This window comes from Xenopus laevis, chromosome 2S, assembly GCF_017654675.1.
Source record: "Xenopus laevis strain J_2021 chromosome 2S, Xenopus_laevis_v10.1, whole genome shotgun sequence".
Taxonomy (NCBI): Eukaryota; Metazoa; Chordata; class Amphibia; order Anura; family Pipidae; genus Xenopus; species Xenopus laevis.
This window is the reverse complement of record NC_054374.1, coordinates 145,758,971-146,047,328: the sequence shown is the minus strand read 5'-3', so window position 1 is coordinate 146,047,328 and position 288,358 is coordinate 145,758,971. Positions and strand designations below refer to the sequence as shown.

Genomic DNA, 288,358 nt, shown 5'->3' with positions numbered 1-288,358 from the left:
TGCTTCTTTGTGCTTTCTCCTCTAGAAACGAGGGCACCGTGAAGATATTCTGTGTATAGCTGTGAATCCTCCTAATCTCCTGGCCAGCTCTAGTTATGATGGGGAGATTATTGTGTGGAACATGATCTCTGGTCATATACAGTGCCGACTTAATTCCCGCATTTGTGCTGTTGCAGGAAAGCAATGTAAGTGCTTGCATACAATAACCACTATCCTTTCATATAGTATGTCAACATTTGCAAAAATATTTAATGTGAAAAAAGTGCCACTAATTTAATTATCTAATTATTCCCCATACAGTTCCTATAAGGGAGATACTCAACTCAACTTTTGGTCTTACCTAAGATGCCATTGTCTCAGGTCAAAAACCATAGGCAAAAAAACAAAAAAGTTTCAAGGGTGAAGTACGCACAGACTGTATTGTGCATGCTGGATAGGGGTGGGCAGAGGCAGTGGCCCCAAGAATACCCTATCAATGATACTGCCCCATCGCACTTACCTGTTTAGCTTGGGGGCAGGTGGAGGTTTCTCAACTTGACTTATGACAGTTGCGCACCTGGCTGGCAGAGATCCAGTGCTTAGGGCAACCCTTGACCCAAATAAGGAGCTGGGTGTGGCCTAATGTCATTGGAGGTGGCGTAACTACCAGGGAGAGCAGTGGTAGCAGTCGTGGGGGGCAGGTTCAGTCAGTTGTGGAACTACTGGGGGTACAGGGGGTGTGACTGCACCAGGGCCTGCACACCCTTGGGGCCCACTAGCAGTTCGGGCACAAGCGATTTCGCCGCAAAAAAAAAAAAAAAACGATTTTGGAGGGGGGGTGGGCCGGCTGCATGACCTGCACCTGGGCCCCGCTAGGGGGTAGCTACATTACTGGGTGGCCCATGGTCCCCTAGTTACATCACCTGGTAGTCAGGCAAAACTGGAACAACATTAACATCAGTTTAATTACTATACACATTAAAGGAAAGTAGCCTGCATCATATGGCCAAAAAAATCCCAATCAATATCTGACTATAACCAACATTACATGATTGTTAAGTCAGCATTACTGTTCTTGGCACTTAGTATGCAATTATAATGTGTAAAATTGCCCACTTGTAGTATGCAATTATAATGTGTGAAATTGCCCACTTGTAGAAGTCAGCATAGAATATATTGATACCCCAACTAATACTGCTCTTCCACACTGAAAATTCTGACTACGTACTTAATCAGAGTCTATTGGTACAATTGTTATTAGCAGCTAAAATTCTAATACCTAGACATTGGAGAGATATTTCTCCCCCTACTTTCGAAGAATGGATATCTAGGGTCAATGATATTTACATCATGGAAGAACTCACCTCATCACTCTCGGGGAAAACGGATAAATTCATATGCATTTGGCAACCCTGGGTCTCCTATCTAAAATTTCATAATAGGCTGTAATTGAGACTAGGATAGACTGATATATTGAACCTCCACTCTATATATACATTGCTCCAATGCCAAATATACAAATGTACGTAAATGATACCTCAAGTTACAACATTTACTTACCTCTTTTCACCTCTCCTTTCTCTTTTTCATTCCTTTTCTTTTTTCGTGTCCCTCTTGACAGACCTCTGAATCATATGCTATTTAGTTCATGTTATATGAAAGATTACTGATACTACTTGTATACTTGATTATCGTCATTGATCAATAAAAGATATCTGAAATACAAAAAAAGAATATATTGATACATAACATCTACATATACCATGGCACCAGCAACATGTGTTAAACCCATGGATCTTTCTTTAATATTATTGCTCTCGCCGCTCTAATAAAGGGCAATAGTTTGGGGCAGCAGTACACACAATTGGTTTGCGCTCCAGCTCCAATCTTTGAAAACACTTCAGCAAATCATTTACTCACAAGGTTGGGAACCATTTCCTGCAGAGCAACAATTCTCAAACACTTTTTTTACCATGGAAACATAAAATCATATAGCATTGTAAAATAGGTCACATTTCATCTTCTCAAAATCCGTGCTTATTCCTTGTTCTTGGTTCCGGCTATAATGAGACAGACACTAACATAAAAGAGCTAAAAAGCTAAAAGTACTAACCCCACTCACTACATTTCAGGGTCAGTTTATCTCCTGTTTTATTCATTTGTTGTATGGCTTTACCCACTTTAATTTTTGCTTAGGATGAATTGTTTTATCTGATCTACAGTTGGTATGTAGCTTCTACTATGCACAGTTACTACAGTATATGTGTTCCTGAGTCAGTTACAGAGAGGAGCGTGAGCAAGATCCTGTTCCTGAGAACATAAAACTAAAAAGCTGCAGCCAACAGCATCTCTGCTATCTAATGGCCCTCAAGGTTTGAAGAAGACCATTTGTTTCACTGTTTCAGCAGCATTGGGGAGCATTTTCTGCCAGCCTTGTGACAGAAAAGACTCAAGAATCACATCATTGTTAATGGAGCATCTTCCAACTTGATGATGTGTCTCAAGGCTAAGGGCCAGTTGTATATCCAAAAGTACTTGAAGCTCCCACTCATACCTGTAGCCATGGCAGCAGGTGGAGGCCACTCATTGTATACGAAATGCCCCACAAGAAACATCCAGTGCCATGGCTACAGGCAGTATGTGATCATTGTGAATAATAAACTGTAAAGCTGGCCATACATGTAAAGATCAGCTTGTTTGGTGAGGTCACCAAACAAGTGGGTCTTTTACCAAACTGCCCACCTTGTGGTTGGCGATACTGGATTGATTTGATCATCCGATCTAAGGGCCAAATGATCGTTCCCAATGCAGGACAAGCAGACAGTTCCCAAGGCGTTTTTTTTTAACCTACGCAATCTATATCTGCCAGCCTGAAGCTGAAAGGGCCAGCAAGATAATGTCCTGTATTTTAGCCTGATGCTGGCTTGTGTCAAAATTCGTTGTACTGCAAATTTTCACAAATCTGCACGAAAAGTTAGCTATGTGTTTTGTTAAAGTGGGAAAAAAATCATGTTTTTCATGCTGGAGAAAAAACACAAGATTTCATGCAAGGAATAAAATGTCCGTTGACTCCAATGCATTTGGTACAAGAACAAACGCAGGAGGGAAATACCCACTGACTCCGGTGCATTTGGCACGAGAGAAAACACCCACTCCAAAGCATTTTTGCTTGAAAAAATTTATTGAAAAACAGTCATGGACATCAATGCAAAAGTTTGTGAATTTTTTGGCAAAATGAAGCAGTCTTGCTCATCACTAGTCCTGTATTACAAGGGAAATAGCAGTGTTTCATAAGCTTTTCCAGAGTTTTAAATTATATTTGGGAGTGAAAAGAGTTGGTTTAGATTTTTTCATATTATTATGGCTTAGGTTAAGATTCACAGATTTATAACATTTAAAGGCTATTGGGATAAAGCAAACCCTCCGAATTGGCTGTTTAAATATGAGGCAAAATGTAAGTGCATTGTTTAATAGAGGTTCTTTGACTAAAGGGATTCTCTCAAGAGAAAACATGTTTTTTTCAAAAAGCATCAGTTAATAGTTCTGCTCTAGTATAATTCTGCACTGAATTTTTTTTATATTTAATTTTGAAATCTGGCATGGGGAATGTTGTTAGTTTCCTAGGTACCCTCAGTCATGTGACTTGTGCTCTGCTAAACTTCAGTCACTCCCTGATAAACTTCATATCATCCCCTCCCCCCGAGCAACCCATAACAATTAATTGGTAGAATGGATTATTTGTAAAATGACAGTGTAATTTAGAAACAAAACCATAAAAATCATGACAGAATCCCTTTAACAACTATACAGTATATACACAAACCTATTGCTACCTCCACAAATAGGACTCGGTTGACTATTAGCAGCCAGTGGTCTTGGTCTACTCCCATATCATTCAGCTGTGAACATGGCTAGTATGGCTACCTTATAGACTGCAACCAGTCAATGACACACATGACATCACTCCGCACTTTACCAACCCTACTTATTGGCATTAAATCTTATAATACACATGTTTTATGTGACACCACATTGTTCTTTACTTTCCTTCTGTAACTAGTGATCTGTAAAGGCCCCACAAAGAACTTAGTCTCTGTTTCTCCCAAAACAACATGGCGTGTGCATGGAAAGCAAATTTGGAAATTATACATATTAATTTTTTGCAGTGGTGACACACTGGAGAGCTCACATGGACACAATTAGCCAGTGAGTAACGTTTTTATATACGAAAATGCTGCATATTATGTTTTGGGGTTCTGTAACAAGTCAAAACAACTAGAGCCAGTTAGCAGTAAAGATCTGTGTCTCCAAAGATGCCCCAGTAGCTCCCCATCTTCTTTTCTGCTGATTCACTGCACATGCTCGGTGCTGCTGTCATTTACTCTCTGTGCTGCTGTCATGAGCTTAGGGACTGACTCAAAATATATTGCAATATAGAATAAAATATTCACAGTACATGACTGATTTGTAATTTATTTAGATTGTCATAACATGTCAGAAACCAGTGCAATTAGTATCAATAATTATCAGAATTAAATAATCAGTCCTGTAGCACAGTGCCGGGCCAACTCGACCGGGTGCCCTAGTCAACCCGGGCAACTGCGTCACCCCCTGCCTCTTGCGCATGAACAGAAGTGCGCAAGCAGCGAGGAAGCACGAGTGTGCATTCGCAGAAGAGTGCAAACTAGCAAGAATTACTGCCACAGCTTCTGAACACAGCGGTCCAAACTAGGGGAAGGAGTCAGAAGAGGTAAGTGCCTGGCACCCATCTGCCTTTGCTCCCTAGGCACGTGCCTCTTCTGCCTCCCCCTAGTTCCGGCCCTGCTGTAGCATCAGCTTTTTTGACAGAAGGACCTAACTTTTTGCTTGATAATTTGCATCAACCCTTAAGCTCAGTTTCTCATCAGCCGGCCAGAGCCCAGAGCATGTGAGTGTCACTAACACTCCTAACAAAATCTAAGATTTGTGCACAACTTTAACAGCCTGAAATATTACTGTATGGATTCTGAAACTGTGGGCGGGAAGTTCAGTATATAAAATATGGTATTTTTTATCGATATCTGTTTATAGGCTTTAGTTCTTTAAAAGTTCTTAAAAGCAATTTTTTTCATTTGTGAAAATGAATGTTTTTTGACCTCCTTTATTTATTTATGCCAACCAAATACTCCATACAAATACTTCCCAGTGTGTCTGTTATACAGATTGTTTCATTCTAAAGTCTAAGATGCCCTTTTACACAAGGACACCTCTTACTGTACACACTGAAATCCTGCACTGGATGCCGAGTTCTTCATCACAGAAATAATCAACCGAATATCTCTTCTCTCTGCAAATCTTTTTATTGGTGCCAAAAAAAAGTGGGGGCAGGAGGCAAAATGTAAATGTCTCAAGAAGTGACATACATTCTGTGATGTTTATACCAGTCACTGGAACAGATCCCAGTTCCTCCCGCATGTAACTTTAACAGCAGATACTTTCTTATAAAAACGTGTAGTTTTATCTGGCAGAGAATCTGCCACAAACACGTCCTACTTAGAAACACAAAGACCTCGTCTTGTTGGCAAAATGTTATTAGGTAACAATGATGTTTTGCTTGTTTATGTTTGAAAAATGGTCTAAATGTACCAAATAAAAGAAAGCTTTGATTTTTCTCTCATAAATAGACTGTGTTATTGACCTGGCTGATCGAATGCCAGGCCCGGAGCACGATAAGATAAAATAAGGGACTAGAATGTTATCAGTAGACGACTCACCATAGAAATTAAAGATCCAGGCGCCTCAGTCCTAGACATTGAGCTTGGGGGGGGGGGCGGCTATTCGTACATCAACAATAGCAGGTGGTACTCATGAAATCCATATTAAAGGGATACTGTAATGGGAAAAAAAATTTTTTTCAAAATGCATGCGTTGATAGTGCTGCTCCAGCAGAATTCTGCACTGAAATCCGTTTCTCAAAAGAGCAAACAGATTTTTTTATATTTACTTTTGAAATCTGCCATGGGGCTAGACATTTTGTCAGTTCCCCAGCTGCCCCCAGTCATGTGACTTGTGCACTGATAAACTTCAGTCACTCTTTACTGCTGTACTGCAAGTTGGAGTGATAGCAGCCCCTCCCTTTCCCCCCTCCAGCAGCCAAACAACTGAACAATGAGGAGGTAACTAGATAACAGCTCCCTAACATAAGATAACAGCTCCCTGGTAGATCTAAAAACAGCATTCAATAGTAAAATCCAGGTCCCACTGCGTTACATTCAGTTACTTTGAGTAGGAGAAACAACAGTCTGCCAGAAAGCAGTTCCATCCCAAAGTGATGGCTCTTTCTGAAATCACATGACCAGACAAAATGACCTGAGATGGTGCCTACACACCAATTTTACAACAACAAAAAAAATACACTTGCTGGTGTCACGAACAGCTCCCAGAATCCAGAACTGATGCTAAGCTCCCTGGTCTCAGCTCTTGCTTCTGCCTTTAACAGCCACCTTTCACCTCGGGAGGAGCCCTCGGCTAATTGGATGCCGTCAGGTCTTAATAAGAGAGGAGCCAAGCGAAGGTTCTGAATGAGCAAAGGGGCACGATCGTTAGCAAGGTCTAGGACAGAAGGCCCAGTTCTAGGAATAGACAGAGAGTAGTCAAACAGGCCAGGTCAGTGAAGGCAGAGTTCAAGCAAAGTCAGACAGGCAAGGGTCAAAACCGGATGATCTACAGAATAGTCAGGCAGGAAAGGTCAAAACCAGATGATCTACAGAATAGTCAGGCAGGAAAAGGTCAGGATAACGGATTTCAGAATAATCAGGCAGGCAAGGGTCAAACAGGAATCAGTAACAATAATAAAGCACCCTCGAAACTAACAAGTAGAACCAAACAACGGCAATGATATTAATTAGAAAGGTCCTTTAAATATTCAAAACTCGTGGCAAAATGCGTTGACATCATGACGGCGGCAACACTTTGTGACGTGTAAATCCCGGAAGTACGCGCCAATTGCGCCATAGGAATTCCGGTGCCTGAAGAGAGAGGATCAGAGCGGCGGGTGTCCCCACCGGCCCACTAGACCGCCAGGGTGAGTTTCCCTCACAGTTGCTTCAGGAATTAAATTTATCAAAGTAGAGTGAATTATTTGCAGTGCAAACAGTGTAATTTAGAAATAAAAACTACATCATAAAAATCATGACAGAATACCTTTAAGGCCAAATAAATAAAGCAAAAAAAGACAATACGATAAAAACATCTCAGAAAGAGCCTTAGGGGGTTATTTATCAAAGTCCGAATCTATCGCAAAATTTTCTGCTACAACCTCCGATCAAATCTTTTTGAAATTTTTTACGCGTATGCTGGATTTTCTGATTCGGACTAATTCTGACTTTTGTAAATTCCGAAAAATTAGTGATTTTTTATTAAAAAAATCATGAATTTTTTGTGATTTTTGCATTCGGAGTTTAGTAAATAACCCCCTTAGTGTGTGTCATGCTGCAGGTACTAAATCATAGGCTCCTGCACTTTGATGAATGAGCTGCCACTCACAACATTTGTTTACTTCCAGAATAAATGTGTTTGTGCTTGTGCCTCACATCTTGAGAAATGTCAAACCTCTCACAGCTATTTAATTCTGTATCATCTTTTCTAATAATAACTGAAGACGAGAATGGTTTTTATAAATGTTATCTCAGGAACATTTTGGTCAGAGTGACTTGTGGGAGATTTTCACATTAGCTTCTTGGAAACACCCCATGGTTCCCTTTGAGATTCTGATTGATTCTGAAAGCTTGCCTACTCATCCAGTGCTAGAGGAACCAGCCGATATATCAGACATCATTTCTCCCGAAATAAAAAAGCAGAAGAAACACCTGATGTTCATGTTTGTAAAAGATCATTAGGCAAAATAATTAATACAGAACTGTGTCTATTTCACTATACAACCCTGCATATTGAGAAAGTCAGTGGGATAAGTAGCAAAATGTCTTCAAGAGAAAAGAAAATACAGCTAGGGGTTTATTTATCAAATTCCAAATTTATCTCAATATTTTCTGCTACAAACTCCGATCAAATCTGCTCTGGTTTTTTACGCTTATTTATTACATTTTCCTGAAAATTAGCTTTGCGGGAAAAAATCTGATTTTAACGTTTTTTTTCCAATTTTTTCATCCGATTATCCCGAATTTCACGTTATTTTCAGAATTTTCACACGAAAACTTTGGGGTATTGCACGAAACCCAGCACACATCAAAAAATTATTGGGACTTCTCCCATTGACTTATATGTAACCTCGACAGGTCTGAGATGCCGGATTTTCAGATTCAGACTTTTTCCATTAATGAATTCAGAAAAATTCGTGATTTTTTAAAAGTCTGATTTTATATAAAAAAATCAAGAATTTTCGTGATTTTTTCTTTCAGAGTTTAGTAAATAATAGCCCCATCTAGTTAATTTGACTTATTACAGATATACCCTGACCTAGATGAATGAGAACCTTCACAGACAACTCTGAATATATTTGTCAGCAGGTAAAACGGGTTTGTGGCCTTTTTTTTTTTAAAATGTTTAGTTGATTTTCACATACCGAGTATAAGCCGAGTTTTGCAGCACCCAAAATAAGATACTATTTGCTGGTTACGCCAAAAGAGACACAGAGTGTGTTGTTTTGATTGTCCAGGAATGAATTGAGAAGCCTCTTTCTAGGCCATGGCGCATATTTTGATCTCTTCTTCTTGTCAAAATGCTGCTACTCCAGATCACTTGTCATTCAGCTGAACCTTTATGACAGGGGTCCTTTTTAACTTCTTATTTTACCCGTGAGCCACATGCAAATGTAAAAGAGTTGGGCAGGAACACAAACATGAAAAAGTCCCTGGGGATGCTAAATAAGGGCTGTGATTGGCTATTTGGTAGCCCCAATGTGAACTGGCAGCCTACAGAAGGTTCTACTTGGCAGTACACCTGGTTTTATGCAACCAAAACTTGCCTCTAAATCAGTATTTCAAAAATAAGCTCCTGCTTCGAGGCCACTGGGAGCAACATCCAAGGGGTTGGTGAGCAATATGTTTCTCACGAGCTACTGTTTGGGGAGTGTGGGTTGCGACGAATTTTCAATTCTTTCCATTCATTCACATGAAAGAAGCAGAGCTATCCTATAAGACTGGTTCTGCATTTATCAATGGAATCGGTTACAGGAATATTCCAAGATGAAATAATACGATGTTGACAAAACAGAGTAAATATTACGACTCCTTGGTGGCCCTTCTCCTCTAATTTTTTCCCCATCATTTCTGAAAATTAAACTCTCCCTCCCCGTGAGTGCTGCAAACAAACATGCACAACCTTTTAGGCTGAACTTGTTTAATGCATTATATTTTCAGAATATTTTATCAAAAGGGGGATTACACCTTGACGTTAACATTTTGCATGTGATAGAAATTCCTATTCTTAGCTTCTTTTTAATTGGTCTTCATTTTTCATCATTTTTGTTTTGCCTTTATCTTCAGCCTCTTTCTCAGCTTCTAAACGGGGGTCACTGACTTGGCAGCCAAAGAACTATTGCTCTAGGATGCCACAATTTTATGGTTATTTTAAATCTATATCTCTCCGTTCAGGGCCTCTTCTATTCATCGCCCAACTTCTCGTTAAAATCGCTGCCTAGTAACTAGGGTAACTTGGTCCCTGACAACCAGATAACTGCTAAAATCTTATTTTAATATGATTGTTACGTTAAAAAAAAAAGCCAGTCCAACTTTGAGTCAAGAACTTTATTTATTAAAGTTCAATGAAGGCTCCATGACAGGCACAACACTATCAGTACATCTTTCACTGTGGCTTTCTGAAAGCAAATTCAAGGGGAAATAAAATATATGTAATAGCTGGTTGGCTCTTGTGACAACAACATACGTTTTCTTTTTTCCCCCCACCATTAAAACTCCAGTAATATAACAGTTGCACCAAGAGAGACAAATATCTGTATGAAGGAATTACGTCAAGAATAAAGTAATGGTTCGGAAGAACAGTTTCTTAAAGCCTTCTGGCTCGTTGCGGCATGCAAGTACCCTTTAAAGGAAAATGACGGAAATGCTGTTCTTCTGGTGCTTTATTAAATATCAGCCAGAATTTGAGATGCCTGCTGTGTTCTGAAAGATTTCATCTACAAAGAAGCGTCAATATGAAGTTCACAATTCCACAGGAATTTGTTTTTCAAGTAACCAAGGCAATATCAGAGTCAATACGCGTTCCATAGATCATACAGTGAAGAAAAATACATAACACATAAAAAAGTAACCTTTTCTTTAAAACATGTCATAATAAATAGTCCCTTAAGCAGTGTTTGGTCGCCTCTTACTGAAATATTAGAACAAAAAAAAAAAAAAATCTTATAAATCTTAATTTACAACCAGTTTGCGTGGGAAGACTTCCTGCTCGCTACTTTTGCTGCAAAAGGTCAAACCCAACCCATTAATCAAAGTCCATGTCAATGGTGCTCTTCTCATTGGGATGACATTCTCCATTCTGCTGGGGTTGGGTCGGGTTATTCTTGTTCTTTTCGCCGTTGGTGCCATCTTCATGGTTTTCATTCACGCCATTCACAGGTTTCTCTTGTTTTGGAGATTCAACCTTGGGCTTTGGTTGTGATACGATTCCATGGCAGCTGCTGTCCAAAGACTAAAGAAGACAAACATTATACGCATTAAGGGAGGGAGACCAACAAATCCATAAATACTGTAATGATAAATAGCTGCAAAGAATTTATTTATATTTATAATCTATTTTAATCTTTTTGGAGAAAAAGGTTTTCTATCATAGCCCTCAATGTTGCTATGCAAGCCCATAACGACAATAAACAAACGGTTGCAACAAAACCCATTTCCTCCAAAAAACTCCAAAATGATATTAGTGTCCTACATGGTAGTCATTCTATATTCATATACAATATGCCGTGGTATACACTTACTGTGCACTTTGCTTTGATTTCGTGCACTTGAACAACCGGGTCCTGATCCAGTCTCTGTTTTGCCTGGGCATTCATTATATTGTTCATCCATTCCATGGTCTCTCGGACACATTTTTCCACCTTTTCTATATCAGTGCTGCTGATGTGTTGATAGGCTTCACTCTGTAAATCATTATAGTCAGGAGAGCAAGATGAGTGACAGGTTCCATATAACATGACTGCACAGGGCTGCCTTTAGAAATCAGGGGCCCCGTACAACAAAATTTTCCCCCAAGCCCGGCCCCGGCCCCAGTTCCCGCCTACTCCACATCACAGTTTAAACACCATAAAGACATCAATGCTAAAAAAAAAAAAAAAAAAAAGGTAACCCCTCCCCCACACAAGTTATTAAAAGCTATTGGGGACCAGGGCCCCCCTATAAGTTAAAAACAAAATATTGGCGCATGGGCCCCCCATAATTTTTTAAAAAGCATTGGTGCGAGGGACACCCTTACAAGTAAAATTAAAATACATTGGTGGCCAGGGGATTTTAAAAAAAAAAAACAAAACACACATTGGTGTTCAGAGAAATTGAACTCGTGGCTTCAGGACTTCAACTTCGCTTCCTTTCGTGACTTTGTGTCTTTTCGGCGCTTTAGGACTTCGGCACTTCCACTGTTCGGGACTTCAGAAGGAGTCGGCACGGCTTCGGCGCTGTCAAGCGGGGCACGGCTCAGCACTGCCGGGCCCCCCTTCACTTCCACTTGTACCCCCTGATGGCGGCCCTGTGACTGCAGCCCACAGATCACTCTATCCTTTGGAAGCTAATCCCATGCTTGCAGCAAAGCAATACTAATAAGCAAAGGATGCTGCAGCTCACTGTATATGTAGCTATCAAACTCCAGTCAAAACCTGGATGAGATTCTTTTACTGTATCCATGATTTTCTATCCTTCAGCTTCCTCCATTCTATCCCGACCAAGCAGGTTGCACCAAAACACATGAACACAGAATTGTGACTAAATGGGAACTAAATACCTTATTCCTGTATTCTTCTACAATTTTGGCATAGTGCTGAAGTCTTTGTCCAAGCTCTTCAAACTTTCTTGGACGCTCTTCTGCCTCTCTACAACGATTCTGAATTGGAGTGCCGAGTTTCTGCAAGGTAAACAACAAAAAAAAATTTAAAAAAGCAGTTTACGAAATCGTTAAGCGTTTGACATATGCAGCACTGTGTCATAGAACAGTTCCGGCATTTCATTACTTCATGTGAATTTATGGATGTTGCACGCAAATCTTCTTCTGTCTTATCAGGTACGCAAAAGAATGATGTAAAAGGCTTATGGCTCAATGAGCAGCCGAAACGGACCCTGCCACCTTTAATGCACTTGAATGGTAAAGCTAGCTGTCCAATTTTCATACGAGCTTTGCAGTCCAGAACTTAAAGGAGAATTCAACCCTTTAAGAAAAAAAGCCTAGTTTCTTACCTTCAGCTCTTCCAGCTTGTCAATATACACCTGCTTGGGCTGGTCTTCACCATCCTCGTACAGCCAGTTCTCAGTTTCCGTTAGAAGCTCTAGAAATTTGCTTTGGTCCTACAAGACAAATACGTGGCCTGTTAAATACTATATTTCTCTGCTCTTCCTATCATAGAAGGTGAACAACTTGGCTAATCATTGAACGTGTATCAGGAAAAGAAATATTTGCAGACATTTAAAAACAACTTTTTTTTCACATCTGCAGTTTGTATTTAAGCTTTTGTTTGGAACTCTACAGTTCATCCAACTGCTCATATTCCTTTCACTGACACAGAAAGAGTATTTTAATTAAGTGAGCAAGGTCAGGCAGACACGGGCTCATTATGAATAGATCCAGAAACAAATACTAAATAGCTGCCACTCCTGCTGTACAAGGAATACAAATCCCAGGGGTGTAGAAAGCAGATACAACAGGCAAGCCTTTTTTTGTATTGAGTGATACTGCAATTACAGAATTTGAGAAGTAACTGAGCTCTATAGAAAACACAGATATGTTGTAAAATGCCGCCCACACAAGCAGCCCATACGAGCCGTACCTTATCACTGACAAATTTTTCGTAAGGCCCGGAGAGTTTGTCTCTGATCTCGTAGACGTACTCCTCCACGGCATTCTTGGCATCGTTCCGCTCTTTCTCCAGTTTATCTTGAAGGATCATTTTGCCCTAAGAACAATGAATGTTGAAATCGTGACTCCGTCACTGACACATGAATAGGTTAACTTGAAAGATGACATTTAGAACATGGATTATCTTACAAATCACATTCAGGGGCTTATTTATCAAAAAACTTCGAAATTCTAATTCAAAAAGACCAACCAAACATAATGAAGTAAAAATGGTTTTTTGGTGGAATAGGTCCATATTCAGCCGAATTAGAATCGTATGAATCGTAGGAAAAGCGCATTCGATCTGATTCGAATCAAAGTTTTTTCCTGAAAAAAAAACATATATTTTTCCAATTGACTCCAAATAGGTTCTAGGAAGTCCCCCATAGGCTAAAACAGCAATTCGCCAGGTTTTAGATGGCGAATGGTCGAAGTAGAACTTTTTAAAGAGACAGTAAATGATACATTTTGATATTCAAAGTTTTTAATATTCCTTCTATTCGTACAATTCGAATTCGGCCGAATACAGACCTATTCGACCAAAAAAAAACAAAAAAAAACACTTCGACTTAATTTCTGTTGGTCTTCGAATTTCAACGTTTTTTTCAATTCGAAGTTCTACCCTTGATAAATATTCTAAACAACTTTTCAGTTGGTCTTCATTATTTATAGTCATTTGATTCTTTGCAGCTTTCAAATGGGGGTCACTGACCTCATCTAAAAACAAATGCTCTGTAAGGCTACAAATTTATTGTTATCGCTACTTTTTATTACTCCTTCATTCATTCGGGATCTTATTGTATTCTATGCTACTGTAGGAAAACATAATTGTATGGCTGTATTTAGCAGATATTCTACCAGGTAATATATCTAACATTTCAGCTCACCTCATTCTCAATGTACATATTAAGAAGGTCCTTGCTCAGCTGCCATACGAGATTTGCTTCAATGGGCAGCTCTATGTTCTTCACCTTTATCTTGGGCTTCTTCGCTTCTGGAGGCTGATCTATTTTCTTTTCGTTGCCCTGTATTGAAAGGCAGATGTTCAAATCAGTAAAAAGGACTGTAATTCACTATGAATGGAAAGTTTTAGTGTTACTGCTAATGGATGTTTTACAATGTCATCCTAATTGGTCTTTCAAATGGTTCTACTAAGAGCTAGCAGCTTAAATGTAAAGACCTTACTCTATAGAGACATTTATCTGAATAGGTTGCAAACAAAGACTGCCAGGCAAGTCATAATACATACAATTTCAACACTCCACAGTTTTTCTTTTATAGGATAAAAGCTTTGTGACAGCCTCAAAACTATAGGCCAGTTAGTCTGACGTCAGTATTAGGAAAGCTTTTCGAAGGGTTAATAAAGGATAAGATACTGGACTTCATAGCAAATCATAATACTATGAGTTTGTGCCAGCATGGTTTTATGCGTAATAGATCTTGCCAGACTAACTTAATTTCTTTTTATGAGAAGGTAAGTAGAGACCTCGATTCTGGGATGGCAGTGGATGTGATTTACTTAGACTTTGCTAAAGCATTTGATACAGGGCCACACAAAAGGTTACTGGTTAAATTAAGGAATGTTGGCCTGGAACATAGTATTTGTACCTGGATAGAGAACTGGCTAAAAGATAGACTACAAAGAGTGGTGGTAAATGGAACATTTTCTAATTGGACCAGTGTTGTTAGTGGAGTACCACAGGGCTCTGTACTAGGTCCCTTGCTTTTCAACTTGTTTATTAATGACCTGGAGGTGGGCATTGAAAGTACTGTTTCTATTTTTGCAGATGATACTAAATTGTGCAGAACTATAGGTTCCATGCAGGATGCTGCCACTTTGCAAAGTGATTTGTCTAAACTGGAAAACTGGGCAACTGGAACTGGAACTGGAAAATGAGGTTCAATGTTGATAAATGCAAGGTTATGCACTTTGGCAAAAATAATATAAATGCAAGTTATACACTAAATGGCAATGTGTTGGGAGTTTCCTTAAATGAAAAGGATCTAGGGGTCTTTGTAGATAACACGTTGTCTAATTCTGGGCAGTGTCATTCTGTGGCTACTAAAGCAAATAAAGTTCTGTCTTGCATAAAAAAGGGCATTAACTCAAGGGATGAAAACATAATTCTGCCTCTTTATAGGTCCCAGGTGAAGCCTCATCTGGAGTATGCAGTTCAGTTTTGGACACCAGTCCTTAAGAGGGATATAAATGAGCTGGAGAGAGTGCAGAGACTAAGTGCAACTAAATTGGTTAGAGGGACGGAAGACTTAAATTATGAGGGTAGACTGTCAAGGTTGGGGTTGTTTTCTCTGGAAAAAAGGCGCTTGCGAGGGGACATGATTACACTTTACAAGTACATTAGAGGACATTATAGACAAATAGCAGGGGACCTTTTTACCCATAAAGTGGATCACCGTACCAGAGGCCACCCCTTTAGACTAGAAGAAAAGAACTTTCATTTGAAGCAACGTAGGGGGTTCTTCACAGTCAGGACAGTGAGGTTGTGGAATGCACTGCCGGGTGATGTTGTGATGGCTGATTCAGTTAATGACTTTAAGAATGGCTTGGATGATTTTTTGGACAGACATAATATCAAAGGCTATTGTGATACTAAACTCTATAGTTAATATAGGTATGGGTATATAGAATTTTAATTAAAAGTAGGGAGGGGTGTGTGTATGGATGCTGGGTTTTCATTTGGAGGGGTTGAACTTGATGGACTTTGTCTTTTTTCAATCCAATTTAACTATGTAACTATGTAAGAGCCCTTCAAGCCTGGCACAGTCCCCTGTACATCACCAGCTCTATAATGTGCAGGCCAAGAATTAAACCTATTATTCTCATTTGCTTTACTGGATAGTAAGTGACCCTTTTAGGGCAGAGACACACGCTGCTATTTCGGGAGATTAGTCGCCCAGAGACAAAATCGCTTCTTCTTTGGGCGACTAATCTCCCCAAACTGCCTTCCTGCCGGCTAGAATGTAAATCTCTGTCGGGATGACACTTGGAACTCTTCGTTTTCTGAAGTCACCCGAAGTTGCCTCACGGCTATTTACATTCTAGCCGGCGGGAAGGCAGTTTGGGGAGATTAGTCACCCAAAGAAGCGATTTGGGCGACTAATTTCCCAAAATAGCAACGTGTCTCTGCCCTACATATTTCTTTGTACTGGGGACTGTGGGAATAAGACAAGATAACATATCACTGCAATGATTCAGGCCAATAACAAAAGCTGGAACACAGAATCCCTGGATAAGAGCTATTTAGTTACTTCAAGGAACGAGTACCTATAAAAGTTTGACCATAAGCTGCTAGATAATGGGTAGGTTAATGCTCTCAGTCTTTTAAAGTAAAAATTATTATGATATTAGCACATACTTTGGCCACTTGCCTGCTTTAGTAGGATGTCCCTCTCCATTTCCCCCGAGGCACGAGCATCCAAACAGGTTGGTCCTATATCGTTAAAGGGCCAGTATAGCTTCATTTTTTTTTTTCTAACTTTTGCTAAAGGCTTGCCTGACATAAACGAAGAAGTATACTTCCCTATTCATTTTACATCTCCAAATACACATGCAGGTTTGCTAGTCTTGCTTAGGCAAAAATGGAGAGCATTGACCTGTACGTGCTTTATGTTCTATATTCATGAAGGGTGGTATTTTGGATGTACCCTAGCTTGCGTATCTTTCAGACATGAAAGTTAGGGTCCATCAACATGATGAAGTTGTGCCTTACAGTTACAACCTGCCTATGACAGGCACTATGTATAAGACTGTGTTGTGGCCACACACATTCTGTTGAATTCAGCACAAGCGCAGGCTGCACAAAACCCAGGTAGATGCCTCATACTGCAAGCCTAGGGTATATGCCATTGTGAACTGTGGTATTTTAGGCAAAAATGTATGCTACCATATGTATTTACTGGTAGCAAACACAAAATAGGAGGGTATATTGGCCATTTAACAGCAACAACAAAGGAGTTCAAGCAAGAGATCCAACAATCCAAAAAAACACTGGACTCTACCCTGGCATCCTATATTCTTGCGTACGTGAGTGCCGGCTGTTGAGACTAAGGAATTCAAGCTTAAGAAAATATATTATCACTCACTTTGTCAGTTTCAGTCATTTTATGATCCCCACTGGATGTCTCAGGTGGAGGGGGACAGTGCTGCTCATCAGTTTGTACCTGGGGCGGTGTTCCAGCCTCACTGCTGTCTTGCTGGATACCTTTCTGTAAGGAAAACCCAGGCACAAAAAGATGCAGAAAGAATGTGCACCAGGCAGATACATGGATATTAAGACAATAAAGATAAACACAAACATCTCTAGAAATAGTTTTTTTTAATTAACAAATCCATCATGTTCTTTTAAGACAAAGAAAATGCCTCCAAAACTAACGCCAAGTGCTACTTTTGTGAAATTAATACTTACATCAGTTTCCAGGGTCTCAGTAGTGCTCAGACTCTCAGCTCCACTCATTTCTCCAGTCTGCTCCTCAGACTCATCCACTTCCATTCGCTCTACCATGGAGGCAGTGGAGACACTGAAAATGCCATGTGTGTTTACGCGCACCTTCACTTTCACCTTCGACTTCTCGCCATCTTTAGCTGCACAAATGTTCTGCACCACAAAATGACCTAAAACACAATAAATATCAAGTCATTTATACATGGGATTTATATATACAGATAGGAGTATTAGGACTTGATTTAGCGACGTTTAAAGTAAACTTGTGGAAGTAATCCTCACCTATTTTTGGTTCTGGATAGGGGACGGCAGAAGGATCAGAGTAAAAAGCTTCAATCTGGAAAGCATTCTTTCGGTAGAAGGTGAGAACTTTGGAAAAAGGAGCAGCGTGATTTTTGCTGAAAACTTCGTGGACTCTAAAGAGTAATACAACACCATTGTTATAAAAAGGATCACAGATACAAGTCCTGGAACAGTGAGAGGGTTGCTTAAATAATTAACCCTCTATGTGCACACAAAAATGGCTTCATGTTGTGATCCTAACCCACCAATATTAACAGAAGGCAAGGCTGGTGAGATGCAAAAAGGTTGATGGCTAAAGGGGGAACGATCATTGTTCCATATAATAAATGAACCAAACTGAGCTATTGCTGTAGTTTTTGGGGCATCCCATTCAACCCTAGAGTTTGAACACCATAGGTGGTCATGTAGTTAATCTTGGGTTCAATACACTGATCAAAATTATGAATGCCAGAGTTTGTTTAGAAATATCTCCATTTCTTAAGAGTGTACAAGCGCAATATTCTATAGCCCTCGGATGGTGTGAGCAAAAACCAAGCCATTACTGGTTACAGAATAAAGAAGAAACTCCTCCACAAATTTTGCTCCCCGCTGACACTTACCCCTCAGCCTCATCTGCTTCTGTGCTCCATTTAAGAGAGATGGGGTAAGGAACAACATCTGTGACGGAGAACTCTCTCACTTTGAATGCTGGAGAAAGTATCGCACACTGAAAAAGGAGATATAAGAGACAGGCGATAACGCCATTATATTTACTGTAAAGAAATTCCTTTGCATCGCCATTAATTTGGTGCATATGTTGGCACACTAAATATTCTTTAGTCTGTCTTTTGCAGGATGCTCCAGAGCAAGGGAAATTATTATAGAATTAGTGTCGGTGCACAGTGGTATCACAGTGGAAGAAAGTGGATTGGCAAAGAAATTCTTAATATAACATGGCCCCATTGTCTACCCAACGTGAACTAAAGAACTTGCACAGTGAATGACCCTGAGCTGTGACAGCAGGCTACAATATACCTTTGTCTTCCTTATATCTTGTTTAAATCCTGAAACTCAGGAGTCTTAAGAAAAGTATTTATCACTGACTAAACACATATACCATTCCTGAAACTGGTTATGCTCCACATTAACAGTAGAACTCTTATAGTTATATCTTTTCAATAGAAAACAGTCTAACAAAATTTAAAATACACTTAGGGGCACATTTACTCGAGTGAAGGATTAGAATGAAAAATACTTCAAATTTCAAAGGTTTTTTTGGCTACTTCGACCATCGAATTGGCTACTTCGACCACGACTTCAAATCGTTCGACTATTCGACCATTCGATAGTCGAAGTACTGTCTCTTTAAAAAAAACTTCGACAAGCTACTTCGCCAGCTAAAACCTACCGAGTCCCAATGTTAGCCTATGGGGACCTTCCCCATAGGCTTTCTAAGTAATTTCTGATCGTAGGAAAATCGTTTGATCGATGGATTAAAATCCTTTGAATCTTTCGACTTGAAGGATTTAATCGTTCGATCGAGCGATTTTTCGTTCGAACGAAATGCGGTAAATCCTTCGACTTCGATGTCGAAGGATTTTACTTCGATATTCGACCCATAGTAAATGTGCCCCTTAGGTTTCAGTTGAAACTAAATCAAAATACATCTGAACCAATTTCGAATTCCGACTGGGTTCCTTTATTCTATAACAACCACCTGCAGAGCACAGCCTCTTGCCACAGCTTCATCTGCGTTTAATGTCGTGCTGACATCCTTCCCGAAGAACTTAGCAATCCTCTCCTTCACAGCTGGAATTCGAGTGGCGCCCCCAATGACCTCCACTGCAGAGATATCTTCGGCACGTAACTGTGTCTGTTCCATTAATGAGTGAAGAGGACCTTCTATTCTTTGCAAGAGGTCAGAACATAAACCTTCAAATTCAACCCTTCAAAATAATAGGAGAATGACAGCCAAATGAATTAAGAGAAAACACAGAAGAAAAATACAACTGGGAAACTTTCTGAGACAATGTCCCTTTGATGTCTGGTGGCCTTTAAACACAATGTGCATCCTTAACTGTTTAAGGGTCAGGGCACACAGGCAGATTTGGGGAGATTAGTCGCCAGGTGACAAATCTCCTCTTCTTCGGGACCACTAATCTCACTGAACTGCCTCTCCTGCCTCAACGCCTGCTAAAATGTAAATCGCCGGCAGGGTGGCACTCGGAGCAATTGCTTTTCTGAAGTCGCCACTTCAGGTGACTTCGGAAAACTAAATCACTCCGAGTGCCATCCCTCCGGCGATTTACATTTTAGTCGGCAGGAAGGCAGTTCGGGGAGATTAGTAGTCCCGAAGAAGGAGGAGATTTGTCACCGGGCGACTAATCTCCCCGAATCTGCCTGTGTGCCCTGACCCTTAACCTGGTCTTAAAACTAAGCCTTAGGCTAGAGCCACACGGGGGCTGAAATCATCTGGCTAATTTCATCCCTACCATGTGTTAGGGAGCCAATATCTGGTTACCTTCCCATTGTTCTGTTGTTAGATTGGGGGAAAGGTATAGCACTTCAACTTGCAGTGCAGCAGTAAAAAGTGACTGAAGTTTATCAGAGCACAAGTCACATGACTGGGGTCTCTTGGGAAACTGACAGGGACATAGAAGGGCTCATTTACAACATGGAAAACAGGGTGCAAAGGGCAAAAAGCAGCCACAGCATTTTCCTATAAATTGCACCCTGCCTATCACATATTTTACAAATGGCTGCATGTCTCTTTATACCGAGTGAGGTACTGATGTTGCCAGATTGCAGGCAGTAGCACTCCCTGCATGAGAACTAAGGGTTGAGATCTTGCACTTCAGATCATAGTAAATAACCCCTATAGCCTCGGTCATGCATTGGGGGTCATTTATCAACACTGGGCAAATTTGCCCATGGCAACCAATCAGATTGCTGCAATCATTGTTCTACTGGCAGCTGGCTTTAGAAAAATAATCACTGATTGGTTGCTATAGGTAACTGCCCATGGGCAAATTTGATAAATAATCCCCATTGTGTAACATGTAAGCACAATAAGAATATTTGAGAATGTAGAATAATAATCTGAATGCATTACAAAATAAAGACAGAGAATTGCATTGTGACTGCACTCACCTGTTCATCCGCCCCGATACATCAAGGTCGTTCATAAAGCATTCAATATTTAGCGGCAGATCAGTGCTATTGCTGCTCATTAGTTTCTTCAGCTTTTCGCATTCTTGATGGAGGCGCAGAACGGCTCTGATTTTGGATTTCACATCCAGCTTGTATTTTGTTTTGAATTCTACACAAAAGTGTTCAACAAGCTTTTCATCAAAACGTCTTCCTCCCAAGTATGGGTCAAAGGCTGTGCCAAGAACCTTAGGAAAATATTTTACATTAGCGAATGAATTAAATTAATTACTCAAATCAAACATGCTCACTATCATAACTGCTGGGAGACTTAAAGGAGTGGCTAATTCTAAGCAACTTTTCTATTGGTTTTCCTTATAAATTTTCTATATTTATTATTAATTATTTGCCTTTTTATTCTGACTTTTCAGCTTTTCAAATGGGGGTCACTGACCTCATCGAAAAACAAGTGCTGTGTACGTCTACAAATGTATTGTTACGGATACTTGCTATTACTCATCTTTCTATTCAGGCCTCTCCTATTCATATTCCAGTCTCTTATTCAAATCAAATCAATGCAGGGTTGCGAGGGTAATTTGGGCCCTAGCAACCACATTGCTAATATTGCAAACTGGAGAGCTGCTGAATAAAAAGCTAAATAACACAAAGAATAAAAAATGAAAACCAATCGCAAATTGTCTCAGAATATTACTCCCTACACCATACTAAAAATTAATTTAAAGGTGAACAACCCCTTTAATAAAACCTTCTTTAGACGAGTAAGTATCAATTGGCACTAACCATCCCCTGGTCTCCTTACAACTCTAACCTTATAGCCCCAACCCCATCAGTTAAAAAGCAATTTTTACATTAACAAGTGGAAATAAATGCACATTTCTAGACCACTTCATATACCTTTAACTTGCCTTTATTAAAGGCACAGGCAGATAATTGGAAAGAGGAGTGTCCCATGTCAGCAAACACCACAATTTTAGGTTTCTCCTCTGGAGCTGGAAGGTCCTGCTTATATATTCCATAGTTCAAAGCAACTGAAAAAAAGTGACATAATATTATAGATTTAATAAATGTAAAACAAAAACAAAAACTGAGCTCTTGGTTCATCACAGCATATACTACAATGAACGCTGCCCTCTGAAAATATGGAAGAGCAATTTAGGTTGAGTACCATATAAAGCCAGTGTTTCCACCATGTTTAGAAATGTGTTTACAAAGCAGTACAATAACAGTGGCTTTAGACTGCAGCACAAATTAAAGAGCTATATTAAAGTGACATGGAGCCTAAAAAAAACTACTCTCCAAAATCAATGTACATTAGAAATTACTTAGGTCAGTTGATTGTTTTCACTGATAGGGATACTTTAGTAGTTCCTTGTAATGGTTACTCGAAGTTCCTAAACCTGACAGTTTTGCCAACCTGATTGTCCCTTCTCAACCTGTCATAGTTTGTAATGCTAACACAAATATGGCAGCCCTTCACATAGGAACATGGAAAATCAGATAGGTAAAAGTGTCGGGCAAATACTTTTCTTTTATATTGCAAAATTATAAATAGCATGCAAAGATAATAATATGCTATGTGTAAAAAAAATAAGGTTCAATTTCTGGTGTCAGTATCTCTTTAAATCTACTCCCCCCCCCAGATATCAAGACTGTAGTGTCTAGCCTGCGAGGCTGTTCTGCAGATCTGGTCCAAACATACACCATCTCCCTCAGGAGGCTGACTCTGCATTGGTTTAGCCTGTCTTCAATCTTTTAGAACATCTTTTGCAGCTGCTTGATATGCAGAAGATATAGCTTGCTTAATCTATCTGGCAACTGTCATCTTTAAAGCAAAAGAAACAAGACTGTTGGCAGTTGGAAATAATTTAACTCTAAGCAGACAGACAAGCAGCCATCTTTAACCGAAGAAAAACAGAAGACAAAAAGACGTTTGTAAAATTGCAATGAAAATTAGAGGAGAATGTAGGAGAAACAATGGGTCTACAAACATTTCCAAAATGGTTCAATGCAGATAAAAACATTGACTCCATGTGACCACAGAAAAACGATCTGATTTGATTTTAAGATTGAATAATGAAGAGCCTCCTTGAGGTTCAGTGTCAGGGCAAACGCTCAGATTTGGGGAGATTAATCGTCTGGCGACAAATCTCCTCTTCTTCGGGTCAAGTAATCTCTCCGAACTGCCTCCCGCCGGATAGAATGTAAATCACCGGCAGGATGGCAGTCGGAGCACTTCATTTTCCAAAGTTGCCTCACGAGAAAACTTCGGAAAACGAATTGCTCCGAGTGCCATCCCGCGATTTACATTTTATCCGGCGGGAGGCAGTTCGGGGAGATTAGTCGCCCCGAAGAAGAGATTTGTCTCCAGGCAACTCCTTTCCCCGAATATGAGCATGTGCCCTGGCCCTCAAAAGGTTTCTGAAGTGTCTTGAGCACCTAATCAAGATACCACTTTGGCACACTAATGTTTTTGGTCTGTAATTTCACCTACTGGAACATAGTCTGTCTAGAAAGACCTCATTGTGCAAACACCATGATGTAACTCTAGTTCAGATTTTTTGTTTCTAGGTATCCTTTTCACTTGTGCCAATCAAGATCACCTTTAGGGATTAAGCACAAGGATTTGGATGGAAGACTGGACATCTAGGTCCTGCCACCTTGGGAGTGGAAAGGCCAAATAGCACGTTATTCTTGGAAGGCTGTTACAGTCATGATAATCACTCCCTAATTTTGCCAGATGTTTCAGATACATTTTATCACATCAGGCAATGGAAGCAATGTCTGTACAACAGCATTTACGGATATACCCCCATGGTCTATCTTTAGCTAGAAGAACCATAGCAATACTTTGTTGCTTATTAAGACACCCTGAGAGGCTTCCTGTTAAGTGTTTACGAAGTCCCTGAGAGGCTTAAAGGAACAGTAACAACAAATACAGCAGTAACAGTACGTGACATTCGGCGCATGCGCAGTAGATCCATACCCGGTAAATGCTCCTACTACGCATGTGCCAAAAACGCCGGTCAAAGCAGGAAGAAGACTGCTTGGGAGAAGATGGCGCCTGTGAGCTCCATGGACAGGACCTGCCCAGAGAGGTGAGTAACAAGTTTGGGGCATTTGCCCGGCGGGACAGGTAGGCCAGGGGGGAGGAGGGGCAACACAGGGAGGGTTTTTGCGCCCAGGGAATTTCCTTCTCCTTTAAAGGAATGACAATATAACTCACTGTTGCCCTGCTTCAGAAACACAATCATAGTTTATATAAACAAGCTGCTGCGTAGCCATGGGGGTAGCCATTCAAGCACAGGATACACAGTAGATATCAGAGAAATTCTGAAGAATCCCATTGTATACTACGGAGCTTATCTGCTGTATAACCTGCGTCTTTCCTCCTTTTTCAGCTTTGATTGGCTGCCCCCATGGCTACACAGCAGCTTGTTTATATAAACTATAATTATATTTTGAAGGAAACACATCAGTTTTACCAGCAAAGGGCAACAGTACATTAGATTTCCATTACTTTAAGACACTTTCATTTTTTTGGGTGTTACTGTTCCTTTCAGTCTGAAACTTAAAAAGTCTGCTAGAATGCTGGTTGAACCATTTGCATGCCTGACTGAAATTCTGTCCAAGCCAATTGCAATTGCCTGACTTCTTGCCCCACCTTGATGGTTCAAATATAAAAAGGTTGTTATACTGACTTTTACTGCATTCTTACAGTGCGGCCCCTTATTATTATTATTATTATTATTCTACTTGCCACTGTTTAATACAGCAGGAAGGGTGCGTCTCTCTTCTGTTCTACCTAAATAGACAAACAGATTTTGGCTGCAGGCCACTTGTTCAGTCTGCTAGCAATTGTACCACTTAAGATAAAGATGCCCTGCTCCAGGTGGATTGATTACCTATAAAGTAGTACACACAGCTGAAATGGTAGATGGAGATCAAGTGCAGCTTATAGCACTGAATAATCATATAGGGTTTAAACTGCAATTTAATCATTAAATTAATTAAAGGAAATCTATAGCCCCAAAATAAATAATTAAATCAAATTAAGTGGTACATTAAAGAATTTTACTAAACTGGTATATATATTTAAGTTAATATTTCCCTTTTACATCTCGTGCCTTAAACCATCATTTCGTGATGGTCTGTGTGCTGCCTCAGAGATCACCTGACCAGAAATACTGCAGCTCTAACTGTAACAGGAAGAAGTGTGGAAGCAAAAGACAGAACTCTGTCTGCTAATTGGTTCTTTTGACCTAACATGTATGGTTTGTTTGTGTGCACAGTGAATCGTATATTATATATAGATATAGATATAGAGATATATAGATATAGATATATATATATATATATATATATATATATATATTTCTTTATATATTATCTTATATTTTAAAATGGCAATTTTCTATTTATGATTAGCCAGTGGCACAACATAAAAAGTATATTATTATGAAAATGGTTTATTTACAAGAAGCAGGGTTTTACACATGAGCTGGTTCAAGCATTATATTTATATAGACATCTACATTGCTCGGGGGGAATAGTTTTCCTTTAATTCTGGCTACAGTCTTACATGTAGGCTGTTCTAACGCCTGTCAGTGAATACCTGAATTGAAGATACAATCAAAGAAGACAGGACAAGAAAGATACAGTTTAAATCAGGTTGCTTATTAGAAGCTTCCAGTACCTGCTGTCATGTCGTTCATTAACTTCAGGCAGTTAAGGCCAACAATCTGGGCAGCATCTAAAACAGATCTCCTCTCTGCATCTGTGAAGAAGGATGGTACCTGCAGGAAGAAACATAAAAGAATAAAATCAATGTAGACCCAATGTGTATTAAACAGAAAGCCAACATTGTATCTATAGATGGTTTTCTCTTAACTGTATTGAAAGTTACTGGGGCTAATCTCTATTCAAGGCTTGTATGCTTATCTCATAGGGATAGGAATTAGGGGCGCACAGACGCGGTTCGGGATTCAGCCTTTTTCAGCAGGATTCGGCCGAATACTTCTGCCCGGCTGTATATTTGCATATGCAAATTAGGGGTGGAGAGGGAAATTGCATGACTTTTTGTAACAAAACAAGGAAAAATGTTTTTCCCCTTTCCACCCCATGGATTTGGTTCGGTATTCGGCCGAATCTTTTGCAAAGGATTCGGGGGTTCAGCTGAATCCAAAATAGTGGATTTGATGCATGCCTTTATTTAATCCAGCCCACATTCTATAACCCAGCTATTACAGTAGGGTATCATTGTGTTTGTGAAATGTACATTAAGTCAACAGAAAGTAACTGAAGAAACGTGACAATGAGTGCTACAAACTAGCCACTTACAGATATGACACAGTCAGTGACCGGCTTCTTGAGGTTGTTCTCTGCAGTCTCCTTTAGCTTAGTTAACAGCATGGCAGTTATTTGTGCAATGCTAAATACATGCTCTTCTTCCAGATAATTGACCTGCACATAATAAATAGTATACAGATGTTTATTAAATGAAACTGGTCTCAAAAGTACATCCCGATACATGAGCCAAAAAAAAAAAAAACAAACATACTGTAGCCCATATTGTTCTTTTGTGTAAATGTTTCCACACTTATATACGTGATACTGATTGCACTCCTCCACAGCTGCTACAGACAATCAAAATAAAGTTACAGTGTTCCTACTAGAAAGGGGCGTGTAGTTCTGCCTCCTGCCTCTCTGCAGTTATCAAGGTAGTGCAGCGCCGGGCCAAGTCGGCTGGGCGCCCTAGGCAACCCAGCCTCCTATGTCACCCCCTCCACATGTGTGAGGGTGAACAATCATGTGCGCACAAACACTCATGCACAGACCAGCGCACGCAAAGATGATGCGTACATGCGCAGATGAGCGTGAGCACCCACAGTGCTGAGATTGCTGCTGCAGATGGGGGCACAGGGGTCCGAACTAGGGGGAATCCGCAGAAGAGGTACTGTGCCTGGTGCTCCTCCAACTTTGCGCCCTAGGCACGTGCCTCTTCTGCCTACCCCTAGTTCCGGCCCTGAGGTAGTGAAGCAAATGACCTTTCAAATTAATTTTTGGAGAAAAATACGGTTCTCTTCACTGAGCACTCAATGTTGGCAATGTACATGTTTCTGAAATGTCCTTGCCTGTTTTGGCTTGGGGAACCTGGCTCAAAGGACATGTAACCCCTCCCCCAGACACACAAAAATGTAATCAGTGTACAGCCTCTTTGAAATCTTTAGATACATACCATTCTGGTTGTTAAAAGCTTAATATTAAGGCTGCAGCATCCACTTAATCATTTAGAATTCCTTCTCTAACTCACTCTGCCCCTCCCTCAGGAATTTACTTTGGCTGTTGGCTCATGAGCATGCTCAGTTCTTTTCTGTTCAGATTACTTAACACACCCTCCAGTCTAATAGCCAATGAAGAGTTAGCATTGCTAGTTCCCATACAAACTCTGCAATATCCTAACCAACTCTCCCGAGCTCACAGTGCTCAACCCCAGTAGAACGTTTTATCAAAGTATGCTGTGCCTGAGTAAAGCTGCATTCTGCATTGCATGAACTTTACAGCATACATGCACATGTCAATGTTACCAATGTTTCAGAGGGAAAATGGACGCTGGGTGAAAGCTGCTATTTGTTTTAGGGAAATGTGATGGCTCTGGCAAATGGAGGGGGTAAATACCGTACCAATGATGTGGCTTGGGTGGGGAAGATATGCCCAACTTATATACATGGTAGGAAAATGTAGGCTTTGCATGTCCTTTAAAGCCTTATATGCACATTCACAGACTGGAGTTCAGGTGCAAGTGATTATTTTCTGCTGTCAATCAACATGAAACTAGACAGGAATGTCCCATAGCCCTGGCGACCAACTATCCAAATAAGGGCCAATGCAGATGTGGCACACCCAAGGAGTTCCTAGGGTCTTGGGGTTTCAGGTTAATTACAGATGATCAACAATCTGCTCCCCATATTAACCAAACTGAACAGGCAATCCCATGGAAATCCCATGTAGTCAGGCGTAGTATAAAACCCAGATACTTTACTATAGATTTAAGGAGAACCAATGTTTATTATTCCTGGACCCGTTTCTGAATGACTGACACAGCAACCGGTTCATATATCAGAAATATCTGGACCTCAACAAAATATACAAAATGATTGGCAGAAGGTTATACAGGCTATGTGTTATGCAGTGTGCAATTTTAACATACCTTAACACCAACACCACCGTTATTCGTTTGTACTAGCGTGTAGGGCAAATTATTCTTCTCTTTCTGCACAAATGCATCATTAAATGCACGGCCATGGAATTTCTTAAAGCTGGATACAGTGTTGTTGGCATTTGTGATTAGCTGTAGAAGGAAATGAAATATTAAATAACTGTAGGTAATAGATTAAACACAAAAAAGCAAACAGTACTGTCACTTTTTTTCATAGAAAAAAATCCTTTAAAGTCAGTATCCAAGGGACCCTACCCGCATCTTTAATTATTTTAGTTAGCTACCTGCCTACTGATGTTTTATATGCGCATATGATTGAATAAAAACACTGCCGTACACAAATATGGGAATATATGGCAAAATAAAAACATATTAAAAAAGAAAAAAACTAATTTAACTTATTTCCAATAAATCCCTTTCCTCCTAATTATCATGAGAGCCTGTAAAAGCCAGCCTTTCAGGAGACAGAGAACAAAAACATAAATCAACTTTACTGCAATATGTCTTTGTGGTCCTGCCTTTTCTATCAGATACCATGGGATCAGCAGCAATGGTGACAACCTTCTAAAAACTGGTCTAAAACAGGACTGTCCAACAGGCCCACCTGCTTCCATGTACCCCACTCCCGATCACTCTTAAGGGGACCTCCAACACACTCATCACAATATGCAATTACAAAATGTGTGATGTCACATAATAGCGATTTGATCTATTATAACAAAACAAGGGAAAGTTGTGCTCACCACTAATTTTTAAAACCATTAGGGGGGTGCAATGAGGTTGTGACCACAAAATACATATAGACAAATACAAGAGTCCTCTGCACTCAACCCATTATCAATATATTTAAGACAGAGACATTTTGTGCATACTGCTACTGAAAAATGCCTTACCCTTTAAACAAAACAGGGATTGTTTGTCCATATATTGCAATATATTTAAGCTGGCCAACTACGTCAAAGTCATCCCATATCTGGCCAGTCCTATGCTCAATTTAATCTGATTCATTAAGAATTCTATTGCTTCATTATACATTTTACAAAGGGACTAAGTTTTACCTGCAACTTACTCGCTGCTTTCAAAGTAAAACTCCCAGCATATTTCGCAGCACTGGAATAATGATAATAATAATAATGGTGGCTATACTGTGCTTATCTGTGCCATACAAGCCAATTCATACTGGTTAAATCTGGCCTCAAGTTCAGCAGATGTGACAAAAAATGATCTCGCTGCACAAGCTGTCGGCATAGGTGATTTATTAGTAATTACAATTGGAAATATTGTTTCAGGTCCAACCATCAGATGTGCTATAATAAGTGTAAACAGCCCTCCTCTATTACTGATGTCAGGTCTCCTCTTACCATAATTAATTACATAAAACAATTCATAGGCTATGCTTTTTAATACAATGTCCTTAATATACTATATTATCAATAGCCTTACCTGGTTTTTGGCAGCAATGCCAATTGTCCTGTTTTTCAATCCAAACGATACTACAGCGCTGAAATGGGGGGGGGGGGGGGAGAAAGAGAGTAAGTACTTGCAGATACCAAAATATGACATAAGATACTTTCTTTCCCACCCTATCTTTTCCCAAAATCTGAAGATCCAAAAAACAAATAAAGAGGCATGGTTCAACATCACTGTGGTTAAAAGTGGCAAGCCCTATTGCATGTAAGGAGCACATAGTCAATGTAATGAATACACTTGGAACTTTTACTTCATACATACAGCATACCCAGTGAGCAGTAACTAACAGGACGAAAAGGGCTATGTAGATTTTAGATGCCAATCCTGGTATAAAGGCCTGCTTGTAACTATCTTAACCTTAAGCATACTGATGTCAATCTCTCTGAGCTTAGAACAGCTTGCATTGTCATTAACACCGGTATAGTTAGACCACTGCAAGGAAAGCCTGTTCTGGGCATACTGTGTACGTAATAAGCTATAATACACAAAAGCCATGAATATCCTGTAAATTATATCCTTATAAACGGTGAGTTCTGATGTCATCAGTTATAAACGGTGAGTAGTGATGTCATTTCTGTCACATGACTCACTGAAACTTGTGTATTATAATAAATAAAGTACCCCCAGTTGTAAAATATGAGGATATTAGAAGTTACCTCGGAGTTCCATGACCTGTATAAAAACACTCGGCCTTCGGCCTCGTGTTTTTATATGGTCATGAAACTCCTCGGTAACTTATAATATCCTTATATTTTACAAGAGGGGGTACTTTATTCACTATATATTCACCTATTAAAGGGGTAGTTAACCAAATTATATTTTAGTATGTTATAGAATGACAATTCTTAAAAACTTTTCATTTGATCTTCATTTTTAAGCTTTTAGTTTTTGAAATATTCGTCTTCTTCTGACTCCAAATGACCCGGAAGCCAAAAAAATCTATTGCTCCATGAGGTTACACATTAAGCCATATAGTAATATTTTTTACTATGCAGGCTATTGATACTCGTGGGTCTCACTTACACCACTGCTTGGTTGCTAGGTGGACCCTAGCAACCAGATAGCTGCTGAAAATCTGGAAACTTGCTGGTTGAAAAGTTAAATAATTCAAAAACCACACATTAAACCGTTAACAACCCCTTTAATGAATGTGGTCGAATTGTACTTATACAGATTTACTTTATATAGCTCTGAAGCACAGGATTACTGAGGCATTATCCCACACTAATCTCAGTTGCCTAGTCTTGTCTGAAAAAGTTCACTTGCTGATGCACCATGTCAGCGGACACAAGAGAGTTGAAGCTGAGAGAGAAAACGAGTCATGCTATTTAACTTCCTGCAGTGCTGATTGGTCATACATGCCTATGGCCACCTGTACAGAATCTACCTGTAAAGGATCAGCCAGTGTATTACATCCCTGTCTGAAAATCACTATGTCAACAGCATGACTGTCATTTTCTCAAAGTAAGATACACAATATCCTATTTTATACAGTTATTTAAATATTATTAATATCATATACCCTGCAGCATTCTACACCTGCCAGCATCTCCAAAAGGTCCTACATCTGTCAGCTGAGATTCAATATATCCTTATAAACAGTGAGTTCTGATGTCATCAGTTATAAACGGTGAGTTCTGATGTCACTTTGTCACATGACTCACTGAAATGTGTGTATTATAATAAATAATGTACCCCCAGTTGCAAAATGAGGATATTATAAGTTACCTCTGAGTTCCATGACCTGTATAAAAACACTCGGCCTTCGGCCTCGTGTTTTTATATGGTCATGAAACTCCTCAGTAACTTATAATATCCTTATATTTTACAAGAGGGGGTACTTTATTCACTATATAATAGACATTACACGTTAACGTGTGTATAAGAGCTAAACTGGAGTAAAATGCCCATCAGCAATTACACCACGGCAGCCCTGGAGAAGCTTCTAAGGACTTCTGTTACCTTCAAGGCCAAGCAGGAGAAAGAGAGGCATGACGTCACCCAGGGTTCCCTCTAGAGGAGGGATGGGCAATCTGTACTAGATTTTACTACCAGTGCCATCCTGTATAGGTGGATGCTGGGAGATTGTGGCAGAAACATAGATTGGCCTCCAATGCAACAGGATCTGTGCTGCAGGCACGTAGCCAAGGGAATCATTCATTGTAGGTGTAGCCTGACCGAAACCCAATACATTATCATCCAGAATCAGAAAACAAGGCAATGTAAATTTGTTATTATGGCTTTGATCTGCCTCTGCTTATAGCCAACAATAAACCCATCCACAAAGAGAGAAACCTACAGATACAGGTTATCTATTCACTCACATTAATAGAAACACATCGGGTAGAGCAGTGAGGATATCTGACTTAGGGCTGCAGCACGAGATGGGCTACTAGGCTGATAAATGCATAAATTACATATACAGGATCTATTATGCTGAATGCTTGGGACCTGGTGTTTTCCAGACAATTGATCTTTTTGCAATACGGATACCCATCAGATAAAAATAATTTAAACATTAAATAAACCCAATGGAATTGTTTTGCCACCAATATGGTTTTTTGCAGCTTAGTTACCATCTAGTACAAGCTCCTGTTTTATTATTACAGAGAAAAGGAAATCATTTTTTACAAATGTGAATTATTGTCTTACAATAGACTCTTATGAGAGAGGGCCTTCCTGTAATTTGCCATGTCTTGTTCAACTGCAGTAATCAGCACACACATAGTTAATTAGTGGGTCTCAAGGTGAGGCCCTAAGCTTTGCACAATATCTTGGGCCCTATACTTTTAAAACAAGTGGCTAGCGCCTTCCCAAATGTGTGCCAAAGCCATATCTAAGTGGACAGGTTAAGTCGGAAATTATCAGGCAAGGGTGATTAGCCTCATTGATCTGGCCCTCTTCCAATGGGTCTCTATGGCACATGGGTGGTCAAATCAGGCAAATGCCCACTTACTTCAGTCGCAGCCTCACTGATCAAGCTGATCATAAAGGAGAAACAAACCCTACCCTACATAGACCCCCTCCTCACCAGCCTAGCTGCCCTCCCCAGGCAAATGCCCCTAACTCTTTACTTACCCCTCTGTGCAGATTCTGTCAGTGGAGTTCACAGCAGCCATCTTCTTCTCTTCGGTAATCTTTGGAATGAAACTGGCGAATCGGCACAGTTGGAGCAATTTTTTGTTTCGCAACAACTGCGCATGCATGAAACTCATGAAAATTGATGAAGCGCAGGTCTCATTCTGAAGATTACCGAAAGCAGCTGAAGATGGCGCCCGTGAACTCCGCTGGACAGAATCTGCAAGGTGGGGTAAGTAAAGAGTTAAGGTGGCCATAGAGACGTAGAGATACGCTCGTTTGTCAATGTCGCCAAACAAGCGGATCTCTCCCAGATATGCCCACATTGAAGTGGGCGATATCGGGCTGATCCAGTCGTGGGCCCTAGGGCCCAATGATCGGATCATAATGCATCCGATACGGAGCGGTCGGATCGCGGGACTGCATACACGCACAGATGTGGCCACGATCGACGGGATTTTTTAACTTGCCCGATTGAGGGATATCGATCAGGGAAGCCCGTCGGATGGACCCACACACGGGCCCAATGGTCTGTCGGCAGCTTTGATTGGCCTGTGTATGGGGAGTTCACGGGTGCCATCTCTTCTCTTTGGTAATCTTCGCTATGAGACCGGTGAAGCGGAGCAGTTGGAGCAATTCTCTGTTTCGGAACATCTGTGTATGCACCGAAGCTCCCGAAAATTGCCCAAGCGTCAGTCTCTTTCCGGAGATTACTGAAGCGGCTGAAGATGGCGCACGCGAAGTTCGCTGGACAGAATCTGCACGGAGGGGTAAGTAAAGAGTTAGGGTGGCCATAGACATCCTGATCCGCTCGTTTGTCAATGTCACCAAACGAGCGGATAACATTGAAGTGGGCCATATCGGGCTGATCCAATTGTGGGCCATAATGCATCCGATTCGGGCGGTCGGATCGCGGGACTGCATACACGCACAGATGCGGACGAGATCAGACGGGATTTTTCAACCTGCCCGACTTTCTGCCAGATATCGATCGGGAAATCCCGTTGGATGGCCCCACACACGAGTCAATAAGCAGCTAACTCGGTCTGTCTGCAGCTTTTATCGGCCCTTGTACGGGGGCCTTTAGGGGCATTTGTGGGGGGGGGGAGCTAGGCTGGGGGGTCTATGTAGGGTAGGGTTTTTTTATTAAGGGTTTGCTTCTTCTTTAATGCATATGGCCAGGGGAGAAATGTAACAACCATTAAATGGTCCCCAGATCTTTCTGGACTTCAACACCCAGCATGCACCAGATAATCATTCATATGCTGAAAGGTAATGGGAGCTGTAGTCCAGCAAGAGCTTAGGGCACAGGTCTGACAGAATGTGCCTTTTGGGCGTAAAGTCGTTTCATATTCCATTAGGGTTAAGTTTCCCTTTAAACAGCAAGGGATGCAGCGAGGTGCGGCTAATCACGTGCTATTCCTGACGGCTAAACCCGGCGAGCAGCAGCAGCATCATTCAATGTAACAACAAGGAGGAGGAGGCTCAGCAGGATACTCACGGGGTGCAGCGGTCGCTAAATTCATTGGCAACGGTCTCGATGCCGCCGGCTCGGGCTATAGCAACGTGACAGTTCTGAAAACCCAAGTCGAACCCGACAACCGACATGATAACAACCTGCAGCAGCGGCGGAACTCTGGGTAATCAGTGCAAAGTCCTCGGTTCAAACCGCAGTCTGGGTAAGTATTAGGAAGTCGACCCTCTCAGGTTCCGAGTATCCGCAGCGATCCAGAGAGAAACGCCTCGCTCCCTGTGTGATTCAGTCTGCGGGGGGGAGGAGACGTCTCCGATACATATACCTCCTGCGAGAGAAGCTTCCAGAAGCAGCAGCAGCTTCTCCTCATTCGCCGGCTCCATGTGCCGCTTCCGCTTCCGCGTTCTGGACGGTTCTCGAGAGCTCCTTCCTTTTCGGCCAATAGGAACGCTCCAGTCCTAGTGACGTCGCGGTCTCCACGACTACGGCGACGCTGCGAGTGCCGGATGAATAGTGACGAGCTGTTCGTGTCTCTCAAGCTATGGACCGCAGATTCCTGCTCCAACGACACAGGCAAGGAATTCAAGTGATTCCATCGATATCAATGAGAGCTATTATTGGGGTTATATAATAAAAGGCACTACGTTTGCCCAGGAGCAGTAACCCCCATAGCAACCAATCAGCAGGTCGAATTTACTGGTCACCTGTTTAAATGCAACTATCTTATTGGTTGCTATGAGTTACTGTTCTTGGGCAAACTTAGTGCCTTTTATTACATATGGGGGTTAGTCTATAGATAATGTGATAAAAGGAGTGGACAGGGAAGAGAGGACATTTGTCTGCCCCCAACCAGAATTTCAGAGGATCTTTGGTGGAGCAGTTACATGGACAAAGGACAAATATTGTTAGAGAGTGGTTAACTACATTTGCTCTATATCGCTTGCCCTCCTGTTGTTTTGGAAGGTGCAGTACATCTCTCACACAATCAGTGGTGTAACTCAATTTACTGGACCCCGCAGAGACGGAACTAGGTGGGGCAGTGCCGTGCAGCCGGGCCCCGCCCTAACCCTCTTACGTGCAGCGCTGCAGCCGCTGCAGTGGTCGCGTGAATGCCGGGGGGCCCTGCAGGGGGTGCGGACCCTGGTGTAATTGCACCCCCTGCTCCCCTGGTAGTTACGCCACGGAGACCCCGCAGCAAACTAATTTTAGGGCCCAAACATATCCAGGGGCATAGCTACAGAGGAAGCAGACCCTGTCGCTGCAGGAGGTATAGAAGCCCCATGAGTAATTCATATACACAATAATTATTGGTAAAACACGTCAACCTTTGGGGGCCTGAAAAATTATTTGCTGTGGGGCCCACTGTCCAGAGGTTGTCCTGTTCTATCAATAGATATTGAAATTGCTCATTATTTGGGCCTCATGAGGCCCCCTAAACCTCCTTGCCCCTGTTGCACCGGTAGGGTCTGCTTCTTTTGTAGTTACACTCCTGCACACAATGTTAGGGCCCCAGGCTAGCTAGGAGAACCCCTTAAAGTGATACTGACACTAAAAACTATTTTTGAAAAATATGAATGAACATTAAAAGTTCCCTGTTGGTCATGTTGTTTCTGTTTTTGCTGAGAGGTTTGTTTTTGTAAGTATTTGTTAGTTGAAGTTCCTAAACCTGACTGTTTTGCCAACCTGACTGTCCCATCTCAGCCTGTCACTTAAAGTTTCTAATTCTAACGGACTCCTGCTGCACAAATATGGCAGCCCCCTCATAGACGAATACAGGAAGTCAGGTAGGTAATGTAAAAGTTATAAGAAGCATGCAAAGCCAATATTATGATAGTTGTAAAAAGGCATAATTTCTGCTATCGGTATCTCTTTAACGCGATGAGGCAACTACCACTGGTAACTACTAGACCCAAACTTCAGTTCTATAGTAGCACTTCAGCCTCCTAAGCCATATCTACACTCTGGAGCAGGGTCGCCATCAGAAATCACGGGGCCCCTCTACAACATATTTTTCTAAGCCCCCTGGTCCCCGCCCACCACAAGCCCAGGCCTCTCACATCAGCAAATAAAACAGTCAACACACACAAGTTATAAAAAGCCATTGTTAGTCAAGGCCCCCTACAATTGAAAAAAAAATCATTGATGGTCAGGGCCCCCTATAAGTTAAAAAAAAATAAATAATAATAATAATTTGGCGGCCAGGGTCTCCCATGAAAGTTTTGTTTTAAAAAATCTTTGCTGGCCAGGACCCCCCTACAAGTTAAAAAAAATCATTGGTGGTCAGGGCCCTCCCTATAAGTTAAAAGAAAATAGGCGGCCAGGGTCTCCCAATAATGTTTTTTTTAAAAAAACCTTGGTGTTCAGGACCCCCTAAAAGTAAAAAAAAATCATTGGTGGTCAAGGATCCCATTTAAGTTAAAAAAAAATTGGTGGCCAGGGTCTCCCATAAAAGTTTTTAAAAAAACATTGGTGGTCAGGGCCCCCATACATACTAAAGAAAATCATTGATGGCCAGGGGGCCCCCCTATAAATTAAATAAAAACATTGGCGCCATGGCCCCCAATATAGTTTTTAAAGACCATTAGTGACCAGGGTTTAAAAAAATAAAATACGTTTCAGTTAAACTTACCTTTAAATGTCTTCTTCATTCTCTTCTTCTTCGGGTCTATTCGCCAACTTTCATCAGCTCTTCTTTGGATCCATTTGGTGGCTTTCTGGTCCAATCTGCAGTTTTCAGGTCCAATTGGCAGTTTCATCTCTTTTTGCGACTTTTGCCTCCATTCGGCAGCTTTCGATTCAATTTGGTGGCTTTCAGCTCTTTTTGCTGCTTTCCGCTCTTTCTCTGCTTTCGCTTTTTTCTCTGCTTTCGCCTACATTCAGCGACTTTCGGTGGATTTTGGTTCTTTTCATGGTTTTTGCTCTTTTTGCGGCTTCCTCTCTATTTGCGGCTTTCGCTCTTTTCACGGCTTTCATCTGCATTCAGCGGCTTTCAGCTCCATTTGAGGGCTTTCGGTTCTTTTTGCAGCTTTCGGCTCCATTCGGTGGCTTTTGGCTCTTTTCACAGCTTTCGCCTCCATTCAGCGACTTTCGGCTCCATTCGTCTGCTTTCAGTTCTCTTTGCGGCTTTTGTCTCAATTCGGCAGCTTTTGTCTCTTTTCACGGCTTTCAGCTCCATTAGGCGGATTTCAGCAACTCAAGGGGGACCCGGCTAATCTAGGATTTGCCGTGCGGTTGGGTCCCCCTAAAAGCACCGGGCCGGCAAGGTTGTGCCCCCCTGATGACCCTGCTCTGGAGGGATTTGGTGCCATCAAATGTTATATTATCCATCTTAAAGGAGTTTATAAACCCAGCTGTAATGCTGCCCCACAGCACCACTCTAGCGTTCTGTAGAATGTCTCTATAGATTCAAGAATAATCACCAATTAGAATTCTACTGATGAAAAATTGATTATAAAAGCAAAAGAATTGGCCATTGAGTGCTGATTCTGATCACTATGCCAGACATCTCACTGTTATATTACATATAGAGATAATTATGCCATTTTTCCTTCATTATATTACATTGGAATCCAACATGGGGATAACGGACAAACTTGTTCAGTGCTGGGAAACTGTTGAGCTTCCAACAACAGTTGCAGAAATAAAGAACAGGGAGCGAGATTTATACTGATCAGCTGGGATTCTCATTTGAGGTCTTTTTGCACTTTAATACAATTGCTGGCTGTGGAGATTTGGGCAAAATTTGGGGAAACCGTTATTGTGCAATATTGTTTAAATGTATTATTCACCTTCCAAATACTTATCTCAGTTAAATTGTTTTTAGATTGTTCACCAGCAATAAAGACTTTTTTTTCAAATACATTTTTCATTTTTATCGTTTTTTGAAAATTGAAGTCTTAAGTTTAATGTTCCTGTCCTGGTGTTTGTCTGACGGCTCAGTGATCCAGGTTCAGATTCTGAACTGTTACATTTATATTGATACATTTCTCTGCTGCATCTGTTGGGGAATATCAGCAACTATTGTATCAATTCTAACAGCTGCCTTTAATGAAACTCAGGGATTCTGCTCAGCAGGGACAAAGATAACAAATGTATAAACTGAATGTATTAATTTAGAGAGTCGGCGTTCCCCCCGCCACTGAAACCACATGCAAAAGGCAAAATGCGTTTTTCAGCACGTAGGTTTCTTTTCCAAACATGCACTTTTCATTGTTCTCATTCCCCATAATTATTTAACTGTATAATGATACGAGGAACACTTGGTTGCTCCTTTATTATCATTTGTTCTGTATCAGAAAAAGCCTTGGAGAAAGACATCTCAGAAGAATTTAAGGCAAGTGGAAAAGCAATTTACATGCAAAATGTAGCCAGACTGATCGTCAATACGCAATGTAATTACATCACTGGCCTTGTAAACTGTAAAAACGTATATGTGTAATATATCTTGTGAGAATCTGCCCGACATATTTAAAATACACTGCGTATTAACACAAAGTGGAGTTCCAACCGTGCGGATTCCATAGAATCGAATGATTTGGTATTTTTTGACGTATTGGCGTTTCTGCTGAAAAACGCAAATACTGGCATTTTGGTGGATTTTGGCTGGCAAGTGCCCTGTGACAATTGCCGTAGTGCGTATTCCATTACTTTCAGTGGTGGTACATCTTATGCGTATTTGGCATCGCCCATAGAATGTGAAAACTTAAACTTTACACTTCAATATTAGAAAAATGGTCACAAATAGAAAATAGAAAGTAATTAAAAAAAATATGTTAGCCCACACCTGTGATGGGGAAACCATTTTTCTCCAGTAGGTTCCATTTAAATAGCAAGAACAGGACAGTTACCCTATATACTGTATATATATTAAGAGACCCCAATAAAAGACTAACATGCATGTTTTTTCCCCCTACAGATAAAGTTATATATCTATATGCCCAAACTTTACAAGCATGAAATATTCGAATATTACTGTAAGTTACCTGTTAAGATAATGGTAAGAATTGGGCATTCCTTTCTATTGTTTATTCGAATTAATGTTATATCATGTCAGTGGTAGGCCCTTGAATCCAGGGCAGTTCCATTTGGTTTCTGTATATCATTTTTGTACACTTTTTTGGAAACTTTTTTTGTAATATGGATTTACATGTGAAGATACACTACGATGGATTTAATGGACTGATATGCTAATGGGCTAATTACCACTCCCACATTGTGGGTGACATCATATTCTGTTTTCACTATAAATATGTGCACTATGTGATCTGTACACTATACTTGATAAAGGGCCCGTGTGCCCGAAACATGTCGTTGGAATAAACACTTTTGCAGCAAGTACTGCTTATTGGCTGATTCACAGTTCCTGTTTTCCTAAATGCAAATTGCTATTACACCTGTGGCAGGGGTGTGTTCTGCAGAATTGAGCCTATAATTAACCCACACTTAGCCACCTCTACTCTTATACTGTATATATATTAATATATAATCTTGATAAAGGCTCTGGACACGAGCCGAAACGTTGATTACTGTAATGATGAATAAATAAACTAATTTTTTATCGAAGAAATCCCAGGAGTGCGCTACTATTTTCCGTTTGTATATATTAATATATATATACATGTTCAGATGAACATAAAGGCCCCACAGTGGGCCGAAACATTGGATGCACGAGTGATGAATAAATAAAAGCCTTTTTTTCACATGAATTTGGAGTGCGGGTCCATCTACAGTATAAGAATTATATATATATATATATATATATATGTATATATATATATATATATATGTATATATATATATATATATATATATATAAAATAACAAATGAACCGCACTCTGGTTCTTTTCCAAGTGAAAAAATTGCTGTTTATTCCAACATTTCAGCTCCTAACTCAAGCCGTCCTCAGGGAGTCTCCCTTGAGTTAGGAGCTGAAACGTTGGAATAATCAGCAATTTTTTCACTTGGAAAAGACCCAGAGTGCGGTTCATTTGTTATTTTTGTATTTACTATGTAACCTGCACCTAGGCATTTGATATATATATAAGGAGTGCTCCAGGTCGATAATTTGTGTATATATATATATATATATATATATATATATATATATATATATATATATATATATATATATAGTCAAACACTTGCTTAAGTTGCAGGTAAAACCAGAGCATAGTACTGGCCAGATATGGGATGACTTTGACGTAGTTGGCCAGCTTAAATATATTGCAATATATGGACAAACAATCCCTGTTTTGTTTAAAGGGTAAGGCATTTTTTAGTAGCAGTATGCACAAAATGTCGCTGTCTTAAATATATTGATAATGGGTTGAGTGCAGAGGACTCTTGTGTTTGACTATATGTATTTTGTGGTCACACCCTCATTGCACCCCCGCCTAATGGTTTTAAAAAATAGTGGTGAGTGATGGTATTTTTTGTAGTACCATTTTGACCTCGTGTAAGACAAAACTCAGTAAAGGAAAACCTTTAGTAATAGTCAGGCAATTTATTCTTACATAATACAACATAACAGTTTTGTCTGGGTAAGCTGTTGGAGTAACACACAGAATGTCAGCCAAGGACTTACCAAAGACACACCTCTTGGTCCAGGCATTATATAGCTTTCAGAAGGCTTTTACAATAATTGTGACAAGGGTTTCACGGAAATACCATACATAGTCTGTCTCCTCCTTGTACAATTAATGTCCAAATGATTTACTTAGTCTTACATGTTATCAAAGGAATGTTGTAACATACTGTGCCTAGCTCCAACAGTCCACAGCCTCACAATCAGCTATCGGCTAACCAAGGCCATTGTGGTATTTCAAGTAATTTGAGCAGCACTTCAGCAGTAAGGGGCCCCAACAGACAGACTGGCGTTATGCTAACACTCTGGAATTTAAGTAACAGAGTGATGATCTTTTGTTTGTATGGCCTAGTATAAGCTATATGAGTGACCATTGTCCACAGTAGACCATTAGTTCTTAAAGTCCATCCTGCCTTGGGCCATATAGCGTTATGGCGTCATAGAGGGTGGGGGTGACAACTATCAACCCTCTGACACTAGCCATTCGTCCGTCTTAGGATTTAGACCGTTCCAGATATTTTTATATTTACATTACCTCTCTTGAAACATTAAATATGTTTCACATTAGTAATTACAGGCACAGTAAGAGTGCTGAGAGGACCCCCAGGAACAAGGGAGGTCTATTATAAATGGGACAGTGGTGTGCACTACTGTGAGTTACAGTTCAACTGTCGTGGCAGCAACAATACAGAAGTGCAGCTGAAAAGCTGAAATGAATGAAAACAAGGAAAACAGGAAGCTAGGGGGCTAGAGGTATTTCCTGTTTTTTGAGGAACTAACGTGACTAGGAACCGCTGGAGCCGCACAATGAAGCAAGAGCTGTCTGAATATAACATGTAGCCTAAGATTTAAGCAAATATATGATTATAGTGAAGTTAGGTTTCAAAATAAAACAAAATAAAGCATTACAGAGAGATAATAAAAGGAAATCATTGCATAGAGATAATGAGACATAGTAATAATCATCCTGAGTAAGATAAAAATGTAAAAATGAAGATTAGTAAAAATGAAAAATACTAAAATGAAGCTAAAAATGAAAAATACTGAAATGAGGCTAAAAATGCTAAATTCAAACTTTTTTTTTCTCTATTATCTAACTTAACCCTTCTGCTATCAACTTTTCTTGTTCCTCTCTTTGCTTTCTAGCTTCCTTTGATTCTTAGGCACTTTGACTTTCTAGGGCACATACTTGACCTTTTACCTCTTTTGCTGCCTCTCTCTTTCTCTTAGCTATTACGGGAAAACAACTCATCATAGAGTGGGGAGGCTGACGGCTCTATGTATGCCTTATGAGTTAATCTGTGTGTTTTTTTTTTTTGTCAGATGCACTTCTGCAGCGTCCCCCGTCGCCCCCCTTTTCTCTACTTTGTATTGTACGGGCGGGGTAGAGCTTAGCTGTGGGGCTGGGGACAGCCTGCTCGTCTGTATCTGAGCTATAACTTTCAGAGAACTTATCTCTGAGCTGTTTTTTTTTTTTTTTCTTGTCAAACCTCCCCCATAAGGCTGAGAAAAGTTTTATCTTATAGATGTAAATCAAATGTGAGCAGAAGTTGGAAGGTACTTATAGCACAAAGTCTAACAGAGAAATATAGACCAAGTATTAATGCTAGGATGACATGGATAGACTTAATGAAACTTCCAATGGAGTTGTTTAACCAGCTATAAAATTTTACCTAATCATTTGGAATAACTGAACTGTTCTATAAAAACATTACACTTATTGTTGCAGCTCTAAAACTTTGACTATATGACATTCAGCAAACATTTCAGAAACAATATGAGTACAACCTTCTTTTTCCTATCAAAACACATGATAATCTAAAATCATACTATTTTGGTCAGCTACTCTATTTATTTGAACAACCTCTATGTTTATAGTTACATAGTTAAATTGGGTTGAAAAAAGACAAAGTCTATCAAGTTCAACCCCTCCAAATGAAAACCCAGCATCCATACACACACCCCTCCCTACTTTCACACAAATTCTATATACCCATATCTATACTAACTATAGAGTTTAGTGTATGACGGTGATAAGATTTATATTTTTTATAGATGTAACATTATGGGCGGGACTAGTCTTGGAATCTAGACTCTACTCAATTCTAACATTAGCACATGACAGAGTTCTATTATTATGGGGTTTATCATTTTGTTTATGTCAGTGCCGTTTACACACAACCAGCTACATAGAGAGCTGAGGACCTGGGGTAATAATACAATAATGAGTAATTACAGGAAACTTCCCTTCTAAAACCTTTTTTAAACAGATACAATTTTACCTTTGTTGTTTTCATAACTAATTTAAAACTAAACATATAGAGAAAATATTACATTATCACATTCCCATTGTTCTTATAAATTGTACACAATTTAACTATCACATTCAATACTGTATGAGTTGAAAACTTAAAATTAACCCGTTTCAATATCAGTCCATCAGTTCATTATAGAGGAAAGTCCAATCAGAGAGACATCATGGCGGTGGATAGACATATGAAGAAATATTCAACAGTCACTTGTATTCAGTCAATGCAGCAGTCTCTGTACAGATCAGTCCATGGATTCGATGTTAGGATAGGCAAAAATGTAAAGGCATCACAGATACGAATGGCCAACTTTGAAATGACTCTTTGTATGTATGCAGAGTTTCTTTCAATGAGTGGTGGGATCAATGATAGTTGTTGGATAGTTATTTGGAATGGATTGGAATAATCTCAACAGCTACTGATGGAATTTTGCTCAGATCACCAACCTGGAAACAAAGAGACAATGTGACAATATCTGGTGTTCTGGTAATACTGACTTGTCTAATGTACTAGCTAAAGAACTCTAATGAAACTACTGTATGAACTGTCAGTAATGAGAAGTGGTTGTACATTTATGATATGAGTGAAGGACTTTTGTTTTCTTGTGGTTAATTCAAATGGAGAAAGTCCACAACACCTGATAGGATTGTTGCAGAGAATTGATAGGACAGCTGGGAATAAATCCAACCAAATGCTGCCAGTAATTGTGTTGTTGGAAGTGGGATGGTACAAAGACACAATTCCACTTAATATCAGTGTAATTTGCAAATTTGTAACAGAATCGAAAATTTAATTATGTAAACTATCAAATACAACCTGTACTGTTTCCTTCTTATAACAAAATAATATTGATTAATCATAACCAGGAAAAACATTTAACAAGTTCTCTCTTGTACCTTTATATATTTATATATATTTTTATATTTTTAGCCTAAATGAGAATGACATAGACCCATTTTAGTAGCATCATTTATTTTTTTCAAATTTGGTAGTGAAATTACTGGTTATCAGACAAAATCAACAATACATTTAAGTCACTTCTGCATTTTCTTACACTTGCAGACTTGTGATGCAAGATACACAAGTGCAAAGATTACGGGAGAAGTTTTCTGTAGCAGCGGCACAAGCACATAAGCTGCATTTTTATTAACTGAAACTTATTTAATTAGAAAAAATAGTAACAACAACATAACCCACAATATAATACTCCTCTCTTGTTGTACTGCAAATGCAGTACAATAATATGAAATAATAGATTCACATCTGTCTAGAGAATAATGAAAGGAATTTAACCTGTACCAATGAGTGAATCGGGTATGGATCCAAACTGCATCAAGTTTACCTTCATGTTGGTGAAAAAGATCCAGATGCAGGAGAGACAAAAAAATACAGATGAGTATAAAACAGTAAAGTTAAAAATATTTGCTGTGGTTAAAAGTTCCTGAGCCAGCTGCCTGACAAAAAAGGAAGTTACAAAACAGTGAGAGAAGTTAAGCATCTGAAATCTTGTGCAACGGAGGATTCTGGGAAATGTAGTTTTTATGACAGTACCAGCAAATAGAATCCTTCTTGTTATTAATTAGACTATGAACTAGATTTCCTCTTAAAGGGTGCTGTAAGTCTAATGCACCATTAAGTACTTCAGTGTGAAACAACTGACCGTGATTTATTTGGTCGTCAGGACATTTGTCTTCAGAAGATTCAGGGGAAGTACTACTGTTAATAAGCTTAAAACATTCTGAACCATTAGCTCAATAAGAATCTTCATTACTGGGGGCTGCACTGTCTGTGAAACAAAAAGTTCTGAGACTGTGTAACCCTGTATCACTCTAAAATTGCCAATAGGCACATTCAAAATAGCATTTAATTGCTCCTTAGTATCCATATAAAGGACTGGATCTAAGTTTGCTGAGCAAGGAGCAGAGAATAGGTGTAATGTCTCAGCTGAAGCATATGTGAGAAATATCACTTTCTATTGGTTGGCAAAAGCCTGCTAAATCTAATGGCATGCAATTGGTATAGTAAAATATTTACTCTTTCACATATCCTTTATCTGTCACAGTAGAATTTCAAGTTATGAGGGAAGAAAACTATCGCCTTCTGGCCAGGAAAACTCAGTATTGTCCCCTCCACTGTGACACTTAACAAAGGCTTTGAAACTTAAAATGTTTTGGGCACTCAACTAGCATATCTAGGAGGATTGTTAGATATTCCAAACTGATGGAACATGTTTTTTTCTTTCAGATCACAAGTAAAACATAATACACTTAGAAAAGAGTTATCAATCTGACACATAAAGATAAAAAAGAGAAATAAGGTTTGTTTGAGACAAAAAACTTCAACAAAGAACATTTAAAGAGACAACACTAATATTTCTGTTAAAATAGAAAGACAAGTGGAGTGAATTAACCTTATTCACGAGTAACCCATTCACAAACAGAAATACACAAGAGAACTAATGTTACTATGAGAATAATAACAAAGAAGACAATGTTAGGATAAGATATGAATAGTGACATGATAGTCTAAGACAAAATGACAATATTTTAGTGACAGACACATAGAACAAATATTATATTACAAGAGGTACCTATGAAAACATATAAACATTAAAGAGAACCAAAAACAGTAAGGTAAACATATTCATTACAGACACATCAAAGTCATATAACCGTCAAGTCAAGTCAAGTCCTTTTCTTTCTAACATACACACAAGTATTACATTCTAAATATGCTCTAACAGACCTGTGGGATGCAAAAAAGCTTAGCAGCAAGCAATTAACATTGGTTTATAAAACAAACAGGGCAAACAAACATACATATAAACTGGAGTCACCTGCAGGAAAAAATGATGTTATACTTTTCTCTGTAATTTAGAACAGGCTTACAATTGAGTGGAAAGGGAGAAAATAGGTTTGAAGTTGCAGACAACACCTAAATGTTTGTAGGGCTCTCGTTTTTCATCTGACAATTCAAACGGACAGGAAAGTGATTCACACTTCACACTCTACAGAATTTCCTTCAGAAAACCTAGTTTTCCGTATTTCTGGCCTGCTAGGTCGCCCCATAAACAGGAACCGCAGAAAAACTCCTAAACAGCAAGCAGACTCTGAGATAGAGCCACACATTCTCTCACACACCATTACACATATGACAGTTACACTAAAGTTATTCACACTCAGCTAGGCAAACATTCAACATTTATGGATCCTTATGCATACATCAAACAACATACAGTACACGTGTAATTTCTATTTCAAGATGTTTTAGACTACACTTCATGATAAGGAATAAGAGACATACAAAATACAAAAACAGGAAGGAAACTGCGGATTCCTATCATGAATGGCAGATAATTTCAGCTGATTAACACAACAATTAACAAAACAAGAGGCAAAAAGAAGAATTTAGAAAAACATATATACCCCACCCAGGGGGGTACTTACGCGCGTGTATCAATCATCCGTTAAAGTAAAGCTTCACGGGGAAACCGTCCTGGAAAAGAAAATATCCACGGGTACACTACAAACATCCGAGAACAAAGCTCCTCGGGTACACTCCAGTAGCACAGCCTGGAGCCCTCAATTGCCTGAAAAAAATTGACTTGAAAAAACTGGATCACAGTCGGCGGGTCACCATATGATGGTATTTTTTGTAGTACCATTTTGACCTCGTGTAAGACAAAACTCAGTAAAGGAAAACCTTTAGTAATAGTCAGGCAATTTATTCTTACATAATACAACATAACAGTTTTGTCTTGGTAAGCTGTTGGAGTAACACACAGAATGTCAGCCAAGGACTTACCAAAGACACACCTCTTGGTCCAGGCATTATATAGCTTTCAGAAGGCTTTTACAATAATTGTGACAAGGGTTTCACGGAAATACCATACATAGTCTGTCTCCTCCTTGTACAATTAATGTCCAAATGATTTACTTAGTCTTACATGTTATCAAAGGAATGTTGTAACATACTGTGCCTAGCTCCAACAGTCCACAGCCTCGCAATCAGCTATCGGCTAACCAAGGCCATTGTGGTATTTCAAGTAATTTGAGCAGCACTTCAGCAGTAAGGGGCCCCAACAGACAGACTGGCGTTATGCTAACACTCTGGAATTTAAGTAACAGAGTGATGATCTTTTGTTTGTATGGCCTAGTATAAGCTATATGAGTGACCATTGTCCACAGTAGACCATTAGTTCTTAAAGTCCATCCTGCCTTGGGCCATATAGCGTTATGGCGTCATAACACTAGCCATTCGTCCGTCTTAGGATTTAGACCGTTCCAGATATTTTTATATTTACATGAGCACAACTTTCCCTTGTTTGTTATAGTTTATACAGGAGCAGTGACCAGCTCCATGTTGTAGCTCCCACCCTTCCCAGCTATAGTCAGGTGATCCCACTGGTGTCTAATAAAAGGGCAGCCAAGTATGGAGGTTTACTTTGAAAGCAGCAATTTAAGTTGCAGGTAAAACCAGAGCATAGGACTGGCCAGATATGGGATGACTTTGACGTAGTTGGCCAGCTTAAATATATTGCAATATATGGACAAACAATCCCTGTTTTGTTTAAAGGGTAAGGCATTTTTTAGTAGCAGTATGCACAAAATGTCGCTGTCTTAAATATATTGATAATGGGTTGAGTGCAGAGGACTCTTGTGTTTGACTATATGTATTTTGTGGTCACACCCTCATTGCACCCCCGCCTAATGGTTTTAAAAAATAGTGGTGAGCACAACTTTCCCTTGTTTGTTATATATATATATATATATATATACACACACAATATATACTTTGTTGCTACCCTGGTTATGCGGTTTTAGATAGTCCTGTAGCCCCAACCTTTCAGTAAGTCTTAGAGCAGTAATAGAGAAACATAATGATGGATATTACTGTGCAAAGAACAATTAATATATTAAATATAATATGTCCTAGCAGTTAGTCTTCACTCTTATTGACTGACTGTAGCAAGATTTTTCTTATTCTGTAAAGAATAGGCTTTAACCGTAGCCAGCACTTGGTCATCAGTTATATATGGCCATTCAGAGCATTAACAGTGACAAATACAGCCTAAACAAATCATTTGATTTGTGTGTTCTCATATATATTTTCAGTTAGAAGCTCAGGTCTCCTGCAACTATTCATACTCCTGCCTGCTAGCAAAGAGTGAGTTGCTCTTTACTATAGTTTAGCTGAACACAGCCCATACATGGCCATTCATGTAAAGATCCATCAAACAAATAGATTTTTACTGAGGTAGGAGATGCAGTTCTGACGGGATTTTTAAACCTGTCAACTAGATATCTGGATGATTTTTGACAAATATATATGCATTAATTCTCTAGGATGAATGCTTTGATTAACAATGAGACCAGTAGCATAAATACAAATCCCTGCTGGTTTCTTGTAAAAGGATTATCTGATTAAAAGGTGCTTTTGGGAAAAACATACAGAGGTACTGAGGATTATGAAAACAATAAGAGGTAATGGCTGAGAAAATAAGAAGGCATCTTCAAACAGTCAGTGAAACAACGGACTGATCTGATTGTTTGACCCTGATGCTGCAGTTAAGTTACACCTGGTGCTTGAGATTTTCCAGTTTTGGAGGGCATTTTGGGTACATAACTTTTCTAATAAATGCTTACTTGGTCAGGATAATCACTCATGCATTTCTTGACTGCAACAAATTGTACAGCAGCTCATTGTATGGAGGCCACCTGATTGCTTGCATGGGTGGAAAATGGCCAGATATCCATTGGGCATGTTTGAAAAGCCCATCATGTTTATGCATAATATATAGGTGGGACCACAAAACAACCATGTAAAATCAGGGGATGTAAAATTGAGGTTCCACTGTATTGCTATTAGGTCTGGTTAGTGTTCCAAAAAAGCATCCCATATTTCTTTTCAAGAAAGTAGGCCCTGGAAAATGTTCTGGTAAATTAACAAGATGTACCAGGTTTTGTTATAAATTATAGTATGTCCTGCAGCGATTGAGTCTTTTCATAATGAGTACATTATTGCGTCCAGATTTTAACAATTGTATATCCAGCATATATACTGATTTTTACTAGCTAAAAAATAAGCAATTATTTTATGAAGTATTGATTGCCTCCTGAAATATTTTTGTTTAAAAATGCCTCTACGGGTTTTTCTGGAATGAGAACCTTGTTACACTGGTGATAAAAGACTAGACTCTAATCTAAAAGCTGAGAGGCTGAGGGAACCATTCTAGTTGAACCAAGTACCACTGATGGAGTAACTTTTGAGAAGTCTCTTGTATTAACACATCAATGGGACATTTTACAGAGTCTTTAAATACGTCCAGCCATGTGTCCTCATTCAAACATAGGTGGAGTGTTCTCTCCCAATTCTGAACAAACTTTAATTCCATTACCAAACCAAGTGGATTTTTAGATATTTCATTTGTAACTGCCTATCTGAAAATCAGGCATGATGGTATGTCTTGCAGCTGCCAGCTCCTTTAGTAGCTTTACAGTGCTCAATCAGTATCATATTGGCATGGGTCAGAGTGCTTTGTAATCTGTAGTTTTAAGGCAACTATATGTTGGTGCAAAGTGATCCACTCTGTAATCTGTGGTTTTAAGGCAACTATATGTTGGTGCAAAGTGATCCACTAAAACTAGTAATGCCATAAGTGAATAACACATCTGTTTTTCCACAAACTGATAAAGGCAGAAAATACTTTTCTGGTTGTAAATAAATAAAATATGTTATAGAATGTGTTGTATGTTAGAAACATAGAAAATTTGGGGCAGCCAATCAGCGAGGGTTATAATTTGCCTAGGAGAGATGTTCTGTTTGTATTTGTAAAGGTTGTTTTATTCAGAGGAAACTGCTTTGTAAATATGCAAATCTACAAGGACCACCTTGCACAACAAGGATCTGCTTCCCATTCATGCCATTAGAACTATCTCATGATTTGCCAAGAGTTGGGCAACTACATCATGTGGATTTATGCACATTCAACTATAAGCCACATTATATTCAGTGAGTTTCCTATGGTTACTTAACGCTTAGGGACATCATAGTAAATTTTTCTATGGCACCCCAGTTGTGTAAGTGGGGTGCCATGTGTATAAAGGTGTATAAAGCCTTGGCAGCACTCATTAAACATATAAAAGCCATACACCCACACATAAGATGAAAGAGTACCATAACTTGCTGACAATCAAATAATATATGCTTGGTGTTTTAGTAGGCTTCCCCTCAATCGTGCCTTGCAAATTTATTGCACCAGATGATTCTCAATAGGAATGGGCATGTTTTGTACCAATGCTCTTCACCATTCTCCCATATGAAATTAATGAGTGTGACAATCATCTCCATGAGAGGCAACATTTTGTTCTAAACATAGTGTGATGAAACAAATAAATGTTAAAAAACAACTACTTTTCTGCTGTTTTATTTCAGCGTATACAAGTGCCCTTGTATTCCCAATTACTTTGTTTAGACATACAGTAGTGATAGAATCCGCATGTTGGAAATGTTTTTGATACATAATATAAATTAACAAAGAGAACTGAATGGCAGGGAATAAACTCCAAAACCAAGAGCAAAAACAACCAGCTCCAGGGCTGTATTTTTTCAGCATCTCCAGAACCAAGTTCAGGATGAAGAGGTCCATTATGACTGCTGCCCATAGAGTTTCCACCTTTTAAAGGAAGAATATCGGCCTGGGCGGGGGACACCTCCACAATGGGTCATGACATGAATGGGCAGAGCCATGATGTTATGAGCCAGAGTTGCCCATCACACTTTGTATCGGGAAGGGATTAAGAGAGTCTGTAGGAACAAGAAAGGGGTTGATAGGGTTGATCCAAGGTGGGGTGGTGCCAATCATTGCTGGTAGATTTATAAGCCTGGTTCTGGCTGGTATTTTACTGGCTAGGCTGGCAAAAGACTGTCCGGGTAGTAAAGCCAGTGTTGTTGGAGGCCTCTAGATCCAAGAAACCTTGAAAACCCAGGTCCCAAGCATTCAGGATAATAGATCCCATATATATCCAAAAGTCTGCATTCCTAGAAGCTAACAAACTGCTCCTGGATGGGGAAGATGGGAAGAAATATATATGCGTTGTCAGATTTATTATCACATTTTTGATAATGAAATTACAGTTTTCCCTGTGACATGCAAAGTGCCTGTAAATTACTAATGTATAAATTGCTTTAGACACAATTAAAAGCATTAAAAAGCCACCCATAGCATCATTACAGAAGATGGCAAATTAACACAGCCACTAAACTGGGTATTTTAATAGTGTTTGATATGTATACATTTAAAACAACACAGATGATAAGAGTTAATGTCCATTGTACATATTAGATTTCCTTAGCTGTGGTATAATACACATTAAAGCAAATATGGTCACATGGGATTTGTTGCTAAGGTAACCCCCTGCTTGGTTTCTTGAGATCTGAGCCTTTGCTGTGTATCTGACCCATTTTGATTTTCAATAATAGAAAAAAAGGTATTATGACAATAAAAAAATCATATAAGAAATGAAATGTCTGGAAAATGTAAAGGTACTTGACGAGGGGGATTGATTTATTAAATGGGCACTAAACTGCATTAGTGCTTTTACCTGTACCAACAAACAGATCTTTGCTTTCACTTTTTTTGATCAAAACTAATTGCTTATTGGGAACTGCATTGGTCAGAGATGTCAAAATCTCAAGAGATAATTTAAGGATGTTTTTGGCCACGCCCCTTATCTGCCCTACCCACTTCCCATTACACAACCCCGATATGCTCTGCTATATTGCCCAAACCTCCGGCTCACAATAAATTCGGGAGAGTTTCAACTCTGATTGATATAATTTAACACCCTAAATTAATAAATAATACCTTAGTTATAGGAAGCTAATACATAATTTAACTGAGGGCTTTTGTCAGGATATAGCACATGTAGGATGTAAGGGTGTGCCTAGTACTGAATGCTGTATTGATGGCCCTCTACAATGGAGATCCAACTAAATACTGCCTTATATCACCGTAAAGGTGGCCGTTTATCTTTACAATAATGCCAGGCATAAGGTTACGGGTGCCCCTGCCACGATCACCCAACCTCCTATTGCCATATCTTCTTGGTTAGAATCAGCATTCATACTCACCTGTCCTCTCCCTCCCCTCTGTGTGACCTATGGACCAAATTTCAGCGTAAAGTGAAAGAGAGCAGCGCATCTGCGGTGGCAAAATGAAGTGTACTGGACTTATAGTTGGGCCAAAAGAGGTACTGGTAGGTAGAAGAGGTTTACACCAACACCCTCCTTTGAACCCTAGATGAGTGCCTCTTTGTTACAAGTGAGAAATAGAACTGAGCAAGGCAGTGTCATGATGCCTCAGTAAATTAAGCTTTTGCAAGCCTGCTGAACCCTTGCCTACAGGGCTGCCATCAGGGGCGCACAGGGGGTTCTGAACACGCCAAAGAGCCAAGGTCCCGAAGCCGCGAAAAAGACCCAATGCCACGAAAAGAGACAAAGTTGAAGTTCCGCTGCAAAAGGACAAGAAGCCATGAAAGGAACCCAAGTTGAAGTCCCAAAGCCATGAAAAGACTCAAAGCCTCAAAAGAGCCAAAGTTGAAGTCCTGAAGCCGCGAAAAAGGCCCAACGGCACAAAAGGAGCTGAAGTTGAAGTCCTGAAGCCACGAGTTCAGTTCTACTGAACCAATGTGTTTTTTTGTTTTTTTTTAATTATTAAACCCCTGGCCACCAATGTATTATTTTAATACTCTATAGGCCCCTACAACCAATGTTTTTTTTAAAAAATATTATCTGGGTCCCCAAAGATCCCTTATCCGGAAACCCGATATCCAGAAAGCTCCAAATTATGGAATGGCTGTCTCCCATAGTCTCCATTTTAGCCAAATAATCCAAATTTTTAAAAATGATTCTTTTTTCTTTGTAATAATAAAACAGTAGCTTGTACTTGATCCCAACTAAGATATAATGAATCCTTATTGGAAGCAAAACCAGCCTATTAGGTTTATTTAATGTTTAAATTAATTTCTAGTAGACTTAAGGCATGAAGACCCAAATTACGGATAGATCCGTTATCCGGAAAACCCCAGGTCCCGAGCATTCTCGATAACAGGTCCCATACCTGTCCTTAACGAAAAAACACCACAAAGACACTTTTAACTTTAAATTCACAAAATAACTTACCGATTCTCCTCTTGTGTTCGGTGACTGGGTGACTATCCATCGTGCGGAGCTCGATTTCTCCTCCCTGGCTATCTCCTATAGAAGGCAGGGAGGAGAAATCGAGCACCGCACAATGGATGATCGCCCTGTCGACGTTTCTGAAGATGAGCGTTTTTTCTTAATAAAGACTTTGCGAATTTAAAGTTAAATGTGTCTTGGTGGGGTTTTTTTTCGTTATGTAGAAACAAATTTTTTTAAAAATTTTTTTTATTACTGGTCTTTTAAGAAAAAAAACTTTGCTAGGGCCATTACTCTGATACTGAGGATTGTGATCGGTCTTATTGCTGCTGCTTGCCAATTCTCCCATTGTAAATCACAAGTTTCTAAACCTATATTCAGCCTTATGGAACATGTAACGTTTTAGAAATCTATCTATGTACATGGGATTCTTTAATATTGTCCCACACAATTCATATGTCCCCATACCTGTTATCCAGAATGCTCAGGGCATTGGGTTTTCCTGATAATGGATCTTTCCGTAATTTGGATCTGCATACTTTAAGGGGCAGCTTTATTAAGGGTCGAATAGTAAAGTGGAATTTTCAAAAAAAATTTGGTGTCAGAATTCACTCATTCGAATTTTAATCCCTCTATTCGAATTTAGTTTGATTTATCACACCTCGGCCATGGAAACAGTCCTAATTTGAATATTCAGCACCTAAAACCTGCCGAGTTCATGTACAAGTCAATGGCAGGGGTCTGTTGAGCCATGTTAATAGCCTTCCTGACATTTGAATACGAATCAAAAATGATTCGAATTTTCAGGTCGGAACCATTCGATTGAATAGTAGACATTCAAATTTTTTCTTAAATAACCTCCCAGTCGAATTGTGAGTATATTCAAATTGAAAAAAAATTCACATGAATTCGAAATTCGATGTTTGATAAATGAGCCTACTAGAAAATCATGTAAACATTAAATAAATCCAATAGGCTGATTTTGCTTCCAATAAGGATTCATCATATATTAGTTTGGATTACAGAGAAAAAAGAAATCATTTTTAAAAATTTGGATAAAATTAAGTCAATGGGAGGCAATCCTTCTGTAATTCAGAGCTTTCTGGATAATGGATTTCTGGATAATGGATCCCATACCTGTATAAATAGCAGGTTTTTGAACAAAAATCTTATATTTAATGAAGAAATATAATGCAAGGCACATCCCTAGGCCGGACAAGTGATATCTCATTTATATATATTATTATCTTGTACATAATTTTAACCTGGAATAATAAATAGTATCAGAAGCCTGGCGCTAATTCTTTATTTTTTTTCTTGCAAATATCTTTTTCCAACCTAGATTCCAAACGTGAATTAATTTACTGGCTGTAAATATAAAGCAGGTTAGTACCTATCTCTTTTTCGAGTAACTATAGGCCGACTATTTGCATTTCATAATTTAAATTAATTTGTCCAGCCCCTAGCTTGATTCTCTCTGTTTCCTTCTGTTGCATTGTCCTTCAAAAGGTCATTTGTCAAAAGGAAAATTGTCAGCTAATTTAATTATTGTGATTACACTTGAAATTGCCTGAATGTGGTGGAAACATAATAAGGAGTAGCTCGTCTGCAGAAAAGATGCAGTTTGAAAGTCCCTGTTTACTTTTTTTATTCAGGCTTCATTGCTTCTTGACTTTTGCATTGTTTTCTTCTTATCCCTAATAAACAGTTCCTAGAAACTTAAATCTAAGGGTAATGGCACACCTGGAGATTTGGGGAGATTTAGTCGCCCCGCTTTGAATTTCCGAAGTTGCCTCACAAAGAATCTTCGGGCGACTTCGGAAATCCTAAGTGATTTGTATTCTTGCCAGTGGGAAGGCATTTGGGAAGATTAGTCGCCCGGACTAGAGAAGATTTGTCGCTGGGCAAATAATCTCCCTGTGTGCCACCACCCTAAGGGTAAGGGCACACACTAAGATTGTGTATTCCCGGATCCCATTAGGCGGAGGCACTGCCATGAGAGGTAATTCCCAGTACCCTTTCACTTAGCAAAGGGCGACTCAGGACCTGGAGATGATAAGGATGCATACCCATGGCACAGGGGGGTGGCCAAACGAATTTTACACAAGTTTTTGCAAACTCCTTTAAATTCGAATACACACGAAATTCGATTGGGGGTTATTTAATAAAAAAAATTGAATATCTAAAACTCGTGCAAATTTTACACGAAAACTCTAATTGAATTCAACTAAACTTGATTTGATTTTTTCCCCGAAAAAAAACAGAATGTCAGGAAGGCTAGGAACATGCCCAAATATGTCCCTGGACCTCTCCCATTGACTTATACATGAACTCGGCAGTTTTTAGGTGACAAATAGTCGAATTTGGGTTTTTAAAGGGCCATAGTATGATAAATCTCGAAATTCGAATTAAAACTCATATCAAGTTTGGCTAATTCACCATTCGAATTTGAGAGTTTTGACCATAAAAATAATTTGAAAATTCGGATTTTGAATTCGTTCCTTAGTAAATCTGCCCCATAGATTCAAAATTCTTCTACTTGGTGGAGAATGCAATCAAACCAAATAGTCTGGAAAATGCTGCTATAATGCTTGGAGAATGGCAGAATAGAAACTATAATACCTTGGAGCATGTTGTCTCTGCAAATGTGTAAAAGTGACTATATACAGTAACTTAACATCTGCTCATTTGGTGATCTTGTGCCTGATATGGCCTCATGTGCTTGCCAGTATATGGCTGATAGAAAAAAAAGTTCAAAAGTATATGAACTTTTTGCGCTAAAAATATGATGTAAGTATCAGAAGATTGAGGAAGATCTATGCACTCCAGTGCACTTCGCCTTGGTGTGAGCTGGAGAAGGCAAGTCTGGCGAAAGAGGTAAGGTTCAGTAAAATCCGCATTTTAGTGAATTTATGGAGTAACACTCAGAGTGCGAATGAGCGATATCGTCTGTCTCTTTCACTAGTGAAGTTATGCCTGCGCCCTTTGTGAATCGTCACCAGCGTTAGTCACTTCGCCCTTTAGTAAATCTGCCCCTAAGACTTTTGCATCATTGTTTAAAAAGTAACATCTAGGAGTTAAGCAAATGCTGCTTTCTATAGCACTAGCTTTTACAAATAACTTTAAAAGCAGTATACATTTTTAATAAATGTATATTGGAAAGTTGCTTAGAATTCTGTTTTCTTTTATTAAGCACATTTTTATTTTGGTGTTGACTTGCCACTTAAAGGAATTGTTCAGTGTAAAAATAAAAACTGGGTAAATAGATAGTCTGTGCACAATAAAAAATGTTTCTAATATAGTTAGTTAGCCAAAAATGTAATGTATAAAGACTGGAGTGATTTTATGTATAACAAGTCAGTTAGAAACTACTTCCTGCTTTTCAGCTCTCTTGGTTTATACTGACTGGTTACCCTGGCTACCAGGCAGTAACCAATCAGAGACTTGATGGGGGGGCACATGGGTCATATCTGTTGCTTTTGAATCTGAGCTGAATGCTGAGGATCAATTACAAACTCACTGAACAGAAATGTACCATGTGGCCCCCCTTCAAGTCGCTGACTAACTCAGAGTTATAGAGCTGAAAAGCAGGAAGTTGGATTCTGGCAGTTTTATTAGACATCTGTTCACTCCAGCCTTTATACATTACATTTTTGGCTAACTAACTATATTAGAAACATTTTTTATTTTGCACAGCCTATCTATTTAGCCAGTTTTTATTTTCACACTGAACTATTCCTTTAAGGGTCTGAATCAGACCAGAAGAACTCTATGGGGGAAATTTACTAAAGGGGGAAGTGGCTAAAGCTGGTGAAAATTCGCCAGCGTTACTTCATTTAGCCACTTTGCCAATTTACTAATGGGCGCTGGCGTAAATTCGCTAACAAAGGAGATAGACTGTGGCACAACTTCGCACTCTAACGCCAGGTGAATTTTCGCACTGGCGAATGGACGTAACTACGCTAATTCACAAATTTTTTGATTTTACTGAACGTTACCGTATATACTCGAGTATAAGCCGTCCCGAGTATAAGCCGAGGTACCTAATTTTACCTCCAAAAACTGGGAAAGCTTATTGACTCGAGTATAAGCCGAGGGTGAGAAATGCAGCAGCTTCTGGTAAGTTTCAATCAAAAAATTGAGGGTTTCTGCTCCCATTGGAGGTGCCGGCGTCTCGTTTTTGGATGCCGGCAACCATTCTTGGACCCCGGCGAATATTTTTGGAGACTATTCTTGGACGCCGGCGACTATTCTTAGGCGCCGGCGACTATTCTTAGACGTCGGCGAACGTTTTTGCGCTTGACCCGAGTATAAGCCGAGGTAGCGTTTTTCAGCATATTTTGGGGGCTGAAAAACTCGGCTTATACTCGAGTATATACGGTACCTCTTGCGCCAGAGTTTTCTTTGTCAGCTCAGACCAGCGCAGTGCAATAGAGTAGATAGGAGTTACATACAACTTTATATAATTTTATTAAGGTTCCCTGGCCTTGTGTAGTGTAATGTATTTGCTGCAGCATATACGGCCATTATACTTTAACTGCATGCCGTAATGCAAATTTGGCAACGCTAGCGTAACTTGGAACTGCTGATCGTATTACTTCGCAAGCGTTCGGAACACTGACGTAACTAGAGGGGCAGACCCTGGCGCGGTATGCGCTGCCGGGCCCCCGCCCCCCTCCGTACACCCGGAACCGCCGGCCGTACACCCGGACCCTGGCGCGTGAGCTGCCGGGGGGCCCTGAGGGGGTGCTGGCCCTGGCCCAATTGCACCCCCTGCTCCCCCGGTAGTTACGCCACTGGTTCAGAACCTTGTGCTCAACTTCGGATCTTCGTGAATTAGCGTTGTCCAGGTGAATTTACGCACTGGCGAATGTTAGTGAATTTGCCCCTATAGGAAGAGTCTGCAGATCAGAGAATTCTAGCTGTTGTGTTTACAGTAACCCAGGCTGCTGTTAAATTACTCTGCATAAATAAATACAGGATATTTCTTCTCTTTTTGAAGGACAGGATTCTGATTCTGTGATACTGGTATATATGATAGTGCTACATTATTTCCTCCAAGCAGTATAAGAATAAGAATACCCTGCCAAAAGTAAATAAACATCCTCTACTTAGATAAACATGAGGACTTGTTATTCCTTCGTTTCTTGATATTCTTAAACATTTAGATTAAGATAAGGAGCAGTTCTTTCCCACTGAGATTCAGTGAATCACATTGAATTCCCACTTAAAATGTAAGTTAACAAGCACTTCTAACAAAATAAAAGCCTGACCTTCAATGCTTTGAAAGTAGCAGCCTGCGTCCCAGAGGGCTCAGATGGAAAAAAAGGATATTTTCTGATTCCTGTAAATTTTTTTATACAGTAAGCCTACCTTCTGGTTTTTCAAACAGAGGTCTGATAATAGACCACTGTTTCATTTCAACATCGTCACCCTATGTTAACGCACTGGCAACCCCCAAAAATCCATATAACAAATACTGTAGATATATACAGATAATGTACAGATGTAATTTTGATTAAACATTATGATTAAAATGCATGAGCCTGGCAATACACAGGATTTCTGCAGTTCTCTGATAATCTATGCAGCAGGTACCCTGAACAGGGGCCAGCTTGGGGTCACTTTTTTAAGGTAAAATTTAGGTCCCCATTTTTTTTTGTAATATTGAGATGTTCCTATGGCTTTTCAGTAACACTTTTATCGCAAATGGAGGATTTGTTCTATTATGATTGGTCCTTTAAAGGAGAACTGAAGCTAAACTAAAGAAATGTACATTGTGTTCTGTACCAGCCCAAGGCAACCACAGCCCTTTAGCAATAAATATCTGTGTCTCCAAAGATGCCCCAGTAGCTCCCCATCTTCTTTTCTGCTGATTCGCTGCACATGCTGCTGTCACTAACTGAGCTTAGGGACCCACTCACAATATACAGTACACATAGAATAGAAATGTCACAATATAAGACTGATTAGTAATTAATACAGATAATTACTACATGGCAGAAGAACTCAATAAGCAGCCTTGTAGCATCAACTTACAGTGTATATTACAGTACAACCTCATTTCTGCTGGATAATTTGTGACAACCCCTAAGCTTAGCTTCGCAACAGCTGCTCAGAGCCCACTGAGCATGTGAGTGTCACAGACACTTTCCAAGATGGTGACCCCCTGTGACAAGTTTGAAGTCCTGGATCATTGCGGCTATTGACAAGCTGAAACTTTAGACTGGTGCAATAAGTTCAGTATTTAAAATATGGAATTTTTAGCCATATTAATTTTTGGGGTTAAGTTCTCCTTTAAACCTAAATATTTTCAAAAATATATAGAGCTAACATTTTGCACACAAGATATAGACATTTTGCTATATGTACTGTATGAATAATGATTCATATTAGAGATGCAATAAAACAACAATATGGACTTGCACTTCACAGAGCTCCTGAATGCAGATAAAATTCAGTTTTAATTTTAACCCGCATCCAGGAGGTCTGTGACATGCGTGTCCATCTTGTTGTTACAGTAGACTCTCTCCCCCTTTTTATGGGTTCGGGGAGCAGCACCTAAACTACTGTTGGAAAGCAGTGACCCTGATATAAAGCTGGTGTGTAATTACTGGAGAGTTTGGGGCAAGGGTAACCAAATGAATATTAATGTATAGTTTGCATCAGCAATTAAATTAAAGGAGAATTGAACGTTAAAAAAAACCCCTAACCCCCTACCGTACATAGACCCCCCTCCCCGGGCAAATGCCCCTGATGTTTTACTTACCCCTCGGTGCAGATTCAGGCATCGGAGTTCACGGGCTCCATCTTCAGCTACTTCGATAATCTTCAGAATGAGACTGGCGCTTCAGAAATTTCCGCAAATTAGAAAACTGCTCCAACTGCGCATTCGCCGCCACGCCGGTCTCATTCGGAAGATTTACGAAGAAAAGAAGATGGCTCCAGTGAACTCTGATGACTGAATCTGCATTGAGGGGTAAGTAAAAGTTAGGGGCATTTGCCCGGGGTAACACTTAGGCTGGGGGGAGGAGGGAGGGGGGTCTATTTAGGGTAGGGTTTTTTTAACATTAGGGTTGAATTCTCCTTTAAGGAGCGATTTCTTTAGACAGTGCTATCTGTTTAGTGTGAGACATGTGCATACCATCTCCATACCATCAGTTTTCAGAAGGCTTTATACTGCATGTCCTACATTGTGAAGGACTCTTTGGCACTCTTTAGTCCTTCTCTGGGCCGCCATTAGAAATCACGGGGCCTCGTACAACAAAATTTTTGGGGGCCCTGGGCCCCCAAGCCCCGACCCAGACCCTGCCCACTCAACATCAAAGTTAAAAGACCACACAGACATCAGCACTAAAAAAGATAACCCCACAACACACAAGTTATAAAAAGCTATTGGTGACCAGGGCCCTATAAGTTAAAAAAAAAAAAAAAACATTGGCGCCAGGGCCCCCCTTACAAGATAAAAAAAAATTGGGGCCCCAAAGAACATTTTTTTAAAAAAAACTTTGGTGGCAGGGGCCTGTGGAGTATTAAAATAAAACATTGGTGGCCAGGGGATTAAAAAAAAAACACACACTTCAACTTCGCCTCTTTTCGTGACTTTGGGTCTTTTCGCCGCTTCACGAGTTAAATTTCATGTGTTTTCTTGACTTTGAGTCTTTTCGCCGCTTCAGTTCTTTAATTTCGGCTGTTTTCGTAACTTCGGGTCTTTTCACAGTTTCAGGACTTCGGCTTTGGCTGTTTTCGTGGCTTTGGGTCTTTTCGCTGCTTGGGGACTTTGGCTGTTCAGCTTTTTGGCACTTCCGCATTCGAGACTTCGGCTTTGTAGCACTTCCGCATTCAGGATTTTGGAAGGAGGCGACACGGCTTCAGGCTTCGGCGCTGTCAAGGGGGACCTGGCTCTTTCAAAAGTTCAGCACTGCCGGGCCCCCCTTCTGGCCCGGGCCCACTACACTTGTACCCCCTGTGCCCCCCTGATGACAGCCCTGGCCCTTCTTACCCAACCAGATTGGTTTTTATAGATCTATAAAATATACAGTTGCTAAAGATATGCCAAAAAGAATTTGGTTGGGGATTTGTCCACATCCCAGAGATTAAAGATCAAGATGTCATCATATATATACAGGATATATGAGTACATTGTTTTGTATGATATTATTTTTTACTTTTATGGCCAGAGTAAGATGGGGCAAGCAGATATGAGTAAAAGCACTGGATAAGGCACTGCCTTTAGAGTGAGGAAAACAGAAAGTAGCTTAGCAACAAGTCCAGCTACAAAGAACTATAAGTTCCAGCTACAAACTATGGAATTTGAAGCTAGCCTTCCTAGCCCAATGATAAGGGTAAGGCTGTCTGAATACTAAGGGTCCTTGGCTTCTTGCTTAGTGGATTGCAAACTAAAGAGGTGAGTGGATTTAAAACTTGAGGGTGTAAGTCTAGATCTCTAGCTGGATGTGATGGTGATCTCTCCCTCAAACGTCAGGTAGCAGCTACCATTGGTATTCTCATCTCAGAAACATTGCAAGAATAAAACATCTGATTCCAGCGGAGGACATGCCAGAACTAATTCATGTTTTTGTATTTCAAGACTGAATTACTGCAATGCCGTATATTATGGTCTCACAGAAAAAGAATCAACTTGGCCAGTGCCACATAATACCAGTTCTATAGTCATTACACTGGCTTCCAATTAAATAGAGGATTCGCTTCAAAATTGGCTTCTTGCCTTTAACTCTTGAAATAATCAAGGCCCTGGAAAACTTCTGATTTCTCACATACTCTCCCTTCATTCTTCAACCTCAGGAATAGTCAAAGTACCCAGTCCAGAGTAAGAATAAAATCCTTTGTATCTTGTGCTTTCTGTCCCACACTATGGAACACTGTTCACCCAAGCTTTTTAAATACAATGAGAACCATATGTTCAATCTGTAATTTATTAAGCACTTTGAGTCCCATGGGAGAAAAGTGCCATTGCCTATTTTCTAACCCCAAAAAAGTGCCCCTTAAGGTATTGTTAACTGTGCAGTCCAGGTATATTAGAGAGATATTAGATTTAGCCAGTGAAACTGAATACATATTAGGTCCTATATAAGAAGTGATACTCATATGCATGTACTGTATCTTCCTGAGCTTCTGTCTGTCCTTTATTGGTTGTCATACAACCAGCTAAAGCTTTTGATACATGAGATAAAGAGAATATTCACTAGTAGCCTCCTAGAAGAAGATAAGGACCCACCATCTGTATGTACTTTTATTACAAATGAATCAGTAGGCACAGTCATTTTTATTTCATCATTTCCCAGGAACATTTAATAACAGTTTGGAAGGAAATCTTGACTATTCCTTTCAGTGCTTGTAAAGTAAATTTCCTGCTATTGCTTGTCATGTTTTAGAACGATGGTTATTTTATCTTTAAAGTGATCTGTTCTTGGGCTTATGGAGATGAAAAATGTGTCTTGGTACAATAAAATATAAATAGACAGAATGCGTTCCATTGCAGATTTTCCTTTTAATCAGCATAACATTGTTCTCTGATGTCTTTCTGTCCAGTAACAACAAACACTTTATTTGTAGGCCAGAAATAATTCAGAAATTCTGCTTTGACAGTCTTTCCTTCTCATAAAGTCTTTTACATCTGTCACCTGGGAGCTCTAAGATGGCTAAATCCATAATCAAAAGACTTGGTCACAGCTTGAACACAATTCTGAGTGGAATGGATGTTTCTGATTTGACTAGATCCTGTTCTTTCATCTATTATCATCACTGAATTTAGTAATTCAATAAAATTCCTGCAGAATAGTTCCCTAGTATAGATAGTATGTTTCCCCAGTCCTGTTCCATGTATAATACCCCAGAACACATGACAAGATAAACACAAAACATGTCCCATGTATAATACCCCAGAACAAATTACAAGGTAAATACATTTACTGCCAGATAACATGGTAGGAAATGTTAAGGTGGCCATAGATGTAGAGATCTCTGCCCGATATGTCCACATTGAAGTGGGCAATATCGGGCTGATCCAATCGTGGACCCTAGGGCCCAGCGATCGGATCATAATGGATCCTATACGGGCGGTCTTATCGCGGGACCGCATACACGCATAGACTGGATTTTCTAACCCGCCCGATCGAGATCTTTGACTTTCAACCAGATATCGATTGGGGAAGCCCCTTCAGATGGCCCCACACATGGGCTAATAGGTCCATGTATGGCCTGGGGGCCTTTAGTTCCAAGTATAAAATCTTGGACTATGTGTTGTTGGAAATCTATTGGTATTGCTTTAGGGTGTTTGTTAGTCTTAGACCCTTGTAAAGGGCCACCTGTGGTTGTTACGTGATCATTACTGAAAGATGTATAAGCATGCCCTTTACTGTAAGAAACAGGCATGCTCACCGAGTTGCAACAAACAAAGGCACTCTTTATGGACAGTTTTTGTGGGGAGGCAGATGAACAGTTTGGGAGCACTGGTTGCCATTAGAGGATATCAGTTACACAATGCACAATATTTGTGCAAATACTTTCTCTCACACACTCTCAGTGTTTCTCTCCTGAAGCCTCCAAGGGATGTTGGGATGCACAGGCAGAGTGCTGTAAAAGGGCCTCCTATCACTGTGAACCTCCACCCCTGATTCTCTGTGGTGACCTCACATACAGGATCTAAGTTTCTACTGTTCTCTGTTCTAAGTTCTCCCTACACGGAGAATTCAACCATTAACTAAAAAAACCCTACCCCCTACCCTAAGTAGACCCCCTCCCTCCTCCCCCTCAGCCAAGCTGCCCCCCCTGGGAAATGCCCCTAACTTTTTATTTACCCCTCAGTGCAGATTTATGGATCGCAGGTCACTGCAGCCATTTTCCAGGTCCAGTAACGTAACTAGGTGCTCAACTCCGTAAGTAATTTTCTGGCCAAAAATTAGCGGTGCGGGCCTAATCGCATCCCCTGCTCCTCCGGTAGTTCTGCCCCTATCCAGGTCTTCGTTAATCTAGAAGATGGCAGTTGGAGCAATTTCCCAGTTTGCGGCAACTGTGCATGCTCCGAAATGGACAGAAATTGCCGGCACTGGAAGAAGACACAAAGACCCAGAAGATCCCTGAATCTGCACCGAGGGGGAAGTAAAAAGTTAGGGGCATTTCCCCGGGGGGGCAGCTAGGCTGGGGAGGAGGAGGGAGAAGAATTCTCCTTTAACTTCCCTACCTGGCACACAATGGGGCAGATTTACTAAAGGGCAAATTGTTGCCAGCGACTGCATCGTACACTTCACCAGGCGCAAATTTGTTACCACTATGCTAATTCACTAAAATGCGAAGCTGTGTCCTTGGCGCTGAACGCTGGCAACTTTTTTCTAGCGATGCTTCTTCAGTGCGAGCATTTCATTCGCTAGCGTTTGTTTATGCCTAGCGAAAAGTCGCTAGTGATCTTACGCTTAGGTCAATTTGAATAGGGTACATTAAAGTTGTATCTTTATTAGAGATGTTGGTGCAAATGCTTGAAGTGGCCACTTTTTATTACAAATGTCCAGGGAACCTTAATTAAGACAAAAGAGATCCTACAATGCCCTAGACATGAGCCCACCCTAAAATGATTGTTCCATGGCCCTCAAATGTCTGGGGAAAAATATTAACCCAAAAAAGTTTAATAGCTAGGACTTTTGCAGGCAATCCCACTTAGAAAAGGAAATTTCATCAGTATTTTTACAACTTTAATTCATTTCCAGCAGACAGGATATGATGTAAGTGACATAAGATGGAGGAAGTTGTAGCTTCATTTCAGCAGTTCACCTGGTCTGATGTGGCGAAGTCAACTCTGGCGAAAGAGGTAACGTTCAGTAAAATTCACACTTTACTGAATTTGCGGAGTAATGACCATTCGCAAAAGTGAAAAGTCACCTAGCGATAGAGTGCAAATGAACGCTAGCAATGGTCCCGCTTGCTAGCGGATTGTCGCCTACACCTGTTAGTAACTTGCTGATGTCCCTGCGGATGGGATTTCTGGCAAAATGTCGCTAGCGTTAGCCACTTGCCCTTTAGTAAATCTGCCCCAATGACTTCAGGGATTCTACCCCAATCTAATCACTCGTCGTCAGGACAACAGACTGTCCTTTCTCACTAGCCTAACTACCTGTACATGTTTACTCATGTATATTTATTAATTAAAACTACCCATTTTGGATTTTTTTTAAAATCAAATTTCCAATTTAACACTGAGGGGCCAATCTACTAACAGTCGCATGGTGATTTTTTTCCATAAATCACAAAAAGTTTGTGGCTTTGTCAAGTGAAAAAAACACAAAAGCCTTTCATGTCAAACTTTGCCAAGCAAAAGTTCTAGAGGTGCTGTAGAAGCCAATGAGAGTAGCGCTGATCCTATTGGACCAGGTTAAATGTTTTCAGATTTTTTTTCACTATTGTCCAAAAAACTAGAATTTTTAGAGCTTTTTCGTGGTATTCGGATTTTTTACTCTTTATAATCAGAACTTTTAATACATTTTAATAAAAACCACTAAAACCCTACCTTCAATAAATACAGTAAGCATCTAAAGGATGCATTTACTGATAAACGAAATTGTGTTTTTTGCCACGAACATTAAACATTCTGTGTTTTCTTATATTGATGTGATTGTATTTGGTCAGTGAATTGCTTGGAATATACCTTTAGCTACTTTGGAAACTGTAGTGCATTCACTGTCTGCCATCACTTTCCTTAAATATCCTGAAATTTGAATGACCTTAAAACCCCATCTCCTGCTAGGCAATTGCTTTCATCCAGGCTTGGGCAGCCAAATAGCAAAGCAGTAGAATAAAGATATTTAGAGGCCATAGTCAGATCTGTGCATAGACCACAGAAATTGTTATTTTATTTAAAATAAGCTACAATCTTTTGATCTGGCTTTTTACTTTTTTCGCGTTTGATTTACTTTATATTTTTCCTTCAAACGTAGATTTACAGATGCTGCCCTGAATAAAGTAGGTTTTTACTTGGCCTGTAAGATTTTCAAGGAAACCGTGGAAGTCACTGCGCAAAGGCAAATTTGCTTTTTCTGGAAGTCATTGATTTGACGAATGTGCGGACAGCCAGCAGCTTGCTTGTTCTTGAAAACAATTTTCAGGAATGAATTGACAGACTGACACAGCCAATAAATCTCTGCATTTGGCTTTCATCCTCTGTGAAGAAGATTTTCCATTGTTTCTTGTTTTCAGAAGCCTCAACTTTTAGAGGCATAAACATTATACAGTTCATACATATTCCTTAATAACTTCAACACTTACTTTCAGCATGAGCCATATAATTAGGTCTTTCATTGAAAAATGTTTCATAATTTAAAAAATCCATATTTTATTCATTTCGAAGTATAAAGCTCTTTTGGATCTTTGTTCACTTTACTGTCATCCCATCCCCTGATGCCAGCAGTGTTGGGGGATATAAGGGCTCTTTTACCAATGTCGGGAAAGGATGCAATTTGCAAAGTGCAGAAAATAGATGCATGTTGCCATTTTTTTCATACTTTGTACTTTTCCCTGGCGTGATCACCTCTGGGTTTAGGTCATTGCTTTCTAGATTAATACAGAGCTGCCTGTGTTTGGCATTGTTGTCATGTGGGAAGGGCTGTGGAAGGTGTACTCCTCCTGCCTCCTAGCATACACATAATTCAGATGCCCAAGTTAAAGGGAAATGAAAATTTAATATAAGCTTCAGGATACTGAAATAAGAAACTTTGTAAATACAATCAATTAAATATTCTGAATCGTTTCTGAAATAATCAAGTTTATGTTCACTATCCCTCTCTCAGCATCTGTTTCTCTTCATTTTGTCTTCATGCAGCAGTTGGGTGTCAGATATTCATTGACAGTTAGATCCAATATATCTTATAGGGGGGCTCCTTTCCTAGCAGATGTATTAGAGCTCACTCAAGTAACTGATTCCAGTATAAATAAAATCTAACAAAATAATTGCCTTTTGCATACATTTTGCATGTAGAGAGACATGCTGTCTGGTGACTTTAATAGAGTGAGCACTAAAACATCTTCTAGGCAAAAGGAGCCCCCCTATAAGATATATTGGATCTAACTGTCAATGAATATCTGACACCCAACTGCTGCATGAAGAGAGAATGAGGAGAAACAGATTCTGAGAGAGGGATAGTGAATATAAACTTGATTATTTCAGAAACAGTACAGAATATTTAATTGATTGTATTTATAAGGTTTCTTATTTCAGTACGATGAAGCTAATATTAAAGTTTCATTTTTGCGATAGTTCCCCTTTAAGGAACATCTGTGGACGGATGCAAAAGAGCCCTGTACTTTCTGCAAACCCATGGTGGCAGGTTTTACAGACAGGGCTGCCTTGCACCTTCGGGTGCCAGAATGAATTGCAAGGACCAGGGACACTCCTTTGAAGATAACAATGTTCACATTTTGGACAGAGACAACCATTGGTTTGAACTAGGTGTAAAAGAGGTTATTCATGTTAAGGTAAAGCAGTGATCCCCAAACAACATCCAACATGTTACTCACCAACCCCTTGGATGTTGCTCCTTGTGGCCTCAAAGCAGGTTTTTTAATTCCTGGCTTGAAGTCAAGCATAGGTGCATAAAAACCATGTGTGCTGCCAAACAAAGCCCCCTGTTCTAGCCCAAATTTGAGATATCAGTAGCCAATCAGAGCACAAATTTGGTACCCCTGGGAACTTTTTCATGCTTGTGTTGCTCTCCAACTTTTATTTACATTTGAATGTGGCTCATGGGTAGAAAAGTGCGGACCATCGAAGTAGAGAAACATCTCATCAAAGTTTCAAACAATAGCGCAAATCCACAAATTGACTCTGAATAGGTTCTAGGCTAAAACAGCAATTCGGCATGTTTTAAATGGCGAATGGTCGAAGTTGAAATTTTAAAGAGACAGTACATGATAAATTTCGGATTTTTGATTCTTTCTCAAATTTGAATCGAATTTGGACTATTCCCTAGTCGAAGTACACAAAAATTAGCTCGAAATTTTCACTTCGACCTTAAGGGATACATTTATCAAAATACAAGTTTGTGAAAAAAAAATGCTGGGAAATCATTTTTTCTTGAATGCTACAAGCTTATTTAAGAAAATCTTTGACAAAATATTCCCAAGAGGGTTTTTCTTTGCAGAAAAAAGTTGTATGCCAGAGAGAATCTCATTGTCATTTATTCATTGTCATCCATTTTCAATGAGGCTGAAAATCTAAATTAACATTTCAAAAAAGGAAAATGTGAGTATCCCCAGAAATAATGAATCAATCAATTAAAAAATTGAAAAATTTATTAGGACATCAGAGCAAGACCTAAAAAAAGACCTGAAAATCTCAAATACCTATAAAAAATAAAAAACCAGATGAGGAAAGTTATAATGAAAACTCACCACACGGTGGATTCAGGTGCACATGTCCCAGACCTTAAGCCTAAGGAGTTTGCCATATTCAAGACCATACAGAGTTTAGCCTATGAGTGCCTGAACTTTTTAATAAACTTTTTAGTACCACAATTTTACTGTGGTCCAGTTTGTGTTAGCCTTAAATCTGTATGGTCTTGAATATGAAAATCTCAAATGATTTAATAAACTGGGAAAATTAATAAATAAAGTTGTTAGTGAATATTCTCATTGACCTCTATACAACCTCGCCAGCTTGTACTTGCTGATTTGTTTCTGGAAACCTTTTGCATTTTTTTTTCCTTTAATAAATTACAACTATTTGTAGTTCCAGAAAATATTTGCACAGTATTTCCCCTTCTGTGTTTTTTCTTCTTTTTTTATCAGATCAGGAAAAAAGACCCCAACTCAATTTTTGATAAATCAGACCCCAAATTTATTGCCCCAGCCTCTTATCTGTAAAACAGTAATGATACGGCTTTCAAAGTGGTGCAAGAGGGGTCAGATTTTGTTAGGAGTGTCAGTGAGCTGCACATGCTCAGTGTGCTTGGGGCAACTGTTGAGAAGCAAAGCCTAAGGGTCATCACAAATCATAAGCAGAAAATGAGGTTCCCTTGTTCAGGGCTGGACCAAGCCAACAGGGTGCCCTAGGCAACCACTGCCCTCCTCACCCAGTGTGCGCGAGTGCGAGCATGCGCCATAAGAAGAGAAGGAAGAGCAATGAAGGGGAAAGTGATAGAGACGAGGAGAGAGGAGGGAGGCGAGAGCAGCAGGGAAGCTAACCACCCAGACTAGTGGTAGGCAGAAGACTTTTGAACAGGTAACTTCCCAGCGCCCCCACATCTTTGCGCCATAGGCCGGTGCCTCTTCTCCTACCCCTAGTTCTGGCCCTGCGCCTGTCATATAAGCTGATGCTCCAGGGCTGATTATAAAGTTTTGATGCACATTGCATTGGTTTCTGAGCAGTCAAGAAATGAAAATCTGACATAATTTCTAACCCTTGTATTGTGAATTTTATATTCTGTATATACTGTATATTGTGAGTATATTGCCACATACATGTGCTGTGAATCAGCAGACAAGAAAAAACCATTGAGCATCCTTGATATGAGGCAATGGGCAAGCAGCAGTATATTGACTGCAGGGGTGATTCGGGGTCCTAAGTCACTCTGAGGCAGCTCCTGTGATACCACCCCCTCCCCACCGCTCTTACCCTATCTTGCAAAATTTACAGTCTAAAACTATAACTTGCAGGTCAATGCCGACTGAGATAAGGTTTTCACCTAGCCTCACGGCAGGAGGGGCTCTGATTGGCTGATATAGATGCACAATAGTATGTGTGCCTGTATCAGATATAAAGATAATGTAAACTATCTGAGCCCTTTAACTTGAAAACTATGATTGCTCTTATATACTATACAGTAAACTGAAAGGCCCATTGGATCTATCAAGTTCAGTTTTGCCTCAGATCTATTATACACATACTCGAACTGACTATTCAGTGTAAGATGAAAGGAAATGAGACATTCTAAATAATAAAAGCGTAAGGCAAATCACTTTGTTTTGCATCAGAAATCCTTTTTACTTAATCATTTTGTTGGTTTAGAGTACAAGCACAATGGCTTTTGTAATATAAAATGTAACCCTGCATAAAACATGGAACATTCTATTATGTCTCCTCTATGTTTTCAGTGCTGTTATGGCTTAAATAATAGAAGCGTGTCAGAGGTGGTGGTTTCATGGAAATGGTGAAATTTAAATATAAAACGGATGTACAGGGATGGCCAACCTGCAGCCCACTAGATCTTGTGAAACATTTCCTGAAACCCACCAACTGCAGGATAAACACCCCTGAAAAAATAAATATGGAAAATAAGAGGCAGTTTTTATGGTATGGAATAAAGAGCACTTGCCTTAAGCCCTCAAATTTGCAATGGTCCCTTGGGAAAAAACACAAAAGACATAACTTGTGTTATTATGTTTAGACAATACAATGGGTACCCATCTCCTACCATCCCAGGCAATTGGGGTTCCTAGAGTTGTAATTTAATAACATCAGGTTGCGCATCTCGGGATTACATTAGATAAAGCCCTCCTGCAATGCCCAGACCCAGGCATTTTTAGAAAATGAAAAGCTTTAAAATGAACAAACAGCTGCATCCAGTTGTCGTCAGATACACAAGGACATAATCACTGCTCTGAAGAAAGCATTTAATCATAATAATCATGCAAGAGGATTCTGGGTAATTGGAGGGATTATGACATTTCCTACTTGATTCCATTAAAAGAAAAAGATTACAAAAATAGTTCAGTGCGGCTTCTATTCAAAGTCTGGTAAGCATGCAGAGCTATAGAGAATGAAAGAGCTAAGAGTTCAGCTGGCGCACAGCAGAGGGCCATTGTCAGGCAACCCGTATCCAGGTTTTTAATTAGAACCTACCATAATTAAAACAACAATTGCATGAACCAAGCAAAATGCAAAGTCATTGGCTAATGTACTAGACTAGAGAGAAAGATTTAAAGACCAGTGAATGGCGGAGCAGCGGTTGGGGATGCTGCCTTGCAGCGCTAGGGTTCTAGATTCCATGAAGGTCTTGAGGCAGACACTTCAGCAAGATTTTTCAAATAGCCAGCATGTTGGAAAAAAGCCCTCCAGAAAATCTGTACATGCTGGAACAGGGTCAAGCATCCTAAAAAGCTGTACACACTAAAGAGGCACAATCACCTCCTGAAATGGGCCATGGCCTCCTTAAAGGTTAAGCATGCTGGAATGGACAATGGTCTCCTGAGAAGTAGTGTATGTTGGTGTCAGGGAGCCGGGAGCTCCCTCCAGGGAGGTAGTCAGGATCGAGGAGGAAGCCCTCTTGAGGGAACAAGGTCGCGGTGTCCAAAGGGTTAAACAAAGGAGTAGTCAGAATCCAGGCGAGAGTTTCACGGGCAGGCAGATAACAGCAAAGTCCAAAGTCCAGGCATAGGGTCAGGATAACAATCAGGAACAAGAATAGCAATATCAAATGTCAGGGAACCCAGGATACACATAGGCAATGTTTCCTATACTTGGGCGCCATTCTGGCGTCTGGGTAGCGTTTTTATGTTTGAATTTGGCGCCATAATGACGTCACCGACGTCCTGACGCTGGCGTCGATGCGCTGGCGCAGCTACCCACGTGGCAGCCATGGGTGCCGCCATTTTGGGAGCGACGCCGGAAGACATAGACGCGCCGCCCGGAGCTCCTGGAACTGCTCCGGGCGGCGTTCGTGACAGTTGGCATGGGGCCAAGCCTCCTGAAAAGTAAATGCAGGCAATGGTCCATAGTCTTCTGAAAAGTGGTGCATGATGGAACAAGGCCATTGCCTCCTTAAAGGTTATACCTGCTGGAGTGGGGCCATGGACTCCTGAAAAGTGGTGCATGTTGCCTCCTGAAGAGTTGTAAATACAGTAGCAGCTCTTTATCCTTCTGAAAAGTGGTGCAAGATGGAACAGAGCCATTGCCTCCTGAACAGTGGTGCATGCTAGAATGGGGCCATGGTCTCCTTAAGAGTGGTACATGCTGGAATGGGGTCATGGGGCAGATTTACTAAAGAGCGAAGTGACTAATGCTGGCGAAGATTCGCCAGCATTACCGTTTTCAGGGACTTTGCCAATTTACTAGTGGGCACAGGTGTCACTTCGCTAGCGAAGGAGATAGACGCAAGTAGTGATTCACACTCCACCGCCAGGCGAATTTTCGCTGTGGCGAAAGGACGTTACTCCTTAAATTCACTAAGATGCGGATTTTACTGAACGTTACCTCTTTCGCCAGACTTGCCTTCGCCAGCTCAGACCAGGTGAAGTGCATTGGAGTGCATAGATCTTCCTCATTCTTCTGTAACTTACATCATATTTTTTAGTGGAAAAAGTTTCTAAGTCTAAAAAACGCTGGCGTCTTTTCCCTTTTTCAGAGTGATAGCCTGCAAAAGTCCTTACATTCTTTTTTTTGGGTAACCGGATTCCCCCATACATTTTCTAACACATGCCGCATAAACTATACAGTGGGCTCATGTGTAGGGCATTATAACAACTCTATTGTCTTTATTAAGGTTCTCTGTATAATGTAATGTATTTGCTGCAACATATACTGTACGTCCATTCAACTTTAAATCTCCCACGGTATGCCAATTAGCCTGAGCGAAGACCTCTAACAAAGTTGCGCTAGGCAGACTAATTCGCCAGCGTTTGGCGCCTTGGACGCAACGTTGCATTTTAGTAAATTAGCGAATTTTCGCCTGCCGAAGCTCCCTAACCGAAGTGCACCTTTGGTTGGGGATAATATATTTAACTAACAGATACCCTGTAAGGGTTCACTTATAAATCTAACTTCAAAATAAGTTAGAATGGATGCAAAATTGATGCTAAGGTACTTGTACCCACACATGCTTCATACATGCATATGTGAATTTTGAGCCAAGTCCTACACCTGGAAGTGTATAAGAAGACACGCACCATTGATATAGCATGGAAAGAAGCGAGTGCTGCTAATATTTTACGAAAACACTAGCCTGGGCATGCCAGTAATTCTAGACTTTTTCTAGTGAATTGCATCCATTAATTGAATTGCACCAAGTGCATAAGACACAAATGAGTTATTGATACTGCACACATTATTGTGGCAGATGCCACGTATCAGGCACCCACAATAACGCTGAAATTCTGGGAACAACATTATACTGTGTCTAATTAAACATTCCGATTTGTGTCCACAATTTGCACTTTATAAATGCTTCCAGAGTGAGGTCTCTAAACACTCTAGCAAAGGTTTCCTTTTTTAATAGTCTTAGATTAACAACCTCTAGACAGATATCCAATTATAGTAAATGTAGTATTTAATTATCAGCACTCATCAGTGTAATGATGAATACATTTCTGGCATAAAATAACAAGACACACAATTTCAAAAATAAATTACGGGAAAGGAAATTTACGCAATGAGAAAAGAAATACAATTAGTAAAATTATAAACTGCATACCACGGGTTTATGAAAATGTGAATGTTTCCGAATGTGAGGAAAAGGAAAAGCTCTTGAATGTGCGCTTATTTATATGAAAACTCAAAACTTGAAAATTGCTTTGAATTCACATTCTAACCTTCATTTTCAAAGAGTCAGGCAAATTTTGAATTAACCTGCAAACTTCTACTGACTTCTACATTAACTCGTCCACTTTTACATGCAGATATGTTTGAGTTTTTTGCACATAATAAATCTCAAAAGTTTTAGGAAACTCAAATGAGTGATTTTTGCTTCTGAAAATGTAATTTGTACTGATGAATCAAATTAAAATATTGATACCTCTGCCCCAAACCCACATCTACAAAATGCCTTATTTATTGCAAATATATTGAATTAAAATGTTTCAGAGTTAAATAGACTTTATAAAAAACATACAGTATATTACTAAATCCCTCAAGCTAAATATAGATGCAAGATATGTTCCACTTCCAACATTCATCATCGTTGATGGCCAAAATGTTATTTCCCCTTTTGACCTTTAGTTATGCTATTCGGTTATATAGCAGACAAGGGAATTGTTGGCTTTACCATTCCAGTCAGATGTGTCTTTTCCAGGTTTGGTGAAAAGAATAACAGTAATACAGGAACATTTTCCATGGTTTAGTTCCAAAGTTTGACCTTGGTAAAGGTTGAAAACCCTTTGCTTAGTCAGTTCTTCTTAGAAATCCTGACTTGATCAACTGTAAGATTAAAATTTTCCAGAAAACTCATTTTGTGAGTACTGATATTTTGTCAATAAGTCATTCAACCCAAGATAGATACGTTCTGTTGCCAATGGAAGCACCAAGAGAAGTCATGACCTTTACAGCAGCTGCCAGTGAAGATGAATGGCCTTCTTGTGGTTCAGTAGGTAAGCTGTAGCTCTCACTATTCTAAACCATAAGCAAAAAATGAGTCTCGAAGGTTGAATCCCACATAACAAAGTAAATGAGGCTGGTTGCCTGTTAAGGATAGTTATGGTGGTACAATAAAACTGTTTTAAAAATGTTAATTAGAAAAATTACATAAAAGTTATATTATTTATTGCCCATTGTTTTAGCAGTGCAGTTGAAGAACATTTGAAGGACCAATGTAGATATTCTGCCTGAATGTTCAAAACTTTAGGAATTCTGAAACTTTCTTTGACCTTTCCTGCAGAGTAAAAAAACAACAGACTTCGGCAGCTGTTCTGCCTTTGTTTAGATGCCACACGTCATTGGAAAGCTTCATTTCTCTCTAACAGTCTCATTTACCTGTGAAAGTGATTAATGACTTGAAAGGTCTAAAGTTGTACACATCAGCCTGCGTTATTGCCTTGAACTAATTTAATAAGGGTTGGTGCGTGCTCGGCTGAAGGGACCTTGCGGTGATGGCACTGAAGGGCATGAGGAAAGAGCGATGGAGGCAGAGATAGTACATCATTATAGATATCATAGAACTAAATTCTGAATGGTTTATTTGATCAAATTGAGCATATTCTCAATGGTTTATCTGTGAATCAAAGGTGTCTTTCTATATTTTAATGATATGAAGGGACATGACACTGGAGTGTGGCCAATTTTTCTTTAAGCAGAGTCCTCCCATAACATGTTGCCAGGTCTTACACACATAGTCCCTAGCTCTAATCATAGGTACCACCTTACAGGAGAACTACACCCTAAAAATTAATATGGATATAAATGCCATATTTTATACAATGAACTTATTGCACCAGCCTAAATTTTCAGCTTCCCAATAGCAGCAATGATCCAGGACTTCAAGGGGTCACCATCTTGGAAAGTGTCTGTGACACTAACATGCTCAGTGAGCTAAGCTTAGGGGTCGTTGCAGCCTTATATTGTGACATTTCTATTCTATGTGTACTGTATATTGTGAGTGGGTCTCTAAGCTCAGTAAGTGACAGCAGCACAGATTGCAGGTTATGCACTTTGGCAAAAATAATATAAATGCAAGTTATACACTAAATGGCAATGTGTTGGGAGTTTCCTTAAATGAGAAGGATCTAGGGGTTTTTGTAGATAACAACACATTGTCTAATTCTGGGCAGTGTCATTCTGTGGCTACTAAAGCAAATAAAGTTCTGTCTTGTATAAAAAAGGGCATTAACTCAAGGGATGAAAACATAATTATGCCTCTTTATAGGTCCCCGGTGAGGCCTCATCTGCAGTGCAGTTTTTGACTCCAGTCCTTAAGAGGGATATAAATGAGCTGGAGAGAGTGCAGAGACTAAGTGCAACTAAACCGGTTGGAGGGAGGGAAGACTTAAATTATGAGGGGAGACTGTCAAGGTTGGGGTTGTTTTCTCTGGAAAAAAGGCGCTTGTGAGGGGACATGATTACACTTTACAAGTACATTAGAGGACATTATAGACAAATAGCAGGGGACCTTTTTACCCATAAAGTGGATCACCGTACCAGAGGCCTCCCCTTTAGACTAGAAGAAAAGAACTTTCATTTGAAGCAACGTAGGGGGTTCTTCACAGTCAGGACAGTGAGGTTGTGGAATGCACTGCCGGGTGATGTTGTGATGCTGATTCAGTTAATGACTATAAGAATGGCTTGGATGATTTTTTGGACAGACATAATATCAAAGGCTATTGTGATACTAAGCTCTATAGTTAGTATAGATATGGGTATATAGAATTTATGTGAATGTATGGAGGGGTGTGTGTATGGATGCTGGGTTTTCATTTGGAGGGGTTGAACTTGATGGACTTTGTCTTTTTTCAACCCAATTTGGCTAGTTTGTCCACCTCAATGTGGGCATATCAGGCAAATGAAATCACTAATCTAACAGATCTCTGTATATGGCCATCTGATATCGCCAAATGAGCAGATCACTCCCCAATATGCCCACATTGTGACTGGCATATCGGGCCGTTCTGATCGTGTGCCCTAGGGCCCAACGATCTGATCAGAATGAAGGTGATACGGGCGGTTGGATCGCCGGGCCGCAACAACGAACAGATGCGGCCGCGACAGGATTTTTTACCCTGCCAATCTTCATCTGCCTGACTTTCAGCCAGATATCGATCGGGGGAAGCCTGTCGGATGGCCCGACACACGGGTCAACAGGGCCACCATCAGGGGGGCACAGGGGGTACAAGTGTACCGGGCCTGGGCCTGAAGGGTCCCGGCAGTGCTGAACTTTTCGAAAAATATCTGGGCCCCCCTTGACAGTGCCGAAGCCGTGCCCCCTCCTTCTGAAGTCCCGAATAGCCGAAATTCGCGAGTGCCAAAAGTTACGATGTCCCGAAGTGGCGAAAAGACCCGAAGTCCCGAAAACAGCCTAAGCCGAAGTCCCAAAGCAGCAAAAAGAACCGAAGCCACGAAAACAGCCGAAGCCAAAGTCCCGAAGCGGCGAAAAGACCCGAAGCCACGAAAACAGGTGAAGCCGAAGTCCCAAAGCGGCGGAAAGACCCAAAATTACGAAAGGAGGCAAAGTTGAAGTCCTGAATCCAATAGCTTTTTATAACTTGTGTGTGTGTGTGGGGGGGGGGGTTACCTTTTTTAACGCTGATGTCTGTGTGGTCTTTTAACTGTGATGTGCAGTGGGCGGGGCTTAGGGGCCCGAAAATGTATGACCCGTGATTTCTAACGGCGGCCCAATAAGCTGCAGACTCGGTCAGCTCGTGTATGGGGCCTCACACTGACAGTCCTTCACACAGTCCCGCCCCCCAAAAACTTTATTCCGAGCGCCTCATTAATTCCCAACACAATACCCGCCCAGTCTATTTATACCCAATCGGAGCAGAGATTCCGGCGGCCAAGTAGAATGTACTCGCCAGCGGCCAATCAGCGAGCTTCTTTCAAGCGCGTGCCAGCCCCGGGTCTTATTGTGACTTGATGTGGCAGAGTACAGGCGGCAGTGAGGAATGTGAGAGCGGCTTCTCCGGAACTCTCTTCTATACACAAGGAGACAGCGCCAACATTATCCAGCGGGGCTGCAGCCTCCTCTCCCCGGTAGGAAGTGCAGTGAGGGATCATGTTGCTCGGCGACTGCCTCCCCTCCGCTGCTCTCTTCCTGTCTTGCTGCCTTCCCAGTAAGTACCGGCTGTGTAGCGCTTCTCTCTCTCTCTACTCACTGCTGCTGTCCCGTGTCTATTGGCTCCTGTGGGCACTTTGAGTTTGTGTTACTAGAGCTGGAGATCCCGTTACTTTCAACTTTATTCTCTCCCCTCATTGTCCCTTTAACCCCAACTGTTCCAGGCGGAGAGACGGCGACTTGTCAGGACAACATGGGGTGAAACAAGCGCACAAACTCAGCTGGCCTCTGTTTAAAGGGAATCTCCAGCCAAAAGCAGTTGTATTGGCAATTGTAAGCGTCTTTGTTGTGTTCAGTGACAATCCTCAGTGGTCTGCAAGTTATTATGTTCAGGAGTCAGAACTGATAGTACAGACAATAGAGACAGCCTGCCAGATCCTGCTTTCTATAGATATTGCACAGACTGTATTTTATATGTTAATGGTGTTGAAGTTATTTTGTTAATGTCATTGCAACTGGCAGCAGTATTGTTTACCCCTTTCTGTCCTCTGGATTCTGACACTTCAGGAGTCAGAACTGATAGTACAGAGAAAAGAGACAGCCAGTCAGATCCTGCTTTCAGCGAAATTGCCGAGACCACTGTAGTTTATATGTACATGGTGTTGAAGTTATTTTATCAATGTCATTGAACTGACAGCAGTTTTGTTTATCTCTTTCTGTCCTCAGCTTCTGACACTGCAGGAGTCAGAACTGATAGTACAGACAATAGACAGCCAGACAGATCCTGCTTTCTATAGGAATTGCACAGACCGCTGTAGGTTATATATTAATGGTATTGAAGTTATTTTATCAATGTCATTGCAACTGGCAGCAGTTTTGTTTATCCCTTTCTATCTTTAGCTTCTGACACTTCAGGAGTCAGAACTGATAGTACAGACAATAGAGACAGCCAGACAGATCCTGCTTTCTATAGATATTGCACAGACTGCTGTAGGTTATATGAAAATGGTGTTGAAGTTATTTTGTCAATGTCATTGCAACTGGCAGTAGTTTTTTTTATCCCTTTCTGTCCTCTGGATTCTGACAGTTCAGGAGTCAGAACTGATAGTACAGAGAATAGGGACAGCCAGACAGATCCTGCTTTCAGTCGAAATTGCTGAGACCACTGTAGTTTTTATGTAAATGGTGTTGAAGTTATTTTATTAATGTCATTGCAACTGGCAGCAGTTTTGTTTATACTTTTCTGTCCTCTAGCTTCTGACACTTCAGGAGTCAGAACTGATAGTACAGCCAGATGAACACTGCTTCCAGTACCTTTACAAATAACTTGCAAACCACTGATCAATTCTAACTGATGTACATTGGAAAGTTGCTTTTCGTTTTCTTTCATTACGAGTGACAGCTGTGTGCTGGGCAGTCCACTACGGATCTGCTTCATTATTCCCATCGCTTTGTGTAGAGAAGCATTTATGGTGCTGGATTCCCGTTCATCTGTCTCTGCTTTATTCCTACAAATGGAACGCTATACACAGTAGCTTGTATTACATACCCACAAACACATTTATTTTGCTCTTGCTGTATCAGCATGCTTCTGTTTTACTGCCGCTCTGAAGGTTTGTTTTGGATCTAATGTAATATATCTAAGCGGATCCCCAGCTCTACTTAACCTGCAGATACAATGAGCTGAAATACTGCCCTTTGAGATCTTAATGACAGCAGCAAAATATCACCCCCTGCACCCGGCTCTGTCTTTATTATCCATTTGAGTTGGTGTATCTATTCCTTTCTGCATTTATGTTGTTGAATAGATTCTGAAACTTATAAGACATGATACTATACATTGATTAATGGTGGTAGGTTAATACATTTGTCATATAGAGCAGCTTTAACTGTATGCTCATAAGCACTATTGATTGTGGTTGTATATTGATGTATGCCTTGTGTTTGTGTATTGATTATGGGATACAGGTCCCATAATATATTTTCTTTTTTTTAAGTGGCTTTATTGTGGTTATGGGCTATGTATGGCTACTTTATGGCTATAAATAACTCACTGTCCGTGTTGGTTACTCATGATATAAAGAGATGGATGTTCCGTCATTTATACCACGTGCAGAAATGTGAATGTTACAGATCAGCCCAATAAAGATTTTTTGCCATGTTTGCAGATCAGAGGGAATAAAAGAATGGCATAAAGGTGAGGCCTAATAATAGACAACTATATAGAAATACAGGTATGGAATTTGTTATCTGGAAACTAGTGATGTGCAGGTCGGGATTTCACCCACCCTAACCCGCCCTCCCTTGGCCCGTGCCCGCCTGCATCCGCACTTCCGGGTTGCTTTCATAGACCCGCGCTGACCGTCCCGTCGATGATGTCACAAAAGGGGCGGGGCAAGCAGGCGCAGCATCTATAAAAGACAAACCGGAAGTCGGAAGCTGGCATTTGACAGGGAGTGGAGAGCAGGAGAAGGCCTCAATCCGCACCCACCTGCCACCCGAGAAGAAGCATGTGCGGTCGGCTCGACGCCCGCGGGTATCGGGTCGGCTTACCCATCGCTACCCATTATCTATTACCCATTATTATTTATTACCCATTATCTAGAAAGCTCGAATTATGGAAAGACATTCTCCCATAGACACCAGTGTATCCAAATTAATTAATTTTTCTCGCCTAACCCGCCTATTGGGGTTTATTTAATGTTTAAGTGATTTTTTTTGAAGACTTAGGGGCAGATTTACATAGGGTCGAATAGCGAGGGTTAATTAACCGTCAATATTCGACTGCCGAATGTAAATCCTTTGACTTTGAATATCGAAGTTGAAGGATTTACCGCAAATAGTTTGATCGTATAAGCCGTCCCGAGATAAGCCGAGGTACCTAATTTTATCTCCAAAAACTGGGAAAGCTTATTGACTCGAGTATAAGCCTAGGGTGAGAAATGCAGCAGCTTCTGGTAAGTTTCAATCAAAAAATTGAGGGTTTCTGCTGGGTGCTGGCATCTCGTTTTTGGATGCCGGCGAATATTCTTGGAGACTATTCTTGGATGCCGGCGAATATTCTTGGAGACTATTCTTGGATGCCGGCGAATATTCTTGGAGACTATTCTTGGACAACGGTGACTATTCTGGGACGCCAGCGACTATTCTTGGACGCCGGCGACTATTCTTAGGCACCCGCGACTATTCTTAGACGCCGGCGACCGTTTTTGCGCTTGAGCCGGCCGAGGTAGAGTTTTTCAGCATATTTTGGGGGCTGAAAAACTCTGCTTATACTCGAGTATATACGGTATATAAATAAGCTGTTGTGTAGCAATGGAGGCAGCCATTCAAAGGAGAAAAGGCTCAGGTTACACAGCAGATAAGCTCTGTAGAGCATAATGGTATTATCTGTTATCCACTATTTAACCTGTGCCATATAGCCTTTTTTCAATTTCCGCCATTGCTACACAGCAGCTTGTTTATATGAACTATAGTAGTGTTTCTGAATCAAACACAGCAGTTTTACCAATTCAGGGCAACAGTTTGTGATATTTTCATTATTTTAAAACACTTTCATTTTTTGGTGTTACGGTTCCTTTAAAGTAGAGAAACAACCAGGAAAACCCAGTTCACTTGGGGTGTCTCTCCTGTGAAGCCACTTATATTTTTCTCTGTGCTGTACTGGCCTGGAGGGAAAATGCTGAGCCGTTCCACCAACTTATTCGACTGCACACGTTGATGTCTAAGGGACCTATTTATTACAGTTCGAGTTTTATTTTTTCCCCACGATTTGAGTAAGTTGCGGCAAAAACGCACAATAAAATAGCTAAAACCCAGCGAGCATTAATAGCAGTCATTGGGAGGTGTATTTTCAACATTCAAGCTAAAGTTCTTTTTTGTAAAAAACAATTAATGGAATAGTGCTATTTCCAGTGCAATTTAGGGTTTTTTTTCCCCATGACCAAGTTTGTACGATTCAAGTTTTTGGGTCAATATTCTAACGATTGAGAAAATAAACAAGATTGAGTAAAATAACCTCAATCAAGTTTAAATCAGAGTTTATAAAGTTTCCCGATTTGCTGAGGGCGATGGTGGCATTCTTGGAGACTATTCTTGGACAACGGTGACTATTCTGGGACGCCAGCGACTATTCTTGGACGCCGGCGACTATTCTTAGGCACCCGCGACTATTCTTAGACGCCGGCGACCGTTTTTGCGCTTGAGCCGGCCGAGGTAGAGTTTTTCAGCATATTTTGGGGGCTGAAAAACTCTGCTTATACTCGAGTATATACGGTATATAAATAAGCTGTTGTGTAGCAATGGAGGCAGCCATTCAAAGGAGAAAAGGCTCAGGTTACACAGCAGATAAGCTCTGTAGAGCATAATGGTATTATCTGTTATCCACTATTTAACCTGTGCCATATAGCCTTTTTTCAATTTCCGCCATTGCTACACAGCAGCTTGTTTATATGAACTATAGTAGTGTTTCTGAATCAAACACAGCAGTTTTACCAATTCAGGGCAACAGTTTGTGATATTTTCATTATTTTAAAACACTTTCATTTTTTGGTGTTACGGTTCCTTTAAAGTAGAGAAACAACCAGGAAAACCCAGTTCACTTGGGGTGTCTCTCCTGTGAAGCCACTTATATTTTTCTCTGTGCTGTACTGGCCTGGAGGGAAAATGCTGAGCCGTTCCACCAACTTATTCGACTGCACACGTTGATGTCTAAGGGACCTATTTATTACAGTTCGAGTTTTATTTTTTCCCCACGATTTGAGTAAGTTGCGGCAAAAACGCACAATAAAATAGCTAAAACCCAGCGAGCATTAATAGCAGTCATTGGGAGGTGTATTTTCAACATTCAAGCTAAAGTTCTTTTTTGTAAAAAACAATTAATGGAATAGTGCTATTTCCAGTGCAATTTAGGGTTTTTTTTCCCCATGACCAAGTTTGTACGATTCAAGTTTTTGGGTCAATATTCTAACGATTGAGAAAATAAACAAGATTGAGTAAAATAACCTCAATCAAGTTTAAATCAGAGTTTATAAAGTTTCCCGATTTGCTGAGGGCGATGGTGAGAAGTAAAGGTGGCGATGTCGCCAAACGAGCGATTCTCCCTCCTATATGCCCACCTTGAGGTGGGCAATATCGGGCTGATCTGATCGTGGGCCCTAGGGCCCAACGATCGGATCCTAGCGAACGCGAACAGGCGGTCGGATCGCGGGACCGCATCAACGAACAGATGCAGCCGCGATCCGACGGGATTTTTAGTCCCATCCGATCGAGAAGGCCAGATCTCGATCGGGGAAGCCCGTCGGGGGCCCCCATACACGGGCCAATAAGCTGCCGACTCAGTCTGTCGGCAGCTTTTATCGGCCCGTATATGGCCACCTTAAGAAACAATGCAGTGTGGTCGTTCCTTTTTTTTTTGCTTAGGTTGGTGATTTGTTAACTTAGAAGGGGCAGCTCGGGGATACATTTTAGCATTTGGATTCACCAGGGGGTGCCTAACGTATTGGCAACTTGGCCAGTTGTATAAGGCTTTTTTTGAACTTTAATGTAGCAAATCACCCCAAAAATAAAACATCTCTGCCTTTCAAACCAGCTGGGACCCTAAGAGCAAATAAAACCCAAACCCCTTTATGAAATATAAGGCTCTGTGTTTGCCCAGGGTCAGTAAACCAAAGCAGCAATAAGATATTTGCTTTTAAACAGGTGACCAGTATATTCTATCTGCTGATTGGTTGCTCTGGGTTACTGCTCCTGGTCAAACTTAGTGCCCTTTATTACATAACCCCCAAAGTGTTCACTGTGTTTAAACGTCACACAACCAGTCAGTGCCACTGTGACGGTTCGGGTTGACCTCGCACTGCTCTTCAAATGCTGTTTTCGACTTCCGGCTTTATAGCCGCATGTCTGCTCACCCCGCCCCTTTTGTGACGTCATCGGCAGGGTGGGTCGGCGCGGGTCTATAAAAGGAACCCGGAAGTGCGGGCGGGCACAGGCTGAAGGTGGGCGGGTGCGGGTCAATGAAAAATCCCTGATAATTATGAATCTTATCCAGCTAACTTATCAGCTGATCAAGATTCATCACAGAGCATATCATTCTGTATTCAGTCACATAGTTCCTTGCATAAAAGATCATTCTGACTCTGATTGAACACCAATCAAATCATTGCATGTGATTTGTAACCAATGTGGAATTCCATCTAAACGACAAGGTCCTCACATATTCTTTTTGAACCATCAGTCTTAAGATTGTCACCAGTTTGATTCAAGTCCCTCCTTTGAAGTTTACATTTATCCACACCAATATGGTTACTGTGATCACACACGCTGATTTGCAGCTTAAAATATAATGTATTAATACAACTTTGCAAATTAATATTTTGCATTAATTCATGGTAGTCTTCTGTAGCCAACAATCTCTCTTAATTTAACCAGCATAAAACCCCCCTCCCTGAAGCTATTAATATTGGGAATCGTGTGTCTAGCTGAATAGACAGAAAGGAAAAAATTTCCACTCTAGGCACCTGTCATTTTCACTAATAAATCATCTAACGGCAAATGGGTCCATTTTCAGTAAAAATATATCATGACAACTTGACTATAATCATTGGTGAATATTCAGCTGCTTAGCCCATAAGATTGCTGTAATTTCCTAGATCTATCTCTAGCATCCTCCCTTTCTGTTTTTAGTCCATAAACGTCATATTAATGGGCAACACTCCACATACAAGTATCCGGAAACCTGTTATCCAGAAAGCTCCGAATTAAGAAATGTCTCCCATAAACTCCGTTTTATCCAAAAAATCCAAAGTTTTAAAAACGATTTCCTTTTTTTCTGTATTAATAAAACAGTACATTTTACTTGATCCCAACTAAGATATAATTAATCCTTATTGGAAGCAGAACCAGCCTATTGAGTTTATTTAATTTTTACATGATTTTCTAGTAGACTTAAAGGAAAACTTTACCCCCAAAATGAACACTTAAGCAACAGATAGTTTACATCATATTAAGTGGCATATTAAAAGAATCTTACCAAACTGATCTATACATTTAAGTAAATATTGCCCTTTTACAACTCTTGCCTTGAACCACCATTTCGTGATGGTCTGTGTGCTGCCTCAGAGATCAACTTACCAGAAATACTGCAGCTCTGATTGTAACAGGAAGAAGTGTGGAAGCAAAAGACAGAACTTGGTCTGTTAATTGGCCCATGTGACCCAACCTGTATGGTTTGTTTGGTATGTTTGTGTGCACTGTCAAAAATAAGTAAATATAGAAAAAAAGAAAAATAGTAAGGGATGACATGCAAACACAACTCAAGGAAAAGACTTTTGGAATGGTTAACTATGGTTCTAAATTGAATACACATATTCCTTTATGAAAATTCAACACAATAAAAAGTCAAGCAAAACAGTTAAATAATAGGATTTCATTTTCACTTAACTGTAACTAGGCATGGAATACATTTCATTGAGTCTCAGGGAATATATTTCATTAAGTCTATGGAGCCACTGCATCCATAGACAAGTAATCCTGTATAATTACCTATAGTTAATAGAATATTTAGCTCGATAGTGATGACAGTGTAAGTAGAATGCAAGATGGTTCTGTTTGCCAGATCTAGAGGCTTGTTTGTGGAGGAGATAGAGGGCATCTCCAGGAAGTCCATCCCTGGATTTGAATTAGTTTGATCACAAGAACCCAACATTGATACCTGTGCCAGATGAGCTGTGCAGGATTGCCTCACCTCTTTAAGAAATGTGAATATTCCAGAGCATCTCTAGTTCAGCCTGTTGAAAACGTTCCATGAATCCATTGAGAGGAGTAGTGAGTAGGAGTTCAGCCCAGGTGCCAAGGATTTTAAGTTAACTGAACTGCAAATATTATCTGTTATTGGTTGGGGAAACCTCTAGGAACGATTGCGGTGTAAATTCCTTGAAGATTCCTTGTTTTATAGTATTTAGCAGTAAACCTTCCTGGTGCAGGATGATTTCAAGGCCTTTAAAAGCCCAACAGGATATGAAGCTGATTTGTGTATTCACAGATATTTTGCATTGTATCAGTGGCATAACTAGATATTACTGGGTCCCACAGCAAATGATTTTTCAGCCCCCCACAATGTCTAGAGGTTGACCTGTTTTACCAATATTTATTCAAATTGAATATGAATTAGGGCCTCATGGGGCCCCTATACCTCCTGGGGCCCCTATACCTCCTGGGGCCCCCTGCAGACGCAGGGTCTGCTTCCTCTATAGATACACCCCTGCATTGTATCTGTGCAGCCATCATTTAGACCCACTAAGTCAGCAGCAGCAATGGTATTTCCAGGTTTCCGTTGCTTCAGTGTATGCACTTGTGCACAGTATATGAGAGCAGGCTGTTTGATGCTCATGCACATTGTGCCACTGCAAGAGTACAAGTACTAGGGATGTAACGAATCCAGGATTCGGTTTGGGATTTGGCCAGGATTCGGCCTTTTTCAGCAGGATTCTGATTCCTCCGAATCCTTCTGCCTGGCCGAACCAAATCCGAATCCTAATTCCCCTTCCCACCCCTTTTTCAGCAGGATACGGATTCGTCCGAATCCTTCTGCCTGGCCGAACCAAATCCGAATCCTAATTCTCCTTCCCACCCCTAATTTGCATATGCAAATTAGGATTCGGTTCGGTATTCTGCCAAATCTTTCGCAAAGGATTCAGTGGTTCGGCCGAATCCAAAATAGTGGATTCAGTGCATCCCTAACAAGTACAATGTCGCACTCATTTTTTGCACTTCACACCCTGCCTTCCTGTTTTTAAAGTGGACCTGTCACCCAGACACAAAAATCTGTATAGTAAAAGTCCTATTCAAATTAAATATAAAATCCACTTTCTATTTTTTATAAAAGCATTCATAGCTGTTGTAAGCTCATTTAAAAATCTCAACTGTCAATCAAATATTGTCTGCCCCTCCTCTATGCCTTAGGGGCAGGGCAGACAATTGCTTTCATTTTCCATTCAGCACTTTCTAGATGTCACTGCTCTCCCCACATTCCCCAGTTCTCTTAACCATTTAATTGTATAGCCAGGGCATGGGGATGGACATCAGGTCCCCCATTCTGGTGCAAAACAAGATTCTAAGGTGATGCTAGGCTTTCCTTAATAACAGTGTCCACAAAATGGCTCCTACCTGCTTGTTATAATTATGAATTCCCAGACTGAAGGAAACAAGATTCAAATAATTTATATAGTGTAATGAAAGTTAATTTTGCTTGACTAATGTGATAAAATAGGATTTTGACGGGGGTCGCCTTTAAATGACCCTCTAATTTGGACTATTAATTGTTGAATTAAACATTGTAAAATATATTTTGTTTTATTGTAATCTAATTAGGCTTTCAACAGCTTCCTGGCAATATAGTTCCACCCATAGATTTTGACGTGAATTTATAACTAAAAGTGAATCCTGTACCCTTTCCCCCCCATGCAGGAAAAAATGCATGTATAATAATAACTAGCAAATAGAATTTCTCAACAAGAAATAAAAGAAATCAACAGCTCATAAACCAGAGATTTATTAAAAGCCTTTTGATTGCTGCTTTTGCTGAATCGCTAGAGCATCCTTAGAGCTGAGGCTTGTATTGTGGAAACAATGAAGAATGTTTTTGCCTGTTTCTCCCTCTTCATTTGAGGAAGAAGCACAGTGATATATGAAAAGCTGTGTGAAATGTACAGCATGCCTTGCATCTTTTTATAATATATTGGGGATTTAACTTGACAGTGACTATAGTGGCAGCTATAGACAGATTTAAGTAATCTGTCAATACAATGTGATTGTGGAGGTTTGAAGTGGAATAACAAGGCGAGTTCAAATTCTAAAACTACTTTTAATGACAAGATTAGAGATTCTTAGCCAGCTACCTAATAGTATAAAGTTCCTGTTGTCTTTATATTGATCTTAGTAGACCTGTCACCCTAAGAAATCATTCCAAATCCTATTTTATTATGTTAGTCAAGCAAAATAAACTTTACTTACACTATATCATACCTCCCAACTGTCCCTTTTTCGGAGGGACAGTCCCTCTTTTGACAGCTCAACCCGCAGTCCCTCATTTGTTCTGGAAAGTCCCTCTTTTCTATGCACTGAACAGCCAGAAAAAGAAACAAAGTTTCTCACTTAATTGGCTTTTAGCAGAGAGCCCAGAACAGCTAACAGGTGCAAATAAGATACTTTGTAACAATTTTGATAATTTAGATAAGGAGAAATATTTTCAAACTTTCATAACCTGCCAAATTTTGTAAAACAAACATGGTAATTAGGGGGTGTGGCCACATAAAGGGGTGTGGTCAAAAAATTGCTGCGCTACGTCCGGGAAAAATTTTTTTGGCCCTCTTTAACTTCCAAAATGTTGGGAGGTAAATTATATAAATTATTTAAATCCTGTTTCTTTGTGTCTTGGGATTCACATTCACAGCAATTAGGCAGCAGCCATTTTTTAAACCCTGTTGTTAAGGAAAGATTTGCATTATCCCAAAATCGTATTTAGAATGTAGGACAAGATGAACATGCCCCTGCACTGGCTACAAACTTAGATGGTGAGGAAGGAATGTGGGGAGTGCAGGGACATCTAGGAAGTGCAAAACAGAAAGTTAAAGCAATTGGCAGTCAATATGTTATTGACAGCTGTGATTATTAAATGCATTTATAACAGTTGTTTTAATGAAAAAAAATGTGAGTTTCATGGTCAGTTTGAAAAAGACTTTTATTATACAGCTTTTTATGTGTGGGTGACAGGTCCGCTTTAAGGTGGCCATACAAAACTGATAAAATCTGCCGACAGCTTATTAACCTATGGATGGGTGTGGATTAGTGATGTGCGGGCCGGCCCATTACCCGCGGGTCAGGCAGGTTTGGGCCGACCTCGCACCCCCATTTGAGGGTGGCCACCTTATACTACCGGCTTCCGTTTTTATAGCTGTGCACCTGCTCGTCCCACCCCTTTTCTGACATCAGTAGCGGGCCAATTTGACATGGAGTATGGGTCCCCAATCTTTTTTTACCTGTGAGCTGCATTTGAATGTAAAAGTTATGTAGCAACACATGCATGAAATTCTTCCTAGGGTGCCAAATAAGTCTCTATGTTGACTGGCAGAGTATTGATGGGTAAGTTTGTCAGTACACATGGTGTACGGCCCAACACATGTTTTTACATGCCTCAAAAACTTGCCTTCAAGTCAGAAATCCAAAAATGGGCAGCTGCTTTGAGGCCACTGGGAGCAACATCAAAAGGACCTGGTTATCAACATGTTGCTTGGGAGCCACTTATTGGGGATCACTGCATTAGAGGAATTGTTTACATTGACCCCTTGATGCAAGTGCAAAAGCACTTAGAGACACCAAAGGGTCTCTTTGTGCTAATTTAAAAAGCATTTGCATCCAAGGTATGGCGGCATATGGCACATAGTGCCAGACCGGACTATGGTTAGGTGCAGAGTGAAGCGCTGGCGGGTGCAAAGCAGCCCTCCCTGTGTTCCCTAATAAGCCCATCTAAATAACTTGCAAGATAGGACATGGGAGGGAAGTGGGACACCTATGTGCCACCCCCCCCCTTATGAATACAGTGATGCCGATCAGAGACAGCATTGTATTCATCTGGGGAGTTAAGGACTCTGTAGAAATGTTCTGAAGTGCAGGAGAGGGTTTTTTTTTTTTAACTCTGCACCCTACCCTGCTCTGTAATGATGTGCAGGTCAGAAAAAACTGAACCTGCACCCAAACATAACCCACAATATGTTGCCATTGTAAGACCAGTATCTAACTGTGTGCGTCTCTTTGACAGCAGAGATTGAGGACACTTTTCTGGTCTGACCTGATCCCAACTTAAACCCACAATGGTCACCCAAATTGGATCAACTTGCGCCTCACTACTGACCTTGATAAATGACCCTTTATGGTTAATTAATAGGAGTGATTGAAACTATAACCCTGTGACAAATAAATATACATTGTGAGCTGCCATAGGTCCTTTCAGATCTGTAGAATAAATAATTGCTACAGTTTAATAGGCTTGCATGCTATCACTTCCTCCAAATATTTTATCAGTAGTGACAGTTTAAAGAATGATATAGTTCTTTCATTTTGTTGACTTAAAATAAATCAAACTGCAAAGGCAATTATTTTGCTCGTTGACTGTGACACCAAAAAAAAAAATCCGAACTGATTAATTGCAAGTAAAGGCTTTAGCCTGAGGGAAGAGGAACTATAATTCATGTCATTGAAATTTAGATCAAGGAATCCTAACTTCGTATGGACCTTCAAAAGTATAGTTTACCCTCAAGAAGGTTTAGATTATAGAGCGTTAGTCATTCTGACAGTGGATTTGCTGAAACAACTGAACTGTTTCGAGTCCTTGAGTAAATGACTGTTATATATCATACTGCCACTTTTTGAGACCTGGGGAACTGACATTTTGGGCTTCAATATATAGATAAGCCTCTACGAGAAATTCACATGTAACTGTAAGTCGCATCAAGCATTGGTGGGTATGTTTATGTTAAAGGGACAATTTTCATAGGCTTAAACAATGTAAAATCTGATATGTGTGAGTATGTGGACATTGATTTCCATGTGGTTGCAATGCAACTTGCATTGCTTCTTTGCTGCATTCCCTAGCCAGTTGCGTTAATTTATGCAATCTCTATTGTAAAGTGATATCAGTTGAGGAAGATGCTGGTTATTCCAACTGATTTTATTGTAGCACTAGTGCATGTTTAGCATTACTGTATGTTTAGCATTACTTTAGTCTTTGGTGGAGCACTGTGTGCAGTTTGTGTGTTCTGCTCATGTTTGGGTGGGCTTTCCTTCCACTGTTCAAAAAATAGACCATTGGGTTAATTGACTTATGGATTTCACAGTAGTGTTGCTGCAGGTTACATATATACAAGTGTTAAAAGAAAACATAACCCTGAACTGTAAATATCTATAAAATATATTGCATTAAAAAAGCTCATATGTAAAACCCTGCTTCATTTAAATAAATCATTTTTATAAAAATATACTTTTTTTAGTAGTATGTAATAGAAAATTTCCATTTTAAGAAATAAGGGCCGCCCCTTGGGATCCTACGATTCACAGTGCGCACAACGGACCAAACAAACCGTATGTTAGGTTACATGAACCAATTAATGGACAAAGTTCTGTCTTTTGCTTCCGCACTTCTTCCTATTACAGGTAGAGCTGCAGTATTTCTGGTCAGGTGATCATCCGAGGCAGCACACAGATAGGGTTGCCACCTTTTCTGGAAAAAAATACCGGCCTTTCTATATATTTATCTTTTTTCCCTATTAATGACATTGGGAACAGCCATCATTTTTACCAACCAGGCCGGTAAAATACCGGCCAGGAGGCAACCGTACACACAGTCCATCACAACAGTGGTGTGCAGATCGAGAAGTCTTGATCCGCACCTGACCCTAAACCGCCCCCTCCCAACCTGCACCCGGCCTGTGCCGCTGTTCCTCCTATATTTATAGACCAGTGCCCGCCCCACAGTGATGTCACATAAGGGGCGGGTGCGAAGCTATATATTTAAGCGCCTGATGTTAGGTCATGTGCGGGGAGAGCAGGAGAAGAGCTCAACCCGGACCCGCCAGACCCGTGGGTTTCGGACCAGCCACTACATCACTACATGACAACATGTGGGATCAAGGTAAGAGATGCAAAATGGCAATATTTACTTATATATTCCAGTGAGTTTGGGAAGATTCTTTAATATGCCACTTAATATGAAATAAACTCTCTGTTGGTATTCTTACTGGGGGAATCGTATTCCTTTAATTTGACATTGTGCCCTGTGGGTTTGTATTCATGGCAGTGGAAACAAATGCTGAATGCTGAAAAATTTTTATTGTTATTACCGGTATTGGTTTTTTTTCTGAATTCAGCATTGGTGTCCACTCCTTTGGGTAAAGAACAGAATTTAATGAATTAAATGGTTGCCTCTTGCCATGTAGTGCAACACATAAAACTGCATTGCACAGCAAAGTCAGGTATTAATGGCCTTGGGTATTGTACTTGAGCAGGAATTGATTTGATGTATTGTCTGTAGAAAGCAGCATAATATGGTAGTGATATATAAATAAAAAGCTTATAATAACAAATGTATTGTGATGAATCGGAGCAGAATTTTTCTCGAAAGTCTGAGATTCTCGTCTCCCTTCCTGAGCTGTTACTGTGACTCATATCAGAATGAATTTATAATTTATCCAGTCTGCCATACTTAACACATTCGCAGCGAAAGACAATTTTAGTAAACAAATAATAAAACCGAGTACCGTAGTCTTAATTGCATTGCATAAGTTTTTTAGGCATGTTGCTATGGCAAACGTCAAGTTTAAGTGCTGAAAATTACCTTGTCAGGCAATCCCGTTGGTTTGAATGACCCTCCGTGTGTGTGCGCCGTAATAGTACTTCATTTGATAGAATTAATGCATCTCTCTATGTAGGATCTCTCTGGTAGATCATTTCCAGCAACAATTCAAGCACGAGAGCAATGAAATTGCAAATCAACATGTACGCTGGAAGATGCTGACCAGAAGTAGTGTATTAAATATACATTAAAGCCCATTATACCTTTCAGTAGTGTATCGGAGGTTTGTAACCATGCTGCCACAAATCACCAGAAATTGATTTAATTATACTCTGTGCACTGGCATGAACTGCCACATATACAGCCTGTTCATTACTATTGTTTCTATCCTATTCATCTAATATTAAACACAATGGGCTGTATAGGGATTAGCTTACTGTGTGCACTGAAAATTAATTCTGTCGCTTTTTTACATTTTTTGTACGTTACATGTGTGTGTATATATATATATATAGTGCTCAGTAAGGGAGTACTTCTTTGCGAGTTCTGCTCCGCACCTCAAGTTTTGCAGGTATGGGGCCTGTTATCCAGAATGATCAGAACCTGAGGGTCTTTGCGTAATTTGATCAGAAAACTTGCAGGGGGTTATTTATTAATGTCCGAATGCCAAAAACTAAAAAAAATTTGAGGTTTTTTCTTTAGTGAAAAAAAAACCTAAAATTTTTCAGAATTGGAATTGTAGAAGTTCCGAAGATATCCTGATCTGCGCTGGGTTTTGTGCTATAATCCAAAGAGTTGGTGGCTTTTGTGTGTCAAATCTGAAAAATTCATACGATTTAAGTTTTTTCACGATTTTATCGCGTTTTTTCTTGCACAGGAAATTTTCTAAAAAATTTATAAAAAAATAAATAAATTGATAAATAAGCCTAAAAAATCTGTGTGGATTTGGTTGGACTATTTTACCCAAAGTTATCAGAAGTTTTTGGATTTTGATAAATTATCCCCTAAATCTACTAAAATCTAATTTCAACATTGATTAAACCCAATTTGTTTGTTTTGCTTCCAAGAAGGACTGATTATGTCCTAGTTGGGATCAAATACAAGATACTGCTTTATTATTACAGAGAAAAAGGTAAACATTTTAAAAAATGTTAATTATTTCAACTTTCTGGGTAATGGGTTTCCATATAAACGGATTACCTGTATAAAAACAAGGGCAAGATGCACAGACCCAAGGAATTTGTTTATATACCGTATATATTTGAGTATAAGCCGAGTTTTTCAGCCCCCAAAATATGCTGAAAAACTCTACCTCGGCTTATACTCGGGTCAAACGCAAAAACGGTCGCCGTCGTCCAAGAATAGTCACCGGCGTCCAAGAATAGTCTCCAAGAATGGTCGCCAGGATCCAAAACGAAACGCCGGCACCTCCAATGGGAGCAGAAACCCTCAATTTTTTATTGAAACTTACCAGAAGCTGCTATATTTCTCACCCTCGGCTTATACTCGAGTCAATAAGCTTTCCCAGTTTTTGGAGGTAAAATGAGGTACCTCGGCTTATACTCGGGACGGCTTATACTCGAGTATATACGGTATTATGTTTTCTATGACATTTTTCATCATTGAATGTGAGAAATGTGAAGAAACAATTTTGGGCTAGTACACTTAAGCTGAACACAGACGCAAAGATCCGATCGTATGAATCAACGTACGATCGAACTTCCCCACCTCCCGACCTGCCACTAACCATTCCGATCAAATAAAGTAGAAAAGAACAGATCAGACAATGTTCTACCCCTGACAGCAATCATACGATAGTTATGTCCAACCAAAACTAGTGACAGTTTCCCACTGAAAATCTTACGATATTATTGGCAGCCGACAGAAATCTTTTAACCTGTCCGATCGACCAAACGACCGATCTCCGCCGGACGAAAAATGTCGGGACTCTCCACACACGGTCTGAAGATCAGATATTTGCGTCTATGGCCAGCTTAAGCCATGGTTTTGAGTACCTTTATGGCTTTTGGAAAGTTGTGTAATTATTTAAGGACTAGTTAATACCTCCTTGTACTTTATACACTTCTGTCTTTAATAACCAACTAATCTTTGACTCTTAAAGGCATATTGACATTGCACAATTACACACCTTTATTATTATACCATTTAGTCACAAGCTTGAATAGTGTTCTCTTTTGTTTTTATTTATTTATATGTATAGATGTCAGTGCTTCTGTTTATTTTGCCCTAGACCTTCTACTGACATTATTAGCTCATGCCTTTAAAAAGGGAGTTGGTCTGGGCAGTCTCTCTCCTTTTAAAATCTGCAAGGGGGGAGATGAGTGCAGGATTAAAGGTGACCATAGACGTGCAGATTTACCTGCAATATCAGAAGAACGAACAGACGCCCCCATCTCCCGACCTGCCACTAATCATTACGATCAAATAAAGTAGTAAAACAACAATTCAGACGATGTTCTGCCCCTGACAGCAATCGTACGAAAGTTATGTCTGACAAAAGCTGGTGACAGTCTCCCACTGAAAATAGTACAATCGGCAATACATGCAGAGATCTTATCGTCAGCCAACGGAAATCTTTTAACCTGGCTGATTGTCCAAACGACCGATCTCCATGGGACAAAAAATGTCGGGACTCTCCACACACGGTCCAAAATCTTACGAATCATCGGATCTTTGCGTTTTTCGCCAGCTTAAGCCTCTGAAACCAATGTTGTGGTCTTGGCAATCTCTCTCTCCTAAGACCTCAGGTTGAAACCATTGTCCAGGTCAGGAGACGCTTATTCCAAGAAATGCTACCAGGTCGGGAGGTGCCAGCTTTTGAAAAATATGACCGGAGTTAAAAAGTTAGTACCACCTTATGGAGCTAACCTTTGGTGGCTCACCAAATTTATGATCATAACTTTGCACTGGAAATTTTTTTTTTTTTAAATAAATGCACTTGCAGAGATACTAAATTACTTACAAAACTGAGGAACAGGGACCAGTGCACTAGATTAGTCACACTTCCATTGTATTAATATATTTTTACTTAGCCTCCATTTTTAGCTCTTTTTAATTGATTTTTTTTTTGTCTGGTTGGACACTGGCTACGATGTCGAGAACGTACCTAAAATCTCTGCCGTAAAGCAGTGTAGGACTGTTGTACTGAAAGAAAATAACATCAGTAACATAAGTTCAGGATATGCAAAAGTAAAACGTTTTATTCAGTATAGTCTGTTAAACTTGATAATTTAAATTCTTTGTAGATTTTTTATATTTAATTTTGAAATCTGACATGCGGCTAGACATATTGTCAGTTTCCCTGGTGCCTCCAGTCATGCGAATTGTGCTCTGATAAACTTCAATCACTCTTTACTGCTGCACTGAAAGTTGGAATGATATTACCCCCCTCTCTTCCTCCCCAGCAGCCCATCAGCAGAACAATGGGAATGTAACCAGATAACCGCTCTCTGGTAGATATAAGAACAGCACTCAATAGTAAAAATCCATGTCCCACTGAGAATCCTTCGGTTACATTGAGTAGGAGAAACCTGAAAGCAGTTCCATCAGGAAGTGCTGGCTCTTTCTGAAAGCACATGACCAGGCAAACTTATCTGGGATGGCTGCCTACACACCAATATTACTACAGGTATGGGACCTGTTATCCAGAATGCTCGGGACCTGGGGTTTTCCGGATAATGGATATTTCCGTAATTTGGGTCTTCATGCCTTAAGTCTACTAGAAATTCATTTAAACATTAAATAAACCCAATAGGCTGGTTTTGCTTCCAATAAGCATTAATGATATCTTAGTTGGGATCAAGTACAAGCTACTGTTTTATTATTACGGCGAAAAAGGAAATCATTTTTAAAAATTTGGATTATTTTTATAAAATGGAGTCTATGGGAGACAGCCATTCCATAATTCGGAGCTTTCTGGATATCGGGTTTCCGGATAAGGGATCCTATACCTGTACTAAGAAAAAATACACTTGTGTTGGGAATTGAATTTTACATGGTAGAGTGAATTATCTGCAGTGTAAACAGTGTAATTTAGAAATAAAAAACTACACCATAAAAATCATGACAGAATCCTTTTAAGTAACGTACCCAAAATCACTCAGTTTTAAATGTGAGGCCCAACTCTCTTGTGACGCACTTTGAGTGGTACTTTGAATTGTATTTTAAAGCGTAGGTGAAACAGAGAGGAAGCTCATCAAAGTGAGGTGACAGATTTGTGCCACAAGAAGGCTTGCATTTAGCAGATCAATAGTGCTATAATTGCACTCACAGATTGATGTGTGATAGCACAGGATGCTCTTCGGTTCTTAGCCAGTGTTGCTTCATGTTTAGTTCAACCCATGCTTCTTGAGCCGTCACCAGAGGTCATGCATTAACATTTCACAGCCTAAGGGACTTTCTTATTTCCCTGGAATGGCAATTTTAAGAACTTCATTTGCTTCAGGGACTGTTGAACAACAATTTTTTGAAAGTTGTTAACACAAGCTAAATGTTTTAATTTATTTTATTGCCCTTATCATAGACCTATAAATGGGCAGACAACACAAGTAAATTGTTTTATAGGATGTAGGGATTCACTGAATCTATAAATTCTGGAATTGGTCAAAGACCAAATCGTCTACTGAAAATCCAACTGAATGGTTGAATTATTGTTAAATAACCTTCGGTGTCACAAGGTCAATTCAGTAAGACTAAGGGGCACATTTACTATGGGTCGAATATCGAGGGTTAATTAACCCTCGATATTTGACCATCGAAGTAAAATCCTTCGACTTCGAATATCGAAGTCGAAGGATTTACCGCATTTACTTAGATCGAACGATTAAATCCTTCGAATCGAACGATTCAAAGGATTTTAAGCTATCAATCGAACGATTTTCCTTCGATCAGAAATTACTTAGAAAGCTTATGGGGAAGGTCCCCATAGGCTAACATTGGTGCTCGGTAGGTTTTAGGTGGCGAAGTAGGTAGTCAAAGTTTTTTTTAAAGAGACAGTACTTCGACTATCGAATAGTCGAACGATTTTTAGTTTGAATCGTTTGATTCTAAGTCGTAGTCGAAGGTCGAAGTAGCCAAAAAAAAACCTTTGAAATTTGAAGTTTTTTTTTATTCTAATCCTTCGCTCGAGCTTAGTAAATGTGCCACTAGATGTAAGACTAGATGTCTTTATATTCTTTGCATGTTATCCAGAAAGCTCTGAACTACAGAAAGGCTTTCTCCCATAGACTCCATATTATCTGAATAATCTAAATTTTTAAAAATGTTTTCCTTTTTGTCTAATAATAAAACAGTACCATGCACTTGATCCAAACTGAGATATAATTAATACTAAATGGGATCAAAAAATTATGGAATAAAAAAATAAACTGTAAAATTGTGGGGGGAAAAATTATGCAAGAAAACACAAGCAGGATAGCGAGCTCTAGTGTGCTTCCTTACTTTGGTATGTACTAACCTGAAGGTCAACTAACAATAAATCTGTCCCATAAGATTTAGATGAATGCAGTAAAAACATCTACAACTAAATCCTGTATTCAGTTTATCCCTATACGATTTTAGATCCACCAATAATTAGTAGTGATCCAGTGCCTAACAAGCAAAATGTTGTATGCACAGCTTTTAAGGGCTAAACTACATGGGAAATTTTGTAGGATGGCGTTCGATCGACAGAAACATCCTATAAATCAGATGAAGTTGCATGGGTGAAAATATTATGGCGAATGTATGTCCAAAGTGGGAAGGAGCACACCAGAATAAGCAGGCAATGCCTTAAGTCATTTGCAGATTTATTGAGTACACAAGCTTTCGGGGACACAACCCCTTCCTCAGGTGCAATACAGAAACAGTGAACATAGTGCAATTTAAACATTCAACCCCCAGACGGAAACAAGCAATTAATCCATCATGTGACTTATTAACCCTTTCAGTATTTATCCAAATCAAAAGTCCCAAGAGATAGTGGTCAATCTGTGTGTAAATTATACGGATCAAATATCACAGTCTGCTTTCTTATCTGAAAAAGTGTAATGTTACAAAACATATTAAAAACAATGTTACAAAAGTCATATACAATATATATAAAATGTAAAAAGATCTATAAAAAGCATCTAAGGCCAAAACTTTCATTAAGTCCCCTAGGGGAAAGCGAATCTATTTTGTTAATCCAAAAGGCCTCCCTCTGTATACAGAGGGAGGCCTTTTGGATTAACAAAATAGATTCGCTTTCCCCTAGGGGACTTAATGAAAGTTTTGGCCTTAGATGCTTTTTATAGATCTTTTTACATTTTATATATATTGTATATGACTTTTGTAACATTGTTTTTAATATGTTTTGTAACATTACACTTTTTCAGATAAGAAAGCAGACTGTGATATTTGATCCGTATAATTTACACACAGATTGACCACTATCTCTTGGGACTTTTGATTTGGATAAATACTGAAAGGGTTAATAAGTCACATGATGGATTAATTGCTTGTTTCCGTCTGGGGGTTGAATGTTTAAATTGCACTATGTTCACTGTTTCTGTATTGCACCTGAGGAAGGGGTTGTGTCCCCGAAAGCTTGTGTACTCAATAAATCTGCAAATGACTTAAGGCATTGCCTGCTTATTCTGGTGTGCTCCTTCCCACTTTGGACATACATTCGCTGTAACAATTGGCGTGGAAGCAGCCAGGGATACGGATGCACCCAGCAAGAAAGTAAGTGGTGTGCGGCAAAAAAAAAAAACTTTTTCTGTTGAAAATATTATGGGTCAGATAGAAAAATCTGATGTGTAAAGTACATGAAAGATTTGCCATATGACACGACATGCATATCGGATGGGAAAGCGAGGATGGAAAAAGTCTGAATCCCAAAATCCGGCATTTCAGACCTGCAGAGGTTATACAGTGCCTTGCAAAAGTATTTACCCCCTTGCCATTTTTCATGTTTTGTTGCCTCACAACCTGGAATTAAAATGGATTTGTTCGAGAGTTTGCACCATTTCATTTATGGAACATGCCTACAACTTTGAAGATTTTTGGATGGTTTTTGCTTGTGAACAGCAACCTTGAAGTCTGACCTCAGATTCTCAGTTAAATTGAGGTCTGGACTTTGACTAGGCCATTTCAACTCATTTAAATGTTTCCACCTAAACCACTCGAGTGTTGCAGTTTAGCAGTATGCTTCGGCTCATTGTCCTGCTGGGAGGTGAACCTCTGTCCCAGTCTCAAATAACAGGCAGACTGACGCAGGTTTTGCTCAAGAATCAAAAAGATGGAAGTAAGACTAAATGTAAGACTAGATGCCTTGATATTCTTTGCAATTGCAGTTTCTTGCTCAATTGTCTTTTTGCATTTGTCAGACAAATGCATCTTTCCTTGACTCGGACCAGTTTCCCAGTCCCTGCTGCTGAAAAACAACCCACAGCATGATGCTGCCACCACCATGTTTCACTGTGGCGATGGTGTTCTTGGGGTGATGGGATGTGTTGGGTTTGCGCCAGACATAGCATTTTCCTTGGTGGCCGAAAAGTTAAATTTTAGTCTCATCTGACCAGAGCACCTTCCTCCATACATTTGGGGAGTCGTCCACATGCCTTTTGGCAGACTCAAAACGTTCCTTCTTATTTTTAACTTTAAGTAATTTCTTTTTTTCTGGCCACTCTTCCATAAAGTGCTGCTCTATAGAGTGTACGGCTTATTGTGGTCCTATGGACAGATACTCCAGTCTCTGCTGTGGAACTCTGCAACTCCTTCAGGGTTACCTTTGGCCCTTGTGCTGCCTCTCTGATTAATGTCCTCCTTGCCCAGTTTGTGAGTTTTGGTGGGTGACCATCTCTTGGCAGGTTTGTTGGGGTACCACGTTGCAGCCTCTGGGGCTGTGTGTTTATACTGACAGAACATGTGACACTTAGATTGCACACAGGTGGACTGCATTTCCCTAATTATGTGACTTTTGAAGGTAATTGGTTGCAACAGGATTTTTTAGGGACTTCATGGCAAAGGGGGTGAATACATATTCACATGCCAATTTTCAGTTTTTTATTTTGTTTTAAATTATTTTTTATATATATTTTTCTCATTTCACTTCACCAACTATTTTATGCAGATTCATCACATAAAATAAGATTAAGAAACATTTAAAATACAGGTTGGAATGTAACAAAATAGGTAAAAAGCCAAGGGGGGTGAACACTTTTGTAAGGCAGTGTATATAAATCAATGGGAGAAGTCCTGAAGATATCCTAATCTGCGATGGGTTTCGTGCTAAAATCCGAAGCTTTTTTTTTTGAAAATGTTTTTATTGTTTTCCACGTTAAACAAGCAGGAATTTCAACAAAAGATCAAAGCAGAACAATGAGGCACACCAATACAACTTGTAGCAAAAATGCCTAATAGGAAAATGAAGAGTAAATATGATTGGTGAAGCCATCTAAAATCTAATCATATAACCAAGCAACCAAACAACGCTTAGCGAATGTTACTAAATTTTAAAATATACCAGCATAAAGCAACGGCTGTAAACAAAGAAAATATATAAACATATCCATTGAACCAGCAAAGATTAGCTTATAAATGTAACAAACCCAATGTGCGTGCTTTGAAACTAGAGTCAATTTGATCCCAGAATAATGACCAAGTTTCAGTAAATGACTGTTTGAGATGTGGTTCTGCTGATTTAATCCTTATTGCTTCTTGCCAGCAGAGTTGGTTTAGGAGAGACAGAATGCCGAAGCTTTTGTGGTAATCAAGAGTTTTCCTGCAGAAAATCCGAAAAATTTGTACAATTTGAATTTTTGGACGATTTTCATGATTTTTTCATGAAATATTTTCTGGAAGATGTATTGCTAAATAACAGGAAATAACCTGTGCAGATTTGGTTGGAGTATATTTCAGAAAATAATGGGATATCTTTGGATTTTGATAAATAACCCACTTAGTGTCTGAAAGACTTCATCATTGAATTACATCAAGTGTTGGGTGTAAATGCATGAACAAAAGACACTTTATCTGATCTGACATTACATTACAGCTGTGGGGGATCCGATTTTGTCCTACTTATCTTGTGGTGTCGCATGGCAAGCTCGGATAAAATTTGACCCTTATAATCTGATCAAAATCTCCCATGTAGTTTAGCCCTAAGTGCATGGCATGAGCAGATTATCTGAACTCCCCACAGGTTTAGCTACAGTGTATATTATTCTAAGGAAATGGGGAAAGCAACTTGCCTCCATGGATTAAAGGCCATTACCTATCCAGTTTTGTATCTTTGTGCTTTGTTGAGATGTATTCTAAGGGTGTGCCTTTCAAGCCCCTTATTTGTGGCTTAAGTCAGAAACGTAGAAAGTCTGCTAGAATGCTTACTGAACCATTTGTATTCCTGGCTGAAAAAAAGCCATTGTGATAGCCTGACTTCTTGCCCCACCTTGATGGTTGATGTTATACTGACTTTTACTGCACTCTAATAGTGCGTCCACTTATTATTATTGTACTTGCCACTGTTTAAGGGCAGAGACACACGGTCAGATTTGGGGAGATTAGTCGCCGGCGACACATCTCCTCTTCTTTGGGGCGACTAATTTCCCCGAACTGCCTTCCCATCGGCTAGAATGTAAATCGCTGGCACTCAGAGTTCTTCGTTTTCTGAAGTTGCCCAAAGTTTCTTCGTGAGGCGACTTCGGAAAATGAAGCGCTCCGAGGGCCATCCCACTGGAATCTGACCGTGTGTCTGTGCCCTAATACAACATGGAGGGCGCTTCTTTCTTCTGTATAGTTTTTGAAGCAAACACAGAACTTTTACAAGTTTAGGACAACAGTTCATTATATTTTAATTACTCGAAAGCACTTTCATTTGTTGGTGTTACTGTTCCTTTAACACTGGGCCCTAAGTAGCCCTGTGTTAATAGTATCTTCAGTTTGCTAAATGTATTAATGTCTTAGCCAGCCTACCAAAGTACTTTGAGTAACCGTCATAGATAAGTAGCATTCAGATGGAATCTCACCTATATTGTTCTTCAGGCTGATCCCCCCCAAGCCTTTACTTTGTGTCGTTTGCACCAGTGTGAAATTCTGAAACCCCCCCCCCATTGTATTTAGGATTGCAACCTTGCTGAGAACAATTCTTATTTTAATTTTATGCAACACTATTTGTTAAAAAAAAAAACTTTCAGTAATAAGATTTTGATTTATGGAATGTCCTTTTTCTCCAAGACAGGCATCAGGCTTATGGGGTGTGAAAGAAGATGCCTGAAAGCCTTCTTTCTTATTAAAATGATAAGAAGCGATGAACAATGACCTGCAAGATGAGTTGTGAAATGGAATGTTTTAAAACTTGCTGCGTTCTGCAGAATTGCTGGAGGATCAGTTAAGGGCTGGTCTGATGAAATGCTACTGGTTAGTTGCTGCTGACTCTGTACAACTCAGAAATTAATTTTGAGTGGTCGAACGTGTTTCACCGGTGGCCTAGATATTATTCTAAATATTGGAATGAGAAAAATGTTCCCTTTGTAAATTAAACTGTCTTGTCATATTGTGCATGATGAAATGGTGGAATGCAGGTATCGCAGGTATAATCATGCATGAACAAATGGGATGATGCAGTTACTAGTCTTGATATTTGTTCAGTATCAAAAAAAGTAAGTTGCTCAATTAGCAGTAAAGCAAATGTATATCATGGGACAAATTTATCAAGGGTCAAATGTAGAGTTTTATGGGAGTTTAAAAAAATGACCAATCAAAATGTTTAAAAAAAAAAAAAAAATCGCATTTTTAAAATTCGGGTGAATAGTATCGATCCGCGAACTCGAATCGAATTCGATTCAAGTTTTTTAAAAGTCCACCAAACTACTCCTAATTGATTGTAGGAGGTATCTCATAGGCTAAAACAGGTTTTATATGGCAAATAGTCTAATTCAAATTCTTAAAGAGACAACACATGATAATACTAAGGTATGGTATCATGTTGGAGATTAATATAACTAAGGTATGGTGTCATGTTGGAGATTAGTATAACTAAGGTATGGTGTCATGTTGGAGATTAGTATAACTAAGGATGGTATCATGTTGGAGATTAATATAACTAAGGTATGGTGTCATGTTGGAGATTAGTATAACTAAGGTATGGTATCATGTTGGAGATAATATAACTAAGGTATGGTGTCATGTTGGAGATTAATATAACTAAGGTTTGGTGTCATGTTGGAGATTAGTATAACTAAGGTATGGTGTCATGTTGGAGATTAATATAACTAAGGTATGGTGTCATGTTGGAGATTAATATAACTAAGGTATGGTGTCATGTTGGAGATTAGTATAACTAAGGTATGGTGTCATGTTGGAGATTAATATAACTAAGGTATGGTGTCATGTTGGAGATTAATATAACTAAGGTATGGTGTCATGTTGGAGATTAATATAACTAAGGTATGGTATCATGTTGGAGATTAATATAACTAAGGTATGGTGTCATGTTGGAGATTAATATAACTAAGGTATGGTGTCATGTTGGAGATTAATATAACTAAGGTATGGTATCATGTTGAAGATTAATATAACTAAGGTATGGTGTCATGTTGGAGATTAGTATATCTAGGCATAAAGCAATACATCTGGTTAGTGTATAGTGTAATTGGGTATTGTATTGTTAATGAGCAAAGATGCCAGTATGTCCTTGGGTCTAAATGGGTCACTTGCAGTGTAGATATGGTGGAGTGCTAGGATGGGCTGGGCTTGCAACAGTGTGGACTGAGGTTGGTCACAATGTCGATTTGATAGAATGAGTAAAATATTTTAAAGCTCAATATATCCACTTATCTTAAAAAAACGAAATTGTAAAATCCAGCTTTTTGGCATGAAATAAGAAAAAGAAACTAACATGGTGATGCATTTCCACAAAGGCTCTAGACCATGAGCCGAAATGTTAATGCTTTTATGCGGTGAATAAAATTTAAATCAAGTGATTAACTGGAGTGTGTGAGACCACTGCTTTCTTTATATATATATATATATATATATATATATATATATATATATATATATATATATATATATATATATATATATATATATATATATATATATATATTCATCCAAAGGTGACGGCACTCACAGGAAAAGAAATTACAATAGTTCAATAAGGTGAAACCAAAAAGGTTTATTGCGATCCAACGTTTCGGTTCCTTCTTGGAACCTTCGTCAGGGAAAGAAAACAGAACACAAACAAATCAGTGCAGGGTTTAAATAGTGTCAAAATGGCGCCAAAATATGGTTGCTAGGGTGCTTAGCAACGCGTGCACAGGGAAAGAGGTGTGCGCCTTATGTTAAAAAACTGTATATTGGGCATGGGGCAAGATAGCTGGAACACCAGGGAGAGGCTAGAACCCGAGAGCAATCCGCCATTACAAACGCGGTTTACAAGTGCAAGAAGCAGAAGTGCCGGCTAGCATTACCCGTCCTTCGGTCTGTGAGCGGTGAACCGGAACTGCGCTCAGTTCCCGGCGCTTCAGTGAGCCGCAGCAGAGGCGCGTTGCCTAGCAACGCCAACGCTAAGTCCGTGTCAGCGCTGTGCGCTGGCTTTGCAGAGGGGCTATTTGAACTGCCATTGTCAGCCAACCTCAGGCCAAAGGAACAGGTTGCTCTAAGGCTCCGTGGGGGGCACCGGCGGCTATTTAAAGCCAGCAATGGCCCCACTTATAAGCCATATGCATCGGACTAGCTGTGTTCTAGGACTTACGGCACCTCTGGTCTATGCTGGTTCACCTAGGCACCTTAGTCACATAACAGACTGGGGTATTCAAACATACTGGTAGGACTGCCAACCTACAACGGTTATGGCAAAACGTAGTGTATGTGGATATGCGCTCAAGGGTCGCCAGCGTGGGGTACTCCTGCTACCCACACGTCGAATCAGGTGCCCACTATTGCCCAAAAATACTCACAATATGCACAGAGGTGTACTGTGCCAAAAAAGGGAGGGAAATTTGGATAAAGGAAAAAAAAGGGGGCAAGGGGGGGAAACACCAATATGTTGAAGAATGTCAAATAAAGCACCCCAATGGGAGTGTCTCGTTTAGGCCCCGAGGGGCCACAGTATCCAGTTTGAAGATCCACCTTGCTTCTCTGCGGAGTAGCGCCTGATCGCGGTTCCCACCTCTGTCCAGGGGTGGCTGAAAGTCAATTACCATGCATCTAAAAGTGGGTAATGTGTGTCCTTTGAGCAGAAAGTGCTTGGCAACAGGTTGGAGAGCCTTCCCCTCTCTTAGAGCCTTACTGATGGCTGATCTATGGTTGCCAATCCTTTCTTTGAAAGTTGTTCTTGTTTTGCCCACATAGTACAAACTGCAAGGACACGTGATAATGTATACTACAAACGATGAATTGCAGCTCAGTCTATGCATAATTTTAAACCTTTTCCCCGTATGTGGATGGGGAAAGTCAGGGCCTGTAATGAGACATCTGCAAGTAACGCAGTCTGGACATTTGTAGCATCCCATTTTTTTCTTCTGGGATAGCCAGTCTGTGTCTGTATTATCAGACCTCAGAAAATCCGTGCGCATCAACTGGTCTCTCAGGCTTCGGTCTCTCCTGTACCCCATAATAGGCTTCGGAGCCTGATGTAAGGAGAGGGATTCGTCCATATTGAGCATAGGCCAGTGCTTCCTCACACTAGCTGTTAGTTGTCGGGATGCTGCTGTGTAAGTAGTGGTGAAGATCATTGGATGAGAGGGGCTCTGTGTGGACTGTTTTTTATCCAATAAGTCTGATTGAGAACATGTCAATGCTCTTTCAAGTTGTCTGCAGAGTAATTCGTCCGAATACCCTCTCTCCAGGAACCTATTGAACATTTCCCGTAGCTGGACTGTAGCAGTTTCCCTTGAGCTGTTGTTCCTAATTACCCTTAGGAACTGTGAGTAGGGTATGCCCCTTATGGTGGCCGGAGGATGGTTACTCCCAGCATGTAGTACCGAATTCCTATCCGTTGGTTTTCTGAACAATCTGGTTCCTAGCTGTAATCCTGTGAAGAAAATATTTAGGTCCAAGAAGTCAATATTGTCATTGTCAGAGTTCAAGGTTAACTTGATCGGGCTATCCAGTTCATTAAGCTGTTGATGAAAAGATAATAATGTCTCTTTGGTATCAGTCCATATCAAAAAGAGATCATCTATATAGCGGAAATACACGAGGATTTCTTTTCCCAGTCGTGGACATATGTGGGCAGATTCATATTCCAGCATAAAAATGTTAGCATAAGAGGGCGCGAGCGCACTACCCATAGCTGTCCCAGAGATTTGTAGATAAAAGGATTTCTCGAATCTAAAGAAATTCCTTGTGAGGGTTAATTCCAACAGGTGCAGGAGAAAGTCGGTAGGCACTTGGTGTGTGTGTGGGGCCAGCAAGGCCTTCCTGCATGCCGCAATCCCTTGGTCATGGGTATAACCGTGTATAAGCTTCTGACGTCCATAGTCACTAGTAAGCTGTTAGGGGGATATTCTTTAGTTCATCTAGTTTTCTGATGACATGGCTGGAATCTTGTGTATAGGATGGCATCAATTTCACTAGCGGCTGTAAGTGGTAGTCAACGAATGTAGCAACAGATTGGTACAAGGAACCGACTGCAGAAATAATTGGTCTGCCTGGTGGGGAGGAGAGGGACTTATGCACCTTGGGTAGTGTGTAAATAATGGGCGTGCGGGGATATTCTGTGACAAGATAGGCATATGTATTCTGGTCAATCCAACCGGCATTTCTAGCCAAGGCTAAGACGTCATCTAATTCGTGCTTATATTTTAAAGTGGGATCTCCAGTCAGAAGTCTGTACGTAGTATTGTCCGCTAGTTGGCCTAAAAGTTCCTGTCTGTAGTATGTGTAGTCCAACAGGACTATAGCGCCCCCCTTGTCTGCTGGTCTGATGACTAGATTTTCATCATCCTTGAGGGTTTTGATAGCTTGGCGCTCCAGAGGGGAGAGGTTATTGTGTATCTTATAGTTACCTTTAGTTTGTTTAATATCACTACTTATGATGTTCCCAAAGGTACGTATGGCAGCAGGAGTATTCTGTGGCTCAAAGTTTCCCTGTGCACGCGTTGCTAAGCACCCTAGCAACCATATTTTGGCGCCATTTTGACACTATTTAAACCCTGCACTGATTTGTTTGTGTTCTGTTTTCTTTCCCTGACGAAGGTTCCAAGAAGGAACCGAAACGTTGGATCGCAATAAACCTTTTTGGTTTCACCTTATTGAACTATTGTAATTTCTTTTCCTGTGAGTGCCGTCACCTTTGGATGGATTCTATCGCTTGTATTTAGGCTGGCACCCAGGTTGTTATTTATCTTATGGTGTGCGCTCCACGAACGGACTATATATATATATATATATATATATATATATATATATATATATATATATACTCTATATAGTAACAATGATCTGATGCTATAAGAACAGTTGTTTGCTTGTTACTTGTAGGCTGAAAATGAAAGAGATATTTCCGCATTTCAGTTATGTTTAGATAAACAGATGTGAATTTTTGGGCATCAGCTGCTGACATGTTAATTACTATGTGGACTTGAAAATGAGCTCTGTATAAAGAAGGCACATGGAGTAATTTTCATCTGCCATCAGGTTTGACAGACAGCTGTGTTTATTACCCTTTCTAGTAATGGAACCATCTAACAGCACTCAGATTTATCCTTGCCCACACGTTGTTTTACAGGAAGCAATAATGTTGAGAGAATAAAGTCTTAGAAATCAATTTTCTTGTTGTAACCCTTTCCAAACTGTAGCAGTGCTATCCAATTTATTGTATTCCCCTTAGATCATATGACATTTGCAGATTATTATTTTAATTAACCTATAGTGTTTCAATATCTGGATAATATTCTGAAGTTCCTAACCTGTGCACATAAACAAACTATGGTCAATTTCATCAGGTGTCTGTTAAGTCGCCTGTATGTTATTAAAGTGTTGGAGGAAATTGAAGTAACTCAAGGAAATCCACACAAGGAAGAACATATAAAGTCCTGAAAGTGCAGATAGTGCTTTGGCTGGAATCACATTTAGGACTCCAGAGCTGGAAGGTAGATACTCTATCCAGTGCATGAATATGCTGCCTGTATAAACATGAACATATGCTACATTGCTTTATGGACAGATTGTTGAGCAATACCCCAGTGGAGTTTACACACAATAGTAGCCTTTACACAAGATATTTATTTCAAGAGCCAAATAACTTTTGTTTGTGGAGTGCTGCTGTCAAAATGTGATCTTATCATACAATTTTAAGATGAAATCAGAGTCTGATGATTTCAGTCAATGGGAAGACAATCAGGTGTGAGTGAGAGACCCTGTATTATTTATAGAATGGAGATCCAGCAAACGCTCATCACACCTACAACGCATCTGTGGATGTGGATCATGACTTGAACAAAGGAGGTGTCAGAAAAAGAGATGTCCATAAACTGTAAACGTTTACATGATTCTCTCTTAAGACAGTTGTTCTCTACCCAGAAGTGGTCAGATAACTCTTAACTGCATAGTGTCTAATAGTCTGAGAGGTTAAAAAGGAACCCAGGGTAGCTTCTAAGCAACTGAAGGCCTGTCTCACATTGGCAGATGTTGATGTTCATGATTCCACCATCAGGAGAACACTAAATAGCAATGGTGTGTATGGCAGGTAGCAATGAGAAAGCCACTGTTGTCCCCCAAACATATTGCAAGACACAGATCCTAAATATTCAAGTTGTTTTACCAAATAATGGTTATAGAGGAATAAAGTGAATGTTCTATAATGGCCATGTGAATGTCCTTCAAGTAGAAAATTATCCACGGCACACGGGCTGCTGTAAGCAAGGAACCCCTTGCACATTTATTGCGGAAGTGAGCAACGTTTCGGGGTCATGCCCCTTTGTCCTGCCCTTAAACCAATTGAAATGTTGTTGAAAGACTTAAAGCGAGTGGTTCATGTGAGGAAACCCACCAACACACAAAAGCTGAAGCTGTTCTGTATGGAGGAATGGGTGAAATGTGCAGGAATGATCAAACGTTTAGTTGCATTTAATGCTGCACAAGGGGTCACACCAAATACTGTCTCAAAGTAAGTAAATACCAAATTGGTTGGATTAGATCGTTAAGCCTTGAACTTCATAGGCAGGTGTGTCCACTCATAAGAAAAGGTATTTAAGGGTGGCCAATTGCAAGTTGTGCTTCTGTTTGACTCTCCTTAAGATTGACAGCATGGGATCCTCAAAGAAACTCTCAAAAGATCTGAAAATAAAGATTGTTCAGTATCATGGTTTAGGGGAAGGCTACAATAAACGTTTGAGGAAGCAAAAGTAAAAGAAGGTTGGAATAGTAAAATATGTTTGTGAAGATTCTCATTCATCCAGGTCATGGTATATCTATAGAAATAAGTCAAATCAACTGGACTTACTGTGTTTTTTTTTCCCTTGTAGACGTTTCACCAGTCATCCAACTGGCTTTCTCAATTCAGAATAATTTGCAAATCTTCCTTTGAGAATATATATCCTCTGGAATGTTGCTCCAATCAGCATAATCTTTCTATAGAAGGCAGATTAGTTGATGGAAGCAGGGAAAAGGCAGAAGTTTTCAATTGTATCTATTCTTTTGTTTACACCATGTATAATGTGGTGCATACCATTCATTCAGGATGCTTTGAAGGACTGAACACCAAATGGGTTGATAAATTTTTTGTGTAGTGTTTGCTGGCAAAAAGCTTGCTACTGCTGTAGAAGAAGTGCTTGTGAGCACATTATACAAAGAAATGGGATTCTCTTTCACACAGAAAAGCACAAGATGCCATTCCACAAATTTTCACCTGGACAAGATGAAAAATTTGCGTGAATGCCAAGAGCATCCCAAGAAAGCTAAAATGTTAATAAAAGAAAATTGTTAAAAAAGCCACAGTTGAAGAGCTCCACCAGCAGCATGCACCCCCAGATCTACAGCTTAGTCAGGCATTATAAAGGAAAAGTAAACATTATCAGAAACAGATTCATTGTGCACCAGAGCCTTATGCGTTTCATGCACTGAAAAATAGGCTTGAAGCCATAGTTCCAAGAAAGCCACCTGTTAGAATTAAATGTATGTTGTACAGTTGACCTTGCTGATACCCAGCTCTTGCAATTGTTAAAGGGCATGTAAAGGCAAAAAAATAAAATCCCATTTTTACTTTCTTTAATGAAAAAGAAACCTATTTCCAATATACTTTAATTAAAAAATGTGTACCGTTTTTATAAGAAATCTGACTGTATGCAGTGAAATTCTCCCTTCATTTACTGCTGTGGATAGGAATTGTCAGATGGTCCCTAACTGCTGAGCAGGGAAACAATCATACTTATGAACAGCAGGGGGAGCCCCCGCCTTCCCAGCCATGCAGAACTCAAGCAGCTTTGTTTATGATGATCCCTAAGCAGCCCAGACCACACTGAGCATGTGCACAGTCTTAGTCTTGCAAAGATGTTTAACAAAGTTACAAGATGGTGACCCCCTGTAGCCAACTTTGAAAGCATAAATTATTTGTTTGATTAGGCTTGTGGTGCAGTAAGTTTATGTTTATATTTAGTATACAAAATACAGCATTTCTAGCATTATTTTATTTTAGACTTTACATGCCCTTTAAAGCAAGCTTTTTTGTAGACATTTCAGAAGCGATAATGATTACATTATCGCTTCTGAAATGTCTACAAAAAAGCTTGCTTTAAAGGGCATGTAAAGTCTAAAATAAAATAATGCTAGAATGGTCAGAGAGAGGATAACAGAATTTCATAGCAAAGGTTTTTCTGATGCAGCCAGCCAATGAAGCTGTTCTGGGTATTGTTACTAATTACAATCCGACAAGCGCAAATACACATTCGGCTGTACAGAAGAATGGATTTATATATCATTTTTTGGAAACAAAAAAATGTTGTGCTACCGGTAAAAAGCATTAAAGACGTTGTTAACTGGTGCCTCACTATATTCTTTCCCCTGAAGAAGTGACATATCACTGAGTTCAGATAATAAGAAGTGGAATTTCATTGCTGTGAGTTCCAGTTCTCTCAACCCTTTTCAAACTCGCCAATGACCTTTATCACATTAAACAAGAAGAGCTTTTCTCAACTGGCTTTCTCTCCTATCGAAAGATTTTGCTTTGTTAGCCATCATCAGTCAAGCCTCCCTTGCTTTTACCTATTATTTTTACCTTTGTTGCAGCACTTTCAGCATTCCCTACCCCGTATGCACTGATTTCTGCAAAACCTTTTTTGTTGCTCTTTTGCTTCCTATGGATGTACCAGCTCTGTAACTACGTTGCCTTGTGCTTGTGAATTCTCATTATCTTTGTTTGTAACTATTAGTGGTGAGTCACTTGCTAAAAATAAAAGGCAACTCAGAGTCACTCCTGGGTGGTATGGTTCAGAAGAAAGCAGTGTGCAGATTCCGCAGAAAGCTGCTATCCATTGCCTCTCTATTAGAAGATTCTATAGGTGACTCAGAGCAGTGGTATTACAGAACTCCGCATCTCTGTTTAAAAAGGTTGCAAAGTTAAAAATATGATTTTGCAAGAAAAAACACATAAGGTTTTTCAGAGGACCACTATGTCAGGTGTGTCTCCCCAAAATAGGATTGTTTTGACCCGAACGGTTGGTTTTTATCACTGTTGGGGGTCACAACTGCCTGGGTTTCAGTCTTATGCGCCCGGCAGTGAGCGGCTGCGCGTGCCATAGAGAAACCGGCACTCGAGGAGAGAGGACTAGGGCTGCGGGCTTCTCCGCCAGGCCCTGGCCCCAGCTAGACCACCAGGGTAAGCCCTTACATTGAGTCTATAACTAAACCAATGTGATTTTGGATTTTATTTCATTTATTAAAGAAACTACAAACATTCCTTAAACCTAAAGTTTAAACAAAAGCAAAAATGAGAACAAGGTGACAAGCTCATAATAGCTCAACTGGAATTGTGATACAACTAACTGGGCTTTATTCTTACTCAGTGTCGGACTGGCCCACCGGGATACGAGGAAAACTCCCGGTGGGCCCAGGTGTCAGTGGGCCCTCATGCTGCTAAACATTTGGCCTATTTCATGGCCATTCCCTATTTTTATGAGAACAAATAGGCTAAATAGTTGGAAAAATAGATTATAGTATGTAAAGAAAAGAGACTAGGAGAATAGAGGTTGAGTGAGGAGAGGAAGAAAAATAGTACTAAGAGTGGGCCCCTGGTCTAAAATTAATTAGAGGGCCCCTGATCTAAGATTAATTGGTGGGCCCCTGGTCAAACTTTTTTGGGTGGGTCCCTGGTGTCCCAGTCTGACACTGTTCTTACTGCAGTATTTTATTGTGACTATTATCTGTGAAATAAAATGTGAAATACAATTTTAATTTATTAGGAGTCAGAGTTGGTACCGTATATACCCGAGTATAAGCCGAGTTTTTCAGCATCCAAAATGTGCTGAAAAAGTCTACCTCTGCTCGCTGACCCGAGTAGCTGAGATTGCAGTCACCTTTAATCATTCCTATACCAACAGTTCACTTGGGGAGAGACTGCAATATCCCACAATGCCCTCTGTTGGTTGTATGAAAGAATAATAGTGCGCCCTCTGTTGGTTATATGAAAGAATAACAGTGACTGCAATATCACACAGCACCCTCTGTTGGTTATATGAAAGAATAACAGTGACTGCAGTATCACACAGCACCCTCTGTTGGTTATATGAAAGAATAACAGTGCGCCGTCTGTTGGTTATATGAAAGAATAACAGTGACTGCAATATCACACAGCGCACTCTGTTGGTTATATTAAAGAATAACAGTGACTGCAATATCACACAGCACCCTCTGTTGGTTATATGAAAGAATAACAGTGCGCCCTCTGTTGATTATATGAAAGATTAACAGTGACTGCAATATCACACAGCGCCCTCTGTTGGTTATATTAAAGAATAACAGTGACTGCAGTATCACACAGCACCCTCTGTTGGTTATATGAAAGAATAACAGTGACTGCAATATCACACAGCGCCATCTGTTGGTTATATGGTGAAAGATATCACACAGTGCTCTCTGTTGGTTATATGAAAGATTAACAGTGACTGCAGTATCACACAGCACCCTCTGTTGGTTATATGAAAGAATAACAGTGACTGCAATATCACACAGCGCCCTCTGTTGGTTATATGAAAGAATAACAGTGACTGCAATATCACACAGCGCCCTCTGTTGGTTATACGAAAGATTAACAGTGATGGCAATATCAAACAGCACCCTCTGCACATGGTAGTGGGACAGTGGGACAATGCACACAGTAATCCGTGGCAATTCTCTGTCACCATCAACTTTGCAAAGAAGTCCGGTTGATCGCTGGGGGGGGGTCGCTTTGCAGGATGTGCGCTGCTGGGAGACAGGGCTGTAGTTGTGTCTAGGCTTATACTAGAGTCAATAAGTTTTCCCAGTTTTCATAGGTAAAATTAGGTACCTCGGCTTATACTCGAGTATATACGGTACATTTTTTCAGACTCCAGATTAGGGATGCACCGAATCCAGGATTCGGCCTTTTTCAGCAGGATTCGGATTCAGTCGAATAATTTTTTCCACTTTTTCCTTTCCTGCCCCTAATTTGCATATACAAATTAGGATTCGGTTCGGTATTTGGCCGAATCTTTCAACAAGGGTTTGGGGATTCGGCCGAATCCAAAATAGTGGATTCGGTGCATCCCTACTCCAGATACCCAAAATGTCTGCCAACTTCACGAGTCCACAGCCCTGCCAACAGTATAGGATTTCTATTTTCTGCATTGCCAGCCGTTTATATAGCCAACGTAATGCTCTCTTGATGTTGGAATATAAAACGATCTTCTGGACAATTTATTTTACATGATTTAGTGCTTCCCAGTCTTTTGATTATATGCAGGATACCGTAACCACCCTGCATCATTGAACACATACACTGATGAACTGATATCTCTATTAATTTGGAATTTATATTTTTGAAGGGTTTATGAGGGTGTATAAGAAATGTTTGTAGAATAATTTATTGTTAATGAATGTTAATGGGCCTAATTGTATATGGTGCAGTGTTAAACTGCAGATGTGTTAGATGAATTGGATGGTAGTAAATTAGGTCACACTGTATCTTTAAAGCTGAATTTATTATACTCATGTACAATGCAATATGCCTAATGAAGATGATATACTGTATGAGAGGCTAGATTGCAATGAAATGAAACTGATGTTTTTTTTTTGTTTTAATTATTAATTTAGTGCCAACACATTTATGTAGCACTTTATTAGTATTGTTAATCATTCACATCAGTCCCTGGTCAAGTAGAGCTTACAGTCTAGGGCCGTACTATAAAAACACACGCAGAATTTTATCAGGAGCCTGCTAACCTGCCTGTATATATTTGTGTGAGTGGAAACCAAAGTACCAAGAGGAAATCCAAGTACGGAGAGAATGACCAAACTCAAATTAAGTTTACATATGTTTTTTTTATATAGAAGGGTTTAGATTGTTAAAGGGCACCTGTCACCCTAAAACTGTTTTTCCTGCCAGAAGTGTGAGCTAATACACCCAGCACACTGGTTGGGGGAAACTACAGTTGCTTTTTTAAAAAATGACCCCATTAAGGGCTAGGCTACCCACGCCGGGAGGGAACTCCTGTTACAGGCGGCCATGTTGTGGCAATGAGTGTGTCAGAAATTTGCTCTTTATGAGCTGCTTGTGAATCAAGCCTAGTGAAGCACTCATTATGTACATGCACAGCACAAAACATGTCAGCCAGCCCTGAGAACTCCCTCCAAATGCGTATGGCCTAGCGCTTGAGGGGATTACCAAAAAAAGAAAAAATGATCCCAACTGCACCTCAAGTTGGTTAAACAATTTTGGGGCAACAGCTGCCTTTTAAATTTGTGGTATCTTTACCTAAAAGTATATTATTTATAAATAGATCGCAACACCTTATGAGGTAGGGGCTTGACGCTTCCAAACCTACAACTCTGTTACATGGCATCTCAACTGTACTCTACTTACACTGATGCTTTCTTCCAGATCCATACAACCCGAATAAGATACTTCAAGAGTTAATCTTTGGTTCACTAGAAGGAATAACATTTTTTCCCTACCGACACATTGATGACCATCTACACTTCTAGTGCTATACAAAGTCTAGGCAGTCACTTTCAAACGTACAACATAGGGCTCCCGCTCTTATCTCACAGGCATCCCTTATTCGGCAACTTTTTATTACTATACTTATGCCACCTTCAGGACTTCATAATTTGGCCTAACCAAGTCCTAAAATACCTGAGACACCTAATTATAGACTACAACTTTCCCTCCTACAAACAACTATCATTTAAGTGCCAAACAAATTAACCTCACTTCCACAGATACTTCCAGTTTAGACATGCATTTCAAACCCAGTTTTCTTCCTTAACACTAAATTTGCTCTCCTCTACCGTAGAACATGTACTACATACACGTGTTCGTTCCAAACGAATCTTGCAATTATACCTTCCTATCTATGTGCCCCAACCCTTTTGAGACAGCCAAAACCGCTGGCTCATTGATATCTCTCAAATGACCCAAGAGGACTGGGAGGAAGCAACTGATATTTGTCATGACTACTTGATCTCAACTAGAGACCGGCTTATCCAATATAAGATATTACACCAACTCTACATTTCTCTTGTGCGACTCCATGCCAGATCAGATACCACTTGCCTCTGGTGTAACACCCTGTAGGCCACGTTCTTCCACATGATATGGTCTTGTCCTGGGTACTGGTCCAAGGTTCTCAAGATTCTGGTTGATTTCTTAGACTTTCCCAATATTGTCTCTCCACTAGTTTGTCTCCTGGGGGTCCTGGATGAGTGTATGGTGTCCATATATGCCAAGAATAAATTTAAATTCAGATCCCTCCTGTTTTATGCATGGAAGGATATTTCTAAGCATTGGATGGGCCCCCACCCACCAACAGTTAAAACATGGAAGCAACTGGTCAATAAAGCCATACCCTTAATTCAACTTACTTTAGAAGCAAGGGGCACACAGAGAAAATTTGATAACATTTGTACCCCGTGGTGTGAAGACTAACTTCCTAGGCTAGTAGGCTAATGCAAAGTACCTAGCTTAATATACTCCTCAGACATGTTTAATGCAGTCAATCACACATGGTACTGTCCACCAAACTTGTACAAGTATTGGATACATTATCCTGAAATGTAATTTAACATTAGCTTGGCATAATGTGATATTATGTTTGTTTGCTAAAACTAATAAAAACTTTCCTTAAAAAATACATTATTTCTACCAGAGCTTAACAAATTTGGTTTAATACTGTTAAAGCAAGAATTTGCTTTTATATAAGTGTTTAAAAAGCAAGATGTAAAAACATCTAGCTGTATGAAATATACTACCAATAATTAAAAGCACACTTCATTTGAAATGGTATGTTTCGGTCACATTATCTATAAATATTCTTCCCTCTAAATTAAAATCCAATTATCCTAAAAAGGGCAGGCTGCTATGGGGTCCTTAAATATGAAATAACTAGTGCAATTTCTCGCTGGCTAACTGTAGCTTGACAAGATGAGGTTTCCTGCCCAAAGCAATTAGCTAACTTAAAGTGACCTTACAGACCTTTTTACACTCTAAAACATTTTGTTAAATTGCTCGTTATAACCATCATAGTAATTTTGGTTCTTAAAATAAAAGAATTATATTTATATAAAAGTAACATAAAGTAAAAGTATTATATTTATAGATAAACAAAGTAAGGATTGTACCTGATATACAGTATGGTAATGTAAGCAATCATCCTGCTATTCCTTAATTAATCTCTTAAGGCATTTAAAGCAGCAACCATGAAACTCCATCAACTAAAAAAACAAAACAAAAAAATATAATAATTGAATGCACTAGATAAAGAGAGGTCATATAGTATGTGTGTGAAAGCATTCCTAGTCCCTTTGTCGCTGAACTTTAATTTTGCTTCTCTCCATTATTATCATGGATCAAGTGCAGTAACGGAACTAGGTGGGGGCGGGCCGTGCAGCCTGGCCTGCCCCCACCCTCGTTCGTGTGATTTTTCTCTGCGGCTGCAGCCGACTCCAGCCGGATACAGCGTGCGCGATCTGCCGTGGGGGCCCTGCGGGGGTGCGGGCCCAGGCCCAGTTTCACCCCCTGCTCCCCCGGTAGTTACGCCCCTGATCAAGTGGTATCCACGCTTTAACCCATTCTAGTTATTTCTACAATGTTTAATATTTTATATTTATGTGAAATTGCTGACAAATCAGGTGTGCAGAGGTTTTAAAGGAGAAGGAAAGCTACCAAAGCAGTTTATTGCCAATAGATTAGCCACAATAGGGCAAGCTATAACACTATATTTATTCTGCAGAATGCTTTACCATACCTGAGTAAACAGCTCTTGAAGTGTTCTCTGTTTGTTTAGGATAGCAACTGCCGTATTGGCTTGGTTTGACATCACTTCTTGCTGAGTCTCTCCCTGCTCGCTCATAGCTCTGTGCTCAGATTACAGCAGGGAGGGGGAGAGGAGCAAACTGAGCATGCTTAAGGCCATGCCCTGGAGTTTAAGTTGAAAACAGGAAGTCTGATACAGAAACCCATGTGTACACAATAGAAGGAAAGAAATGCTGTGTTTCTTTTGACAGAGGACACAGAGCAGCATTACTTTGAGCGTTTACTGGTGTATTTATATAGACCTGTCTAATAAAGCTTACTTCATTTTAGCCTTTACTTCTCCTTTAATCATTGACAGAATTCCCCACTCTAGGTGAACATACAGCCTAATTTTCAGGTTTAGGGCTAAGCCACATACTTTTTTTGGCAATTCTACTTCACCTGGTGCAATGCATGCCATACCCCAATGCCCCCTTCCCCTACATTAACTTGCACCCCTGTCTCGACCCCCCCAATTGCTTGTGAGCGCCTTCTCAACATTTTGTTGTACTGCATTTCACCATTCATCTGAGTAACTTCTCCAGTTCAGATGAGTGGTAGGAATGAAGATGTAGAGCCCTACCACTAAGCGGAACTGAAGAGGCTACCAGGATGACTATCCCTAATTGGAATAGGATAAGGCCATAAATTCGTGTTTTGGCTGTTTTTAGTGAAATAAATTGGCAGATCTTGACAGAATTCCCCACTCTAGAGGAACATACAACCTAGTTTTCAGGCTCAGGGCTAAGCCAAGCACTTTTTTGGCACTCGGGGCAATTCTACTTGGCCTAGTTCAATGCACGCTGTGTCCTACTGTTCCCTTCCCCTAAAATCGCTTGCACCCCTCTTTCGACCTCCCAATTGCTTGTGTGAGCATTCTTGACACTTTGTTATACACATTTCACTGAGCGACTTCTCCAGTTCAGCTGAGTGTTAGGACTGAAGATGTAGATCCCTACCACTCTGAACTGAAGAGGCCACCAGGATGACTATCCATAATCAGTATAGGATAAGGCCATGCATTTGTGTTTTGGCTGTTATTTGTGAAAGAAAGGGGCAGATCTTAGCAATATTAGGGAGGAAGAAGCTGCAGGTTTTGGCAGTAGTACTGATATGATTAGAGAAGGAGAGAGACTGGTCAAAGATGACCCCCAGGCAGCATGCTGAATTGACAGTGTCAATGGTCATGCCGTCAATAGTAATGGTGAAAAGAAGCGATGGGCTTGGTTCAGGTTTGAAGACCATGAGCTCAGTTTTAGCCAGTTTGAGTTTCCTACATCTATGGGAGTATAACCTTTAAGATATCTATTTAGGTCTACCTGTGCTGTTGACGGTAGATACATTAGAGAGCTTATTAGTGGGTATCTGGCTCTTCTTTTGTTTTAGCAAAGTAAGCAAACCTTCATTCATTCATAATGACAATATTGATAATCCCTTCAACAAATATATCCTACAGGTGGTGGATTTCTTCCTGACATATACCGGTAATACACTTAGAATCTGAAGCTGTGCTCTGAAAAGCACCCAGACATGGGGCTGCTATTCGTTATCAGAAAGTTATTCATAAACTTGGCCGGTTCCCCTTTTTCTGCATTTAATTTCTCAAGTCTTTCTTCAACGAGAGATTTCAAAGTTTCCTTGACAGCAGAATCACTGCTGGGAGCTTGGCAGTGATTTAATTTCTTCTGCTGCTTCCTCGGCCGCTTCAGAACATTCCAGCGTCTACGTGCTTAGGTTGGTGTCACTGACTGCTACTACTTAATTAGCAAGGAACCTTTTTTCTTTTCATAAAGTGCAAGAATGAAGAGAAAACATCTAAGCATCTAATTAAATTATTAAAAGACTCATCACGGTTGCAGCCAGCTCAGATAAATGTTTAAAATAATAGCTGAGAAACATATAAAGCATCTCATGAATAGAAGCTCAAAATCAAAGGGAATGTTAGGGGATGAAAGACAGATAATCACAATGCACAGGCAATGTATGATCCAGAGATTATAAAGAAAAGATCAAATATTCTCCATGTTTCCTTTAAGCTACGCCATTCTCTGTGCAGTATATGATTATATGTTGTTATATATGGCTCTTCCATTAAGGAACTGAAATAAATTCCACTTAAAACGCCATTTCATTAAAATAATAATAATGAGAAGCATGTGTGAAAAAATGAGGAATATGACAGAAGACTCCAGTGGCGATTTATTGCTACAAGATACTGTTATACAATGATAATCTGAACATTATATAGGGAAATAATGTACTGCCTGTTGTTAAATATATTCAAATCACAGTGGAGATCCAGAGCATATAAAGGCCACAGACATTACCGTTATAAGTATCTGGTGAAGGGCAGGTTATCCATCGAGATGTTAACACTTGCCACGCACTGAGACTAATAATAAATTTAAACATTTATGCATGTGGCTCCCGTTGTTGGTAGTACAGGTATGAGATACCCGTAATTTGGATCTCCATGCCGTAAGTCTATTAAAATTATTTTAAACATTAAATACAATAGGATTGCTTTCTTCAATAAGGATTAATTATATCTTAGTTGGAATCAAATACAAGGTAAAATGATTGCCGGAGAAAAAGGAAACCATTTAGAATTGAAATTGGAGACTATGGGAGATTGCCTTCTTGTAATTCATAGTAAATTACAGTAGTAAGTTAGGCTGAAAAAAGACACACGTCCATCAAGATCATCCTTTTTAGTCTACAGTGTATATGTGTATGTATATATATATATATATATATATATATATATATATATATATATATATATATATATATACATACACACAGTATGTCTACAGCATATATGTATGTATATATAGTATATTTTAGTCTACTGGATAACCTGCCTAACTGCTAGTTGAATTTCCTCCGTGGGCGACTATGGAAAATGCATAGCCGCGTGTGCATTAGCGCTGGCGACTTTTCATTATAGCCTATGGGAAGACACGCTGAGGCAGTTCGGGGAATCTCCTCATGTGAACTAACCCTTAACTGTGTTGTGTACAGTTTTGAGCTGAAATGTAGAAGCATAACTATTGGTTTATGGAGTAGTTCACCTTTATTTAGCTTTTGGTATGTTAAATAATCTTATTCTTAGCTACTTTGTAACGGGTTATCATTTTTTTTTACAATATTTGAATTATTTGCCACCTTCTTCTGCCTCTTTATAGCATTCCAGCTTTCCATAGAATGGCCAGTTCTTTGCAACCTCTTCATTCAATTTTTGTTTTGTTTGCCCTTTTCTTCTGCCTCTTTCCAGGTTCCAAGCCTATTTGGTCTGTGATAGTGATGTGCGGGCCGGCCCGATACCCGTCGGCTCGGGTCTATAAAAGGAACCCGAAAGTCGGCGGATGGTGGGAGGTCGGATATTGGGCGGGTGCAGGTCGGGAAAAACCCGACCCGCACATCACTAGTCTGTGATGCTACAATTTTATTGTATTTGTTACGTTTTACTACTTACTTATCTCCAAAACCACACAAAATAAATAATGAGTAGTATTTGCAAATTACCTCAGAATATCACTGTCTACACCCGTGACATACTGTAGATAACTTTATAATAAGCATAATACCCCAAAAATTGGGGCATTTTTAGAGGCTACATACCTCCATGTTTCTTGGTGTACTGTTATTGATGAGGATTATCATCAGATTCTGACATTTTTTTTTGTAATCCATTCTTTCTTACTTTTCCTCCTATTATACCCCCCTTTTCAATGGATCAGTTTCTCATATAGTGCTATGTCAACCTTAACCCTCTTAACATAATTTATTATCAGAGTGGATATCACTGCAGAAGAAACCACGGTACCTAAAAAATATCTATTTGTAGCTAATTGTATGTAAATAGACCTTTGGGAACTAGTAGAGCTGACATTATTAATAATTCAACCAAATTCCTCTGCGGTGTTAATTAGGCCATGTTCTCGTACATTAGTGATGCTCTGAATCCATATTGTTACTAGGGACACACTTGGATTTGTCCAGAACTTGCTGAAAAAGGGTCGATTTGACTGAATCCTGTTCTGAATCTGGGAATTGGTATATCCCTAATTTTTGGATTTTGTGAAATATGAATCCTCTACAAAAATTTGGCTGAATACTGAATAAAACCTTAATTAAACCTTAAAATTTCCCCCCAAAAAATGCATGATGGGTCAAAGCAGATCCAGTTTGGCTACATTTTGCATTTGGACCAATTCTAAGTAACATTTACTTAGTCTTTATTATTTATTTTGTGGGTTTTTGAAGGATTGGCTTCCTGTTCCTATTCTGTTTGCAGTGTTCAAAACCCTGAAAGTCTTTATATCACTGACACGAACTGTAATTAAGAGCTTTATCCTCTTGTGCTATTCTCGTCTTACATTAAGATCTTAGTAGGAAGAAAATGTATTTTTCTCTTTGCAGTTATAACTCTTTATTTCTTCTTTTATAGATCTTATTAGCAATGCTGTTGCCTTTAATTCGGCTGATGCAAATCAGTTGACTCAGGTGAGTTTTTATTATTTCGTTATGTATGTATTTCATTATTATGATAGTGTCTGACAGAAACCAGGAACAGACTGAATACCTCCATTCAAACACAATTACCAAGCATGGAGGGGCAAATTTACCTAGGGTCGAATATCGAGGGTTAATTAACCCTCGATATTCGACTGCCGAATTGAAATCCTTCGACTTCGAATATCGAAATCGAAGGATTTAGTGCAATTCGTTCGATCGAAGGAATAATCGTTCGACCGAACGATTAAATCCTTCGAATCGAACGATTCAAAGGATTTTAATCCATCGATCGAAGGATTATCCTTCGATCAGAAAATTGTTAGGAAGCCTATGGGGACCTTCCCCTAAAAACAATAGGCAAATAGTACCTTCAGCACAAGCTCATTCATTAAACAAGGGTGTATGCTGCCCCTTTAAGTTGTTTATGCAGGAAGCATCTCCTGACACTTTTCTGCTCAGTTTTATCCCTCAGTGTGACCAAGGCTCTTACTTATGGTATGCTTCCTCAAGGACTTTTACAAAGCATAATTTCTGAATCGAATCCAATTTATGATAAACTGCCTGGTTTCCTGTACAACTAAGCTACTGTTTGTCCTGCTAAGAAATTGATCTATTTAATCACAAGCATGTCTAAGTAGGAACAACCAATGAACATTAATTTTGCAGTTTTTTATTTTCAGCTCCTTTTTGAAACCTTATTTTGGCACCTACGGCCTTTTATGCTAAAAACTGTCAACCCCAGATAAGCTTCCTATGAGCAAATAGCTGTAAACCTGCAGTTGACATTTTCTCTACAGAACTAATAACTACTGTGTGATAATATAGTGCTAATTAAATTCCATCATGTCTCTATTAGGGGATGCCCTGCAGCAGCTTACTTATTGAGTACATAAAGTAACATGGTGCTTGGCAGAAACATCTGTTGTTTTTTGTTTGAAAGGAAATAAAGGGCAGTATTTGAACAAACCCGCTCTTCTTGGAAGATAGAGAGATGTTGGTTATTGGAATAGTCATGAATATACATTTTATGTGCAGTCACAGAATGGTAACTAATTGGATTAGGACATTTAAAGACTGATAATAATGAATATAAGTGTAAACAGCTTTTCATGCAGGAGTTTGTCACACCCTCCTCTAACTCTCATTGATTATACCTGTCATGCTACATCTTTCATGTAACCAACCTCTTAGCTTACAGGTTGCTGCACACACAGAAAATTCCTTTAAAATTCCTTTATGTATTGCTTGCCTCTGCTGAGGTAAATCTAATACAGGTATGGGACCTGTTATCCAGAATGCCCGAGACCTGGGGTTTGCTGGAAAATTGATTTTTTTGTAATTTGAATCCTCATCCCTTAAGTTTACTGGAAAATCATGTAAATGTACCCAATAGGCTGGTTTTGTTCCAATAAGGATTAATTATATCTTTTTTGGTTCAAGTACAAGCTACTGTTTTATTATTACAGAAAAAAATTAAATCATTTTGAAAAATGAGGATTATTCGGATAAAATGGAGTCTATGGGGGCAGCCTTTCCATAATTTAGAGCTTTCTGGATAACGGTTTTCGGATAACGGATCCCATACCTGTATTTCATGGATAACCTGGATGTTAAGATCCATTGCTTTATATATTATTATATTTGCATAACTTGACTGCACCACTGCAGTACTAAGGGATAGTGTAACAAAATTAAACATAAACACAAAGAAATGAAAATCATTGAGGGATCCTATTAGTTAGGTGCCTGCCCCCCCCCCCCCAGTGATTATGATCTTTAACCTTGGACCCGGTCAGTTATTCTTTGCTGAAAAAAGGACTGAGTGATAGCACAAATGATAAATTATCACTACAGAACTGAGCTCTCTAGGGATGCACCGAATACACTATTTGTGATTCGGCCAAATCCCCGGATCCTTTGTGAAAGATTCGGCCGAAAACCGAACCAAATCCTTATTTGCATATGCAAATTAAGGGAGGGAAAGGAAAAAGTGGGGGAAAATTTTATTTCCTTGTTTTGTGATAAAAACTCATGTTATTTCCCTTCTCGCCCCTCATTTGCATATACAAATTAGGATTAGGTATGGCCAGGTGCAAGGATTCGGCGGAATCCTTTCCGTACCCCGAACCGAATCCCCGAATCCTGTTGTGTCCCTACTTATAGCATCAAAGTTTTAACAGGCACTCACAAATCCCATGATTGGGCATTGTAAAGTAGAGGCAGACATTATATGAATAGAAGACACACCATAGCCTTACTCGTTTTGTGCACCAGATGCTTACTCATAGTCTTTTGGTCCATGAAATGTGTCTTGAAGAACTTACTCAATGTGGAGAGAGCAAACAGACCAGGTCACACCAATAGGCCTGGTCCAAATGCACATGCACATTACAGAACCCCTTAGTGGTTTTGTCTTTCCTTTTATTTCTGTCATCAAAATGTAAAAGGTGTAAATTATATTGTTTACACTGCAAGTAATTCAATCTACCATATAAAATTTTATTCCTGAACCAACAAGTGTTTTTTTTTTAAAATTTGAAATACATGTGTGTAGGCAGCCATCTCAGGTCATTTTGCCTGGTCATGTGCTTTCAGAAACTATGGAACTGCTTTCAGACAGGCTGTTGTTTATCCTACTCAATGAAACTGAAGGATTCACAGTGGGACATGGATTTTTACTGTTGAGTGCTGTTCTTATATCTACCAGGGAGCTTTTATCTTGTTGCAGGGCAAAGGGAGAGGGGGTGTCACCACTCCAACTTGCAGTGCAGCAGTAAAAAATGACTGAAGTTTATCAGCACAAGTCACATGACTGGGGGCACCTGGGAAATGGACAATATGTCTAGCCCATGTCAGTTTTCAAAATTAAATATAAAAAAATCTGTTTGCTCTTTTGAAACATTCAATCTGCTGCAAAAAACATGTTTTCTCATTAAAGAATCCCTTCAACTACAGAGACAAACCTAACAACACAGGCAGCGGCATATTGGCACTTCTGCACAGATATGGGCTGTTGGTTTTAGTTTTTTAATAATGAGGCAGGAGGAGATTCTGATATTGAGAGACTGAAAATGTTATATCAGCTGTATATGTAAAGGAAATCAAGTCTTACTTTCTACTTGATAAAAAGAGGTGTAAAGTCTCAGACCTGTTTAAATATTAGAGCCATAAAATATTATAGCACGAGGGGCATGGACTGTATCTGTATTTTGAGTATCTGTACAGATTGGAAGGAGGTTAGGAGCAAAGCCATTATGTCACTCAGTCATCACATAATTACATCTTGTTCCGCATGCAGAGCAATCACATTTATAGCAGTGAATTCTTAATGGCAAGTGAAAAAAAATCAATTCTTTAATTAGATAAGTAAATGCCTTATTTGAAATAGTTAGAATCCTACCTGCTAATCAGTTTTGGGCTCCATTTTGATACACAGTCTTTCAGGGAAAAATAAAAGACGTAATTATGAATTTTACTTCGTCTTCTAAATATTTTATTCCTGTGGCACCAATTTAAAAAATATTATTTAAAAAATATATTAAATATACATATCTCAAAAATGAAATGTGTATACGTTCATATTGCTAAATCAGTAAATGGCCCCTCAGCTCTTATTATCTAATGATTTTTCTGCTTGTGGGTATTTCTCCAAGCTTTCATAAAGGTACTGCAGATGTCACCTTAGTGTCACCGGGGCATATTTTGTCCCCATCGGTCACCAGCACAAGCAGTAAGTGTATTGCATGCTGATGGCAGCAATTTTGTCCAAATAATACTTGCCTCTGGCATTGAAAATGAGCCTTGTTGTTCTCATATTGATCCTGTGCAGGGTTTGGTGAAGATATTCGGCTGGTTCCAGGGCCTGCGCTAATAATCACGGGAGCAGGTACCCCATAATTACATATTTAACATTTACATTGCCAGTAGATACTGTATGTAAAACTGGCCCTGTCCAGATGACAACCTTAAAGGAGAAGGAAAGGCTAAAATTAAGTAAGCTTTATGAGAAAGGTCTATATCAATACACCAGTAAACCCTCAAAACCCTGCTGCTTTGTCAAAAGAAACACAGCATTTCTTTCCTTCTATTGTGTACACATGGGCTTCTGTATCAGACTTCCTGTTTTCAGCTTAAACCTCCAGGGCTAGGGTTTGAGCATGCTCAGTTTGCTCCTCCTCCCCTCCCTGCTGTAATCTGAGTCCAGAGCTTTGAGTGAGGTATGGTAAAGCATTCTGCAGAATAAATATAGTCTTATAGTTTGCACTATTGTGATTAATCTATTGTCAAAAAACTGCTTTGTCGCACGTCAGAATTGTCGCGCACAAAAAATTGTCTTGCATCAAAATAATTCGGACGTCCATTGACTTTAATGCATTTGGACAAAATATAAAAATTGTCGCACATCAAAATAACTTTTTGACGCCCGTTGACTTTAATGCGTTTTGTGACTTTTTCGCAGTTTTGTGAATTTTGACATAATACAACAGATTCACCCATTACTAGTTCCAACGTTTCAAGCACATAATGTTCTCTTCCTCAGGGACAAACTGGTTTTACCCTGAGGAACAGCACAGTGTGTGCTCGAAAGTTGGAACTTCTGTAAATGAAACACTTTTTTTGTTTGAGCAGATCCTGTGAGTGCAATACTTTTTCCTTTATATATATTTTTTTTACCTGCATCCGGGACAGTTGGCCTACAGTTAAGGGTAGAGCTCCTCTTTGTTCCTGTATATAGAAATATATATATTATATACTTATAAACAGCATATACTAAATTAAGAACATGCCTTTAATAAATTAAAGAGACACTAACACTATTGTGCATGTCTCTTCTAGCCCCTTACTCTCCTACATCCACTGCTATGGCCCCCCGCCTGTTCACCTGAGTGAGCAGAGATAGTTTGCAATTGACAGTAATGTTGTAATTGTACCCCTGGTCATGCCTAAGGTTTCTAGAAATGACCTATTGCAAGTTGAATGATTGTTTAATATACAGTGGAAGTGTAAGAACAAGTGCCTATTTAGCAAGTGGCATTTTCAGAGATTGGCACTCCGTACAGTCCCTCCGTGAAGGTCTAGTTGGCTCCGATACAAAGTGTCCCTGGAACTTATTTTCAGATGTTGGCAACTGTGGGATAATCAAGTAGCATTAATGACAATGAAAGTGGTTATAATAGACTTAGAGATTATATTTTTGATGTAATGCGTCCCACGAGTGCTGTTATAGCCCGTCACATGGAATATGGCACAACGAAGACAGCAATATATTTGAGTTGTAGGCATCAGTGCTACTAAGAGGTGAGCATTCGTATTTACACTTACAAGTATTTCTCAGTGAATCATTTAATTATCTGTTTGATTGTCTGTGACAGCATTAGATAAATAATAAGGAAGTGCAATTGAAGCTAGACCGAGGAACCGGTAAGTGTTTTCTCTGTGATGGATGGCTCCTTTGCCACTCGCTTGATGCGATCAATGCAGTGAGACGAAAGCACAGCCTTGAATGAGTATTTGACAATCTGCCCACACACATAGCTGTCCTTGAGAATCAGTCTCCTCATCTTATTGTACATTGCTGTCCTTCTTAAGTCAAGTGTTTGGGGCCTCCTCCTACATTCATTCCTTCAGTAGTCTGAATCAATATCATGCATTGTTGTCACTCCTAGGGGCAGATATATCAAGGGTCGAATATCGAGGGTTAATTAACCCTCGATATTCGACTGCCGAATTAAAATCCTTCGACTTCGAATATCGAAGTCGAAGGATTTTGCGCAATTTGTTCGATCGAATGATCGAAGGAATAATCGTTTGATTGAATGATTAAATCCTTAGAATCGAACGATTTGAAGGATTTTAATCCATCGATCGAAGGATATTCCTTCGATCAGAAAATTGTTAGCAAGCCTATTGGGACCTTGGCCTCGGTAGGTTTTAGGTGGCGAACTAGGGGGTCGTAGAAATTTTTAAAGAGATAGTACTTTGATTATTGAATGGTCGAATATTCGTAGTCGAAGGTCGAAGTAGCCAATTCGATGGTCGAAGTAGCCAAAAAAACCATTCGAAATTCGAACTATTTTTCCTCTATCACTTCACTCGAACTTAGTGAATGGGCCCCCTAGTGTACAACCAGTTTTATATATTCATAAGAATAATTGTGTAACACTCACGTTATCAGGAACCTTGCGCAGTGACGAATACACAGGTGGACCCTGTGGATTACGGTGTTCACCAACGCCCTTTTGGGGCCCCGGGCTTTCTGCTGCGAAAACCAACAAGGATGTGCGTAGCAAGAAACAAGTCCGTAAGCGAGGTACCGGCAAGGAGTTAGAGAAGACGTAGTCAAGAATCAGGCAAAGGGTTCAAGGCAGGCGGCTGGAATCATAGTCAAGGGTCAGGCAGAAGTCAAAAACCAGGAGATCAAAGTCAAAAATACACTTTAGCAGGAACAGTAAACTGAAGCCTAGCTTTGAACAAGGATTTGGCGCCAAAAGATTCAAACTGGTGCCAAGTAGTGACGTCATGACGCTTGGCGTCAAATGCCAGCGTCAAAACACACTACCCTGGAAGTGCGCGCCTGCACACTGGAGCAGGAAGACGCATCGAGTGGTAAGCGAGGGATCAGATCTCACTGCACGTCTTACAAATTGTCAGTAGCTCTGGTACTGATATTTATCAGTATAAATAAAATATAAATGTATAACGAAAAGAGATAACAGTAGGGTTGCCACCTGTTTACTTTTGAACACGGTTTTACATGTTCTGTCTGGTTAAAAACTCTGAATTCTCAGGCAAAAATATGAAATGCAGACAGGACCTTGCCCTGATTTATGCTCAATTCTCAAGCCGCCATGTCTTACCATGTGCATGGCCGGAACAGATTAGGGGTTGTCAAATTGGATTAGTATCACGAAAATTAATATTTAATATAAGCTTCATCATATTGAAATAAGAAACTTTCTAAATACAAAGAAAAATTCTGTGTCGTTTCTGATCAAGTTTATGTTCACTTTCCCTCCCTCATCTGTTTCTTTTCATTCTCTCTTCATGCTGCAGTTGGGTGTCCGATATTAATTGACAGTTAGATCCAATATATCTTATAGGGGGGCTTTCTTTCCTAGCAGATGTATTAGAGCTCATTCAAATAACTGATTCCAGTACAAAAAAAATCTAACAAAATAACTGCCTTTTGCACAAGTCCTGCATGTAGAGAGACATGATGTCTGGTGATTTTATAGAATGAGCTCTAATACATCTTCTAAAAGGAGCCCCCATATAAGATATATTGGATCTAACTGTCAATGAGTATCTGACACCCAACTCCTGCATGAAGAGAGAATGAGCAGAAACAGATGCCGAGAGAGGGATAGTGAAGATAAACTTGATTATTTCAGAAACGGTACAGAATATTTAATTGATTGCATTTAGAACGTTTCTTAATTCAGTATGATGAAGTTTATATTAAATTTAATTTAAATTTAGACCAACAGGTGCTGGGTCTTTATAGACACAAGAAAGCACAATAGACTTAAAGGGTGGTGGCACATAGTTCGATTTGGGGAGCTTAGTCACCCAGTGACAAATCTCCTCTTCTTTGGGCAACTAATCTCCCTGAAATGCCTTCCTGCTGGCCGTCACACAAGGAAGTTAAAATTAATTTGTTTAGTTGGATGTTCTGTATGGCTGGATTTAGGCACCATTCTCTCATGTATGAAGAACTAGTATTACTGGTTCAAAAAACTATTTGGCCTCCCATATGCAGTGGCGCTGCATACCTCTGAGCCCCATTTGGTGTCATTTTCATTTGGTGTGTCTTGAAATCATTCTTATGGACATAGAATGCAGCAAAACATTTCATGGACTATGCCACTTGACTGTTTTGGGTTGCACTTTTCATTCACTATTAAAATCAGATAATTTGTCATTTAAAGGAATCAAATGTTTAATTGTTAATGCTAATAAATAGTACAGCTACCGTATAAATATATATATATATATATATATATATATATATATATATATATATATATATATATATATATATATATATACACAGTACATATATATATATATATATATATATATATATATATATATATATATATATATATATAATACACAAAAGCCATGAATATCCTGTAAATTATATCCTTATAAACGGTGAGTTCTGATGTCATCAGTTATAAACAGTGAGTTCTGATGTCATTTCTGTCACATGATTCACTGAAATTTGTGTATTATAATAAATAAAGTACCCCCAGTTGCAAAATATGAGGATATTATAAGTTACCTTGGAGTTCCATGACCTGTATTAAAACACTCGGCCTTCGGCCTCGTGTTTTTATATGGTCATGAAACTCCTCGTTAACTTATAATATCCTTATATTTTACAAGAGGGGGTACTTTATTCACTATATATACTGTATTTATATATATATATATATATATATATATATATATATATATATATATATATATATATATATATATATATATATATATATATATATATATATATATTTATATTCCTAACATAATTATGTATGTATAACTTTATTTGTAATGCACTGTTAAGGAGCTGCGGCGCTGTACAATATATATATAAAAGTAATAATAATATTTCAAGCAAAGTATCAAGTTTTTTTTTTTCTTCAATGCAATTTAACGGGCAAATTGGTATTTCTGAAAAAAAAAATTCTGACTAATTCCTACTTAAAATGATTGGCTGTCAAACGGTAAAAACATTTCCAGTTAAGTGTTATAACTCCATAAAAGATTAAGCTACTTTGTAGTATTGGCAGAAATTAAGACTTCATGAACTTTTAACATCAGACCTCTTCTTTTTTTTTATTTTTTTATTACATCATAAATTCTAGACTTGATTTCTTGAATTCCCAACATTTTTCCATTTTATTACATTTGCGACAAACTTTATTTGTTGGTTTAGCCTTAGGAAAGCATTGGTCATATAGATGTTATAGTAATTGTTATTAACATTTTATTATTTGAGTTTCTCTAGTGACCTGGAAACAAGAGAAGGGCAATGTTACAAGTGCAATTTGATCACATTTTTCCATAAAAACACGTTTTTCTTTCCAATTGTTGTGGGAGGGCTTCAAAAATGGAAGGTGCATGGCATATTGACACAATTATTGCCCAAATAATTGTTCTAGTAAACACACTTGTGTATATTTTGTGTATCCATTGAGAACAGTGAAAGTGTCGCCCCCCCCTTCCTAGAGCTGCTTTAGAAGGTTAAAAATAAAACTTTGCACTTCAATATTAGAAAAATGATCACAAATATAAAAATATAAAGTACTTTTAAAAAGTCTTTTATTTCTGGTTTCTTCTGAAATCAACTGAACTGAAAAAAGTGAAGGTGAACAACCCCTTTACTGGTATGATGGGTGTTTTTAATATGTAAGAAATACAGAAGAGAGCTTTTTTTTTTTATACTTAAGTGTAGTGTTGCAGTATCTCATCCTCATTTCTTCTGTATGCTTTCTTGCTATTTCATATATGGTTCTAGTCCACCATGATTAAAAATGTATACAAATTTAAAATAGAAAACAAAAATTATATATTTTATAATGTACTTTATATTGAACAATGACAAAATACTAGCGATCAGCCAAATCCAGGCACCAGTATACGGCCGAATCCTGCTGAAAAAGGCTGAATCCTTGTGACTGGCCGAATCAAATCTAAATCCTAATTTTCATATGTAAATTAGGGGCGGGAAGGGAAATCTCGTGACTTTTCTCACAAAACAAGGAAGTGTAAAAAAAAATTCCCACTTTTTCCTTTCCTGAACCTAATTTGCTTATGAAAATTCAAATTAGTTTCGGTGTTCAGCCGTATCTTTCATGAAGGATTTAGGGATTGGCCGAATCCCAATTAGTGTATTTGGTGCATTCCTACAAAATAGTTACTTTTATGAATATTAAGAGGATTTTCCTGTGTTTTCCAAATAAATACAGTTCTAGCTCGTTCCACCATTGCCAGATTTCACTCTACATTTTATCTATATATGACTGTGTTAAAGGAATTGTTCAGTATAAAAATAAAACTGGGTAAATAGATAGGCTGTGCAAAATAAAAAGTGTTTTCAATATAGTTAGTTAGCCAAAAATGTAATATATAAAGGCTGGAGTGACTGGATGGACCTAATAGCCAGAAAACTACTTCCTGCTTTGCAGCTCTCTTGGTTTCCACTGATTGGTTACCAAGCAGTAACCAATTAGAGACTTGAGTGGGGGCCACGTGGGTCATAACTGTTGCTTTTGAATCTGAGCTGCATGTTAAGGATCAATTGCAAACTCGCTGAACAGTTATGTCCCATGTGGCCCCTCTTAAAGTAACTGACTAACTCAGAGTTAGAGAGCTGAAAAGCAGGAAGTAGTGTTCTGGCTATAATGTTAGACATCCAGTCACTCCAGCCTTTATACATTACATTTTTGGCTAACTAACTATATGAGAAACATTTTTTATTTTGCACAGCCTATCTATTCACCCAGTTTTTATTGTTACACTGAATTGTTCCTTTAAATGTGCTCATTTTGAGGTGCTGGGTCTGTTATTTATATTTAGCCAGGAAGACAGTGCCTCCCAGTAGGTATGGATAAAGGGGGTTGTAGAAATGATGATATTTGCTGTTTGACGACCAGGCTGCTCATGAGAAACCCTACTGATTTTAATTAAAGATTTAGTGGCCCATGGGGTACATTAATAATAAACTGCTGGCAAGCCTATAAAAGTGATTAATTAGAGAAGGCTGGAGTTACATTACATAAATCTAGAAACCAAGGCACACATACAGGAAAGATAAAGATTATTGGGAACAACTGACATATATAAAGAAAAAGCTCAGAAAATTAAGAGAACCTTCTAGATAATGCTATTACAGACAGTAGGTATAATGGATAACTCTGAAAATACTCCAATGCCATGGTAAAATAAATGACCAACGGAGTTCTAGACGAGAACAAAATATAAGTTAGCAATTATTGTCTTTTGGGATCAGAAAATTGAAGAGCAGAATAGAATTACAGGGCAGAGCTGGAATAGCAATTGTAACAAACAACGCTGCAAAAAGTAGGGAAAAAATGGAGCTAATCATTTTTTAATTCTCTGGTGTCACTGATTTCAGGGTGCATGGTGGGTACAGGTTGCAGATAACGCAGTTGGGTAAAAATGTGGGTTGCTGTGGGCCACAAAGTAAAATTTTGACGCCCATTTTGCATTTCAGCAAATTTTGTCCGTTATACAAATTTTTGGCAGACTATATACAGGCTAATAGGCTTCCACTTAAAGGGTTGGCTCACCTTCAAGAAAACTTTTAGTATGTTCTAGAATGGCCAATTCTAAGCAACTTTTCAATTAGTCATTATTATTTTTTTATTGTTTTTGAATTCATTTCCACCTTCTTCTGACTCCAGCTTTCAAATGGGGGTCACTGACCCCATCTAAACAACAAATGCAGTCAAAAGCTACAAATATATTGTTACTGCTACTTTTTATTACTCATCTTTCTATTCAGGCCCTCTCCTATTCATTTTCCAGTCTCATTTAAATCACTGTATGGTTGCTAAGATTATTTGGATCCTAGCAACCAGATAGTTGAAATTGCAAACTGGAGAGCTGCTAAACTCAAAAGCCACAAATAAAAAACGAAAACCATTGGCAAATGGTCTCAGAATATCACTCTCTACATCATCCTAAAAGTTAATTCAAAGGTGAGCAACCCCTTTAAGGGTCAGTAGAGTGTCGGCACCCTAGGGAGGTTATTTATCAAGGTCCGAATTTATCTCAATATCGGCTACTACAAACTCCGATTTAAAGCGCTTGGGTTTTTAACGCTTATTTATTATTACATTTTCCCGAAAATTTGCTTTGCGGGAAAAGCTAAAATTTTCACTATTTTTTCGTGAATTCTCCTCTAATTTTTCATAGTTTTCACTCGAAAGCTCCGAAAACATTGTGAAATTGCCCGAAACCCCCGACACAACCAAAAACCAATGGGACTGTTCCCATTGACTTTTACGCAACCTCGACAGGTTTGAGATGCCGTGTTTTTATATTCGGGCTTTTTAGCTCTCTGGGTTTAATAAATTCCGAAAAATTCGTGATTTTCCGGATTTCGGGAAATTTCAGGTATTCGGAGCTTAGTAAATAACCCCCTAGGTGTGTGATAAAACATTTATATTCTGCATATTAGGATCCATGTGTGGCTGTAGAGTACACTCCCTATAAGCTCCATGCTAGTGCAAACACTATTCTGTAGTTCGGAGCTTTCCAGATAATGGGTTTCTGGATAACGGATCCCAAACCTGTAACCCTGGAGATATTTACCTTAAATTAAGATACAATGTTAAGGAATGTCAGGGAAAAGGCAAACGTTACTCAGGGCCCTAGTGTACCAGGGCCCCGCGTCAAAGGCTGAAGTATTTGTGGAACCGGCCCTGAAATTTAGAAGAGATTCAGAACTGGATTCACTGGAGAGAGCAGTGAAAGTTAGGGATGCACCGAATCCAGGATTCGGTTGGGGCTTCGGCCAGGATTCGGCCTTTTTCAGCAGGATTCGAATTCGGCTGAATCCTTTTGCCCGGCCGAACTGAATCTGAATCCGAATTTGCATATGCAAATTAGGGGTGGGGAGGGAAATCGCATGACTTTTTGTCACAAAACAAGGAAGTAAAAAATGTTTCCCCTTCCCACCCTTAATTTGCATATGTAAATTCGGTTCGATATTCGGCTGAATCTTTCGCTAGGAATTCGGGGGTTCGGCAGAATCCAAAATAGTGGATTCGGTGCATCCCTAGTGGAAGTGGTGTGAAACAGTGAAGTGTTTGTGTGTTTTATATTAGAGCAACAGATCTGTTTGCTATTAATCCGTAATTACACCCACTTCAGTTTTTCATGTATAAGACATAAGCATTTACTGAATACAAAGCTGCGCAGCCACGGAAGATACTGATCTACTGGAGCCAGTAAAAAGCACCATCTGCTTGGGTTTTTTAGCTTTTAAAAATTCTAAATAAAAATCAAATATTTTATATATAGTAAATGATATCTGAAAAGGTACAATGCTCTATGGAAATGAGCACAGGGAACAGGTGAGGATTTTGTTGTTGGGCTCATAATAAGTTAATATTACAGGCATACAGCTAAGCTATAAAGAGAAATGGGAAATATGTTTTTTATTGAAAAATGTAGAAGAAAATTAAGGATCACAGCTCAAGGGTGTTGTTTCAATAATTACCCACTGTCATTTGTATGGAATGAAGAAATACTGTAATTGTAAAAACTTTGTTATGCAGCTGTAGGAAGCTGATAGATGTAAGTAACAAGGGGACTGGCGGGAGGCAATATGTTAAACAGTAGATTGGTGCATGCCAATTTATGGCCCTTGCACCCAATGCAATGGTCTGTGCAATAATATATGAGCTGCAGTAATAAATGAGCTGTGCTTAAAGGACAACTACAATTTAACAAAGAATTAAGGTAAATGTACTACACATTATATTTTGAGTTGCCCAAGGCAACCACAACCCTTTAGCAGTAAAGATCTATGTCTCCAAAGATGCCCCAGTAGCTCCCCATCTTCTTTTCTGCTGATTCACTGCACATGCTCTGTGTTGCTGTCACTTACTGAGCTTAGGGACCCACTCACAGTATACAGTACACATAGACTATAAATGTCACAATATAAGGCTGATTAGCCATTAATACAGATTCATGTTACATGGAAACTCTAAAACCAGTGCAATTAGCATCAGAATTTAATAATCAGCCCTGTAGCATCAGCTTATACAGACCAACCTCATTTTCTGCTTGATAATTTGCGACGACCCCTAAGCTTAGCTTTTCAACAGCTACTCAGAGCTAAAACATCAAAAATAGAAGGCGCACACTCCCTAATAAAAAATCAAAAACTACAAAAAGTAAATATATGCGAGGTGCTAATCCTATAGGAGGCTACCCATCTGTAGTTTCCAAAAAATCATGCATGAAAATAAAAAATAAGGAAAGCACACTCTGTAAATAAATAAAAACGAATTTTATTCCATGCTAGTTACCCCACATGGCAACAGCATGTCGCTACTCAGAGCTCACTGAGCATGTGTGGGTTAGCGGCACTACCAACAAAGTCCAAGATGGTGACCCCCTGTGACAACTTTGAAGGCCCTGATCATTATAGAGATGCTGAATCTTTAGGCTGGTACATTAAGTTCAGTATATAAAATACAGCATTCTAGCCATATTTGATAGATAATATATCCTTAAAGTGCCCCACTGTGACCATGTTATCTGGGGATCCTTCCTTAAAGTGGACCTGTCACCTACACATAAAAAACTGCATAATGAAAGTCCTTTCCAAATTAAATATGGACCCCAAAAAAAAATTTCATTAAAACATCCATACCGGTTATAAAGTTGTTTAAATATCTAAACTGTCAATCAAATATTACCTGCCCCGCCTCTATGCCCGTGGCATAGAGGAGGGGCAGTCAATTACTTTCACTTTCCATTCAGCACTTCCTAGATGTCACTGCTCTCCTGACATTCCCCCTTCCCTCCTCAGGCTCTATAATTGTGTAAGGCACTGCACATGGACATTAGGTCCCTCATTCTGGTTCATACACAAGATTTTGGGGTGATACAAAATTTCCCTTAATAACCGTGTACACAAAATGGCAGCTGCCTGCTTGCTGTGATTGTATAATTCCAAAACAGAAGGAAACACAATTTAAATGATAAATACAGTGTAAGTAAAGTTTATTTTGCTCAACTAACATGATAGAAAAGAATTTGAAATTATTTCTTAGGGTGACAGGTCCCCTTTAAAGGAACAGTAACACCAACAAATAAGTGGTTTACAGTAATGAAAATATCATGTAGTGTTGCCCTGCACTGGTAAAACTGATGTGTTTGCTTCAGAAACACTACTATAGTTCATATAAATAGGCTGCTGAGTAGCAATGGTGGAAATTGAAAAAAGGCTATATGGCACAGGTTAAATAGTGGATAACAGATGACACACACCATTATGTCCTACAGAGCTTATCTGCAAAATTTTTCGGATTTTTGCTCGAAAACCTGAAAAGGACATATTTTCGGGCTAATTGCAGCACAGACCACAGAAATGTCAAAGTAGGATAGGGACCAATAACATTGACTTATACAGAACCTCTGCAGGTCTGAGATGGTGGCCCTCCAATGGCCTTTCCCAAACGATATCTGGCCAAAAGTTGCCCAGATGTCGATTAGGCAGGTTTAAAAATCCAGTCGAATTGAGAACCACATTGGTTCATTGATGTGGTCCTCGATGCGCTCATTTGGCAACCTCGCCAAATGAGCGGATCTCTGTATGTATCGCCGGCATTAGTTTTGAGGCATAAAATATATCTCTTTCTGGACACTTAGGGGTTATTTACTAAACTCCAGGCTTTTTAGGGCAAAACACAATTTTTTTTTATTTAAACTCAAATTTTTCTAGAGTTGTTAAAGCCTGATGCAGCAGAAAGCCCGAATACAAAAATCCGGCATCTCAGACCTGACGAGGTTGTGTATAAATTAATGACAGAGGTCCCTATCCTATTTTGAAGATTATGTGGTCTGCACTGGAATTGGCCCGAAAAGCCGACCTTTTCGAGCAAAAATCGGGTTTTTAAAGCTATTCTGGTTTTTACCCGAACTGATTAAATCAAGCTTTTTTAGTAATAAATATAGTCAAATATAGTCAAATCATGGATTCTAATTTGGTCGGACTTTTTATATTTAAAAAATCAGAAAAATTTGGATTTTTATAAATAAGCCCCTTATTGTCCTACTGATGTTTATCTTTCTCATTTAGCTGGAACGTTTGACATGAGCCAGGGGTCTTTTATGTGAGTTGCTCTTGATCTTTTTATTGCGCATTGAATCGCCTTGGTGCGCAGTTTATAAGTGCCGAATACTTTTCAGAATATAACTTTTTGTGCGTCTCTGCTGCCCCCTGCTGTATCTATTATAAAATGCTAGTAATGTACAAAGATTTGTGGCATGCCAGATCCTCGAATATTTCTTGGTGGAATTTATTTATGGATAATATATATGTGTGTGTATACTGCATACACACAGACGTATATCGCATTTGGGAATCGGCCCTGTTACAGTTGTATAGAGTAAGAATGATGTTATTGCTGTATGTTGTTGGAAATATAAATGTTATCTAATAATGAAATTGTAAATGGTTTACTGAGAAAGAGCCAAATAGCAGAGCTTGCTGCAAAAAGTGTTTATTCCCACAATGTTTCTTGCTGAAAGCCCTTTATCAAGTGTAATACAATTCACATTGTTCAAGTATATATAGTGAACCCAGGAAGTGATGTCACCTCCTCTTTGGGTGTAACAATTAGCAAATTAGCCTACAATTCACCATAGTGTATCTTCCAGAATAAGTCCATAGTGCAAATCTTATAGTAAAGTCTGTGATCAATCCGGATATACAGTAAAGCAAAAAAACTTATGGAACTGCCCTATAGTAGGCCTACCACAAAACTTGATATTACAAGCATACAGGTAAACAATTAAAGAATAATATGCCCAATTTCTTACCATTACTTTGTCTGGTACTTAAGTATAATTCAAAATAATTCTTGCTTGTTCATTTGGGCACAAAATATAACTTTATTTGTAAAGAAAAGGGTAAATAATTAGTACCGCAATAAAGAGAAATCAACCAAGAAACCATTTAACGCTCCAGCTATCATTTAAACCTTTAGGTTGTAGTGTATCTAACTTCTTTATCCAAAATACTTCTCTCTGTAGCCGGTGCTTTTTCATGTCACATCATCTTATTTATAGTGGCACAACCTTAGCGTTGCCGGGCTTTGACCCGGACAGCCTGATAATTTGAAAGGCTGCCCGGTAGTGATGTGCGGGTCGTGGTTTTCCCACCTGGCCCACCAATGACGTCACAAAAGGTGGCGGGGCAAGCAGGCGCTCGGCTATAAAGCCGGAAGTCGGCATTTGAAGGTGGTGAAGAGGAGTGCGAGGTCGCCCCGAACCTGCCTGACCCGCGGGTATCGGGCTGGCCCGCACATCACTACTGCCTGGGACAAAACTATATATATATATATATATATATAATTCCTTCTGGAGTGCCCGCACCTCTGACAGTAGTTGATTCGAGGTGCTTGATCAATATTTGTGATATAGGTAATAGAGGATCCGCACTCTCATTTTCAAAGTATAACAACTTTTATTTATCACATTACAATCCAACGTTTCGGTCCCTCCTGGGGACCTTTCTCAAGGATATTGTGCACAAACAGTATTTAATTGGTTACACTGTTTGTGCACAATATCCTTGAGAAAGGTCCACAGGAGGGACCGAAACGTCGGATTGTAATGGGATAAATAAAAGTTGTTATACTTTGAAAATGAGAGTGCGGATCCTCTATTACCTCTATATATATATATATATATATATATATATATATATATATATATATATATATAATTATTTTTTCAGGGCAAGCAGCTCATAAAGCATTCAAAACTTACTATATTGCTTCTGTATCAAGAATTGAAACCAGTGCTCCCGACCCATCTGCTTATTCTTCTATAATCTATTATTGATAAGGCTACCCCCACACTCCTGATTTCTGATAATGTATTCAAACTGAAATAATCTGCACACTGAATTAATTTAATTGCTTGCCTTCCCATAGTATTCATAGTTATGTCAGGTTAGGATTAATCCATTTGGAACCTTGTTAAATACAGTATAGGGAATAAGTGATGTGCAGGCTGTCCTGATACGCGCGGGTGGGTTAATTCGACCTCACACTGCTCCTCCTGCTCTCCCTGCCCACCACCTTCAAATGCTGGCTTCCGGTTTTATAGTCTCCCGTCTGCTCGCCCCACCCCTTTTGTGACGGTGACGTCATCTGGGTCTATAAAAGGACCCCGGAAGCACGGGTGCGGGCGGGCACGGACTGAAGCAGTGGGGGTTAGTGTCGGGTGTGGGTCAGGAAAATCGTGACCCGCACATCACTATAGGAAATGTCTTAGCTGATTTTAAAATCTATCTGCAGAAAGGGGAACCAGTAGAACATACCGTATATACTCAAGTATAAGCCGAGTTTTTCAGCCCCCAAAATATGCTGAAAAACTCTACCTCGGCTTATACTCGGGTCAAGCGCAAAAACGGTCAACGGCGTCTAAGAATAGTCGCCGGCGCCTAAGAATAGTCGCCGGCGCCTAAGAATATTCGCCGGCGTCCAAGAATGGTCGCCGGCATCCAAAAACGAGACGCTTGCACCTCCAATGGGAGCAGAAACCCTCAATTTTTTGATTGAAACTTACCAGAAGCTGCTGCCTTTTTCACCCTAGGCTTATACTCGAGTCAATAAGCTTTCCCAGTTTTTGGAGGTAAAATTAGGTACCTCGGCTTATACTCGGGACGGCTTATACTCGAGTATATACGGTAGTTGTTTCTGTTGCTTACTTGGGATTCTAATTACAAAGGAATTCTTTCACAATATAAATGTATTTCAAGTTTTCTATTGTATTGACATTTATTGCATCAGTTTGTTAGAAGAATAAATGTTTTTTTGTTTTTTTTTTGCAGAATTTTGGCCAGACTGGGGCACAAAACCATACTGTATTAGGTAAGTAAACATTTGTATAATTGTTGTTTGCCTGTTCTAATGGAATATCTGGAGGCTCCAATGCTGCTGCTTGACATTTAACTTTTACTTTTAAAGATATTTCGTATGTTCAAAGGATCAGTTACATCAACATTTTTTTAAAAAAAAAAAAATGTGTAAGTATACATTGAAAAAAAAACACCAAGCCAAATTTAAATTTAAAATCGTGAAGTCTCTATTAAGAAATAAGTTACCGAAACTCCGCTTGTGTTCCTCTTCAGAAAGCGATCGGGCGATCCATCGTGCGGGGCTCGATTTCTCCTCAATTTCTTCCTTCCTTACAGGAGATAGCCAGGGAGGAGAAATTGAGCGCCACACTATAGATTGTTGCCTTTTCTGAAGAGGAGTGGAAGCGGAGTTTCGGTAAGTTATTTCTAAATAAAGGCTTTGCAATTTTAAAGTTTAATTTGTCTTGGTGTTTTTTCTTCTTCAATGTATACTAATGATTTTTATTCAAATTTCTTGATGTTAATGTTTGATGGTCCTTTAATTGTATGTGTATAGACCATATGATGAGCACATAACTGTTCACAACCTAAAACATCCTCTACGCAATGAGAAATTGGTAAAGAAGTTTGACACCCAAAGCAAGTGTCATGCCAGCCTCTTGTGGTGCCACTACACCATTAAATTACACCAGGGGTACCCAACCTTTTTCACCCATGAGCAAAATTCAGATGTAAAAAGAGTTGAGGAGCAACACAAGCATGAAAGATGTTCCTGGGTGGTGCCAAATAAGGGCTGTGATTGGCTACTGGCAGCCTACAGGAGACTCTGTTTGGCAGTACATCTAGTTTTTCTGCAACCAAATCTTGCCTTCAAGCCAGGAATTCAAAAATAAGCACCTGATTTGAGGCCACTGAGAGCAACGTCCAAGGGGTTGGGGAGCAACATGTTGCTCATAAGCTACTGGTTGGGGATCACTGCATTACACATCCACCCACCCCGCTGTGACGTCACGGAATGGGGGCAGGGCACGCCGGCAAGAGTATATAAAAATGGCACACGGAGGTGAAAGTAGGGCAGTAGAAGGTTGCGAGGGTAAACAGAGGCTAAAGTTCAGCTGGTACCCACCCATGGCCCGAGACAATCATGTATAAGTTGGCCTGAACCAGCCTATTGGGCGGGTAAACCCTTGTGTTCTGCAGTCTTTAGGCCGGCCCACACATTACAAATTCATATTTTAAGGTCATACTGTACATAGGCTCAGGCAGTTCTACAGAATTTAGTTTCATACAGGAAGGGGAGGTAACATTTAAGTTTGCAACGTGGTCTCTTCAGTAATCGGATCATCGCCTTTCTGCACAGACCCTAGAAGACCATTAAAGGAAAACTAGTCCCCCAAAATGATTACTTGAGCAACTGATTGTTTATATCAAATTAAGTGGCATATTAAAGAATCTTATCAAACTGGAATATATATTTAAGTAAATATTGCCTTTTTACATCTCTTGTCTTGAACCACCATTTCTCAGAGATCACCTGACCAGAAATACTGCAGCTCCAACTATAACAGGAAGAAGTGTGGAAGCAAAAGACAAAACTGTTAACTGGCTCATGTGACCTAACAACTATAGTTTGTTTGGTATGTTTGTGTGCACCGTAAATCATACTATCCCAGGGGTGGCCCTTATTTTTTAAAATGTCCATTTTCAATTTATGATTACTTAATGGCACATAGTACTTAAAAAGTATATTATTATGAAAATGGTTTATTTAGATGAAGCAGGGTTTTACATATGAGCTGCTTTATGCAATATCTTTTTATAGAGACTTACATTGTTTGAGGAGTATAGTTTTCCTTTAAGACCTTCCAAGAGTTAAGAGGTAGATTTTGATTGATCGGAAGAATGTAAAGCGTTTGGATCTGCAGCCATTCTACTCCACAGATTTGCCAAGATTAGCTCCACGATTATCAGGAAAAATCACTTTACACTTACTCAGCATTATAAATCAATACATTTTTAACATTGCTCATATGCAGCCCAGATACAGAGTAAATTAGAGTCAAACAGTACCTGTCCTGTAATTCACCCTCAGCCTTAAGCGATAACCTCACCAGACACTTCAATCAAACCCATTCAGTGCAGTTAGCATTAATGTAGGAACAAATCACATGCCCCAAGAGGAGAAGCCCGATACTCAAATAACACTGTTAATGTTCACCATTAAAGCCTGAGATAAAGGAGTTTGGTCTCAGGGCTGCCAATGTTCTGCTTCTGTTACAGTGGAAATGTGAAGTCATTATTTTTATCTAGGCTGCAAATGCTTGTGTAGGGAGTTTGCCCTTCCCTGAAGTTGGGTTTCCTGTGTTTGATATCTGAAAAGTTTGCTTATGTAGGTTTGTTACACGGCCACTATGATGTTTTTCCCTCATTTTCGTTTGCTGCTTAAAAACAGCCCTCCTGATTTATTTTCTACTGTGTTGTTGTCCCCTTAACAAGAAGCTAATAAGGGGTATGGTTTGTCATTGTTGGGGGATTGGCAAGCTAATATAGGAAAACACACACACATCTTACCTTTTCTTTTAAGCTTTTCATGGAAATGCCATAAAGATTTTCCAGAATTTGTATTTCCAATTACGCATGAACATTTAAGGGAATGTTGGCCCCTTTAAGCTTCTTTGTAAAGTTTTGCTGATTATCTAAAATGACTAACCAAGCAGGCTGTGAATGTTCCCAAATGGGTAGGGTCTCAAGGAGTTTCTGCTCAGGTGGGCAGAAGTCAAAGGCTGACAGAATATACATGTGAGAGAACGCAAGAGAGAAAAGGATGGCAATCAGTTCAAATGTATATGTGATTTAATTCATGTCTGTTACAGGCACAACTGTGACCCGGCCCCACCCTGCACAGACGCATATGTGCTGATACCCTAGTTTAGGGGAGAAATGTTCTGCAGTACTTTGCATTTTTTCCTATTTATTATGAGGTCCTTTTTTGAAGTTTGAAGGCTTGCATTAAAGAGCTGCTGGATCTTAACTGAAGCCCTACCTAAACCTCCTCAAACTTGACTTGCAACTCAATGTCCACCAGAAAACAAGGAAGTGATGACGAATCCATCCTACTTGCAACCCCTTAACTTACAGATATGCTTCCTGATGTCCACCACAAAATAAGGAAGCAGTGGCAATGAGGATATCCTACCTGCCTCCCTTTACTTACAGCTTGACCTGCTACTTGACGTCCACCACAAAACTAAGAAGTGACGACAATCCTACCTGCGAGACCTTTACTTACAACCTGACTTGCTACCCGATGGTTACAAAGCAAGAAAATGAAGACAATGAGAACATTCTACCTGCAACTCCCGTTACTTACAACCTGATCTGCCACCCAACATCCACCAGCAAGCAAGGAAGTGATGACAAGTTCATCCTACCTGCAACCCCTTTACTTACAGATATTCTACCTGACGTCCCCACAAAATAAGGAAGTGGTATCAAAGAGGACATCCTACCTGCGACCCCTTTACTTACAATCTGCCTTACTACCCAAAAGTTACCTCTAAGCAAGGAAATGAAGACAATACAAACATTCTACCTGCAACTCCCGTTACAACCTGACCTACCAACATCCACCAGCAAGCAAGAAAGTGATGGCATCCTATTTTCAACCCCTTTACTTACAAGCTGAATTGCTGAGAGGCCTCATTTAGGTTCTACAGGTTAAGAACCACTGAAAAAGAATAAAAGGGAAGGAGGCTTTATATTTAGAGAGGCAGCACAGAATTCTCTGATGAACCAAAACTAGAATTGCAGATACTTCAATATATAGCCCTCATAAAACTCCTCTTTCTCTGCAGGACTCTGGACTCTGCAGGCTGGTGTCCTACATGCCTCATGACTCCCATAACATAAAGAATTTTTTTTATTTGAGTTCTCTGGTTTCTTTTAAATATTTTAGGAGAAGGCTCAGATATAAACCTGGCCCTGCCAATCTGCATGCCTAATTCTGCATAAATGTGCCTCATTTATATGTGACGGTTTTGTCCTCATTTGTAAATCTGTATTTTGTATGTGCAGATGTTGGGGAGATTGTATTTGTAATACAAAGTCAGAGCAATTCTTTCCACAAGAAAAGAGCAGAAGACTTGAAAGAGAACATTTTGAAGCAAGCGGCTGTAATTAGCAAGGTAAGTTGAAAATTGCCAGAGCTGCAATTGTAAAATACGAATGTATTCAGCTGCGACTTTTGAGAAATGATCTCTTCATACATTTTGCCAGTGAATATATTAAAGGGAAATTAAATAAATTATCACTCATATACCCACCCATGTAACTTAATGCAAAATTTTCTAGTATGCTTTTCTAAGTGCTATTGACTTGGCAAGATGGAAAAGCTTAAACTGCACTTAGCATCGAAAACATTAATTCCTCACCGAAGAGCCCACGCTCCAGTACGGGGAATCAGTAGCTCTTTTTTATGAGTGTTAAGCCACCAACTACGGCAGGGAACGCCTGGTGTAGGCAGCCACGTTTGGGCACACGCATAATGTCCTGTAATGTGATGTAAGATTGGAGGAAGCATCCACCACTCCTACATCACCCATATGTGCATAATGCTTGGACACTCATTATGTGCCTGCGTGTCCCCAAACATGGCAGCCTATACCGGGAACTCCCTCCTGGTGTGGATGGCATATTGCTGGCTACTATTAGCCCAGAGTATGGGCTCTGGTTGGAGGGGGCAATAAAAAGCAGGAAGATACTTCTTTCAGTAGCAACTTGCGTTCATTGTGTAAACTATTATGGATACCTGAACTCTAAAACAAGCTGCTGTCCTCGGCAGGAAGTCACTTAATCACTTATTTTCTGTAGAGAAAAACGGTTTCTTTTTTGGTACAATGTATGTTATGACATATAATAGTGATGAAAATCCTGATGTACATGTGAAACCTCAATTTTACATGCCCTGATTTTAAAGGGGTGGTTCGCATTTAAGTTAACTTTTAGTATGTTATAGAATGGCCAATACTAAGCAATGTTTCAACTGATCTTTATTATTTATTTTTTATAGCTTTTTAGTTATTTGCCTTGTTCTTCTGACTTTTTCCAACATTCAAATAGGGGTCACTGACTCCATCCAAAAATCATATGCTCTGTAAGGCTACAAATGTATGTTTATTGCTACTTTTTATTACTCATCTTTCTTTTCAGACCCTCTCCTATTCATATACAAAAAGGGGGGGTTGTGGGAGCACTCAAAAGGCTAAGTTAAATTAAATTTAAGTATAATGGAAGTGCTACTTTTCATTCCCTGGTCCCCTGTCTCATAAGTAATTCAATATATATGTAAGTGCATGTGTTTACAAAACAGGGGTTTTTAGTTACAAAGTTATAATCATAAAGTTGATAAGCCGCCATAACACATCAAGGTAAACCCCATACGGTGGTCCCTAACTTGTTTACCTCTGGTCATAGTATAAAAAGTCTTTTACTTCTCTGCATAGTAGCATTAATTTTAATCAGTGTCTCATTGAACCTTGGTTAGATCCTTCCCCGCCAGTATGCAGCATTTAAGAGGGAGAGATTGCCCAAACCAACGCCCATTTTTAAAACCTCTCCTATTCATATTCCAGTCTTTTATTCAAATCAATGCATGGTTGCTAGGGTGATTTCGACCCTAGCAACCAGATTGCTAAAATTGCAATCTGGAGAGCGGCTGAATAAAAAGAGAAATAACTAAAAAACCACAAATAATAAAACATGAAAACAAACATGCCCTCATTTTAAGTTTTCCCTCATCTTACATTATTTTTGTGGTCCCTCCAATATATAATGCATAATACATTTTCCTGGTTTTACATTTCCTGAATTTTACACAATTTTTTTTCTGGTCCTCTGAAAATCTTAAAATGGGGATTCTACTGTATTTCTGTTTGAGCAACACACATCAGCGATACAGTTTGAGTGTTCCTTGTGCCATCAACGTAGGGAAGTGATACCTTATGTCAATACATGCCCTGCTGTGTCCCTCGTGCTAAGGAGCCACCAGGAAGTCTTTGTCTGTTGCCTGCAAAGATAGCTCAGATATTTGTAAGTGCATCCACATAACACTTATCATCATTACCATCCCCCTGATTAACATCAGTGCAGTGATGCCGCATTCAGTAATTGCTTAGATAATCCACCGTGCTGCAACCAGACTATACAACATCGCAAATTGGGTATTTATATTTTTATTAATAGGCACTGTAATTTATTATATAGTGACATAGTTAAATTGGGTGGAAAAAAAGTCCATCAAGTTCAACCCCTCCACCTGAAACCCAGGGCACATACACACACACACACCGACCCCTCCATACACTCAAATAAACTCTATATATATATATATATATATATATATATATATATATATTAATAACTATACTAATTGTAGATTTTAGTATCACTATTCACAGAAAGCTATCACCAGCGCTTGGTCTAACCCATGGGGCCTTGATGTGGCACGTGAGCTTACATAATTTGGCCAAAATGTGGAACTAGCACCTCATTTTTTGTAATAATTATTTTTAAAGGCAAAACATGTGCTGGCAATTTTTCTCTTTCCTTTAGTATCACAATAGCCTTGGATATTATGTCTGTCCAAGAAATCATCCAAGCCATTCTTAAAGCCATTCACTGAATCAGCATCATAACATCACCCGGCAGTGCATTCCACAACCTCACTGTCCTGACTGTGAAGAACCCTCTACGTTGCTTCAAATGAAAGTTCTGTTCAACTAGTCCACACTGACTCAAACCTCGCAAATGACTTTACACACCACCATTGCCCCTTAAAGAAATGCCACAGGTCTGTGCTTTGGTTGTGAGCACCTAGACCTGAGATTGTCCCACAGAATACATTCAGATCTTCATTAATAAGATCTATATTCATAGGGGTAGAGGCCACGTAGGTGACTCCCCTCCCACCACCTACCTGTTCCGTAACCTACTCCAGCTGACTCTGGCTCAGGTTTTGTTATCATCATAAAGTGTGCATCACACGCCATATCCCTGAGCAGAGTTGGTGCCTACATGAGCGCTAAGGACTGTGTTCTTGCACTTCTGCCTGTGGAAACTGTAATTGACCCCCATACCAGTCCTGGAGACAGAGGACAAAAAGCTCTAGTTGTCATTACCTATTTCTGATCTAACCCAGTCCCCCATCCTTGAAAAAACATTTTTGTAATTATGTAGCGCAATTGTAGGGGTTTTATGGGGTTTACCCAAGTGCAGTAACCAATAGCAACCATTCAGCAGGTTGCATGCTGCCTGTTTAAAGGTAAAACTTTTAATGGTTTCTATGGGTTACTGCACCTGAGCAAACTTAGTACCTTATGTGCCATAGAAAAATAAACTCTCTCTGCTATACCACTTACTGCGCTATCTACAATCCTGTTCCTCTTAGATGTGTTTACACTTCATTTTTCCATTGCATTGAATGTTTTTAGGCAGGGCTATATTTTTGTCCGATGCCACCCTAAGCATCGGATCTAAACACGCCCCTACGTTGTGCACGCTGACGTCACTTCCGCAGTGTTCCTCAGACTCCCTACCCCTCATCCCCTCAACTCCGTTAGCGGATTTCCTACGGAAATCTGTGCTGGAGGTTGGGGAGGGTTTTTTTAAAAAAAAAAAGGCACCCCGAGGGCTGCCCCCAAAACCATGCCGTCCTAGGTACAGGCCTATATATAAATACGCCCTGTTTCTAGGATAAACACATTTAGATTAGTGCCACAATTACATTTTTTCTACTTTTGCCCTTTGGCTGCATTGATAGACACAACAACCTGTCAGTGCACACCTAAGGCAGATTAAGTGACTTGTCTTGTGGTTAGTAGGATCTATAGTCTTATAAAGCTCAGAGATTTAGAGATTTCTGCACTTACCTATCCCTCAAGTAAATGCCAGTGTGATCGTACAGATTATTTGTCATTTAGCTAGATTCCTCTAAATGATACAATGGTGTTCATATTTTGTGTGTAATCCTTTCTGACCACTAGGGGTCCTGCAAGGACAAGCCATATACTATGGGCCTGATCTTCACTAGGGCTCCAAAGCAATGTAATTCTACAGAAGGTCACATAGCAAAAGATGGTATTTAAAAATTACTGAATATTTGAAGTCTGTGTCTAAATAATCATAAAATTGAATGGGAAATGCTGTCAGGCAGGGATCCTTCTGGGGCACCTGAAATGATTTTTTTCCAATTTACTAATGAAATATTTTTGAACAGATATACATACCGCCCAACTGTCCCGTTTTTCGCGGTCCTGATTTTGACAGCTCAACCCGCAGTCCCGGGTTACTTACTCAAATTAGTGATGTGCGGGGATTCCCTGACCCTAACCCGCCCGCATCCACACTTCCTGTTTCCTTTTATAGACCTGCGCCGCCACGCCGATGACATCACAAAAGGGGCGGGGCGAGCAGGCGCAGCGTCTATAAGCCGGCATTTGAAGGTGGTGGGCGGGGAGAGCAGGAGAACGGCTCAACCCGCACCTGCCCACCACCCACGACGAAGCGTGCGAGGTCGGCCCAAACCTGCCCGACCTACGGTTAAACCTGTGGGTCCTGCGGGTATCAGATGGGCCCTCACATCACTAACTGAAATGTCCCAACTTTCTCTTTGATCTCCTGCGCTGAACAGCCAGAAAAAGATACAAAGTTTCTAACTTAATTGGCTTTTGGCAGAGAGCCCAGAATATGTGGCAGGTGCACTTAGGTACTTTTGTAACAATTTAAGATAAGCAAAGAAACAATTGTAACAATTTAAGATAAGCACGTCTCTTTACTTGCAGCTTAAAGGGCAATTCATCTTCATTAGCAAAACTGTAATAACATAAAAACCACAGAAATGTGCTCAAACTTTCATAACCTGCCAAATTAGACAGGGTCAGTGACCCTCATTTGAATCACTAATTGTTGCTTTAAAGCCTAGGATGATAAGAAGAGGGGATACTATAATCACACATTTATTTCTTTGTCATCCATCCATCACTTTGTATGTCATCAGATCATCACGCTGCTGTATTGTGATATAGACAAGTAAAGGGCAGGCAAATGTGCATCAACTTCACCCCAACTTTTAAGGGATGGTTCAACTTTTAGTATGCTATAGAATGGCTTATCGCAAGCAACTTTTCAGTTGGTCTTTATTTTTATTTTTGTATTTGTATTTTTTTTATAGTTTTTGAATTATTTGCCTTCTGACTCTTTCCAGCTTTTTAATCAGGGTCACTGACCCCATATTTAAAAACAAATACTCTATAAGGCTATACATTTATTGTTATTGCTACTTTTTATTACTCTTCTTTCCGTTCAGGCCTCTCCTATTCATATTCCAGTCTCTTATTTACCTCAATGCATGGTTGCTAGGGGAATTTAGACCTTAGCAATTGGAGAGCTGAATAAAAAGCTCCACGAATAATAGAAAAATGAAAACCAATTGCAAATTGTTTCTGAATACCACCCTCTGTATCATATTAAAAGTTAATTTTACATTTTAAACAAATACAGTAGAACCCTGATTCTACATTTTCAGGGGACAACATCAAAACGGCATAAATTCATAAAAAAGATGTAAAATCTTTGGGGGGGAAAAAGATGCCACTTGCCTGTATGGGACCGCAAAAAAAAAAAAACGGTGTTGCTTCTAGGAAACTGTTATATCCAGGTACGTAAAATCAGGGTTCGATAGTATTCCACAAATTTCCCATGAATTGTTAACTCTGATGGGATAACCCAACGTATATGGACGACCTTCTGGGAAACCTTTTTGACACCGTATGGGATCTGTTATGCGGAAACCTGTTATCCAGAAAGTCCGAATTACGGGAAAGTTGTTTCCCATAGACTCAAATAACTAAATTTTTTAAAAAATGATTCCCTTTTTCTCTGTAATAATAAAACAGTACCTTGTACTTGATCCCTACTAATAGAATGACTCAAAACAATCCTGTTGGGTTTATTTAACATGTAAATCAATTTTGATATAGACTTAAGTTATGGAGATCCAAATTATGGAAAGACCTGTCATCGGGAAAATCTCAGGTCCCAACCATTCTGGGAAATAGGTTCCATACCTGTATAGCTATAAACATATGGGGGGGTTTGTGGATGCACACCTAAGGCCAATTTCAAAAAGTATAATTTCAAAAAGTATAAAGCCCTGTCTAAGTAATTCAAGTAAATATGCCAGTGCATTTAATTTTGAAACAGGGTTTTTTTGTTACAAAGTTATGATCATAATATTGATAAGCCACCATACCACGTCAAGGTAAAACCCCGGGACTTGTGGTCTTGTGTTATTAACTAAATCCTGTTCTGTAGGAGAGCTAAATAAGCCTAAAAAAACCACGAATCCACGGGCTCTTGTGAGCTTTAGCAATAGAGAAAGGAGATACCCGAGCACTAATTAGAAATAGATTTCTTTTCCCACCCCTTCTATTCCGTTTCCCAAGGACTGAGAATATTCTAAAAGTTATAAGTTAAAAGGATTCCAAACGCCGACGCGCGTTTCGCAGTGATAGCTTTATCAAGGCGTAAAACACAAGACCACAAGTCCCGGGTATTCTGCCTCCTTATCTTTGTGGTGTCCCAGGGATAGAAAACAATTTAGGTAGCAGCTTTTGGGACAGCTCCACCCTCTCCAATTTTCTACTTCCTACTTGAAACCTTTTTAACCTGAGCAATTTGTGTTTTTAAATTATTTATCCCATTAACTGCGGTCCTCTTTATATCAACTACACTATTTATTATTGATCATTAATTACTTGGCACTTTTTAGCACTTTACAACTAATTAATTTGTAAGCAATTATGAAATTTTAGTAATTGCGACCTTACAATAAACCTATTAGCACTTAAAGCACTTTAGTATTTTTATTCTCATTAATTCCTGGTTGGATTAATTGTGGGTGATAATATAAGGTATTGGATAATACACTGGCTTAAAAGGTTAATTATTTATTGGTGTAAAGCATTAATTGTATTGAGTATCTATCAACCTTTAAGTCTAAGTACATTTAACTGAATTAATTCTTATAGCACTGGCACTTTAATATAATTGTAATTTGTGCAAACCAAGCACATTAGTATATTTTTTTTTTTTTTAACGTTCAGTGATTGCCCTCACGCAATCACAAAATACTTTATAAGTAGTGTAATATCTGAGGAACTGTGGTACGAGTGGGAGGCAATTGGGGTTCTTTTTTTCTTTCGCTTATAGACATAGTCCTGTGGAACCATGAAACTCTTATTTGGCTGAAATGAACAGCAGGTGGTAGTGTTGGTTCAAATTCATATTAGCAGTGAAAAAAAAGAAAAGAAAAAAAACATGTACTAATATTTTGAGAACTAAAAATATGTAAATAGCAAAAGTACTTAAAGGAGAATTCAACCCTAAACTTAAAAAAACCCTACCCTACATAGACCCCCCTCCCCCCAGCCTAAGTCTTACCCCGGGCAAATGCCCCTAACGTTTTACTTACCCCTCGGTGCAGATTCAGGAATTGGAGTTCACGGACGCCATCTTCAGCCGCATCGTTAGTCTTCGGAATGAATTTCATCGCATGTGCAGTTGTCGCAAAACAGAAAATTGCTTCATCTGCGCATGCGTCTGAATATGGCGCCCGTGAACTCCGATGCCTGAACCTACACCTAGGGGGTAAGTAATACGTTAGAGGCATTTGCCTGGGGTAACACTTAAGCTGGGGGAGGTCTTGGTAGGGTAGGGGGTAGGGTTTTTTTTTAAGTTTAGTGTTGAATTCCCCTGCAAAAATATTATCCCCAACCAAAGGTGACGGCTAATAGAGCCTACACTCTGGTAGGAGGTAACAGTAGTTTGTTTTTTTTTTTAAAAGTTGCCCCCCACCAGCACTAGGACACTTGCACTGAGTGGCCATGTCAGTCAAAGCGCTTGCACAAATGCGCTTCTGACGTCCTACGCATAATAAACATGCGGCATTCGCTTATTATAAACATGCGTGTCCCCCTGCATGGCCGCTCGTGCGGGAGTTCCAACTGTTCAGTACAGGAGATCGAACAGAAAGTCAGGACATTTCAGTAACAATCCGGGACTATGGGCTGAGCTGTCAAAATGGGGACTATCCATTTGGGAGGTATGCTGTGACACCCAACAGGAGTGCAGGCTCTATTAGCCCGTACCTTTGGTTGGGAATGATATTTTTGCCCAACAGGTGCAGAGGACCATTTTTTCTTAATTTGTTTTATGCTTTTCACTCCCTTTTCAGAGACCACTATCAATGAGTAAACTGCAGTGCTAAAAGCTGAAATGGGCTGAATGCTATTGATTACATCCAGCTGGCATTTAGAAACTTGTAAAGACAGTTAATTATTAGTATTAATGATGGGCATACGGACTTACAAGCAAATCACAATAAAACATCTGTACAATAGGTGTAGTTATAATGATTATTAAAAGGTAAATGTAACCAAGTGATTGTTAGACACAGAAAAACTTTTACTCCTAGTGCTGCTGCTCTGGCATCTCATACCTTTGTCTGAAGTTTCTTTGCCCACTCACACAGCTTAATTGCCTTTTGTTATGATAGGTATCTGCTCACAGAATAACTTATAAAAACCAACCAAGATGTGGCTTTTATTGATGTCTATGGAGGGCTGATTAGACATTTGCTTGTTTTATGGTTGTTTTAAAAACTGTTAAAAACACACGGTCAGATTCGGTGAGATTTAGTCGACAATTCGCCTCTTCTTCGGGCGACTAATCTCCCCGAAATATAATAAATCGCTGCCGCGATGGCACTCGGATCGCTTCATTTACCGAAGTTGCCTCACAAGGCAACTTCAGCGACTTTGGTGAAAGAAATAATCCGAGTGCCTAGGCAATTTACATTCTAGCCGGCAGGAAGGCAGTTCAGGGAGATTAGTCGCCCCGAAGAATAGATTTGTCGCCGGTCGACTAATCTCCCCGAATCTGACCGTGTGTCTCTGCCCTTATGGCAGTAATCTGACATTTTTTTGCACGTTGCTGTAATGGAAGCTGAAGTCTCTCACCCTCGTGTTGGCCATGGCGTCCAAGATGGCGACGGCGTCCAAGATGGCGACTCCTTCCTCCATGTGGATCCTGCTGGTCCCTGTGTGATGACGTCGGCTGCCTCCCGCTCTCCGATTGGTCGCCGGCGACGGAACGTTCGTCGGCGTCACAACGTTAGCGTCTTGACGCCGGCGTCAGCGTCATGACGTCATCGCGTCCAAATCTTGGCGCCAAAACTCGCCTATTTAAACCCCCTGGACATTGCTATCATTGCCGAAGTATAGGTTCATCTTCGTGATTCCTGGGTGTGATATTATTGACTGATTCTCGTGTACCAACCTTGCCTGTTATTCGGATTGACCCCTTGCTGCCTGGATTGAAACCTTTGCCTGTACCTCGACTATTCTTCTGCCTGATCCCTTTGTACCACGAACTCGCTGACTACCTGCCTCCTCCTTGGTCCGCACTTCAACTGAGCCTTCGGGCCCTTACATTATACTTGGGCCATGGACCCATCTGAGGAGGCTGCGGCTCAACCAGACTTCGGAAGAGCCTTTCGTGGGATTGCCTCACGCATGGAGGCCTATGAAGCTCAGCAGTCACATTTTGGCCAAGCTCTTGAAGCCATTTTGGACAAGTTATCGGCTCTCTCTCCTTCGGCTCAGGTTCCTGCACCTGCTCCGGCCACTATTCCTGTGGCGCCGTTCCATGTCTCCGAACCCCGGATTCCGGCACCTCCGCTCTTCAGTGGTGACTCTGAGGCTTGTAGAGGATTCATCAACCAGTGTGAGATCCAGTTCACTCTGCTACCTCATCAATATGTCTCAGAGCGTGCCAAGGTGGGATACATCATTACCCGCCTGACTGGGAAAGCTGTGGAATGGGCATCACCGTTGTGGGAGAAGGAGGACCCCCTCATAGATGATTCGAAGGCCTTTATTCGTGAGTTACGCACAGTGTTCGATGCTCCCGGCCGGTCTGCATCTGCCTCCTCTCGCTTGTTCCAGATCCGCCAAGGTACACGTTCGGTGCCAGAATATGCCATCGAATTCCGTACTCTGGTGGCCGAGACCAGCTGGAACAATGATAGTTATCACGCTGCCTTCTACAACGGGTTGTCCATGCGTCTGAAGGACGATTTGGTTTCACGTGAATTGCCTACTCGTTGGGAAGATTTGGTGGCGTTGGCAGTCAAAGTGGACACCCGCCAAAGAGAGCACCTGGCCGTAAAGGAACGTGTGAGGAAGTTTCAACCTCCCCTGGCTCCTCGTTTCAAGAGACCTGTTCTTCCCAGCACTTCTTCTTCTTCTTCTACTCCAGCTTCTTCTCCCTCCACCTCAGAAGAGCCTATGCAGATTGGTCGTGCCCGTCTTTCCGAACAGGAAAAGTTAAGGAGAAGGGCAGCTGGACTCTGTTTATACTGTGGGGGCAAATCCCACTTTGCCCATGAATGCCCTGCGAAGTCGGGAAACGCCAGTGCCTAGGTAAGTTTGGGGAAACTTACCTGGGCGGGATTAATCAACTTCCCCAGGCTTCTACTCATCGTTTCCTTCTCCCTGTACAGTTCCAGTTGGCTTCCAAGACCATCTCTACCCAAGCTTTCCTTGACTCCGGTGCAGCTGGGAACTTCTTGGATAAAGCCTTCGCAGAACAACATTCTATTCCTCTCCAAAGTCTGGCTGTTCCACTTCGTGTTCTTGCCATTGATGATCGGCCTCTTTCTTCTGCCTTCATCTCCAAGTCTTCGCAAGAATTATCCTTCAAAGTGGGCACCCTGCATACCGAGAGACTTTCATTCCTGATTATTGATTGCCCCTCGACTCCTGTAGTCCTTGGACTCCCTTGGTTGCGCACCCACAATCCAGTCATTGACTGGTCCGCAACTCAAATTTCTCGTTGGGGTTTCTTTTGTCAACAGAACTGTCTTCCAGCCCAGTCCTTGGTCAAGGTATCCTCTGTTGTTTCAAATTCTTCAATTCCTCCTGTTTATCAAGATTTCTCCGATGTGTTCAACAAGAAATCTGCTGAAGTCCTGCCACCCCACCGACCCTATGATTGTCCCATTGAGCTTCTTCCTGGAACCATGCCTCCAAGAGGACGTACTTACCCGCTCTCCCCCTCTGAAACTGTGGCGATGAAAGAGTACATCCAGGAAAACCTGCTTAGGGGCTTCATTCGTCCTTCTTCGTCTCCTGCAGGAGCAGGCTTCTTCTTCGTAGAAAAGAAAGATGGCAGTCTACGTCCCTGCATTGATTATCGCGGATTGAACAAGATTATGGTGAAAAACCGCTATCCGCTCCCCCTTATCTCAGAGTTATTTGACCAGCTCAAAGGCGCCAGCATCTTTACCAAGCTTGATCTTCGGGGAGCCTACAATCTCATTCGGATCAGAGAAGGGGACGAATGGAAAACCGCTTTTAATACTCGTGATGGGCACTACGAGTATCTCGTGATGCCCTTTGGACTCTGTAACGCCCCTGCGGTTTTCCAAGAGCTGGTAAATGATGTCTTCCGGGACTTACTTGGCATAAGTGTGGTCGTATACCTAGACGACATTCTAATTTTTTCTTCAAACCTTTCCGAGCATCGAATCCAGGTACGGGAAGTTTTGTCTCGTTTAAGGAAAAATAATCTGTTTGCCAAGTTGGAAAAGTGTTCCTTCGAAGTTTCTTCTATTCCTTTTTTGGGGTACATTATTTCCCAACAAGGCTTCAAGATGGATCCGGCCAAAGTCTCAGCGATCCAGGATTGGCCCCTCCCCACCAGCACTAAGGCTATCCAGAGGTTTATTGGCTTTGCCAATTACTACAGACAGTTCATCAAAGGCTTCTCCTCCAAGATCTCTCCTATCCTGTCTCTCATTCGGAAGGGTGGGAAGCCCCAATGTTGGACACCTCAGGCTTTAGAAGCTTTCAAGAACCTCAAGGACTCTTTTTCATCTGCCCCAATCCTTAGGCACCCTGAACCTCTTCTTCCATTCTTCATTGAGGTGGATGCCTCCGACGTAGGAGCTGGTGCAGTGTTGTCCCAAAGGTCTTCTAATGACGGCAAACTTCATCCTTGTGCTTTCTTTTCTAAAAAGTTTTCTTCTTCTGAGCAGAACTATGACGTGGGAAATCGTGAGCTATTGGCAGTTAAACTAGCTCTTGAAGAGTGGAGACATCTGTTGGAAGGTTCCTCGCTGCCAGTATCTATTTTTACGGATCACAAGAACCTCGAATTCATCCAGTCCCTTAAACGCCTCAATCCCAGACAAGCTAGATGGGCACTTTTCTTCTCCAAATTCAATTTCGTGATCACATTCCGCCCGGGGTCCAGAAACAAGAAAGCTGACGCTCTTTCCAGAAGCTTCATTCCCGAGGATTCGTGTTCCGAAGACCCTGAACCCATTGTGCCTCCTGTTAAAATTATTGCAGCCTTATTCCCCACCATGGCCTCTCAGTTATTGTCCGCACAGTCCTCTGCTCCTGACAGTACTCCTTTGGGGGTTGCTTTTGTCCCTCCAGATCTTCGTCATTCTATCCTTGCTCAGTCTCATAATTCCAGACAAGCCGGCCATCCGGGTATTAAGAAAACTACTGAACTCCTGTCTCGCCTAGTGTGGTGGCCTTCTCTCCGAAAGGACGTCAAGGATTTCGTCTCCTCCTGTTCAGTTTGTGCAGCTTCCAAGTCTGGCCACTCCCCTCCCAAAGGATTACTTTTACCTTTACCTATTCCCTCTCGTCCATGGACTCACCTGGCGATGGATTTCATTGTGGATTTGCCTCTTTCCCTCGGTCATACGGTTATCTGGGTTGTGGTTGACCGATTCAGCAAGATGGCCCATTTCATTCCCCTGCGTAAGCTACCTTCTGCTCCGGAACTTTCCAAATTATTCATCCAACACATCTTTCGTCTTCACGGATTCCCGGCTGAAGTGGTGTCGGACAGAGGTTCCCAATTCGTTTCCAAATTTTGGAGATAGTTATGCAAGGCACTTCATATCTCTCTCCAGTTTTCCTCTGCCTATCACCCTCAATCTAACAGAGCTGCTGAGAGAGTCAACCAAGCATTGGAGCAATTTCTTCGTTGCCATGTCTCCTTGTGCCAAGACGACTGGGCAGACCTTCTTCCTTGGGCAGAATTTGCTCACAACAATGCTATGCACGCTTCTTCTGAAAAGTCTCTGTTCTTTTGTGTCTATGGTCAGAATCCTCTAGCTTTTCCACAAGACCTTCTTCTCACAAACGTCCCTGCTGCCAATGATCAGGCCACTCATATGCTTGCTATCTGGGTTGCCACTAAAGCTAATTTGGAAAAGAGTTCTCTGTCTCAGAAGAAATTCGCGGACAAGAGAAGAATTTCTTCCCCACAATATTGCCTCGGTGATAAGGTTTGGCTGTCTACACGGAACATTCATCTTAAAGTTCCTACTCCTAAACTCGGCCCCAAGTTCATCGGTCCTTTCCCCATTATTGAAATCATCAATCCTGTGGCAGTTCGTCTTCAGCTTTCCCCCGAGATGCGGATTCCCAATGTCTTCCATGTATCCCTTCTCAAACCGGCAAAAGATTCTTCTTCTTCCTCGTCTTCTCCTACTCCTGTTCTTATTGATGGACACCAAGAATTTGAAGTCAAAAGAATTCTGGACTCTCGAATTTCCAGGGGTAGGTTACAGTATTTAATCGAATGGAAGGGTTTTGGTCCAGAGGAATGCTCCTGGGTGAAGGACTCTGACGTCCATGCTCCTCTTCTTATTCGAAGATTCCTCAAGCAGTTTCCTTCCAGTCCCGGTTTCGGTGGTCCTGAGGCCCCCCCTAAGGAAGGGGGTACTGTAATGGAAGCTGAAGTCTCTCACCCTCGTGTTGGCCATGGCGTCCAAGATGGCGACGGCGTCCAAGATGGCGACTCCTTCCTCCATGTGGATCCTGCTGGTCCCTGTGTGATGACGTCGGCTGCCTCCCGCTCTCCGATTGGTCGCCGGCGACGGAACGTTCGTCGGCGTCAGAACGTTCGACGACGTTAGCGTCTTGACGCCGGCGTCAGCGTCATGACGTCATCGCGTCCAAATCTTGGCGCCAAAACTCGCCTATTTAAACCCCCTGGACATTGCTATCATTGCCCAAGTATAGGTTCATCTTCGTGATTCCTGGGTGTGATATTATTGACTGATTCTCGTGTACCAACCTTGCCTGTTATTCGGATTGACCCCTTGCTGCCTGGATTGAAACCTTTGCCTGTACCTCGACTATTCTTCTGCCTGATCCCTTTGTACCACGAACTCGCTGACTACCTGCCTCCTCCTTGGTCCGCACTTCAACTGAGCCTTCGGGCCCTTACAGTTGCCCTCTTCATAGAGTATTATGTGAAAAGCTGCAGGCCTCTGAGCCCCGTTCTGGAGTATACAGACCTGCAGGCTTCTGTTTAAACCTAGTGCAGCCTCCAATAGGACGGGCAGGGAGAAGCATGAAGGCATTAGGCCCTTCTGCCCCCTGCAAGCAAGTTAAAGGAGTTGTTCATCTTTAAGATAACTTTTCGTATATTGTAGAATGGCCAATTTTTCAATTGGTCTTCATTATTTTTTTTTTATTTTTTTTTTAATTATTTGCCTTCGTCTGACTCTTTCCAGCTTTCAAACGGGGGGTCCCATCTAAAAACAAATGCTCTGCAAAGCTACAAAAAATATTGTTATTGCTACTTTTTATTACTCCTCTTTCTATTCAGCCCTTTCCTATTCATATTCCAGTCTGTTATTCAAATCACTGTATGGTTGCTAGGGTAAATTGGACCATAAAAATGCAAACCGGAGAGCTGCTGAATAAAAAGCTAAATAACTAAAAATCCACAAATAATAATAAATGAAAACCAATTGCAAATTGTCTCAGAATATTACTCTCTACATCTTACTAAAATTTAAAGGTAAACAATGCCTTTAAGGAGCAGAAGGAGGAACAGTCCACAATGGGACCCTGTGCTTACTCTCCCCCCCCCCCCCGGCTTGTAAATGTAAAGCCACAAATAAAAAAAATGCAAATTGTCTCAGAATATCACTCTCTAGTCTACATTATACTAACTAAAAGTTAATTTAAAGGGGAACAACCACTTGAAACTGTACTGTATTTATGAATGCAAATGCTCCATGCAGGGGCTGTTTTATGCACTTTAGGGCTCTAGGGCTCTAGGACTGAGAATTGTGTTAAATATATTACACTATTCTAAATGCAGGTATTATAGAAATATATGTAGGATTATGCATAGTTCTGCTTCTTTATGGGTTTACAGCAGAAGAACAGAGCAATTACACATAAACAACTCAATAAATACCATTTTATCTTTATTATAGCTTTCATGTCATTTGGGTTAAACCTCCACAGCAGCAGCAACCTTGTTACTGGGACATTTTTACCATATTAGTCGCATAGCAACAACAACAAAAAAAATATAATCACACAAAATGTGTTAGAGTCTCCAAAATGTCACTATGACTTGTTCTCAATGTATAAAGCAACAAAAGAGGTAAAGAGACAAGTAATTAGTCCCACCGGGGACATGAAATCATTGAACTCTCTCCTTTAATGGCCACACTTAGGTGTAAATAAGCCCACACATCAAGAACAATTCATATACTGGGTGCCAGGCTCCCAGACCTCTAGTCGTTGGGAAAGGCTTGCTAATGACTTATGACTGTATCATGTATATGACATAACTGTACCCCACTAATGATACTAAAAATATAACTGGATCTTCCATTCTCACCGTTTAATAATAATAATTTATTATTTACAGTCAACCAGTAAAAGAGTCATTGTCATGAATTGGCTTTATCTTTATAGGCAACACCTCATATTTGCAAGGTTCCTTAGTTGTGTTTTTCTTCACTCATTTGGATGTTGCTGACCGAGTACAGCTTTATTGCAAAGTAATTGAATATAGAATCTGCGGAACAGTTATTGCATTGGGAACAGCTATCACATTTCTCAAGTATTTACTTGCTGCCGCAGTGTGTTGTAGTGATGCATGGAACCTGTTACTTTACATGCGGGCTGGTTGGGTTTGGACTAGGGATGCACTGAATCCACTATTTTGGATTCAGCCAAACCCCCGAATACATCGCAAAACATTCGGCCGAATACCGAGCCGAATATGAATCCTAATTTGCATATGCAAACAAGGGGTAGGAAGGGGAAAACATTTTTTACTTCCTTGTTTTGTGACAAAAAGTCACGCGATTTCCCACCCCGTCTCTAATTTGCATATGCAAATTAGGATTCGGATTCAGTTCGGCCGGGTAAAAGGATTCGGCCAAATTCGAATCCTGTTGAAAAAGGCCAAATCCCGAACCGAATCCTGGATTCGGTGCATCCCTAGTTTGGCCCGACTTTTGCTCAAGATTTGCAAGTTGTGGGCGGGAGAGTGTAAGAAAGAGCTCAATCCGAATCCACCAGCGGTGTCACTCTGCTAGCTTCTGCCTCTGGAAGTCTCTGCTTATAGGCATGCGTCCGCCCCACCTTCTTTTGTGATACCCAGAGGGTGGGTCGGACATGGGGATTTATAAATGGTGTGTATGTGGGGCTTGCCTGGTCAGGTTGGGAGCAGGTGAGTTTTGGGTAGGGTGCGGGTCGACTTTTTGTCCTGCACATCATTATATATGGTGGTCACCAGGAGGTGCTGCGGCTGACATAGTTACAACTAGTGCTTCAAAATTAAAGCAATTAATTGTTGGAAAGTTCCAGTTTGGATTCAGGCTGGTTCACACACATAGTATAGTTGCAATTTGGTTTGGGGCTGAGTCAGGCAGGAAAAGGAGACTACGTGCAGGTCAGTGGGTCTGCTGTGTGGTCCTGCTCAGAGGTTTAATTCTTCTTAACCCAGTGGAATTGATTTAAAGGAGCAACTACATGAACTGGAGCACTCAACAGTTTGCATCGCAAATCCTCAGGAAAAAGCTTATAACCATAGGGCAATATTCAATGGCGTAAATAGAGTGTGCTGGGCCCCCCAGCAAAAAAATCTTCAGAGGGGCCTGCTCACTCCGATCCTCATCCTCTGCCCACTTTCCGCCCATGCCCTGCCCGACTCTGCCCACATCCCGCCCTGACTTGCGTCCCCCTTCCTTGCCGGTAAGAGAGCGGCTGGGGAGGAAGGGGTTTTCTTATTAGCTATAGATGAAGCAGACCTCACAGTTCGGGCCCCCCATGTGATAGGGGGGTCTGCTTCCTCTATAGTTACGCCACTGATAATATTGCTGGTAGTACTTGATTTATTTATTATTTCTCAATACCATAAGTTATTCTGTATTCTGTTAGCATTTTATGAGCAACAAAAGACCTTTATTTGTCCTTAGAATGCTTCCCTTGACTTGTGTAAGTAAATTTATATTTCTGTGTTGTGATAGAAACTGAGACTATTTTAAGGACCAACCTTGACCTTTTCTTTGACATATTAAATGGATTATTTCTACATTTAGGTCACAGGAAGACCAGCAAGTAAAACGTAAAGAGCTTTTATAATACACAGAAGTATGGCTTTAAATAAACTGCACAATAAATGGCTGTTGCTATGTGGCTAATTGTAGAAAGAGGATTTTGGTAATTTATTTATATTTGAGGTGTGTCTTGGAATAAATACATTCCATTTATTAGAAGAGTTTTTGTTGGAATAAAAATAAAAGAATAAACAATTAGTTTTGAATCAGTAGGTTGCCGGTAAAAGAATGAAAAGAAATATGTGATTGGAGGCTGTGGGATACTGCACCAAGGCAGTTTTAATAAATAAGCCTCAGCACTGCAAGGCACAAATCCCAACCACTGAGCAATGGGTCACCCATAAAACAGTATGAACTCGTCAAGGAGGAAGTAATTAAAGTTATTGGAGTATAGGCAAACTTATCATTAGTATAAAGGCCACATGCCTATGTATTTGGCCAACTAATATCATTTTTTAAATTGTCTAAATTTATTTACATGCTCTTGCTGATATGTAGACCTTAATAATTTGAAGTTTAATGTGAGCAGTCTCAGGCATGCCATAGTGCTGCTACTCTAAAACAGACTTTGGACACTACATATTGACACATTTCATTAAGGTTCTTGCACCCAAAAACGCTCCTGCACTGTGTTGACCTACTCCTGCCATGTTGTCCACCCTGCCTCTGTTGATGAATCCTAGAGGTGCTAGAGAACCCATTAGGTATCATCACCCTGTATTTGGGTGATGGTAGCTCCAGGGTTCTCACAGCGGGTTGTGTCCATTGCTACACCATACTTGTGTCAAATTGTATGCAAATGCTGTTTTGTTAGAATCGTATTCCGGAAGTGACTCCCATCACTTTGAAAATGCTAGCAGGGTCTAAACTAGGCTGGTGGGACACTGGTAGGGTGCCACCTGGCTAGTATGTTGCTTGTTGCCAATATTATGTATAAGGAAAAACCATAAAAATATAGGAGGGCCGGTATTTTTTTCCAGAAAAGGTGGCAAACCAACACTGGGAGGAATACCCCGTGGGGTCCTTGCCGACCAAAGTCTGTTTGTTCTGCTGGCAGGGAACTTTTGATGCAGATTTCGGCTATGACAACCCCCCCCACACACACAGTCAATGAGTTACGTAAACTCCAACCCCTTGGATGTTGCTCCCATTGGCCTCAAAGCAGGTGCTTCTTTTTGAATTCGAGGCTTGGAGGCAAGCTTTGGTTGTATAAAAACCAGGTGCACTGCCAAACAGAGCCTCAATGTAGGTTGACAACCCACATAGGGGCTACCAAATGGCCAATCACAGCACTTATTTGGCATGCCAAGCACATTTTTCATGCTAGTGTTGCTCCCCAACTTCTTAATGTTGCTCACATGGTTTAAAAGGTTGGGGATCCCTGCTCTAGAGCATGATGCTTGATTTAGTGAATGTTATCCCTTTTATTAGTAAATGCTTAAAAAAGAATCCAATTATGTGTCCCCATAACCTAATTTATGACTCAACTATAGCTCAGGGAGCTAGCACTCTGCTAGCACTGTTGCACTGACTGCAATGAGACAGGAACAGAGACCAAAGGCTGGAACCCACAGTAAAAAGGTGAGAGGGTTAGTTAAAAGGTTCTCAGATGGTGCTCTTGCTTAAAGTAGCCATTCATTGTTTAACATGTCAATCTCTTGCATGGAATACAAAGCTGTCCCTACAGCCCTTTTACTAACAAGTACCGGCACACAGTGTAGGGCAGGCTGCAAAGTGCAAAAACCAGCCATTATATTTGCACTGTGCATCCTGAACTGCCGGCCATCAGTGCCTGTAGCTTAATGAACCCAGGACATGTGTCCCCCTCCTCATGAATATTTAAGGGGACCTGTCACACTAAGATATTATTCCAAATTATTTTCTATTGTGCTAGCCAAGCAAATTAAGCTTTTTTTTAAACTATATAAAGTATTGACATTGTATTTACTTCTGTCTTGGAAGACCAGCGTTGCATCATCCCAAAATCTTGTTTATGCATCAGAATGGGGCACCTAATACCCATGCATATGCCCAAGCTACACAGTTATAGATGGTGAGGAGAAATGTGAGGAGGGCAGTAAAATAGGAAGTCTCGAATGGAAAGTGAAAGTAAGTACATGCCCTGTGATTGACAGCTAAGATTTTTTAAAATAGTAATTATCTATTTAATAAAAAATAATTTAGGTTTCATGTTTAGTTTGAAAAGGACATTCATTATACAGCTTATGCTTGGGTGACAGGTCGGCTTTAAATGACCCCTTTAGCAGGGGCGTAACTACAGAGGATGCAGACCAGGAGGTATAGTACTATAAAGGGCCACTGCCCTTTATAGTACTATTAAATATATCTGAAGTATAACTCTGTCTACCATTAACTAAAGAGTAAAGGTGGCCATAGACGTAGAGATCCGCATCTCTTCCCGATATGCATCCGATACGGGTGGTCGGATCGCGGGACCACATTAACGCACAGATGCGGCCTCGATCCGACGGGATTTTTCAACCTGCACGAACAAGATTTGGCCAACTTTCGGCCAGATATGGGGAAGCCCATTGAATGGCTCCACACACGGGCCAATAAGCTGCCAACTCGGCAGCTTTTATCGGCCTGTGTATATGGGCCTTACAGTATGCACGAGATGCAATTTCAGAGTTGGGCTATTCCAGGATAGTGCAGTTTACAAGCACACACACATTTTAGAAACATATTGCACAGTTGATCTGTATTCTGTCCGCTGCTCTATTGAACACTAAAATCTCTGCCAGATCATGTATTTTTCCTTATTTTGCCTGTTAGATGCAGTATGAGCCTGCTTTTCCTTTTTTATAAAAGGATTCTCTACATTTAGCTCCGTAGTGTGTGGCATTTTCATAATTCTTCATTGCATTTTGTTTTTCTTGAACACAATGTCTAACCAAATCTGGTGATTCTCAACCCCAGCCTGGATAAGATTTACATGAAAGTGTTCTTAATAAAACACCAGCCTGTCGAAAATTGATACCAGAAGAATATAACTCAATAATGTAACTGAGGTTTTATCATTAGCAGAGCCTTCCAATAAGTTTTTATGAAAGATTTACAACTTTGTGAAGAAGTCCTTCCAACAAGCACCAAAAGAGGGCGGTAATGTTTTGAATACATCTTTTTATGTTGCCTTCTGTTCTGCTATTGCAACAGAAGAAAAAATGGCATGTACTGCGTGTGGATAAATTAAACTTTCTGAGCATAAATAGAGATTTTGCAAGAAAGCATAGTGCAGTAAATGGGATCTATTATCCAGAAACCAACTATGCATTCTTACATGGTGCTTAGCTTTGCAGTAAGTAAAGGGATAAAAACACAAGCCATAACAGTTTGCACATACAAATAGAAATAGTTTTGCACAACAACATGCACATTGTTAAAGCTGAATACAATAGGGAGAGGGCTCTGCTCATGAGAGCTTACAATCTAAAAGGGAGAGGAAGTGAGGCATAAGGTAGGGGTGACCAGTAGGGATGAGCAAAATTTTTCACAAGGTTTCACCGCTCATAGATTCCAATGGGTAAAAAAAATGTTGTGTGGAATAAAAATGTTGCCCATAGAATTTTTTATTGGTTCGTGAATTTTGGGTGAAGTGAATCAGGTCAGACTCGCTCCCATCACTAGTGACCAGTGTAGTTATAAAGGTCATGACAGTCAAAACAGTAGTGGTATGTGTGTGGGATTGGAGTAAGGGGGTTAGGAAGGTGGTCAATTTGGTAAATCCTTGGAATATAGGCTTTGATGAAAAGGTGGGTTTTGAGTGATTGTTGGAATGCCTGGAGGTTTCAAAGGGCACTGGGGAGAGACTTCCAGAAAGTGCACAATGTGAATGTGAAGTCCTGGAATGCTGGGTTGTAAACTAGTAAAAACCAATTTTTGTGGCAAAACATTTGAATTTTTTATTTATAATGAAATAGTCATGGTACTCTAAACTGCAGAAAATAATGAGGAAAACCCTACATCCCAAGATGCCATACCCCTGTACAAAGTACTTCCTTGTGTAGTGGCTCGTGCTACATCATGTACTAAAAAACAGCCAGGTACCATGATCCACTTTATCTCACCTATAACTGTATTTTTTTTCTTGGATACTTAAAAAGTGCATTTTCTTTAACAAAAGTTTATGTGTATATACACACAGACACACATAAACCTGATACCCTGGGCCAGTGCTCCTGTTAGCAATAAACTGGACGGACTCAGAGTACTGGCGACCAAGTCATCCTCTTCCTCCCTTCTTCTTTCTTCAAAATCCTGCAACCTATGCATGTGCAGAAGAGCGAAAATGCACCTGTCACCTACACATAAAAAACTGCATAATGAAAGTCCTTTGCAAATTAAATATGAAACCACAAAAAAAATTTTCATTAAAACATCCATACCTGTTATAAAGGTGTTTAAATATCTAAACTGTCAATCAAATATTACCTGCCCCTCCTCTATGCCTGTGGCATAGAGGAGGGGCAGTCAATTACTTTAACTTTCCATTCAGCACTTCCTACATGTCACTGCTCTCCCCACATTCCCCCTTCCCTCCTCAGGCTCTATAATTGTGTAGGGCACTGCACATGGACATTAGGTCCCTCATTCTGGTTCACACACAAGATTTTGGGGTGATACACAATTTCCCTTAATAACCGTGTCCACAAAATGGCAGCTGCCTGCTTGCTGTGATTCTATAATTCCAAGACAGAAGGAAACAAAATTTAAATAATTAATACAGTGTAAGTAAAGTTTATTTTGCTCAACTAACATGATAGAAAATAATTTGAAATTATTTCTTAGGGTGACAGGTCCCCTTTAAGGTGAAGTCCAGCTTATAACTCTACTTCCCATATGCAATGCCACCAAGAAAGAAAGAAGAGGATCATTGGCTTGCAACCCTATTGATTGGAGAATTGAATTGAAAATGTATCCACGTGCATGATCTTTACCACAGTGTTGCTCCATGGAGTCTTGCTTATTTGTTTATTCATCTCATTATGGAGTTGATAAAGGATGGACGTTCGTTCCTTTGTGGCCCCATTGTAGGTGTTTTTAGAAGCATGGTACTGGCATATCTTGGTGGATCTGCTGTAGATGAAGTCTAATAATATATTTTATTTTATTACCTGATACTTGCAGTACGGTTTGTAGTTTAGGAGCCAATACATTTAGCTGTTCACCCCAAACATATTTATTCCCGGAGCAGCAGATTTCTATGTCTTTTTGTTCTTTGTTTAGCTAACAAATATATTATGTCAGCCCTGTAGCAATGATGATCCTATTTATGGTTTCTGAAAAACTCTCCCAGCCACTATCATTGTGTTCCTTCCATGTTCATGACTCATTATGATCGAAGTTACTTTCCTGTTCACTGTTGCTTGGTGCACCTGAAGGCCTACATTTTAAATCATCTTCAAGAATTTTCATTATGAGCAGAAGTTTAACAAAACGGGAAGCAGTCATAGTGCCCGATGAAAACAAGAGGTCACCTTCCCAAAGTCGCGTGGGGTCATAAAATGTTACTGAAGGGACCTGCAGTCTATGATTATACTATGATCCATGTACTGCCCTTTAGCTGTTTTCTGATTGATTATGTAATTGCAGTGGATGGTAGAGTTTGTTTCATGCTACCTCAACTTATTTTTAAGAATTTAAATGGTATATAAGTTTTGTGGACCATAAGACACACTTTATTTTATTTTATTTTGCTCAAAATTGTTTGTGTCTCATGGTATTATTACCAGTGAAACTCCCGAACTTGCACAAGCAATACACGCCTGTTCTATGGGGCCCAGGGCTTTAATCTAACTTACAGACAGATGGGGTCACGTAACAATGCCCAAGTGCTTTAGTACTAAGGGGTAAAAAATAGAGACCCCTTGATGCTCATTTAACCAGCACTTGCATCTAGGGCATTACTGCACTCTGCAACTTTTGCCAGATTAAAAGTAAACTGTCAGGTGCAAAGCATAGCACTGGCATTTACAAAGCAGCCCTTTCCTTACTATTTACAATAGGGCAGAGGGTTAGAACAGGGGTATTTTGTACTCTGTGCCTACTGAACTACTGAACTTGCATATCTAAATAACATGCAAGTTAGGTGACTAGTTGGTACGGGGATGGGCAACACCTATGTGACAAATACAGGTAGTGCTGTATTCATCCAAAACAAGTGCTTAAAGTGGGGCAGGTACAAACATGTCATGGCCTGTTTTTTGGCCTTTGCACCCTGCCAAACCTAAATAACACTCCTCCAACATTTTTAGGCTGAAAAGCCTGAGCTACATGCTGGAAGTATAACATGGTGAAGGGATTGATTTAGGTGGTTATTTACTAAAATGCATATTTTTTTAAATTTGACAAAACTCACAAACCCGAATGCTCATAGTTAACCAATAATACTTCTCTAAAATATTGGTGCAACAAAATTGAGTATCAGTTAGAATTTTCAATTTTTCAAATTGACACTCAAAAACTTGCCTTATTCGAGTTGTTGCTTGAAAAACGTAATTTATCGGATTACCAGCATAAACAGCCAGAAAATATCATGGCAAAAAGGTAAAAAAACACATTCCAATTGTTAAAAGGACCACCTGCCATTGACTTCATGATTTCAACAAGTTTTAGTATTTTTGAATTAAATTTTTTAGCAGCTTTTGTGTTTTTCCTTCAGGTTAATTAAATAGACCCCTTAGTTTCAGGGATTACCTACCAAGTGAAGATATTTCAAGGGTTTTGTAGGTTTATGTACAAAAATATATAAATACTAATACCTGTATATATTCTAGTTGTAAGTATTATCAGTTTTAGTCCATATTATCTTGTCTGGAGAAAGAAAGGCTAAAACTAAAAAAGCTTTATCCATAGGCTAATACAATAAACACCTAACTTGATGACATCCTTGCTGATTATGATAAACAGATTATGCTGATTGGAGCAACTTTCCAAGGTATTTATTACAGAAAGATCTTATTTACAAGTCATTCTGAATTGAGAAAGCCAGTTGGATGACTGGTAAAACGTCTTCAAGAAAAACACAGCAAGTCCAGTTGACTTGACTTATTTCTACAGATGTAGCATGACCTGGATGAATAAGACTCTTCACAAACTTTATCAGAAAGGTCTTTGTAAAGTAATGCTGCTCTGAGTCCTCTGTCAAAATAAACACCACATTTCTTTCCTTCTATTGTGTACACATTGACTTCTGTATCAGCCTTCCTTCTTTTATCTTAAACCTCCAGGGCATGGACTTGAGCATGCTCAATTTGCTCCTCTCTCCCCCTCCCTTCTCCCTACCTCCCCACTGTAATCTGAACCCTGAGCTATGAGCAAGCAGGGAGAGACTCAAGCAGGAAGTGATGTCACACATAGCTAATTTGGCAGCTGCTATCCTAAACAAACAGTCATGTGAAAATATTGTGGCCAGAGAAGGTCAAAGCTTGATTTATTTGTTTAGTAGGGATCATGTCCAAATGATTTCCTCCTTGTTATTAATAGGACTCAGCCTTATTTAAACTCTATTTAAATACTCTCTGAAGACCCATATGTGCATCTCTGCCAAAAGCCAATTAAGTTAGAAACGTTGTATCTTTTTCTGGCTGTTCAGTGCAGGAAATCAAAGAGAAAGTTAGGACATTTCAGTAACAATCCGGAACTGTGGGTTGAGCTGTCAAAATCAAGACTTTCCTGCGAAAAATGGGAGCGTTGGGAGGTATGCAAGTGTATTGCAGGCAGTTAAAGTGGTGTGAGAGGTTTCTCAATGAACTCTTCAGAGTGACCCATTTTACCACCAATAATTGTAGCTGTGTAACTTTAAATTTGAAGGAATTTCTGAATATTTATTTGCCATTAACGTGTGAAGGAATTATTGTTAATGCTTGGGACCTGGATGAATGGATTACTGTAATTTGAATCTTAAGGGGAGTATATAAACCTGTGCAAAGACGCTTGCGAACGTTGGTGACCATGTTTACTTCCTTTTTTGACTGATTAAAGACCTCAACAACTTTATCATAGTAACATAGTAAGTAAGGTTGAAAAAAGACACCCGTCCATCAAGTTCAACCTTTTAGTTTTTTTATTTTAATCTGGTAACTGCTAGTTGATCCAGAGGAAGGAAAAAAAAAAAAACCCCATCTGAAATTCCTTCCTGACTCCAAAATGGCAATCCTACTAGTCCCTGGACCAAGTTGTACTATGAGCTATCTTCCATAACCCTGTATTCCCTCACTTGCTAAACACCATCCAACCCCTTCTTAAAGCTATCTAATGTATCAGCCTGTACCACTGATTCAGGGAGTGAATTCCACATCTTCACAGTTCTCACTGTAAAAAAAACTCCTTCCGAACATTTAGGCGGAACCTCTTTTCTTCTAATCGGAATGGGTGACCTTGTGTCAGCTGGAAAGACCTACAGGTAAATAAAGCATTAGAGAGATTATTATATGATCCTCTTATATATTTATACATCATATCTCCCCTTAAGCGCCTCTTCTCCAGCGTGAACATCCCCAATTTGGCCAGTCTTTCCTCATAGCTAAGATTTTCCATACCTTTTACCAGCTTAGTTGCCCTTCTCTGTACCCTCTCTAATACAATAATGTCCTGTTTGAGTGATGGAGACCAAAACTGTACGGCATATTCTAGATGGGGCCTTACAAGTGTATACAGTGGAGAATGACCCCCTCATCCCGGGACTCTATGCCCCTTTTATTACAGCTCAAGACCTTATTTGGCCTTGATGTTGCTGACTGGCATTGCTTGCTACAGCCAAGTTTATCATCTACAAGGACTCCAAGGTCCTTTTCCATAATGGATTTGCCTAGTGCAGTCCCATTAACGGTATAAGTGGCTTGTATATTTTTACATCCCAGGTGCATGACTTTACATTTATCAACATTGAATCTCATTTGCCACTTAGCTGCCCAGATTGCCAGTTTGTCAAGATCGTGTTGCAAGGATGCCACATCCTGGATGGAATTAATTGGGCTGGATCATTTTCTGTCATCTGCAAACACTGATACATTACTTAGAATTAGGGATGCACCGAATCCACTTTTTTGGATTCGGCCGAACCCCCGAATCCTTGGTGAAAGATTCGGCCGAATACCGAACCGAATCCGAACCCTAATTTGCATATGCAAATTAGGGACGGAAGGGGAAAACATTTTTTACTTCCTTGTTTTCTGACAAAAAGTCACGCAATTTCCCTCCCGCCCCTAATTTGCATATGCAAATTAGGATTCGGATTCGGTTCGGCCGGGTAGAAGGATTCGGCCGAATCCGAATCCTGCTGAAAAAGGCCGAATCCTGGCCGAATCCCGAACCGAATCCTGGATTCGGTGCATCCCTACTTAGAATACCCTCCCCTAAGTCATTAATGAACAAGTTAAATAAAAGTGGACCCAATACTGAGCCCTGAGGGACCCCTCTAAGAACCTTACTCCAAGTAAAAAATGTACCAATAACAACCAGTTTCCTATCCATGTGCAAACGACTTCATTAAGCCCAACAGACCTTAGTTTAGAAAGCAGTTGTTTGTGGGGCACGGTATCAAACGCTTTGGCAAAATCCAAATAGATCACATCTACTGTCCCCTCACTGTCCAGCATCTTACTTACCTCATCATAAAAAGTAATAAAATTTGTCTGACATGACTTATCCTTCAGAAAGCCATGCTGATTGCTGCTCATAATGCCATTCACTAGGACAAAATTTTAGATGTGATCCCTTAACAAGCGTTCAAATAATTTGCCCACCACAGATGTCAAGTTTACTGGCCTATAATTGCCAGGCTGAGATTGTAATCCCTTTTTAAATATTGTAATAACATCAGCTTTTCTCCAATCCATAGGCACCATACCAGATGAAAGTGAATCTGAGAAAATAGGGGCTGGTCTAAAACTGAACTAAGCTCTCTTAGAACCTGGGGGTGTATGCCATCAGGCCCTGCAGCCTTGTTTACATTAATTTTTATTAAAGCTTTATGAATCGTATCCTGCGTCAGCCACTGACTAGAATGAGCTGAGCCATCAGTGCAGCTATAAAGTAAGCCTGGGAACTCAGACTCCTCTATTGTATATACTGAAGAAAAGAAATGATTTAGCATATTTGCCTTTTCTCTGTTACAACCATACTGGTACCATTATTTAATGGAGCAACACTCTCAACCTGCATCTTTTTTTACTATTAATATATTTAAAAAACTTATTAGGGTTAGTTTTCACCTCCACCCCAATTAACTCTTCATTTCCTTTCTTTGCCTTCCGGATTGCCGATTTACAAAATTTATTACAGTGTTTATATTCATTAAATGCAGCTTCTGTCCCCACAGATTTGCAATTTTTAAATGCCTAAATCGCAAAGTTTGCAAACAAATAGTTTTTGCAAACATTCGCAGTGGATGTAATACATTTTCCCAATCTTTTTTGTGCCAGAATTTGTAATGAAACTCCAGAGCAGGTGTAAACGCTAAACCTTTGCTTGTGAAAATGCGCAATGTAATATTTGCCAGCGATTTTTTGAGTCAGCGCTAAACATTTGCAAAGATGCCATTTTAAATAATGCTTGTGACTTTTTATTCCCCCCTATGTCTGCTAAACGTCCTTTAAACATGAAATTAACCTAATTACATTGTTTTGCTACCAATATGGATTAAATCAGTTTAGTTACTGTGAAGTACAAGCTACTGTTTTATTTTTTACAGAGAAAAAGAAATCATTTTTAATAATTAGAATTACCGTATATACTCGCGTATAAGCCGAGTTTTTCAGCACCCAAAATGTGCTGAAAAACTCAAACTCGGCTTATACGCGGGTCATACCTCTGCTCTTCCCTCTGTCCTTCCCTCTGTCACCTCTGCCCCAGCCGGACTGCCTGTGACTGCCTGTGTCGCCGCCCGGAGCGGCGCCGGCCGCTACCCACGTGGCGGCCATGGGCGCCGCCATTTTGAAAGCGAACGCCGGCAGGGAAGGACGCGCCGCCCGGAGCTCCTGGACCTGCTCCGGGCGGCGACACAGGCAGTCACAGGCAGTCCGGCTGGGGCAGAGGTGACAGAGGGAAGGACAGAGGGAAGGACAGAGGGAAGAGCAGAGGTGACAGAGGGAAGGACAGAGGGAAGAGCAGCCAGGGTGGGGAGAGCGACAGATGGGGGGGGAAGTGGCAGAGGGAAGCAAACATGAAATAGGGGTGGCAGAGGGAAGCAAACATGAAATCCGGTCGGCGACACAGTCAGTCACAGACAGTAACAGGTACCTGCCCAGTGTCCCCCAATTGTTGCGGCTGGGTCACATTCACATTTTGAAATCTGACATGGGGCCCCTAGGCTTATACACGAGTCAATACATTTTTCCAGTTTTCTTAGGTAAATTAGGTACCTCGGCTTATACACGGGTCGGCTTATACACGAGTATATACGGTATATGCTTGAAATAGATGCCATGGGAGATGGCCTTCCTTTAATTTGGAACTTTCTGTATACAGGGTTTGCTGATAAGGCATAACCTTACATACAAGGATAAGGCCATACCTTACATAGTTACACAGTTAAATCGGGTTTAAAAAAGACAAAGTCCATCAAGTTCAACCTCTCCAAATGAAAACCCAGCATCCATACACACACCCCTCCCTACTCTCACATAAATTCTATATCCCCATATCTATACTAACTATAGAGTATAGTATCAATAGCCTTTGATAATATATATGTCTGTCCAAGAAATCATCAAAGCCATTCTTATAGTCATTAACTGAATCAGCATCACAACATCAGCCGGCAGTGCATTCCACAACCTCACTGTCCTGACTGTGAAGAACCCCCTACGTTGCTTCAAATGAAAGTTCTTTTCTTCTAGTCTAAAGGGGTGGCCTCTGGTACGGTGATCCACTTTATGGGTAAAAAGGTCCCCTGATATTTGTCTATAATGTCCTCTAATGTACTTGTAAAGTGTAATCATGTCCCCTCGCAATTGCCTTTTTTCCAGAGAAAACAACCCCAACCTTGACAGTCTCCCCTCATAATTTAAGTCTTCCCTCCCTCTAACCAGTTTTGTTGCACTTAGTCTCTGCACTCTCTCCAGCTCATTTATATCCCTCTTAAGGACTGGAGTCCAAAACTGCACTGCATACTCCAGATGAGGCCTCACAGGGACCTATAAAGAGGCAGAATTATGTTTTCATCCCTTGAGTTAATGACCTTTTTTATGCAAGACAGAACTTTATTTGCTTTAGTAGCCACAGAATGACACTGCCCAGAATTAGACAACTTGTTATCTACAAAAACCCCTAGATCCTTCTCATTTAAGGAAACTCCCAACACACTGCCATTTAGTGTATAACTTGCATTTATATTATTTTTGCCAAAGTGCATAACCTGCATTTATCAACATTGAACCTCATTTTCCAGTTTGCTGCCCAGTTTTCCAGTTTAGACAGATCACTTTGCAAAGTGGCAGCATCCTGCATGGAACCTATAGTTCTGCACAATTTAGTATCATCTGCAAAAATAGAAACAGTACTTTCAATGCCCACCTCCAGGTCATTAATAAAGAAGTTGAAAAGCAAGGGACCTAGTACAGAGCCCTGCGGTACTCCACTAACAACACTGGTCCAATTAGAAAATGTTCCATTTACCACCACTCTTTGTAGTTTATCTTTTAGCCAGTTCTCTAACCAGGTACAAATACTATGTTCCAGGCCAACATTCCTTAATTTAACCAGTAACCTTTTGTGTGGCACTGTATCAAATGCTTTACCTGTACTGTATTTGTGCATCGCAAATAAAAATGTAAGAGCGTTAAATTCAGTGTTTCACCTTGATTTCAGAGTTTATCACTTGGCAAGAACAAGCAAAGGGCTTAACGTTGCTCACATATCCATTATTCACAATTAGGCAATGAATATTTGTGTCTCTGTATTCCTCATTTATAAAAATATTTCTCATACTCTGACATTTCCTGGCATATTCCCTGTTCACTTAATGAGAAATAAGTGGTGTGTAATCCCTGCCTGACAAATGGGGAATTAGTCTTAAAACCTTATCTACAATATATATGGGTTTTGGAAGTACAGCAGTGGTATGACAGGGCTGAACCAAATTGTATAACATTTATGAGATCAATTAAGCTGTTCCCCTGGTAGTTGTAAGGCCACTATCAAACACTACATAAAAACATCCTGTAGATAAAACCACATATATTTTATTTGTGCATCTTTAAAAAAACGACTTCCCTTTCCCATAAAAACATGAACAGAAAGGGGCCCCTCCCCATTGTTAACAATGTGCTACTAATTATTAGTGGTAAGTTTATGAGATAAAGCCTAAAAACAGTTTTTAATTAGAGTACTCGAATGGGATCCATTATCCGGCAACCCATTATCCAAAAAGCTCCAAATTACGGAAAGGCCGTCTCCCATAGACCCTGTTTTATCCAAATAATACATTTTTTTTAAAATGACTTTCTTTTTCTCTGTAATAATAAAACAGTTGCTTGTACTTGATCCCAACTGAGATATAATTCATCCTTATTGGAAGCAAAACCAGTCTATTGGGTTTATTTCACGTTTACATGATTTTATAGCAGACTTAAAGGGCATGTAAAGGCAAAAAAATAAAATCCCATTTTTACTTTCTTTAATGAAAAAGAAACCTATCTCCAATATACTTTAATTAAAAAATGTGTACCGTTTTTATAAGAAACCTGACTGTATGCAGTGAAATTCTCCCTTCATTTACTGCTGTGGATAGGAATTGTCAGACAGTCCCTAACTGCTGAGCAGGGAAACAATCATACTTATGAACAGTAGGGGGAGCCTTACTTCCCAGCCATGCAGAACTCAATCAGCTTTGTTTATGACGATCGCTAAGCAGCCCAGACCACACTGAGCATGTGCACAGTCTTAGTCTTGCAATGATGTTTAACAAAGTTATAAGATGATGACCCCCTGTAGCCAACTTTGAAAGCATAAATTATTTGTTTGATTAGGCTTGTGGTGCAGTAAGTTCATGTTCATATTTAGTATACAAAATACAGAATTTCTAGCCTTATTCTATTTAAGACTTTACATGCCCTTTAAGTTATAAAGACCCAAACAACAGAAAGATTCATCCATTATCTAGAAAACCCCAGCCCTGAGCATTATGGATAACAGGATACCTGTATTTATTTAAAAAGTTCCAAAAGATAATAAGACAGGATTTGAATTATTCACATTGCTCCATTAAATCCAATCAACCGGTTTAGCATTACTGAGCCACAGTGCGAGACTGTACAGCCTCCAATTAACCTTATAGTTCAACAATGCATGCAAGATGATCAAATAAAATATGATATTTGGTTTTATCCACAGGCTTTTTTTAATGTGATGTTTGATAGTGGCCTTACAACTACCAGGGGAAGGGCTTAATTGATCTCATAAATGTTACATTCTATTTTCCATCAATATTATACAATTTGTGTTGTTTTGTTCGTTGAAATGAACGCTAAGGGCAGAGACACACGGTCAGATTTGGGGAGATAAGTTGCCAAATCTGCCTTGTGAGGCAACTTCGGGCGACTTCGGTAAACAAAGCGCTCCAAGTGCCATCCCGCCGGCGATTTTCATTCTAGCCGGCAGGAAGGCAGTTCGGGGAGATTAGTCGTCCCCGAAGAAGAGGGGATTTGTCACTGGGCAACTAATCTACTCGAATTTGACAGTGTGTCTCTGCCCTAATGCTTTAGGGTAAGGCCACACGAGGAGATTCGGGGAAATTTTGTCGCCTGGCGACTAATCGCCTCGTCTTTTGAGCGACTATCTCCCCGAACTGCCTCAGCGTTTTTCCCCAAAGGCTAGAATGAAAAGTCGCCTGCGTTTATGCACACGCGGCGATGAGTTTTCTATAGTCGCCCGAAGTTGCCTCACTGACTATTGAAAAAGAATCGCCGCATGTGCATTAGTGCAGGCGACTTTTCATTATAGCCTATGGGGAAAAACGCTGAGGCAGTTCGGGGAGATAGTCGCTCAAAAGACGAGGCGATTAGTCGTCAGGCGACAAAATCTCCCCGAATCTCCTCGTGTGGACTAGCCCTTAGAGGCTTCTCGTTATGAAAGGCAAATGATTAATGCCAGAGATATATAAAACTATTCAAGCAAGCTGGCAGTCCACATATCTATTAAAAAGATGTTAACCTATGCCCACAGCTATCCACTTGTCAGTTGGCTTCAGACATCTGGACACATGATGAATATTAATGGAGTCTTTAACTGCAAAAGTGGATTAAGGCTGATGGCAGATTTAAGACGGAGCAAAGGAGTCGTGCTAATAATATCTTTAATTACTTTCTAAAGTGTAATACGTTTAATTGGCAAATAAACTGTCATGGGAATGGTACCAGTGAAAGTTGGATGGCAGGAAAACTAATAATTGGGCAGAATTTTTTTTTTCTCCGTTATTAGCTTTTTTATTGGTGTCTGGAAAGTGTGTGATGAATTAACACCTTATCCAACTAGGTGAGTTAATCAGAACCAAATTAACTTATATAAGCAGTAACATTCAGTTTGTTTTCCTACCCCTCAATATGATGGAGAAAGTGACATTTTAAATGAATAACTTTACTTTTTGTTTTTTTTTATTATTTTGCTTTTTTTCAATTAGGTCTTTCAGCAGCTATCTGGTTGCTAGGGTTCAATATTCCATAGCAAGCAAGCAGTGGTGTGAATGCGTTATTGGAATATTAATAAGAATAGAAAGATAAGTAATAAACAGTCACAATATCAAGAAATTTGTTGCCTCAATCAGCAATAATTTTTTGGCTGTCAACCCTCATTTGAAAGCTCAGAAGCAGTGGTCCCTAACTAGTGGCTTGTGAGCATCTTGTTGCTCACTAACCCCTTGGATGTTGCTCCCAGTGTCCCCAAAGCAGATGCTTATTTTTAGATTTCTAGCTTGGAACGTCTAAGAAAAAAAATGTATATTAGCCCTAATATCCTATCCTCAAATACTAGAGATGCAGTAAATTCCTCTTTCAGGAACCCCAAATCTTTCTGGAGGCATTTGTCCAAACCCTAACTTGGATATGCGAATTAGGAAAACACAAGGGGTGAAAAAAATAAGACCCTGTCCGTGGGCACAATTTTTTTTTTATTCCCTAAATCCAGCTCAACCCACAGTCCCTCATTTATACTGGAGAGTCCCTTTTTTCTCTGCACTGAACAGGCAGAAAATGAAACAAACTTAATTGGCTTTTGGCACAGAGCCCAGAACAGCCACAGCTTCAGATAAGATACTTTTGTAACAATTTCGAGATAAGCAAATAAGTAATTATAACAATATAAGATAACAGGTCCATTGCGAATTGTTAGACTCAGTTTAAAGGGCAATTCACCTTCATTATCAAAACTGTAATAAATGGAAAAAAAACACAGAAATATGTTAAAACTTTCGTAACCTGCCAAATTTTGTAAAATGAACAAAATTAGGGGGTGTGGCCACAAAAATGGACGTGGTCAAAAATTTGCCGCCAACTTTTTTGTCCCTCTTTTTATTTCCATTTCCAAAATGTTAAGAGGTATGCCTAAATCATGTGACCTAAAGTCATATGATTATATATATATATATATATATATATATCTCAAACATAGAGAAAGTGGCACTCATAGGACTTACAAAAATAGTGAATTTATTAAAAAAAAAACTTAACGTTTCGGCTGTAACCCCAGCCATTTTCAAAGTTTTTCATCCCATATCTGACCAGTCCTACTTATTGCACCCCCGTCTAATGGTTTTAAAAATCAGTGGTGAGCACAACTTTCCCTTGTTTGTTATAGTTATACAGGAGCAGTGACCAGCTCCATGTTGTAGCTCCCACCCTTCCAACTATAGTCAGTTGATCCCACTGGTGTCTAATAAAAGGGCAGCCAAGTATGGAGGTTTACTTTGAAAGCAGCAAGTTAAGTTGCAGGTAAAACTTAGTCCCTGTGTAAAATGTATAATGAAGCAATAGAATTCTTAATGAATCAGAAGAAAATTAAGCGTAGGACTGGCCAGATATGGGATGACTTTGACGTAGTTGGTCAGCTTAAATATATTGCAATATATGGACAAACAATCCCTGTTTTGTTTAAAGGGTAAGGCATTTTTCAGTAGCAGTATGCACAAAATGTCTCTGTCTTAAATATATTGATAATGGGTTGAGTGCAGAGGACTCTTGTATTTGTCTATATGTATTTTGGCAAAGTATTACGACTTAGTAGTTTGGAGTAGAAAGACATGTTTACTCATTTTTGATTCGGAAAAATGTGTACTTTACAAAAATATATGGTTTTGGGGGTCAACATATTTGTTTGTGTTTTTACCCTGCAAAAAATGCAGTAAACGGGTTGCTTTTTCAAGTAGCCTCCAGGACAATTTGTATGTACTTACTTCATTTTTGGGGTGTGTAAACCCCAGATACTTAATCCAATGCACAATTGGCATCAAACTGTGGACCTGTGGTATTCATATTTAGGATGTTTCTTCTTGTCTTCTTGGTGCCTAATACTATTTGGGAGATAAGATGTTAGAAAGAGGAAGGTGAGGGGATTTTCAGGAACTTTGGAACAGGAACCGACAAGTTTGGAAAGCATTGCAACTAAGTAGCTTGAAATAGAAAGACATGGTTATCCATTTTAGATTCAGCTGACTGTATACTTTCCAAAAATATATGGTTTTTGGGGGGGTCAACTTATTTTTTTTGAGTTTTTACCCTGCAAAAAATGCAGTAAATGTGTTGATTATTAGTAGCTGAAGTGACTTCCGGGACAGTCTGTATGCGCTAACTTCATTCATCAGATACTTTTGTAATCCTATGCACAATGGGCATCAACATGTTCAGTGGACCCCTGGCATTCATATTTAGGATGTTTTCTCTTGGTACTTAATGCTATGTGGTAGATAAAATGCTAGAAATTGGAAGTATTGAGGCAATTTTCAAGTATTTCATCAAAACCAACAATTTTGGGAAAGCATTGCGACTGCGTAGTTTGGAGTAAAAAGACGTGGTTTTATTTGTGTTTTTACCCCGCAAAAAATGCAGTAAATGTGTTGCTCATTCAGTAGCTGAAATTACTTCTGGGATAAGTTGTACGCGCTGACTTTGGGGTCTCTAAATGCCAGAAATATTGGTAATCCTGTGCACAGTGTGCATCAAACTGTTAAGTGGACCCCTGGCAGGAGAAAGGTCTGACTAATGACAGGGCCCCCTGGGGAAAAGTCCCAGTATCCGACATGCCAGTCCAACACTGATGTAGCAACTTTGTTAGATACTCATCATTCCCTAATATTTGTTACATGTCTGATAGGGATGCACCGAATCCAGGATTCGGTTTGGGATTCGGCCTTTTTCAGCAGGATTCCGATTCGGCCGAATCCTTCTGCCCAGCCGAACCGAATCCGAATCCTAATTTGCATATGCAATATTAGGGGCGGGGATGGAAATTGCGTGACTTTTTGTCAGAAAACAAGGAAGTAAAAAATGTTTTCCCCTTCCCACCCCTAATTTGCATATGCATTTCACAAAGGATTCGGGGGTTCGGCCAAATCCAAAAAAGTGGATTCGGTGCATCCCTAATGTCTGACAATGTTTTCCTTTCCTTGTTACAAAGCTAGTATCACATCACTTCTTTTATTGTGTTCACAATTTATTCTAAGTCTTTCCTTCTTTGTGTTTGTCTGCATAAACACCTACTACTCAAGTGCCTTTATTTAAACCAAATACTTGATCAGAGCCCCATCTGAATGATTCCGTCTCATTAGTAGGAAATGTGCCTGTTAATATGCCATTAATTAGGGAACAAAGAAGTGCACTGGAGAAATTTGGGAGGTTATTTGTAAAGTTGGATATGAATAATTATCAGGTCAGTTCAACGGAATAGTGTTACGTTTTTTGGCTGCAAGCGAGTCATATTAGAATTAAAAATGAAATGCTCATAATTAGATACCGTAATGTACAACTACTCAAAAGAATCTTTGCATTTATATTTTTTGCTTCATATCTGCTAATTGCTTGCCAGTAACCCCAGCTAAATCTTTCTATGAAATCTGCATTAAATAACGTGCATAATTTTGCAGTGGCATCACAGTGGAACGTCTGCTTTTCAGATTTTCAGAGTGCTTAGGTGTCAGTGACATTGCTTGAAAGCTAAGAACAAATAGACTTTTTAGCCCGTTATACCTCAATCAAGCATGCATCATTTCATGTTATTAATGAGAATAGAATATATGATGGTATACCGTATATACTCTAGTATAAGCAGAGTTTTTCAGCATCCAAAATGTGCTGAAAAAGTCTACCGCAGGCTTATACTCGGGTCAGCGGGCAGTAGCTGAGATTGCAGTCACTTTTAATCATTCCTATACCAACAGTTCACTTGGGGAGAGACTGCAATATCCCACAATGCCCTCTGTTGGTTATATGAAAGAATAACAGTGCGCCCTCTGTTGGTTATATGAAAGAATAACAGTGACTGCAATATCACACAGCGCCATCTGTTGGTTATATGAAAGAATAACAGTGACTGCAATATCACACAGCACCCTCTGTTGGTTATATGAAAGAATAACAGTGCGCCCTCTGTTGGTTATAGGAAAGAATAACAGTGACTGCAAAATCACACAGTGCCATCTGTTGGTTATATGAAAGAATAACAGTGACTGCAATATCACACAGCGCCCTCTGTTGGTTATATGAAAGAATAACAGTGACTGCAATATCACACAGAGCCCTCTGTTGGTTATATTAAAGAATAACAGTGACTGCAATATCACACAGCACCCTCTGTTGGTTATATGAAAGAATAACAGTGACTGCAATATCACACAGCGTCCTCTGTTGGTTCTATTAAAGAATAACAGTGACTGCAATATCACACAATGCCCTCTGTTGGTTATATGAAGGATTAACAGTGATGGCAATATCACACAGCGCCCTCTGTTGGTTATATGAAAGAATAACAGTGACTGCAATATCACACAGAGCCCTCTGTTGGTTATATGAAAGAATAACAGTGACTGCAATATCACACAGCGCCCTCTGTTGGTTATATGAAAGAATAACAGTGACTGCAATATCACACAGCACCCTCTGTTGGTTATACAAAAGATTAACAGTGATGGCAATATCACAAAGCACCCTCTGCACATTGTAGTGGGACAGTGGGACAATGCACACAGTAATCCGTTTGGCAATTCTCTGTCACCATCAACTTTGCAAATAAGTCCGGTTGATCGCTGGGGGGGTCGCTTTGGCAGAATGTGCACTGCTGGGAGACAGGGCTGTAGTTGTGTCTAGGCTTATACTAGAGTCAATAAGTTTTCCCAGTTTTCGTAGGTAAAATTAGGTACCTCGGCTTATACTCGGGTCGGCTTATACTCGAGTATATACGGTACATTTAAAAAAAAGTTCTGAACCAAGAAAGGATGACGTACACAGGGCAGTTACAATTTGCTCATTCATATGGAAGAGGAAATACTATTGATTCAGGTTATTTAGACTAAGAGGCAGATATAAGGGTTGAAGTGAAATCGAGGAAATTTTCGAAGTTGAAAAATTCTAAATTCAAAGTAATTTTTGGATACTTCGACCATCGTATAGGCTACTATGACTTCGACCTTCAATTCGAAGTAAAATCATTCGACCATTGGATAATCTAAATACAGTCTCTTTAAAAAAACTTCGACTTCAATACTTTGCCAACTTAAACCTGCCGAAGTGCTATGTAAGCCCATGGGGACCTTTTGTATTTAAAGGAAAATCGTACGATCATACGATAAAATCGTTGGAATCTTACGATTTGAAGTACGTTCGGAGTACGATCGTACGATGCAAAAAAATCCTAAGAATTCAACTTCGAATTTCGTAGTATTTAATTCGATGGTCGAATTTCAAAGTATTTTCCACTTCGAAATTCGACCCTTGATAAATCTGCCCCTAAGGGTAGGACTACACAGGCGTTTTCTGTGCGATCCAATGCACTGCAAAAAAATGCAGGCGTCAAATCGCCCGGAAATAAGGTAAGTGAATGCATTGTCGGATGAGGTCGCAGCGTTAATCCGACGCAACAAGACTGTCGGTTGCAGACACAGCCCGTGTAGTCCCACCCTAAGTATATAAGCAGTATAATGTTGATATTAGCAGTAACTGGGTGCCCTTCTCTCTTCATAAACCGACACCTGCTTGAGTTACCCATAATCAACACTAATACAAACTGTATTCCAGACTCACCTGGAGGGGGTTTTAGGTTCATACAAAATATTACATATATACCCCCATGACAACTGTGCAGAAGTGTGCGTGTGAACATTCCAACATTAGGTCAGTGTACCTTGCTAATTAAAGGGGTTGTTCCCCTTTGAATTAACTTTTAGCATGATGTAGAGAGTGATATTCTCAGACAATTTGCAATTGGAACAGGTAAACATTTGGCTGGGTCATTAGATTCCTAGGGGAGAATGTAATATCGGTCGCTAACGGAAAAATCTTTCCCGATGCGTATAAATGTTTTTATAGTAAAAAATATTGCCTTTCCGAACATTTTGCCCCACACACGACAGTAGGAAAGTGATATGTAATAAAACTTCTTAATGAAAAAAGTTGTTGCATTTGCTCCAAAAGTTTACGCCACCTCAAGGTTTGCAATGCGGAATTAAAATTTGCAATGTAATAAAACCATAATGAAAAATATTACATTGCGACATGTGAATTTTTATTCGTACATTTTATTACATTTCCCCCCTAGTGTTGCTTCACGTACATTGTGGCAAAACCAGTTTATTTCAATTTATTTTACTAATTCTGAGTCTATAATACTGATCCTTTAAGTGGACCTGTTCCCCAAGAAACAATTTCAAATACTTTTCTATCACGTTAGATGAGCAAAATATACTTTACTTACATCATATAGGTCATTTAAATTTTGTTTCCCTCATTCTTGTAATTCACAATAACAGCAAGCAAATAGGCTCCATTTTGTGGACACTGTCATTAGTCAATGAAAATTTCACCCCAAAATCTTGTGTATGAGCCAGAATGGAGGACTTAAAATAAAACCTTACCCCCAAAATGAATATTTATCCAAGTTTATATCATATTAAGTGGCATATTAAATAATCTTACCAAGCTGGAGTATAGATATGTTAATATTGCCCTTTTACATCTCTACACCACTTAGTGATGGTCTGTGTGCTGCCTCAGAGATCACCTGACCAGAAATACTGCAGCTCTAACTGTAACAGGAAGAAATGTGGAAGCAAAAGACAGAACTATATCTGTTAATTGGTTCATGTGACCTAACATGTTTGGTTTGTTTGTGTGCACCGTGAATCATAGGATCCCACGGGTGGCCGTTAATTTTTAAAATAGCAATTTTCTATTTAGGATTACCCAATGGCACATACTACTAAAAAAAGTAAATTACTATGAAAACTGTTTATTTACATGAAGCAGGGTTTTTCATATAGGCTGGTTTATGCAATATCTTTTTATAGAGACCTACATTGTTTGGGGGGTATAGTTTTCCTTTAATGCCCATGTGCAGGAGAATTGTGGGGAGACTAGAGACATCTATAAAGTGCTGAATAAAAAGTAAAAGTAATTGACTGCCCCGTCTCTATATATTTGGCAAAGAGGCAGGGCCAGCAATATTTGATCGACAGTTCACATATTTAAACGTCTTTTTAACAGGTATGAATGTTTTAATGAAAAAATAATAATTTGGATTTCATGTATAGTTTGCAGAGGACTTTGATTATACAGCTTTTAATGTTTGGGTGACAGGTCCACTTTAACCTTTTGCTTTCTGTCTCCTTTATCTTTCTAAATCACCATTGTAGGCAGCAGTAATTGTGTTAAACTCTCATCAGTTTTCCTGTGTAGTCTCTGTGTGCCTTGGCCAAATTTGGGGAGACCCGACCCTCAAATTTATTTACCGTAGGTTTATTATTATGTTTGTTCCATGAGTAGCGATGGGATCAGTGCAACCAGTATTGAGCTATAAAAGAAGGTTCACCCTAAATGCTTATAGCTTTCAAAAGATAAATTCAGACCTTAGGAACAAACATTTCTATTAATCAGTTTGCTTTAGAATACAGCATTAGTTATGTCATAATGTCATGTTAAGACCTGATTAAAATAGAATTGATGGATTAGAAAAAGTTTTTTTTTTTTGCTGAAAAAGCTTACCAGAAACATTTACATGTTTTTTATGTCCATCATTTATAATAAATAATTTTTCAACTCTGCACTAAATTTGGTTTCATCAAGACTATGTCAAGTGTTTTATTGCTAAGTGTCTATGTCATTGCTTTTAACAAGACCAACCTGCATTCCGTGTTGCCAACCTACTTATGCAGAGAGGACATTAATATACAGTATGTTGTTAGCACTCGGCACAAGCATTAAACCGGAAGTATCTATAATCCTGATTTCCACTGAATTTGGCACAATATTAATCTTGTGCAGTATATGTACAGACCCAAACCTGCAGTTACATAGAAATACATAATTCCTTCAAATTTGACATTCGTTGTAAATACATCTTACTTTCTTGCAGACCAAGAGGAGGCTGTCTCCAGTAATCCCCTAAAGGGGAGAAATTACTTCTCCGTAGACTCCATTTCAATTTTTTTTTTTAAATTTCATTTTTCTCTGTAATAATAAAACAGTAGTTTGTACTTGATCCGAACTAAGATATAATGAATCCTTATTGGAAGCAAAACCAGCCTATTGGGGTTATTTAATGTTTACATGATTTTCTAATAGACTTAAAGGAGAAGGATTGAAATGAAAATCGCTTTAATAATATTACCATGGTTCTACCACCCTATCCGTTATAGCCGTTCGGCTGAATTCGTATTATTCCTTCAGTTACAAGCATTGAAAGTGAGTCCTCTCTTCGTCAGATAACGGCTGCCATTTTCCCGCCACTGACGTCACTTCCGTCCGCGTCTCCTACATATTGCGCATGCGCAAAGGTTTTTTTCTCTTGACCTTGCGAGTCATCAAGCACCTAAGCTGTGCAACAAACTATAATCACACGCGAATAGCAGCATGAAGATTGCTCCATCTTTACCCTCATGTAACCACTGGACACCAATGTTTTCTGCAAACATCATTTTTCAACATATGTTTCATTACATCAAGCTTTATTATCTTTATGACATAATAAAATATGAAATTAATGGTTTTTATTAAAGGTGTTGTTCACCTTCAAACAACTAGTTGTTTTCAGATCGATCACCAGAAATAACTGATATATATATATATATATATAAAACTTTGATATGAACAGAATAGTACAGTATCTTATGCCCTATCTACAATGCCCTGCGCAAAATGATGTTCCAGCCTCAGTTGCAGCTGTGAGCGACAGACTTAATAGCTTGGAGTTAGATTTTGTTCTTCCTTTCAGCATCAAGAAACAAGTTTGACTGTTCAACGGCACATGAGTCAGTTTGCATGCAGAGGCAGGAGAAAATTCATGCTTTGAACGCTTGGCAGAATTCACTTTTTCACATTTATTTTTGATGAGGTTCAGCATAGACTTCTGTTTTAGATTAAAACCTTTCTTATATTCGTATATGTTTGTCCCATTATATTAGATGTTTGAGGGAAATGCATATGCTAGGAGCACATTTACTTAGCTCGAGTGAAGGATTAGAAGGAAAAATACTTCGAATTTCGAAGTATTTTTTTGGCTACTTCGACCTTCGACTACAACTTCGAATCGAACGATTCGAACTAAAAATCGTTCGACTATTCGACCATTCAATAGTCGAAGTACTGTCTCTTTAAAAAAACTTTGACCACCTACTTCGCCACCTAAAACCTACCGAGCACCAATGTTAGCCTATGGGGAAGGTCCCCATAGGCTTTCTAGGCAATTTGTGACCGAAGGAAAATCGTTCGATCGATGGATTAAAACCCTTCGAATAGTTTGATTCGAAGGATTTTCGTTCGATCAAAGGAATTGCGGTAAATCCTTCGACTTCGAAGGATTTAACTTCGATGGTCGAATATCGAGGGTTAATTAGCCCTCGATATTCGACCCATAGTAAATGTGCCCCTAAGTGTTGGTTTGGTAAAGTGTATACTGTTACTTTTTCGCTATTTATACAGAGTTACCATACAATAGATATTACGATTACAATTAATATAGTTTAATAGATCCGAGAGATTGGCAGTAGGGAGAGAAATCAGCAAAGCAACTGGAATCCTAAACACTAGAATCCTTAGAAAACGTCTTTTTTTCCCCTCACATCTCTGGGTTTAATTAAATCTAGTCTATCACCAACTCCATGAAGCAGCTTTCATAGACTTCTCTAAGTTAGAACTATAGATGTATATGGTAGGAAAATACAGATTAAACCACATAGCTACACGACTCCCTAAACCAGCTTCTCTCCAATGTGCTAAAATAAGCATTTTAAAAATAATAAGTTTATCCATTTTTATATTAAATAAAGGATACAACAGTATTTAAAGTGAGTCTTCCTGAGGAGGTGAAAGTGATGTATTATTGCTTGGCTTCGACCAAAAGATACAGTTACGTTTCAAGCCACATCCGGGCTCTTTATCAAACTAACGGATACATTTATCCGACTTCCTTTTAAGGCACTCTGTAAAGCACCCTCTAGTGTTCTTTGGCTAATATAGATCACGATATATTTAACAATTAGCATACAATTTATCCAATTTTATAGTGTAACAATTCATGTGTAGACATTGTATCTTATTGCCACTGGCACTTATCTGTTTTTAATTTTGATTTTAATATTTATTTTTTACAGATTAAATTATACACAATTATGCGAACAGTGTGGAAGACAGGAACAGATAAGTGCCAGTGGCAATAAGATACAATGTCTATACATGAATTGTTACACTGTATAACATTGGATAAATTGTATGCTAATTGTTTTAAATAGATTGTGATCTATATTAGCCAAAGAACACTAGAGGGCGCTTTACAGAGTGCCTTAAAGGAAAACTATACCCCCAAAATGAACACTTAAGCAACAGATAGTTTATATCAAATTGAATGACATATTAAAGAATCTTACCAAACTGGAATATATTTACATAAATATTGCCCTTTTACATCACTTGCCTTGAACCACCATTTTGTAACTCTATCTGTGCTGTCTCAGAGATCACCTGACCAGAAATACTACAACTCTAACTGTAACAGGAAGAAGTGAGGAAGTAAAAGGCAGAACTCTGTCTGTTAATTGGCTCATGTGACCTTACATGTGGTTTGTATGTGTGCACAGTGAATCTTACGATCTCAGGGGGCGGCCCTTATTTTTTAAAATGGCAATTTTCTATTTATGATCACCCAATGGCACATACTACTAAAAAAGTATATTATTATGATAATGGTTCCATTTACATGAAGCAGGGTTTTACACATGAGCTGTTTTACTCAGTATCTTTTAATAGAGACCTACATTGTTTGGGGGGTATAGTTTTCCTTTAAAAGGAAGTCGGATAAATGTTGGTTTGATAAAGAGCCAGGATGTGGCTTGAAACTTAACTGCATCTTTAGGTCGTAGCCAAACAATAATAAAGGCTTTTGATTTATGAAAACGGTGCTGTCCATTATCGAAATTTTATCCATATGCCTTACGACTTGGTCTTTGAAGCTTCTGCTATAGATGGTGCTTGATTCTTATCTCTCAGATTTATAGGTGTGTGTATGGTTTGTGTTGCTTGAAGACAGGATACATCTGGTTGTGTTAATATGTTTAAGTTGATACATTTAGTCCACTGTAAGAAGTTTTTCAAATGCAAATATTAATGAGTATAATTCTGGAAAAGTTGCAGAATCCTTGTTGATTATTAGGGCTGGATTATGATATAAAGAGAAGTTCAACAAAGGCTAAAAAACTTGAATACGGAAACAAGGCAAAGAAAAGACTCTCATGGTGGACAGATTAAAAAATGAATATGCTTAAGGTGTGGGTAGCAGAGAACAGGTTTCGAAATTATATAAATGTTGGATTGCACCTCCATTTCTGTGTTTAAAATAGGGAAGCCTTCCAGGACCATTCATGTCATTACAATGCAGTTGAAAAAGCGTATTGATGCCTTGACAAGGCTCACAAGGAACAGCACTACATGAGTTTAATTCATGTCGTATGGGAAAATCCAGAGATAGGCAAAAGTGAAATAATTTTAGCATCTCTAATTACATACTGCATCCAGATATTAGGCAGATGATTTGGTGGAAAAAAACCCCACCCTGATATGTGTATGCCAAAGCATTAGCAGTATTCTGTTATCAGAGAAGCTATTTAAAGAAATATAGAACATTATGGATGGCTTTGCTGCCTAACACATATTCTATTATTTTTGAGTGGACTGCTTAATGCCAAGTCTCGTGATACACCGATAAGGCAAATTGCATTATTGGTACTGAATACTTGCAAACATTACTTGCAGCCTTGGCCTCTTCACCCCATTAACTTTTCTTCTTCTTTAGGGCTCTTACAGACGAGCGTTTTTACCTGCGCTCCCTGCGTTCCGTTTTTCTGCGTTCAGTCGTAGGGGAGCGCAGGAATAGACGCATTACATTTTTTCCAATGGGGCTGTACTAACACAGGCGCGTGTAGGCGCCGAACGCAGGTTGAGACGCAACATGCTGCATTTTTCCTGCATTCGGCGCCTACACGCGCCTGTGTGAGTACTGCGCAAATTCACTAACGAACGCTGGCGTAGTTTCGCTAGTATTACTTCGCAACCTTACGCCAGGTGAATCTTCGCTAGCGACGAAACTACGCAAATTCACTAACTTGCGCAGTGTAGCGAACGCTACCTTTTACGCTAGACTTCCTTCGCCACCTCAGACCTGGCGAAGCGCAATAGAGTAGATAGGGATTGTTTCAAAAAAAGTCAAAATTTTTTCTAAGTCCCAAAAAACGCTGGCGTCTTTTCTACATGGCGGGTGATAGGCTGAAAAAGATCAAAAAATTTTTGGGGCTCCCCTTCCTCCCCCCTACATTTCCCGACTCATGGCAACTTACCTAGACAGTGGGCACATGTGTAGGGCAAAATAAAATTTTTGTTGGCTGATTTGAAGGTTTTCTAGGCATTTGTAGTGCAGATACGTGTTCCTCCATTGAAATTTGAATTTCGCGCCGTATGCAAATTAGCCTTCGCTAGCGCAACTTCGCTTTATATAGCGAAACAACGCTAGCGCAACTCCGCAACCTTTCGCTACCCCTGTGCACAACTTCGCATTTTAGTGAATTTGCGGAGCGCTGGCGAAAATTCGCCTGGCGAAGAGCGGCGAAGTTGCGCCTGGCGCAACTTTGATACTTAGTGAATTTGCCCCTTTGTGCATTGCAACTTGATGCACCACGCCTTGTCCATAATATGTTGATGTATCTAATATGTTATTTTCAATTTACAGTATACTATAATTTCAGCCCTATGACTTGACTTGAATACTTAATAAAAATTATTGTGAAAGGAAGAGTCATAAGGAGCAATTTGCAATATTATGACCAGTTTGACAAAGCACTGCTGGTGACCAGTATATTTAGTTCTATGCATTCTGAACAAAACATGGAAATGATTAAATGATTATTCAATCTGATGGTAAATTGTGTATTTGATGTTAGGGAATCAAATAGGTTTAGCTTCCATTTGCACTTTTTTTTTTGCACCTTTTTATATCTTTTCAGGCAGAATAACAAATAGTGTATTTTTATAGAAATTGTGAAAATGAAATGGTAATGAGGAGCATGATAGGTCAACATGACCTTGTATAAAACCTTTGGATGAGATTTGTTACCTTGCAGATTAAATAAACAAAAGTCCTGTGTGTAGGTTAATGCTTGTATAGCTTGCATTGTAATATTTGCAAAGTTCTTATTAGCGATCATCAGATGTTCTGATCCCTTGACTTATAATTAATAACTCTCAGTTTTTAAAATGTTAACTAATCTTTAAACTTTGGCAGCTGGGGAAAGTTATAGCTCAAGAAAAATTTATGTTGGGGTTAAAAATGTACCTGTCCATTTCTCTTTTGAGAAAAAGTTATTGTTTGACGACAACTTCCTGTAGAGAACCCCCCTATCCAGCTGCTCTCCTATGAGGGAGCAAGAGTGTGGGGTATGAGGCATACTAGTGAGCGGGGGGCATGGGTTGGGGTTGTGACATCACTGAATGTATTCACAAACCTTAAATGTTTATAAACATCTCACGATCCTAATTAACATTCTAATGCCTGCAATATATTCTTTTGCATATGCTGGAAACATTCAATCTGCTCCTTTCTTTCTGAATACTGTTATATAATCAGGGGTGCTGCTGTCATGCGGCAAGTTGAGAAACACTCCTCAGACGGCAGCAGGCCTGCAAGTTACCAGGGATGTCAAAAAAACTTTAAAAATCAGAACTTTGGTTCTGTTAGTGCAGAGAGCGCACTAGTGCTCTCTGCACTAGCGATTCAGCTCGCCTACACCTGCTCCAACACTCTAAATGGTATGTGCCAGGTGCAGGGCATCAGAAAAGGCACCTCAGGGTGGCAAGGGCCACCAAAAGCCTCTGGATCAGGGGCGGTTTCGTGATGCGGCGCCCCTAAGGCCGCATGGTCCGAGCGCCGGCTGCATCTTACGCGCATGCCCCCTCCTTGTGAGGACACATGGTCCTAGCGCCGGCTCCATAGCGCACACACATTCCCCACACATGCGAGCACGCTCTCAAGCACAGGAGCACTGGGGAGCTTTGAGTCCCTAGTACTCTTTAGGGATGCGGCTGGGCGGCATGCCACCCCTAAAATTTTTCTGCCCTAGGCCCAGGTCTTTGTTACCTCGCCACAAACCTGAGCCTGCTCTAGATATTATTTACAATGCAATAATATAAATGAGCATAAAAGTTAGGATACAGAAAATTAATCACCCATATTTATGAACTAGTGGTGGGGATTAAAAATACCTACCAACAATGCTACCACTTGGCTGTATGGTGTAGGATTGCTGCAGAGGAGGCTGTCAAACTGGGAACAATATAAAGATGGTGGTTTTGCTGATTATTTCCTGGAGTTACACATAGAGGCATATATTTTAACATTGGGGACAGACTTCGCCAGCAATGTTGCCCATTGCAACCAACCAGCAATTAGATTTGAACAGTTGCCTACAAGTTAGAAAACAAAAGCAAAGCTCTGATTGGTTGCTATGGGCAACATCACCAGGGATGTTTGTCTCCAATGATAATAAATACACCCCATAGTCAAGGTCCATGGTTAAGTGCTAAAATAATCTTGAAAATATTTATGATGTAACCTTTTGACAATTGTGGCATGCCACCAGAGACTGTGCATGGCTTACCCTAGAAAGGGGTATGAGTTTAACAAGGTCTCAATATTATTAGGGAGCATCCTATCAAGGTTAAAGTCTGCATAGAGCACAGAGCTATATAGGACAATGTCAATAAGAAAATTCAAGGGTTTTCTTATGTAATCCTACTATAGGATAGAACTGAGGATTACAAAGCTGTGCATACAACACATGGTTCTGCAACTCCAACTGGCAGATAAATAAAGCTTGTGCCATAATCTGTTCAAATAACTCACCTTGTCTATATATAGAAAGACAAGCAGAGCTTGGAACTGTGAGTCACCAGTAGGAAAATGTATAATGCCATAAAGCAGTACTAAAAAATGAGTAACTGACACACACAAAAAAATCAGTGACTAGATAAGAAAGGGAGAAAATGTCATTAAAACAGTAGGTCTCATTTATGACAGTCATAGTTGTACAAAAATGAACAGTTCTTACATTTTACCATTCATTAAAATGTATGGGCATTCTCGTTTCTTTGATGCATATATTATCATATATATATGTTTGGAAGTTTTTCTAGTTTTTTTTTTACTGCTTTTGTAGAAACCCCTTTTGGTACTGTGTTTTCAAGGGGCCTTTAATGATGTTGCTGTTGGCATCAATGGAGAATGCCTTTAAAGCATTATATTTTCCCTTTGAAGACTTAATTTGTGAATGAAATCACATGAAAGTAGACCCACCAGCCATTTCTTTTTGTCAGTGGATGCAGCTCTAACTTTCAGTATACATTATTTCATAAAAACTGAACAGAGCTGAGTTCAGAGGAGTAAATTCATCTCTCTATCTCAGGTTTCATGCTGCAGCCCATGCTGTAAAAGACCGGTGGCCAAAAGTAAAAAATGTGACTTGGATTATCTTGCTATAAGTGCTGCAAAATATGTTTAAAAAAGGTATTGATTTAACTTAAGTTGCTGTTTATCATAATGCTAAAATTCAGATCATTACATTCCTATATCATCTCATAACGTTTAAGAAGGACATATTTAGAAGTATGCAAAAGACAGTATCCAATTCTGTTTTTAATATATCATTTATCTTTTTTCAAGAAACTGCCAAATGTCCTGTTTATTGATGAGCTTGAACCACGTCAAAGTGCATGGACTATCGTTCCTGCCATACCATAGTAAGTATTACATGTGACTCTTGAAATATATTCATGTCCATTATTGTACATAGATGGGTTTCTTTAATAGCAATACTCAGTTTCGGACTGGGGTGACAGGGGCCCACCAGAAAACCTTAGGCTGAGGGCCCACTTTCCAAACTATTATACCTCCTCTCCTCACTCAACCTCTTTATTCTCCTAGTCTCTTTTCTCTACATACTATACTCTATTCTTTTCTTCCATTATTAAGACTCTTTATTCCCATAAAGAAATAGGGAATGACCATGAAATAGGCCAAATGGCTAGAAGCAAGAGGCCCACTGACACCTGGGCCCACCGGGAGTTTTACTGGTATCCCTGTGGGCCAGTCCGACACTGGTAATTCTAAAATTACTGCTGAGTATGCATGGCTAGGTCCAAGTACTGTATCTGATAACTGTGTCCTTAGTCTTCTGCTTGACCCTAGCTGGGTTTGAAGTATCAGCTCCATGCATGCAAACACGGTAAGGACTCTTACATAGGAACGTTGGCTCGTGTGTTCACCTGCAGTGGTTCTTCTATGCATTCTACCTGTGTTTGATTTGTCTCATTGAGTACAGAAGCTATGGAAAGCAAGCTGTGATAATTCATGAGTTCCTTTGTAGTTAAATGCCTAAAAGAACCACTACAGTGGAAGGCATTAGCTCTAAAAGTGCAAAAGTACATTAAGCTGAATTTGCTGCCCATTAGCCACTTAGTTGAGTGTATATGCAGTGTAATTGTTACAAGATATGATGGCCAATATTTGGACTTTGTGGTTCCTAATTGTTGTTCCACACCCATCGCAGCTGCCTACTTTGGTTTCCTTTGTCTGGTCCTATTCTTAACTCTTTTTTTTTAACTACTTAGAATATCCTCATAGTCTACCGCAGGCATCAGCAACCTTTACTATCAAAAGAGCCATTTTGCCCCCTCTTCCGCTAAAGAAAAATAGTCTGGAGCCGCAAAACATAACACAGTTTATAAACTTTGAAAATTTTTAACCTTTTTTTAAAAGAAGTGCAATGTGTATGTGTAGGCCTACTTTGAAATAAATTAAACACTGAATAGCCCTATTAAATACTAGTGTTCTCATCTGTTTAATGTGACTTCGGTTTCTAAAGCTCCATGTTGATGTTCCGTCTCTTGTCTTGAGTGTGTGACCATGATAAGGACCATGATGAATCATCTTGCTGCGGCTCAGTCTTGCGTGTTACTCTTGGGTGTCTATACAGCCCTCGCACCTGCTGGCGGCTTCTTGAGTGTGCAACTGTGGTAAGCTAACCGCTAGCTTTACGTGGTCGCACACTCATAGCTGTATAGACGACATGACATGCAAAGCCTCAAGACAGAGCCGCAGCAAGCAGGATGAAGAGCTGCATGAGGCTCCGGAGCCACGGGTTGCCTACCCCTGGTCTACCCTATTTTAATGGCCAGAGATGCCAAATCTGAAAAAGATAAGGAATTCTAATTCAAACATTTAAAGTGGCTCATGTGGCATTTTGAGTTCAATGGTTTGCCTGGGGAAAACTGTAGTAATTGCCTGCCACTGCTTCCCACTGAAAGCCACAGAAACACTTTTCCCATAAGTGTAGATGATACTAAAAGTGGTACTTGTCTCTGTCAGTGAGTGTTGTAGGCAGACAGTGTCTCATGTTTTTGAATAGATAGCTTTAAGGCCATTATTACCTCCATGTTTCTCTTTGGCATTTGTGACATCTTGACCATCGGGGTGCTCTCATAGTCCTTAGGTTAATACTGGAACCATGAGGTCCTCAAGTTGAGATGAAAAAAGTATATAAAGTATCTCCATCTTTAGCCCTCCAGCTCCAGCTGTTGCTGGTTCCTAAAAATCATAGTGAAATATTAGTAGCAGGGTCTCATACCAGACACACTTAGGGGGTTATTTATTAAAGTCTGAATGCCAAAAACTCGAAAAATTTTAGTTTTTTTGTAACTATAAAATCAAAAACAAAACTCAAATTTTTCTGGGGTTTATTATACCCTGAGGATGAAAAAAGTCAGAATCCGAAAATTTTTCGGGATTTATTATACCTTGAGGATGAAAAAAGTCAGAATCTGAAAATCTGGCATCTCAGACCTGCCGAGGTAGTATATAAGTCAATGGGAGAGAAGTCCCGAATATATCCTGAACTGTGCTGTGTTTTGTGCAATAATCTGAAGATTTTTTGGTTTTTCCGGCAAAAATCCAGGACAAATCTGATTTTTCGGGTGGAAAATCAGAAAAATTCATATGATTCGAGATTTCATACAGAGTTTTTTTTCAAGTTTTTTCCCAAACTGGAATTTGGTAAAATGTATTGCTAAATAAGGGGAAATAGCCCGTGCGGATTTGGTCAGAGTATATTTCAGAAAATAATGAGATCAATTCGGATTTTGATAAATAACCCCCTTAAAGTACACGCTGAAACTCTCAAGTATTACATACACAGTGTAATAATATTTTATTTATACTTTAACAATTCCTACTAAAGCCTGAAGCTCAATGAATTGCTACATTGGGAAGTAACCTGAGGAACTACCTGTAGCTCTGCATCAGTCAGAACCCACTTTAGTAGAACATATTTGCAAAACAGAAAATCTAGAAAGAAGTTGCTGTAGTAGAATATTTGTGTGATTATATCTTACATGTATTTGTTGAGAATATTTAATTAAACAAATTGTAGTGTTGAGGAGGGAAAAATTTAAGACACTTCATATGCCATATTATAATGGTGGGTTTAGCATATCTGAGCAGCAGTAGCAGCTCTTAATTAAATTGGGATAGACGCCTCTGAACAAATTGACTTCATTAAATTTTCATTATCTACTGAGAAAGATGTTTTCTAAGGCTAGAATAATAGATCTGTTTTAGAGATTTTGAGCCAAATCTATACTGCTCTGCTGAAAGAAAAATTAGTTTCATTCTAGAGATTTACATTGCAGAGGGTTAAGACATTATAGATAGTGACAGAAACAAAGAAGTGATTTCTCAATGGTGATTAAAATAATGGTACTAAAGTATAGTAGGGCTTCAGAAAGAGGAATTTTATGTGCTTGTAATGGCAGATTGTTATTGGAGTTAATTAGCACGTTTAGTACAATGCAGAATATAACTGATATATTTTGCTTGCATCTTTTTTGGATATCCAATTGCAATTCCCCAGTTCTCAATCACAATTCCTTTTTTCCCTATGGAGAAAACCTCTCTAAGCCTTCTAGGTAATGTCACCACTGGTTTGCTTGTGTTGGTTATTGGTTCCGTTACATGTGTTTGATTTGAGAACTAGGAAATAAGAATAAGTGGTAACACCATGTTTTATTCTTGGAAGAAATTTTAACTACATTGAAAGCAGCTAATGGGTAGTTCTCAGACTAGAGGAACATTTGGGCAATTTTCATAAAGAAAACAATACATGAAAACAAGTAAATGTACTGTAAGTAGTAGTTAGTTCACACACACATCAATAGTTATAATTCCCTAATTATCACCTCAGCAGAGGAGGCTATATTATATAAGTGATTGCTTGGCTGCTGCCTCATCATATTAAAGGGGAAGTATCGCGAAAATTGAATATAAGCTTCATCATACTGAAATAAGATTTTTTTTTAAATATAATCAATTTAAAATTCTGTATTGTTTCTGAATAATCAAGTTTATCTTCACTATTCCTCTTTCAGCATCTGTTTCTCTTAATGCAGGAGTTGGGTGTCGGATATTCAATGACAGTTAGATCCAATATATCTTATAGGGGGGGACTCCTTTTGCCTAGAAGATGTATTAGAGCTCACTCTATTAAAATCACCAGACATCATGTCTCTCTACATGCAGGATTTGTGCAAAAGGCAGTTATTTTTGTTTTGCACTGGAATCTGTTATTTGACTGAGCTCTAATTCATTTGCTATGAAAGGAAGCCCCCCCCCATAAGATATATTGGATCTAACTGTCAATGACTATCTGACACCCAACTGCCTGCATTGTTAAACCAGAATTAAACTGGAAATGCAGAGATCATTCAGTTGTAACTTTAACAGAATAAGAAATTAAATGTGCTTGTGTCAATATGAGAAAATTAAAGCATCACTGGAACATTACTTCATGCGCATAAATAAAAAGTTACTTTAAGTTAAGGTTCAGTAGAAATCTAATCGAAAGTGTCCAAGTTTGCAAGAATATACAAGAAGACAATTTAATAGTTCAGACTATTGTGCTGACTGATGCAACACTTAGGGGAATATTTATCAAGGTCTGAATTTATCGTAGTATTTCTAAGTTAGAAATCCGAGCAACTCCGATTCCCCAAATAGACCTTATTTATGAAGAAGAAAGCCCGAAAAAAGTGTGTCGGGCAAACTTCTGAGGTTTCCCCAAAAACTCTGACTTGTTTGTGGTTTCTGCGAAAAAAAACTCCGAAATCTACGAAAAAATCTTAGTTTTCAGAGCTTTTTACGCAGAGACTACAAACTCATCGGATTTCAGTACAGACATCAGTTCAGACACGGTGACCTTCCCATTGACTTATACAGGACTTAGAGAGCTTTTAGATGCTGGGGTTTCAGATCCTGAGTTTTTAGACCATCGAACTTTAATAAATCATAAAAAATTATTAGTTTTCTTTTTCCCTCCGAAAACCACAAATTATTTGAGGTTCGGATATTTGGACCTTGATAAATAACCCCCTAAGATGCTCATGGTTTACTGGGCAAGGAAGATGCTAGCTAGCACTTGAATTAAAATGAATATATAACAATATTGTTGCACTTCAGAGTGGTGGACAAAAGTCTTGTCTGCATTCATCTACTACAAATTCCAGCCTGGTCCCTTTATTGATGGCATGTGTACCCAACATGGCCAGTCACATATTGTTCAAACTGGTGTTTTTCCTATTTGGTACAGGTATATATTCAGGAAGCCCCTTATCCTGAAAGCTAAGAATTACAGGAAGGCTGTCTCCCATAGAGACCATTTTAAGCAACAAATTCTAATTTTAAAAAGTATTTTACTCTATAATTCTACAGTACATTGATTTGCAGCTTTGTTGTCATTGGGGTCTTGGCAAACAAAAAAATAAAACATATGAGCATACTAGTGTATATGAGCTTGATCTTGTAATAAGGAGAGAGCACCCGTAGGTCTACTATTTCTTCACATTTCAGAAGAAATGGATAATGACAAAGATGTTGTGTTTTGGTGCTTCATAAGTGACCTTATGAAGCACCAATGCAGATCACTTCATTTAGTGGCCAGGAATGTATAGGACACTAGAAAGTGTCTAACATTGTTATAACAGGAGTGCATTTTTAATGACATATTTACTTAAAGGAGTAGCATACCCTTTTAACCCCCCCCCCCCTTTAATATGTGTTTGTAGAGATCTCCCAGGTCATACACAAGGCTTGCTCAAAAACATAATTTCAGATGTTATTTGATTTTTCTGCTCACGTAACAGATTGTATTGCTATTGTATTGCAACCTATATAAGAGGTTGCCTCTCCTTGCACGAAAAAGGTGATTTGCAAAGCTATCAATATATTTATCTGCAATGACTTTTGAAGGAAGAACTGTATCTCCCAGAACTAAAAAAAAAAGTCCATGACCAACCACCTTTTTTGTAGATGTTCTGAGGAAGACCTACTCGTTTCCCTCTGTGATAGCTTGGGAGGAAAATATCCAGTACATGGAGGACAAGAACAAATTGTTTCACTGCAGCTTCCATGAGTGTCAGTTCTTGTTTCCTAGTTTTCACACCCCAAACTTAGTTTTGTTGTATGCAATAAAACCACAGAAAAAATATTGTTTTCTTGTTTTGTTTTATGGTTTTAAATTTAGGAGGCTTTCAGTGGAGATAAAACATTCACTACCTTTTGCTTGACAAATGAACCTGTGATTGTTGGGAAGTAAGAGCAATTTGCTCTAGACTTTGTTTAATGCACCGAGCATGCAGCAGTTATCCAGCATTCTGACTGCCCTGTCATCTTTTTCTGATAGTTTACTATTGATTTTCCAAATAAGAATAGGGGACACAAATATAAACTTTCAAGAAAGGTCAGCTCCAAATAAAATTGCTACCCTTCTTGTGACTGTAAGGCTCTGCACATAAAATATTATGGCTTACAGAACACACAATTTACACGTTTCCTTTAATACTAGAGAACATTCAATTATACCAGAGAAGTTTGAAAAATAATGTTTTTCCTCTGGTAGAAAAGAAAGTACATTTATGATTTTTTTTTATGTTCTATGCAGTTATGGGGATTTTTTTTTATAATAAGGGGATTATTTATCAAAGGTCTAATTTCAAATGTATATGAATTTTTTCATATACTCCTAATAAATTCGAATAAACTCGCAACTCAAATTGGAGGTTATTTATGAAAAAACTTGAACGTCTAATATTCAATGGAATAGTCCAGACCCGTAAATTCAAATCGAATTTGAATCGAGTTTTCCTCTCTAATGTCAGGAAGTCAATTAACATATTCAATTGGTTCAACGGATCTCTGCCATTGACTTGTAAATTAACTCGGCAGGTTTTAGGAGGAGAATATTCGAATTTGAACTGTTTCCATGGTCGAGGTGTGATACATTTCATAATAGAATTTACATTTGAGTTGGTGTTTTTAAATTTGAATTTGTGAGTTTTGACAAAAAAATTCAAATTCGAATTTACCATTTGAACCTTAATAAATCTGCCTCCAAGCATTTAGGCAAATCTTTTCTAGAAAGCACTGTTTTTAAACTCACAATACTTACTATCCTAAAGAACAACCCGCTGGGTGACGGATAATTTTCAACGATTTTGTCCATATGGTTAAAGATGAGTGAAAGTGGTTCATTTTGCCTCTCCTAAAAGTTCATGAAACATTGGAAAATTTTGCAAATCCACAAAATTAAGCAAAAATCCATTGGCACACATGTTTTTTTGTTAGGAGAATAACAAAGGGGCAGTTCTTTGTTGTTTTTTTTTTTTTTTTACTGTTAAAGGGATACTGTCATGGAAAAACATGTTTTTTCCAAAACATCATTTAATAGTGCTGCTCCAGCAGAATTCTGCACTGAAATCCATTTCTCAAAAGAGCAAACAGATTTTTTTATATTCAATTTTTGAAATCTGACATGGGGCTAGACATTTTATCAGTTTCCCATCTGCCCCAGTCATGTGACTTGTGCCTGCACTTTAGGATGGAATTACTTTCTGGCAGGCTGTTATTTCTCCTATTTAATGTGACTGAATCAGTCTCAGTGGGACTTGGCTTTTACTATTAAGTGCTGTTCTTAGATCTTCCAGGGAGCTGTTATCTTGTGTTAGGGAGCTGGTGATATCACTCCAACTTGCAACTTACAGTAGTAAAGAGTGATCGAAGTTTATCAGATCTTGCATCAAATCCTTTCTGCCAAAAATGCATTAAAGTAGAAAAAATGCTGGCGACTTTTCCTTTTTTTTAAGTGGGATTGCCTGCAAAAGTCCTAACTATTAAACTGTTTTGGTTTAACATTTTTCCCCAGACTTTTGAAGGCCATGGAACATTTTTACAGTGGGCTCATGTGTACGGCATTATATGATTTCTTTTGTCTTTATTAAGGTTCCTTGGACATTTGTAAGAAAAAGTGGCCAAACTAAGCATTTGCACCAACATCTCTAATAAAGACGTCCATACAACTTTAATGTACCCGCCCTATTCAAATTGACCTAGGCGTAAGCTCACTAGCGGCTTTTCACTTGGCATAAACGAGCGCTAGAGAATTTTCGATATGAAATGCTCGAACTGAAGAACTATCGCTAGCAAAAAGTCGCCAGCGTTTGTCGCCCAGGACGCAATTTCGCATTTTAGTGAATTAGCGTAGTGGTAAAAAATTTGCGCCTGGCGAAGTGTGTGAAACTGTTGCTGTCGACAATTTGCCCTTCAGTTTTTAAACTCCCATGAACTCGAAAATTCGACCAACTGCAATTTATTGAAATTCAAATTTTTCAAACTCGGGTGAATGGGATCAACCCGCATACTCAAATCGAATTCTAACTGATTTTCAGGAAGGCTGCAAACAACTCCAAATTGATCCGATTATGTCTCTCATAGGCTAAAACAGCAATTTGGCAGATTTAAGGTGGCGAATAGTCAAATTCGAATTCTTAATAGACCAGTACATGAATTTTGAAAATCGAATTCGAATTTCTTTAAAAACTCGAATCGAATTTTACCTATTCCCTAGTTGAATTTCAAAAGAGTTTAAAAAGAGTTTAAAAACTCTAAAATTCTAATTTTCACTTCGACTCTTGATAAATCTGCCCCTAAATAAACCCAATAACCTGGTTTTGCTTCCAATAAGGATTAATTAAAACCTTAGTTTGGATCAAGTACAATGTACTGATTTATTATTACAGAGAAAAAGGAAATATTTTTTTAAAAATTTGGATTATTTGATTTTAATGGAGTCTATGGGAGACAACCTTTCCATAATTCCGAGCTTTCTGGATAATGGGTTTCCGAATAACGGGTCCCATACCTGTATCTCCTAATATAGTTATTAGGCTTGATTCTTAGAATGAATTACGTTTTAAAATAAAAATCACTTTATTATTTACGTCAATGCTATGCTAATGAAGTTAGATTTAGCTTACAATATATGTCAGGAGACAAGTTCGAAGTATGAAATTGCAGTTATAAGTTTAGACTTTGCGCTAATGTTTCTGCCTCACATTCCTGGCATTTAAGAACCATGTTAATTACTCTAACAGGTTGTTTTTATTCATTTGGGAACTGTGTGCTGCCGTATTAGTATTAAACAGATGTCCTAAAGGTGCTAATAAAACAGATGCATGCATGTGCTGACATTCACATTATTCACTTACAAAGTGCACAGTATGACTGCTGTGACGACTTAGGCTCTAATGATAATGAATGGAACCGTCTTGTGCAAAAACTAACTATACATGATTAGACTTTGTGTAGACGAGCTCTGAAGAATGACTCATACTGTAGCTCATACTAGAAAAACAGAGATCTTGAAAAGGCTTTATTGCAAAAACATTAAAGTCATGGAAAATCAATATAGGGAATCCACCTCCTCTCCATTAAGGAATTTGCAAGAAACTTGGGATGCACTGAATCCAGGATTCGGTTTGGCCAGGATTTGGCTGAATCCTTGTGCCTGGTTGTTACTGGAAACCACTAATGAACACACCTAGCACCCGATCCATTGTTTTTGTCTGTGATGTGATTCTATATCAGTCATTAATTGGCATCTGTTAATTAAAAAGCATTTATTTAACAAAAGTTACAACTAAAACAGAAATCTGTACTAGCCAAAACATATAGATATAAAAGAAAGATATCCTAAGTATAAAACAGCAAAAAACTGACATTAAGGTAAAATATAACATGTCCATTTGTTTAAGGATAAGGAAAGGCTAAAATTAAGTAAGGTTTATTAGAAAGGTCTATATAAATACACCAGTAAAGCCTCAAAGTAATGCTGCTCTGAGTCCTCTGTCATAAGAAACACTGCATTTCTTTCCTTCTATTGTGTACTCATGGGCTTCTGTATCACCTCCATATTAAACCTCCAGGGTACGGCCTTGAGCATGCTCAGTTTGCTCCTCTCCCCCACCCTGCTGTAATCTGAGCCCATATCTATGAGCCAGCAGGGAGAGACTCAGGCAGGAAGTGATGTCAAACCAAGCCAATATGGCAGCTACTATCCTAAACAAACAGAGAGAGTTCTAGAGCTGTTTACTCAAGTATGGTAAACATTCTGCAGAATAAATATAGTGTTATAGCTTACACTATTGTGGCTAATCTACTGGCAATAAACTGTTTCAGTAGCTTTCCTTCTTTATTATAGAATGCCAATAGCAAACTGGTGCAGTGCTCTTTAGTAGCTGCAAAGGAGTCTAATATTTTCTTATGCGTCTGGCTTTAGACAGTCTGCTCCACTTTGCTTTCTCTGAGGGTTTTCAATAAACTCTAGCAACTCTAAGAATAAAACAGTGAATTGAAAAAATCGCATTTACAGTTTTACTTTCAGGTTTTTCTTCAGGTAATAAATCTTGAAAATTCATCTACAGTAATTTGACTGTGAGCTTTAGCACAAAAAACTTGAATTCTAACAATGACAAATTTGCCCCATAAAGTAAATTAAAATAGTTCAAATAAATTGGGCATTTATGTCACACCATGCATTTTAATTCATTATGCTTTAATCCAAACTTCTTTTCAAGTTTTGCAGATACTTATGGCAGAAACTCATCGTGGATATTTTTTTGCGAAGAGGAAACAATCATAAACCTTCCAAAGCTTTTGATGACACTTCAAAAATTTGAAAAGTCTAAGGTACATCATATGATCTGCTCATTGCACATTCCAATATGTTATATCTGTATGAATAATTACATTTAGACAAATATCTTATAGCTCTAGCAGTTTTTAGATTTTTGGTGTTCCTAACATAATTTGTGTTTTATATATCCCCCCTCTTTAAAAAATAAGTAAGAAAATACATGTATGGGATCCATTATCCAGAAAGCTCCTAATTAGGGAAAGGCCATCTCTCCCATAGACTCCATTTTAATTAATTAATCCAAATTTTTAAAAAACTATTTCCTTCTTCTCTGTAATAATAAAACAGTAACTTATACTTGATCCCAACTAAGATATAATTAATTCTTATTGGAAAAGAAGATTTTTGGATTTATTTAATGTTTACATGATTTCTAGTAGACTTAGGGGCAGATTTATCAAAGGTCGAATTTCGAAGTGAAATATACTTCGAAATTCGACCATCGAATGGCTATACTTCAAATATCGAAGTCAAAGTTTTTTTTACCGAATTTGACAGTTTTGTGGTCGAAGTAAACTAGTTCAATCGAATGATTAAATCGTTCAAATCGAACGATTTTTCTTCGACTACAAAAAACTTGGAAAAATGCATTAGAAGGTCCCCATAGGCTAACATAGCACTTCGGCAGGTTTAATTTGGCGAACTATTGAAGTCGAAGTTTTTTTTAAAGAGACAGTACTTAGATTATTGAATGGTCAAATATTCAAACGATTTTTACTTCGTATCGAAGTAAATTCGAAGTCGTAGTATCCTATTCGATGGTCGAAGGATCCAAAAAATTACTTCGAATTTTTTTACTACGAAAATTCCCTCGAATTCACTTCGACCCTAGATAAATCTGCCGCTTACTGTATGAAGGTCCAAATTAAAGAAAGATCCATTATCTAGAAAACCCCAGGTCCAGAGCATTCTGGATAACGGGTCCCATGCCTGTATATGATTTCTGTTATTTCTTGCAAAATCTGAAACTGAAAATAAAGTCACATTCTACCTCCTGTCTGTAAGAGCAATATCAAAAAATTCACCGGTCCACTGACAAGTCCTTCGTAGGAGCTAAGCACACGTCCACCAGCTTCTCATTATACAGAGATTTTGTTACTAGACAGATCATTTATTATGACCTTGCTCGTAAAAACGGGAAGTAGAATATGACACTTACATTTTTGATTTTTGTAATATATATATTTTATCAGATTTTGCTATATTTGGAGTTTCTTTTGTTGCTTTGAATGTATGCATATTGCTATTTACTGATAAATATCAACAAGAAGGTGTGGTATAATAGAGGGTAAAAGTGGCTTTACCCTTAATGGGTTGCAGAAAACAGTCTATAAGGGTAAAGTGCAGTTAATACCATATCAAGAATAATGGAAGACACAAAAGAATACACAGTCATAAAACTGTACAAACTGTTCATGTTAGTGTACGAAAGAGCAAAACATGAGCGGAGCTATGATGATATTTGGAAAGTTCAGTGCTAATCAGGTTCTGCATTTCTAAATTGATTCATTTTGATTATTAATTTCTGAGTTACTATATAGGAAAATGTACTCTGTAAAAAATATTTTTTGAGAGCAAATTTGCAGATTTCATTTTGCATTCATGGTATTAAAGGAAGAAGAAAAGCTACCGAGGTACTGTAGTTTATTGCCAATAGATTAGCCACAATAGTGCAAGCTATAACACTATATTTATCTGTAGGATGCTTTACCATACCTGAGTAAACAGCTCTAGAAGCTCTCTCTGTTTGTTTAGGATAGCAGCTGCCATATTAGCTTGCTGTGATTTAACTTCCTGTCTGAGTCTTTCCCTGCTCACTCATAGCTCTGGGCTCAGATTACTGCTGTGAGTGGAGGGGGGAGAGGAAGAGGAGCTAATTGAGCATGCTCAAGCCCTAGCCCTGGAGGTTTAAAGGAACAGTAACACCAAAAAATTAAAGTGTTTTAAAGAAATGAAAATATCATGTAGTTTCGCCCTGCACTGGTAAAACTGATCTGTTTGCTTCGGAAACACTACTACAAATTGCTGAGTAGCAATGGCAGGAATTGAAAAAAGGCTATATGGCACAGGATAAATAGTAGGGATGCACAGAATCCAGGATTCGGTTTGGGATTTGGCCAGGATTCGGCCTTTTTCAGCAGGATTCGGATTCGGCGGAATGCTTCTGCCTGGCCAATCCGAATCGTAATTTGCATAAGCAAATTAGGGACGGGAAAGAAAATCGCGTGACTTTTTGTCACAAAACAAGGAAGTAAAAAATGTTTTCCCCTTCCCACCCCTAATTTGCATATGCAAATTAAGATTTAGTTCGGTATTCGGCCGAATCTTTCGTGAAGGATTCGGGGGTTCGGCCGAATCCAAAATATTGGATTCAGCGCATCCCTAATAAATAGTGGATAACAGATAACATTATGTTCTACAGAGCTTATCTGCTGTGTAACCTGAGCCTTTTCTCCTTTGAATGGCTGCCCCCATTGCTACACAGCAGCTTATTTATATAAACTATAGTAGTGTTTCTGAAGCAAGCACAGCCGTTTTACCAGTGCAGGGCAACACCGCATTATATTTGTATTACTTTAAAAAATTTGATTTGTTGATGTTACCTGTCCTTTAAGATGAAAACAGGAAGTCTGATACAGAAGCCCATGTGTACGCAACAGACGGAAAGAAATGCTGTTTCTTTTGACAGAGGACTCAGAGCAGCATTAGTTTGAGGGTTTACTGGTGTATTTATAAAGACCTTTCTGATAAAGCTTACTTAGTTTTAACCTTTCCTTTTCCTTTAATGGAAAACTGCAAACCTCCCAACATTTTGGAAGTAAAAAGAGGGACAAAAAAAATTTCAGCACGTAGCGCAGCAAATTTATTGTCCACACCCATTTCTGTGGCCACACCCCCTAATTACCATGTTCATTTTACAAAATTTGGCAGGTTTTTTGTGTCTCAAAATTGTTACAAAGTATCTTATTTGCGCCTGTGGCTGTTCTGGGCTCTCTGCTAAAAGCCAATTAAGTTAGAAACTTTGTTTCTTTTTCTGGCTGTTCAGTGCAGAGAAAATAGGGACTTTCCAGTACAAATGAGGGACTGCAGATCTAGCTGTCAAAAGAGGGACTGACCCTCCGAAAAAGGGACAGTTGGGAGGTACACTGGATTTTACACTGGATTTTACATTTTAAAAATAAAGTAATAAATGTGTTATGCAGGTAGGGGACCTGTTATCCAGAATGTTTGGGGGCCTGAGGTTTTTTTCCAGAAAAGGAGTCTTTTCATAATTTTGATCTCCATACCTTAAGTCTACTAAACTATAATTTAAACCTTAATTATTTTAGTTGGGATGAAGTACAAGGTACTGTTATATTATTACAGAGAAAAAAGAAAATAATCTTAAAATATTTGAATAATTTGATTAAAACTGAGTCTATGGGAGATGGCTTTCCCGTAATTCTGAACTTTTTGGGTAACAGGATAACAGATCCCATAACTGTATAGGCTAATGTCACACATGTCTAATGTCACAGCCCGCTTCCGCCCCATGTGTGTAGTGACTGGGACCTGTCTATCATTGCACGCATGGATCGGATTTGAGTTTGCTCATGTAAGTGACTTTACAATTTCATGTTTACAACTGATTGATTTTCAATATGGAAATTAGGGATGCACCGAATCCACTATTTTGGTTTCGGCCGAACCCCCGAATCCTTTGTGAAGGATTCCGCCGAATACCGAACCGAATCCGAACCCTTATTTTCATATGCAAATTAGGGGTGGAAAGGGGAAAAATGTACTTCCTTGTTTTGTGACAAAAAGTCACATGATTTCCCTCCCCACCCCTAATTTGCATATGCAAATTAGGGTTCAGATTGGGTTCAGCCAGGCAGAAGGATTCGGCCGAATCCTGCTGAAAAAGGCAGAATCCCGAACCGAATCCTGGATTCGGTGCATCCCCTAATGGAAATTAGGGTTTTTGTGCTAAGCTTTTATGTGCTTGGCATAGGTGTCTAGATACTTTTGGCCAATAAAGGGCCAGATTTAATACAATGAGAAAAACTTATCTCCATATCAGTTCTGACTGCAAAAGAGTTTTCACATGATAAGCCTTGACATATGTTTTCCTCCCTGAACTGAATCTGTTCCCAATGTATCTGGTGTAAGTACAGTATGTGCAAATTGTAATGACATTTTTTTTAAACAATATGATGTTAAAATTAGTTTGCAAACTAGTGAAAAAAAAATCAATAATATTAAAAACACCATTTTCTTGCAGAACTGGTTTTTAGGAAAAGCATTACACGATGAAGAATCTACAATAATTCATCATTACGCCTTTACAGAAAACCCGTCAGCCTTTAAGTATCCAGATTTTTCTGCTGGCTGGGCTCTTAGTATGCCACTCGTCAAAAGGTAAGATGCTTTTTTGCAACTTGGATTTCTAATGCATTTCAATGAATTTTTCCCTCTTCAGCCCTTACATTATTAGCTCTAAATCAGTTGGCAGGAATATAGAACAGAAATGAGTGAGTAGAGGTTATGGTGTTATTTCTTACAGTGCCCAGCTTTCCTGCCCTAATGAAAACCATACTGGACAGTAGATTGCACTTTTTAAAATCCAGCTAACAAACTTAGGAGGCCTAGTTATAAAATAAAAAAAATTCTAAGCCTTAAAATATTACTGCATTTTTTTTCCATTTTTTTAAACTGCAAATTTAATTCAACATTGAAGCAAAATGGATTTTTCTACCTTAAGACTTTTCCATCTTTCTCCTTTCAAACCTCCCATATGAAAGGATAATAAAACGTAACCTTTAATTGGCACAGATAAAAAGTTAGGAGTCCAGAACCTTTAAATTAAAAATATCATTAGGAGAATAAAGCTAAGCCGACTCACAGGTCATCTGCTTATAGACGGGTATCAGAGGAATGAGTCTAACAACGTTGACTAGTCTTGATCACATGACTCTAATCCTCTGTTTCAGGGTATTGGATAATGACTACGGTGTTATGAGAATTTATTCCCTGCCTTATGTGGATTTAAGTATAAAGAAGTAGCGATAATACCCTGGAGTGTAGACAGAGCCCTGTCCTTTCAGGAAGCCGTATATCAACAATTTTGCGAGTTACTGATAACTAATACCCTGAAACAGAGGATAAGAATCATGTGATCTAGACTAGTCAACGTTGTTAGACTCATTCCCGTACCCTTACCCGTCTGTAAGCAGATGACCTGTGAGTCGACTTAGCTTTATTCTCCTAATGATATTTTTAATTTAAGAAGGTTCTGGACTCCTGACTTTTTATTTCTGCCAATTAAAGGTTACGTTTTATTCTTTCATATGGGAGGTTTCATGGACTAACGGTGTTGGGGAGATGCAAATTTATGGGTCAAACTTTTCTTTCTTTTCTGTTGTGTTCAGCTTAAAAACTGCTGATCATCTATTATTTGTCATGCAGATATATTAGCCTGTTCAATGGGGAGGGTAGGAGGGATCAGTCCTGTACACTATGTGGGTACCCAGATGGGTAATCTGCAGGCTACCCGCATGGTTTGCCAGCACACAGTTTGCCTTTAAAAATAATTGTTACAAAAAATGAGGTGTGAGAACCACACTTTGGCCAAAATATTTAAGTGCTTGTACCACACCACAGAGCCCTCATTATGAGTCCAACACTGCCTATTAGTATTCTAAGTCTGTAGTGGATTTAAAATCACGTCCCCCAGAAAACAGTGTGACTGAGTATTAAGACCATTTACACTTTCAATACCAACGAAATAGCCTACACCTGTAAGTAGTTCAGTGTTCTAAAGGCTGAATGGCAACTAAAAGCTAAAATATTTAGCTGTAACTTGTACACTAAGGGGCACATTTACTGTGGGTCGAATATCGAGGGTTAATTAACCCTCGATATTCGACCATCGAAGTTAAATCCTTCGACATTGAAGTCGAAGGATTTACCGCAATTCGTTCGATAGAACGATCGAAGGAAAAATCGTTAGATCGAACTATTAAATCCTTTCTAATCGAACAAATTGCTAGGAAAGCCTATGGGGACCTTTCCCATAGGCTAACATTGTTGCTCGGTAGGTTTTAGGTGACAAAGTAGGTGGTCAGGTCAGGTGGAGACAGTACTTCGACTAGACGAACGATTTTTAGTTCGAAACGTTCGATTCGAAGTCGTAGTCGAAATTCAAAGTTTTTTTCCTTCTAATCCTTCACTCGAGCTAGTAAATGTGCCCCTAAATACTGAAATCACCAGCGCTCTGTATAACCCACATTCTGGAGTTGACCAACTGAAACTAGAAACAATATCCCTAGTTATTTGCTGTGTCAACATAAATCCACAAACTACATACAGCATATCATACAATAAAAATTATAGTCACCACCTTCACATTTATATTAAACAGAGTTTGTCCTTTCATAAAATTGACATTTATTGTCTAGAGGTATTATTCAAACATCTGTAGATCAAATAAATCTAGACTGTTGTACGCAAATAAAGAAGAGACAAAGCACAAGTATGTGATCAGTTATCCAGAAACCCATTATCCAGAAAGCTCTGAATTACGGAATGCCTGTCTCCCATAGACTCCATTTTATCCAAATAATCCAAATTTTAAAAAGTGATTTCATTTTTCTCTGTAATAATAAAACAGTACCTTATACTGGATCCAAAATAAGATATAATTAATCCTTATTGGAAGTAAAAACAGCCTATTGGGTTTATTTAATGTTTAAATGATTTTCTAGTAGACTTAAGGTATGAAGACCCACATTACAGAAAGATCTGTTATCCAGAAAACCCCAGGTCCTGAGCATTCTGGATAACAGGTCCCATACCTGTACAAACTGTGACATTTGACATCTTTAATAGATAGGATGAATGCATGGATTCTGTAGATGTGAAAAAGCCTGCCGAAAGCTGGAAAAAAGAGTCAAGCTCACAACGAAAATAAAAAATTGATTTTAAAAGAATGCGAGGCAAATCTCCGAAGTTGTTCTGCTACTTAGAGATCAAAACACGGAAGGATTGATTTTTTAAGTGCCATGGGTTTTTTTTTTTAATTGAGTTTTTCGTGTTTGTGCAAGGAAGACAATTTCTGAAATATAATAAAGTTAAACTGTAATTCAGCTTTAAATGTTATACTGTAATTTGACATACAGGTGGTGCAGAAATTTTGGCAAGGATGCCATTTGTAAAATCAAAGCCAAGTTCTGAAAACTGCATAACTTGTCAAAAGAATAACAAATTTAGGAATCCAATCAGCATACTGCTCAGAGTGTGCTTTAAAACCCAGTATCCATATAAGAGACCACTAAAAATCACCATCAATTCTGGGAAATCATAAAAGGCCTAATTATGAAGCCAAATGCGGTATGTAAAGTGCAAAAAAACCAGCCTGCAGTCGGCTACTTTTCTTGCACTTGCTCCTCGGAGCCCCACAAATGAGGCCTAAAATCCAGGGACATAAAATCAAGGTTCTACTGTATTACATTTAAAGGACAAGGAAAGCCCCAGAAACACCAGTGCTGTAAATTGTTCAATACCTATGCCCCTTCTCAACCTCCAAATTATTTTACTGCTAGTGTGCTTATTTTCTTTAGAATCTTCTATTTTAAACTTGTCTCTGTATTGTTCATTGCGGTTGCCATTGTTCTTCTGATGACTTCACCAAAACGGCGCTAAAGGTGGCCATAGGTACAAAGATCCTATCGTATGAATCGAGGATTCGTACGATTTTCGGACCGTGTGGAGAGTCCCGACATTTTTCGTCCAGCGGAAATCGGTCGTTTGGTTGATCGGACAGGTTTGATTTTGTCTCAATCCCGCTGGAGCCCATTACGCTCTCATTGTAATCTGATCGTTCAGCCATAGGGCCGAACGTTCAGATTACCCCCAATAAAGCCATGCCCGTTAGTGGCATATCGGGGAAAGATCAGCTCGTTTGGCGATGTCGCAAACAAGCAGATATTTTCGTCTATGGCCACCATAACACATTTGTGCACACACTCCCGCTGCTTATAAACTGAAAACTACACTTGTCACTCCAAACAGTTAGATTTATCGAATTGTCGCCTTGAACACTCAGATTTATCAAATTTATCGGATTTTTAAACCAAAACCAGCTCAAAGAGCCCAAAACTATCGAGAATCATAGTAACATAGTAACATGTAAGTAAGGTTGAAAAAAGACACGTGTCCATCGAGTTCAACCTTTTTTTTTAATTTTTTTTATTAACTACCTATCTGCCAGTTGATCCAGAGGAAGGCAAAAAAAAAACCCATCTGAAGCCTCTCCAATTTGCCTTAGAGGCGGAAAAATTCCTTCCTGACTCCAAAATGGCAATCGGACTAGTCCCTGGATCAACTTGTACTATAAGCTATTTCCCATAACCCTGTATTCCCTCACTTGCTAAACATCATCCAACCCCTTCTTAAAGCTATCTAATGTATCAGCCTGTACAACTGATTCAGGGAGAGAATTCCACATCTTCACAGCTCTCACTGTAAAAAATCCCTTCCGAATATTTAGGCAGAACCTCTTTTCTTCTAATCGGAATGGGTGACCTCGTGTCGAATCATGGAGGTAAAAAACTTGTTCCAATTGCTAAAGGGACCATCTGCCATTGACTTCTTCACAATTTTGACAGGTTTTAACTGGAGTATTTTCAGATTCTAATTTTTAGCATCTTCAGAGCATAATAATTCTCGAACTATTCAAAGTTCCCCCCACCCTAAAAATTCAAGCTTTTCCCCTTCAAAAACGACCAGTAAAATTGTCAGTCTAAAAAACAGGCCCCTAAATTGTTATCAGGGGTTTCCTTGTCCTTTAAGTTATAAGTATATTTATTGGGTTTTGAAACGTTTGTTATATTTGTGGAAACATATATTTTACCAGTTCCTATGGATGCCATTTATATTTGCCAGTATCACATTTAAGAATATTTTTGCATTCTTTTCAACATTTTTCTGTTGTTTTTCTGCCTTTTGTAGCCTTTCTGATATTTTGCGACAAGACCCGCCTAGTTCAGATTTCACAATTGACTTAAAGCATGAGGTAAGGCAATTGTTTACAGTTTCTCATTATGAAAATAAAAACAAAGTAATATGAACTAGTTAACCTGGTGGTGTCTCTTAAAGGAGAAGGAAACCTGTAGAAAAAAAACCCTCGGCATCCATCTTCCGGGTCCTCTGTAAACTGACTGGGAGATCGGTATATCTGCGCATGCGCAGTTGGAGCAATTTGTTAGTTTTCGAAAACTGCGCATGCGCCGAATTTGACAGAGATTGCCAATCTCCCAGTCAGTTTATAGAGGACCCGGAAGATGGATGCCGTGAAGTCCGCTGGCAGAATCTACGACAAGGGATAAGTATAAAGTATGGGGCATCTCCCCGGTGGGGCAGTTAGCCTGGAGGGAGGGGGGGTCTGTTTTTTTTCTACAGGGTTTCCTTCTCCTTTAAGAGACACCGCCGGGTTAACCAGCCAGAGGTGTGGGCTGAACATCCAATGGGTGTTTTAAGGAACATAACATAATCCGGAAAACCCCAGGTCCCGAGCATTCTGGATAAAAGGTCCCATACCTGTATATATCTGCCATCCACGATATATCCCCTCCGACTTGTACAAGAGATAAAGTGACTTACAAAGTTTGTTTGGAGAGGAGTATATAGGATGTTGTAAATTGTACAAGACTACAGGCAGAACTGATAATCAATATAATGTGACTGATTTAGAAAGTGGGAAATTAACAATACATAGTTGCAGCACAATTAAACAGTAGTGGGTGTGAGTGCAGATATGCATAGCAAATTTACCAACAAAAGTGCACAAATGGGCCTCCGCAGTGATGGAAGCGCTGATATAAAACATTGTAGCAAATCCTCATGACTCGACTATGGCTTTAATGGGGTTTAATTAAGTATTATGGGACATTTACATCAGACTTATGTGCATCATTTTCAGGAAATTCTGTTCAAAACTTGAATGGCAGACAACGTGGCACCTCATTTCTGATGCACTATTCCTGCTGCAAAGTCTGCTCTTCTCTTTTTATTCGGATTCAGGATTTGCACAGGGACTTACACACACTCACATATTCCATAGGAGAACAAGCTTTTTCTGGTGTTTGCATGCTAAACATTTGTTTTCAGTTATTGGAAATGACCTACCGGAGAGATCATATCAATCTGGCTGTCATATATAGTCTGTTTCAGGAACAGAAATGATTTTGCTTCAGTTTTAATCATAGGAAAAAGAAAGTTCATGCAAGTTTAATACTGTAAAATGAAAGCCATTAAATATTAAATTCAGCTTGGCCCTTTGCTGAAAAGATTTCTGCATTTTGAATGATTTTCAGATCTGTTAATGTTTTGTATAGAATTTTAGAAATCCATAAATTGCCTGGGTAAAAAAAAAAAGATACTGTCAGACCTTGATTTTACCAGCAGTTATATATTACACTGGATTTGACGATAAAAAATTCGAAAATTGGGACTTAAACCCCCAGCCCATAGGCCCTAGGATATAAATTGTTGAAAATCACACAAAAGGTCACCATAGATAAAAAGGCAATATTTATTCAACACCATGTCATAATACCCGAATAAAAACAACTTAAAAACAAGCAGCGCTGCATGTTGGGGGGGAGGCATCCCTCAGATTGTAAATGTAATGGGTGCTAAAGGCAACATTCACATATGTATACAGATCTATAGGGAAATATTTTGGAGTATTTCCCTATAGATCTTTATCTGTGCAGACTTGTCTGAAATTTGCACTGCTTGTTTTTAAGTTGTTTTTATTCGGGTATTATGGCATGGTGTTGAATAAATATTGCCTTTTTATTCATGGGGACCTTTTGTGTGATTTTCAACAATTTATATAATAGGGTCTATGGGCTGGGGGTGTAAGTCCCAATTTTCCTTTGACATTATTTTGTTTGTGGACACCCTGACCCATATTGTCCTACATCATTATTATTAATATTGATGGTTGGTTTTCATACGCCGCTTGAGAAATTTTTGTTCAATTACACTGGATTTGACATTTGACATAAAATGTTTGTCCTGGCTTTCTTAAAAAAAATCAAGTGAAAATTAAGCTGTTTGCCAACCACATGCATGTCTTGGACCCTTCTGTAAATACAGGTATGGGACCTGTTATCCAGAAAGCTTGGGATCTAGGGTTTCAAGATAAGGGAGCTTTCTGTAATTTGGAAATTCATACCTTAAATCTATTAGAAAATTATGTGAATGGTACATAAACCCAGCAGGCTAGTTTTTATTTCCAGTAAGAATTAATTATATCTTGGTTTGTACAAGGTATTATTTTATTATCACAGAGAAAAAGGAAATCGTTTTTTAAAAACGTATTATTATTTGGATAAAATGGAGTCTATGGGAGCTTTCTGGATAACGGGTTTCAGATAACAGATCTCATACCTATACAAGTATAGGACCTGCTACCCTGAATGCTTGGATCCTGGGGTTTTCTAGATAAGGGATGTTTCTGTAATTTGGATCTCCATAACCTAAAGATACTAAAAAATATTTTAAACATTAATTAAACCCAACAAGATTGTTTTGCCTTCAATAAGGGGTAATTATATCATAATTTATGGGACCTGTTATCCAGAATGATTGGGACCTGGGTTTTCCAGATAACAGATCTTTCCATAATTTGGATATTTATACTAGAAAATCATGTAAATAAACCCAATAGGCCAGTTTTACTTACAATAAGGATTAATTATACATTAGTTTGTATCAAGTACAAGCTACTGTTTAAATATTACAGAGAAATAAAAAAAAGTGGATTATTTTGGATAAAGTGGAGCCTATGGGCGACAGTCTTTCTGTAATTCTGAGCTTTCTGGACAAGGTAGTGCCTGTTGGGTGGGCAGATTTATTAAGGGTCGAATTGAAAATTCTGATTTTCTAATTTTATTTTATGGTCAAAACTATCAAATTCGACTAGGGAATTATCCAAACTTGATAAGGTGTTTTTTTTTTTAAATTCGATTTTAGAGATTTATCATACTCTGGCCCTTTAAAAATTTGAATTCAACTATTTGCCACAAGTCAGTGGGGGAGGTCCAGGGATCAATTTGAAGACGTTTGCAGCTTTAATGACATTCAAGTTTTTTTCTGAGAAAAAAACTGAAATCAAATATGATTCGAGTTTTGGGTCGTTTTAATTCGTTTCGAGTTTTCCGTTTTATTAATATATTTCGGCAAGTCGAATTTCGAATTCATTAGAATTTAAGGGAGTTGAAAAAAAACACACAAATTCGAAATTCGACCCTTGATAAATGTGCCTCTAAATTTTCTTCTTGATTCAAAGCTGGACACCCATTCCCCTATGCCAACATGCTTAATTTAAAGATGAAACGGTTAAGATACTGTATTTTGGAGTGTTACTTTGCTGCAAGCAGAACAGTTTATTTGCCTTGATAATATAAAACTGACTCAAATTGACAGCTCAAACCTGGGAACAAACAATTGTACTGTTTTGTTTCCATAGAAGCCAAGAAATAAAATAACAATTTGTTATAGTGTAGCCTTAATTTTAAAAAAGTTATTTTGTTGGGAATAGTAATAATATGATGTTTTCCTTAGATAAGTGCATACCCTAAATAAACACCATGCACAGATGTTTTTTTTTTTTTTCAGTTAGTTATTGATTCAACTTCAAATGTTTCTTAACAATGAATCAATTTTGTTTTTTGAGATTTTTAAAACAGTTACATTTGGCCCGTTTGTCCTTTAAGAGAAGGAAAACCTTGAAAAGATTACTGGATAGCTTCCTAGCTCCCCTGCTTACTTTACACAGATTGTGAATCGTACAAAGGAGCTAGCTATTGTTCAGCTCCAATATGCAGAACATTTGATTTGGTGGTCTCAATATAAAATATGTACTCAAAAAAAAAAAAATTCTATATCAAAAACAGTATCCACCCTGTTCACCAAAAGGTTGAAAGCAGAGGAGCAAGGTCCACCTATATAAGGTACCTAAAGGCATATTCGATTCCTTTCTGAGGTTTTGTCAAACTTTATATAATCAGCCTGCTAACCCTCAGTCAGACTAAGGCAGTTATTTCCTCTTCTCATTTGCCCCTGCCTACAGCAACATGGAAACAACTGGACAGCTAATACATTAGCAAAAAGCAATAACGCCCCAATGGGGGAATGTAATAAAAATCGCTAACGGAAAAACTATTCGCAATGCGAAAAGTTATGCCTTTGCGCGAACAAATTTTGCTTTGTGCGAATTTAATATAGCATTTGCGCTCCCGGAAATTGTTTAGCGACCACTTCCGACAGTGAAAGACCGTTTGCGAATTTTATAGTTTGCGCCAATGCGCAGTCAATGTAATAAAACTTCTTACTGAAAAAGTCGTTATGTTTGCTCCAAAAGATTACGACACCTTCAAGCACTTCTTATGAGTGCGCAATTAAAATTCGCAATGCGCAATTAAAATTTGCAATGCAATAACAGTTTAAGGAACAATATAACATTGCGAGATGTGGATTTTTAGTCTTATTGGTGCGAATTGTTTTGCTCTTTGCGACTTTTATTACATTCCCCTGCAAGTCATGATGACTCTTCATTGTTTTTGTACAAGAAATCCTCTTCTTCTCACTCCACATCTTACAGACTCTTAGATGACTTCCTATCTTGCCCGATTTATTAGAAGCGTTTATATCTCCCACACCCATACCTGGTATAGATTCAAATTTCTGTGGAAATTATTGCCCAATATTGATTATTAAGGCTGATATGAAACTATAGGGGGAATGCTAGCACCAAAAACATTCGCAAAGACACTAGCGAACGTTAGCAGGGATGTTTGTTCTATTTTTGACCGATTAAAGACCTCAATGACTACCTCGCAAAGTTTGCGACCAAATTGATTTTGGAAACGTATATTTAAAAATAGAGGCCAGTTGTCTGACCTCTTTACTATCGATGAGAAATGTCCCCTCTATTATTCTCTTTGACAACTGGGGGACTTCCTAACGCTCCCGTTTATTAGAAGCAATTTTATATCCCACACCCAAACCTGGTACAGATTCACATTTCTGCAGCAATTACTGCCCCAAATTGATTATTAGTGTTGATATAAACTTTGTGCCTCTATTATAGCAACTCACTTAGCTCGGACCCTCCCTTCCATGATCCACCCAGATTAAACCGGGTTTATACCTGACAGACAATCCATTAATATTATAAGAATATCTATCAATATAATTCAAGATGCAAAACCCTAGGTAAGCAAGTGCTTTTGATGAATTTAGATATTACTAAAGCACTTAAGTGGCCATATTTACATTTCTCAGTTCCTGTCATGTATATACAAGCAATATCGATCTTATATGCAGTGGTGTAACTAGATATTACTGGGCCCCACAGCAAATTATTTTTCAGGCCCCCAAAATGTTTAGAGGTGGACTTGTTTCTCCAATATTTATTGTAATTGTATATGAATTAGGGCCTCGTGGGGCCCCTATACCTCCTGGGCCCCCCTGCAGCCGCAGGGTCTGCTTCCTCTATAGTTACGCCCCTGCTTATATGCTTTCCCTAAAGAGGCAGTTAAGGTTAGAGGCCATTTGTCTGACCTCTTTACTATTGATAATGAGACGGGCAGGACTGCCACCTGTCCCCTCTATTACCTTTAGCACAGCATGAGGTTGGATTCTAATATGATGGACTACCAAAAAGTGGACAAGGAATATGAATATGATATCCAGCTGATACCCTTAAAGTTTGCCAAACCTGTTTAATTGCTTACAAATACTCTCTCAATTCTGGTCTCGCTGTTAACCTCAGAAAATGAGAGATGCAAGATGTTTTCCACATCACAAAATAAAACTGATTCAAACCAATTTTGATATCTGATATCTGTGAGAACTCATACAAAATCTCAGGGTTCCTACACTGTTCACAGTCAATATTCATCACCTGTTAAAAAGACTTAAGCTACTATTTGAATCCTGGAACAAATATTTAATTTCATGGCAGTATAAGTGCAATAAAAATGTTCTGGCCGCCAAAACTTCTTAACTACTTTAGAGCTTTCCCTGCTCATGTCCTTACTAAGGTTTTAACTGACCATCAAAAAGAAGTATTAGCCTTCATTGATGCAAACAAATGCTCCAGGGTGCCTAAACTTTCATTATATCACAAACAAATTTGAGACGAAGACCTATCTGAGTGCTCTATCCAAATGGCATCTCCCTGTGGCGTCCTTCTGTTGGTTACAAGTTATGTTAGCTATAAAGCTCAGCACGGTCCTCTGGCATAATTCTTCCTTTAATAAGAAATATCAAGATAGTGACCCATTTAATGACTGAGATACTGTAAATTTAAGGTTAAAAAACACTTAGGGGCAGATTTATCAAGGTCGAATTTCAAGTTTATGGGAGTTTCTAAAATCTAAATTCGAAAAAAAAAGACCAATGGAAATTTATTAAAAAATTAGATTTTTTTAAACGGGTGAATAGGATTGATTTGGACTATTTGGACTATTCCTTAGTCGAATTACACCAAAATAAAATTTGAAATTCGAATTTAAAAATTCAAATTTTCAAATCGACCCGTGATAAATCTGCCCCTTAGAGGCACATTTATCATAGGTAGATTTTTTGAATTCATATGAGTTTTTAAAAAACCCATTAATCCCATTAATTCGAAATCTAAATTTATCAAAAAAATTAAATTTTTGAAACTCGGATGAATTAAATTGACCCAAAAACTCGATTTGACTCGAATCGATTAGTTTTTTTCTCAGAAAAAAACTCGAATGTCAGGAAGGCTGAAAATAACTCCAAATGGATCCCTGGACGTCTCCCATTGACTTAAACAGCAATTCAGCAGGTTTTAGGTTGCGAATAGTCAAATTCGATTTCTTAAAGGGCCAGAGTATTTGAAAATCAAATTAAATTTTTTTCAAAAACTCAAATCGAATTTGAATAACTCCCTAGTCTAATTTGACAGTTTTGACCATAAAAAGGTTAGAATTCTCAATTCCCCCCTTGATAAAACTGCCTCTTTATGTCTACATGGGCACCTTTATAGACTATTATAGGAAATCCTTTCTTCATACCAGGCTTATATCCCAGGAGCTTTGCTTTATAGGGTAAACATAACCTCCTTAATTCAGTAAAATGCCATTAAATCTTTCCAGTCCATTAAATCTAGTTTCTCTAAGGAAGAAATTACACACTCAGGCTACACTCAGGTTAAACATTTTATTCATTCTTTGCTGTAATCAGACTTCTGGCTTCAATACTGTATATCCAGTTTTTGAAATTTTTATGTGAATTTTATCCAAATGACCCAGGTGCATTGTCTAGAATTGATAGCTTTCTCCTCTCTAATGCAACTGAGCTGCACAGTGAGAACAAGATATCTTCAACAAAATATCTTAAAATGAACAATATTTGGGATGGTGCCTGACCCCTCAAAGGAAACACAAAATAGAATCAACTGCTTCCATTCTATAAATGGTGTAGACATATTTTGTCTCCTCCGGCTAAATGCCTCACTTTGGCTGGGAGTTTCAACTCTTAACTAAAATCCAACAAATCTTCTCTATGAAAGAACACTGTTGCTACATCTATGGACATATGGACCCTTTGAATTTGTCATAATGAAAACCCAACTTGATTCCACAAGTTATTTCTTTGTTGTCCGTGTGTTAATTTTAGTTGTCTTTTCTTTCTCCCTTTTGTTAATAGGTTCACTCCCGAAATCCATATATTTTTTGGAAATTACACATTCTCCTAAATCCAAAATTGATAAATATTCCAAACTACCAAATTGCAAAGCTTTCTCGATAATTTTGATAGAATGTTACTCTTAATTAATATCATTCTCACAAAATAGCCATTAATATCAGTAGTATTTTCCTTTTCCATTAATCAGCAATGGTGGCACTGCATTTATTATTATATAGCATTCTTTCAGCGTCTCACCTTATTGTTTAAAGCAATTGCCTACCATATGAAAAAATATTGAAATATAGTGAAAACTGATCTGTTGTTTTCACATAACGACACCAACTAATAAAAAATGGTACATTTTACCTTCTCACCTCACCTTAATTCAGCAGTGATTTGTTCAGCAGTCTTAAATTAATTGTTGTGCGGAAACATTTAGAAGAATCGATTCCTAAAACTTGACAAGCCAACATCTTGTATCAACAGTGCACATTAAGAATGGTTGGGAAACATTAGCATTTTTTCAGACAAATGCTTTTTTTCCATTAGATAAAAAGGCTTCTTAAGGATATAAATTATAAACGTATACATCAGCTCTATTCTTAAAAATATTCTTCACTTGTCTTTATACAATTTATTTTGACAATGCATTTGTGCTGTGATGATGTGGCACTTCATAACTCACAATGTGGTCTACTGTATCTCTGGATCGATTAGCACTAATTAATCTTAGCTCAAGACAACAGAAAGAAATGAATCGGGTAAATTGCTACTGACATTCTATTTGCTGGGTCATAGTGCAAGTTTGCTGTGTCAGCAGGTACGAGCAAAAGAATGGGCAAATATCCGATTTAAAGGAGTTTGAATAATGATTGTATGACACTATTTAATCAACAGAGACACAACTATTTGTATATGTAGTACAGACATAGCCAGTTTTATTTCTTTGAATCGTACCTGAAATCATATACAGATAAAAAAGTGTAAATCAGGTTCTAGCTCAGGTTCAGGTTCTAGCTCCACATATATTGCTCAGAAACCTATACTTTGTTTTTAATAAGTGTACAACTGCTCTGTATGTACTTATCTATACTTTAAAATAGAGTCCTGCAGCGGGTCGGGTACACGCGGTTTACCCGCAAAAACCTGCGGTACCTTGCGGGTTGAGGGGAGAAGTTCTGGGTGCGGGTAAAGACGCGGGTCTTCTCAATAGCGATCCTTTTTTCTTGTCACGGCTACTTCCAATGACGTCATTTCCGGTTTATAATGACAGCACTTCCTGTTTTACTCCTTTTTTCTGATCACGTCTACTTCAGAATATGTCACTTCCGGTTTACAATGACAGCACTTCCTAATTCTTGATGGTCAGCGGGTCGCGGAACCGGGTTGCGGATAAGGTACTTGCGGGTAGGGTCGGGTAGTGGTTCCAAGCGGGTAAGAATGCGGGTACGGGTCGGGTACGGGTCCCAAAAAATGGACCTGCGCAGGACTCTACTTTAAAACCCAATGCATCCGCATAAAGGCAGGTCTGCACCAAGACTCTTACTACTGAGTCATACCTTTGTAATACATGCAGAATGTTGTTTGGCATTGTCTTGCTGAGATAAACAAAGCCTTCCCTTAAAAAGATGCCATCTAGATAAGCATCAAATGGTGCTCCAAAACCCATTTATATTGTTGAGCATACCTTCTTGCATTTACCATGTGCTCAGATGCACCACAATAACATCACTCTTTAGCCTAAAGACATGGCATCCATGATTTTCAAAATATTTTTTTTTACATTTTGATTCTTCAGACCACAGGATAGTTTTCAACTTCACCTCAATCCATTTCAAATGAGATTAGGCCTACAGAAGGCGGCAGTCTTTCTAGATCATGTTTATATAGTGAATAAATAAGTCACAGAGGAGTTCCATGACATAAAAAAGCACAAGGCCTTCGACCGAGTGCTTTTATACAAGTCATGGAACTCCGAGGTTACTTCTAATATCTTCATATTTTTCAACTAAGTTACTTTATTATAATACACAAGTTTATGTTAGTCATGTAGCAAAAATGACACCACTAAGTTCTGTTTACAACTGATGACCTCACTAAGTGCCATTTATAAGGATATCATTTACAGGATACTTCATAGTTTTTTTGTATTACGTAAGAATTCTCATTTGCCTGGTAGAATCTTTACTTACATTTGTGGATGCATCCAGGGGCGATCTGTGGGCTGCTGCTGCCACCTGAGGCAGCAGCCCCATGGCTGCCCCCTCTCCCGAGCTGTGCTTAAATGCTTAGCGTCGGAGCTACAGTAGCTCAATGAGCATCACAGTGCACTAGCAGAGTCAAATTTCCAGTTTAAAAGCTTGAAATTTGGCTCTTAAAGTTATAGGAGGCGGCTTTTTGCCACCCCCTGTAACTGGCCGCTCACTGCCGCCTGAGGCAAGGTTCTCACCCCTGGATGCATCGACAAGCTGTGTTCTCAGACAAATGTTTTTGATAGTGTTCCTGAGTCAATTCAGTTATTTCCTTTATAGAATCATATATGTTTTAAATCCAGTGCTTTCTGAGGGCTCATATTTTGGGCATCAGCCTTCAGTCTTGTCCCAATCATACATTACTGTTCTATGGCTCGAATCTAGGAATCCATGAATCCATTTAACTTTATATTTAACATCGTTCTAACTGCTGATTTTTCACCCATTGCCAATGCTATTTTTATTTTCTAATTTATAATGAGTAATGAAAATATCTGTTTCTTGTTTGGTTGGCCAATTGAGTGGCCACATAATATATGGTTCACTGGTAAGCTTTATTGAAAGGATGTATTAAACAATTAATTGCTGGGAATGTTTTAATATTGTGCTTGTTTCCTAGACCCCTTCACATCTTGTACTTTAAACCACTTCTGTTTGAGGGCTGAAGTTGCCAACATTACTAAAACAGCCTACAGTGTGAGCCTTTGCTAATTTGTTGGGTGGTGTTTGAGTTTCATCCCAATTCATAGCTATACGCCTTCAGGGCTAGACTCACTACAAATCTCAGTTGAATAATGTTTTGGTTGGTGTTTGCAACCAGTATAAAAATATAACTCACATAACTTTTTTAAAACTAAAAATGCAGGTTATTTTTTTGTCATAGTCTTTAACCATAATCTTAGAAATAGTCTGGGACAGTCAAATGAAACAAATATGAAATATTTGAATTCTGTAGTTATCTTGCTCCTCATTCCAGTAAAGTGGCATATTTACTAAATGGTGAAGGTTGAAATTTGGCGTATTTTCACCTAAAATGAAAATTTGCCACAACATCGATAATCTACCAAAAAGAGAATGCATGAGTTGATGATTTTTTCACATTGGTGAGAACTCACGTGTTTTTTTTCTCCAGTGAATATTAACCAATTTGCAAAATAATGTATTTTCGTCAAGAAAAATTCTTTCAGGTTAAGGCCAGTGAAATGCCTTTAAAAATATAATGCAGCCACTTTTGCATCTCATTGTCTTCCTCACTTCCTCCATGCTAATTTCCCACATATTTCATTTGAATGTATGTCAGGAGATAACTCGCCACATTTCTATCACAACAGCTTACAGTACAATTTATAACAAATGTGAAATGTCTTATGAAAATACACCCAACTAATTTAAGCGAACATTGGCAATGGTAGACATTTAGAAAAGGGACACTTCAGTAAATATGTCCTCAAGTTTGTAGATGTCAAAGGTGATGTTGCATTAAAAGGAGTAAAAAAATTGTATCTACTGCTTTCCAAGAAAATAACGAAATTGCTGTGAACTCCTCCTTAGTATAAAGACTGAGAACAAATAAAGGTCAAATTATTGTAGAAATAAATAAGACTCTGCTAGATCTATCCCTGCAAGACTGACTGGGGTTGAAGAATGTCATCAATAACAGACTGATTTCAGTTGGGTTTGGATTTAAAAGGACTTTTATTGAAATAGAGAGTGAAAAATCCTTTAAACCTCCTGCCAGGCACATTTTGTAACTAATAGTAGTACTGAGGACTCTTCTGTCCTGGATGTGCAAGTGCTTTGGTGTTCAGTAAAAAGAATTCAAGTCCTTTGAACTTTGAAAGTATTGGCCATTTTAGGTCCTCTTCACAATCTTCAGCCTGGGGAGCTCTGAAATGGAAAGCGAGACAGGTTAGCAAAAGTCATTTAAGCCTGGGTTCATTAAGGAACATGGCTTGGTTTGTTCTCCATGGAGAATTTCATTAATCAGTTCTTGTGATATGATTTCAGTTATTCTGTAGAGGTCAGGTTGGTTCTTTGTTTTAAAAGAGAATGTTTTAGGCAATTATTAAATATTACTAGTATGTGCCAAGATCTTTGCTTCTCTTCGTATTCAGCAACATATGCAACATCAAACTAAAACATAAAAACTTGCATTTTAATAAGTCATTTTATTTGTAAAATAATCTGCAGTCTGACAGCTTTTGACTAAAGCACATTTCTGTCTTTAGAAGGCACATTTAGAAACCATAGTTTTATTTAGAAACGCTGTTTTAGGTTTTTAGTTGCCTTGAAGGGATTTATGTGTACAAAAAGAAATGCAAAGATACCTTCCTTCAAGAACTAAGGAGAAGAATTGTGTAGTTCACATATTACATTTAATTGGGGCAGAATAGGATTTTACTTTGTGTAAACACTTTGAGACTTGAAAGATTCTAATATCAAACATATGCAGGTCTAATGAAAGGTATACAGCACGCTACTGCATTCTTCCTCTCTGCTTCTTCTATTATATGGCCTTTTTCTGTGCTATTAAAAAAACAGTGATTGTAAAAGTAAAAACTACTGTAAAAGTTGCCTATATGTATATGTTTTGTACCTAAACTAGGGATGCACCAAATCCACAGTTTTCCACAATCCTTCGCAAAAGATTCAGCCAAATACCGAATGGAATCCTAATTTGCATATGCAAATTAGGGGTGGGAAAGGGGAAACCATTTTTTATTTCCTTGTTTTTTGACAAAAAGTCATGCAATTTCCTTCCCGTCCCTAATTTGCATATGCAAATTCGGATTTGTTTCGGCCGGCAGAAGGATTTGGTTGAATCCTGCTGAAAAAGGCCAAATTTGGTGCATCCCTAACCTAAACCCTCATAGTATATACAGTGCTATGCAATATGTTGGCGCTATATAAATACATGTTAATAATAATAATAATAATAATATAATACATTTTAGTCAAACGATTAAGAGGTCAGAGGGATGTGAGGTTTCCAATTCATGCACATGCACAAGTAGCTGCCAGCCAAGTTATGGGTTTTCATGGAACCATTCTCCCAGATAGGACCAAAGCAATACCAAATACATTGGGGGCTTTAAGCTTTTTGGACACGGGCAGCAAGAAGTGTTACACGTTCTACCAAACTGACAACATTTTTTGCCTGTATACAGACAAATGATTTTCTGTTTACAATTTGATCTCAGCTAGGTATCTTCCTACTGAATATGTCAGGAACTTCACTTTGCTGATGATTGAATCAATGCCTAAATGTAATCACTGGCAGAATGCTTTTGTTTCAGTGGAAAGGAGGGGAAATTCTATCCCTGTTCAAACACTTTGAAAAACTGAATTTACATTATTATTTCCTGTAGTAGATTATTTTCTTTTCCTCCCGCAGTTTTTATGGAGATTTTAGGAGGCTACAATTTGAAGCTGCATATATCAATGTAGACAAACAACAATACAATACATAAGAGTTCTGTGCATTGTGCTTCAGATCGGATGGGTGGATTTATATACAGGGCTGTGGGACTGTTTTATAATACATATCTGTTTTGCCTAAAAATGTAATAGGAAGTGTAGATTTAACTTGCATAATATAGGCTGCATGGGGGAATACCTACACAAAAAAGACGTGTACCTCATGTAACATCCAAGGTAGAGCCCATATGTGAGGGAGCACACCCCTTTGCCCTGCAGTAGCAGCCCTGGTCTCAGCCACCACCTTATAACCTGATTGGGAGAAAATGTTAATCTCCATTAGTTATATCCATTAGCTTTCAAAGGAGAGAGATAACCTAGACCACATCATTTGTTCCATGAGATTAATCCTCCCCCACTTGCAGCTTTAAAGAGAGAGAGAGACTGCCCAGACCAACACCCATTACCAAAGGCATGGGACCACCATTTAAAAGGTGGCTTATCAATTTTATGATCATCATTTTGTAACAAAAAAAAACCCCTGTCTTTGTAAATACGTGCATCTGCATAGATTACTTATGTGAAAAGGGGCCAGGGAATGTGCATTGATCAATCTCTCTGTAGTTAATTTAGCCTAATCAGTAGCACTTCCATTATATTTTAGTATTCAGCCATGGAGTGCTCCCACGTTTCCTTTTTTTGCACACATAATGTGGTACTGTCCCCGTATATACCCGTTCTGGTTATCTGTAGAAACCCTCTTGGGTAAAGTGGGTAAAACCCCTTAACCACGCTGGTTGTGAACCACTTGACTCCAACACCATGGCAGAGCAGAAACTACTCAACTATATCTTGACTGCATCTAGTGTTTACAGGTTGGTAGACATGGGGGAGATGGAGCACATGACACCAGAATACAGGGTACGCCCCCTCGATTCAATAAGGTGTGGGCCACATTGGACCTCTTTACAACCACCAACATTTATACAGAACTGACCACGTAATGCCCAGACTCTCTACAAGATACATAGATCTGGATTTAGTACCCATTGAATACAAATTATACTTCCCCATGAAGCCCTGTACCTTTCTGTTTGTATTGCTGTTAACTTGATTACCCCAGTTTACTTCCCCAAGGTATCACTCTTGCCTTCCATACTGCTTTGATCTTTCAACCTAACGCAAGAACCTTGGTTGGATTATATGGACTGTAACCATATTAATGTGTTAACTTTAATTCTTCATTCAATGGTCCTGTAGTATCCTCTAGACTAGACCATAGTATATGGTATTCTATTTTTTCTTTTGTTATGAATCTGTTAAAACTTTTATAAAAAATGTTTACAAAAAAAAATGAAAGCAGATGTCTATTTAGTCAAAGTTTTGGTCCTTCTTGGGACCTTTCAAACAACCCAGGGAGGCTAAATAAACATTTGTTTTAATATTTTAAGCCCCCTTGAGTGCACCATTTCTTTATGGATTATATATATATATATATATATATATATATATATATATATATATATATATGTTCAAGCACTGATGCACATGTCCTGTACGCTGTTTGTCATTTAAATATATTGGCATTTATTGGACCATACCAGCGCTGTGTGAGACATGAGAGGAGCAAGAGGAAGAGTGAGAGGAAGTCAGTGATGCCCTGCAATGGAACGATCTTTAGAAATTCTTATTGTAGTTCAATTGAGATATGCAAGTTGAGTATCTCCTAAACCATTTATTTTTTTGGTAATGCTTATATGTATATTAGAAAAATGCTTCCTTAGTAGAGAGAAAGATATTTACAAATCCTATATAATAAAATCCAAGTGTCTCTGCGTCCAGTCCGTCCCTGTGTCCGTGGAAATGCGCTACTGCGCATGTGCCAATTCGCTACTGCGCATGTGCCAATGCGCTACTGCGCATGTGCCCCTGTGTCCGTGGAAATGCGCTACTGCGCATGTGCCCCACGGCCTGTCTTCTTGCCGGTTCCTGCAAAGTCTAGCGGAGTCTGAGGATAGAGAATCTGTGGGGTCTCAGCCCAAAGCAACTTGGCCACAGATCTAATTGCCCCGAGCTGATCGGCGACCCCTGCAAAGTGAGAGATAATCGGGTGCCAAGTGTTCCCCGGGGTCGGGGGCAGAGATGTACGCCACTGGATTGGCCCCGTTTTACGCCTCTTACCACTTGAACCTGTGGCCGGCGTATTGCATTGGCGCAGCCGCGAGTGGGGCCGGGGGATTCGCAACTCTGGACACTGCCAAGAAACCCTCCTTCTGTATCGCTGACATTTTACACGCTGGCGACCCCGACAGCGCCCTATGCTCCTCAGCCCTGACTGTGGGGGTCATGTACCCGGCCCAATACCAGTCTGCTGCTGGCTCCCCACTCAGACCCACCCCGGTCACCCCTGAGTCCGGCTTCCACCACAGACTGTCCCCTCTGCCCCACTACCAACCGCACCGGCTGCGGAGTCTCTGGCAGAGCGAGAATGCACGGGAGCAGCCAGCCAGCGCCCTCCAGCAAAGACCTCAAGTTCGGCATCCATCGGATCTTATCTGCTGAGTTTGACCCCGAAGTGAAGGAAGGCAACACGCTGAGAGGTAAATCCCACCACCAGACTGATCCCCATAACTCTCCCTCCCGTTCTACCCCCTTACACTGGCCACATACCATCCAACTGCCACTTCTTCCCCAGGCTTCACACTGACCATTCTAATCGCACGTCTGACAGTTGCACAGGCCACACAGTGGAAATCGCATCTACTCTGCTGGCATTCCGACTGAAAGGCACCGCCACCCAAGTAAATAAAGAAAATGCAATTCTAAGCACCTCACCAATGTTAACACCCCCCTGGCCACCAATGTTAACCCCCCCTGGCCACCAATGTTAACACCCCCTGGGCACCAGCATTAACCCCCTGGCCACCCTGCCTACTAATGTTACCCATTCTGAAATGTTGGGAGGTATGTGACGACATATGTTCTAGCGCCCGTTAATTTAACGGGCTTAATGTCTAGTGTTATTATAAAGGTGGACCATCACTTGTTGGCTAAATACATGCAACACTAAAAAATTTAGCCAATGTATCCTTATGTGTGTCTATTGTTATTTTCCATTACTATGTAAATTCTAGAGGCCTTGTTTACACGTTTACTGCTTTTTAAATAGCAGTTAGATTGACTTGTGTGTGCTATGGAGTTTGGTAATCTAAACTAAAACTTAGTAATTAGTCTGCCCTGCCCATATACCCGGGCCCTTGTGTTTCAACAAGACCGAAACTCATTGAGTGTTTTCCCTGTGCCCCAGTAGGCTAGTCTGACCCTGGAAGCTATTACAGTCTCCTGACTAGGCTATAGCTCCAGAGATCCCTCAATGTCCTGTCCTGAATCAATAGGCAGAGCACACTTACATCTCAAGAATTTATCATAAAAGTCACTCCTGTGCTGAACACTGGTAGTGATGACAATCGGACTTGTGAAACTTTTAGTTAAATTTTGTCCGATTTAAATTGAAACGCAAGGGCCCGGGTATATGGACAGGACAGATTAATTACTAAGTTTTAGTGCAGTTGTATGACTTTTGATGCATCATGTGCCATCAAATTAGCTGCCACTCCACCTGGTGAGTTCAACACTGGAATTCTGGGGGAAATGCTGCATTATTTGAAAAACCAGGACGATTGCTCTCAACATTACACTTTGCTCACTGCACTTTTGTAAATTAACACTATACTGGGAATAGCATCTAATAGCACTATTGTTTTTTGACCACATGACCAGGCAGGCTTTTGGTAAGTATTATTGTATAATGATTTTAATAAAATCAGGCATATTTTATATTAAATATATTAATGGAATTTGTTTCATCATTTGACATGTTTCTATGTTTAGTATTTCTTCTTTATTTCTATTTACTGTATTGTTACACACGTCTAACAATGTTTGTTTCATGTTAACCCTTAGATTGCATTGTACATATGGAAGAAGCTTGACGGCCAGGAACTTACACACGTGAAACAGTTTTGTTCATCTGCCTCATCCAAGGCTGCAGAATGTGCTACCACATTTAATAGTGCCCTGCCTGTCTGTGTGAGTATTATTACATTTATGGGCCCCTTTTTCCTGGAATGCATTGATATATGTATCAGGTAGGTAGTGTTCAACTGCCAGGCTACAGCACATTAGGGGGCAAATTCATCAAGGGTCGAATTTCGAGGGGTTAAATCCCTCGAAATTCGACTTGGGAATAGAATCGAATAGGCAATTCGGGCGAATTTACGCGCTGGCGAATAGTCAAATTGGCGCTCGATCGAATATTCGCTCGAAGTATTTTCATTCGATCGAATGCCTTTTTATTCGATCAAAAACTTGGAAAACAAGCCTATGGGACTTTCCCATAGGCTTTTAAAGCAATTCGGTAGGTTTAATCTGGCAAAGTAGGCAGTCAAGTATTTTTAAAAGAGACAGTACTTCGACTATCGAATGGGCGAATAGTCGCAGCGTTTTTGTGCTCGATCCAGTACTTCGACTATCGAATGGCGAATAGTCGCAGCGTTTTTGCGCTCAATCTATTCGAATCATTCTACTCAGGCGAATTTACGCCAATTCGATAGTCGAGGAGCACAAAAATTCTACTTTTTTTTACTTCTAATCCTTCACTCGAAGTTAGTGAATCAGCCCCTAGCTGTCAGCATTAGAACATATTTACCAGGAACTCTTTCCCCTGTGGCAATGAGCCACAATATAAGAGGTTGTTATTGTCACACCTACAAAACATGATCTGCTTAGTGGTCTTTAGAATAATGTCTTTGTGTTATAACCTATTTTCAATAACTGAAAAGTGTTATTGAAAAAAAAGTTACAGAATGGATTTCTTTCAAAAGAATCATTAAAGAACAAGGACATGGGTAATCACTGAGGGTGCCAAGTTGGTAGGCAACCCCCAACGATTCTAGTTGCTTACTTCAGACCCCATTCTTCCTTCGAAAATGTCTTAAGAGTATTTCTTTTTAGAGTTAGCATACTATTCTCTGCACTTGGGTATTCTTGGTATGTAAATGGTCAAATAATGCTACACATGCTCGAGATGGACACGGTATAGGATACCCTGGACTGATGCATATTTGGAAGAAAAAGAGTGCTGGTCCGGGGTCTGATGTATGCAACTAGAATCAATGACTCTCCTGTAACTTTTCTATTAAAATATTTTCTAGTTTTTGATCTGATTTACCGACCATGGGGCAGATTTGCTAAAGGGCGAAGTGGCAAACGCTGGCAACAATTCGCCAGCGTTACCACCCGCAGGGACAATGCTGATTTACTAACAGGTGCATGGACGAAACTCCATAAATTCTCTAAAATGTGGATTTACTGAACATAACCGGTTTCCCCCATACATTTTCTAACATATAGTACATAAACTATACAGTTGGCTCATGTGTAGGACATTATAACAAATCTATTTTCTTTATTAAGTTTCTCTGGACATGTGGAAATAACAGTGGAAACGTAATGAATTTGCTGCAACATATAACATACATTTCTCGCTGTATGCAAATTAACCTGAGCGCAGAAATTTGCTCTAGGCAGAAATGAACACTAGCGCATCTTTTCTTTGATTTGCTCGCATTGATGAAGTGACGCTAGCAAAAAGTCGTCAGCATTCGGCGCCCACAACGAAACTCCTGAACTTGTCAGAGCGAATTTTTGCCTGGCGAAGTGTAACCATGGGTGCGAAGCGGTAGTTGGCGGCTTTTCGCAGGTTAGTGAATCTACCCCCAATGTTCTTTGGGGGTCAGCTGCAAATGTGTTCTACATTAAAACAGCCAAATTTCCTTTAAAAAAAAAAAAAAAAAAAAGTTTTTTTATTTAGGCTCTAAGTTGCTTTGCTCTTTGCTACCTCTGGTAAAATGCACCTGATGGGAAAAGTCTTTTATTCTATGTGACAAAAATGGCAAGGTCACAAACATCCTTCTATTTTACCTTTTCTCCAAAAAACGGTTTGGCAGCAAAACAATACAGTAAGACACAGTTCTGCTCCATTTAGGTGGCCTGCGTTTTTCTCTACCTTAAAGTTACAGATTTGTTCTGTCTCTGTTATATTTGGCAAAATAATGTTTCGTCCTCAAAATGATTCAAACACCAGAGATATGGAATTGATATTTTTGTGCTGAATTCTTTTACAAGTCACTAAGGAAATTTTAAAAAGTGTGAATGATGGAAATCGGGGACAAGAATCTGTTTTGTTTTCCTTATTCCATAGAATTATAGTTCACAGCTGTATCTTGTTAAAAAGGTAACAGCCAGACACACACATGGCAAGCGTCTGTTCTTGTAGATGCAATATGGAGGGGATGTTGACTTTAAATTTCTATGTAAGGTACTGTACAAATGTAATACATAGAAGAAGTTTAAAGGGATACTGTCATGGGGAAATTTTTTTTTAATTCAAAACGCATCAGTTAATAGTGCTGCTCCAGCAGAATTCTGCACTGAAATCCATTTCTCAAAAGAGCAAACATTTTTTTTATATTCAATTTTGAAATCTGACATGGAGCTAGACATATTGTCAATTTCCCAGCTGCCCCTGGTCATTTGACTTGTGCCTGCACTTTAGGAGAGAAATGCTTTCTGGCAGGCTGACAGGATCCCTTTAAATGTATTCAAACATTTCCATACATTGTTTATCATTTTAGATTATTTTATAACATCTTTTTTTTTATTTATATACACAATATCAAAAACAAAATGTGGAATATAATTTGTGAACATGTATCAGCAATTCTGGAACAGACATTTGACAATAAATGAAAGCCAGATCCCACAGTTATATTATCAGACACATTTATTAATAATAAATAATCAGTGTGTTTTTGTGGAAATACAAAACTAGAATACAAAAATTACCTTTGTTAAAAGGGTAACTGTCATTGCTGTAAACATTCCCCCATACTATAGTGGATATACATCTTGTTTGCAAATAGGCTGTATTATAATTTTTCTTCATCAACTTTTTTTTGAATTTTAGTTCTGTAAATTACCACAATATATTTTAAATGAAACAACTCAGATGCAGTTGAACTGCAGACTTCCAGCTTTAATTCAGTGTGTTGAACAAAAAGACTGCATTAAAATGTGAGAAAATAAAGTCTTTTTTTAACACAATCACTTTATTTCAGCGGCTCAAAAGTAATTGGAGAAATTAAAAAACAACTGAAAATAAAATGTTCATTTCCGGGTTTCCACCTTTTTAATGCTCTGCCAGGCCTTTACTGAAGTGGCTTTCGGTTGCTGTTTGTTTGTGGGCCTTTCTGTCTGAAGTTTAGTCTTCAACAAGTGAAATTCAGCTCAATTGGGTTCAGATCAGGTGACTGACTTGGCCATTCAAGAATATTCCACTTCTTTGCTTTAATAAACTCCTGGGTTGCTTTGGCTGTATGTTTTGGGTCATTATGAAACACCTCCCAATAAATATGACTGCATTTAGCTGTATTTGAGCAGACAGTGTGTCTGAACACCTCAGAATTCATTCTGCTGCTTCTGTCCTGTGTCACATCATGGATAAACACTAGTGTCCCAGTGCCACTGGCAGCCATGCACACCCAAGCCATCACACTGCCTCCCAAATGTTTTATAGATGATGTGGTATGCTTTGGATCATGAGCTGTTCCACGCCTTCTCCATACTTTTTTCTTGCTATCATTCTGGTAGAAGTTGATCTTGGTTTCATCTTTCCAAAGAATGTTTTTCCAGAACTGTGCCGGCTTTTTTTTAGATGTTTTTCCAATCTAGTCCAAACTAGCCTTTCTATTCTTGATGCTTATGAGTGGCTTACACCTTGCAGTGCACCCTCTGTATCTACTTTCATGCAGTCTTCTCTTTATGATAGACTTGGATATCGATAAACCTACCTCCTGGAGAGTGTTTTTCACTTTTGGCTGTTGTGAAGGAGTTTCTCTTCACCATGGAAATGATTCTGGGATCATCCACCACTGTTGTCTCCACGTCTTTTCCCGTTGCTGAGTTCACCAGTGCTTTCTTTTTTTCTCAAGATGCACCAAACTGTAGATTTTGCCACTCCTAATATTATAGCAATTTCTCAGATGGGTTTTTTCTGTTTTTGCAGCTTAAGGATGGCTTGTTTCACCTGCATGGAGAGCTCCTTCAACCTCATGTTGTCTTCCACATACCCCATACATCTTTTTGTTCAACCCACTGAATTGTTACGCATTATTTTAAAATAATGATCCCTCTTCATCTTCATTTGTTATGTCATCTTCATGTGTGTGAACTATTATAATTTTTGTATTGGTGTTAGACATATTTTATTATTGTATAAATATGGTTGAAGTTTTTTTCATCAAAAAAAATTAATAAAATTAAATTGGTTCTATAAAGAGATGAACACTGGCTCCCAGCTGGTGGCATAAACTTATTTACTGTAGTTAATGACATCAGCAACATTGCTTTTAGCACTTTTAGCTCATTTTAACACTGAGCTACATCGGGATCTCTAAAAGGCGTCTGATTTTTTACTGCATTTCATTTTCTCTCTGTTAAATTTAACTAAATCCTTATCAACCTTCACCCCATGTAACATGTATTCAATAAATCATTTATCCCTGTCTCCTTCCAGCTTAGCATAATACCTGATTAAACTGATCCAGCTTACATTCTTTGTCTTTAAATATATTACGTTTCTTGCTAACAATCCACCTTCCTAGTACAGTTATAATTGTAAAAGGTGACTTTAAGGGTTATAGGATAACAGTGGCTGCTGGAAATCATTTTACTTTTGGAATGTACTGATTTATGGTGTGTTTAAGTCATTATTCCTGCCTCATCTGTCTGGATCTAACAAGCTCTCCTTATTAATAAGATATCATATGCCATTAGAAGAATTTGTTCCAGTGAAAGTAAAATTTATGTATTAAAGGAACCCAAGGTAGGTGTCAATGTGAGGTTGTTCCGATTTTGTTTCAATGTTTAAAGAGTTATATTTCTGCAGTTGACAGTTTAGGATTAAAAAAATATTTAGTATCTCACTTTGAAATAAAGGTGAACGTTACTAGAGTAGTTCAAATTGAGTTACATCTACATCATAAGATTTACATCAATAGCTTTTGTTTTTGAGGCATAGTATTTTATCAGGGCACCCCTTAATACAACACAAGGGTAGATATTGTGGTGGTACCAGCCACTGACCAAAACCACTCACTATACTTCATTCTATGAATGAGATAGATTACTGTGCTCCACTAGAAGCCTACAATTGCCCTTGAAATTGTACTGCTTAGATTGTATTTATCCCATATTAGACTAATATACAATAATAGGGCTCATTTAAAATGAGCAGGGATGCTGGTATGCTAAGATGTCTAAATTTGCTCCCCGTACAATTTCCAAACTGCTACCAGCACTTTGTTCCATGTGTGTAGACCAGTGGAACGTTACACTTTCTGGAGAAGGCACGGAATTCCATAGGGGCAAAATGCAAAAAACAGAGCACTTTGCATCTGTTGCTTGCACTTTGTCCAGCCATTATTAATTAGATTAATTAATTTGTCTCTAAGATATAAAAAGGAAAATACAATATGGTATGTACAGAATCTTCTTTGAAAAACAGACACTACTTATTAATTCCTAGCTGAGCCTCCATGTTCAGCCTAAGTGGAATATTAGGTCCCTGTAAACAGCAGACCATTCCCTCAAAAGGGTTGTACTGATGGGGCTGGCACACTGCAGACAAAATTCCTATACAAACCTTATAGATTATCCGTTAGGTTGTCATATGTTTCGATTTCACCAACAGTGAAAAGCAGATCCTTTGACTTCTACAACATAATCTCAAAGTAGACCATGTTATGATCGCTTTGATTTTTGACCTAATCTTCAACCGTGACATCTACTTAAACCATTTGATGATGCTTTGATTGTCCAGGAAGAGTTTTCAAATCAATATAAGCTTGGGCAAGCCAGTAGCCATGTAGTTCTGCATACAAAGAATGTTTCAAAAAGTTTTATCTCCTTTAGGAAACCCCCAAACACATGCTATGTGTGGTTGTGCAATAGTTAGCACTGCTGCCTCTGAATGCAGGGATCCTAGGTTAGATTCCTTCTGAGGGCCATCTGCAAGAAGTCTTAATGTTCTCTGTGCTTGACTGTGTTTTCTCCAGGTTCTCCAGTTTCCCAAAACATCCCAAAACATACCGGCAGCTAATTGGCTCCTAATGAAATTGACCTTAAGGTGGTCATAGACGCACAGATAATATCGTACAAAACAAATTTTCATACAAAAATTGGTGGGAAAAGAGCCGACGGATATCGTCAGTAGACTTGGATATCGGTCAGGTCGTCGATCAGGCTGGACAGAAATTTTTGATCGGATGCCCTTGAAGGCACCAAACATCAACCATTGTTAGTGCTGAATCGTCAGATACAGGTAGAATTCTATTGTTTCTACCTGTATAGCTGATGATTCAGCTCTACACGTCTGTATTGAAACGAACAATCTTTTCCAAGAAAGATCGTATTTGTTACATCTATGGCCACCATTAGTCCTTCAGACCACTTCCAGCAGATTTAAATGAGGTGAATTAGGACAATCTGCCTCTTAATTACTTAATTTCAACTGCAACAGAATTGTACCTAGTAAAAAAACGTTTTAATGTAGTATCTCTCATAAATTAAATGCCCTTTGTTTCACGATAGGATGCTTTGTGTTGAATTATAGTTACATTTATCTTAAAGTACCAGGAAAGTGGGGGGCGGATATTTTTTTTAGTCACTCCTAGTGATTAACTTAAAATTTAAGATGAAGCTGAAAATTCAGCTCTTGGCGGACACTTGTCCACAGTATTTTAGCACCTTGCCATCATGTTGTAAAAGGTCCCTGGTCCTTTGCTGTGCAGCATAGTAAAGCTAACTATCTTGCCACAGGGTATGGCTGGGACATTTTAGACCACTGGTGCATGGTACTGGAAGAACTATACCCGTGCCATTGTGATATTCAGTAGAGGAGAACTAGCCCCGGGGTTAAGGTTAACGATTGTTATCACTGGGGGGACTCCTAACATATTGGTAGTATTTTAAGCGTTCCTTGCACATCAAATCTTCTCTATATGCAGTGATAGCTTTTTTTCTTTTTAGCCCCTAGTCTGTGTTTTTGTCATTTGGAAATGTTTAATTATTCATGATGGGAAAGTTTAAAGGGCACATTAACTTTTTTTTTAATTGGCAAAGTAAGCATAACACACATCTTAATTATACAAATTAACTTGAGGACCCTTTTCCTGTTTTGTAGACTAAAAATAATGTCATCAGTAAATGTTTGATGCTGAGCTATTTATTGACTCTGGAAAGAATTAACTATTTTTTAAAAAAAAAAAATTATTTATACTTTGCACATGGCAAATGCACAAGATACTTCTTTTTTAAAATAAATGTTTTCCAGTGTTCCTGAACGTATTTTGGCTCAGATATTTGTTAGTAGGAAATTACGGCCTTTCAATTCTCACCCTTTATTTCATGACTATAACCATCATGATTTAGTGGCAGTAAAAGGTTTAGTGCAAGAACATTTACCTATGTGGGTTGACTTGGTCAAGATTCATGCATGTTAGGCAACATATGCATATCCCATATATATATATATATATATATATATATATATATATATATATATATATATATATTTATACCAAATGTGGTGTAAACTTTTTTAGCAAACGTAATAACTTTTTCATTAAAGGGGTTGTTCACCTTTGAGTTAACTTTTAGTATGACATAGAGAGTGATATTTTGAGACAATTTGCAATTGGTTTTAATTTTTTATTATTTGGGGTTTTTGAGTTATTTAGCTTTTTATTCAGCAGCTCTACAGTTTGCAATTTCAGCAATTTGGTTGCTAGGTTCCAAATTCCCCTAGAATCCATGCATTGATTTGAATAAGAGACTGGAATATGAATAGGAGAGGCCTGAATAGAAAGACGAGTGATAAAAATGAGCAAAAACAATACATTTGTAGCCTTACAGAGCATTTGTTTTTAGATGGAGTCAGTGACCCCCATTTGAAACCAGTAAAGAGTCAGAAGAAAAAGACAAATAATATAAAAAATATATAATGAAGACCAATTGCAAAGTTGCTTAAAATTGGCCATTCTATAAAATATTAAAAGTTAACTTAAAGGTGAACCACCCCTTTTTTTTATTACATATACTTTACAAACTATAAAATTTGCAATTGCTATCTGACAGGGGCCTTGCAGCTCCGATTGCAGAGAAGTCCAAACCAAGGAGGAAGCACTAGGTAGAAAGTCCAGTTCACGGTAGCCAAAGGGTCAAGAATAAGCTTAATCAGGATTCAGGCAAAAGTTCAGGCAGGCAGCACAGGATCGTAGTCAGGAACAAGGCAAGGGGTCAATAGTCCAGGAATCAATAATATATGTATTATGGTGCACCCAGGAGCACTAGTGAGCCTGACCTATAATTGGGCATTGCACCCATGACCTCGGGTTCCTTTGTTTTGAATTTTGGTGCTGTTTTCAGCACAAATATGTCACGCACGCAGCTCAATGACCTCAGTGCGTGGCGCTGCCATCTTGGATACGAAGCGTAGCACTCTGCAACTGCGCACTCCTGACAATATCCTCGTTGTGTGAGGAGCAATAGGTTCACAAAGGCAAAACTGTTAGCTCTTATTATTTATTCATATTGCGAATGAATTGCAAGCATTTTTTGCATTAGTGAGAATATTACATTCCCCCATTAGAGGCCCAATTATCAACATTCATTGTTTTAGAGTTTTTTTTAAAACTATGATTAAACTCTATTTCTTTAAAATCATGAATGCCTTGTAGTTTATTAAAAGATTCAAATAAAAAAGTATGAATTAAAAAATGCTGATTGGAACACTAAAAGATACAGAAACCTTGAAATAAATTTTGGACAATTACCAGCCAAAAAATAAAAATCCAAAACCCTTTAAAAGCTAAATAAAGGTCCAATAGGATCAGAGCACTTTCCATTGACTTCTAAAGTACCTTGACTGCTTTTACTTTTTGAAGTTTTGTATTCGAGTTTTTTACACTTTATAAATCTAGAATTTCTAACGTTTTAGAGAAATAAAAAAAGATGAATTTTTAGAGAAAAGAAATTTGTTTTGTGCAAAACAGAAATTCAGATGTTAGTAACTAGGCCCCTTAGAGGCCTATTTCTTTTACAGTGAATAAACTCACAATTTTAAAAGGCATGACTGTTTCCTATTTATTAAAAAAAATCCAAATATCAAAAATTTGAATCAATAAAATTGTGGGGGAAAAAATTAAATACCTCAAATTTGTGGTTTGGTTTACTCATTTGGACACATTTTTTCCCAATAAATTTACAAGCTGAAAAACTAATTCTAAAAACTCAAATTGAATAAATAGTTTAAATTTTTGCTAGGACATCTCCCATTGACTTCATGACCTTGCAAGCTTTTATGCACAAGTTGTCCATTCAAGTTTTTTTTTTCACTTAATAAATATTGTAAATTTGTGTTTTTTAAAATTATTATTAATATGCATGAGTTTAATTGTGTTGCTTCTGCAGTCTGATTCCAGTTTTTTTATCCAAGTATACTTGGTCAAAACAAAGCCAAAGTACCCTGAGTAATCAGTGTGAGGGTATTAATAGTGTTGCATGCCGCTGGAATTAAGGAAAAACTATAATCCCAAACAAAGTAGGTCTCCACAACATTATGGGGCCCTACTAACAGTTGAATTTCAAAAAATGTGTGGTTTTCTTATTTTTTTAAAAGCTATAACATTTTTGAGATTTATTAAATGTAAAAATCACGAAAAAACTCTAATACAAAACTTTGCCATGTAAAAGTTGTTGAGGTCCTATAGAACTCAAATGGAGCTGTGCTGATCCTATTGGACCATTTTAAATTCATTTGCACTTTTGGGGACAGATTTACTAAAGGGCGAAGTGACTAATGCTGGCGAAAAAACTCGCCAGCGTGACGTCATTTCGGTACTTTGCCGATTTACTAACTGTCGCTGTTGTAACTTTGCTAGCGAAGGAGACTGACTCTAGCGGTACTTCGCTCCCTAATGCCAGGCAAATTTGTGCTCTGGCGAATGGACGTAACTACGCAAATTCACTAAAGGTGGCCATACACGGGCCGATAAAAGCTGCCGACAGACCGAGTCGGCAGCTTATTGGACGTGTATGGGGGCCCCCGACGGGCTTCCCCGATCGAGATCAGATCTCGATCGGATGGGGTTAAAAATCCCGTCGGATCGCGGCCGCATCTGTTCGTTGATGCGGTCCTGCGATCCGACCGCCCGTTTGCGAACGTGAAGGATCCGATCGTTGGGCCCTAGGGCCCACGATCGGATCAGCCCGATATTGCCCACCTCAAGGTGGGCATATCGGAGGGAGATCCGCTCGTTTGGCGACATCGCCAAACGAGCGGATCTATCCGTGTATGGCCACCTTAAGATGTGGATTTTATTGAACGTTACCTCTTGCGCCAGACTTGCCTTCACCACCTCAGAACAGGCAAAGTGCAATGGAGTGCATAGGACTTCCTAAATTTGCCCCTTAGAGGTTTTCAGATTTTTTTTCGCTAGGAATTGTATGAAATTTTTAAAGGCATTCATATTTTTTCAAACCATTTAGCGTTACTTTCCATTCGTACTTTTTTAATTCAGGTCTTTTAATAAATGTCATGACATTCATGGTTTTAGAGAAAGTGAGTTTAATCGTGATTTCAAAAACTTCTAAAACCGCTGAAATTCGACCTTTAATAAACAGGCATCCATATAACATAAAACTGGTCATTTACAAATGTTGAATGAAAACATAACCCCAAACCGTAAATATGTATAAAAAATTATTGCATTAAAAAAGCTCATATGTAAAACCTATGGTTTCATGGTGTGGACAAACATACGAAGAGCTCACATACATGTTTAAATGGACAACATTCTGTCTTTTACTCCCACACTTTATCCTCTTACAGCTAGAGTTCCATTATTTCCTGTTAGGTGATCTCTGGGGGAGCCCAAAGACCATCACAACATGGTGGCTCAAAGTAAAAAAAATGTGACATATATTGCAGTTTGGTAAAATTCTTTAATGTGCCACCTAATATGATATAAACTATCCTTTGCTTCAGTAAAATTGTCTTTTAAATTTGTTAATTTAATGACTGCTATGATTTGTACACAGGTGCCTTAATGTTATTAGTTACCTGAATATTTTAGGGATGCACCGAATCCAGGATTCGGTTCAGGATTTGGCCAGGATTTGGCCTTTTTCAGCAAGATTAAGATTCGGACGAATCCTTCTGCCTGGCGGAACCAAATCCTAATTAGCATATGTACATTAATGTTGGGGTGGAAAATTGTTTGACTTTTTGTTACAAAACAAGAAAATAAAAAAAATGTTCCTCTTCCCACCCCTAATTTGCATATACAAAGTAGGATAGAGTCCTACAGCGGGTCGGGGACCCGCAGGTTACCCACAAAAACCTGCAGTACCCTGCGGGTTACGGGTGCAAGTTCCAGGTGCGGGTATAGACGTGGGTTGGGCCGCGGGTCTTCTCAATAGCAATTTTTACTCCTATTTTCTGATCACGCCTACTTCTGATGATGTCACTTCTGGTTTACAATGACAGCAATTCTTGACTCTTGATGGTCAGCAGGTTGGGGTTGCGGATAAGGTACTTGCGGGTCCAAGCGGGTAAGAATGTGAGTGCGGTTTGCGGGTACGGATCGTGTACGGGTTCTAAAAAATGGACCCCGCGCGGGTCGAATTTTGGCCGAATCCAAAATAGTGCATCCCTACAGTATTTAAATTAAAAAAAATTTTGCTAAGTAACTGAAGAATATTGAAGCTATAGAAACACCTTTTCTCTAATGTTGTGCTTTGTATTAGTCATTTTGCTTATAATTCCATGAACTACTGCTGTGATATAAAAGACAAGACCATTTCTACTGATTTTTTTCTTTTTTACATTCCATGAAATAGATTTATGAAGTGCTATTTCTCATAGCGGGTTACTATTGTGTGCCGCCTTGTTTACTTATCAGAGATTTCAGATGTTTAGTTCTCTGTTTTGTTGGCATACTATAAATATCTATCTACTGAGCCATTCACTTCCTACAGCAGTAGAAAATGTAAATCAAGCAAAGAACTATTGTTTGTGTAGCATAACTGGGTAGTCCATACATTGTTGAAAATGCTGAAAATGTTTACTTCTGGCATGCTGAAGCCATGCACACTAACTATAGAAGAAGCAGACTCATGGGGGGGGGGGAGGGTAGATCTGCTTCCTCTGTATAAAAGGCCAACAGGTGTTAAAGGGTTGGTTAACCTTCAAGTTAACTATATGTTATAGAATGACCAATTCAAAGCAACTTTTCAATAGATCTTCATTATTTATTTTGTATAGTTTTTTAAAATTATTTGTCTTTTCCTTCTGACTCTTTCCAGCTTTCAAATGCGGGTCACTGACCCCATCTAAAAACAAATTCTCTGTAAGGCTACAAATGTATTATTATTGCTACTTTTTATTACTCATCTTTCTATTCAGACCTCTCCTGTCAGAAGTGCTCCGTGACACTCCTGTTCCCGGCCGCCGCAAATCCAAGATCCAAAGTGGGTTTGAGCGATTGACGTCAGCGAGCAAAATGCGTGACGTCACAACGCCGCGTTTTGGCACCAAATTCAAAATAAAAGGACGCCCAGGATGCAGGTTCAATGCCCGATTATAGGATTTGTTTTAAGCATTCCTGGGTGTTCCTAAATTCATGTTTGTTGCATTTCTGGACTTTCGACCGTGCCTGAACCTCGACCTTGCTAATTATGCCTATTGAACTACTGCCTGGATTTGACTATTCTTATTCCTGATCCCTTGTTTGTTACCGCAAACTTGGACTTTTACCGCTTCCACCTTCGGTCCGGAATTCCCCTGCTGGGAGCCGATAGGCCCTTGACATCCCCTATTCATATTCCAATCTCTTATTTAAATCAGTGCATGGTTGCTAGGGTAGTTTGTACCCTAGCAACCATATTGCTGAAATTGCAAACTAGAGAGCTGCTGAATAAAAATAACTCGAAAACCACAAATAATAAAAAATGAAAAACAATTGCAAATTGTCTCAGTATGTCATCATACTAAAAGTTAATTTAAAGGTCAACAACCCCATGAAATGTCCACTATCTTGGCTTAATAAACAATGTGTCATTGGTATAGAAATAAATATGGCACGGCACATGCCGTGGCACATTTTTTTAATTGGACTTTAAGCCCAAAAGTTACACCGTTGGTCATGGATCTTTATGTGCAAGAAGCTGTAGTGTATATCGACAATATCAGAACTTCTACAAGTGCTAACCTGGGAAGCTTAGGCATCAACTTATGGATACCACAGGTACAACATATGGTTCTATCCTCACGCAATGGTTGTTGATGCCCCAGACTGGCAGTATGTGCAGAGCATCTTCTTCTGGTATTACAGAATGGGCATGTGATTATGTATTACAATGTTATCAGTTTTTTTTTTTAGATCTTTTTATTACAAATGAAAGCTTAAACTGAAATATACAGATGGATGTCTACAATTCTTACACTGTGGGCTGTGTGTGCCCCATACTTGTTTTTTCCACAGAATTCTGGTGTAATTGCAGAAACAGTTGAACTGTGCCTACAACTATTGCATCTGATTCACCAAAATGGACTGTTTATGTACTTTGCAAATTTGGCACAGTTTCAAATATATTTTCAAAGTCGCCGTGTGAGTGATGTCCTATTCTTTTGATGCAAGTGTGCTGCCCCTGTTGATGCTGGATGCAATGGGAACCCTGGAGCTACTTCAATGTCAGGAATTGGAGGTAGTCAGGGTGCCCCTGCTTTAATACTGTAGGTGCAACGGTGCCTGATACAGAATGGAAGACATGAAGGACTGACTGGGACTATATGGAAGTGCAAGAAGTGCCGTTTGATGCAAAAACCTTAAAAAAAGAATGTTTCAATATGCCCACTGGGATTGTGGGCATAAATGAGCCTTCTATTTATATATGTGGTTGTTAGTAACGTCAATATTTGGTTGGGAATCCACACCTGATTTCTGTGTATCCACCGTCAAACCAAAGGGACCTGCCCCAGTTCACAGGCAATCAACATAAACAAAGTTATATCCAAAGATATGTGTCCCCAGGCTTTTCATTAGTAAAAATATATATTTATTTAAAGTTGCACTAAAAAGTTTTGATACATACTGACCCCACACGGTCCACCTTACGCGTTTCGTACCCACCGGCACTTAGTCATAGGTGTATCTGTTAACAGCATGTTCAATTCCAAATTTAAAGCAATGTAGTGTGGATTAGCACACCCACATGCTTGACAAAGGGGGTGACCCCGAAACGTTGCTGTGCACTCTGCTTCAATAAATCACTGAAAACTTCATGCAGACCTGTGTGCCGTGAGGTTCTTTCTACACAATTCCAAATTTAAACACTGTTACTCCCTCTCATTTTACGCAAAATACAGAGGGAATTAACGCTATATGTTTTCAATAAACATTCAAAACCGCCTCTGTGGTGCCTTTGTATCCTATCATATCATATATTTTGATGTTTGATAAACATAACTAAGACTAATATGTAATTTTAAATTTGGAATATATGATATGATAGGATACAAAGGCCCCACAGAGGCGGTTTTGAATGTATATTGAAAACATATAGGGTTAATTCCCTCTATATATAGGGTTAATGCTGTTAACAGAGACACCTATGACTGCCGGTGGTTACGTATATAAATATATATTTTTACTAATGAAAAGCCTGGGGACACATACTGTATCTTTGGATATAACTTTGTTTATGTTGACATAGGTTAAAACATGACAGTGGTTAGGGGAGACCATTGCCATATCATGTTTAATAATGAAGGCTTAGGTTCAAAGACTGCCCTTTACCCATAATCTTTTTCATGTGGTCTCTCAAATGAGAGACCTAAAGAGTTCTTTTTTTTCATATCCACCAGCAGTGTTTCCTATATAAAATACCTTACTTTTTTGTTAAAAAATAGGCTGAAGTTTGATTTAGCTGGGTAACCAATGATCAGTTTGTCCCGTTAGTATGTTGGAAGCAAATTTGCCTTTGTTTAGTATGGTGACCACATCCAAAGTTTGCCGGATTATTTAAGCGGGATAGTGTTTCAATAAAATCTAACAGGTATGGTAATTTTGTTGTTTAATGGTCTTCATTTAGAATATTTATATTTATTTCTGTGCCAATGACACATTGCCTAAGCCAAGATAAATGCCATTTCATGGCTAGAAAATAAATTTCCATGCATTAAGTTAGAAGTTAGTAACTTTTTAAATATAATTTTTTTTGTCATAAAATAATTCAGTTCTAGCACATGTTTTATATTGTAGCAAATTCCCCAACCAACTGGGATTTATTTACAGTCTGATCTCAGACGTTGGTCCCAAGGTAGTGATGTCACTTGGCTCCCAAAACTGTGCTTGGAACTGTACAGATCAAAAGAAAATGAATAAGGGGACAATTTTTAAAGGTGCAAGATTCTTTTTATAACAGAAACCCTGGGGAAAAGTCAGTGCAAAAACTGATTGCATATTTATAAAGTGACTATAAAAAGCGCACAAACTAACAGAGTTTGTCTTGCATACAAATTATAAATTTGAAAAACTTCCATGTTCCTGTTAACAAAAGTTCATACACTGAAGTAACTGATTTATTTACACTAGGAACGCACCTTATTGTTCATTGTTTGTATTAGAATACCAATTCCTCCAAAAAAGAACTGTTCCAGGCACAACGATTTCAGCCTCTATTTTGTATTTTTGGATTTGAGATAAATTAAAAAATTTGCATCACCTGTGAACAAACATTTTGTAACATTCCGTTATCCAGAGCTTTAAAATCACATGACATTAAAGGTCTCATTTACGAATGGTGGGGCAGGATGCAAAGTGCAAAAAAACACAGGACTAAGAAGCCATATTTTCTGCACTTTACATCCTGCCCTAGCACCGATGTTGTTTATTGTGCTCTAGAATAGTGCACAGGCATCCACCATGATAGGTGGAAATGAGGGTGGAGATTTGGATGGGGGTATCATTGATAAGAAAGTAAGTTCAGAAGTTACAAGCTAGTAAAGGTATCCAGAATGTTTGGGACCTGGGGTTTTCCAGATAGAAGATCTTTCTGGAATTTGAATCTTCATACCTGCAGTCTACTAGAAAATCATGTAAACATTAAATAAACCCAAATAGGCTGGTTTTGCTTCCAATAAGGATTAATTATATTTTAGTTGGATCAAGTACAAGGTATTGTTTTATTACTACATAGAAAAAGGAAATAAATTTTAAAAATGGGGATTATTTGATTATAATGGAGTTTATGGGAGATGTTCATTCCGTAATTTGGAACTTTCTGGATAACGTGTTTCCGGATAATGGACCCATACCTGTACTAGTGATAAATGTATGTTTACAAATGCAAGAAACTTGACTGGTAAAGTGGGAGAGATGGTGGTAATGGCACCAAAGGAGAAACATGCCATTGCTGAAACCTGGCTAATTGGGTAGTAAATATAGAAGGCTATACGTTCTTTTGGAAGACAGGGAAAATAGGAGGGGTATGTCTGTACGATTTAAACCCAATATAAATATGTCATGGTGGAAAATGAGAGAGCTATAGGCTTATGGGCTGAACTTTACACTAGGAATGCACTAAATCCAGGATTCGGTTCGGGATTAAACCATTTTTAGCAGGATTTGGCCGAATGGCTGTGCCTGGACAAACCAAATCCGAATCCTAATTTGCATATGTAACTTAGGGGTGGCTAGGGAAATCATGTGATTTTTCATCACAAAAGAAGAATTTTTTCCACTTTTTCATTTCCTGCCCCTAATTTGTATATGCAAATTCGTATTCAGTTCGGTATTTGGCTGAATCTTTCACCAAGGATTTGGGGATTTGCCCGAATCGAAAAAAGTGGATTCAGTGCATCCCTACTTAACACAAAGGGTAAGTGTCAATTGTAGAGGTATCATACAGACTCCCCCACACACACACAAGTGAGGAGGAAGAAGTTCAGCTACTGCTGTAGATAGAAAAGTCTGCCAGTTGGGGCAAGTCTTAATAATTAGAGATTAATGTATATAAATATTCAGATATTGAATAGAGCAACAGTATTGCCAGGATAGAAATAGGTGTATTAACTTGTTGCATTGTCATTTTAAGTCATAGCTTATTCAGGACCCAACCAGGCATCATGCTATACTAAAGGTGCTTGAAGGTGTCATAATCTTTTGGGGCAAGCATACCAACTTTTTACATTCACGAAGCACTGGCGCAAACTATACATTTTGTAAACCTTCTTTCACTGTTGGAAGTGGTCTCTAAACAGTTTTGCAAAAGCTATATTAAATTTGCGCAAAGACATAATGGCAAATATTTTTTCCGTTACCGACTCTTATTACATTTCACCATTTATTTTTTGTTGTGAAAACCAAACATGCAGTTGTGAGGAGCGCGGTCCAGCGTGTCCTCTTTCGCCGGCATCCACGCCAAGATGGTGGCGCCCAGGGCGGGCCACGTGGATCTTCTTCTTCTGCGCCTCGCCTGGATGCGGCGGATGTGCGCATGCGCGAAGACGCATGCGCGATGACGTCAGCGCTAAGACGCCAGCGTCTGAATTGTTTAAATGCCCATTTGTCACTCTCTGCCTTTGCCCGTGAATAGGTTCTACTTCATTGTGTTCCTGGGTGCTATTTTCGTGTTTGGATTCCTGTTATTTGACCTCTGCCTGTTCCTGTTTACGACTACCTGCTGCCTGAACTGATCTCCTGCCTGGCTGACTACTCTTTCTCTTGATCCCTTCCTGTACCGCGAACTTGGTGTGTAACCTGCCTGCTTCCTCCTTGGTCCGACACCTCAAACTGAGCCTTCGGGCCTGACAGTATTCATGGGCCATGGACCCTTCCGAGGAAGCTCAACCCCTACCCGACTTCGGAAGAGCTTTTCGTGGGCTGGCTTGTCGCATGGAGTCTTACGAGGCCCAACAGACTCATTTTGGCCAAGCCTTGGAGGCCATTCTGGACAAGCTGTCGATCAATCCTCCAGCGTCCGCTGCGGTGGCTGCTCCACTTGCTGTGCCTTTACCTGCTTCCAATCCTGAGCCTAAGGTACCTGCTCCACCTCTCTACAGCGGGGACCCCCAGGCTTGTCGGGGTTTCATTAATCAGTGCCTGATACAATTTGAACTTCAGCCTTCACTATATGTTTCTTAGCGAGCTAAAGTGGGGTTCGTCATCTCCCGTCTTCAAGGGAAAGCATTGGAATGGGCATCGCCCTTATGGGAGAAGAATTCTCCACTCATTCAGGACTGTAACACCTTTCTCCAGTCTTTTCGGTCCATCTTTGATGCTCCAGGCCGAGTTACCACTGCCTCTTCCCGTCTGCTGCAAATCCGCCAAGGGAGTCATTCTGTCAGTGATTATGCGATTGACTTCCGTACCATTGCAGCCGAAACAAACTGGAACAACGACTCTTATCATGCGGCTTTCTACCAGGGGCTCTCCATTCGTCTCAAGGATGATTTGGTCTCCCGCGATATCCCGGAGCTGTTGGAAGATCTCATCGCTCTGGCTATTAAGATTGATACTCGAATGCGGGAACACCAATCTGACAGGGAGAGAATCAAGAAATTCCAGCCACAGTTGGCTCCACGATTCCAGAGACCACTGCTTCCTGGTATTCCTGCTCCGGTTCCGTCTACCTCCTCGGAGGAGCCTATGCAAATTGGCGGAGCCCGCTTATCCGAAGAGGAGAAGATGCGCAGATGCACAGCCGGGTTGTGCCTATATTGCGGAGGCAAGGCCCATTTCGCCTTTAATTGTCCACTGAAGCAGGGAAACTTCCGCGCCTAGGTAAGTTTGGGGAAACTCACCTGGGCGGAATTGTTCCTTCTCCCCATCGAACTCCTCATCGATTTTTGCTTCCTGTGCAGCTTCAAGTCTCGTCCAAGAGAATTTCGACCCGAGCCTTTCTGGATTCTGGTGCTGCTGGGAACTTCCTGGACCACTCCTTCGCCATCCTTCACAGCATCCCTCTCCTGTCCTTGACAACCCCTCTTCGAGTCCTGGCAATTGACGACAGACCACTCTCCACAGCATTTATCTCTCATGCCACACAAGAACTATCTGTCACTGTTGGAGCCATGCATGTTGAGAGACTTTCTTTCCTCATAATTAACTGTCCTTCCACACCTATAGTCCTGGGGTTGCCCTGGCTTCAGCCCCACAACCCAACAATCAATTGGGTTGAAAGCCAGATTTCCCATTGGAGCCATTTTTGCCAGCAGAACTGTTTGAATTCTAATACAATACAGAAATTATCCTCTGTTTCAATAAATCCTCATTCTCTTCCTCCTGCATACCAAGACTTTTGTGATGTGTTTTCTAAAAAATCTGCCGAAACCCTTCCCCCTCACCGGCCCTATGATTGCCCCATTGACCTTCTCCCTGGCACCATGCCTCCTCGTGGCCGTACCTACCCTCTGTCTCCATCTGAAACCAGTGCCATGAAGGACTACATTCAAGAAAACCTGCAACGCGGTTTCATTCGTCCTTCTTCCTCCCCTGCCGGAGCTAGATTCTTCTTTGTAGAGAAGAAAGACGGCACTCTTCGACCTTGTATCGATTATCGGGGTCTCAATAAAATCACTTCAAAGAATCGGTACCCGTTACCTCTTATTTCTGAGCTCTTCGACCAACTCAAAGGAGCACGTATTTTCACCAAGCTGGATCTCAGAGGTGCATATAATCTGATCCGAGAGGGCGACGAATGGAAGACCGCTTTTAATACCCGAGACGGTCACTATGAGTATCTTGTCATGTCGTTTGGGCTCTGCAACGCGCCTACGGTCTTCCAGGAGTTTGTTAATGACATTTTTAGGGATTTACTTGGTGTTTATGTGGTCGTCTATTTAGATGATATACTCATCTTCTCCAAAGATCAGGCTGAGCACAGAGTCCATGTTCGAGAGGTTCTCTCTCGCCTAAGAAGAAACACACTTTATGCCAAGCTGGAGAAATGTTCTTTTGAAACTTCCAAAATCCCGTTCCTTGGTTATATAATTTCTTCTCTGGGCTTTGAAATGGATCCGGTCAAGATTGCCGCCATTCAAGAATGGCCGCTTCCTACTAGCACCAAATCCATACAGCGGTTCATCGGCTTTGCCAATTATTATAGGCAGTTCATCAAAGATTTCTCTTCCAGAATTTCCCCTTTTTTGGCTCTCATCCGTAAAGGTGGGAAACCCGACTGCTGGTCTTCACAAGCCAAAGAAGCATTTGAGTCTCTGAAAAAAGCCTTTTCTTCTGCTCCTGTTCTGAAACATCCCGACCCCCAGCTTCCTTTCTTCATTGAAGTGGACGCCTCCGATATAGGAGCTGGGGCAGTACTTTCCCAAAGGCAACTCAGTGATGGAAAGCTCCACCCGTGTGCATTCTTTTTGAAAAAATTCTCCCCGCCTGAACGAAATTACGATGTGGGCAACAGAGAACTTTTGGCAGTAAAATTGGCACTTGAAGAATGGAGACATCTTTTGGAAGGCTCAACGATTCCTGTGACGATATTCACAGATCATAAGAACTTAGAATATATTCAAGCTCTTAAACGTCTCAATCCCAGACAGGCTCGGTGGGCCCTTTTCTTCTCTTGTTTTAATTTCTTCATCACTTTCCGTCCCGGTTCCAGAAATAAAAAAGCTGACGCCTTGTCCAGAAGTTTTTCTCCGGAAGACTCATGTTTTCTGGACGATGATCCCATCGTTCCTCCCGCAAAGATTGTGGCTGCTTTATTTCCTTCCATGGCATCACAGATCCTATCGGCACAGTCCTCTGCACCGCCTGATACACCGTTGGGTGTGGCCTTTGTACCCCCGGATCTTCGCCAGACAATTCTTCGTCAGTCCCACAGTTCTAAACAAGCCGGTCATCCCGGAATCAAGAAAACGACTGAGTTATTGTCTCGTCTGGTTTGGTGGCCTTCTCTACGAAGAGATGTCAAAGACTTTGTATCTTCCTGTTCTGTGTGTGCTGCCTCGAAATCCAGTCATTCCTCTCCTGCGGGGTTATTATTACCTCTGCCTATTCCCGCTCGACCTTGGACACATTTGGCCATGGATTTTATTGTGGAGCTTCCACCATCCCATGGTTACACGGTCATCTGGGTTGTAATCGACAGATTCAGTAAAATGGCCCATTTCATTCCTCTCCGCAAATTACCTTCTGCTGTTGAACTTTCAAAATTATTCATTCAACATATTTTTCGTCTCCATGGTTTTCCCGCTGAAATTGTTTCCGACAGAGGTTCACAATTTGTTTTGAAGTTTTGGAGATCCTTATGCAAGTCCCTCAACATCTCTCTACAATTTTCATCTGCGTATCACCCTCAGTCCAACGGTGCCTCTGAACGCGTCAATCAAGCACTAGAACAATTCTTAAGATGCCATATTTCGTTGTGTCAGGATGATTGGGCTGACCTTCTTCCTTGGGCAGAATTTGCTCACAACAACTCCCTGCATGCTTCTTCCGAGAGATCCCCTTTTTTTTGTGGGTATGGTCAGCATCCTTTGGCTTTCCCACAAGACTTCCTTCTCTCTAATGTACCTGCAGCCAATGATCAAATGGCTCATATGTCTGCAATTTGGCAAGCTACTAAAACCAATCTAGAGAAGAGTTCTATTGCTCAAAAGACTTTTGCCGACAAAAGGCGGATTCCTCCTCCCCCATATGCTATTGGGGATAAAGTATGGCTTTCCTCTAGGAACATCCATCTCAAGGTTCCGTCAGCCAAATTGGGTCCCAAGTTCATCGGTCCTTTCCCCATAATTGAACTTATCAATCCTGTAGCGGTTCGTCTACAACTTCCACCCGAGATGCGGATACCTAATGTGTTCCATGTGTCCCTTCTTAAACCTGCTTTAATCGACCATTCCTCGTCCTTTCCTGCTCCAGTTTCCGTGGACGGTCATCTCGAATTCGAAGTGGAAAAAATTTTGGATTCTCGTTTGTCCAGAGGGACTCTCCAATATTTGATGGAATGGAGAGGTTTCGGACCCGAGGAATGCTCCTGGATCAGACATTCTGATATCCATGCTCCACTTCTTCTAAAAAAGTTCCACAAGAAATTTCCTTTTAAACCTAGTCCTGGTGGTCCGGAGGCCCCCCATGGGGGAGGGGGTACTGTGAGGAGCGTGGTCCAGCGCGTCCTCTTTCGCCGGCGTCCACGCCAAGATGGCGGCGCCCAGGGCGGGCCACGTGGATCTTCTTCTTCTGCGCCTCGCCTGGATGCGGCGGATGTGCGCATGCGCGAAGACGCATGCGGGATGACGTCAGCGCTAAGACGCCAGCGCCAAAACGTACAGGAGCGTCAGCACGCAACGCATGACGTCACTGCGCACGTTTTGGCGCCAAAGAATTGTTTAAATGGCCATTTGTCACTCTCTGCCTTTGCCCGTGAATAGGTTCTACTTCATTGTGTTCCTGGGTGCTATTTTCGTGTTTGGATTCCTGTTATTTGACCTCTGCCTGTTCCTGTTTACGACTACCTGCTGCCTGAACTGATCTCCTTCCTGGCTGACTACTCTTTCTCTTGATCCCTTCCTGTACCGCGAACTTGGTGTGTAACCTGCCTGCTTCCTCCTTGGTCCGACACCTCAAACTGAGCCTTCGGGCCTGACAGCAGTGGGTCAACAAAGACTAGAGCCCCTGGTGTCTTCTGGGTTCCAATCTGTACTAGAAATTGTTACACCGAGGCATTTATAAATGGTCATCTGAATATAAACACTAAAGACAAAAGTGCTGGAGTTTGGCTTAATTTTAAACCTAATCTTGGATTCAGTACTCTCCTAATTTGGCTTTTATTTTACACTGGGGGTGCTGAATTTCTTGGAAACCAATGGTACAAAGTCACTGTTAAAAGTGGTAACTCCTATTTTTGATATTTATTAAGTGCAAATTTTTTTTTTAAAACTTCAATTTAAAGCTTTGGCAACTAAAAGCTTGCAAATTCACGCAGTGTTGATTTTTTTTTTTCAGTTCAAGTTTTTTTAAAAAATTTTTGGAAAGTTTGTGGACCATTTAAAAATAAATAGACTACAAATTCAATGTATTCAAGTTTTTTTCATGGTTATACAGTATTTAATCAAGACTTCATTTTTTAATTAATAAGCAAACATTAGAGATTACAAAAGTCTCAGTTTGTTCAAATTAAAAAACTTCTAAAATTCATGTTCAGATTTTAATAGGCCTCTAAAGGGGCAAATTTATCAAAATGTGAGATTAGAGTGTACCACAAAATAAAATAGAATAGAAAGTTACTTTGTGGTGAGTTCTCACACTTTCATAAATCTGCCCCTAAACTAAACAAAACTAACTAAACTTCATATATAGTCCCCTGTATGTTCTCTGTATAATGGAGCATAACATGCCTTTATTCTCATGCGTCTTATGTACATGTGTTTTTGTAAACTCAAAAATGAAATGTTGCCTAAATAAAGAAGATATATGCTAAGACTCTTTCTTATATGCATTCATTACTCATTATCAATGTTTTTAAAACTTCATGTTCATTAATTAATTTATGTGGTGTGACAATGAACCAATCCAAAGATTTTTTTGTTGTTGTTGGCTGTGTACTCTAAATTCTTATTACCCTTTTATTATTATTTTTATTTCTTTCATCCTAGGGCAGCCCAGTGCAGAAGGAAGACATATTTGTTGCAATTAAAACATGCAAAAAGTTTCACAAAGATCGAAGTATGTATTTTTATGTGATGTTCTATAAAATCTTATCTAAATGCAACTTGAGTTTCAGACTGGTATTAAAATCTGTGGCATTGAACAGCAATAGAGTTCCACAATTTATTGGACTAGAATGGAACGTACCTTATGCATTAGGTTGCTGTGCTAGCCAGGAAGTACAGTAGCCCTGGGACACTAAGGTGTCCTCTCTACAAAACTTTCTTTTATTGGCCTGAATGTTGACTCCATGTTGAATCCAGAATGAAGGCCCCATATCTATAGATTAGTGAAATCAGTGTAAATGTTGGCTTTGGGTGCCAAGCCACAAACCCTCAGTAAAGGGGAACGGATAACCATGAAAACAATGCTGGGCTTATACTTTTAAAACTCTAATGTACATGGCAATTATTAAAAAGTATAACATTCAAATGACGTCCACAGAAGAAGAAGAAGATACTCATGTGCCTAGGATTTGGTGCCATGTAGGCACGAAACATGTTACGCCCTCTCTGGTTATGTTGAATAACGTTTTCTGCTTTTTTTTTTTACTTGGCCTGTACGTTTTTCAGAGTGCAAGCCCAATATTGTTTTCATGAATGGTAACATCAGTAAGCACCTGTAGCAGTACAGTACTACAGGTATGGAAAGTACTATCATGGACCTGAGGATTTCTGGATTAGGAAAGACTGCTAAAACATTTAAACATTAAATAAACCCAACAGGATTGTTTTTTTGCCAATATGTATTAAATAGCTTAATTTGCAACAAGTACAAGGTACTGTTTTATTATTACAGAGAAAAAAGAAGCCATTAAAAATAGGGATGAGCAAAATATTTTGCAGCTTTTCACCAAGAAACAATGCTCAAGAAAAATTGTCGCACACAAAAATGAAAAACAATAAGAAATTTGTCTGTGGCTAGTGATGGGCGAATTTGGTTCGCCGAAAAATTTGCGAAACGGCGCTCGTGTCTTGTTTTTTAGACCTTGCATCATCTTACAGATATAGGAAAACATTATGTATCAGCCATTTAGCCATAGTTCCAAGAATTTCTATGGGAGGAAATAAGTATTCATCACAAAACTAGCATTACCTGGAATTCACACTCTAAGCTTAAACAGATTCACATTCATCTGCCCTGGGAAAGAAGCTGCTTCATCAGGAGAAGATTCTCTACTGTGATTCTCCCATTCCTTACACAGTTGAGGAGCAGGAAGCTTCTCACAGAGGGAAGGGGCAGAGCTAAACCAGACTGCTGCTCTGAACAGTAGAATAGGCATTGGGATGGTCCATTATTTGAAGGGGTGCTGACCATAAGATGTAAGCCTTTTTTAAGCTTATTGCAGGTTCTTAATGGTAATTTTAAGAAATGTGTTCATATAAAAAAGAACAAAACAATATAAATATATATCCTTCATTATGAAGTACAAGTCCAGGGAGGGGCAAGTGCCCCCCTTGCCCCTATCTGTGGACACCGATGTTGGCCCACACACATTGGCCTCAACCTTTCAGTTTATCATAAAAGTTTCTGTGCTCATGACACAACACTGGAAATCAAACCTGGCCATGTCTATAGCCATCCATGTTTTCCTGGCACGAGGAAGAAATGTAACTAACAAACAAACTTATTTCCATATTTATTATATTTCTAGTACCTGTTGTAAAGAAGACCTGGGAAAGGCAGGCTGTGCATTATGAGTACTACAGTGACTATGCCGATAACACAATCCCTACGACAGATCTGAGAATACCCAATGTGGAGAGAGGTAAGTTCTGTGCATGTAAAATTGGACGCAGTTTTTCGTTTGCCTCCTTAGCAAAAACATTATTACAGATATGGGGCATGTTATCCAGAATGTTCAGAATCTGTTGTTTTCTGGATAATGGATCTTTCCGTAATTTGGATCTTAATACATTAAGGGGCAGATTTATCAAGGGTCAAATTTCGAAGTAATGGGAGTTTTTTTGAACTCCCATAACTTCGAAATTCTAATACAAAAAGACCAATTGAAATTTATTAAAAAAGCGACGTTTTTAACTTCGGGTGAATAGGCTGTATTTGAATAGTTTGAATCAAAGTTTTAGCGCATTCAATCGAATTCGAATCTAAGGATTTGCCCCAAAAAACTTAGATTTTTCAAAGTCCACCAAATGACTCCAAATAGGTTCTAGAAGGTCCCCTATTGGATAAAACAGCAATTTGGCAGGTTTTAGATGGCAAATGGTCGAAGTTTTAAAGAGACCGTACATGATGAATTTTGATTTTCGAATAGTCAAATTTTTTTCAAATTGAATTTTGGCCTATTTGACAGGTTTACAAAAATAGCTCGAAATACAAATTTTTTACTTCGAATTTTCACTTTGACCCTTGATAAATCTGCCCCTTAGTCTTCTAGAAAACCATGTAAACATTAAATAAATGCAATAGGCTGGTTTTGCTTCCAATAAGGATTAATTATATCTTAGTTTGGATCAAGTACAAGGTACTGTTTTATTATTACAGAGAAAAAGGAAATCATTTTTAAAAATTTGGATTATTTGGATAAAATGGAGTCTATGGGCGATGGCCTTTCCATAAATCAGAGCTTTTTGGATAATGGGTTTCTGGATAACAGATCCCATACATGTTTTGTGATCTGACACAAAGGTAACTCTGTTTATAAAAAAGAACCTACAGTATAAAAAAGTGTGGCAAGTTTTAATAGTGCAATAATGAGACATAATAATCCATAATTCCAAACTTAGTATATTCAGTACCCTATATAGTAATATAAGTTCCTCAACTTAAAATGTTAGGTTGAGGAAATCAACAGAAAATGATCGAATTTATCAAAACATTGGAAAAATAGTAAAAACAGTGAACTGTATTTCATGGACTTACATCCCTTGTTTTTTTTTCTTTTCTTCAAAAAAGAGTAATGACAGAAGATTTTAATGTACAATAAAAGGTCCAAAAGAATGTGTTGTATTTTTAAGATCTAACGTTAAAAAATATACATAATTCGGGAGCTTCCTGAAGTGATGGCTCTGTTGGGCACCCAAGATACTGTACACTGTGTGCCGGTGTTAGCTCCAATGGAATTCCAAATGAAATTGAACACTGGGGACTGCACAAAGGCTGAAAGAGAAATATATGAGAGCACAAACAGACTTTGATAACAGTTGTATATCCTTGAAGACTGGTGAGAAGGGATGCTGGTCTTTAGAGAGTGTTTGATATTCAGGGAGGGCCTGAGTCTCATGTGGTGTAGCAGATAAATAAAAAATTCATAAGACAAAAGAAACTTTTCATAAAGGGTATCAAACATAGTACAGGTATGGGATCTGTTATCCTTAAACCAGTTATCCAGAAGTTCCGAATTATGGAAAGGCCATCTCACATAGACTCCATTTTATCTACATTTTTAAATATTATTGCCTTTTTCGCTGTAATATTACAACAGTACCTGTACCTTGTATTTGATCAAAGCCCCAAGATAATTAATCCTTATTGGTGGCAGAACCAGTTTATGGAGTGTATTTAATGTTTAAATGATTTTCTAGTAGACTTAAGGTATGAAGATCCAAATTACAGAAAGACCTGTTATCCGGAAAGCCCCAGGTCCCATACGGATAACAGGTCCCATACCTGTATTAATGCATACTAGGCTAATAAAATATGAGACTAAAATATCGGAGTGTTTTAGAATTATTTGTGCCCACTGTGTATAGTTTTTCCATAAAGCCTACTACATTAATATCATTAAAGGGGACCCGTCACCCAAAAAAATTATTCAAAATCCTATTTTATCACATTAGTCAAGCAAAATGAACTTTAATTACACTATATAAATTATTTGAATCTTGTTTCCTTCAGTCTGGGAATTCATAATTATAGCAAGCAGGCAGGAGCCATTTTGTGGACACTGTTATTAAGGCAAGTTTTGTATCATCTCAGAATCTTGTTTGTGCACCAGAATGGGGGACCCGATGTCCATTTCCATGCCCTGGTTACACAATTAAATGGTAAAGAGAACGGGGGAATGTGGGGAGAGCAGTGACATCTAGGAAGTGCTGAATGGAAAGTGAAAGTAATTGTCTGCCCCACCTCTATGCCCAGGGCATAGAGGAGGGGCAGACAATATTTGATTGACAGCTGAGATTTTTAAATGAGCTTACAATAGCTATGAATGCTTTAATAAAAAATAGAAATTGGATTTCATGTTTAATTTGAAAAGGACTTTTATTATACAGATTTTTGTGTCTGGTTGACAGGTCCACTTTAATGGCTTTTTTATGTGAATCTCACACATTCAGAGTGTTGCTCAATGTGACTGGATTCCTTCTGAACTGTCTCACAATAGTTATATTGTAAACCTTCTCCTTTATTTGTGAGTACAAGGTACTGTTTTATTATTACAGAGAAAATGGACATTTTTAAGAATTTTAATTATTTGGTTAAAGGGGATTCTTACTGTATTTTGAAACTTTCTGGAAAACAGGTTTCCAGATAATGGATTCCATTCTTGTAAAAATTTTGAATTTTTTTTTTACCATATCTATCATAATGAAACTTGTATGACACTCATTCATCAGTTCCAGTCGTACCTTAAAATCGTTTCCATGTTATACTATGCCTGAGATCCAATTTAATTTACATTTATACAGTGTGTGTATGTGGGATCCATTATCCGGAAACATGTTTATCCAGAAATCACTGAATTACGGGAAGGCCAACTCCCAAAGACTCCATTTTATCCAAATAATTAAATATTTTTTTTAATTATTTCATTTTCTCTGTAATAATAAAGCAGTACCTTGTACTAAACTAAGATTTAACTAATCCTTACTGTAGGCAAAACCAGCCTACCGGGTTTGCTTAATGTTTAAATAATTTAATAATTTTCTAGGAAAACTATACCACCAAAATGAATACTTGAGCAACAGATAGTTTATATCAAATTAAGTGGCATATTAAAGTATCTTGTCATACCGATGTGTTCAGAATAATAGGAGTCCGACATCACTAACCTGTTTTTGGTAGAAATTATATTTTTACATGGCAAATAATTTACTAGTAGGTGTAGTAGAGTAATAGAAACGCAATAGTCATGACATGCTGCTGATTCTTTGCAATGGAATCATTAATTAATAATTGTTCCAAATAATAGCCGTGTGGAGTTCAGTTAATGAGCTCATTCATATTGTGAAAAACAGGTGTCAATTCAGGTCCTTTATTTAAGGAAGGAGTTGTGCTGCTGGTTATAGTGCATTTCTCTCTGAAAAGCTGAGAAAAATTTCTTGTTCCAGAAATCATATAAAGAAGTGCAGAAAATGATAGGCTGCTCAGCTAAAATGATCTCAAATGCTTTAAAATGGCAACCAGAACCTGAAAGACGTAGAAGAAACAGAAACACTGCTTATACAACTAAATATTAGTTCAGTGATTCAAAGGAAAGCAAAATCTTGAAACATGTTTCAGTTTATACAGTGAATGTTTGAGTTTGTAAAGAAGAATGCAGACACTGCTGTTTTTTGACCTAATATTCCCTTTTCTTCACTTTCTGGAATAGAATGTGCAGTGTTCCCAATGCATTTTCCATGGAAATAAAAGATAATAAGGATTTTGAGCTTTATTCACACTGTTACTATTCTGAACACAACATATATATATATATATATATATATATATATATATATATATATATATATATATATATATATATATATATATATATATATATATATATATATATATATATATATATATATATATAAAATAATCCAATGTGGTGCATTGTTTTACTCTTTGCTGTTGTGTGCATGCCCATTGCTTACTTCCAACTTTACTAGGCACATGTACAGGGTTGTAACACAGGACGGGAGACTGAACTATAATTTAGGGATACTAAGCAGGTTTTCTATAAGAATGAACAAAACCTTAGTGGCTCTATTAATTGCTTTACAAAAGAGTAAGTAGAAGGATACGACAACCATTCATTGAGTCCTGGGAAACACTGGGTCCACCACTCCCAATATATTCATGTTGTACATCTGGATTAGTATCAATCCAGTTGTTGTTTACAGTTAAAAATATGACTGGCTTTTTCCAAATGAATCTGTTTTAGGCCACTGTGGAAAAACATTTGCTATACTGGAAAGGTATATGAAATTGTACATCGCACGCACGTCTTGGCTCATCATAGTGGATGACGACACACTGATCAGGTAAGAAAAAGCCATTTACTCAGTTTGCAAAGAGAGGGAGATTGGGTGTCTGTGGAGCCAATTTTATTATTATATGTATTTGGTGCACATGGCACAGCATTAATATCATCTAAAAGATGCATGTATGTGCCAGATGACTCCATTAAGCTTGTATTTCTCTGTGTGTATACGTAAAGGACAACATTCACTGGGACAATTTCTTAGGAACCACTCAGAGAATATAGCCACTAACTTAAGACCCTGAAAAATTATAATTGAGCATTGTGCCACCATCTTACCTGATGTCTCAGTGATCCCCTGGACTGCATGGCGTGTAGTAGAGCAAAGACTCTCACCTCCCCATGAATAATATTTTACTTCACCTTTAAGACAACAGATTTGAAGAATAGGCAATGCTCATTTGTCTTATGGGGCATCAATTAAAGCAAATTAATCCAATATATGAAAAAGGTCTGCACACATTATTATAACCATTGAAATATCAAATATCCATTAAATGTAAAATCTAGTGAAAAGAATATATACTTTATATTAATCATCTCCGTAGGATTGTTAACCTTATCCACTGGACGGATTAGAAGTAATGTTCCCTTTACATACTGTATCAGGACATTAGACATGATAGAGGATTTCCATATAGGCCATGGATCCTAAAGGTGTTGATACAGGGGCAGATTTATCAAGGGTCGAATTTCGAAGTAGAAAAAGCTTCGAAATTTGACCATCGAATTGGAATACTTCGACTCTGAATATCGAAGTCGAAGTTTTTTTACATCGAATATGGTCGAAGTAAAATTTCATCCATTGATCGAATGACTTCCAAAAACTTAGAAAAATGCTCTAGAAGGTCCCCATAGGCTAACATGGCACTTCAGTAGATTTAATGTGGCGAAGTATTGAAGTCAGTTTTTTTTTAAAGAGACAGTACAGTACTTCGATTATTGAATGGTCGAATATTCAAACGTTTTTACTTTGAATCGAATTCAAAGTTGTAGTATCCTATTCGATGGTCGACGTATCCAAAAAAATTACTTTTTACTTTGAAAATTCCCTCCAATTCACTTCGGGCTATAGGGGGCAAGGGTGAAAGTGGAAATTTGCCAGTTTACTGGAAGGAGAATACAAGTTAAAGGGGACCTGCCTCCTATACATAAAAAGCTGCATAATGAAAGTCCTTTGCAAATTAAACATGGAACATAAATTATTTTTTTCAGGAAAACATCCATACCTGTTTTAAGGTGTTTAAATATCTGAGCTGTCAATCATATATTGCCTGCACCGCCTCTATGTCTGAGGCATATTACTTTCACTTTCAGCACTTCCCTCCTCACACTCTATAATTGTGTAGGGCACTGCGCATGGGCATTAGGTCCCCCATTCTGGTGCATACACAATATTTTGGGGTGATACAACATTTGTCTAAATAACAGTGTCCACAAAATGGCTCCTGCCTGTGTGCTCTGATTGTGTTATTCCAAGACTAAAGGAAACAAAATTTAAATAATAAATATAGTGTAAGTAAATTTTATTTTGCTCAACTAACATGATAGAGTATAGTTTGGAATTATTTCTTAGGGTGACAGGTCCCCTTTAATTTCTAAAAATGATGAAAACTCTCATCTCTGCTCTAGGTGTATTTTTTCGCCAGAGAATATTCTCCAGTTAACTAAGAGGACAAGAACATTTTTTTTTGCCAAGGGGATTTTCAACAGGTTCAGGCAGGCAAACTACTATTATAAAGACAGAACATGTATTTTTGAAACTCATTATCTATATCACCCCCATCATGCTAATTTTCCACATACGTCATTTCTTCATGCCGAAAATTCTCTAGAGTACTTTCTCCACTGCATGGGGTAAATGATCTAGAGGGGAAATTGTATGGGAAGCTATACTGGCATATTTTCATTTACACCAGGAGAAACGTCACCACATTTTTATTGTACAGGTATAGGATCCCTTATCCGGAAACCCCATATCCAGAAAGCTCCGAATTACGGAAGGACTGTCTCCCATAGACTCCATTTTATCCAAATAATCCAAATTTTTAAAAATGATTTCCTTTTTCTCTGTAATAATAAAACAGTAGCTTGTACTTGAGCCAAACTAAGATATAATTAATCCTTATTGGAAGCAAAACCAGCCTATTGGGTTTATTTAATGTTTAAATGATTTCTAGTAGACTTAAGGCATGAAGACCCAAATTCCGGAAAGATCCGATATCCAGAAAACCCCAAAGTCCCAAACATTCTGGATAACAGGTCCCATACTGATTACAATATTAGTAAAAATGAGATGTGTTGTAAAATATAAACCTTGCGGATTGAGGATGAACTATGGTGACACTTTAGCAAACATGAGCCATAATGTTTGGGAAGAGCCATTGACTACAAAAACATCAAGCTGTAGTGTGTACCTATACATTATAAACATATTCTAGTTTCATGTAACCCCTTAACAAATACTATACATCTGAATGCATAAACTTTACGTGAATGTTTGTTTTCAGGTGGCATTATTTTGTCTTTTCTGATCATTTTGAATGAAGCTTTTACGCTATTCCTGTTGCAGCCTCCCAAGACTACAGAAGCTTCTTAGTTGCTATAATCCACACAAAGCCGTCTTTTTAGGAGAGCGCTATGGTTATGGATTACAAGCAGGGGGATACAATTACATTACTGGTGGAGGGGGGTAAGTGATTAATACACTGTTATTTAATTATAAATCTTTGAATTTGCTTCCACTTAATATTCTCAAGGTTGATTTACTGGATAATTTGGAATCTTAGAGGCATCAGACAGCTGCCTATTTAATTAGATTTACTTTGTAGTGATTGCAAATAGAAGGAGAGCCTTTGGGAGGCATAGAACTTGGAAATGCTTGTATTTAAAGGAAGCAAAGTTTAACTGCTGCCAAGTGACATGTTTTCGTGGTGCTTGCGTGCTGTAGCTTAAGGTGAAACATTGCATTCAGAGAAACTTCAGGACTGCCACTGTGCATATACAGTAGGTATATAAAAAATAAATAATAAGTACTTTTTAGAAAAATGTCGATGCCAGTTTTTCCATATTTCTACTACTCAAAGTAAGCAAACTATTAACTTTAGTAATCGTTCTGTAATTCATCACAAGCGATATATTTAATGTGAAAATAGAAGCAAGCCATTTTAAGCCTTGCACAGGTTCTCCAACTCCATCACCAAATCCATATCATAACTACCATATATAATTATGTAACTGGTTTTGATAAGAAGCATGCTACAGAATGACTATGAAGATTTTCATTCATCCAGGTCATGGTATATCTAGTATAGGTAAATCTAAAAACAACTGGACTTGCTGTGTAATCATTAAAGACGTTTTACTACTCATCCGAGCAGCTTCTTCAGTTCAACTGATCGGCATATAAAATTTCCACTAATCCAATCACAACGGCACATTGTAATTCTTCAAAGAGGTGACATCGGAAAATTCACAGAGGTGTTGAGTCTGTGTAGTTACTGTGATAGGATTATGCAACTCCTCATGCAACTCCTAGAAACAGGTGTTAATTGTGAGAGTTGCATCAATGGATGCCAAAAGAAAAACAAAGCAATGTGGTATACAGAGTCCAGTGTAGTGAGAAATGCACAGATCTATACATTGGGGAGACAAAACAGCTGCTCACCAAGCGAATGGCTCAGCATAGGAGGGTGAACTCAACAGGGCAAAACTCAGCTGTCTTTCTACACCTTAAAGACAGGGGACACTCCTTTGAAGATATCAAGGGTTTTTCCCACCTGAAGCCCACCCTCCCTCACACTCGCGCCCGCCTACCTGCTTCCTTTTATAGACCCGCCCCACCGATGATGTCAGAAAAGGGGTGGGGCGAGCAGGCGCAGCTTCAATAAAAGAAGAAGCCGGCAGTGCAAGGTGGCGGGGAGAGCAGGAGGAGTGTGAGGTCGGCCCGAACCTGCCCAACCCACGGGTCCTGCAGATATCAGGCCGGCCCGGCACGCACATCCCTGCTACACAGACATAAGTTCTAAAACCTATTGGTGGCAGAGGTCCTCCCTATAAGTTATAAAAACTATTGCTGGTCAGGCCCCCCTACAAGTTAAAAGAAAATCATAGGTGGTCAGGTCCCCCTTCAAGTAAAAAAAATGGTGTCAGGGCCCCCCACACATTGGTTCCAGGGTCCCCTCACCCATTCAAAAGAAACATTGGTGGTCAGGGCACCCACAAGTAAAACAAAAATACATTGGTGGCCAGGTTCAGTGGAATTTACCTTTCAGCAGGTAGCCTTCTTCCTCATGGGTGGACAGGCTTCTTAGTTCTTTTTCTGTTGGCGGCTCTTCCCTCTTTTCCAGCGACCTGGCTCGGTCCCGTCACAACTTCTGCGTTATTTTCAATTTTCTCAACTTTTTTTGATCACCTACCACAGTGATCTGAACCCTGAGTTGTATGAAATTGGGTGCCTACCTTGAAGTTTGCATAATGCATATTGGGAGTGGGATGTACAAAGATGTTTATTTCTCCTGCATTCATGAATATTTCAAAACACCCAAGGATATGTATCATGTTTATTAGGGACCAGAAAGGCTTGATGGAGCCACATCAGCAACTTATGTAGTTATGTACCTTGTTTTTTTAAGGGACAGGAATGTGTAGTTTTAGTGACTGGGTGAGTTGCTAGCAAATATTATTATAGGACATACTGTAAAGGCAACATAAATAACTTGAGTGGGAAAGGAATTAAATAGAAGATAAGATTGATAGTAGAAGAATGGAGAAGAAGAATAGGACAGAGGGATGAGTGGAGGAAAAACCTCAAAATTAGGTATGAGATTAGAAGATAATACATGATAAAAGGAGTGTGAGAAAGGCAGAAGGGGAGAGGTCGTTCATGGCTTTTTTCTTCAGACAGATAGCACTATAAAGAAATGAGGGTGTGTTTCAAATAGCTAGTAAAATAAGATAAGTATAGAGAATGGATAGGGTTCCTGTAATTGGAAACCATATACTGGTATTATATAGCGGCAGCTAGCAAAGGAACAAAGGAATCGAATCAATTTCCTGTGAGTGCCCATCTCTCTTTCATTTTGTATCTGCGGAATATGATTCATTCAAAGATTATAAAAATAAAAGGTGTAACCTTTTCTATTGGGATTGTACAATAACTGGGCTGGGTAATTTGATTATGGACCTATACTTGGTACTGAGATGGAATTCATATTTTTTCTTTGAGTAAATGCTGTACCATTGATGCTCCTTTCATAGGCTGCCAATTTCACTTTATAAATGATTTTGTTCTTTGTGCACTGACCAAATGTTCTTACTGCAGATTGTTCTGTTGTTGTATTAAAAACTGCTACGGTGGTTCTTATCTGTTTTTTACTACCTCTTGCACATGGGCATATCATTTTGGGCAACTTTAAAGCAAGAGTAAATAATATCAGTTGTAATCAATATTAACTAAATAGCACTGAAAGCACATTAAAATAATGTGCAGTATTCTTAGAACAGAGTTTGTAACAATTAGTTTCAAATAAGGCCTTAATCAGTGGTACAGGCTGATACATTAGATAGCTTTAAGAAGAGGTTGGATGGTGTTTAGCAAGTGATGGAATACAGGGTTATGGGAGATAGCTCATAGTACAAGTTGATCCAGGGACTGGTCCGATTGCCATTTTGGAGTCAGAAAGGAATTTTTCCCCCCTCTGAGGCAAAATGGAGAGGCTTCAAATGGGTTTTTGCCTTCCTCTGGATCAACTGGCAGTTAGGCAGGTTAAAAAAGTTAAAAGGTTGAACTTGATGGACGTGTGTCTTTTTTCAACTTAACTTACTATGTTACTATGTTTCTACAGATCTTATCTGCTGTGTAACCTGAGCCTTTTCTTATTTGAATGGCTGCCCCCATTGTTACACAGCAGCTTATTTATATAAACAGTAGTAGTGTTCCTGCAATTCAGAACTTTCTGGATAAAGGGTTTCTGGATAGGGGATCCCATACCTGTAGTTATATGCTGTATATACCAGTTTGATACGATTCTTTGTTAAGACACATATCAGGATATTAGGGATGCACCGAATCCACTATTTTGGATTCGGCCGAACCCCCGAATCCTTCACTAAAGATTCGGCCAAATACCGAACCGAATCCGAACCCTAATTTGCATATGCAAATTAATGGTTGGAAAGGAAATTTTCTTTTACTTCCTTGTTTTGTGACAAAAAGTCACGAGATTTCCCTCCCCGCCCCTAATTTGCATATGCAAATTAGGATTCGGTTCGGCCGGGCAGAAGGATTCGGCCGAATCTGAATCCTGCTGAAAAAGGCCGAATCCTGGCCGAATCCCGAACCGAATCCTGGATTATGTGCATCCCTACAGGATATAAAACTGTGTTGAAGTTTTATTTCAGAATACATACTTATCACCTCTTCCTCGTGTAATACCAAAAAGCATCCACACCCCACAAAGTCTAGCCTTATCATAGAGATTTCTTATTTAAATTCTAAGCTCTAAAGCTTTCCATTTATTTTCATATTTACCCATTATCACCACACATTATTACTACTAACTTATTTATTCTTACTATTATTCTCTTTATATTCTATCTTATTATTGCGCAATCAAATTATTTTTTCTTGCTTGCCAATTATTGTATCGGTGATTTTTAAACGCGGCCTCCTTGTATCATCAGTCAATTCCTATACTTGTGTAACTTATCATTCCTTTTCTATTAAAATTATCCTTAGTTTGATTTATTAAGAAAATTTTCATATTTGTATAAAAATGTGGAAAAATAGTCTAAAATAAAAATGTTCAAAAAAACCAAAGATAATATTTTAAAAGTCATACAATACTTTATATTTATCCTCTCACTGATATTCCATATAACTGATTTGCAATTGTTTATTTCTACACCTCCAGATAATTAGCGGAGTTCTTCACTTTTCAGTCTATTTTTCTTTCCAGTAAATTACATTTTCTTACAGTCACAGAAGATTCAGCCCATTTTTTATGTTTTAACATAGAGTAACACAACTCTGTGCTAGGCAGATGGCTGGAATATCCAGTTTGAAGCCTTCCAACTACGGTTTCATGAGATAATTGTAACTGCGCTACAGTGACTTAACTATAGAGGAGGCAGACCCCGCAGTCGCAGGGGGACCCAGATTGTGGGGTCTGCTTCCTCTATGGCTACTAAAAAAACCCTATCCTTCCCAGCCTCTCTCTCTTACTGGCGAGGAAAGGGGAAACAAGTCTGGTGGAAGTGGGCGGAGTTGAAGCAGGATGTGGGTAGGGACAGAGGCGGGGCAGGAAGTGGATGTGATGATGGAATCGGAGTGCGCCAGGCCCTTATGAATATTTTTTTTGCAAGGGGGACTGCACACTCTAGTTACGCCACTGCTGTGCTATATTTATGGCAAGTCCAGTTGTGCAGAGTAGAAAGTGACTGGTGACGAAATGTACGCAAATAAATGTAATAACATACAAAACATCTAGCACAGTTCTAGCCAGTCTCGATGTTTGCTTTCTAGCATCATTTCACTGTATGCTATTAGATGACAGAACAAATTCTTCTACACTAAATGGTTGTATCGGCAGATGCAATCGATTGTTATAAGAAAGGTTTTCGTGGCTTGTTAGAATCCGCCATTGATTCATTAAAAGAAATGAAAATTAAATTGAGACATTCATTTTTAATCTAGTAATGCTCATTGCTGCCGCGATATAAATAATGATAATATTAGCATTATGTTATTCCTGCTACTGGTCTGATAGCTGTTTTGGAATCAGGAACAGATCTCTCCCTTCTCTGATGTTTATTTGAAGAAATAGAATGTTTTTTTCAAGTTCTGCTATTTGACATGCAAATGCAGTCATTTTTATCTAACTACAGGTTTTTGTCTTAAAGTCAACCCGCTTTATGATCTGCTGTAGACAATTCAACATGTGTTTGTTTCCCTTAGAATAATATGTAATAATTACCGCACACCTGTAGTTCACTTCCACTGCACTGGTGGTGCTGGCCTTCCATGGAGCCGGCAAGGTCCCTTACCAACAGCAAACTGGGCTAATGGATCCGCACACACACATTCTTTATGCAGTCGGGAGCTTACCCCATTTACCGTATTAGTGTAACCACAGTATCAACGTTTCGGGGGTGCACACCCTCCCTTCATCAGGATGATGTTTCCCTTAGGTCATCAAAAGTTTACAAATACAGGTATGGGACATCTTATCCAGAATGCTCCGGACCAGGGGTTTTCTGGATAATGGATCTTTCAGTAATTTAGATCTCCTTACCTTAAGTCTACAGGAAAATCACTTAAATGTTAAATATACCTAATAGGCTGGTTTTGCCTCCAATAAGGATTAATTAAATCTTAGTTTGGGTCAAGTACAAGGTTCTGTTTTATTATTACAGAGAAAAAAATAGTTTTTCAAAATTTTAATTTAGATTAAATGGAGTCTGTGGGAGACGACCTTCCCGTAATTCAGAGCTTTCTGGATAACGGGTTTCAGGATAACGGATCCTATATCTGTATTATACTATGGAGAATTATTCATTGGGGAGCAAGAAGGGCAACAAACTCATTAAGCTTGCCTCCTTTCCCTTTAAAGGCTCTGTATTAACATAGAAATATTTCTTTCTTAGTAGTTTTGGAATTTGGCAATTTAGAGCCTGGTTATATAATTAACATGATGTTTGTTCATCAGACAAGTAGATTAATGTTGGAATTAACTCCAAAAAAGTTTGCTTGCAAACATATGGGATGTTCCTGGTCCATATGGCTTTATGTGTAGCCATCATTTTTTGCTTTCAGTAATATATAACTATGATCTTTGTTTTTCTGCAGAGCTGGTATATTGGATATAGTTACAGAGTGCTTAAAGCCCACTCCACAAGCTGAAGGGGTGCCGCCATTTCAGATTTAAAACCTTGGAGAAACAATTATAACTCAGTTTGCGTTTATACCAAAGGATCCTGCAGCAAATGCTTTTTGACTCCTGCTGGCAGCTGACACTTATTGGATGTTAATGCTTTGGATGGGCACAAAGGATTTTCAGATGTACGTTTAAGGTTGTGGTGCGTGAACTCTGTCCGTGCCATATGTCTTTGATCTTGGTTCTAGGTTTCTCTTTGATCAGTTCCACACCGGGTGGTTTCTGGCTACATGCTGTGTAGTGTACATCAAAGAGGAACCTGAAACTGTAGAATCAAAAACCAACACAATGGATTTTTTTTGACTGTTTTCAGTTTTATTCATATAAAAAAAAAGATATGTAGAAAAAAGAGGGAGGGGTACAACAATTCTAGTATTTTCACTACAGAGTCGTTCCGAAAGGTCTATGGGGACTGTCTCATTTAAACTTAAGCCAAGTTTATTTTTCTAATGCTAGCTGGGGTAATTTGAAATAATCATGTATCATCACACGGACACTTCACTTTTATTGAAGGACATTTCACAATTTTTATTGAAGGACATTTCACAACTTTGGACAATTTATTTTGTTTGATGGAATATTTTTTTCGTTGGCTGATATTACTCACCTCTAAATTATGGTCTTTTTTTTCACTTTTTTTCAATCTTTTTTTAAACTTTTCAAGTTTTGAAAGTAATCATGTTTGCCAATTAGAGCTTAATTTGTAATCCTTTAAATACTCTGTTCATTAAACATCCGGTATGCTTGACAAAGGGGTTACGCCCCGAAACGTTGCATCTGCAATAAATAAATAAATGAGCAAGGGGTTTCCCTGCTAGAAGTAACCCATGCTGTGCCAGTGTTTTCTTGCTTTTCATGTGGATTTTGAGGTTGCCAAACGCCTCCTTCACTGAGCACCTGGGATTCGTTCTGATTAGGAAGGCCAGGGTGTGCTAGGGTAATTTCTTTTTTGACTCCCTACTGTCTCATTTTCCCATTAAGGCTAACTTAAAGGAAAACTATAACCCCTGAATAATGTAGATCTCTATAAAAAATATAATGCATAACAGCTCATATGTACAACCCTGCTTCATCTAAATAAACCATTTTCATAATAAAATACTTTTTGAATAGTATGTGCCATTGGGTAATCATAAATAGAAAATTGCCATATTAAGATATAAGGGCTGCCCCCGGGATCGTACAATTCACAGTGCATACAAACAAACCATACATGTTAGGTCACATGAGCCAATTAACAGACAGAGTTGTGTATTTTGCTTCCACACTTCCTGTTACAGTTAGAGCTGCAGTATTTATGGTCAGGTGATCTCTGAGGCAGCACAGAGAATATCATAAAATGGGGCCCTTTGGCTACTGCGTAATGCTGTGCTGCCTGTGACAATGAGACAGTGGGAGAGCTGAGCCAAATGCAAAGTGGCGGTGCTGCAGAATGCGTATTAAGAGCAGGCAGTGGCTGGTGCAAATGGCGGCAGTCTCAACAAAATATGTGGCCTAAGGGCTGCGTGTAGCACTGTGCTTTCTTTCCCACATGCTGTCCCCAATGTGACACTGTCTTTACCCATAATATGCATTACCCAGTCACAGAACTAGAGTGCACCAGGCCCCCAGCAAAAAAGTCTGCAGAGGGGCCCAGCGCACTCCAATCCCCATCCTCACACCCACATCCCCCCTCTGCCCACTCCACAACCCCACTCCTGCCCGACTTGCGTCCCCCTTCCTCGCCGCAGGTAAGAGAGCAGCTGGGGAGGAGGTTTTTTTTAAATTAGCTATAGAGGAAGCAGACCCCACAATCTGGCCCTCCCTGTTCCCCAGGCCCCCCTGCAACTGTGGGGTCTGATTCCTCTATAGTTACGCCACTGCCCAGACATACCAGAAAAATCAATTATGATAAAATGATTTTAGACTATTGCATTATCTAGCTGCATACCAATAAGATAATTGCAGAATTTGATTACAGGCTTAAAGCAGTGCATTAACACCATACACGACAATTACTCAATTTTTATTTCTTAACTTCTTCCCAAATTTTTTTTTTTAATTATTTCACTTTCCCCTTCCTAATGTAGCCCACTATTCCCTTCTATTTTCCATTCTGTGCTGTCCTTCTCAGGTTCTCTCAGCTGCATTTTCTTTTGCTCTGCTATATAAAATACATTTTTGTTATCTTCGCTGTGCAGTGTAGGAATTGCCTCAGAATTAAAACGTATCTGATTTTTGTTTGTCTTCCCCAGGGCAAAGATGAACCTACTTTTAGTACCAGAAATAAGCTACACCCCATGATTACTTAACAGGCAAATAAACTCCTGCTGTTTGTCCAGTCCTGGTGCGTCTTAGTAACTTTCCTATATTCTGTAGAATAGTTTATATTCTGGAATTCTCTTGCAGATGGATCATCCTGCAAATCAGAGCCCAGAGATTTAAAACATTTACTAGGCTAGTCCCATATATATATAACCAATTTAATGGGGAATGGGGAACTATCGCGAAAATAAAAATGTTGTATATGCTTCATTTTACTGAAATAAGAAACTTACTAAATACAATCATTTAAAAATTCTGCATCATTTCAGAAATAATTAATTTTATGTTCACTATTCCTCTCTCATCATCTGTTTCTCTTCATTCTGTCTTCATGCAGCAGTTGGGTGTCAGATATTTATTGACAGTTACATCCAATATATCTTATAGGGGGGCTCCTTTCCTAGCAGATGAATTAGAGATCACTCAAATAACTGATTCCAGTACAAACAAAATCTAAAAAAACAACCGACTTTTGCACAAATTTTGCATATAGAGAGGCATGATGTCTGGTGATTTTAATAGAGTGAGCTCTAATAAATCTTCTAGGCAAAAGGAGCCCCCCTATAAGACATTTGCGGGGGAATGTAATAAAAGTCGGTAACGGAAGAACTATTCGCAATGCGGAAGGTTATGCCTTTGCGCAAACAAATTTTGCTTTGCACGAATTTAATATAGATTTTGCGTACCCGGAAACTGTTTAGCGACAACTTCCGACAGTAGAAAACCGTTTGCGAATTTTATAGTTTGCGCCAATGCACAATAAATATAATAAAACTTCTTACTGAAAAAACTTCGCAATTAAAATTCGCAATGCAATAACAGTTTAAGGAACAATATTACATTGCGAGATGTGGATTTTTATTCTTATTGGTGGGAATTGTTTTTCTCTTTAATTAGATTCCCCTTTTGTATCTAACTGTCAATCACTATCTGACACCCAACTGCTACATGAAGACAGAATAAAGAGAAACAGATGCTGAGAGAGGGATAGTGAAGATAAACTTGATAATTTCAGAAACGGTACAGAATGTTTAACTGATTGTATTTACAAAGTATCTTATTTTAGTTTGATGAAGCTAATATTACATTTTCATTTTCGCGATAGTTCCCCTTTAACAGATACAACTGCCAACTGCAATCAAAATAGCAATAAAATAAATGACTTTAAGGGCTCTTACTGACGAGCATTTTTACCTGCGCTCCTCTGCGTTTAGTCGCAGGGGAGCGCAGGAATAGACGCATTACATTTTTTCCAATGGGGCTGTACTCACACAGTCGCGTGTAGGCGCCGAACACAGGTTGAGACACAACATGCTGCATTTTTCCTGCGTTCGGCGCCTACACGCGCCTGTGTGAGTACAGCCCCATTGGAAAAAATGTAATGCGTCTATTCCTGCGCTCCCCTGCGACTGAACGCAGAAAAACGGAACACAGGGGAGCGCAGGTAAAAACGCTCGTCAGTGAGAGCCCTTAAGCTCCTCTATAAAAGACTGTAAAACCAGCTTGTTTCATGTTGCCAAATCTGTTTCGAATCCTCAGGAAAGAATTCAGCCTCATGCTTTGAATAAGTGAGTGAATAAATGCCACCTGCGCAAGGCTCTTTCATGATTTTTGACTCTACATGAGTTCCAAAACATTTAGTTGATTACTTTGTGGCAAATACTCCAAAAGAACATAGAACATTTAGATTATTTCAGCTGTTTTTGAAATATCATACCTGCCTTTTTTTGAGGCCTCTAGTGTAACTCTCATGTATTAATGATGTGCTTTTTATACAGGCACAACTACTGGGGTCACTTCAGCTTCTCCAAGATCACAGTTACATTTGATTATTTCTTGAATCAAGACTAGGTTCAGAGCAGGGGCACACGGGCAGATTGGTGGAGATTTAGTCGCCTGGCGACTAATCGCCTCTTTTTCGGGCGATAACCTCCCCGAACTGCCTGCCTTCTGCCTGCTATAATGAGAAAACGCCAGCGCAACAGCACTCGCTGCACTTCGATTTCCGAAGGTGCCTCACGAAGAAACTTTCGCCAGGCCACTTAATCTCCCCAAATCTGCCTGTGTGCCCTCACTGTCACAAAACAAACAGTAGTTCCCGAGATTCCCCCATAAATGCGAGCTTCGTTAGACAGTTATATGTGTCACCAAATGAAAAAAAAAAATTTACTAAAGGGCGGATTTTTGCCTGTGAATGCTTCGCCACACTTCACGCCAATTCGCCAGGCGCAAATTCGCTACCACTACGCTAATTCACTAAAATGCGAAGTTTAGTCTCAGCAGCCAAACAATGGCGAAGTTTCCTTATCGTTAATTCGTCATCGTGAACTTTCACTAACATTCATTTCTGTTTAGCAAAACTTCGTTAGTACACTTACACTTACTTCAATTTGCATAGGGTGGGTACATATAGGTCGTATGGACATCTTTATTAGAGATGTTGGTACAAATGCTTGAAGTGGCCACTAATTATTACAAATGTCCAAGGAAGCAAAATAAAGACAAAAGAGATCCTCTAATGCCCTAGACATGAGCCCACCCTAAATCAAATGTGGCATGCCCCTCAAATGGTAAAACAAATGTTTGTAATAGTTATAACTTTTAAAGACAATCCTTTGAAAAAAAAAACGCCAGTTTTTATTAATCATTTTAATAACTTTTTGGCATAAAGGATATGATGTCACTGACATAAGATTGAGGAGGATGTAGCTTCATCTTATCAGTTCGCCAGGTCTAAGCTAGTGAAGGAAACTCTGGTGAAAGAGGTAATTCTGTAAAATTCACACTTGAATTTGCGGAGTAACGAAAATTTGCCTGGCGAAAGGGCGCTGAAATGATCTAGCGATGGTCCCTTTGGCTAGTGAATTGTCTTCTATGCTTCTTAGTAAATTAGCAATCTATAGATGGATGGGATTTCTGAAGAATTTTCGCTAGCGATGGCCACTTCGCCCTTTAGTAAATCTGCCCCCATGTGTTTTATTAACTGTGCTACATGTGCAGTATTACATAGTAAGTAACAAAAGTAAAAGGCATAATAAGTATTCTGTTTTAAACAAAATGGGCATGGGATCAGCAAACCCTATGGCTAATATGATGATAAGAGTAATCAAAGACCTTTGTACATGTAAAAGAAAGTTTAATGCATGTGTAGTGCTATATTAAACAGACTTTATGGGAGTCTGTTTTAGCTACCTTCTGTGTGGGTTAATACCACCCATAAGACTCTTTTCTCAGGGGTAAGCCCTCGCAGCGGGGTGGAGGCAGGGTGTAGTGCAACTATAATTGTGTGCAATGCACAAGAGATTGGGCGCCAGTAGTTTTATTTTGCTTAAACCTTAAATTGAGTTTATTAACCAAAACCAGAGTTCACAATGGAGTATGGAACATAGAGTAACACATAGATCAACCAATATAACAAGATATACTCACTGTACCAAACATAGAATGACTCTCTGCACAGTAAAGAATACACGTAGAGAGTTAGGCAGCTTGTCGGAACGTATTTCCCCAATCTTCAGGATTACCTTAGGTGGAACTCAGAAGACTACGTACTCCCCTGAGTCTAACACTTAGGCCCTACTATGGGGTCAGTAATACTCGGGATCTTAATCCCTCTAATATCCTCGTCGGAGCTTTGAGCTGCTCAACTACATACCCTATCTATCACTCCTAGAGTGATCTATTAGAGGGTATAACTATCACTTCAATATAATCAGGCTGAGTTCCACCACCCCTAACCTCTGTGGCATAACAGAAGAAAGGTTCAGCAGCAATGGACACTGACCTCATGGTTTGCAAGCCTTTTATATTATGCCACAGTGCCATCTAGCATCCACTGTGAGAACTGCATGGATTACATAAGCGCATGGCCCCCATAAGGACCCACTTAGGCGTCCATATCACTAAGGATGTGCCTGTCAATAAAGGGTAAGGGTGTCTAAATTTTCACATCCCTACACATGTATTCTGGATGGTGCATGCTTTTGTTGCTGACCTGGATGCTAAATATCAAAAGCAAACTTACTGAACAGTTATGTCCCATGTGGTCCCTCTTTAAGTGGTTGACTTAGAGAGCTGCAAAGCAAGAAGTAGTGTTCTGGCTATTATGTTCGATATCTGGTCACTCCAGCCTTTATACATTACATTTTTTGCTAACTCACTATATTAGAAATATCTATCTATTTATCCAGTTGTATTATTACACTGAACTGTTCCTTTAAAAAGATCATACCCACATGTTTAATGCAATGGTTGCAAGTATTGTTCTCTGTCCTTTCTGTGCTATGATATTGTTGAAGTATCTGCACCAGGGGCGTTTCTTCTTTTCACTTTGCTAATTAAAAGGAAATTGTACGAGTAATAGCCGTTTTGATAATTTGCTTTGATAGTCTATTATCAGTTAGGAATTGGAAGCTAATATCTGATTGGTTGCTTTGGGTAACTGCACTGGCACAATTTAGCACTTATCTTAATTAATCCTCACTCAAGTTTCTTGTCCACCATATTGTTTTTTAGTAAAGCAAACACATGAAGGAAATTGCATTCTATTGGGAACATTTTCAGGCAATTCTTATAGGGGCCAGTGTAGATGCGTGTTTTGGCTACATATATTTGGAATGCTAATAAACATGGCACGTAACAGCCATATTATCCACACATGCTGCAGCTCTAGTGACAGATTTATAAAAAAAAATATTTCTACTGCAAAAATAGCAAATTCAAATTCAAGTTTCCAAAACACACATTTCAAGACTTTTTTTTAGTGCTAAAAAAATGTCACGGTTAATTCATTTGTCATTGAAAATGAAGGGTGGAATGTAATTTCAGCAAGATAAAAGGCCGTAATAGAAGCAAGGAAAACCGAAACAGTATCTGCATCCCTCACCAAGTCAAACTTGTAAAACAAAAATGATTTATCAAATATTAAAAACTGAAAAAACGGTATAATTTTAATTATGCATAAAACTATTCTCTCCTGCAAATGTTGTTTTGTTGTATTTCCCCAGAATGGTATTCAGCAAAGAAGCAGTGAAGAAACTTATGAACAGCAAGTGCCAATGCTACAGTAACGATGCCCCTGATGATATGGTACTTGGAATGTGCTTCAGTAGCTTAGGAATTACACCCACCCACAGTCCACTTTTCCACCAGGTAAGATGCTATTGGGAAGACGAAAGAGGAATCTTTAGTTAGAATCAGTGCTTCCTATTTATCCAGATATAACTGCATGCTTCTTTTAATTTTTAAAGCTTGATAAAGAAATGAACATTCTTTAGTAGATTAGTAAAAAAATGAAGGGCCAAATTTCACCCAGTACTGTGTATACAACCCCAGATTGAAAAACATGGAAAAAGCTCATTCTTGGCGATATACTGTAAGATGACTATAAGGGGGTTGTCTATTAAAGTTCGAATGGCAAAAAGTTGAAACGTTCGAGTTTTTTTGACCAGTGGCGTAACTACATATTACAGGGATTTTTTTTTTTAGATATTATTTTTCAGGCCCCCACAATGTCTACAGTTTTACCCATATTTATCAAAACTGTATATGAATAAAGACTCTGTATATGAATTGGGGTCTGCTTCCTCTTTAGTTACACCCCTGTTTTTGAGTGACGAATTTTGTTGTGTTTTATTATACCTGAGGATGGAAAAAAGTCTTAATGTGAAAATCCAGCATCTCAGACCTGGATGTATACAAGTCAATGGTAAAAGTATCCTTATCTGCGCTGTGTTTTGTGCAAAAATCTGAAGATTTCCTGGTTTTCATGCAAGAATACGAAAAAATGGTACAATTCGAATTTTCGTACGATTTTCAATTTTTTTTTTCTAGTTTTTCCTGCACTGGAATTTTTCAGGAAAATGTATTGATAAATAAGGGAAAATAACCGGTGCACATTTGGTCGGAGTCTATTTCAGAAAATAAATTCAGACTTTGATAAATAACGCCGTTAGTAATATTTTAATTTTTACATACATCATGGGCAGATTTATCAAGGGTCGAATCTCGAAGTTGAAAATACTTCGAAATTCGACAATCAAATTGAATTATTTCGACTTCGAATATCAAAGTCAAAGTTTTTTTTTTTATCGAATTCGATTCGAAGGATTTCAGCGATCGATCTAACGATTTTTCTTCGACTTAGAAAAACGTAGAAAACTGCTCTAGAAGGTCCCCATAGGCTAACATAGCACTTCGGCAGGTTTAATTTGGCAAAGTATTGAAGATGAAGTTTTTTTTAAAGAGACAGTACTTCGATTATAGAATGGTCGAATATTTGAACTATTTTACTTCGAGTCGAAGTCGTAGTATCCTATTCGATTGGCGAAGTATCCAAAAAATTACTTAGAATTTCGAATTTTTTTACTTAGAATATTCCCTCAAATTCACTTCGACCCTTCATAAATCTGCCCCTATGTTTCTCCAACATTAGTAATTGTTTATGTTATTCCATTGATGTTTGTCTGCTGTTCTTATATATTCTTCACCTGAATGATCTGAGCAGGACAGGAATCTCCGTATGAAAAACTGCCATGCACTTTTAAGTTTTCCGTTTGGATGAGTGTGATGTGATAGGAAGTCAAATGTTTTTGGTTACAGCACATTAATGTTAATGTTGCTGTTAATGTTATTGCCAAAAAGTGAACTGCTCCATACTTTGTAAATTCTCTATTTTGTCTGGAACCAGTTCCAATGTAGAAAAAGCTTAAATTCTGATTCTATGGAATTTTTATGACAACCAAAACCCCAAATAATCTTGGCTAGGGCCATGTACACATCACCGTTTATGTGCATCAAGTATTTTGCACCCTAGGGGGAAGCTCTAGCATTATACTGCGTGGAGTTTGGAGAAAAACGATGTCAAAGGTGGGGGCCAGATTGTAATTGGGCGGCACAGTGCCACAGTGGTTAGCATTAATACTGTCTAAGGGGCTGATTTATTAAGCCACTTTGAATATGGATTTTTGACGCCGTAGTGAAAGAAAAGTATGACTTTTTCAGTACTTATTATGCAACAAAACTGCAACAAGGTTTGAAAATAGTTCAGTTAAGTTAGTTCGAAAACATGTAGAAGTCAATGGCATATGCCCCTTTTTACAACTGATTTGTGGTTTTAGAGGGTTTCTTTGTTTTTGACGCAGATTTTTTGTGACAATATGAAAAAGTCGCGGTTACTATGCGACAACTTGAAAAATACTTTTCTTCGAGTATGACATTTGCGGTCTTAGAGAAATTGAGTTTAGTTGTCATTTTAAAAACCTCTGAAACCACAAAAATAAGACTATTGATAAATAGGCCTCCATGTCTTATTTCAACCTGGCCAGTGAGCATTATTTGCAAGAAGTTTGTATGTTCTCTTCTTACACAAAAAGGGAAGGCTAAGTAAAATATATAAATACAAAAGAGGTGCAAATGATCTGGCCAGAATAGTTAGAAACAAACAAAAGCAAGAAAAATTATCAGTGCACCCCATTTGATGGTCTGATTTTTTTCATAGGTTGTCACCTCCCTGTGTAGTAGCATGTCTTGGGATAAGTGTCTCCTGACCAAATACTGGTCTAGCTGGGCTTGACTCCCCCCCTCCCATGTCATTAGTATTTATAAGGAGAGACATTTTCAAAATCAAAGCTTTAAAAGAGATTGATTGCCCAGACCAACACCAAAGCACTTGGTTCATTATAAGGACCATAAGCTCCATTGAGTCAGGGACTGATATGAATGATTACAATCTCTGTAAATCTCTGTGTGTGTATGTGGGAATTATATATATATATATATATATATATATATATATATATATATATATATATATATATATAATTGCAGGTAAGGGCAACACAAGGGAAACTACTGAATGCAGAAAGCAGCGCAGCAAGGGACTCCTGGGGTGCATATTTTAAGTGGGTGGGTTTATCAGTGATTTTTGCCACAGCCCACATTTAAACAAGGCAAAAGCTGCCTATACACCAAGGCAAAATATTTCCTAACATTCAAATATTTTTCTCCAGTGAAACTGTGTGCAAATGACAAAACTTAAATATTTTTCATTTTATTACCTTTTTCCCCTCAATTTTTGTTTTCACCTGCTCTTTGTAGGAGAAAAAACAGCAATTTCACAAATATTGGAATCTCTTTCCATATGGTTTGGAATTGAGTAACAACCTATGATGTTCCTTCATTTCCTAAGCACATATTTGTAGGGCTTATTACTGTGGTAAAATTTGTATGTTAACAGATTCAGCAAGGCTGAAGGCCCTTTGAGAACTGGGTTACCATTCAAAGGACAAATGACCTTATATATATATATATATATATATATATATATATATATATATATATATATATATATATATATATATATATATATATATATATATATATATATATATATATATATATATATATTATAATACATTCAATATAACATTTCTTATTACTCATCTAATTTCCTAATGCTTGTTTAGTCATAAAATAAAAGTCTGAGAACATTGTGTCTTGGACTCACACAAACAACACAGGGCTGGACTGGATATGTGAGCAAACAGGTGCTAACCCAATAGTGAAAATTCCAAAGTTTTCATGGGTTGGTAAAACATTTTTAGCACATCACATCGTCCTCAGCAATCCCTCTTTTATGAGCTTTGTAGTCAAATCACTTTGTATTTACACTTATACAGTATATATTCTCTAAAACATCAGTGTATTAACTGGAACACTTTCCTTTCCTGTAGAAACATTTAATAGGACCGTAACCAGAGTTCTTCATGCATGAACAAGGAGTCGTAATTGTATAAAAGTATTTTTCCCAAGATGTTAAATTAGTTTGTGGTTTTAAATGCTTAAGTGTCACATCTGTAAGTCATTTGTTACTTGTTCATGTAAATCTCTCACTTTAGGTAATCAATTGCATATATTTGTGTCCTGCACAAATCAACTTTTGGAGTAACATCAAGTATGGAAAGAATAGTTTTTCTTACTCTGCAAAGTAGTTGATTAAAGGACACAAAACCACAAATTCTTTCCAGACTCTAAGGTTATGCCTCCAGAAACTGCTTTCCAAAAGATTCATCAAGCATTCATTATGACCAGTTTTTTCCAAAATAATTTTGTGCAATCTTAGATCTGCTTCAGGGCAAGAGCTAAAGGTAGGGTGCGGAGGCACATACCTAGGGTGCAACTGGAAGGAGGCACTAGGGGCCTATTCACATGCCTTTGCTGCCTTTTATAACTAGCTGATATAGCTAGTCCCAGGGATGGGAGTGCAGAGTGGGGAGAAAATCTTTTGCATGAGGGTGCTAAATGAAGGTAGGCAGTAGTGGCAGCGACTTGGTCAGATGGAGGTGCGGACACCTTTTGCTTAGAGCACAAGCAGAGACAGATAAAGGGAAAGGCAGAAGAGGCACCTGCTTTGGGTGCAACAGAAAGGGGGTGCTGGGAACATACCTCTTCTGCCTAGCTACCTCTAGATGGGGTCCATCTGTAAGTCCATCAGGGAGTGTTGGGGAAGGTTTAGTGAAAAAGATAAAAATTTGATGTAGAGCGGGGATTGGATATTGAGGGGGCTATAACTGCTCCTCACCCACCTCATGCTGACAAACATCAGCCACCAATGTCATTTGGCCAGCACTGGCCTGGCTCTGATCTGCTTACATCACAAGTTTTTCTCCCACAAGCCTTCTGGGTTAATGGGTTCATAACTGACCCCCAAGATTCTGACCATCATTGGAATGTGATTGGCCATGTGAAGAGTAAAGAGTAAAAAAGTACTGTGAAGATGCAGGGCAGATGGACAGCTGTGTTGTCAAAATCACAAAAGGAACAGGATATTATAAAGCATGCACAGAGTCTGGACTATTTGTAGAAAAAAACATACAAAGTGACGCCTACTCAGAAGAACAGGCATAATTTAATTTGAATTGCTGGAAAAAAACATCATAAGGAGACATTAAAGAACCAGGTACTTTAAAGAGCCCTGGATATTTGATAGGTTATGATTATCAGTATTTCAATTCAAAATCGGGAGTCCATATAGTTAATCAGCCAGGCCCAAGGGACTCGTCCCAGTTCAGAAAGGCATTCAACTACATTGAGATACACCTATGACTAAGCGCCGGAGGGTGCGAAACGCGTAAGGTGGGGTATGTGGGGTAGTATGTACTAGCTACTGTTTTAATATGAATAACAATAAATTAATATTTTTTACTTGAAGAGGCCTTGGGACTTATATCGTTTATGATTATCAGTATGTCATCAAAGTGCACAAAGAAAATGATGAATTACAAAGGTGACCTTTTTCTTACATCTGTTGTACCCTAGGCACGGCCAACAGATTATGCAAAAGAATATCTTGCTCACCAAATACCTGTCTCCTTCCATAAGCACTGGAACATCGACCCAGTAAAGGTTTATTATAAGTGGCTAGCTCCAGAAGAAGAAAAACCGCAACATGGACAGAAAAATATGAAGCAAGAGTTGTGAACACAGCAATTGCTTTCCAGCGACATGAAGTGAGCCATTGGACATTGAAATTACATTTTTAATTTTCAGACCTCCTGAGAAGTCCTCTTTTTTTATAATGAATAATGTTAATTTGTGTTTACAGTTTAAACATGGACTCATATTTGTTATTGTTCAATGATGGTCCTCGTCATATATAGGTGTATTTCTACTAATACTTTATTTCATGCATATAATATTTTATATTCCCTGAAATCTACGTTATAGTTGGTAGGTTTCTTTCACAGGGTCTGTTTTCTCATCTCTATAATGTCTATGAACGTCCTGTATTATTATAGGGGCTGTGAGAGTGCCTATACTTGTCCCACAAACGTATTGACCAGTTCGATATTATGTTCTGACCAAACCAACCGATAAAGTCTCTGGATCTCTTGGGATTTCATTGAATAACACCACTCAACCAGAAAAAGGACTGAACCATTATATAGTGAATAAAGTACCCCCTCTTGTAAAATATAAGGATATTATTAGTTACCGAGGAGTTTCATGACCATATAAAAACACGAGGCCGAAGGCCGAGTGTTTTTATACAGGTCATGGAACTCCGAGGTAACTTCTAATATCCTCATATTTTACAACTGGGGGTACTTTATTTATTATAATACACAAATTTTAGTGAGTCATGTGACAGAAATGACATCACTACTCACCGTTTATAACTGATGACATCACTACTCACCGTTTATAAGGATATAATTTACAGGATATTCATGGCTTTTGTGTATTATAATGTTATATGTACAGCTTTGCACTGGTACAGAAAGATCGGTTTGTATTTCTATAATATTTAAATCCTAAACAATTAGTGAAATATATCCACTTGTGTGTGTGGCCTAATTGCATTTAATTTGGTCCAAGGATATGTGCAGTGTCATTTTTGGCATAAACATACAAATATAAGCATACAGACAGGAACTTAAAGAAATGAGAGAACAAATGAAGGGAAAGAAGGTGAAATTACCGTTGGAGGCAGATTTCAAAAATTCTTATTTTCATTTTTTGTTTTTGAACTAAAAATCTTCAAAGTGTTGGTAAGAACACAGTTCTCAAAGGGTTGCAAAAATTGGAAAGTTGTCAAGAAATTCACAGTAGGTTTTTTTTGTTATATGGCTTTGTCATAGTGCCACCAAATTTTAAAAAGTGGTGTGTAAAGGTAAAAAATAATCATTATTGCTCTGTAAAAATTACTTTTGTGACCCTAAAATCTTTCCTTATGCTGACTTTTGCCAAATTATGTTATTAACATTTTTTTACCCAACATTTTCATTTGGCAATATAAAAATATTGTGGGTACGGCTAATTCTTTAAAATGTCGTACTTATGACACAAAGATAAGCCACGGTCCCAACACCATTGTGATATATTACCAACCTGATTTAAAAATATATTTTAAACTAATGCCTAGGTCCTTTTCAAAGAGGTGTGAGCTGAACCCGTTTTGAGTCCTTACTGATCTTGGCACTTTAATATCTGATGTTACTATTTCTACCTCTGGAGAGAAAGTAAGTAAAATTGAGTCTAGTGTTTGTATATCTGTGACTTGCTCCTGTACAGTCTGGTCTATTGTGCCATTTTGTTTTGTGCTTACATAAGCAGTTACTATAGGTACCTCATTTCTGTACATTGCTTCTAAATCCCTGCCATAAACCGCAATTTCTCTGAATTGCTCTGAACTACTGCTGTGCATTATTTTGGGAAAGTTCCTGAAACCCAGAAAAATCTGATTAATTAATTATTTGTTTATTTATAGTGCCTCTTAGAGTTTCTTTTTCCTTCTGGAAAAAAAAAACACTGGCCTGTGTTCTACAACTAATGACAACTGTATTCAGTGACAGTCTTTTTATCCTATTTGTCTTGCTGTCCATCGAGTGCCTTATGTAGTAGGTGAGCTAAATCTACTGACAGTGGAAATTGACTTCTATACATACAGTAAAAGCTTGTAATTATATTGTACTGTGTTCTGATGTTTAGAAGTCGCAATTGCTAATTGAATAAAGGGTTTCAGATGGTGAAAGCACTTTTATTTCTTGTCTCTATATAACACGTCACTTTGTAGAAATTAGCGCAGAGTTGATAAAACACATTTAATAACTTCTCACTTCAATCTAATGGAACTTCTGGGGCCAGGAGTACAGTATTAGCATATTATAATGACTAAGGATAGAGGGTTTACAAGAAGTGCAATAGGCACTGTTCCAGTTCAGTAAATCCACCAGATGACAGGTTACTGTACTTTATAATGAGTTAATTATCTCATATCAATGATATTTATACCCCCTGAGCTAGCTGTCCAGGTAAGCCAATGATTAAGTGCCCCTAGGGCAAGAAACGCATAGGCTTTATGGACATGTGAACTGTTTTATTAATGTAGCTTAGAATAAAGATTCATTTTTACTTTTTAACTTCAAATCCTTGAGTATCAGTGAATATCCACACTGTTTACTGTCTTGAGATTACCACATCCTATGCTGAAGGTCTTGGACTGGTGCACTTGTACCACTGTTTCAACTGGGTTTTCCTACATTGAAGTTTGTTTGTGGCCTCTTTCTTTTCCTACAAATGTTCATAGCCATCCAGGTAAGCATTGCCCAAAAATCGTGCACAGTGCCAGGCCATACTTTCTTACCTGTGCAAATCTTTCTCCTGTTGCTCCTATTTGGGCTCATAGTAAATCCAACTTCACTCTTCCTTCAGTGAGGCCACCGACAGAATAATAATCTTGAAACAATGTTGAAACAAAGTCCACTTTCTTTCTGCACACAATAATCTTTAATGATACATGCTAAATGACATGCCTGGTGGTTTCTGAATCACCCCTACAGTTTGATTTCCACTTATTTCCTTATTAATAACCAAACTAACGCACACTATTAGGCATAATAATAAAACCTATCCTCCCAAGTTTAACATTATTGAGGACATGGAAGACAAGACTTATGGCTACTTAACTTTGAACATTGTTATTTTGTTCATTGTTAATTGGTATTGGTTACTTTCAGATACTAACATTTACCTTGGCAGCGTTAGTCTGGCTGACAACCTTGTTGTCCCCTTTTAACATATCTCAGACATTGAGACCAAGCTCAGTCTATGGCCATGCACCTTCAAACACTTCCAAAAGTTAGGCACCCCCAAGTGATTGTATTTACTTACCTGAAAGTGATTGTATTTACTTACCTGACACCCCGGGCCAGTGCTCCTATCAGCAGAAAACTGCACCAGCCTGGAGTTCTTTCAGCAAGCAACATGGAGTGATTGTCTTCCTGCTTCTTCTTTCTTCTCATGGCTGCACATGCGCAGTAGAGCAAAAAGCCGAACTTTAATGAAAAAGCTGGCTATTTAGTTCTACTGCTCTTGCATCTGCCCCAGGAAATTTAAAGAAAGAAGAAGCAGGAAGACGATCACTCCATGGTACTTGCTGAATTAACCCGGTGTCAGGTAAGTAAATGTGATCACTTGGTGGTGCCTAACTTTTGGCATCCCCAAGTATAAATTACTTTCCTTCTCCTTTACATGTCACAATGATGCAAATGCTGTTTAATGTACGGTACATCTCCAGAGAAACAATAAAATGTGTTGATTGCCTTGTGTATTCAATTATCATTCAGAAACTACCAAGTCTAGAATAAAAGGGGCATATACAGTAAATAACTGGGCTTATTTACATGAATAGAAGCAAGTGCTGGAGATCCAAGAGGCGCAGTCACACCCTTTATAGCAGCATTCACTATGACATTGCACCCATGTGGCTGTGCAAGATTTGCACCTTGTGCCAGAAGGAAAATTCCAATGCAAGTTGCCAAGAGCAGCTCTGACATGTGCGAGAGAGCTCTGCTTTTAATGGCTGCCATATACAAGTGGTAATTACAAGGTTAATGAAGATAAATCATATGCCATTCGATGAATAAGACTTTATTTCAGCACATTAAAATCATAGACTGAAGCGTTTCGGATCAGAAGATGCGTAGTCATAGGCAATAGATAATTCCTTGAGTCAGCGGTTTATACCTTTAAAGAAATTGCTATTGAGAATAAAAAAAAACAGTTTGATCGCAAGTGAATGAACATTCATTAAGGGCACATTTGTTTGCATTCTAGAAACTGATGTGAGATATAGAATTCTTCTATTAAAGCAGAATTCCATCCATCCATCTGGACTGAGCCAGTGATGGTTTTTTGTAGTAAAGGGTAATTACAAACATCTGAACTGGGGTTGTCTAGGGGACTAGGAAGCTCCACCATAAGCCGAGGACAGGTGGCCCCATTGTAATTCACTTTTACTAATATTCAGTGAGGTAGTTGGTGTCCCACCATGATGGGAGTAGATGGGGAAGAGGCGGTGAAGAATTTAAATTCATGAAATTAATCTCCTAGCTGCTGGGTAAAAAAAATAAAAAGGTGTCCTGCTAGGCCTTCACTTTATTGGTGCCTTAGGGTGTAAGTCGTTAATTAATAATTATAATAATAATAATATTTAATAACTGTTCATGCCCCTTCCTTAAGGGAATGTATATAGTCCTTCAGCCCTCTGACCTATATCCCTTTGATATTTTGCGGCCTTTTTTCTGAAGTTCAGCAATCCCAAAGGAAAATCAAATATATGATTGGAAATTATTTTGCATCTTATTAAAAATATATAGAGCCTCGATACTAGCTCATAGTGGTTTCCTCTTGGGACAATGATTTCACGTAAGGCCAGTAAACCAAATTGTCTAAATTAATTGTTGATAATGAGATAATTTGGCATTTCTGAGGGTAGGTCAAGTTTTTGATTCAGCATTAGGTTTGGAAGGGCCACCATTTACAGTCTGCTAGGAATTGTGATCCCATATAATAGCTAAGCAAAGAAAGAAATTTGGGAAGGTTGAAAAATAGAGAAATGGCGGGTGCTGAAATGTATTGGTGATTGTGGTAAGGTTCCAAAAAAGAAATGACACTAGAATAGCCATTATTGTTAGTGATGGGCAAATTTATTCAGCAAGCGCGAATTCCCGCGATTCACGAAACCACCGTGAAAAATAAACAGCGTCAAAAACGAGACCCTGGCCGTTTTGCGCCGGTTTTTTCACAGTTTTGCGAATTTCGCGGGAAATTCACAAAATTTTCAGGGAAACGGCTAAAATTTGCCCATCACTAATTATTGTGTAAAACTGATATTAGTGTATTCATAATGTTTGTTAATTTGTAGGCTTGAATATGGACTGGCTTGGGCTGAACATGTTATTGCTCTGAGCTCTTTTTTGTGTTTAAAGTTTGTGTGAAACAGTGCAGTATGAAAAACAATGATGTGACAATGATGTGACAAATAGAGGCACATTTATTAAAGGACGAATTTCAAATTCATGTGAGTTTTTAAAAATTCCCCTAAACTCCCATGAACTCAAAAATCGACCAATCAAAATGTATTAACAAAATCGAATTTAAAAATTTTTAAAAACTTTTAAAATACAATCGACCCAACAACTCAAATCAAATTTAATTCAAATTTAAAAAACTTGAATGTCAACAAGGCTGCAAACAATTCCAAATTGATCCTTGGACCTCACCTATTGACTTAAACAGCAATTCGACAGATTTTAGCTGGCGAATAGTCTTAATTGAGTTCAGAGTGTGACAAATCTCGAAAATGTAATTCAAGTTTTTTTTTAAAAAATTTGAATAACTCCTTAGTCAAATTTGACAGTTTTAACCATAAAAAATACTCAAAAATTTGAATTTCGAAATCTCAATTCCACCCTTGATAAAACTGGCCCATATTGTTAATGATATCCATTACACCATAGCACATTTCTTGTGGTTATGCCACAAGAATTTTAGATTTAGGCTGTACATACCCATGTGTTAGAGCTGCTGCACCCAATGCAAGTACATGGCACTTCAACCTCAGCTGGTGTTTTCCTAGGTCCCCACCCTACGTTCATTGAGTGAGAGGGGCACATTCTGAATTCAAGACAAAAGTTTGAGTATAGGAGATGTTTTAGCAAATGTATGGGGTGCAATGGGCATGTTGATTTGGGACTTTTTTGCAGGGATGACATTGTACTTTTAAGGGGTGCCATTTGAGGGTATGGAATCTCTTATCTGTAAACCCAGTATGCAGAAAGCTCTGAATTACAGGAAGGTCATCTCCCATAGAGAGATGATTTTTCTCTGTAATTATAAACAGTAACATGTACTTGA

At 39.1% G+C, this 288,358-nt stretch overlaps 2 protein-coding genes across 3 annotated transcripts; one reads left to right on the top strand and one right to left on the bottom strand.

Moving 5' to 3' along the window:
* Window positions 1-9,707: 9,707 nt before the first annotated feature.
* hsph1.S (heat shock protein family H (Hsp110) member 1 S homeolog) lies at window positions 9,708-34,448 on the bottom strand (the record flags this gene model as incomplete). The annotated part of the gene is given in 18 exon segments (NM_001093223.1): window positions 9,708-10,626; window positions 10,916-11,077; window positions 11,932-12,051; window positions 12,381-12,488; window positions 12,968-13,093; window positions 13,923-14,060; window positions 17,140-17,262; window positions 17,463-17,668; window positions 17,781-17,914; window positions 18,401-18,507; window positions 19,498-19,726; window positions 20,931-21,175; window positions 21,843-21,976; window positions 25,642-25,741; window positions 26,286-26,408; window positions 28,156-28,296; window positions 29,608-29,665; window positions 34,214-34,448. Coding segments are annotated over 18 exon segments (2,568 nt in total). The 3' UTR covers window positions 9,708-10,419.
* A 43,025-nt stretch (window positions 34,449-77,473) lies between these two features.
* LOC108709947 (beta-1,3-glucosyltransferase) lies at window positions 77,474-282,269 on the top strand. 2 transcript variants are annotated; one of them, XM_018250250.2, is made up of 15 exons: window positions 77,478-77,732; window positions 121,925-121,980; window positions 140,609-140,648; window positions 144,710-144,819; window positions 193,569-193,645; window positions 203,864-203,975; window positions 208,247-208,383; window positions 212,974-213,037; window positions 230,334-230,459; window positions 254,161-254,230; window positions 255,867-255,980; window positions 260,322-260,421; window positions 262,993-263,112; window positions 276,667-276,811; window positions 281,978-282,269. In XM_018250250.2, exons 1-15 carry the CDS (start codon window positions 77,675-77,677, stop codon window positions 282,137-282,139), a joined length of 1,491 nt encoding a protein of 496 aa, XP_018105739.1. In that variant the 5' UTR covers window positions 77,478-77,674; the 3' UTR covers window positions 282,140-282,269. The 2 variants fall into 2 exon arrangements, with proteins under 2 accessions (XP_018105740.1, XP_018105739.1); XM_018250251.2 differs by lacking the exon at window positions 262,993-263,112 and having other exon boundaries at window positions 77,474-77,732.
* The last annotated feature ends 6,089 nt before the right edge of the window (window positions 282,270-288,358 follow it).

Bases quoted from the DNA above. Each gene is read 5' to 3' on its own strand.
- LOC108709947 (XM_018250250.2), top strand. From the start codon at position 77,675: ATGTTGCTCGGCGACTGCCTCCCCTCCGCTGCTCTCTTCCTGTCTTGC. The intron at 208,384-212,973 runs GTAAGATGCTTT...TGCCTTTTGTAG, and splicing joins AGTATGCCACTCGTCAAAAG to CCTTTCTGATATTTTGCGAC. The intron at 255,981-260,321 runs GTAAGTTCTGTG...AATCTGTTTTAG, and splicing joins AATACCCAATGTGGAGAGAG to GCCACTGTGGAAAAACATTT.